The sequence below is a fragment of the Heptranchias perlo genome, chromosome 6, assembly GCF_035084215.1.
Source record: "Heptranchias perlo isolate sHepPer1 chromosome 6, sHepPer1.hap1, whole genome shotgun sequence".
Taxonomy (NCBI): Eukaryota; Metazoa; Chordata; class Chondrichthyes; order Hexanchiformes; family Hexanchidae; genus Heptranchias; species Heptranchias perlo.
In genome coordinates this window covers 5,520,427-5,784,208 of record NC_090330.1, presented here as the reverse complement: position 1 = coordinate 5,784,208, position 263,782 = coordinate 5,520,427, and the positions used below count along the sequence as shown (strand labels likewise).

The window sequence follows — 263,782 nt, the reverse complement described above, 5'->3', positions numbered from 1 at the left end:
TGGCTGTTAAAATCACCTCAGAAACTTGCCATCCCATTCCCGCCCAGCCACCACTTTAACTGGGTCCTTCTAATTTAGGCGGCCGAGGTGCCGCCTGACTCATTAATACGTGCAAATCGGGGTCCTGTGATGTCATTAGGACCCTTATGGAATTTCAACGGCCGACGGAGAGCTGGCTCTTTAAAGGAGTGCGTCTCCGGCTCTACAAGGACAGCCTAGGCCTCTGCTGCTCCGGGCTCTCTTCCCCCTTCCCTGCTGAACCCCCTCTCTAACCCCCCCGGCCCCCCCCCCCCCCACTCTGTGACAAGAGGCAATCTCTGGGCTTCCCGAACTGCGACGACCGGCTGCCTCTTTACGCCCGTTTTTTGAGCGGGCAGCTGGCAGGCGGGATGTAATTGAGGGCCCAGGAGTTAAAATAGCCCAGGCCTCAAAATCGAAACTGTCAGGAGCGGGTGGAGGGAGGGATTAACACTCACCCCATCCCGGAGGTGGGGGGGGGGGGGGGGGAGGGGAGGGGAGGGTTTAAGATTGCCCCCCCCCCCCTGCCCTGCTCCCACCCCAGTGAGATAGTCTCACTCTTCATATGATCAAAATCCACACACTTGGAGGTCCTTAAGACCTTGATCTTTGCAACTTTCACTTAAGTCTCTGGGCTCAGGTTAGAGAGGTCAGAACTTACAGTGTAGAATTCCATATTGGGCAAAATACAGGTTCTCAGAGCAACTGAGGGTTCTTCATCCACAGAAAACAGGCATCCTCAGAGAGGACCTTGTAGAGGAGTATAATGAAAAAACGTGTTTATACAGCGCCTTTCACGACCTCCGGATTGTCCCAAAGCGCTTTACAGCCAATGAAGCGCTTTTGAGGTGTGGTCACTGTTGTAATGTAAGAAACGCGGCAGCCAATTTGCGCACAGCAAGATCCCACAAACAGCAATGTGATAGTGGACCAGATGATCTGCTTTATTTCGGTGTTGGTCGAGGGATCAATATTGGCCAGGGCACCCGGGAGAATTCAACTGCTCTTCTTTGAAATAGCGGCCGTGGGACCTTTTACGTCCACCTGAGGGGGCGGACGGGGCCTCGGTTCAACGTCTCATCTGAAAGACGGCACCTCCGACAGTGCAGCGCTCCCTCAGTACTGCACTGGGAGGGTCAGCCTGGATTTTGTGCTCCCTGGAGTGGGACATAATAAGGTACCCAATGGTACAGGCCAAAACTGCAACAATACTTCAGATACGATGGGGCAGCAGGAAAAGGGGGGGGGGGGCAGAGGTTCAGAGTTGTGATGGCAACTTCAGAACAGATATAATCCAGAGCTGGGAAGAGCCATCAGGAAGGGTGGTTGAAGCCAGGCAATGAGCTCATTTAATAATAACAACAACAACAACAACAACAACAACAACTCGCATTTATATAGCGCCCTTAACACAGTGAAATGTCCCAAGGCGCTTCACAGGAGTGTTATCAGACAAAATCCCACAGCCCTGCCACATTTTTCTCCTTCAAGTATTTATCCAATTCCCTTTTGAAAGTTATTATTGAATCTGCTTCCACCGCCCTTTCAGGCCAGCGCATTCCAGATCAGAACAACTCACTGCGTAAAAAAATTATCCTCATCTCCCTCCCCGGTTCTTCTGTCAATTATTTTAAATCTGTGTCCTCTGGTTACCGAACCTCCTGCCAGTGGGAAAAGTTTCTCCTTAATAAAACCCCTTCATAATTTTGAACACCTCTATAAAACAAAGGCTATGGGCCCCGACAACATCCCGGCTGTAGTGCTGAAGACTTGTGCTCCAGAACTAGCCCTGCCTCTCGCCAAGCTGTTCCAGTACAGTTACATCACTGGCATCTACCCGACAATTTGGAAAATTGCCCAGGTATGTCCTGTTCACAAAAAGCAGGACAAATCCAATCTGGCCAATTACTGCCCCATCAGTCTACTCAATCATCAGCAAAGTGATGGAAGGTGTCGTTGACAGTTGCTATCAAGCAGCACTTACTCACCAATAACCTGTTCACTGATGCTCAGTTTGGGTTCCGCCAGGACCCACTCAGCTCCAGACCTCATTACAGCCTTGGTCCAAACATGACAAAAGAGCTGAATTCCAGAGGTGAGGTGAGAGTAACTACCCTTGACATCATGGCAGCATTTGACCGAGTGTGGCACCAAGCAGCCCGAGTAAAATTGAAGTCAATGGGAATCAGGGGGAAAACTCTCCAGTGGCTGGAGTCATACCTAGCACAAAGGAAGATGGTAGTGGTTGTTGGAGGCCAATCATCTCAGCCCCAGGACATTGCTGCAGGAGTTCCTCAGGGCAGTGTCCTGGGCCCAACCATCTTCAGCTGCTTCATCAATGACCTTCCCTCCATCATAAGGTCAGAAATGGGGATGTTCGCTGATGATTGCACAGTGTTCAGTTTCCAATCGCAACCCCACAGATAATGAAGCAGTCCGTGCCCGCATGCAGCAAGACCTGGACAACATCCAGGCTTGGGCTCATAAGTGGCAAGTAACATTCGTGCCAGACAAGTGCCAGGCAATGACCATCTCCAACAAGAGAGAATCTAACCACCTCCCCTTGACATTCAACGGCATTACCATCACCGAATCCCCCACCATCAACATCCTGGGGGTCACCATTGACCAGAAACTTAACTGTCAGCCATATAAATACTGTGGCTACAAGAACAGGTCAGAGGCTGGGTATTCTGTGGCGAGTGACTCACCTCCTGACTCCCCAAAGCCTTTCCACCATCTACAAGGCACAAGTCAGGAGTGTGATGGAATACTCTCCACTTGCCTGGATGAATGGAGCTCCAACAACACTAAAGCAGCTCGACACCATCCAGGACAAAGCAGCCCGCTTGATTGGCACCCCATCCACCACCTTAAACATTCACTCCCTTCACCACCGGCGCACTGTGGCTGCAGTGTGTACCATCCACAGGATGCAACTAGCCAAGGCTTCGACAGCACCTCCCAAACCCGTGACCTCTACCACCTAGAAGGACAAGGGCAGCAGGCACATGGGAACAACACCACCTGCACGTTCCCCTCCAAGTCACACACCATCCCGACTTGGAAATATATCGCCGTTCCTTCATCGTCGCTGGGTCAAAATCCTGGAACTCCCTTCCTAACAGCACTGTGGGAGAACCTTCACCACACGGACTGCAGCGGTTCAAGAATGCGGCTCACCACCACCTTCTCAAGGGCAATTAGGGATGGGCAATAAATGCTGGCCTCGCCAGCGACGCCCACATCCCATGAACCAATAAAAAAAATTAAATCTCCCCTTAACCTGCTCTGCGCTAAAGAAAACAATCCCAGCTTCTCCGATCTCTCCATATAACTGAAGTCCTGCATCCCTGGTACCATTCTAGTAAATCTCCTCTGCACCCTGTCTAAGATCTTGATTTCCTTCCCGAAATGTGGTGCCCAGAATTGGACACAATACTCCAGCTGAGGCCAAACCAGTGATTTATAAAGATTTACTATAATTTCCTACACGACCCTAATCGGTTTTGGTGTAACGCTGACCAATATAAAACTTATAAAATACTTTTTATTTTAGGTTGTAGGCGTCTGGTGATGACGAATATTGAATTTCCAGTCAGAGAGCATCCCACTGATCTTCACCACTGACCTTATTGGGCGAGATGCTGCAGTTCTCAGTGCTACCACAAGATGCTGCCCTTGTTCCAGGATTGATAACATGCTGCTTCCAGAGACAAGACTGCAGGATTTTTAAGGGACGTCATTCCTGATTTGTGGAGGGAATTCCCATCGCTGGGTTCTTGAATGCACCATCACATTGAATGGCAGGACACTTCAACGCCATTTGCTGGTCTTCATGTCCTGATTCCGCTGACATCATCAGGTTGTGATTTTCTAACCCAGCAACATTCCCCCAGTGCCTTAGTGGGTACAGTGTGTGTGTGTGTGTATGGTGCTGACTTATGTTAACTGCACCATGCACGCCATGCGCCAACTTCAGAGCAGGTGGAGCGTTACCACTCAAGGTTACCGCCACTGCAACTTTGAGCTGAACTGTGCTGCATACAGTTTTGGTCTCCTTATCTAAGGAAGGATGTACTTGCTTTAGAGGCAGTGCAACGAAGGTTCACTAGATTGATTCCTGGGATGAGAGGGTTGTCCTATGAGGAGAGATTGAGTAGAATGGGCCTTTACTCTCTGGAGTTTAGAAGAATGAGAGGTGATCTCATTGAAACACAAGATTCTAAGAGGACTTGACAGGATAGATGCTGAGAGGATGTTTCCCCTGGCTGGAGAGTCTAGAACTAGGGGTCATAGTCTCAGGATAAGGGGTCGGACATTTAGGACTGAGATGAGGAGGAATTTCTTCACTCAGAGGGTTGTGAATCTTTGGAATTCTCTACCCCAGAGGGCTGTGGATGCTCAGTCACTGAGTATATTCAAGACTGAGATGGATAGATTTTTGGACTCTAGGGGAATCAAGGGATATGGGGATTGGGCAGGAAAGTGGAGTTGAGGTCGAAGATCAGCCATGATCTGAATGAATGGTGGAGCAGGCTCGAGGGGCCGTATGGCCTACTCCTGCTCCTATTTCTTGTGTTCTTATGAGCCAGGTCTGAGGGTGAAGGAGAGAGTATGAGAGCTGTCCTGGAGCGACTCTCCCACAGATTTTCACTGCTGGTCACTGACCAAGCGGCTACCCTGTCCCGAGGGCTCTGGTCTGAGATGATGATTGGAGGCAGCAATGCATGGTCATTCCATCCACATACCCCTCAATCCACGACTCACAAATCCACACACCCTTCAATCCACGACTCACAAATCCACACACCTCAATCCTCAACTCACAAATCCACACACCTCAATCCTCAACTCACCAATCCACGCCCCCCCCAATCCTCAACTCACAAACACTCCAATCCTCGACTCACAAATCCACACACCTCAATCCTCAACTCACCAATCCACGCCCCCCCCAATCCTCAACTCACCAATCCACATATCCCCCAATCCTCAACTCACAAATCCACATATCCCCCAATCCTCAACTCACAAATCCACACACCTCAATCCTCAACTCACCAATCCACGCCCCCCCCAATCCTCAACTCACAAACACTCCAATCCTCAACTCACAAATCCACACACCCCAATCCTCGACTCACAAATCCACACACCCCAATCCTCAACTCACCAATCCACGCCCCCCCCAATCCTCAACTCACCAATCCACGCCCCCCCCAATCCTCAACTCACCAATCCACGCCCCCCCCAATCCTCAACTCACCAATCCACGCCCCCCCCAATCCTCAACTCACAAATCCACATATCCCCCAATCCTCAACTCACAAATCCAAACCCTCCAATCCTCAACTCACCAATCCACACCCCCCCAATCCTCAACTCACCAATCCACACCCCCCCAATCCTCAACTCACAAATCCACATATCCCCCAATCCTCAACTCACCAATCCAAACCCTCCAATCCTCAACTCACCAATCCACACCCCCCCCAATCCTCAACTCACCAATCCACACCCCCCCAATCCTCAACTCACCAATCCACATATCCCCCAATCCTCAACTCACCAATCCACGCCCCCCCAATCCTCAACTTACCAATCCACGCCCCCCCAATCCTCAACTCACCAATCCACGACCCCCCCAATCCTCAACTTACCAATCCACGACCCTAATTCTCGTCTCACAAATCCATGCCCCCCCCCCAATCCTCGACTCACAAATCCCACCCACAGGCAGGGAATCCATGGAAAATTCAGGCCATGGAGTTCTGTGTTTAATCCCTGTCACTACGCCACAAAGAACATTGGATAGGGGGAATGGGTGACAATGGAGGGCAGAGGGGAGGAGGAAATGGGGGCAATGAATGGGAGAGGGGAGAGGGGACTGGAATTTTGTCTGAGAACATCTCTGTGAAAGGCCTTGGGACATTTTTCTACATTAATGGTGCTATATAAATGGCAAGTTATTGCTGTTACTGGATGGGAATGGAAGGGAGGGGGAAGGGGGATAGGTGGGAATGAAGGGGAGAGGGAAGGGGAATTGGTGGGATTGAAGGGGAGAGGGAAGGGGAATGGATGGGATTGAAGGGGAGAGGGAAGGGGAATGGGTGGGAATGAAGGGGAGAGGGAAGGGGAATGGGTGGGAATGAAGGGGAAAGGGAAGGGGGAGGGTGGGAATGAAAGGGAGAGGGAAGGAGGATAGGTGGGAATGAAAGGGAGAGGGAAGGGGAATGGATGGGATTGAAGGGGAGAGGGAAGGGGAATGGGTGGGAATGAAAGGGAGAGGGAAGGGGAATGGGTGGGAATGAAGGGGAGAGGGAAGGGGAATGGGTGGGATTGAAGGGGAGAGGGAAGGGTGGGAATGAAGGGGAGAGGGAGAGGGAAGGGTGGGAATGAATGGGAGAGGGAAGGGGAATGGGTGGGAATGAAGAGGAGAGGGAGAGGGAAGGATGGGATTGAAGGGGGGAGGGAAGGGGAATGGGTGGGAATGAAGGGGAGAGGGAAGGGGGAGGGTGGGAATGAAGGGGGGAGGGTGGGAATGAAGGGGAGAGGGAGGGGGAATGGGTGGGATTGGAGGGGAGAGGGAGAGGGAAGGGTGGGAATGAAGGGGAGAGGGAGAGGGAAGGGTGGGAATGAAGGGGGGAGGGAAGGAGAATGGGTGGGAATGAAGGGGAGAGGGAAGGGGGGAGTGTGGGAATGAAGGGGAGAGGGAAGGGTCGGAATGAAGGGGGGAGGGTGGGAATGAAGGGGAGAGGGAGGGGGAATGGGTGGGAATGGAGGGGAGAGGGAAGGGTGGGAATGAAGGGGAGAGGGAGGGGGAAGGGTGGGAATGAAGGGGAGAGGGAAGGGGAATGGGTGGGAATGAAGGGGAGAGGGAAGGGGAATGGGTGGGAATGAAGGGGAGAGGGAGGGGGAAGGGTGGGAATGAAGGGGAGAGGGAAGGGGAATGAGTTGGAATGAAGGGGAGAGGGAAAGGGAATGAGTTGGAATGAAGGGGAGAGGAAAGGGGAATGGTTGGGAATGAAGGGGAAAGGTGAGAGCAGTGCTTTGGGAGAATAGGTGAAAGACTGGAGTGGCACTTTGGGGTTGGGAGATAGGAGAGTTCCAGCATCTGCTGAGGAAGAATAGTGGGGAGAGGACCCACTTAAACTGAGGGAATTGGAGGGGCCAAAGATTGGCAGCTTGAATTGTGGGTTGGAGGGGAATAGTGCTAGCTTTACACAGGCGGAAGGCGAGTCCCAGAATGAACTGGTGTTGGAGCGACTGAGTCTGGATGATGCTGGAGAAGGACTGAGGAGGAATGTTCTTAAAATTAACAATTCTCCGGCTTCAATGTTTGGATTTCCCCTTCGGGCGATGGCGTACTTCTGAGTTTTCCCTCTAGTGTACAAAATTATGAGGGGCACAGATAGGATGGATACTAAGGAGCTTTTTCCCTTCGTTGAGGGTTCTATAACAAGGGGACATAGATTCAAGGTAAAAGGCGGGAGGTTTAGAGGGGATTTGAGAAAGAACTTTTTCACCCAGAGGGTGGTTGGAGTCTGGAACTCACTGTCTGAAAGGGTTGTGGAGGCAGGAACCCTCACAACATTCAAGAAGCATTTGGATGAGCACTTGAAATGCCATAGCATACAAGGCTACGGACCAAATGCTGGAATATGGGATTAGAGTAGACAGGGCTGATGGCCGGCGCGGACACGATGGGCCGAAGGGCCTCTATCCGTGCTGTATAACTCTATGACTCTATGACTCTAATACAAGTGAAGGAATGTTTGGTTTACCTGCAGCTTAAGTTACAAGCCAGTAGAATGAATTATTTTCACAAACCATGGGCTTACATTCGGGGTCCTGCTTGAGTCATCATCCTTTCGTGGACAGTTTCACCCTTTTGGAAGCTGTCGTTAGCACCAACCTAGAAGCTCCTTCCAGGTTGGTGCTCACGGAGCATTTGGGAGCTCAATGTGGTTGTCATAAATTTAGGGTTTGTTTTAGGTAATGCAGCGATGCTGGTCCCTCCCGTAAATTGTCTGCATGCCTTAGGTGTGCTGTACTACCCAATATCTAATTGTACGATAACGTAACTCAGGGGTGTAACAATAGGAGGCCTGGATGTCAAACAGCTGGCACAGGCACGATGGGCAGAAGGGCCTCCTTCAGTGCTGCATCATTCTATGATGTCCTGCCTTTCCCACGTGCTCCCACACACGCCCTTCTCCAATCTATTCGAAGACGGGCTGAAACACACGGCGAAGAGAGGCCAGGGATGAATCGTTAAGCTGCCGTTATTCCGCAGACAGCAAGATAAAGAGCCACAGTCAAAGCAAATTCCACTTACTCCGTTCAATCTCACTTCTCTCCTCGGAAAATGGAATAACAAAATAAGGAGGTACATGCCCCCACTTGTTGCAGACATGCCCTTCCCTGAGGAAACTTCCAATCGCAAGACTTGACCCCTCTACGTTTTCAGCTTTCAGCTCCAGGCCAAAAGCCGTATCTCTCAGTCCTTTGTTCAAAAGGAGGTATGCTGACACTCCCGGTGCAGTACTGGGGGAGTGCTGCACTATCGGAGGTTCCATCTTTCGGGTGAGATGATAAACCCAGGCCCCCGTCTGCCCTCTCAGGTGGACATAAAAGATCCCACGGCCACTATTTCGAGGAACAACAGGGGAGATCTCCCCGGTGTCCTGGCCAATATTTATCCCATGACCAACATCACTAAAAACAGATTATCTGGTCATTATCACATTGCTGTTTGTGGGAGCTTGCTGTGCACAAATTGCTGCCGCGTTTTCTACATTACAACAGTGACCACGCTGTAAAGCGCTGCGGGGTGTCCTGAGGTCGTGAAAGGCGCTGTATAAATGCAAGTCTTTCTTTTTATGCTGTTCCCACATAAATAGAATTGTCCCCACCACAAGGGGTGCAAACATTATGTGGCCATCTGCGTCAAGATGGTAAATTGCTAAACGTCCCTGAACATCTTGCCGAATGGGCCTGGGATAAGACAATAGTTCCGTGTTGTATCAGCTGGGAAGAGACTATGAATTGTGGCATCGCCAAACTGGCTTGTCTGGATTTAATGCACGCTCTTACGCTTTGCATTTCTTTTTAAAACCTGCGCGAATTCACTTTGTCTTAAAACGCATCCCTTAAACATGACGCGATCTCAAAATCCTCTCCCTCAAAAAAAAATCCCGAAACATCACAGCGATGTTTGTATAAAATATTAAATAGATCGACAAAGTAAAGCCAGGATGTAACTTCAGAGTAACACAGGAAAGGAGCGAAAAGTAAATTTAAAACAGATTTTAGGAAGAACTTATTCAGTCAAAGAGTGAGAATGTCAGGGATGGTCTGCCAGACAGGTTAGTGAGGATTAATATATTAAAAAGAAACGAAAGAACTTACATTTATACAACTTCAGAAAGTCCCAAAGCACTTTACTGCCAATGAAATACTTTCTGAAGTGTCGTCACTGTTGCAACATAGGAAATTAGAGACATTTAAATGCAGCTGGATGCAGTAAAGGAAGAATACAGAGATCTCATATTCCCTGGAAAATAAGAGTCTAAATGGGGGTACAGATACACAAATCACTAATAGTAGTGACGCAGGTTAATAAGGCCATAAAACAGGTAAACCAAGCACTGGGGCTCATTTCTAGAGGGGTAGAATTGAAAAGCAAAGAAGTGACATTAAACCTGTATAGAATCTTGGTTAGACCACACTTGGAGTACTGCAAACAGTTCTGGTCTCCATATAATAAAAAGGATGTAGAGGCACTGGAGAAGGTGCAAAAAAGATTTACTAGGATGATACCAGAACTGAGAGGTTATACCTATCAGGAAAGACTGAACAGGCTGGAGCTCTTTTCTCTAGAAAAGAGAAGGCTGAGGGGTGACCTGATAGAGGTCTTTAAGGTTATGAAAGGGTTTGATAGGGTAGATGTAGAGACGATGTTTCCACTTGGGGGGGAGACCAGAACTAGGGGCCATAAATATAAGATAGTCACTGATAAATCCAATAGGGAATTCAGGAGAAACTTCTTTACCCAGAGAGTGGTGAGAATGTGGAACTTGCTACTACGGGGAGTAGTTGAGGTGAATAGCATAGATGCATTTAAGGGGAAGCTAGATAAACACAAGAGGGAGAAAGGAATAGAAGGATATGCTGATAGGGTGAGATGAAGTAGGGAGGAGGAGGCTCGTGTGGAGCATAAACACCGGCATGGACCTATTGGGCCGAATGGCCTGTTTCTGTCCATTCTATCTAATTCTATTTGCCTGGATGAGTGCAGCTGCAACAACACTCAAGAAGCTCAACACCATCCAGGACAAAGCAGCCTGCTTGATTGGCACCCCATCCACCACCCTAAACATTCATTCCCTCCACCACCGACGCACCATCCACAGGATGCATTGCAGCAACTCGCCAAGGCTTCTTCGACAGCACCTCCCAAACCCGCGACCTCTACCACCTAGAAGGACAAGGGCAGCAGGCACATGGAGAACAACATCACCTGCACTTTCCCCTCCAAGTCACACATCATCCCGACTTGGAAATATATCGCCATTCCTTCATCGTCGCTGGGTCAAAATCCTGGAACTCCCTACCTAACAGCACTGTGGGAGAACCGTCACCACACGGACTGCAGCGGTTCAAGAAGGCGGCTCACCACCACCTTCTCAAGGGCAATTAGGGATGGGCAATAAATGCCGGCCTCGCCAGCGACGCCCACATCCAATGAATGAACAAAAAAAAAAGTTTGGGTCTGAGAGAGAAAGCGTCAGTGGGTCAAATGAATCTTCTCTCATCTTTGATTGTTTTGATGCAACGATTGCCGCAGGAGAGCCCCTCTCTCGAAGGGCGAAGGGAGGAGGAAAATCAGCCAGGGTTCCTCACTCCTGACAGCCATCCAGTGATTCTTTGTTGGGAACTGTGTGTCTGTGAGTGGGCATCAGGAGAGGGCCAGCGTCTGGCTTGGCTGCAGCCCCCCACGGTCGAATAAATCATTACCATTAATAACAATAAAGGCCCCAATCTGGACCTCCAGGAAACACTCACAGTCCCTGAGACACAAGCCAGATTTCGCACAGACATGGCGAGTAGCTTTGCTTCCCCCCTCCCCGTGCCAAGTTCCAAACTGGACTCGGAGGGCGAGGCAGGGCTACATTCATAGCTTACTTTGGCACTGTTGAAAATTTATTGAAAATATAATTAACCAGAAAATGAAAAAAAATAGTTTAAAAGCAAATGGGCTTCTGGTATCCAGTTTCCATTTTAGAAATTTCTATAGAGAACTCACGAAGTCTGGAACCGTCAGGTCTAAAAACTAACAGCTGACAATTGCCTCATGTACTCGCAAGGCAGGCAGTCCGCGTCCACCCCTCAGATTCTGAAAGTCACACAGTCAGAAAGCAGAGGACGGACAGCGCCTGTCACTGAAACAGGTAAATGAACACAGAGACACAGACAGACACACAGATATACACACAGGCACATAGACATACACACACACAGACACACACACTGCAACGCACACACAGACACATAGACACACACGCACACAGACACACACAGAGAGACAGACATACACACACACATACACACACACTGCAAGACACACAGACACAGACATGCATGCACAGACAGACACACACACAGACACAGACAGACACACACACATACACAGAAACACAGACACACAGAAACACAGACACATAGACATACACATGATATGGGGAAAAAGTTTGCAGATGATACAAAGATGGGAGGGAAAGTAGAGAGTGAGGAGGACATAAAAAACCTACAAGGAGATATAGACAGGCTGGGTGAGTGGGTGGAGATTTGGCAGATGCAATACAATATTGGAAAATGTGAGGTTATGCACTTTGGCAGGAAAAATCAGAGAGCAAGTTATTATCTTAATGGCGAGAAACTGGAAAGTACTGCAGTACAAAGGGATCTGGGGGTCCTAGTGCAAGAAAATCAAAAAGTTAGTATGCAGGTGCAGCAGGTGATCAAGAAGGCCAACGGAATGTTGGCTTTTATTGCTACGGGGATAGAATATAAAAACAGGGAGGTATTGCTGCAGTTATATAAGGTATTGGTGAGACCGCACCTGGAATACTGCATACAGTTTTGGTGTCCATACTTAAGAAAAGACATACTTGCTCTCGAGGCAGTACAAAGAAGGTTTACTTGGTTAATCCCGGGGATGAGGGGGTGGACATATGAGGAGAGGTTGAGTAGATTGGGACTCTACTCATTGGAGTTCAGAAGAATGAGAGGCGATCTTATTGAAACATATAAGATTGTGAAGGGGCTTGATCGGGTGGATGCGGTAAGGATGTTCCCAAGGATGGGTGAAACTAGAACTAGGGGGCATAATCTTAGAATAAGGGGCTGCTCTTTCAAAACTGAGATGAGGAGAAACTTCTTCACTCAGAGGGTAGTAGGTCTGTGGAATTTGCTGCCCCAGGAAGCTGTGGAAGCTACATCATTAAATAAATTTAAAACAGAAATGGACAGTTTCCTAGAAGTAAAGGGAATTAGGGGTTACGGGGAGCGGGCAGGAAATTGGACATGAATTTAGATTTGAGGTTAGGATCAGATCAGCCATGATCTTATTGAATGGCGGAGCAGGCTCGAGGGGCCGATTGGCCTACTCCTGCTCCTATTTCTTATGTTCTTATGTTCTTAAAGCGGGAACAGGGTACTGAGTTAGACGATCAACCATGATCAGTTTGAATGGCGGAGCAGGCCTGAAGAGCCGAATGGCCTACTCTTGCTCCTATTTTCTATGTTTCACACATACACAGACACACACACACAGACAGAGACACACATAAACATACACAGGCACATACACACACACAGAGACACACACACATAAACACATACATACACAGAGACATACACACAGACATACACACACAGAAACATACACAAACAGACAGACACACACACAGACAGAGATACACAGATACATACACACACAGACAGAGACACACACAGACAGAGATACTCAGATACATACACACACACAGAGACACGCACAGACAGAGATACTCAGATACACACACACAGACAGAGACACGCACAGACAGAGATACTCAGATACACACACACAGACAGAGACACACACAGACAGAGATATACAGATACATACACACACAGACAGATACAAGCACAGACAGAGATACACAGATACATACACACACAGACAGAGACACACACAGAGATATACAGATACATACACACACAGACAGAGATACGCAGATACATACACACACAGACAGAGATACGCAGATACATACAAGCACAGACAGAGATATACAGATACATACACACACAGACAGATACAAGCACAGACAGAGATACGCAGATACATACACATACAGACAGAGACACACACAGACAGAGATACACAGACACGTACACACATACACAGAAATACGCACTCTTTTAAGCCTGGAAGGTGAATGTGTCACAGTATAGTGATGAGGAGTGGGATCTTTAGGAATATAGGAACAGGAGTAGGCAATTCAGCCCTTGAGCCTGCTCCGCCATTCCATGGCTGTTTTGTATCTCAACTCCATTTACTTGCCTTTGCTGAATATCCCTAGTAACAATTACCTAACAAAAAAATATTGATCTCAATCTTGAAAGTTTCAGTTGACCCCCAGTATCCACAGACTTTTGGGGGAGACAGAGTTCCACATTTCCACTACCCTTTGTGAGAAAAAGTGCTTCCTGATTTCACTCCTAGATGGCGTGGCTTTAATTTTAAGATTGTGCCCTCTTGTCTCACCAGAGGAAATGGTTTCTCTATATCTACCTTACTGAATTCTTTTATCATTTTAAATACCTCAATTAGATCATCTCTAAATCTTCTAAACTCAAGGGAATACAAGCCAAGTTTATGCGACCTGTCTTTATAATTTAACCCTTTAAGCCCTGGTATGATTCTGGCGAATCTGGACTGTACTCCCTCCAAGGCCAATATTGCCTTCCTGAGGTTCCGTGGTTGATTTTTTTCAACTGCTTTGCCCAAGGGCAATCATAGCATCCCTAACACTGACTGGGTTGAGATGAGCTAACTTAGCCCAAGCCAGTGATTGAAAGTGGAAGCTTCTAATCTGTCCTCAGTGTGAGACTCGGCTGTGAGAGAAGAACGAGAGGTGATCTCATTGAAACGTATAAAATTCTTAGAGGGCTTGATAGGGTAGATGATGAGAAGCTGTTTCCCCTGGCTGGAGAGTCTAGAACTAGAAGTTATATGCTCAAGATAAGGTGTCGGACATTTAGGACCGAGATGAGGAAAAATTTCTTCACTCAGAGGGTTGTGAATTTTTGGAATTCTCTACCCCAGAGGGCTGTGGATGCTCAGTCGTTGAGTATATTCAAGGCTGAGATCGATAGATTTTTGGACACTAAGGGAAGCAAAGGGATATGGGAATCGGGTGGGAAAGTGGAGTTGAGGTCGAAGATCAGCCATGATCTTATTGGAACAAAAGAACATAAGAAATAGGAGCAGCAGTAGGCCATACGGCCCCTCGAGCCTGCTCCACCATTCAATAAGATCATGGCTGATCTTCGACCTCAACTCCACTTTCCCGCCCGATCCCCATATCCCTTGATTCCCCTAGACTCCAAAAATCTGTCTATCTCAGCCTTGAATATACTCAAACACTCAGCATCCACAGCCCTCTGGGGTAGAGAATTCCAAAGATTCACAACCCTCTGAGTGAAGAAATTCCTCCTTACCTCAGCCAGGGGAAACAACCTCTCAGCATCTACCCTGTCAAGCCCCCTCAGAATCTTGTATGTTTCAATGAGATTACCTCTCATTCTTCTAAATTTTAGCTATGGTGACAGATTGGATAGGCTGGGATTGTTTTCCTTGGAACAGAGGTGATTTGATTGAGGTGTACAAAATTATGAGGGGCCTAGGTAGAGTAGATAGGAAGGACCTATTTCCCTTAGCGGAGGGGTCAATAACCAGGGGGCATAGAGATTAGAGCAGAAATTAGGAAAATATTTTTCACCCAGAGGGTGGTGGGGGTCTGAAACTCACTGCCTGAGAGGGTGGTAGAGGCAGAAACCCTCAACTCCTTTAAAAAATACCTGGATGTGCACCTGAAGAGCAGTGACCTGCAGGGCTACGGACCAAATGCGGGAAAGTGGGATTAGGCTGGGTGGCTCGTTTCTCAGCCGGGGTGGACACGATGGGCCGAATGGCCTCCTTCTGTGCTGTAAATTTTCTATGATTCTATGATTTCTATGATTCTAAACTCCATAGAGTATAGGCCCATTCTACTCAATCTCTCCTCCTAGGACAACCCTCTCATCTCAAGAATCAATCTGGATGAATGTTGGTTATTGAATGGCGGAGCAGGCTCCAGGGCCCAAAGGGCCAACTCCTGTTCCTATTCCTTATGTTCTTAGGTGATTCCCCTCTGTGGTCAAATAGCCCACCAACACTCTGAACCATCATGCAGGGGCAAGTAACCAGAGAGTGGGCAGGTACCCCAGCATGAGCCAGTGCCTTCAGCTGAAGAGGGGAAAGACCGCAAGCAAAAAAAATAACCACAAGAAATAAAACCTTGTGAAAACACTATCGTAACAATTTGTGGTACAGAGTGAACTTTGACCCAGAGTGAACGTTCCTGCCAGCCAATTAACCTGTGTTCTCAGAGCCAACTCTGAGCGTGCCCAGAAATTTCTACCCCACTCCCCCTTAAAGTGTAGGGTCTGAGCCAGAAGGTCGTGGGTTCAATTCCCTACTCCAGTGATTTGAGTACAAATCCAGGCTGACACTCCCAGTGCAGTACTGAGGGAGCGCTGCACTGTCGGAGGTGCCGTCTTTCAGATGAGACTTTAAACCGAGGCCCCGTCTGCCCTCTCTCAGGGGGATGTAAAAGATCCCAAGACACTATTTCGAAGAAGAGAAGGGGAGTTCTCCCAAGTCCTGGCCAATATTTATCCCTCAGCCAACATCATTAAAACAGATGATCTGGTCATTTATCACATTGCTGTTTGTGGGAGCTTGCTGTGCGCAAATTGGCTGCCGCATTTCCCTACGTTACAACAGCGACTGAACTGCAAAAGTACTTCATTGGCTGTAAAGCGCTTTGGGGCGTCCTGAGGTTGTGAAAGGCACTGTATAAATGCAAGTTCTTTCTTTTTTTTTATAAAAGTGATGTTGCCACTCTAAGAATTGCGACTTGGAAATTGAAAAGAGAGTGGAGCAAGGTCTGCTGACTCACTCTAACCAGATAGGAACAAGGGGCTTATGTCACACAGACGGACAAGCTTAGCCTTTGACGTTCTATGTTGCACTACAAGTACAAAGTGGCCCCCATCTTTTTTTTTTATTCGTTCATGGGATGTGGGCGTCGCTGGTGAGGCCGGCATTTATTGCCCATCCCTAATTGCCCTTGAGAAGGTGGTGGTGAGCCGCCTTCTTGAACCGCTGCAGTCCGTGTGGTGAAGGTTCTCCCACAGTGCTGTTAGGAAGGGAGTTCCAGGATTTTGACCCAGCGACAATGAAGGAACGGCGATATATTTCCAAGTCGGGATGGTGTGTGACTTGGAGGGGAACGTGCAGGTGGTGTTGTTCCCATGTGCCTGCTGCTCTTGTCCTTCTAGGTGGTAGAGGTCACGTGTTTGGGAGGTGCTGTCGAAGAAGCCTTGGCGAGTTGCTGCAGTGCATCCTGTGGATGGTACAACCTGCAGCCACAGTGCGCCGGTGGTGAAGGGAGTGAATGTTTAGGATGGTGGATGGGGTGCCAATCAAGCGGGCTGTTTTATCTTGGACGGTGTCGAGCTTCTTGAGTGTTGTTGGAGCTGCACTCATCCAAGCATTAAGATAGGACCAGAGACCTAAGCCCAGCACAGGGCTGATGTGTTCCGAGTTGATATATCCAGCCACGGGGGTACAAGTTACGGAACGATGCCAGGAGTCCATTCCCTCCCAATGGTTCATTGCGTTTTTTTTTTACATATTCACCGTATTGAGAAACTCGCCCTGAGGGCAGATCAGAAGTTCCTACTTTCAATCACTGGTCTGGGCCGAGTTAGCTGATTTCAACGCAGTCAGTGTTAGGGATGCTATCAATGGCATTAGTGCCCCACCTTGGGCAAAGCAGTTGATAAATCAGCCAAGGAATCTCAGGAAGGATATATTGGATTGGAGGGGCTGCACAGTGCAGATTCACCAGAATGATACCGGGGCTAAAAGGGTTAAATTACAATTATATCGAAGGGCCAAGGTCAGTAGTGACAGCTGGGAAGCGATTTGGTGATGGTCGGCAGAAGGGATATAAAGACTGCTTATAAGCGACTCCGAAACAGTGGCAAAATAGACGTCCATAAGTGGGGACGACTTGCTCAGGATAAGAAAGCATGGGGGGAGAAACCATCCGTGACAACACCTCCTACTATGAAGCCCACACCGCTTCGCTGATGCTGAGTGTAAACGGCAGCTGAGAAAGTCTTGCTTGAAAATTCAAGATCCCCCAACCTGGTGTATCCAGGATCACTGTTCAATCTGCTCATTCCCAGCAAAAATCTCGCCAGTCACCATTTATATCATATTCTGGTTGTCGTCTACCGTATCGAAGGTGGAATGATGACGACTTGAAGGTCGGAAGACGGTGGGGAGTGGGACTAATTGAATAGCTCTCTCAAAGAGCAGGCATAGGCATGAAGGACTGAATGGCCTCCTTCTGCACTGTAAGATTCTATGATTCTAACAAGAATGGAAACTTCAGAGGGGTAGGATATGCATTTTACTTGCATCTTTTGTAACTGAACACTGGAGGGTGCCCCTGATGGCTGCGAGCATACCGCAGCAATTTACATTCGGATCAAACCCACGACCTCCGCCACCTAGAAGGACAAGGGCAAGAAGTGGGAACATCATCACCTCCAAGTTCCCCTCCAAGTCACACACCGTCCCGACTTGGACATATTTCGCAGTTCCTTCATTGTTGCTGGGTCAAAATCCTCCAACTCCCCGGTGTCCTGGCCAATATTTATCCCTCAACCAACATCATTAAAAAACAGATTATCTGATCATTATCAGATTGCTGTTTGTGGGATCTTGCTGTGCGCAAATTGGCTGCCGTGTTTCCTTTGTTACAACAGTGACTACACTTCAAAAAGTACTCGGCTGTAAAGTGTTTTGGGACATCCTGAGGTCATGAAAGGTGCTACATAAATGCAAGTTCTTTCTAACAGCACTGTGGGAGCATCTACACCACACGGACTGCAGCGGTTCAAGAAGGCGGCTCACCACCACCTTCTCAAGGGCAACTACAGAAGGGTAATTGCAGCCTTGCCAGCGACACCCACATCCTGAGAATATTTAAAAAAAAACTTTCAAGGAATGATTAATGGGACGCACTAGAAGAATCTACAGGCTCCTGCGATGACAGACTCCCTCCTTACTGGAGCCTGAGGAAATGATTCACCACATCCGGTGCATTAGATTGTAGCCAAGTTGAGCTTTAGTCACTTACGTCTCATTAGTTTTTTCATTTCTACTTGCGAATGTTCAAAGAACCTGCTGTAAACCCCCTCAGGCACTGAAAATGTCAGCGAAGCTTTTCACTAAAGAGGCCAGGTCAGTGTCAAACTGCTGCCAACAAGATGGAACAAGTACTGGCATGCATCTTCATTACGAGCTGAAACTGGTTATTGTAACCCTATAAAACTCACTGGCGAGGGCACGTTTATTGGAAGCCTTGGCAACACCCCTCATTCTCATCCTTGTTTTCAAATCCCTCCATGGCCTCGTCCCTCCCTATCTCTGTAAGCTCCTCCAGCCCTACAATCCTCTGAGCTCCTCCAATTCTGGCCTCTTGCGCACCCCCGATTTCCATCGCCCCATCATTGGCGACCGTGCCTTCAGCTGCCAAGGCCCTAAGCTCTGGAATTCCCCTCCCTCCTCCTTTAAGATGCTCCTTAAAACCTACATCCACCTCTCCTAATATCTCCTTATGTGACTCGTTGTTAAATTTTGTCTGATAATGCTCCTGTGAAGCGCCTTGGGATGTTTTACTACGTTAAAGGCGCTATATAAGTGCAAGTTGCTGTTGCTCGAAGGCGGTAAGGGTGAGGGATGGCTCTAATTCTCCTGTAAGGTTGTCTTCCACTGGGAGTGTGAGGTGCAGAGTTAGCTCCATTATGTGCAGCTTTGGGCACCTTACCTTCAAAAGCATTGACGTGTTGGGTGGGTTTAAAAAAAAAGGAGCAAGGGTGATTAGGAACATAGGAGACCATTCAGCTCCTTGAACCTGTTCCGCCATTCAATTAGATCATGGCCGATCAGTGCCTTAACTCAATCTACCCGCCTTAGCTCCATAATCCCTTGATACCCATTCCCAACGACAAACTATCGATCTCAGTCTTGATAGCTCCAATTGTCCCAGCATCCACAGCCTTTTGAGTGAGAAATTCCAGCTTTCTACTACCCTTTGTGTGAAAAAATGCTTCCTGAATTCCCCCCTGAATGGCCTAGCTCTAATTTTAAGATTATGTTCCTTCAATTTTGATTCCCCCGCCAGAGAAAGTAGCCTCTCTGTATCTACCCTATCAAATCCTTTTAACATTTTAAACACCTTTAAGAACATTAAGACATGAAGAAAAAAATAGCTTGCATTTATATAGTGCCTTTCACAGCCCCAATGTGCTTTACAGCCAATGAAGTACTTTGTGATGTGTAGTCACTGTTGTAATACAGGAAACACGGCAGCTAATTTGTACACAGCAAGGTCCCAGAAATATCAATGAAATAATGACCAGGTAATCTGTTTTGGTGATGTTGGTTGAGGGATAAATATTGGCCAGGACACCGGGGAGAACTCCCCTGCTCTTCATTGAATAGAGCCATGGGATCTCCGACAGCCACCTGAGAGGGCAGACTGGGCCTCGGTTTTACATCTCATCTGAAAGACGGCACCTCCGACAGTGCAGCACACCATCAGCGCAGCACTCGAGTGTCAGCCTAGATTATGTGCTCAAGTCTCTTCACATTATGAAATTTCGTAATGGCTCAGTTAAAGGGTTTAGTGACCTAGTGGTTACAGTACTGGACTAGCAATGTCGCAATGAGTTCAAAGCAACCAATGTCAAGTTATGAAATTGAATTCATATGGTCTTTAGTACTTGTTTCCAAAGGGCAGGGGAGAGAAGGGGCTGGAAGTTTTCCAGAAAGGGAGAGAAAAAAAATGGGAATTCCCTCCGGATTATAGAAAAAAAATCTATTCAATTGCTCCAAAACGTACCAAACCGTCCTGCGCACATGCTCAATGATGTCAACAGGCAGACGCCATGATGCAATATCGACATCACCACCATTCGAACCCAGGAAGTAAGAACGGGCCGTGAAGATAGAGTCATAGAGTTATACAGCACGGATAGAGGCCCTTCGGCCCATCGTGTCCGCGCCGGCCATCAAGCCCTGTCTACTCTAATCCCATATTCCAGCATTTGGTCCGTAGCCTTGTATGCTATGGCATTTCAAGTGCTCATCCAAATGCTTCTTGAATGTTGTGAGGGTTCCTGCCTCCACAACCCTTTCAGGCAGTGAGTTCCAGACTCCAACCACCCTCTGGGTGAAAAAGTTCTTTCTCAAATCCCCTCTAAACCTCCCGCCTTTTACCTTGAATCTATGCCCCCTTGTTATAGAACCCTCAGCGAAGGGAAAAAGCTCCTTAGTATCCATCCTATCTGTGCCCCTCATAAGATTCCAGAGAACGTGAGTTCAAATCCCACCATGGCAGTTTGAGAATCTGAATTCAGTTTAAAAAAAAAATCTTTGGAAATAAAAAGCTGGTACCGGTAAAAGTGACTATGAAGCTGTCAGATTGTCAGACAGGTATGGTTAAAATCATCCTCAAGTTGTTACTTGCCTCCCAAGCGTTGCTAACAAATTGGGATCTTTGGCATCCTATAGTTAAATCACCTCCAGTATGCCTATGGATGCCCAACCCAGCATGGAACTGTCTGGGGAAACTACTCCCTTTCGAGCTTATGCCCAAAATATTAAAATTGCCTATGCCTAAATTTTCTTAAACTAGCCAATGAATTTTGTACTATTATAGATTGACTGGTCATTCATCTCATCCTTGTTTTCAAATGCCTCCCTATTTCTGTAACCTCCTCCAGTCCCACAACCCTCCGAGATCTCTGCGCTCCTCCAATTCTGGTACATCCTCGATTTTCATCGCTCCACTATTGGCGGCTGTGCCTTCGGCTGCCTAGGCCCTAAGTTCTGGAAGTCCCTCCCTAAACCTGTCCGCCTCTCTCTCCATAGAACCACAGAAAAGATACAGCACAGAAGGGGGGGCCATTCGGCCCATCATGTCCGCGCCGGCTCAAAGAACAACGAGGTGCCCATTCTAATCCCACCTTCCAACGCCCGGTCCGTAGCCCTGCAGCTTACAGCACTTTAGGTGCAGGTCCAGGTACTTCTTAAAAGAGTTCAGGGTCCCTGCTCTACCACCAATTCGGGCAGCGAATTCCATACATCCACCACCCTCTGGGTAAAAAAAAGTTTTTCCTCATGTCCCCTCTAAACCTTCCGCCAATCAGCTTAAATCTATGTCCTCTAGTTCTTGAATTCTCCTCGTATAAGATGCTCCTTCAAACCTACCACTTTAACTAAGTTTTTAGTCACCTGTCCTAATATCCCCTTATGTGGCTCAGTGTCAAATTTTTGTTTGATAGCACTCCTGTGAAGTGCCAAGGGATGTTTTACTGTGTTAAAGGCACTATATAAACACAAGTTGTCTGTTAGCTGTGTGAAAAATGGCTGTTGTGTTTGCCCACGCGCTTCAAAGTAATTCTTTGTATGTGAAGCACCTCGAGATCTTTCTGAGAGACGTGTTGAGGTGCTACATAAATGCAAGTCTTTCTTTTCAGGACACGAGTACAAAATGAAGGAGGGTGAGACGAGAGTTTGAAGGAAATGGCAGCATGCCTACGGGACAGAACCTCACTGAACATTTTAATCCTGTCAATTAACCCTTTTTAAAATAGGAGCTGCATCAACACCTAATAAGATTCAAATTGAAGGTCACAAAGACAGGTTGTACTGCTCTCTGAGACAGGTTTGTTGGCTCAATGATTGTTTCTTGTGGTGTGTCTCCTTCCATCTCACGGCCTCTGCTTGTCCAGGTAATGTTAATTGCATTTCAGAGATTTGGATCACATCTGGAATATGATCGCTGAAAAGCCGGCCAAAATATGAGCACTGAATAGGTGCCAGGGGAAATAACACCCACATCAGAAGGCGCTGTTTATGCCAGAGCTGAATCAACCAGGCGCCAGGTATAGACAATGAAATTCCATAGACTATGGAATATTGTGGTCCATCTCTCTGCTGTGAAAATGGGGCCTGTGTAGTTCAACAGATGAGCGTTGGATTGTGTTGATTGTAAAATTAGAATGATGCATAGGATAACTGCATAGACTAGGCTTGTATTCCCTCGAGTATAGAAGGTTAAGAGGTGATCTGATTGAGGTGTTTACGATGATTAAAGGATTTGATAGGGTCGATAGAGAGAAACTATTTCCTCTGGTGGGGGGAGTCCAGAACAAGGGGCATAACCTTAAAATTAGAGCTAGGCCGTTCAGGAGTGATGTCAGGAAGCACTTCTTCACACAAAGGGGAGTGGAAATCTGGAACTCTCTCCCCCAAAAAGGCTGCTGAGGCTGGGAGTCAATTGAAATTTTCAAAACTGAGATGATAGATTTTTGTTAGGCAAAGGGTATTCAGGGATACGGGACCAAGGCAAGTAAATGGAGTTGAGATACAGATCAGCCATGAACTAATTGAATGGCGGAACAGTTTCAAGGGGCTAAATGGCCTACTCTTGTTCCTATGAGTTTCAGATTAAGGCAGAATACTCAGAGCTACAAGAAGTATTTACCTGACGAAAGTGAGCAAATCAAGCAGAGCCAACATACTACAAATTGTACCTGGTCTCTGAGACAGAACAGGTTTGTTGGCTCAATGACGGTTTCTTGTGATGTTTCTCCTTCCATCTCATGGCCTCTGGTTGTCCAGGTCATGCTAATTGCACTGCATTTCAGAGATTTGGATCACATCTGGAATATGATCTCTGAAAAGCAGTGCAGCCGGCCAAAATATGAGCACTGAATAGGTGCCAGGATAAACAACACCCACTTCAGAAGGCGCTATTTTAAGCCAGGGCTGAATCAATTCAGTACAACCAGGCGCCAGACTTGAGCTAATCTTCCCTCCTACCCACATTGTCATGGTCCAATTCATGAAGCGGGCTGCTTTGTCCTGGATAGTGTCGAGCTTCTTGAGTGTTGTTGGAGCTGCACTCATCCAGGCAAGTGGAGAGTATTCCATCATACTGTTGACTTGTGCCTTGTAGATGGTGGAAAGGTTTGGGGAGTCAGGAGGTTAGTCACTCGCCGCAGAATACCCAGCCTCTGACCTGCTCTTGTAGCCACAGTATTTATATGGCTGGTCCAGTTCAGTTTCTGGTCAATGGTGACCCCCAGGATGTTGATGGTGGGGGATTCGGCGATGGTAATGCCGTTGAATGTCAAGGGGAGGTGGTTAGACTCCCTCTTGTTGGAGATGGTCATTGCCTGGCACTTATCTGGCGCGAATGTTACTTGCCACTTGTGAGCCCAAGCCTGGATGTTGTCCAGGTCTTGCTGCATGCGGGCTCAGACTGCTTCATTATCTGAGGGGTTGCGAATGGAACTGAACACTGTGCAGTCATCAGCGAACATCCCCATTTCTGACCTTATGATGGAGGGAAGGTCATTGATGAAGCAGCTGAAGATGGTTGGGCCTAGGACACTGCCCTGAGGAACTCCTGCAGCAATGCCCTGGGGCTGAGATGATTGGCCTCCAACAACCACTACCATCTTCCTTTGTGCTAGGTATGACTCCAGCCACTGGAGAGTTTTCCCCCTGATTCCCATTGACTTCAATTTTACTCGGGCTCCTTGGTGCCACACTTGGTAAAATGCTGCCTTGATGTCAAGGGCAGTCACTCTCACCTCACCTCTGGAATTCAGCTCTTTTGTCCATGTTTGGACCAAGGCTGTAATGAGGTCTGGAGCTGAGTGGTCCTGGCGGAACCCAAACTGAGCATCGGTGAGCAGGTTATTGGTGAGTAAGTGCCACTTGATAGCACTGTCGACGACACCTTCCATCACTTTGCTGATGATTGAGAGTAGACTGATGGGGCGGTAATTGGCCGGATTGGATTTGTCCTGCTTTTTGTGGACAGGACATACCTGGGCAATTTTCCACATTGTCGGGTGGATGCCAGTGTTGTAGCTGTACTGGAACAGCTTGGCTAGAGGCGCAGCTAGTTCTGGAGCACAAGTCTTCAGCACTACAGCTGGGATGTTGTCGGGGCCCATAGCCTTTGCTGTATCCAGTGCACTCAGCCGTTTCTTGATATCACGTGGAGTGAATCGAATTGGCCGAAGACTGGCTTCCGTGATGGTGGGGATATTGGGAGGAGGCTGAGATGGATCATCCACTCGGCACTTCTGGCTGAAGATGGTTGCAAACGCTTCAGCCTTGTCTTTTGCACTCACGTGCTGGACTCCGCCATCATTGAGAATGGGGATGTTTGCAGAGCCTCCTCCTCCCGTTAGTTGTTTAATTGTCCACCACCATTCACGACTGGATGTGGCAGGACTGCAGAGCTTTGATCTGATCCGTTGGTTGTGGAATCGCTTAGCTCTGTCTATAGCATGTTGCTTCCGCTGTTTAGCATGCATGTAGTCCTGAGTTGTAGCTTCACCAGGTTGGTACCTCATTTTTAGGTACGCCTGGTGCTGCTCCTGGCATGCTCTTCTACACTCCTCATTGAACCAGGGTTGATCCCCTGGCTTGTTGGTAATGGTAGAGTGAGGAATATGCCGGGCCACGAGGTTACAGATTGTGCTGGAATACAATTCTGCTGCTGCTGATGGCCCACAGCGCCTCATGGATGCCCAATTTTGAGCTGCTAGATCCGTTCTGAATCTATCCCATTTAGCACGGTGGTAGTGCCACACAACACGTTGGATGGTGTCCTCAGTGCGAAGACGGGACTTCATCTCCACGAGGACTGTGCGGTGGTCACTCCTACCAATACTGTCATGGACAGATGCATTTGCGACAGGTAGATTAGTGAGGACGAGGTCAAGTAAGTTTTTCCCTTGTGTTGGTTCGCTCACCACCTGCCGCAGGCCCAGTCTAGCAGCTATGTCCTTCAGGACTCGGCCAGCTCGGTCAGTAGTGGTGCTACCGAGCGCCACTCTTGGTGATGGACATTGAAGTCCCCCACCCAGAGTACATTTTGTGCCCTTGCTACCCTCAGTGCTTCCTCCAAGTAGTGCTCAACATGGAGGAGGACTGATTCATCAGCTGAGGGAGGACGGTAGGTGGTAATCAGCAGGAGGTTTCCTTGCCCATGTTTGACCTGATGCTATGAGATTTCATGGGGTCCTGAGTCAATGTTGAGGACTCCCAGGGCCACTCCCTCCTGACTGTATATCACTGTACCGCCACCTCTGGTGGGTCTGTCCTGCCGGTGGGACAGGACATACCCAGGGATGGTGATGGAAGAGTCTGGGACGTTGGCTGAAAGATATGATTCTGTAAGTATAGCTATGTCAGGCTGTTGCTTGACTAGTCTGTGGGACAGCTCTCCCAATTTTGGCACAAGTCCCCAGATGTTAGTAAGGAGGACCTTGCAGGGTCGACTGGGCTTGGTGTTTTGCCGTTGTCGTGTCCGGTGCCTAGTGGTCCGATGCCGGGTGGTCCGTCCGGTTTTATTCTTGTTATGACTTTTCGTAGCGAGATTTTACAACTGAGTGGCTTGCTAGGCCATTTCAGAGGGCAATTAAGAATCAACCACATTGCTGTGGGTCTGGAGTCACATATAGGCCAGACCGGGTAAGGACGGCAGGTTTCCTTCCCTGAAGGACATTAGTGAACCAGATGGGTTTTTAACGACGATCCAGTAGTTTCATGGCCATCATTACTGATACTAGTATTTTAATTCCAGATTTTTATTCAATTAATAATTGAATTTAAATTCGCCAGCTGCCGTGGCGGGATTTGAACTCTGACTCTGGATTTTAGTCCAGGCCTCTGGATTATTAGCCCAGTAACATAACCACTATGCTACCGCAAGTGGAGAGTATTCCATCATACTGTTGACTTGTGCCTTGTAGATGGTGGAAAGGTTTGGAGAGTCAGGAGGTTAGTCACTCGCCACAGAATACCCAGCCTCTGACCTGCTCTTGTAGCCACAGTATTTATATGGCTGGTCCAGTTCAGTTTCTGGTCAATGGTGACCCCCAGGATGTTGATGGTGGGGGATCTGGCGATGGTAATGCCTTTGAATATCAAGGGGAGGTGGTTAGATTCTCTCTTGTTGGAGATGGTCATTGCCTGGCACTTGTGTGGCACGAATGTTACTTGCCACTTATCAGCCCAAACCTGGATGTTGTCCAGGTCTTGCTGCATGCGGGCACGGACTGCTTCATTATCTGAGGGGTTGCGAATGGAACTGAACACTGTGCAATCATCAGTGATGGAGGGAAGGTCATTGACGAAGCAGCTGGAGATGGTTGGGCCTAGGACACTGCCCTGAGGAACTCCTGCAGCAATGCCCTAGGGCTGAGATGATTGGCCACCAACAACCACTACCATCTTCCTTTGTGCTAGGTATGACTCCAGCCACTGGAGAGTTTTCCCCTTGATTCTCATTGACTTCAACTTTACTCGGGCTCCTTGGTGCCACACTCGGTCAAATGCTGCCTTGATGTCAAGGGCTTCACTCTCCCCTCACCTCTGGAATTCAGTTCTTTTGTCCATGTTTGGACCAAGGCTGTAATGAGGTCTGAGCCGAGTGGTCCTGGCGGAACCCAAACTGAGTATCGGTGAGCAGGTTATTGGTGAGTAAGTGCCGCTTGATAGCACTGTCGACGACACCTTCCATCACTTTGCTGATGATTGAGAGTAAACTGATGGAGCGGTAATTGGCCGGATTGGATTTGTCCTGTTTTTTGTGGACAGGACATACCTGGGCAATTTTCCACATTGTTGGGTAGATGCCAGTGTTGTAGCTGTACTGGAACAGTTTGGCTAGAGGCGTGGCTAGTTCTGGAGCACAAGTCTTCAGCACTACAGCCGGGATGTTGTCGGGGCCCATAGCCTTTGCTGTATCGAGTGCATTCAGCCATTTCTTGATATCATGTGGATTGAATCGAATTGGCTGAAGACTGGCTTCTGTGATGGTGAGGATATCGGGAGGAGGCCGAGGTGGATCATCCACTCGGCACTTCTGGCTGAAGATGGTTGCAAACGCTTCAGCCTTGTCTTTTGCACTCACGTGCTGGACTCCGCCATCATTGAGGATGGGGATGTTTACAGAGCCTTCTCCTCCCATTAGTTGTTTGATTGTCCACCACCATTTACGACTGGTTGTGGCAGGACTGCAGAGCTTTGATCTGATCCGTTGGTTGTGGAATCACTTAGCTCTGTCTATAGCATGTTGCTTCTGCTGTTTAGCATGCATGTAGTCGTGTTGTAGCTTCACCAAGTTGGCACCTCATTTCTAGGTACGCCTGATGCTGCTCCTGGCATGCTCTTCTACACTCCTCATTGAACCAGGGTTGATCCCCTGGCTTGTTGGTAATGGTAGTGAGGAATATTCCGGGCCATGAGGTTACAGATTGTGCTGGAATACAATTCTGCTGCCGCTGATGGCCCACAGCACCTCATGGATGCCCAGTTTTGAGCTGCTCGATCTGTTCTGAATCTATCCCATTTAGTACAGTGGTAGTGCCACACAACACGTTGGTTGGTGTTCTCAGTGCGAAGACGAGATTTTACGAGGACTGTGCGGTGGTCACTCCTACCAATACCATCATGGACAGATGCATCTGCGACAGGTAGATTGGTGAGGACGAGGTCAAGTAGGTTCTGCCCTTGTGTTGGTTCGTTCACCACCTGCCGCAGGCCCAGTCTGGCAGCTATGTCCTTCAGGTCTCGGCCAGCTCGGTCAGTAGTGGTGCTACCGAGCCACTCTTGGTGATGGACATAGAATGAACTCTAGGTGGGGGACTTCAGTGTCCTTGCTACCCTCAGTGCTTCCTCCAAGTAGTGCTCAACATGGAGGAGGACTGATTCATCAGCTGAGGGAGGTTTCCTTGCCCATATTTGATCTGATGCCATGAGATTTCATGGGGTCCGGAGTCAATAGAATCATAGAATCATAGAAGTTACAACATGGAAACAGGCCCTTCGGCCCAACATGTCCATGTCGCCCAGTTTATACCACTACGCTAGTCCCAATTGCCTGCACTTGGCCCATATCCCTCGATACCCATCTTCCCCATGTAACTGTCCAAATGCTTTTTAAAAGACAAAATTGTACCCGCCTCTACTACTGCCTCTGGCAGCTCGTTCCAGACACTCACCACCCTTTGAGTGAAAAAATTGCCCCTCTGGATCCTTTTGTATCTCTCCCCTCTCACCTTAAATCTGTGCCCCCTCGTTATAGACTCCCCTACCTTTGGGAAAAGATTTTGACTATCGACCTTATCTATGCCCCTCATTATTTTATAGACTTCTATAAGATCACCCCTTAACCTCCTACTCTCCAGGGAATAAAGTCCCAGTCTGTCTAACCTCTCCCTGTAAGTCAAACCATCAAGTCCCGGTAGCATCCTAGTAAATCTTTTCTGCACTCTTTCTAGTTTAATAATATCCTTTCTATAATAGGGTGACCAGAACTGTACACAGTACTCCAAGTGTGGCCTCACCAATGCCCTGTACAACTTCAACAAGACATCCCAACTCCTGCATTCAATGTTCTGACCAATGAAACCAAGCATGCTGAATGCCTTCTTCACCACCCTATCCACCTGTGACTCCACTTTCAAGGAGCTATGAATCTGTACTCCTAGATCTCTTTGATCTATAACTCTCCCCAACGCCCTACCATTAACGGAGTAGGTCCTGGCCCGATTCGATCTACCAAAATGCATCACCTCACATTTATCTAAATTAAACTCCATCTGCCATTCATCGGCCCACTGGCCCAATTTATCAAGATCCCGTTGCAATCCTAGATAACCTTCTTCACTGTCCACAATGCCACCAATCTTGGTGTCATCTGCAAACTTACTAACCATGCCTCCTAAATTCTCATCCAAATCATTAATATAAATAACAAATAACAGCGGACCCAGCACCGATCCCTGAGGCACACCGCTGGACACAGGCATCCAGTTTGAAAAACAACCCTCGACAACCACCCTCTGTCTTCTGTCGTCAAGCCAATTTTGTATCCAATTGGCTACCTCACCTTGGATCCCATGAGATTTAACCTTATGTAACAACCTACCATGCGGTACCTTGTCAAATGCTTTGCTGAAGTCCATGTAGACCACGTCTACTGCACAGCCCTCATCTATCTTCTTGGTTACCCCTTCAAAAAACTCAATCAAATTCGTGAGACATGATTTTCCTCTCACAAAACCATGCTGACTGTTCCTAATTAGTCCCTGCCTCTCCAAATGCCTGTAGATTCTGTCCCTCAGAATACCCTCTAACAACTTACCCACTACAGATGTCAGGCTCACTGGTCTGTAGTTCCCAGGCTTTTCCCTGCCGCCCTTCTTAAACAAAGGCACAACATTTGCTACCCTCCAATCTTCAGGCACCTCACCTGTAGCGGTGGATGATTCAAATATCTCTGCTAGGGGACCCGCAATTTCCTCCCTAACCTCCCATAACGTCCTGGGATACATTTCATCAGGTCCCGGAGATTTATCTACCTTGATGCGCGTTAAGACTTCCAGCACCTCCCTCTCTGTAATATGTACACTCCTCAAGACATCACTATTTATTTCCCCAAGTTCCCTAACATCCATGCCTTTCTCAACCGTAAATACCGATGTGAAATATTCATTCAGGATCTCACCCATCTCTTGTGGTTCCGCACATAGATGACCTTGTTGATCCTTAAGAGGCCCTACTCTCTCCCTAGTTACCCTTTTGCCCTTTATGTATTTGTAGAAGCTCTTTGGATTCACCTTTGCCTGATCTGCCAAAGCAATCTCATATCCCCTTTTTGCCCTCCTGATTTCTCTCTTAACTCTACTCCGGCAATCTCTATACTCTTCAAGGGATCCACTTGATCCCAGCTGCCTATGCATGTCATATGCCTCCTTCTTATTTTTGACTAGTGCCTCAATCTCCCGAGTCATCCAAGGTTCCCTACTTCTACCAGCCTTGCCCTTCACTTTATAAGGAATGTGCTTACCCTGAACCCTGGTTAACACACTTTTGAAAGCCTCCCACTTACCAGACGTCCCTTTGCCTGCCAACAGACTCTCCCAATCAACTTCTGAAAGTTCCTGTCTAATACCATCAAAATTGGCCTTTCCCCAATTTAGAATTTTAACTTTTGGGCCAGACCTATCCTTCTCCATAGCTATCTTAAAACTAATGGAATTATGATCACTGGTCCCAAAGTGATCCCTCACTAACACTTCTGTCACCTGCCCTTCCTTATTTCCCAAGAGGAGGTCAAGTTTTGCCCCCTCTCTAGTCGGGCCATCCACATACTGAATGAGAAATTCCTCCTGAATACACTCAACAAATTTCTCTCCATCCAAGCCCCTAATGCTATGGCTGTCCCAGTCAATGTTGGGAAAGTTAAAGTCCCCTACTATTACCACCCTATTTTTCTTGCAGCTGTCTGTAATCTCCTTACATATTTGCTCCTCAATTTCCCGTTGACTATTTGGGGGTCTGTAGTACAATCCTATCAAAGTGATCTCTCCCTTCTTATTTTTCAGTTCTACCCATATGGACTCAGTGGGCGAACCCTCGGATATATCCCCTCTCACTACTGCCGTGATGTTCTCCCTAATCAAGAACGCAACTCCCTCTCCTCTCTTACCTCCTGCTCTATCTTTCCTATAGCATCTGTACCCTGGAACATTGAGCTGCCAGTCCTGCCCCTCCCTTGTTGAGGACTCCCAGGGTCACTCCCTCCTGACTGTATATCACTGTACTGGTGATGGAAGAGTCTGGGATGTTGGCCGAAAGGTATGTCGGGCTGTTGCTTGACTGGTCTGTGTGACAGCTTTCCCAATTTTGGCACAAGTCCCCAGATGTTAGTGAGAAGGACTTTGCAGGGTCGACTGGGCTTGGTTTGCCTTTGTCATGTCCGGTGCCTAGTGGTCCGACCGGTTTTATTCTTATGACTTTTTTTAAGCGACCTTGTACAACTCAGTTGCTTGCTAGGCCATTTCAGAGGGCGATTAAGAATCAACCACATTGCTTTGGGTCTGGAATCACATATAGGCCAGACCGGGAAAGGACGGCAGGTTTCCTTCTCTGAAGGATATTAGTGAACCAGATGGGTTTTTACGAGAATCCGGTAGTTTCATGACTACCATTACTGATACTAGTTTTTTTTATATAAATTCCAGATTTTATTTAATTAATTGAATTTAAATTCGCCAGCTGCCGTGGTGGGATTTGAACTCCAGGCCTCTGGATTACTAGTCCAATAATATAACCACTATCCTACGATCCTAAATGCCAGCCTAGATTATGTGCACGAGTTCTGGACTGGGGCTTGAACTACCTAGCTTCAGGGGTTTGAGTGTTATCACTGAGCCTAGCTGGCACCTCAAGCCAACAAGGACAGAGACAGGTTCAGAGCAAGAAGCGCAAAAGGGAACACCTATCAAATAACAAGCTGCTTCTTGTATCCTGTTGAGCACAAGCAGAGGCTCCCAGATACCGGAGCAATAGCCAAGTCTCGGACAGAGCTGGGGCTTGTTACTTTTGTTTCTTGGGATGCGGGCGACACTGGGCAAGATGGGATTTGCTGCCCATCTCTAGTTGCGCCGAGAAGCTGGTGAGCTGCCTTTTTGTTTTTACAACTTCAGAAAACATTGAAAGCCAACCGGAGCGTGGAACAGGCGTAACAGGAAGGCCAAATCAGGTAGGGGTGGTAGGTTCCCTTCTCGAAGAACATTAAATGAACCAGTTGGATTTCTAAGACAATTAGCGCCGTCACGGCCATTTTTTTTCTGGCGCTAGCCCAAAAATGAACAGATTTACATTTCATAATTTGCCACGATGAATTTGAAACTCACGACCTCTCGGTGGCTAGTCCAGTTCCATAACTATAGACTACTGTGGCCAGAATCGAGGGGTTGTTGAGGAGAAAACAAGTGGTTGGTGTCAAAGAGCCATGTAAGCTTTTACAGAGGCAGCTTTACCCACGGAAGAGATGCTGGAGTTCCAATTTAAATCAGGGGAAATGGTGGGCGACTTTTGCTGCACAAAACGCACACACACACAGAAGGAATTTTCTTTCATTAGCTTTTAATTTTTCACAAAAAAGTTAGTTACATTAATGTTGAAATATTTATTACAGCATAATTCAAAACAGTATATGATTCAATATTTGAAGTTGTCTTTTCTTTGCTAACACTGGTGCTGTAATTTTTTTGCGTAGTCAGTTCCTAGCACCTCTGTTCCGAGGACACAACCCTATAATGCCATAGTGCTGCTGCAATCATTGTAATGGGCGGAACAACATTCAACTGAGACACACTTTATAAATGATTACAGAAATTACATTATTGTAAAGAAAATTTGGTCAGTTTATGAGTTAATCGTGGAATATTTCTAATAAACCCCACTCACGCATACAATACAGATCAGTGTATTAGCGGCATACAAGGGGTGGACACCAGTGTAGGTCCACCAAGTAACCCCTGATGTGCATCTGTTGCTGATGCAATAGAGGCTAGATGCTAGAAATAGATTCACATAATGCCCTGTGCAGATTAAAAGCCCTTTGAATGTTCAGATCAGATAGGAAAGAATAGTCATAGTAACAACACAGGTGCACACTTGCAAAGACACTTAATGTTATAATTCTAGAGTCACTTGAGTTGGAGATTAGTGACCGACCTTGGGTTGGGAGGTCCCAATAAATGGAGTGAGGACTGGCCGCTTTGGAGTGTTATTTACCTGGTACCCATGCGCTGACACTGCATTCAGTGAGAACAGTCATGAAGTTCTCCTACCTCAATTAACAGTGCAATCGGAGCATGGCCTGTTCCACTACATTTGGAATTTTTTCCCCTCGTATCAGTTTTGAGAGAGGAAACTGCTCATTTTTCAAAAACATTTGGATTTCTCTCAACACCGAAACAAACCCCATTAAAATAACACGGAACCTGTTGTGCACTTGAGTTTTCAGCAGCCACGTTAAGTAGGTATTAATAAGTAGAGAAAATCCCAAACCAAACAAATCAATGAAGTGACAAGTAAGGGGCCACATGATTTCCAGTTTTTTTTTTAAAAAGAAGAAAATTGGACAAATTTTTCAAAAGCTAGAGAATATCATCCTTCTTGCATCGGTCCACTTGCAGCGTTGACAGTGGGACATCAGGGGGGTTTCTGAGTGTCAAAGGCAAAGAGAGTGCACTCTATTCACAACACCCTTGTTGCCACCTCACCTTTGACCCTTGCATGACATTCCAACCTTCCATCACAACATCACTGAAGCACCTCTGCCTGTCAGGTTGGCTCATTCTATTGGGGGGGGGGGGGGTCCTTAAATTATTTTCAATAAAGGAAAGATGCATATCAAGTCTCTGTATGGTGCCCATTCTTGGCAGCCCTAACTCAAGATTTGGCCCAGTCACCTTTCCTTTTGGAAAGGGCCAAAAAATAAGTCACATTCTCTACCCACATCACCAAACCCAACTACAACTTAAGCACAAACTTAAAAACAAAGATGATTTAATACTCAGCAATGCATTTAGTTCAGTAGTAATATAGTTTTCATACTAGACAATGATGAAAAACTGAAGAACAATGTGTTCTTTTTCCACAGTCCTGTCCCATCAGTGAAATTAGAACGAAGAGAGTTAAATGTACTTGGCTAGTAACATCTTTATTAATTAGTGGAATGAGTTTTTATTAAACTGAATGATCATTTTGTCTTATACTTGGCAGGTGTGTTTTAAAAAGCTGCTTTATTCCTGGCAGCCATCTGTAGTAATACAGCAGTAGGTGGGCAAACTCAACCATGATAACGTTAGTCACTAATTTAACCCCTCGTTGAGTATATAGATTGCACAAAATAAGAGAATGGTCACAATGGCTTGTGGCCGGGGAGGGGGCGGGGGTTGCCCATGTAGAAATAGCAGGGAAAGACACCCTTTTGGACTTATCACGTGGTCAGCATATGTCTACGGCAGTGATTTTCAAACCTCCTGTGACCTTCACCGTAGACCCCATTTCCACCCCCGTTCCAAAAATAAAGTCCAGAAGACTGTACTAGCAGCCCAAAGTTAAACACAGTGCTGCTGCGGCAAAAGTATTAGTACTGGCGACAGGAGCTTCATGTCAACGTTGCAATTGACAGGAGTGTTCGTAACGTGACCTTGTGGGTGCGCTGGAAGACCCCTGTGGAACCCACATCAGAAAAAAAACACTGGCCTATATTGAGAAATCCACCTTCCTTTCTACACTGACCTTAACTGGAGTGATGGCTGTGCTGAGTGTACACACAGCACTGAAAATAAAAAAAGTAAATCTCATGTAAATATAAATGTCTTAAAAACCAAAAAAGAAAAATATATTATTCGCTTCCATAATGTCAGAAGAGCTGTGAGGAGAGAAGAGCAAAAGGAGCAAAGGGAAGTGGGAAGAGGGGAGAGACTATTTGGCGCTCCTTTGGTTTGGATCGCGGGAGAGCTACGTTTACACTGGCGGCAGAACTGTCGACCCCAGGATGTGGTTGGGATAAAGGCACTGGGCTCGTTTACACTACGGGGCGCAGTTTACAGAGGGAGAGCGGGCTCTCTGTTTGCTGCACTGATCTCGTATAAAATCACCTCATCCTGTCCCCCTACGGGTCAATATTCCCTCAGAGAACCACAGAGCTGGAAATGACTGGAGCCTGCGATACCTGGCTCTCTTGGCCGAAGAAAAGTGGACAGAACAAGCAGTTTTAAAATCCACGAGAATGCACAAAATATTAGCCTGTCTCATCTCTTTGCAAATGTAGATGAACTGGCTGTGTATCTCCATCCTTCTCTTTCCCCGCTCTTAAAAAAGACCCATGCAATTTTTTTTTAGGAAGGTTAGGTTGCTGGGTGCTGTTTCGGAGCAGCTAACAGGTGGCACTATGGAGTGATGGGCCATGGGCAGGAACTCACAAACCCATCCCTTGCACTACGGAGTGCCTGACGTTAGGCATGTTGCCATGGGGATGTGCCAGGCACCCTTGCAATGGGTTTGGACACCCATGGGAAAAAAAAATCATTTTAGCGCGCCTCCTAGTGGGCAAGTTGGAATGTCATTTACCTGCATGATTGGAATTGATGTTTTGGGGGAGGGGGGGGGGCAGGAAGGGAGAAAGGGGGCCGAGGAGAAAGGAACAAGACCAGGAAATAAGGGGGGAAAAATACAGGATCTTAACCCTCAAATGTTTAACCAAAATACAGACAAAAAAGTTAGACCAGAACGATATGAATGCTGGATCAGATCAGAAAGTCTACGACATTCCCAAGTAACGTATGCGGAGGCCAAGTTTCAAGCCTCATAAATAAACCCGGAAGACCTACGCCCTGAAATTCTGCGGGGAACTCTCCCGGTCTCCTGCCATAACCCTGGCGGGAGGGCCTGCGAAATCCCCTGGGAAACAGTGTCATGGAAATGCAGGGAACCTAACGTAGGACATAAAGCTTAGCTATAGAACTCCAATAAAAGGTTACTGAAAGAAGGGTGAACATGATATGCACTTTAAATGTAATCCAAACACACACACATGCACGGTTTTCAGTTTTTCCGTGACCAGCACAAACTGATTAAACTCTTAGAAGACAAAAGCCCCATTGTTTCTCCCCACCCCGCCCCACCTTTGCTATTTAACTAGTTAGAGAGAGAGGCAGCGATGGCGTTCGTTTTTACTCAAATCGCACGGTCCTGGAGTCCCCCTGACCCCCACCCCACTAAATATCTCACACAATACTGAAACTCGGCAAGCTGCCATACGGGCTGCTGTGGTAGGCATCAAAATGATCAGAAGCAGAGGGGCAAACACTGTAGGAGGGCTGGAGGGGGGAGAAAGACGAGTGTGAAAAAAAGAGGGATACATCCATTCCCCCTATCACCAACCCCCCACCAATTTTTTTGGCATGAGCTGTGTCCCCCATTCCAAAACCTGGAATGGCCTCCTTCTGCCTGCCCCTCTCCCCCAATTCATTGTATGTGGTTACACCTCTGTGCTGAAGTACTCCCCACAAACGCCTGTGTGGTGTTAAGAGCCCATGGATAGAGTTAATAATAGATCTACATGAAGCAAATTCTTTAAACCATTAGACGGGCAGACTTGAGAGCAAGAGACAAACAATTTAAAAAAAAATAAGGAACAGTGAATCAGTTCATAATTTGTTCGATATTTTGGCCACGTATAATAATGTCCAGAAGAACATTAGCTGCTCTCAGATTAAGTAGGTTATCAGAGTGTTATCAGAGACCTACCAAACACCATAATTCAAGTTGCATAATGCCTTGCTCTCCTCTTTTACTTAATAACCTCCCAATTAATTCTACCACCACCTGGCAGTGTTTTTAAAAAAATAAATACAAAAAACTCGGCATGATTGGAAATATCTCATCAGTCTGTTTCTTCTCTTCATGATTCGGTTGCAACCTTTTACTCACAAACACTCGCTTTGCAGAATCAGATAAAACCACCCCCGGTGCTGAAGTGCAGCTTGCTCTTTGCGAGAGATTTTTACTTTCCCGCGTCTTTAGTGTTTCTTGGGAGGAGGTTCCACCCAAATAATAGGCCAAACTCCAAGCAGAAACTGCAAATTAGAAAAAAAAAGTCTTTAAATAGAAAGAACGAACTTGCATTTATTTAGCACCTTTCACGATCTCAGGACATCCCAAAGCCCTTTGCAGCCAATGAAGTACTTTTTGAAGTGTAGTCACTGTTGTGATGTAGGAAACGCGGCAGCCAATTTGCACACAGCAAGGTCCCACAAACAGCAATGAGACAATGCCAGATTATCTGTTTTCAGTGATGTTGGTTGAGGGATAAATATCGGCCAGGACACCGGGGAGAACTCCCTTGCTCTTTTTTGAAATAGTGCCGTGGGATCGTTTACATCCACCTTAAGGCAGATGGGGCCTCTGTTTACCATCTCATCTGAAAGACGGCATCTCCGACACTGCAACACTCCCTCAGTCAGTACTAGCGCTGGAGCGTCAGCCTAGATTTTGTGCTCAAGTCTCCGGAGTGGGACTTGAACCCACCACCTTCTGACCCTGAGGTGAGAGTGCTAGCACCGCACGGTGCCAGTCCTGGTTTCAGATATCCCTGGCTGTCGGCAATTGAAATGGAGATCAGCATCGCTTTGTGCTACAATCTGGTTAAGTCCCTCATAGAATAAGGGGGCTTTGCTCTGTGGCTGTTCGCACTATACCTGTCTGGGAATGATGGATGCTGATTCTGAGTGACAAAACTGGAAAAAGTCATTCCTGGGCTTTCTGATGTCCTCGTTGGGCAAAACATTTCATCAGACATGTTTTTTTTAAAAAATAGAAAAAAAAAGTACGACAGAAGAAAGGATACTTTTGAATAAGACAACAACAGAGCCTCTGGGGAATTCTCCTTTAATAGAAGCTCTGGGGGTATATCAATCCCTGTGTATAAATGACAGCCATTTTATGTCAATATTTGTTATGGAACGTTTTTGGAAGCGATAGTTTCAAAAAGTCCCACAAAATAAAACCATGCAACGACACGGATTGCAAACATTGAGCCAGGCTCGCAATTCTGCCCCAATTTTTTTTTTGACATTCCAGAAGAATTTTTGACGCTCGGGTCACACATTCAGACGTACAATGCTAGAAACGTTTTCAGTGTTTTTCACGGACCACAGGAGCCTTTTTGGTCTCTTCAACGGGGTGAGACCTACGTTTAAAGTTTCAGTTTAATCAGGAAGCTTTGGAAACGCACTGTCATTATCTGTCACGGTCAGTATCTGAAAAGAGTGGCAGGCTAAGGTTTCGGTTAGCACCTGAACCTTTAACCTGCCCGCCTCTGGCAGCTGCCGACTGAAACCACAACACAATTCCAACGTTTCATTTTTTTTTTATTTCAGTGGAACTCGCTACCACAAGGAGTGGTTGAGGCGAATAGCATAGATGCAATTAAGGAATAGAAAGTTATGCTGATAGGGTTGGATGACGTAGGGAGGGAGGAGGCTCGTGTGGAGCATAAACACCAGCGCAGACCAGTGGGGCCAAATGGCCTGATTCTGTGCTGTACACTCTGTGCAATACTATGTATTTTACATTATTCTTAGTCTTGCTTTGTATCCCTTCACTAAGTTTAAACAAACCATGTCCCAGATGGGATTGGTCTTGCTTTTCTATTCCTCTCTTCTGCTCACAGCTCGATCGTGGATTGATGCATTTCAATATGGATTTTAGAAATAATTGGTGAAACCAAGTGAGGAAAAACCTTATAGATTGAACTTTATATTGTGCGTTGTTTTTATATATAAAAGGACTCCTTCCCCCCACCCCCGCTGGGGTTATAGACCCTTAGGCACTAGTGGCCTCTGCTATAGCGTGGCAAGTAGGTATGGGGAATAAATGCAATTTTGCCCATGTCACCTACATCACAATGAAATACACTTTTTTCAACAAAAAAAAAAGGAAATCTCTAACCCAAACAATTCTGTGTAGCATGCTTTCTGCCAAGTGGATTTTGTATTGCCCAGAGCAATAGGACAGTTGTCCCAAAGCGTGGATGGAAGTTTCAGTAAAGTACACACAAGGTCAGACCCGCATTTGCAGCTGAGCTGCAGGAAGATGTGCATCAACCCGCCAACTTTCACCGGCCTGACTCCCAGAGAATCGTGAATGCGGATAGGAGGGTGGATAATTGGGCATCTGCTACATGTAGGAAAACCATTCTAACCTCTCTTTCAATAACAACTTGCATTTATATAGCGCCTTTTAACGTAGGAAAGTGTCCCAAAGTGCTTCACAGGAGCGATTATCAAACAAAATTTGACACCCAGCCACATAAGGAGGTATGTTTTAAGGAACGTCTTAAAGAAGGAAAGAGAGGGGTAGAGGGGCGGAGAGGTTTAGGGAGGGAATTCCAGAGCTTAGGGCCCAGCCAGCTGAAGGCACGGCCACCAATCGTGGAGCGATGAAAATCGGGGGATGCGCAAGAGGCCAGAATTGGAGGAGCGCAGACATCTCAGAGGGGGTTGTAGGGCTGGAGGAGGTTACAGGGAGAGGGAGGGGGCGAGGCCATGGAGGGATTTGAAAACAAGGATGAGAATTTTAAAATCGGACCGTGAGCCAATGCGAGTCAGCGAGCACAGGGATGATGGGTAAACTGGGCTTGGTGAGAAGACTTGGGAGAACTCGATCTAGTTTTACAAAAATAACTGAACCGTTTAACTTGTGATTACTAATTGCCACATCACCAGGCCTGGCTTACCTTCACTTTAGGTCTGTATTTCAAGTATAGAGTTCTTGTATACATACTGAAAAAGATAAACAAGAAACTTAGATCAGAGATAGCAGTATATAAATGCGTGTCAGAAGCTAAAATTTGAGAAGATTAAATCACGATAAGTACAATTGTGCTGCTTATCATCATTATTGTGCTTGGCTGATTTCAGCAAGGCCTTTTATGTTGCAACACTGTTTGACCCAGATCAGAATCAGAAATGTTCTGTGGTGTGCGCCAGTGCTATGGAGAAATACAACTTGGAACACAGTTTTTCTAATTCTGCACCACTCTCCCCAAACCCCCCACCATCCAATCGCGCCTCTTCTGAAGGCACTATGGATCTATGGATGCAGATAGTTCTCTAGATGGCACGTGACAGGATGGATCATGGCCAAACCCCATCCTGTTCCTATTCGACATCTTCACAGGAATGCTTTGTATCGAGGGCTAGGGATCAGGAATGGAAAAAAATCAGTGATTTTTTTCCCCCTCCTCCTAGCCCAGAGATGCTGGAAGTAGAGGCTAATTGCATCACCCTGGTTGAGATCAGCTAACTCAGCCAAATTAAGTGATATCTCTCCTTGCTACTACAGTCTTCAAACTTTTAAATCCCAAGGTTGCATCACCTAATCAGCACTTTGATTTACCTCTTATTTTTTTTATGAAAAAAAACTTTTATCATTTCTTGTTGCTGTTCAATACTGGTTAGATTTAACTCTGCACTGCACTGTACAAAACCAGGAACAAAAAACGTTTAAAATGTGCTCTGGTCCTCTGTGGTATTAGAGGTTTGTTATACTGCACGTGTCAGTCTAACACTAATCATGCAGGGTGAAACACAAGGTCAGCAGATCCCTTCGGACGAGATGTTAAACTTTAATTCCTTTCACCCGCTCCAGTGGTAAAGGTGAACTTTCATGGCGCTATTTGAAGAGGAGCATGGAGTTCCTCAAGTGTCCTGGACAAGTCCTCCCTTAACCAATAGCAGCACACAAAAAAAAACTAACTGGCCATTCATCTCATTGATGTTGGTGGGATACTGCTGGTGCAGAATGGCTGCCATGCCTGCCTAAATTATTAATAGTCGCTGCACCCCAAAAGTAGCTTGACACGGCTCTGTACAACTTTAACGATTATTTATACTGCCCGTGTTTCATTTTCTGCTGAGCAACAATGGAATTCTTTGCATGTGCGAAAAGGAAAAAAATGGGGAAGACTTGCATTTATATAGCGTCTTTCGTGACCTCAGGACGTCCCAAAGCGCTTTACAGCCAACGAAGTACTTTTGGAGTGTAATCACTGTTGTAATGTGTGCTTATGTGGATATGCAGAGCTCCATTTATCGGCATCCAATTGCCAATAAAGAGTTAGTCAGGAGACATGATTCTCTGCTAACATTTTAAAAAATTACACTCCCACCCCACTTTGGCTGGGTAGTGAGTTGGAAAGAGCTGCAAAGGATCAGACACAGCACAATAGCAAAAGAAACAAGATGATTGGAGGGCCAGCCACTGACATTACTTGCAATCTGGCAAGTTACTCTACTGTCATTTTACAGAGCTGGAAAATTATGCTCCACCCATCCCCTTCCCCAATAGTTGGCAGCAAAACATTTTCCAGCCTTGCACCACACATTTTAAATGGTTACGTCGCTTTTAAGGCTTATCCTTTTCTCTTCATACTGCGCTCTTGTTCCGAGAATATACCGCGAGCTCCGTGCGTCCTGCATCGTTAGCATCAAGCAAAATAAAAAAAGTCAGGCTGTCAAACCATGGTCTGGCTTTCTGACTCCAACCATCACTTTGCAATGTGCCCCATGACCAGCAACCCCCTCCCCCTTCCGCTGCATTTTTCCTAACCACTCTTAAAGTGTTTAACTTTGGTTCCTTCCATCCGCTCCAGTGTCTCCTTGTTCCAAAATCAGCAGCACACATGGAACTAATAAGTGTACTTCATCTGACATTAGGAAATGTGAGAGTCAAACACACAAGAACATAAATGGCAAGAGCAAGAAAAAGCCATTCATCCCATCCCGTCCCACCTCCTCCATCCAGAATTCATGTATGATTACTCTGTTATGATCTTCCCTCCCCCCACATCATCCACTCTGGAAAGAACAGCTTGAATTTACACAGCACCTTTCACAACCTCAGGATATCCCAATGAAGTACTTTTGGAGAGTAATCTACTGTGGCAGACAATTTGCGCACAGCAAGGTCCCTCAAACAGCAACGAGATAAGTGACCAGGTTATCTGTTTTAGTGATGTTGGTTGAGGGATAAATATTAGCCAGGATACCGGGGAGCACTCCCCTGCTCTTCTTCGAATAGTGCCATGGGATCTTTGACAGCCACCCGAGAGGGCAGACGGGGCCTCAGTTTAACGTCTCATCCGAAAGACGGCACCTCCCACAGTGCAGCACTCCCTCAGTACTGTACTGGAGTGCCAGCCTAAGTTATGTGCTCATCTCTGGAGTGAGGATTGAACTCACAACCTTCTGACACAGGCGAGAGTAATACCTCTGAGCCATGGCTGACACTTATATCTTGATCTGCTACTTTAAGGAATACTACATTCTTTCTCCTATGTTCCTGAATAAAAAAATCAAATCAATGGTATTAATATTTCTATAACCCTCAATTCCCCTCTTCAGCAGAGAGCAATTTAGTTTAGTTTTAAAGGTGCTAATTGATCCCAAATGAACTACCTTCTCCTGGCGTGTTGCAAGTCTCCATTATTCTTTGGATGGGGGGCAGGGTGGGGGCGGGAGTGAACATTTTTTCTAATCTCTAATCTGCTAGAGGGCTTGTGAATTTTGAACACATGTCCTGTTGTGTTTTACTCATTGTCCAAGTTAAATAGCCATTTTATGTCAACCTTATCTATACCTTTCATTATTTCGAAAACCACTTCATCCTTCAACCACGAATATTCGTAGTTGGTTTCGACTTTTAGTTGAAGGAGGAAAAACAAAACTGGGATTTAAAAATAAAATTCAGGCAAGCGTCAGAAGCCACGTCCTCAACCGCTTTCACCCTCACTAGGTGGGAAAGAGTTTTTTGTTTTATTAAGAACCAACATTAATGTTGAGGTTAATTCTGGCGTACAGTTTTGGTCATCTTATGTCAAAGAACAAAGAAAGGGTAAGGGTGCAGAGAAGAGTGAGCAGGTTAGTTACAAGTCTTTGGGGGGCTAAGTTCAAAAGAGAGGCTTAAGCAACTGAACTTAATTTCACTAGAGAATAGACACGATACAGGGTCTTCAAAATAATGAAAGATATCGAAACGTTTGAAGGAAACAAGCAATTTAACTTGGACAATGAGCACAGCAAGAGAGGACACAAATACAAAATTCATCAAGCTCTGAGCAAGGAGATTAGAAAAAACTTTTTTCTCTTTCCCCCCCACCCCAAAGGAAATAGTGGATATGTGGAATAAACTCAGAGAATGTTCAGGGTCAACTAGCAGCTTTAAAAAATATCTTTGAGTAGGGGGGGATTGAGAGTTAGTGATGTTAATAGTACAACTCGATTTGTTTCCCCTGGGGAGGTAAGGGAAGGAGCTTAGTGTTCCTTAAAGTAAATGTAAGGAATCTTACAACACCAGGTTATAGTCCAACAGTCCAAGCTTTCGGAGCTTTGTCAGACGAAGGAGCAAAGCTCCGAAAGCTTGTGATTTCAAATAAAGCTGTTGGACTATAGCCCGGTGTTGTGCGACTCCTTACGTTTGTCCACCTCAGTCCATCACCGGCATCGCCACATCATGGCTACAATAGAATAATCCTACATGGACTCTGGATGGAGCAGGTTTAACAGGTTGGCCTTTGCCTGCCATGGATTTTCTTTCCTTGTCTTCCAGCTCCACAAGGGTAAATGGCCATGTCACAACTCTTATTACAGCTGTTCCCTAAGATGATTATTTACACAACACAGCTGAAACTTAAAAATCCTCTTTCTTTTTACTCCCTACTTCTTTCTGGTCATTTCAGTTTAGTCTGAACCACTGTTGATGTTTAAGAACGTTTATCTCTGGAGCTTTGAGCAGACTTGTCCGAGGAGACTAAGAATACAGGTCTTCTTGACAGGACACAAAAAAAATACCACAATAAGATCGGAACTTTTAGGAACAGCAAAGGCCGTTAAGCATAAGACCATCCCTTTTTGATAGATCTCCACCCACCCATGTCTCTCAGTCCCTTTCCTCTGCAGAATTGTGTCCAATTGACCCTTCAGCCAGTTGTTGCTGCTCGCTTCATTGCCCTTTGGTTACTTTTTCTACAAAGTTATCTTCCTTTGAGTTAAAAAGTTCCACCTGCCTGCTTTTCTTGCTCCTAACTCTGCAATGTTTAACTTGTGCTCCTGGTGATTAAACCTTTCACCTTTAATGAAAGTCCTTTTTTTTTTGCTGATATAAATGAGCAATGCTTTCCAAATATGGAGAACAAAGAACGCACACAATGCCGTTACATACTTTTTTGTGGTGCTACTTGCACCAATACAGTGCGCAAGGAGGAAGATATAGGCTTCATGGCCACAACTCCCTATAATGGTAAAGTTTCCAGTCTTCGCTATTCCTGCAGTGAACAAGGCGGCAAGGGGAGGCCAAGCTCTTCTCCACAGTGTGGGAGAGGCTATAATGAGTGGGCTCCTCTCATGTGACCCCAACAAAGTGATTCAACAGCAGCAGAAGCTTAAAAGCAGGCCAGAACAAAAAATAGTACTTTGTAGGAAGTGTGGGATGATGCAGCAATATATTTATTGCAATTAGTCCTACATTACTCTACTCATACTTTACGACAGGCAGGTAATATCTGAATAAACGGCAATTTTGCAGAGACTGCAGTTAGTAAATGTATTTATTGCGCATCCCTGATTTCCTTTGCTCCAGCATTGGCGGCCGTGCCTTCAGCTGCCTAGGCCCTAAGCTCAGGAATTCCCTCCCTAAACCCCTCTCTCCTCCTTTAAGTCACTCCTTAAAACCTACCTCTCTGACCAAGCTTTTGGTCACCTGTCCTAATACCTCTATGTGGCTCAGTGTCAAATTTTGTTTCATAACGCTCCTGAGAAGCGCCTTAGGACGTTTTTACCACGTTGAAGGCGCTATATAAATGCAACTTATTTGGACGGCTACAAAGGGAATTCAGTATTGAATGTGTTAATTGAGCCGCAAGTTTAACATAAAACTCTCCAACACTGCCAGTGAAGATCAACTTGTCGAATAAAAGTATTGTTTGGCAAATTGCCAGCAGATACATAAACCATTGAAACCAGGTTCAAGCCGGGTTTTAATTAAATAATTTTGCTGAAGTTGAGAAGGACCGTAATCCACATCCCCCATTTCCCTTTTCTACAATTTGGTAAGTTAGCTCAAGATATTGAATGAACAAAAACCATAACTGGGCATAATGTCCTGGATGACAAGAGTGAGCAAGGTGGGCTTAATGACCTTTGCTGGGTTGCTTCTGGTTTTACAAATGGAGATTTCACAGCTCACAAGACAGAAATAGGTGAGGGAGCCTTTAAGGCCCATCTTAGCTCATTCAGCCAGAATAAAATTTCATCATCTCATCTAAGGCCTACCTAGAAGACCAATCCAAGGGTTAATTACCCTTTGCATGAAGAGGTTTCTCCTGTCACCTGTCCTAAACTTTACTTTGACTGGTTTTAACCTATGCCCCCTTGGTCTAGTCTACTAACATGGCTTGAAGTAGTGCTCTGGATTAACTTTATGCCATATAATATCTTGAAGCACTTTGAGATGTCCTGACAATATGATAAAGATACTATGCAAATGCAAGGGAATACCGCGGATCGATGGCCCAAAGGTCTTCTCTTGCCTAAAACTATGATTATCTTATTATGATTTGTTGATCGGAAGAAGCTAATAGACACAACAATTGATACTACTCCAGAGGCAGCATGCTTTGATTACAAATTCCAGCATTTGCTTCCTTGAAAGGGACAGTCTCCCCCTCCGAGCTCCTTGAAAGGGACAGTCTCCCCCCCCGAGCTCCTTGAAAGGGACAGTCTCCCCCCCCGAGCTCCTTGAAAGGGACAGTCTCCCCCCCCGAGCTCCTTGAAAGGGACAGTCTCCCCCCCCGAGCTCCTTGAAAGGGACAGTCTCCCCCCCCGAGCTCCTTGAAAGGGACAGTCTCCCCCCCCGAGCTCCTTGAAAGGGACAGTCTCCCCCCCCGAGCTCCTTGAAAGGGACAGTCTCCCCCCCCGAGCTCCTTGAAAGGGACAGTCTCCCCCCCCGAGCTCCTTGAAAGGGACAGTCTCCCCCCCCGAGCTCCTTGAAAGGGACAGTCTCCCCCCCCGAGCTCCTTGAAAGGGACAGTCTCCCCCCCCGAGCTCCTTGAAAGGGACAGTCTCCCCCCCCGAGCTCCTTGAAAGGGACAGTCTCCCCCCCCGAGCTCCTTGAAAGGGACAGTCTCCCCCCCCGAGCTCCTTGAAAGGGACAGTCTCCCCCCCCGAGCTCCTTGAAAGGGACAGTCTCCCCCCCCGAGCTCCTTGAAAGGGACAGTCTCCCCCCCCGAGCTCCTTGAAAGGGACAGTCTCCCCCCCCGAGCTCCTTGAAAGGGACAGTCTCCCCCCCCGAGCTCCTTGAAAGGGACAGTCTCCCCCCCCGAGCTCCTTGAAAGGGACAGTCTCCCCCCCCGAGCTCCTTGAAAGGGACAGTCTCCCCCCCCGAGCTCCTTGAAAGGGACAGTCTCCCCCTCCGAGCTCCTTGAAAGGGACAGTCTCCCCCTCCGAGCTCCTTGAAAGGGACAGTCTCCCCCTCCGAGCTCCTTGAAAGGGACAGTCTCCCCCTCCGAGCTCCTTGAAAGGGACAGTCTCCCCCTCCGAGCTCCTTGAAAGGGACAGTCTCCCCCTCCGAGCTCCTTGAAAGGGACAGTCTCCCCCTCCGAGCTCCTTGAAAGGGACAGTCTCCCCCTCCGAGCTCCTTGAAAGGGACAGTCTCCCCCTCCGAGCTCCTTGAAAGGGACAGTCTCCCCCTCCGAGCTCCTTGAAAGGGACAGTCTCCCCCTCCGAGCTCCTTGAAAGGGACAGTCTCCCCCTCCGAGCTCCTTGAAAGGGACAGTCTCCCCCTCCGAGCTCCTTGAAAGGGACAGTCTCCCCCTCCGAGCTCCTTGAAAGGGACAGTCTCCCCCTCCGAGCTCCTTGAAAGGGACAGTCTCCCCCTCCGAGCTCCTTGAAAGGGACAGTCTCCCCCTCCGAGCTCCTTGAAAGGGACAGTCTCCCCCTCCGAGCTCCTTGAAAGGGACAGTCTCCCCCTCCGAGCTCCTTGAAAGGGACAGTCTCCCCCTCCGAGCTCCTTGAAAGGGACAGTCTCCCCCTCCGAGCTCCTTGAAAGGGACAGTCTCCCCCTCCGAGCTCCTTGAAAGGGACAGTCTCCCCCTCCGAGCTCCTTGAAAGGGACAGTCTCCCCCTCCGAGCTCCTTGAAAGGGACAGTCTCCCCCTCCGAGCTCCTTGAAAGGGACAGTCTCCCCCTCCGAGCTCCTTGAAAGGGACAGTCTCCCCCTCCGAGCTCCTTGAAAGGGACAGTCTCCCCCTCCGAGCTCCTTGAAAGGGACAGTCTCCCCCTCCGAGCTCCTTGAAAGGGACAGTCTCCCCCTCCGAGCTCCTTGAAAGGGACAGTCTCCCCCTCCGAGCTCCTTGAAAGGGACAGTCTCCCCCTCCGAGCTCCTTGAAAGGGACAGTCTCCCCCTCCGAGCTCCTTGAAAGGGACAGTCTCCCCCTCCGAGCTCCTTGAAAGGGACAGTCTCCCCCTCCGAGCTCCTTGAAAGGGACAGTCTCCCCCTCCGAGCTCCTTGAAAGGGACAGTCTCCCCCTCCGAGCTCCTTGAAAGGGACAGTCTCCCCCTCCGAGCTCCTTGAAAGGGACAGTCTCCCCCTCCGAGCTCCTTGAAAGGGACAGTCTCCCCCTCCGAGCTCCTTGAAAGGGACAGTCTCCCCCTCCGAGCTCCTTGAAAGGGACAGTCTCCCCCTCCGAGCTCCTTGAAAGAGAGTCTTCCGTCCGAGTTTCTTAGTTGTACATCCTATCTTACGCATGTAATTGCTTCTTAAGCCCATACAGACTCTGTGCCTCCAAGGCCTTCCCTGATAGCTCCTTTGTTATTCTTTGGGTCACCAAGTTCCACATGACTTCCTTCTTACTCTTAACTTTGCTACAAATGACCTTTTTGCCTGGAATAATTTGGTTAACTCCCTTCCTAATCCTGAAAACCGAAGAACAGTCCAAGAATGAAAAACTTCAACGGTTCTCCCTCATGGACAGTATTCAACATTTGCCTGCATTACAGCACTGACTACACTTCAAAAGAACCTCAGCTGTGAAGCGCTTTGGGACATCCTGGGGTCGTGAAAGGCGTAATGTAAGTTTAAGTTACTTCTTTTCTTTCTGCTAAATGTTCTGCAGTAAGTGTTGCCATATGCAGAAATCCAGCCTGTAAAGTTAGCTCTCTCCACCACTCTCAAACACTACAATAGGGTACAGTCTTCCCTCAGAGTACAGTTTTTATGGATGAGATCACACTGGGCTAGTATTGCTCTGTCGATGCACAACAGAAACTTTCCACAGAACCTTGGCTTTTGAAAGCAATAATCATTTACTCACTTACAGAAGTTGTAAAATAACTTCAGTACTGATCAAATAGCATAAAAGTATGACATTTAATGGCCGAGTACTTGGTGAGTAATGAGGTGTTAAAAAAGAATGAACGTACATTTATAAAGTGCCTCTTCATATCTCTCAGAAGTGTCTTGAAATTTCTCCACAACCAATTAATCACTTTGAAGTGCAACTATTGTTGTGGGTCAGCCATTTTACCCACAGCATAATCCCAGAAAGAGCAATGAGATGAATGGTCAATTAATCTGTATCTGGTGATGCTGGTTGAGGGAGGAATGTTGGCCAGGGGACCAGGAGAACACAATGCTCTTCAACTGTAACTTTCAAAAGGGAATTGGAGAAGGTTTTAGTGGGCCTTCTTGATTCCATATGGTGAAATTGCTCCCACAATGCTGTTAAGTAGGGAGTCCCATGATTTTGACATAGTGACGTTGAAGGAACAGTGAAATATGTCCCAGTCAGGATAGTGCGAGACTTGGAGGGGAACTTGGAGTTGATAGTGTTCCCATGCACCTGCTGCCAGTGCCATTCCAGGTGGTGGAGGCTGTGTGTTTGGGAGGTGCTGCTGAAGAAGCCATGGCAATTTGCTGCAGTGCATCTTGTAGATAATACACACTGCAGCCACAGTACGCTGGTGGCGGTGGCGGTGGCGATGATGAATATTTAGGCTAGTGGAAGAGGTGCCAATCAAGCGGGCTGCTTTGTCCTGGATAGAGTCGGGCTTCTTGAGTGCTGTTGCAGCTAAACCCATCCAGGCAAGTGGAGAGTATTCCATTACACTTCTGACTAGCGCCTTGTAGGTGGTGGAGAAGTTTTGGGGAGTCAGGAGGTGAATCATTCGCCGCAGAATACCCAGCCTCTGACCTGCTCTAGTAGACACGGCATTTATGTTGCTGATCCAATTGAGTTTCTGGTCAATGATGACCCCCCCAGGATGTTGATGGTGGGGGATTCAGCAATGGTAATGCCATTGAATGTCATGAGGAGGTGATCCCACTCTGTCTTGTCACATTTCAGTAAAATAATGTTGGGAGTGAGAAATGTTCTTACTACTAATGAATTACCTGTGGCACTGCTCACGATAAGAGACAGGGTGTGCAGGTACAGTCTTCAAAGGGCAGGTACATTATACATGTAAAACAGAATGTAAAAGTGTGCCGCTTTAAGAATCTGTATTCTTGAAGTGAATGCTGGGGTCAGTTACAGGTCAGAACCCTGGGTTTGTTTGACTGAAAGGTGAATTAACAAACTGGAAACAGTGGAAGCAGTATTTTCTTGGGAGAGAGGGATCTGAAATGCAGTTTTACGATCGTTTTCCATCTGTAAGACAGCCAAGAATGTGGACGTGAAGCATACCTGAAGAGAATGTGCAGGTAGGAGCCTAGGCCTGTTAGAATGTGCCACCACGCGTGAAACTGCGTCAGGGCACCTAGGATATGGAATGGTACCTTTTGCCGGACGTCCCTAGGGAGAGGAAAGACACTGATCACATTTCAAAAATCATCCAAAGTCATATATTACATTGTCTAACAATTTCCTCGTCCACCTCTATAGGCGCTGACCTATGCTGCAGTACAGTTCCACTCACACCAATGGCTCTTTCACCAAGTAACAGTTGTTCGTGTGTGAGGTTTGTCCTGGAGCATCGATAGCCGATTCAATTCTGGGGGCATCTCGGTCAAGACCAATTGTGACCTCGCCCAACATCCACACATGTACTTTCCAGCAAGAGCCAATGGATAGCAATCAGCAACAGATAACCCTCACTCAAGGGTACTGAGGCCAATTGCAGCTGCAACGACTGCACCGACTAAGATCAGCACAGATCTTTCTGGAACATACGACCAATTACCGCAACATACAAAAATATATCAAGTCTTGGAGAAAACTTAAAGATACTTTGCTTTCGAGTTGAGAAATTATACTTTTAAAAAAAACACTTTAGCCCTCCCTTCCATATTGATTTTGTTAGCTTTATCTCTCCCAATGATCAAAAGGACTACCTTGGTTTTGTGGTTCCTATTCATGAGAACATAAGAAACAAGAGCAGGAGTAGGCCACACGGCCCCTCGAGCCTGCTCCGCCATTCAATCAGATCATGGCTGATCTTCGACCTCAACTCCACTTTCCCACCCGATCCCCATATCCTTTGATTTCCCCTAGAGTCCAAAAATCTATCCATCTCAGCCGTGAACATATTCAACGACTCAGCATCCACCGCCCTCTGAGGTAGAGGATTCCAAAGATTCACAACCCTCTGAGTGAAGAAATGCCTCCTCATCTCAGTCTTAAATGGCCGACCCCTTATCCTGAGTCTATACCCCCTAGTTCTAGACACTCCAGCCAAGGGAAACCACCTCTTAGCATCTACCCTGTCAAGCCTCCTCAGAATCTTGTATATTTCAACGAGATCACCTCTCATTCTTCTAAACTCCAGAGATTATTGGCCCATTCTACTCAATCTCTCCTCATAAGACAACCCTCTCATCGCAAGACTCAATCTGGTGTACCATCGTGGCACTGCTTCTAAGGCAAGTATATCCTTCCTTAGATAAGGAGACCAAAACTGTACACAGTACTCCTGATGAGGTCTCACCAAAGCCCTGTACAATTGTATGAAGACTTCCTTACGCTTGTACTCCAACACCCTTGCAAAAAGAGTCAACATGCCAATTGCCTTCCTAATTGCATGCTGTACCTGCAAACTTTTTTTGTGTTTCTTGCAAGAGGACATCCAGATCAAGGGCAATTAGGGATGGGCAATAAATGCCGGCCTCGCCAGCGACGCCCACATCCCACGAACGAATAAAAAAAAAATCTCTCTGAAGACCGACACTGAACAGTTTCTCACCATTTAAAAAAATATTCTGTTCCCACTATCCACTGACACGGTTTGGAAACAGCCCATGTGTGGATCACCATTCCCTGCACACCCAGGCTACTGACATGAAAAATGATTACTTGGGTGAGGTAGCAGAAAGAATGCTGATACCCACGAAACTGCACCTCAACCAGAATTGGCAGTGCAGGAGAGGACGTGAGGAGGAGAAAATTGCCAAAAAAGGAGGATTTTTTAAAAAAACTAGTCGGGAGGTGGTTATAATTTATGAGTATATGAAAATATATGGGAACAAGTTTAAAATTAAATTTAGTTGGTACACAGAAGTTTAGTTCCACAATGTCTCTGTCTGATTGCCTTGACAACGGGCAGTTGGAAAGATTATCTGTAATCACCAGGCACTGTTCTCTGACTATATATGCGGTAACCTTCAGGGAATCCCACACTCACCTGGCGAAGGAGAAAGCCTCCGAAAGCTTGTGATTTTCAAATAAAACTGTTGGACTATAACCTGGTGTTGTAAGATTCCTTACAATTCCACTGGAGGCAGCCTTACCCTGCATCCATGCTATACTTGACCTAGGAGTGCTTTATGCTGACACTGGGTGCAAAATTTGGGAAAGACGTGTTTGTTACTGCACTGGCATTGCTCAGTTTGATGACCACCAATAGGTTACCCCAATTTACACCCCAAAAAATGATTTAAAAAGAGACTAGGTTAAAATTGTTACCTCAAGGTATCGCAGAAGATGTTGTCTACATTCCAGAGAACAAAGCCCATCAAAAACACACCTAGCGACGTATAGGCAAGGGGCCTCAGCCAAGGATGGACCCTGGAAGAAAGATAAAATTCAGTAAGAACAGGAACCTGCACCTATAGACCTCAGGACGTCCCAAAGTGCTTTACAGCCAATGGATTACTTCTGAAACGTGGCAGCCAATTTTCTCGCAAGATCTCACAAACAGTGGAGAGGTAAATGACTGGATAATGTGTTTTGGTGGTGTTGATTGAAGTAATAAATTGAAGGTTAGACCTCTTATCACACTGCTATACTGTACTGGTGCAGATGCCCGTGTTATGAAGGATGACCTCCGTTTACACCTTCAAGCCCCCGATGTCGTGATCAGAGACTGAGCCTACAAACTGTAACGTCTGACATTCATATGTATTTGCCTCATGACGTTACACAGTTCTTTCAAAAATTCCAACAGTGCCACAAAACCTCTAATGGACTGCAGGATCACAGTGGGTCAGGAAATTGTCAGCGATGTCACAAGGACACCAAAAAAAAACCCACTTTCTTTGAACTGTTTTTGGCTCTAAGGGAACAGACCGTCCCAATGAAATGCAATAAGTTTTACTAATCTCCGACCCACTGCTATAACTACATCCAGAAGCGATCTGCAACAGAGAATCCTACTGAAGATGAAGAAATTTGGAATCACTTCAAGGCAGAGGATACACTGTGCAACAGAAATTGCTCTGGAAACTTTAGACCACAGCTCTAAATGCCAGAGCATATCCAGACATTCTTAATCCTGATTATATTTCAGAGATTTTTTTTTTCCCAGACTAAAGGCGGAACATTAATGAATCCCATCACAGATGCTACAAAGGGATATTTGTCTACCCCTTTCATTGACGTGTGCATCTTGAGCCCTAAGCTAATAAGAAAAGATTAAACACTATCCGCAAGTGGAGTGACCCTGTTCTTATCACTTCGGTAATGAATAAAAATATGGAACAAGGAGCTCTAAAGAGTTTAAATGGATGCGGGAGAGTACCAGCCAAAGTTCAAGTTGACTAAACTACATCAGAGTCGAATATCTTTAACTTGTGTTGAAAACAAACAAAATTTAAAAAAAAAATAAAACAAGTGCACAAAATCACAAGGAGAAATAATATTTTGGAGACTACGCTCAATTCAATGACCTCAGTATTATTTATTTCCTTATTTATCTTGCCGCCTTTATTATTCTTTTTAACCTTGATGGGATCCTGTACTCTTGGGCCTTTGCCTTTCACCTTGCTTTCTCAATAAACAAAATTGCGGCATCATGCACTAGATTTTATTTCCCTGTTGAATCACAAGTATTAATAGGTTTGGATTACAAGTCTGTTAATCTATCTGAGACCACCTGACGCACCTCCAGACATAGAAGGCAAACCTCCTGACTGCACTGTTTCATTGCCCGACCTGCAACCATTTAATTAGGACGTTCCTCTGCAGCATTGAGATTTGGTGCAGTTGATCTGGGATGATAGGTAGATGAGAAAGAGAAAGAGAAACAAATGAGGAAAAGAACACGAGCAAGAAAGAGAAAAAGAGAAAGGAGAGGGAGAGGGAGAAAAAAAGAGAAAGAGAAAGAAAGAGAGAGAGAGAGAAAGAAAGAGAAAGGAGAAAGAGCCAAAAGGAAAATAGAAAGAAAGAGAGAAAGGGAAAGGGAGAAAGAGAGAAGGAAAAAGAAGAGAGCAAAAGAGAGAGAGAGCAAAAGAGAGAAAGAGAACAAGAGAGAGAGAGAGAGAGAGAGGAGAGAAATAAAAGGAAAAGAAGGAAAAATAGAAAGAGAGAAAGAAAGGACACCAGGAGAACCATGATCTTCTTTGACTAGTACTGTGGAACCTTTTATGTCCACTTGAGAGGGCAGGCAAGGCCTTGGTTTAATGTTTCATCAGCACTGCATTGCTACCACTGAGCCAAGGCTACACAAAGGATGCTGAATCTATGCTTAGTTAGCTGATTTCAAGTAGGGAGGAACCATGATGCCACAATTGGCCCGAGAACTCTGGAAAGAAGATAATAGTGTCAGCCAGGAATTATTTATTTATTCTTGGGATGTGGGCGACATTGCCAAGGCAGTATTTAATGCCCAAGTAGTATTCATTGCCCAGGCAGTATTTATTGCCCATTCCTAGTTGCCTTAAAGGTATTATGAGTCAACCACAGTGTGGACTGGAGTCACATGTAGGCTGGATCAGGCAGGGATGGCAGGTTCCTGAAGGGGATTAGCGACCCAGTTGGGTTTTTACAACAATCTGGCAGCTTTCAGTCATTTTTCTGGATTCTCAAGATTTATCGAATTCAAATTCACAACTTTTCGTAGTGGCTTGCTGCTAGTCCAGCACCATGTCCACTAGGCTACTGTAGCCTACGTGGCGTAACGTCCAAGCTTAATTTTACTCTAGCAGTGCAGTCCTCTTTTATGAGGCATGTGGAAAAAGGCCCTGCCCAGCGTATGTGGAAGACACTGGTCGCCCCTTTACAGATCCTCTGATCAGAAAGTGCAACCTCTACTGTCGAGTTTCCGTTGGCAGTCTTCAGAGCCTGATACATAGGAACAGGAGAGTAGGCCATTCAGCCCAGAGAGCCTGTTCCGCCATTCAGTTAGATCATGGCTGATCTGTAGCTTAACTCCATCTACCCGCCTTGGTTCCCTAACCCTTAATAGCCTTGCCTAATAAAAATCTATCAATCTCAGTTTTGAAATTTTCAATTCACCCCCAGCAGCTTTTAGGGGGAAAAGAGAGTTCCAGATTTCCACTACCTTTTGTGTGAAGAGTTGCTTCCTGACGTCACTCTTGAACTGCTTAACTCTAATTTTAAGGGTGTGCCTGTGTTCTGGACTCCTCCACTGGAGCGAACAGTTTCTTGTGACGCCACTTCCATAGCTTTTCAAATGGAATTTAGCTGCTTCCGCCTGAAGCGAGTGGGAGCTTCCAATTGTGCCCATTCGGCTCCAGGAAAGGTGCATAAAAGGGGCATTATGAGTCTCTGCCTGATTTCCTGCCTCTAACACCACAGGAACTGGTGCACTTGGGGACAGGAAAATCAACCCCAACTTTTTTTTTAAAAAAAAAACAAATTGTTTTGTTTCCCGCCCTCTCTAATTTTCACCTCCGCTTCTCCTGGTGGGGTACAATTCCAAAAGGCATCGGCAGCTCTCCAGCACCTCACCCAAGTGGCACAAACCGTACAAGTTTGGCGTTCAAGAGCTGGGTCAGAGATTGATCGGAGTCGTTACACCAACGTACACACAGAAGATCCAGACAGATCAGTAGTCGACTATTCATATTTGTTCCAGGCTCCTTATCTCAGTAAGACTACAAGATGAAAAATAATCAAACATAGGAAAATAGGAAAAGGGGTAGGCCATTCAGCCCCTCGGGCCCGTTCTGCCATTCAATTACACCATGGCTGATCTGTAACTCAACTCCATTTACCCGCCTTTGTTCCATAATCCTTGATACTTATTCAAACCCAGGAAGCTCTGGAAATTGCTTTGGATGTATTTAATGACCTGAAGCAGCTCAGCAAGCTGACTTGAGTTGGTTAGAACCTTCAGAGAGAGAAAGATTAGAGTAGCTAGCCCCTGCAGTTAAAAGCTACAAAGGAAAAAAGAATGAGTATATAAAAATTATCTACAAAGCAATAGCTTATACTACCAAAGGTTTTATTTTTTTCATTTGAAGACGTTGATATAGCTACCCTAAATATATGTATTCTATATTGCTATTATATATTCATTTGTTAATTTTTATTGAATAAATTTGCTCATTAGTTAAGACAACATCTGATGCTTGTCACTTTTCAATTATGGAAGCCAATGTCCTGGAACACATTTGTGATTTGCTGTCAATCATATAAAAATCTCTAAGTCGGAGGCACAGATGCATTTTAGTCTGCTACCTTATTGATTCTCTTTAGCTGATGGCAAATTAATCTAATAAACCCCATGAACCCACGCCTCAATCTCCTCATACAGGTACAGGTCTCCAAAGAAAAAACCTTGTTAAACACCCAAAATGTTGATATACAGTTAGGTCTTATCATATTCTTGTCCATTGTGTATAACATTACTGGTGGATCGCTCAAGGCACTGCTCACTGTAATCAGAGGATGCTTGGTTTTAAAAGGACAGGCGTGCTATACAGTATAATGCACAGAGTATTATTCTTCTGCTAAAGTACAGTTGTGTGGAACATTTCGAGTTCTTTTAAAGTCACAAAGTGCATTTTCTGTGCCTTCCTGGGTCAGGTAGAGGCTAATTTCTCCTGGGCAAATTTTCAGGTCCATTAGAGATCAGACTGGCTTTCTTAAGTGTGACTCCTGAAGTCAATTAGAAGATACTTTCAGTTGCTGGGGAAGTTTCTCTGTATATTGGAAATGACTGGCCTCCAAACTCTTTTTAAATTACTTTTCTTTTATGTATGACACAGAAATTTACAAGTGTTACACCTGAAGTGTCAAAGATGTGTCTCAAAATTATGTACCGATAAATTGGTGGATCTCCTGTGGCATTGCTCACTGCGTCAGTAATAAAACTACATACGTTTTAGAAGGTTATACCATGTAATGAACACTATTATTGTGTTACGGTGGAGCTATATTATTTTAAGGGCACAATGTCTAATTGTTAGCAATTAGATTTGAGGTGCTAGATGTGGCTCAGTTGATAGCATTCTTGCCTCTGAGTCAGAAGGCTGTGGGTTGAAGTCCCACTCCAGAGACTTGAGCACAAAATCTAGGCTGACACTCCCAGTGCAGCGCTAAGAGAGTTTGGATGAGACGTTAAACCGAGGCCCCATCCGCCCTCTCAGGTGAACGTGAAAGATCCCATGGCACTATTTTGAAGAATGATGTGGAGATGCCGGTGATGGACTGGGGTGTACAAATGTAAGGAATCTTACAACACCAGGTTATAGTCCAACAGTTTTACTTGAAAATCACAAGCTTTCGGAGGCTTTCTCCTTCGTCAGGTGAGTGGCCTGACGAAGGTCACCTGATGAAGGAGAAAGCCTCCGAAAGCTTGAGATTTTCAAATAAAACTGTTGGACTATAACCTGGTGTTGTAAGATTCCTTACTATTTTGAAGAAGAGCAGGGGAGTTCTCCCTGGTGTCCTGGCCAATATTTATCCCTCAACCAACATTAATTAAAAAACAGATTATCTGGTCATTTCCTACATTACAACGGTGACTACACTTCAAAAATACTTTATTGGTTGTAAAGCACTTTGAGACATCCTGAGGTATTGAAAGGCGCTATATAAATGCAAAACTTTCTTTTTTCTTAAGTAGACACAGGCCCACACTGGAGTTTAATTGTTTGTTGAGAAATCTGTGCAGTTTGGAATATGCTTCGCAGTTTCAAACTGCAGCTCTGAAGCAACCAGGTTTTTAAGCTTGTGCTGCATCACTAACAAGGCGTGACACTAATTTAAGCGTGATACTTAAAAGGCAATGGATAGGACATGTGTGAGAGATCTACCAATTTTATTAGAATAGATTGTGCCCAGTACTACGTTTCTCACCTATGAGAGATAGCTCAAGATGGTGGTCAAAAGAATTTTCAAAAAAATATTTGGAGGGATTTACCCATATGACTCAATCCTTATTGTTTGTTTTTCATAAATCCTTAGTTTTTTTCCCCCATGGAAAGTTTTGTTCTACCCACTTTACATGCCTTTGATTGATATGCACCCTGTTAGCTGCTAAATCCTGCTGTACTATGAATATGAAATCTGAAATAATCAGGTGCAAGTGTGACACATAATTTGCATACAAGTGTGATAGGCGCAGGCTGTGCTGGGCGCAAGATGTAGAAATGTAAACACATGACAAATTAAATTGGCAACAGAAACATCATGCCAATAATAGAACTACAGCCAGATTGACAAAAATCCAGGATTCACTTTAAGACCTTGTGGACCTCCCCCCCAACAACCCCCCCCAGAAACTCTTGCAGACTCCCACAGGTCCACGAACCTCAGTTTGAAAACCACAGAGCTCTAATAAGGAACTGCTGTGTCTGAACTACTACTTACCACGTGACGATATATATTGATCGTAGAACTAGGCAACCAACTAGAAAGCCGTACATGACCTAGGAAAGAGAAAAGAATTGGGGTGTTGAGTGCAAATGGCCCAGGAGAAGTCTACAATACTGAATGGCTTTATAATCAACAGCACATTAGCACATAGGAGCAAATAAACATGCCTTTCCACTGATCAGTTTTAAAAAAAAACTTAAATCACAGTACTTGTACACTCTATACACAGTATTGGTCTGCTTGGTCTGCTTGAATAAGTGTTTGGAAGGGAGAGGCTTCAAACTTTACACTATTCACTACGATTACAAATTCCACAATGACACTTACTGTGGCAGAGAACACCCTCTCTGATTTACAACTGCCCAAGAAGTTTTAGCTCGTGGTTGTGATTCAAACAGAATCACTGAACAATGTAAATGCTTCACTATCATTTGAAAGAAAAACTTAGCCCAGCACCTGAAGGCCTACAGTGTAGTAACCCCATCTTGACTCACACTCTCTTTGAACACTGAGAATGCAGGATTAGTGAATTTACTCTCACGTGCCCTCTGGTTGAGTGTACAATGACTCTCCAGATCTTCTGTGATGGGGAATTTGGACCAGGTAGTCCCAATTGTTGGGTGAGAAATATCCAGTTTAATTTTCATTTTAAATTATGGAAATGACAAACATTTTCACATACTGCCCACAGACCAGCACCCATTTACCACTTTATATCAAGGAATACCTTACAGTTAAACATCTGTAGCTACCCAATAGTTCAGGCAATAGAATTGCAAATGCAGATGTTTTGGGTCATGAAGGCAGTCCTGATAATTCATAAGTATACACATTGGTTAGGTTATCAGTCCCAATGATTGGGATAGACCAGTTTCAGGTATCACTGGTACAAATTGGGAGACTCTTGCCAAAACATGATGCTACAAATGGAAGGTCAGGGTAGTCTTGATAGTCTAGTGGGTAAAAGCACTGTCCAGTGTAGTACCAAGTCATATAGACCAGTACAACGATAATAGATTCCCAATCTGAAGAGAGTGCTGAACTTAGCCAGGGCAGAAGCAGAGCACAATAATCAAACTGATCACAGTACCCTGGGCTAGGGCAGGGGGGAATAAAATCAGCCATGATTCCCAGTCCTGAAGGAATGGAGGAAGCTGTTACCTCTAGAACTTTACCCAACAAAAGTCACTGCCTTGGGGAGTTGGGGGGATGGGGGGGTATGGGAAGAAAAATGGGAATACACACAAAATCTGTAGGCAACCATAGAAGTCGCATGGGAACCCTTGCCCAGCACAGGGCGAAATGGAGGATCAATTGTTCGACAAAGGAGCCGTGTAAAATGTCTACAAAATAATAAAAGATGCAAAAGTACATCTGGGAGTAACCCACTGTCCCCAGGCTTATTGAAATATTCATTCATGCCACATCGCAAGTCATTATGTTCACTAAAGAAAAGACGACTAGCCAAATAAATTCTACACCCACACATCTGCGAGAGGCTCAATATTAGAAGACATTTTAGCTTCATGATATAGACACAAATCCTACTTTTCAGCAAGTAACATGGTAAAGCCAGACTTCCCCAACTGGGATGCAAGAACCCTCTGAAGTTAAGAAGAGTGAATGAGCAGGCAATAGTGGTTGGGCGATGTTAAGCATCAGTTTTAAATCTTGTAGAAGCAACTGTGGAAAGTAAATATTTTCACAATTTTGAGGGGCAAAGAAAAGATAAAGAGTAGGAAATGAATGCAATGAGTCTTTATTTCATTACAGTTAGGAAGAGTATGAAAAATTCAATATTTGGAGCTTAAGAAGAGCAGAGAGAGAGAGAAAGAAAGAGAGAGAAATTGAGATTGTTCGGAGGGTAGGCGTACGAATTGCATCACCTCTCAAATGAATACCATGAGAGGTCATTGTGTCTGCATTAGGAAACCATTAAGGGATTGAATAAAGGTTCAATTATTCAGCTTTTTGATGAAACATTCCAATATTTTCCTCATCTCTGCATATCTGTAGTGTAGAGCAGAGTTTATTTAGCATATGGTATCAATACAACGTATTGGAAATGGAAAATTCCATTTAAGCCAATATCTTTTATTGTTGTGCCAAAATATTTATTTAGCAATATTCTTAAAGCACCTCAAACTGCTTCAGACAGTAGCAGACCTGTAACCATAAATACTGCGCCGTAACATGATACAGCTCAAAATGCTCTCCAGACATAATCCACATTTGGCAGAACCCAATCTAGAATTGTACTACTGGATGTTTTTCCACAGTTCAAGTGGGCACTATATGAAAATTTCACATACTCACCCTTACATTTTACTGAAACACTACTAACAAGTGCTGGAATTGAGTAGGTAGGTCAGAGTTCTGATTTCAATAGATCACTAATTTTGTGGACCTTAGTCTGAAAGTTACTGATAAATTAGTTATATAAAACAGGCTGCTGTGACTATACCCAGTGTTGCCTCTCCCCCCTCCGCCCTTGGATCTGTACTGATTTGGAAAGCCTGCCAAACTCAGCAATTAAAATTTCAAATGCTGCGAATGCCTTATGGAAGGCTGAACACATTTTTAATCTGGTTACATCCACGCAAGATTTGCGTCCAAAGTTTTGAACACTGTGACCCACCACTGCTAAAGTGTCCAAGTTCTGTTTAATTATTTCCGTCCATTCTGGCATGTAATGAGGTGCTGGACTGGGAAGGAGGACAACAGTGTCTGACCACCAGGAACAGCTTGTTTAAAACAAAGGTGGCCCATAGTTACAGAATTATTTTATTCCAATGTACGGGTATATACAACTTGTTAATTTACCTTCAGGTAAAAACCATTATGAGGGAGTTTGCATTTTTATCCCCTCTTACCCAATTTTCACCCCTCTACTCTCGAAGCTGTTGACTTTTACTAGAGTGATCACTCAGTTGTTAACGGCCAAAACTAACTACAGAACCGGTTAAAAACCAGACAGCACAGATTTTCAACCTGCCGACATGCCATCGACGCTGGCAGTTCTCCAGTACCTTCCCTGAGTCACCATGTGTCCTCTCCTGCCCCACCCATGATGCAGCTGACGTTTGTTGGAATACAGAATCGGCTGCATATAGTGCCACCACTATTCCCTGCCAGAACAGAGATGATTGGGTAATTCCCCCAATCACGCCTGGAGATCGCACTGCTGTAAGTGACCGGGATTGATTTTACACACATAATTTGTATGTAACCATCCTCCACTCACTGCAATTGAGTGAAATCACAGTGCTTTTATCAGGAGAAGCTGCTGCAGATTCAGTCATGAGTTCTGTTTGCTGCTGCAGTTGGTAGAGACTCTTATTTAATAGGCTCTGCAGATAGACTATTTGTTTTGCTGTTTGCTTTGTTTGCTGGAAAATACACTTGTTTGCTGTAAGCCCCTCACCGCCTCCAACTCATTATTGACACCACTGTGTCAGCCAGACACTCCGTACAGAATTTGAGCCTAGCAGGCGAACGTCTGTTACTCAACCACACGAAGGCTAATGTCTGCTCGTTCACACTTCCCAGCAGGGGTCATTGGATCGTGATCAGGAACTAGAACCTTGGATGATTTCCCCACCCCACCCCAGAGTCACTGAGGGCGACTGCAGCATCACAACTGTTGCGCCGGTCCAAATCAACCAGCTCAGGATAGACCAAGGATTGAAGACTTTCACGGTTTTGCAGCAGAGACATATTACCACTCTGATCTTCATGTTCATTCTAAATAGAATGAGAACTTCAGGATGAAGAGGCCATTCATACCAATACAACACCATCTGAAGTTGATCTAGGAACATAGGAATAGGAGTAGGCCATTCAGCCCCTCGTGCCTGCTCCGCCATTTGATAAGATCATGGCTGATCTGTGATCTAACTCCATATATCTGCCTTTGGCCCATATCCCTTAATACCTTTGGTTGGCAAAAAGCTATCTATCTCACATTTAAATTTAGCAATTGAGCTAGTATCAATTGCCGTTTGCGGAAGAGAGTCCCAAACTTCTACCACCCTTTGTGTGTAGAAATGTTTTCTAATCTCACTCCTGGAAGGTCTGGCTCTAATTTTTAGACTGTGCCCCCTACTCCTAGAATCCCCAACCAGCAGAAATAGTTTCTCTCTCTCCACCCTATCCGTTCCCCTTAATATCTTATAAACTTCGATCAGATCACCCCTTAACCTTTGAAACTTCAGAGAATACAACCCCAATTTGTGTAATCTCTCCTCGTAACTTAATCCTTGAAGTCCGGGTATCATTCTAGTAAATCTACACTGCACTCCCTCCAAGGCCAATATGTCCTTCCGAAGGTGCGGTGCCCAGAACTGCTCACAGTACTCCAGGTGCGGTCTAACCAGGGTTTTGTATAGCTGCAGCATAACTTCTGCCCCCTTGCACTCTGGTCCTCTAGATATAAAGGCCAGCATTCCATTAGCCTTCTTGATTATTTTCTGCACCTGTTCATGACACTTCAATGGTCTATGTACCTGAACCCCTAAGTCCCTTTGGACATCCACTGTTTTTAACTTTTTACCATTTAGAAAGTACCCTGTTCTATCCTTTTTTGATCCAAAGTGGATGACCTCACATTTGTCTACATTGAATTCCATCTGCCACAGTTTTGCCCATTCACCTAATCTATCAATATCGCTTTGTAATTTTATGTTTTCATCTACACTGCTTACAATGCCACCAATCTTTGTGTCATCGGCAAACTTAGATATGAGACTTTCTATACCTTCATCTAAGTTGTTAATAAATATTGTGAATAATTGAGAAATCATGAATATCTTTATAACTGATGGTGTTGTAAAATACTTTACAACCGCTGAGCTTCCATAGGGCCGACCTATATAGATCGCAGGTTCTCAAGGGCAATTAGGGATGGGCAATAAATGCTGGCCTCGCCAGCGATGCCCACATCCTGTGAACGAATAAAAAAAAAGGTGAAGGGGCAGAACGGAATGTCAATTTTGTAACAAATGCGCAACAATGCAAATTTAAGATTATAGAAGCAAATTCCCCAATAACATACCGTACAGATTTAAAATAATTGGCTAAAAAAGCCAGCGGGGAGATGAGGAGAATTTCTTTTAACTCAGTGAGCTATGATGATCTGGAATGCACTGCCCGAAAGGGTGATGGAAGCAGATTCAATAGTAACTTTCAAAAGTGAATTGGATAAATACTTGAAGAGGAAAACTTTGCAGGGCTATAGGGAAAGAGTGTGGGAGTGGGACTAATTGGTAGCTCTTTCAAAGAACTGGCACAAGCACGATAGGCTGAATGGTCTCCTCCTATGCTGTATGATTCTATTCCATGATTTTATAAGTTATCAGCCTGTTTTTAAAAATTCATTTTTGGGATTTGGGCATCTCTGGCATGGCCAGCATTTATTGCCCATTCTTGTTGCCCTGAGGTGGCGACGGTGGGCCTTCTGTAGTGGTTGGATAAAACTGAGTGGCTTTCTAGGGTGAGTGGCTTCAGTTAAGCATCAACCACGTTGGTGCTGGACTGGAGTCACAGATAGGCCAGACCAGATAAGGACGGCAGGTTTCCTTCTCTAAAGAGCATTAGTGAACTAGTTGGGTTTTTACGACAATCCGACAGCTCATGGTCACTTTTACTGATACCAGCTTTTTTACTTCCAGATTGTTAAAACTGAATTCAAATTTTCAAACTGCTATGGTGGGATTTGAACTCACGTTCTCTGGATTACTAGTCCTGTAACATCTGCAACACTACCATACCCCTTCAATGTATGCATAGGAGTATGCGAGAGATGCTTCAGACATGGGAGTACTGTCACCTAACCACCAGTTCATGATTTATCTTGCACCTGGGTGTCTCAATAGAATAAAGCATGGCTTCTCCATCTCTCAGACGTCTCTTAGACTGTCTATTCTTTATGGCCTCTCCAAATGAGACAAACGAAAGGTGATTTTAGTGAATTTGAGGCCGGCTGCAACACGGTTGAGGTCAGGTCCACTGTTCACTCAGTTGAGAACGGTCCAAAACTATTTCCTACAGAACCTGTTAAAAGCCAGGCAGCGTAGATTTTCAACATGCCTACATGGCATGGATTGAAACTCGAGACCTACAGGCGAACGGAAAGCGTGCAGATTTCCAGTACCCTGTATTTTCGAATGATCGCTTCATTATTAAATGCACTCACTACAACCTTGTACACCTCACTGGTTTTACTCAAGTCCTATTAAATTAGGCTGCAGTGTGGTGAACTTTCTTATTAGAAGATTTTTTTTAAAAACCATGCGTCAACTGGATTAGCATGCAATGCTCTGACTACAGACATGCCAATGAACCATGATAAAGTTCAATGAATTTCCAGCGTCACTAACTGACTGACTGCAAAAACAGGCCAGTTGATTCATTTTTTAAAAATCTGTAGTTAACGAGCAACTCAAAAAAACACAATTACTATTAACAGAATTAAATCTCTCAACCGATGGCTGTAGACCGAAACCTTGGACTTATGATCCCAAGGCGGTCACTGACATTCGCAATGAAAATATTCCCTTCCTCTTCCCATCACTCCCCTCCCCCCAAAACATAGTTGGAGACCAAAGAATCTTAAAGAAGCACGGTGGCTCTGGTAAAAAGATATTAAATGACAATGTCACATCACTGATCGTGTTCACGCTAAATAATTAAACGGAGACGAGGAGATGTGTCGGGTAAGAAACTGGCTTGCTTGCCTTTAAATCTAGCTAAGAATGATGGGATGAAAGTCTTATTTGTTCTCTAGCTGTAAGACTTCAACACAAGATGAGTTTGGACATTTTGAATGCGGTTCCTTGGCCTACAGAACACTAGCATTAAACTGGTAATGTCAGAGGCAGCATAGCTGGTGTAGGAAATGGGAAAGTGACACACACGTGTCATGGAGGATGCTCTCTCTACTCAGGTAGGGGCTCAGGTGCACTCCTGGATTAGAGTAGAGGGAATGTTACTCTGACATCTAACCCATGCTGTACCCGAGTTGGGAACGTTTAATGATGACATTGGGAGATGAACCATTCCCTAGCACTAACATCCCTCATTTGATGAGCATACACACAAGAAAACAGACTGAATGACTCCCACAAAAACGGTATCATAGTTGATTGCAATGCAGTAGATATGGCAAAGCTGCAGTGCAGAGATATCTGGTAGCCAATATAGCAGTTTTGGATGCAATGGAGCTGGTTATTCTGGATTGTTCCACAAACTGAGAAGGGAATAAAAACTGCCTCAAAGTGGAACAAATACCTGTGTTGTAAATTTTGGATCTCGCTCTTATAGAATCATAGAAACTTACAGCACAGAAGGTGGTCATTCGGCCCATCGTGACCATGCCGTCTCTCTGAAAGTCCCACTCCACTGCTCTTTCCCCATAGCCCTGCAATTTTCTCCCCCTTCAAGTATTTATCCAATTCCTTTTTGAAAGTTACTATTGAATCTGCTTCCACCGCCCTTTCAGGCGGTGCATTCCAAATCATAACTCGGTGCATTAAAAAAATTCTCATCACACCTCTGGCTCTTTTGCCAATTATCTTAAATCTCTTTTCTCTGGTTACTGACCCTTCTGCTAGTGGAAACAGTTTCTCCTTATTTACTCTATCAAAGCCCTTCACAGGATCGTAGAATCATAGAAATTTACAGCACAGAAGGAGGCTATTCGGCATAGGAGGCGGCAGCCTTTTGGCCCATCGTGTCTGTGCTGGCCGCAAAAGAGTTATCCAGCCTAATCCCACTTTCCAGTTCTTGGTTCATAGCCTTGTAGGTTACGGCACTTCAAGTGCATATCCAAGTACTTATCAAATGCAATGAAGGTTTCTGCCTCCAACACCCTTTCAGGCAGTGAGTTCCAGACTCCCACCACCTTCTGGGTGAAAAAATTTCTCCTCAGCTCCCCTCTAATCCTTCTACCAATCACTTTAAATCCATGCCCCCTGGTTATTGACCTCTCTGCTAAGGGAAATAGGTCCTTCCTATCCACACTATCAAGGCCCAAATCATGATTTTGAACTTTATTACATTTCTCTCGGGTTCACTTTGGTCACTTCTGCAAGTGGTCCTCATGTCCCTACAACCCGGAGAGCTCCTTTAACGCCCAATATCTAATTACATAATAGCTTGATTTAGGGGCTGCAGCATTAAGAACGTTCAGGGTGCACTTTATTCTGATTCCACATGTACCATAATGTGCGATTCTCCTATCTTCTTGAAGGTGAACCGATAGCGAGATGAAGCCAACTGTAAACCAACAAATTGGTTTGTTTCACGTGCAGTAAAGAAATAAACAGAATACAATTTTCAGTGATGTTCAATCTATTTCACATCACTCCAGGGTCTTCCTACCCATTACTACGCGTGGGAGGAAATTGTGGGCTGGTGAGCCAATAAGCGGAAATCCCAGATCTGAGACTTTAAGAAGGAAGGGGAGATAAAAGGATTTTAAACAAGGTTCACACCTGGTTAAAGAGGCTCCATCTTCACAGTGTCAACCGTGGCTCAGTGGGAAGCACTCTCGCCTCTGACTCAGAAGACTGTGGGTTCAAGCCCAACTCCAGAGACTTGAGCACAAAATCCAGGCTGACATTCCAGTGCCGTACTCTTAACCAACATCGCTAAAAACAGATCAGGACACTATAACATTGCTGTTTGTGGGACCTTGCTGTGGGCAAAATGGCTGCCGCGTTTCCGAAAGAACAACAGTGACTACACTTATAAAGTACTTCATTGGCTGTAAAGCATTTTGGGACGTTCTGAGGTCATGAAAGGTGCTATATAAATGCAAGTCTTTTTTTCCATGAACAGGAGTTTGATTGATCCCTCTTTATTGACTAACTCGAAAAGCAATGTTATCAATTGTATGAAAACACATCACTTGAGTGTAGCAACACCATGACGAAAGTGATTCATTAATTTTCTGTTTCTTATTGCTCCACAAACAAAACATTTGCCCAACACTTTTTTTGTGAAGATAGTGCCCCTTTAAAAACGTCCAGACATACTCTGTGACCGTCTAGTGACCTCAGCTCCAGGCAGTGTCTGGCCAGTTGTAACCACGAAGCTCTTTAAGCCGGCAGATGCCAAATGAAATGTGATTATTCAACTATCTGGAAGTGTATTTAACTGGTAGCAAACTCCAACGCACTACAATTCCTCGCAAGTAAATCTGATGTGTTCTTTTGATGCTCTCAGCAATGGTAACGTTAATCTGCTCAGTCATTTATAAACAAAATAATGCACTATACTCAGATTGCAACCTAGGTCTACCACGTAGTGTGGATCATGTAGGAGCTGCATCGTGAGTACGGAAGGGCTACGTGAATGTTGTTATACCTGGAACAGCTCATGTTACCACAGCAGCATTTCAGTGTTGAGCTTTGGACAAGACAGGGATGAGCTACTGTCTCAATCTTGGGTGCTTTGGAGAGGAATTAGAAGAACGAACTATATAGCGCCTTTCTAGGGAAGCTAGATAAGTACACGGGAGAGAGAGAAAATAATAGAAGGATATGTCGATAAGATGAGATGAAGTAGGGAGGGAGGAGGCTTTTGTGGAGCATAAACAATGGCATAGACCTGTTGGGTCGAATGGCCTATTTCTGTGCTGTAAAATTCTGTGATTCTGTGTGTCCGTCTCATTCTGTGTTTGCAACAACTTGCATTTCTACAGCGCTCAAGTGCAGGAAGGTGTCTCAAAACCCTTTGCATTGACGACAAAATAGTGGACACCGAGCAGGAGGGAAAAGGGGAGAAACGGAGATGGTTAGGGTGAGGGCTGAAGCCATGGTCAAAGACAAAGGGTTTTAAGGAGGTTTTTGAAAGCAGGGAGGTTGCAAAGCGGAGGGAACTAGTTAGGGAGTTCCACTAGAGAGTGTAGTGGTTGAGTGAACAGTGAGCAACGATAATGTAGAGGCAAGGAGAAACCCAGTGTTAGAGCATCAGGTCATTCTAAAAAGGAAAATCTGGACGCCACCATGCATGAAAGATTAGGGGAGCAGGACTGAGGTGCAATGTGCAGTTAGACTGGGGAGGTATGAGGGGGTTTAGTGCACTAGGGCCAGGGAAGATCTGTCATACGGGAAAAATAGAAATGGGCAAGAAGGGGGAAAAAAAAATAATCTAGCATGCTCTTAAAAAACAGTTTTTAACAAGTTCAGAAGTCCTGCATTTAAATCCAGCCCAGATCGATGGGGTGAATGTCTCCTCTGCCTGCTCGACACCAGGGCACTATGTGAAATGAGTTTCAGTGGGATGGGCTTTAGCATAAAACTGCCACAATTTGGCACCAACTGGTAATGTCACTCAAAGATGGTCAATATGAGCAATGGAAAAGAATGAAGTGGGGGGGGAGTGGAGGGTGGTCTTCTGCGGTTGGAGATGAGGCACATTGTTGGGGCAGAATGGAGGAAACATACCACGCAGCTGTGCTAAACCTGACCTGGGAGTGCTTGATGCTGACATGGGAAAGCTTTCCAATTCACAGCACCGACACCCCTCAGAGTAATGAGCATAATGTTTTTATATTAAAACTTCACAATCACGGTAGCTAAAATTAAGCCTCTCTTTCCCTCTTTGCGCAACCATCATCAATGGAGCAGATGGTTTGGGAGAGGTTCAGCTCAACATCAGAGAAGCACAAAAAATTCAAAATAACTTTTAATAAGTGACAGAGGTAACCACATAAAGTGTACAAACATCATGAAGTACAGATGAGAACAGTCCTTTGGCCAACCCAATATACCCATCTGTAGAAACCTACAGCCCTTCTCCATCGCAGCATCCAATTGCCCGTCGAATGATGCGAGGTTTTGCTTCCACTACCCGAGAATCATTCAATAGGGACAATAAACTACAATTTTCAGCTAATGGCAAACAAAACAATTTTTTGTCTACCTAATTACATATGATTTACAGCACAGAAACAGGCTATTCGTCCCAACTGGTCTATGCCAGAGTTTATGCTCCGCACGAGCCTCCTCCCTCCCCACTTCATCTAACCCAGCAATATTTGTAATCCTCAATTACAAATATTGCTGGGAACCTTGATGTTTGCAGCGAAGGAATGCGCTATTATTTATCACTACAGTGCAGAATCGCAACAGTCTCCAGTTTACATCACAAGTCATTTTGCTAACTTGAAGTCACTAGGTGTAAACCTGGCTCTATTTTAAGAGGGATCCTGGCCCAACACAGACAGCGGCTAGCAGCCACTAGACTCTGCCTCAGGTCTGCCCATGTTTTCACTATCGCTGGACCTTCCCCCTATGCTCTAGATCACAAGGGGGGGGTGAAAATTGGTGCCTTCAGCTGCCTAGGCCCTAAGCTCTGCAATTCCCTCCTTAAACTTCTACGCTGCTCTCTCCTTCAAGACGCTCCTTACAACCAACCTCTTTGACCAAGCTTTTGGTCACCTGTCCCAATATCTCGTGGATTGGGGTCAAATTTGTCTGTTAAAACGCCTGTGAAACGTCTTGTGCTTTACTACGTTAAAGGCGCTATATAAATGCAAGTTGTTGTTGCCCATTGAAGACAATGGAAAGAAAAATCGGACGGAGTGTAAAACGGGTAAAAATGGTCAACTTGGGGAGATGCAGCAAGAATCAGCACCTTTGAGAGAGGTGAAGAGGGAATTTTTTTTTTTTACCGGCACCTCAACCACCTCTGAAATGTTCATGGTGTTGCAGTGCTATTGCTGCTATTCTGTCAAGCGCCTCTGTCAGCCAACGTCTGGGTGAACTGATTAACCTAAACATTTGAGCGCCTTCGAGACATCACAAGCAATGGCCTTTCACCATGCAAGACATGTTTATAATCATGTCCTGATGCTTTTGCTGCAAGAGGGCCAGGCTGCGAAGAGCAAGGCCAAACAAAACAAACCGAGTTTGTAGGAGTTTTGCCATTCACTTCTTCTCCTGAGGGACGCAGTCTCCTTTTCCAACAGGGGAGTGAATTCTACTTCTTAGACCATTACTTTTGCCCCAAGACGAATTGCAATTTAAAACCAAAACAGCTGAACATCGCCGCAACCTTACATGGGCCAGGGATGAAAGCACTTTAAAATACAAATATAAAAAGGGAATTCTTTACTATAAAGATCTTTTGCCAACAGAAATGTCCGACCCATTGTTCTAAACCATGTTTAGCTGTGCTGGGGAGAAAGCCAGTTTGTAATACTGCCATTTTGCACCATGTGGATTGATGACATTTTGCCATCGTGTTTGGGTTGCTAACTTCCTTGTGGACAGAATTCCCAAGCCCCTTTAAAATTGGAAAAAGAAAGTCCCAAGTGAGATATATTTCCAAGTATTGGGATTGCTAAAAACCACTGGCCATGCAACAGCCAATATATTCCAGCTTGCATCAGTTTATGTTGAAATGAAAAACCTCTCAACTATGGCAATCTGCCCAGGTTGGCGCTCTCTGCGTGCAACATGAACTGTCTCCAATGCTTGGTACCATGAGGTTCTTAACCTGACCGACCATCATCGGGGCAAGTGATTTGTTGCAACAAGTGACTGGCTGCCAACATTTTCACCACCTCTGTATATCATGCTTCATGTGGCAAGGTTAGGATTTCACAGAACTTGTCCTTGGGGGGGGGGGGGGGGGGTGGCATCATGTCAAGTCACTTGGTCCATTGCAACCCATTATTCACGTTCATTGTTGTCACTAGGTGTATTTAGCATATCGAAACCAGTATTCTTCACTTGTAAATCAAACTACTTGCACGCTGAGGGGGTGGCACTCTCGCCTCGGAGTCAGAAGGTTGTGGGTTCAAGTCCCACTCCAGAGACTTGAGCACAAAATCTAGGCTGATGCTCCCAGTGCAGTACTGAGGGAAGTGATGGACTGTCAGAGGTGCAGTCTTTCGGATGAGACATTAAACCGAAGCCCTGTCCGCCCTCTCAGGTGGATGTAAAAAGATCCTATGGCACTATTCGAAGAAGAGCAGGGGAGTTCGCCCCAGTGTCCTGAACAATATTTATCCCTCAACCATCACTAAAACAGATTACTGGTCATTATCTCTACTGTTTGTGGGACCTTGCTGTGCAAAAATTGGCTGTCACGTTTTCTACATCACAACAGTGACTACACTTCAAAAGTACTTAATAGGCTGTAAACGCTTAGGGATGTCCTAAGGTCATGAAAGCCACTATATAAATGCTAGTTCTTTCTTAGAATCCAACAACACTCCATATAGTCCCACAAACTGAGACTGGTTTTGCCCCACTTCCCTCCCAGGGCTACAGCTTGTCACACAATACCATATAAAAAGGTAAGCATTAAATAAAAAATGTTAAATAAAAGGTGTGATACTGCATCACTTTTCTCAATGCGCAGCTACTGCCAATTCCTGAACAATCTGGTTTTGAATCACGTACTGTCAAACTTAATGCAATTTTACAACTCAAGACTAGTAAAAATTCAGAAGGAACAATGCATTGTGATGGTGGTTTTGTTTTTTATTTTAGAAAAAAGAGCAAGACAACAGATCCAGTGTGTAATGAAAATGTCGGGCCCCAAGTTAAAGAGCTGGGAACTATTACTCACTCTGCGGCAGCAGGAGGGAAGGGAAGTGAGATTTCATAATGGAACAATGTTACTTCAATTCAACAAAGACAGAATTGTTCAGGTTACCAGAGAAAAAGAGAGAAAAAAAACTTTTTTGCTATCATGTTGAAAATGTTCAAGTCCTAACCTATTTAGAGTCATAGAGTCATAGAGTTATACAGCACGGATAGAGGCCCTTCGGCCCATCGTGTCCGCGTCGGCCATCAAGCCCAGTCTAATCTAATCCCATATTCCAGCATTTGGTCCGTAACCTTGTATGCTATGGCATTTCAGGTGCTCATCCAAATGCTTCTTGAATGTTGTGAGGGTTCCTGCCTCCACAACCCTCTCAGGCAGTGAGTTCCAGACTCCAATCACCCTCTAAACCTTCCGCCTTTTACCTTGAATCTATGCCCCCTAGTTATAGAACTCTCAACGAAGGGAAAAAGCTCCTTAGTATCCATCCTATCTGTGCCCCTCATAATTTTGTACACCTCAATCATGTCCCCCCTCAGCCTCCTCTGCTCCAAGGAAAACAAACCCAATCTTCCCAGTCTCTCTTCATAGCTGAAGCGCTCCAGCCCTGGTAACATCCTGGTGAATCTCCTCTGCACCCTCTCCAAAGCGATCACATCCTTCCTGTAGTGTGGCGACCAGAACTGCACACAGTACTCCAGCTGTGGCCTAACCAGTGTTTTATACAGCTCCATCATAACCTCCTTGCTCTTATATTCTATGCCTCGGCTAATAAAGGCAAGTATCCCATATGCCTTCTTTACCACCTTATCTACCTGTTCCGCCGCCTTCAGGGATCTGTGAACTTGCACACCAAGATCCCTCTGACCCTCTGTCTTGCCTAGGGTCCTCCCATTCATTGTGTATTCCCTTGCCTTGTTAGTCCCTCCAAAGTGCATCACCTCGCACTTTTCCGGGTTAAATTCCATTTGCCACTGTTCCGCCCATCTGACCAACCCATCTATATCGTCCTGCAGACTGAGGCTATCCTCCTCGCTATTTACCACCCTACCAATTTTTGTATCATCAGCGAACTTACTGATCATACCTTTTACATTCATATCCAAGTCATTAATGTAGACCACAAACAGCAAGGGACCCAGCACCGATCCCTGTGGTACCCCACTGGCCACAGGCTTCCAGTCACAAAAACAACCTTTGACCATCACCCTCTGCCTTCTGCCACTAAGCCAGTTTTGTATCCAAAGTGCCAAGGCACCCTGGATTCCATGGGCTCGTACCTTCTTGACCAGTCTCCTGTGGGGGACTTTATCGAAGGCCTTACTGAAATCCATGTATACCACATCCACTGCGTTACCCTCATCCACACGCCTAGTCACCCCCTCAAAAAATTCAATCAAATTAGTCAGACATGATCTTCCCTTGACAAAGCCATGTTGACTATCCCTGATTAATCCTTGCTTCTCCAAGTGGAGACTAATTTTGTCCTTCAGAATTTTTTCCAATAATTTTCCTACCACTGATGTTAGGCTCACTGGCCTGTAGTTCCCCGGTTTTTCCCTACTCCCCTTCTTGAATAATGGTACTACATTAGCGGTTCTCCTGTCCTCTGGCACATCCCCTGTGGCCAGAGAGGTTCTGAATATATGTGTCAGAGCCCCCGCAATCTCCTCCTTTGCCTCACACAGTAGCCTGGGATACATTTCGTCCGGGCCTGGGGATTTATCCATTTTTAGGCCTGCTAAAACCGCCAATACCTCCTCCCGCTCGATGTTAATATGTTCGAGTATATCACAGTCCCCCTGCCGTATTTCTATGTCTACATCGTCCTTCTCCATAGTGAAAACAGATGCAAAAAATTCATTTAGAACCCCTCCTACATCTGCCAGCTCCACACACAGATTGCCATTTTTGTCCCTAATGGGCCCTATTTTTTCCCTAGTCATCCTCTTACCCTTAATATACTTATAAAACATCTTAGGATTTTCCTTTATTTTGCTCGCCAGTGTTATTTCATGGCCCCTCCTTGATCTCCTAATTTCTTTTTTAAGTATCCCCCTGCACTTTTTGTACTCCTCTAGGGCTTCCTCCGTCTTTAGCCTTTTGTATCTGCCAAAAGCCCTCCTTTTTTTCCTAATCCATTCTCGTATATCCCCTGACATCCAAGGTTCCCTGGAGTTCTTGGAACCACCCTTGACCTTTACGGGAACATGTTGCCATTGTATGGTCTCAATCTCCCTTCTGAAAGACTCCCATTGCTCCGATGCGGATTTTCCTACAAGCAGCTGATCCCAGTCCATTTTGGCCAGATCCTGCCTTATCCTATTAAAATCGGCCTTCCCCCAATTTAGAACCTTTATTTCCGGCCCCTCCCTGTCCTTTTCCATGACCACCTTAAATCTCACCAAATTATGGTCACTGTCACCAAAGTGCTCACCTACTAGCACTTCTTCCACTTGGCCGGCCACATTCCCTAGAATTAGGTCCAGTACCGCCCTCTCTTGTAGGACTTTCTACATGCTGGCTCAAAAAGCTCTCCTGGATGCACGTTAAGAATTTTGTACCCTCTAAGCCTTTTACACTCTGAGTATCCCAGTTAATATTGGGGAAGTTGAAATCCCCCACTATTATTACCCTATTATTTGCACAATTTTCTGAGATTTGCCTACATATCTGTTCCTCTATCTCCCCCTGACTGTTTGGGGGCCTATAGTACACTCCCATCAAAGTGCTTGCCCCCTTTTTGTTTTTAAGCTCCACCCATATGGCCTCATTAGAGGAACCTGCTAATATATCATCCCTCCTTATGGCAGTAATTGATTCTTTAATTAATATTGCGACCCCCCCTCCTCTTATACCTCCCCCTCTGTCTCACCTGAAGATTCTGTACCCCGGAATATTGAGCTGCCAGTCTTGCCCCTCCCTCAACCATGTCTCTGTGACAGCAACAATATCATACTCCCATGTGTTTATCAACACCTTCAGTTCATCCACCTTATTCGCAAGACTTCTTGCATTAAAATAGATGCCATCCAGCCTTGCCCTCACATATTTGCCCTGTCTTCCAAGCTGACTTGTTTTTTTCTCTATATTTGGCTGCATATCACCCCCTATTGTAGCTCCACTCTGTATCCCATCCCCCTGCCAAGTTAGTTTAAACCCCCCCCCCCAACAGTGCTAGCAAACCTCCCCGCAAGGATATTTGTCCCGCTCTGGTTCAGATGCAACCCGTCCGACTTGTACAAGTCCCACCTTCCCCAGAAGCAGGCCCAGTGATCCAGGAAACTGAAACCCTCCCTCCTGCACCAACTCTTTAGCCACGCATTCATCTGTTCTATCCTCCTATTTCTATACTCACTAGCCCGTGGCACTGGGAGTAATCCAGAGATTACAACCTTTGAGGTCCTGCTCTTTAATCTGCTACCTAGATCCCTAAATTCTTGATGCAGGACCTCATCTCCCTTCCTACCTATGTCGTTGGTCCCAATGTGGACCACGACCTCTGCCTGCTCACCCTCCCCCTTGAGAATGCCCTGTAGCCGCTCAGTGACATCCATGACCCTGGCACCAGGGAGGCAACAAACCATCCTGGAGTCACGTTTACGGCCACAGAAACGCCTGTCTGTTCCCCTTACGATAGAATCCCCTACCACTATAGCTCTTCCACTCTTTTTCCTCCCAGCCTGTGCAGCAGAGCTACCCCTGGTGCCAGGAAGTTGGCTGCTGCTGCCTTCCCCTGATAAGTCATCCCCCTCAACAATATCCAAAGCGGTATATTTGTTTGAGAGGGGGACGGCCACAGGGGACCCCTGCACTGCCTGCCTGCTCTTCTTACTCTGCCTGGTGGTCACCCAATTACTTCCTGCCTGTACAACCTTTACCTGCGGTGTGACCATCTCACTAAACGTGCTATCCACGACGTTCTCAGCATCGCGAATGCTCCTTAATGAATCCATCCGCAGCTCCAATGCCGCAATGCGGTTTGTCAGTAGCTGCAGCTGGATGCATTTCCCGCACACATGGTCGTCAGGGACACCGGAAGGGTCCCTGATTTCCCACATAGAGCAGGAAGAGCATAACACGGGGCTGGGCTGTCCTGACATGACTTACCCTTTAACTAATTAATTCAAATTAAATGAATCCCACCAATTTCACTTCAATTAAAAAGGTATACTCAAGGGCCCTTGCTGAACAGCAGTCCCCCACTACACAACAGAGACCAGAGAATCCACAAACTCTAACCTTAGACAAATTCAGCAGGAAAATACTCACCAGCCAATCACTTACCTCTTCCTTGGTGACGTCCCACTTGGATTACTTTTTGCTTCTTATTTATCTTAGGTCCAGGAGTTAAGTCCCTGTGATGTCGCACAGTAGTTGTCTCTTGGTGCAGGTCTGCACCAAGAGACAACTACTGTGCGACATCACAGGGACTTTAACCGAGATGAATCAAGATTTAAAGAGAAATCACAAAAATGGGTTGTGAGCACAATTCATTCCAGTTAGAGAAGTACTCATGTGTCGAACCTAGATTACATATTCACTCGCATTATATTCCATACATAATATTGCACTGCTGCTCTATTCCATGTTCACTTGTATTATACTCCATACATTATATTGCACTGCTGGTTCATGGGAGTGGGCTTTAAAAAATGTTTTTCTTTAATGGGTAAAGTTACAAAAGGCAGGGTCGCTGCCACCCCCTGATCATGCTAAATCTTGATGGCGTGCCACCTGTACTCTGGTACCCCCTCTAAATGGCCATACTCCATGTGTAAGCCCAACAGCAAACCAGGTGTGTGGCTGTGTGTTTGGGGAGGGCGGGGGCAGGAGGTAAAACAGTTAAACCTAATTCTGTCCTCATCCAACATTCCGCCAGTGCACTTTTCAACAGGAGTGTCAGTCCTCGCTGATTCCCCCATCCCTCCCGTCCTAATCCCTACCAAACCCAAGGTCATGGTCGCCAACTGGAGCAACCGGCTGAGATCAACTAGTTCAGCATAGACTGGGGATCAACATCATCAACCTGCATTTACATAGTGCCTTTAGTGTAGTAAAAACATCCCAAGGCGCTTTACAGGAGCGTTATTAAACAAAAATTTGACACCGAGCCACGTAAGGAGATATTAGGACAGGTGACCAAAAGCTTGGTCAAAGAGGTAGGTTTTAAGGAGCATCTTACAGGAGGAGAGAGGAGGTAGTGAGGCGGAGGGATTTAGGGAGGGAATTCCAGAGCTTAGGGCATAGGCAGCTGAAGGCACGGCCGCCAATGGAGGGGAGAAGAAAATCGGCAGGATTGTAGTAAGCTAGAGAGATACAAGTAAATATATAAACCGAAGTAGAGTCTGTTCGCTTTTTAACCTTGTAAAGGCTGGAAGAGGATGGTTATATATTTATTAACTTCTTCATAGACAAACCCTGCCCAATCACATTTCCTTTTGTTAAAGTGACCTAGACTAAATGTAATCCCTCATGCAACAAGGATGGGAAGGACCACAAAGATTTTGTTACGTTTATATTGTTTTACGTACAAATCTCTTCACGAATCATCAACCTACATTTCTTAAAATGTACATCATAATAATTTCTCCCATAAGAAGTTCCCAAGTAGATGATCTGGACAACGTACAGCGATTTTGAAGTCTCCAGAAAATCAAGCCTACTACTCGAGTTAGTGTCAGGATTTTCTTCAGTCCTAAAGCGTACTGAAATGCTTGACCAATTAACAATGATGTCAGTCCATTTTTAAATTACTTCCATCAGTTATAATAAACGACTGCACAATACAGGTGCTTGGCACAGTGAGGTAGGTGTGCTGCATATCATTCAACCTGCCTATTTTAATTAGGTAATAAACTGCACTGCTGAAAAAAATGCACTGCAAGGTCTCAAAAAGACGCCGGTCTCACCGAAAGCTGTGCTTGTGTCCTAAGTGCCAAACCCTAATCTGTACCTGTTTAACACGATAGGTTGGGAGGGATGGCGTTTGAGAATAAAATATAAAATGGCATTCTCTGATTTGCCAATATCGTGACCCAGTTTCCGCCAAAATACTCGTTACCATGAGTGCCGGCGATTTCGGGCGTCAATCAGGAATGAGCACCCGCATAGCAACCTACTCCATCAATTCTCAGGGTAGGGTTCACCCTCTTATGTGAGGGTTGAACTAATGAGCATTGGCAGGCTACTTGACCAACGGGCAAAGGTCCATCACAGTCCAGCCTGACCCTGTCCTCACCAGATGCCCAAGCGTGCCCTTTCCAGCAGGAGGCAGTGGTCAAATGGAGCGCGCCAACTGACATCCTGTCTGAGATTAGCTAACTAGACACAGGTTGAGAATCAAACATAAAAGAAAAAAAAGACTTGCATTTATATAGAGCCTTTCACGACCTCAGGACGTCCCAAAGCACTTTTTAAAGTGTAATGTAGGAAATTTGGCAGCCAATTTGCGCACAGCAAGGTCCCACAGACAGCAATGTGATGACGACCAGATCATCTTTTTAGCGATGTTGGTTGAGGGATAAGTATTGGCCAGGACTCCGGGGAGAACTCCCCTGCTCTTCTTCGAAATAACGGCATGGGATCTTTTACATCCACCTGAAAGGGCAGATGGTGCCTCAGTTTAACGTTCATCTGAAAGACAGCATCTCCGGCACTGCTGCACTCCCTCAGTACTGCACTAAGAACATAAGAAGTAGGAGCAGGAGTAGGCCATCCGGCCCTCGAGCCTGATCCGCCATTCAACAAGATCACGGCTGATCTTGTACCTCAACGCCATTTTCCTGCACCATCCCCATATCCCTTGATGACTTTAACATCTAGGAATCTATCGATCTCTGTTTTGAATGTACTCAATGACTAAGCATCCACAGCCCTCTGGAGTAGAGAATTCCAAAGATTCAACACCCTGAGTGAAGAAATTTCTCCTCATCTCAGTCCTTAATGGCCTACCCCTTATTCTGAGACTGTGACCCCTGGTTCTAGACTCCTCAGCCCGGGGAAACGTCCTCCTTGCATCTACCCTGTCGAGCCCTATAAGAATTTTGTATGTTTCAATGAGATCACCTCTCATTCTTCTAAACTCTAGAGAATATGGGCCTAGTCTACTCAATCTCTCCTCATACAACAATCCAGACAGCCCAGGAATCAGTCTGGTGAACCTTCATTGCACTCCCTCTATGGCAAGTATGTCCTCTCTTAGGTAAGGAGATCAAAATTGTACACAATACTCCAGGTGCGGTCTCATCAAGGCCCTATATAACTACAATGTGGAGATGCCGGTGATGGACTGGGGTGGACAAATGTAAGCAATCTTACAACACCAGGTTATAGTCCAACAGTTTTACTTGAAAATCACAAGCTCCGAAAGCTTTATAACTACAGTAAGACTTCTTTACTCCTGTACTCAAATCCTCTTGTAATAAAGGCCAACATACCATTTTGCCTTCCTAATTGCTTGCTGCACCTGCATGTTTGCTTTCAGTGACTCATGTACAAGGACACCCAGGTCGCTTTGAACATCAACATTTCCCAATTTCTCACCATTTAAAAAAAATACTCTGCATTTCTGTTTTTCCTACAAAGTGGGTAACTTCACATTTTTCCACATTATATTCCATCTACCATGTTCTTGCCCACTCACTTAGCCTGTCTATATTCCCATGAAGCCTCTTTGCATCCTCTTCACAACTCACATTCCCACCTAGTTTTGGGTCATCAGCAAACTTGGAAACCCCTCATCCAAATCATTGATATAGATTGTGAATAGCTGGGGCCCAAACTCCAATCCCTGCGGTACCCGACTAGTCACAGTCTGAAAAACCTACTTTCTGTTTTCTGTCTGTTAACCTATTCTCAATCCAAGCCAGTATATTACCCTCAATTTCACGTGCTCTAACTTTGTTCACCAACCTCCTGTGTGGGACCTTATCGAAAGCCTTCTGAAAATCCAAATACACCACATCCACTGGTTCCCCCTTATCTATTCTACCAGTTACATCCTCAAAGAAATCAAATAGGTTTGTCAAACATGATTTCCTTTTCATAAATCCATGTTGACTCTGCCAAATCCTATTATTATTTTCTAAGTGTCCTGTTATCACATCCTTTATAATAGAGTCTAGCATTTTCCCTACTACTGATGTCAGGCTAACAGGTCTGTAATTCCCTGTTTTCTCTCTTCCTCCTTTCTTAAAAATAGTGGGGGTTACATTTGCTACCCTCCAATCTGCAGGAACCGTTCCAGAATCTATAGAACTTTGGAAGATGACAACCAATGCATCCGCTATCTCTATGGCCACCTCTTTCAAAACCCTGGGATGTAGATCATCAGGTCCTTGGGATTTATCATCTTTCAGTCCCATTAATTTCTCTAGTACTTTTTTATTGAGACTAATTTCTTTCAGTTCCTCCTTCTCGCCAGTCCCTTGGTTCTCTAGTATTTCTGGGAGGTTTTTTGCGTCTTCTTCTGTGAAGACAGGCACAAAGTATTTGTTTAATTTCTCTGCCATCTCCTTATTCCCCATTATAAATTCTCCCATCTCTGTCTGTAAGGAACCCAACATTTGCCTTCGCCAGTCTTTTCCTTTTTACATACCTATAGAAGCTTTTACAATCCGTTTTTATGTTTCTCGCTAGTTTACTCTCATATTCTATTTTCCCTTTCTTTATCAAATTCTTGGTCCTCCTTTGCTGAATTCTAAAATGGTCCCAATCCTCAGGCTTACTACTGATTTAGTCAGAGTGTCAGCCTGGATTTTGCGCTCAAGTCTCTGGAGTGGGACTTGAAAACCCACGATCTTCTGACCGAGAGGAGACAGTGCTATCACTGAGCCTGCTCAGTTGGACGTTGCTATTACTAAGCAAAGCATTGAGGAGAGGGGATTAAAAACTGGAGGTGACAACAGTTTAGGACTGCGGCCAGGATGTGGGCTTACAGCTGTGCAAGATGGAATTTCAAGTCTCCTCCAATTTCCCTTCCTCCTCTTGCTAGTCAGGAACAAGGCGTTTCAGCTTACAGCCCAGCTGGGAACCTTTTGAAACTAGTCACAACCAAAAGATGGGCAACTAAGTGTTAAAGGGATTACAAACCATCGCTGCCAAACACAGTGATCATCTTTCACCATCTCCTGTATTGTGGGTACACGTAATGATGGAGAAGGATACACATTATAAATAATTGATACCTGTAAATAAACTGAGGGCAATAATCCAATTTCTGGAGCTCAGATGATTACATGATATCTGACTCCATCCTCCACCCAAGTCCTCTACCATTCAATGGCTCTGTTGATTTTTTTTTAAACTATAAACTACATGATTAAAACATTCTCCTCTCCACAGAAGAAAAAAATATTTTTAAAACTTCAGCACAGCTGGCTGGGAGAGTTTATTCAATGAGCTGTACAGAGCAAGAAAGGCTGTGTTGAATTAGCTGATCTCAGATGGAGTAACACTGGGGGCGTTACGAACACCTGCAGCACCCTTAGCTTACAGAGGCTGGGGGAAGAGGAAAAATCACCAAATTCCCACATATGCTCACAAATCATTGCAGCAAGCGTACGTGTGGGGATGCCGGTAACAACAGGATTGTGTCAGTGTGTGATGTCCACTCAAGCCTGCTGATACTCATCGTCGAGGCTTCAATGTGAATAATGGCCGTTTGGCCGAGGCATCAGAGGGGATGAGCACTCCATGGAACCGGATCCCTGCAAAAGGTCAGCAATTTCAGCCCATAGAAAATTGGCAGAGGAAAAGAAAAAAGCCTTCAGCCATCTGGTGTGCTGAGAAATGTAGAAAGGGGAGGAGGTTCTTGAAATGGAGCCAAACGTCGAACTTGCAACTAAACACACACACATCTGTGAAGAGACGTGGGGACAGAGGTGGATTAAACTGGTCAAATGATTAAAATATTCCACTCGGATTACTCAAAAGATTGCCGCTTATTGTTTAACTTGTCCTGACAAGTTTGGGCAGGTTATTTGCACTGATGAGCGTCAGCAGCTCTGGGCTTCCAGCAGTCATAAGACACTTCAGCCACGGCTAAACAAATTTTGTCCCCCTCCCTGGGTGTTTTTTTTTAAAGTGCATGAGTGAGGGGGGTTGGCCCCATGTGATGCATTGGTACAGGCAGGAGCATGCATCACCCAGCTGCTGATACTCAGCCTGTAAATCCGTGGGGTCATAACTGAGCAGAATTGTGCAACAAATGTGCTGGAGGCAGCGGTGGCTTAACTTACTTCATTTTTTTTTAAACACAGTGCAATTCTGAGAACTGAATATTCTATTTCAACAGTAATGTGACCCAACACAAAAGCAACGTCTACATTTTGACAACTTGCACCTTTAATTTTTTTTTTTAAAACAATGGGTCGGAGGGTAAATTCAGTACCCATGACTGTGTTGTCCTGGACTATACAGACCAGAAGGCCCTAAGACTTGATTTTTGGTGTTGATTCAACTTGTCTCAGCTAGGGGTGGCGGCAGGAATCCTACAAGGTGGCCTTAGTTACTTTGAACCAAGGAAGAGAGGGGGAAAAAAAAGACATCGACTCGGGTCTCCCTATGATCACTACTGGGTGATTCCTGCTGGAAAGTCCCGTGTTTTCACGGATATCGGGCGAGGGCAGAATCGAGGTCATCTGGGGTGCTTTTTATAGTGGAATGGCCTGCCAACGCTCACATGAAATGGACACTGAGCTGAACTATTAGAGGGAGGCCAGCACCTCGAGACAGGGGGAGAAACTGGGAAAAGGGGGGGTAGGGGGAGAAAAAGAGAGGAAACGCACAAGATAAACTTCAATTCAAAATGTGCAAATAAAATGTTCATAATGTGAGTAAGCTGAATCAAAAGAGATGCCCCTGTGAAGGTCGAACACACTGGTTTAAAAAAAACCTCACTGGACCAGCCTCTAATGCACAGGCCCACAACTGAAGATACAAACACTAGAGAACCCAACAATGTCCACCGCACTTGCACCATCACATTTGCTCTTCTGTAAACTGGGTTGCTAGTACAATCTAGTATGAAACATGGAGAGGCGAGAAAAAGGGCAAGATAAAGAAAATACAAGGAAAATAACCTATAAAGCATCCCGACAACTGAGCCCAAAACACTAACTTTAAATTTAAAAAAAAACTAAGAAAATGTACAACGGATCAGATAAATGGGGTAGAAGTTACGTTAGTAGTCTAACGTTCTGGTCAGACGGCATCTGGAGTACTGCATTCAGTTCTGGGTACAGCATCTCAGGAAAGATATATTGGTCTTGGAGAGGTTGCAGCACAGATTCACTAGAATGATCCCAGGGCTAAAAGGGTTAAAGAATGAGGACAGGTTGCATTGAGAAGGCTTGTATTCACTTGAGTATAAAGGATTATGGGGTGATCTAATCGAGGTGTTTAAGATGATTAAAGGATTTGTTAGGGTAGCTAGAGAGAAACTATTTCATCTGGTGGGGGAGTCCAGAACAAGGGGGCATAACCTTAAAATTAGAGCTAGGCCGTTCAGGGGCGATGTCAGAAAGTACTTCTTCACACAAAGTGTAGTGTAAAACTCTTCCTCAAAAAGCTGCTGAAGGTGGGGGTCAATTGAAAATATCAAAACTGAGATTGGTCGAATTTTGTTAGGCAAGGGTATTAAGGGTTACAGAACCAAGGTGGGTAGATGGAGTTAGGATGCAGATCAGCAGAACAGGCTCAAGTGGCTCAATGGCCTACTCCTGTTGCTGTGTTCCTAAATGGGTCAAACTATCAGGTTATGGTAACCCATCAGCCTTTATGGTAATTCTGATGAACAAGCTCTCAAAATATTACTCTATCTTCTAAATGTTGATCGAGCTGCCGTACACATCAAGCATTTTCTTTTTTAATTTCAGATTTCAAGCTTTTCTTTTTGTCTGCGCTTGAATTCTGGTTTGCCCCAAGCATTAAAACACCTTCAGCAGCCAATTGCACTCATCCATTATAGCCTCTTACTCGAGTTTAGGAGCTATTTCAGTTGCTGGCCTACAACTGGTCAACAGAACCCCAGCCTTGTGCAAAGTAACCTTTCAACGCAAGCTGAACACTGACATTGCATCATACCATGTCAACAGCTTACTTGCGGGTTCAAGCCCCGCTCCAGAGACTTGAGCACATAGTCTCGGCAGACACAGAGGGAGTGCTGCATTCTTGAAGGTGCCACTTTTCAGATAAGATGTTAAAATGATGCCCAGTCTGCCCGCTCAGATGAACATAAAAGATCCCAGGGCACTATTTTAAAAAAGGGCAGGAAACGCTCTCGGTACAATGTCCAACCTTCATCACTCAACCACCATCACCAAAAATAGACAAACTAGTTATTCATTCCATTCGCTGTTTGTGGGACCTTGCTGTGTACAAATTGGCTGCTAATTTTGCCAACCTAAGAGCAACTACACTTCAAAAAGTACTTCACCGGCTGTGAAGAGTTTTGCATGCCCTGAGACAGTGAAAGGTGCAATATAAATGCAAGTTAGTTCTTACTGTAATGATCGGTCCTGTACAGAATGTGTAAACTTTATGACGATTCTCATTTAGTTCCGTATTTAGAGTCCTTCCCAGTGCACTTTCATTTACAGGCCATTCAACTAAAAACTAATAACCTTATCAGTTTCCAAAAAACATTTACATGATAATAGGAGATCTGAAAAGCATGAGACAACTATTTGTTTTCACTATCAAGTTGTCTTCTACACTGAAGAGATAACAGGAAGTTCTGTTCATTTTACTTCACAAGAACTTAAAAGTCAAGAGAAAGGAAAGACAATTCAACCTTCTCCATCCTGAGTCTATGTACAATTACCCTATCACAGACTTCCCTCCCACACCACCTGTTCGTCCCCTACTTTAAAGATCCCACAAACAGCAATGAGATAATGACCAGATAATAACATAGAATTTACAGCACAGATACAGGCCACTTGGCCCACCTGGTCTATGCCGGTGGTTATGCTCCACATGAGCCTCCTCCCACCTTACTTCATCTCACCCTACCAGCATTACCATCTGTTTTAGTGATGTAGTTGAGGAATAAATATTGGCCATGACACCAGGAGAACTTTCCTGCTCTTCTTCAAATAGTACCATGAGATCTTTTACGTCCACGAGAGGGCAGACAGGGCCTCAGTATGACGTCTCATCTGAAAGACAATACAGCTCTTCCTCAGTATAGCACTGAAGTATCAGCCTAGATATGTGCTCAAGTGTTTGGAGTGGGACTTGAACCCATAACCTTCTGACTCAGAGGCAAGAGTGCTACCACTGAGCTATGGCTGATACTTGATACGGCACCTTAAATGAACAAATCCCAAGAAAAACGTGAGGCATGGACATGGAGCCAGGAGAGAGAGGTTACAAGAGGTTGAACAGATGAGTGTTGAGGAGGCTTTCAATAGGAGGACAGAGAAATTGAGGTCAAGGGATTTAGGGAAAGAATTCCAGAGTAGGGTCAAAGTGACTGAAATCTCTGCCACCTACAGTGGGGCGAAAGAAGGGAGGCACAGGAAACTAGAGTCAGGGGACTGAAAGGTGCAGGAAGGGCATGTATGGCTGGAAAAGGTTGCAGAGGTAGTGAGGAGGGAGGCCATGGAGCAGTCTAAAGACGAGCACAACTATTTTAAATTAGATGTATTGGGGGGGAGAGAGAGCCAGTTTAGATCAGTGACTACTGATATCTCTTTATGTGGCTCTGTGTCAAAATGTTGTTTGATAATCGCTCCTGTGAAGCGCCTTGGGACGTTTTACTACGTTAAAGGCGCTGTATAAATGCAAGTTGCTTTTGTTGACTCATCCAAAACTTGGTGTCGGACAGGCAGTCCAACAGCACAAAAGTAGTTGCGGGGTCAAGAATAGGGGGAGGAGATAGAGCTGGCTGTTATCAGCATACATATGGTAGTTGACCCTGTGCCTGTGAAGTAGAGAGATGCCAAGTCAATGGTTAGCATCTGCGATGGGGTTACAGGCTTGACATGGATAATGAAATCCAGTGTGAGCGCGTTTCCCTCATGTGTTGCTCGCTAAAAGGAAATTTCAATAAGGTCGTCTGGTCTGTATGCAATACTACACTCGGCAGTGCCTGTATCTACTAAGCTATTAAGGAGCTGAGGCTGAACTTTTAATCAGAAGAAGTCCAGGGAATAAAAGGGTTAAGTGTCAACTCAAGACAGCCTACATCAGCTAACAAGGCCACATGTTTAATGTTTCACTGAAACAGCATGACTCAAAGGAAACAGACCTCGCACTGAACTGCGAGAGGATTTATGTTGATTGGAACCAGATGGAGAGCTCAGGCAGGAGGTAAGTACCCCCCCCATAGGGAACCCAAGACCAACTCCTTTTAAACATCCAATTCTACTGATAAAAGCTTAAACCAGTGTTCTCTTAAATTTAAAAAAAAGTGTAATCTCAAGACGCTCACATAAAGCTATAGAACGGCCCTTTTGTTTTCCATACCGTGGAGAAGCAGCTAGCTTTGCTTTGCTTGGTGCAACACTAGGGAGGCACAGCATAAGATTCTGGGTACGAACCCTCAGCCTGCGACCCGTAGCTACGATGCAGTCTACGGTTTAACAGCCCTCCGACACTCGCCATCTGTGCTCACACATGAAAATGGACAAGATACTGGAGGACAGCTGGGGCCGGGTGAACTACAGCTCAGCAGGAGCCGGTGCCTTTGGGAGAGGAGGGCAGAGAATTGGAATATTAGAAAGGGTACGGAAAAGCACGATTTGTGTCCTTGCATCTGGGTAAGGGAGGTGCCAGCTTGCATGCAGAGGGTTATATTTTGTGCTTTTTCTTCCTGAAAACCTCATTCCTATTAAGTATTTAAAACGAATGATATCTAAGGAATCACTGTAGTCAATCGAGAAACAGGCACACACATTTCACCAGCAAGGACAGAGACACGCTACTCGATGCGAGCCTTTACTCTCGGCATGCCAGACACGAGATCTTTTACGCAAGTTGATGGTTGTGGGTGACGCAGCGCATTGGTGCTCGAACCGCTAATGCACAGCAGGTTTTACCACCTACAATGTAGTTAATATTAGGCCTAATGTCTGGAAGTTTATTTTTCCATTTTTGAAAGAGGCTCACAGTAGCCGTTTGCGTACGCGCACAAATTAAAAGGGGCTCTCCGACGGTTGGGCGGATAAACGCGCTTGTCCACGGTGAGACTGAGCTATTCTGACCAAGGTCCTGCGTTCGATTGCTAGCCTGTGTTAAGTTAGTGTGGCATAACCTTGAAATTACAGCTAGGTCATTCAGGCTCAAAGGGTTAAATTATAAGGACAGGTTGCATAAAGTAGGCTTTTATTCCCTGGAGTATAGAAGATTAAGGGCTGATCTAATTGAGGTGTTTAAGATGAATAAAGGATTTGATAGGGTAGATTTTCTCTGGTGGGGGAGTCCAGAACAAGCGGGCATAACCTTAAAATTAGAGCGGGGCTGTTCAGAGGTGATGTCAGGAAGCACTTCTACAAACAAAGGATAGTGGAAATCTGGAACTCTTCCCCCAAAAAACTGGAGGTCAATTGAAAATTTCAAAACTGAGATTGATAAAGTTTTGTTCAGCAAGGGTTTTAAGGGTTACGGAACCACGGCAGGTAAATGGAGTTTAGATACATATCAGCTATGATGTAACTGAATGGCAGAACAGGCTCGAGGGGCTGAATGGCCTACTCTTGTTCCTAATGGACATTTCAAACAGTCTAGCAGTGAGCGCACTATAATTGGATTCAACATCCCTTGGCTACAGGGGTGGGAGGAGAAGGAAACAAAGCCAGCTCAGGTTCCTGTTTGATTGCTATGCAGCAACTCCTGCAGAACCTGAGGTGGGAGTCAGAAGAGAGTAAAGTTGAAAACAGCAAGAGAGGGGAGGACCCAGGGGAAATTTACAGTACAAATAATTGTTCAAGAACAAGTGAAAGGGAAAAGCGTAGAGCAGCAGAAAGAGAGTGTACTTTAGGCACGACAGATAAAGTGAAAACTAGATGGTGTAAAGCGATTAACCCAGCATCAAAGCTGAAGGATAGGCTAGGATGTGTGGCTCAACTAAGAGTTCTATACACAAATGCACGGAGTATAAGGAATAAATTAAAAGAACTACAGGCACAAATTTAAATTGGAGGGTATGACATGATAGCTATTACTGAGACATGGCTGCAGGATGGTCAGGATTGGGAACTAAATATACCGGGTTATAAGGTCTACAGGAGAGATAGGGAAAATGGAAGAGGGGGAGGAGTAGCCTTAGTGATTGCAGAAGAAATCACTTCAATGATAAAGGAGGATATAACGAGAGGCAAGCAGCCAACAGAGACCTTATGGGTTGAATTGAGAAATAGGAAAAGATCTAAGACTATAGTTGGAGTTGTGTGTAGGACCCCTGGCAGCAGTTCTGAAGTGCTAGATTGTATAAATGCAGAGATTAGACAAGCGTGTAACAAAGGCATAGTGGTCTTAATGGGGGGCTTTAACCTTCACATAGATTGGGAAAAGCAGACTAGCAACTGTCAGAAAGGTAGTGAATTTCTTGAGTGTGTCCAGGATAGTTTTCTACAGCAGTATGTCCTAGAGGCAACAAGGGGGCAAGCCATACTAGGTTTAGTAATGAGTAATGAACCAGGTTTAGTTAACAGCTTAACTGTGCGTGAACATCTATCCAATAGCGATCATAACATGATCGAGTTCAACGTAGTGTTTGAAAGGGAAAAAAGTGAATCAGCTGCTAAGATTCTAGACTTGGGTAAGGCCGACTTTTATGGGATGAGACAGAGACTGTCCACAGTAAAATGGGCAAATCTGTTAATGGGTAAAACGACTGATGATCAGTGGGAAATGTTTAAAGAAACATTTAACGTGATACAGAACCGGTTTATACACCTGAGGGGCAAGAACTCTACTTGCCAAAAAAAACAGCATTAAAGAGGTAAGGGACAGTATAAGATGTAAGGAAAGGGCATACAAAAAGGCAAAAAACGGCACAGATCCTGGCAAATGGGAAAGAGACAAAGATCAACAAAGGGTCACAAAACAGATAGTAAGAGCTACAAAAAGAGTATGAAAAGAAACTTGCAAGGGATATCAAAACCAATACGAAGAACTTTTATAGTTATATTAGGAAAAAGAGGATGGTCAGGAGCAGTGTTGGCCCCTTAAAAACTGAAAGTGGGGATATTGTCATTGACAATGGGGGAATGGCGGACATGTTGAATAATTACTTTGCGTCAGTATTTACAGTAGAAAAAAAAGGATAGCATGCCGGAAATCCCAATCAATAAAATTAACATAAGTAAAACAACAGTAATGAAGAAAATAATAGCTCCAAAGAGTGACAAATCCCCAGGACCAGATGGTTTCCATCCCAGGGTTTTAAAGGAAGTAGGTGAGCACATTGCAGATGCCCTAACTATAATCTTTCAAAGTTCTCTAGATTCAGGAACTGTCCCTCTAGATTGGAAAATTGCACGTCACTCCACTTTTTAAGAAAGGAGAGGGAAACCAGGGAATAATAGACCAGTTAGCCTAACATCTGTTGCGGGGAAAATGCTGGAGTCTATAATTAAGGATAGGGTGACTGAACACCTCGAAAATTTTCAGTTAATCAGAGAGAGCCAGCATGGATTTGTGAAAGGTAGCTCGTGCCTGACAAACCTGACTGAATTTTTTGAAGAGGTGACTAAAGTAGTGGTCAGGGGAATGTCAATGGATGTTATTTATATGGACTTCCAGAAGGCAGTTGATAAAGTCCCACATAAGAGACTGTTAGCTAAGATAGAAGCCCATGGAATTGAGGAAAAGTACAGGCTTGGTTAGGAAGTTGGCTGAGCGAAAGGTGACAGAGTAGAGATAATGGGTAGGTACTCACATTGGCAGGATATGACTAGTGGAGTCCAGCAGGGATCTTTCTTGGGGCCTCAATTATTCACAATATTTATTAACTACTTAGATGAAGGCATAGAAAGTCTAATATCTAAGTTTGCCGATGACACAAAGATTGGTGGCATTGTAAGCAGTGTAGATGAAAACATAAAATTACAAAGGGATATTGATAGTTTAGGTGAATGGGCAAAACTGTGGCAAATGGAATTCAATGTAAGCAAATGTGAGGTCATCTACTTTGGATCAAAAAAGGATAGAACAGGGTACTTTCTAAATGGTAAAAAGTTAAAAACAGTGGATGTCCAAAGGGACTTAGGGGTTCAGGTACATAGATCATTGAAGTGTCATGAACAGGTGCAGAAAATAATCAATAAGGCTAATGGAATGCTGGCCTTTATATCTAGAGGACTGGAGTACAAGGGGGCAGAAGTTATGCTGCAGCTATACAAAACCCTGGTTAGACCGCACCTGGAGTACTCTGAGCAGTTCTGGGCACCTCACCTTCGGAAGGACATACTGGCCTTGGAGGAGTGCAGCGTAGGATTACGAGAATGATACCCGGAATTCAAGGGTTAAGTTACGAGGAGAGATTACACAAATTGGGGTTATATTCTCTAGAGTTAAGAAGATTAAGGGGTGATGTGATCGAAGTTTATAAGATATTAAGGGGAACAGATAGGGTGGAGAGAGAGAAACTATTTCCGCTGGTTGGGGATTCTAGGACTAGGGGGCACAGTCTAAAAATTAGAGCCAGACCTTTCAGGAGTGAGATTAGAAAACACTTCTACACACAAAGAGTGGTAGAAGTTTGGAACTTTCTTCCGCAAAGGGCAATTGATGCTAGCTCAATTGCTAATTTTAAATCTGAGATTAAATAGCTTTTTGCCAACCAAAGGTATTAAGGGATATGGGCCAAAGGCAGGTATATGGAGTTAGATCACAGATCAGCCATGATCTTATCGAATGGCGGAGCGGGCTCGAGGGGCTGAATGGCCTACACCTGTTCCTATGTAAGTGCGTGCATGTTGGGTGAGATTTAGGCTCGCCTCTGAAGGCTCCTTCGTTCATAGTCGAGTAACCCACTACCTGGCGTCTCGCGACAAGAACGGCTCATTAAACAAAGTATGGGATAGCTATTGTTGGGTCTGAAGTCAGCCTTCAGGAAGAAGGGAGAATAGAATTTTAAAAAGAGCTAACAGTTGCTAGAGGTCACCAGCTGCTCACATCTGGACACACATCATAGCTTATCATAACCACCATTTCAGGGACACTTCCAGCTGTTGAACACCACAACTTTAACAATCATGGATATAGAGCCTTTAAAAAAAATGCACTTGCAGCAGGAAATATTACTGAGCGGCCTAGTTACTTCACACATGGCTTCATTTTCTGAAGGGGATAAAAAAAATAAGTGTGTGCATTCAAAGGAACTCTTCTGCAATGAAAGCTGCAATAATCTTGTAATAACTTTGTGGCCCCAGGCAATTGCATGAATATTGTATTAGTTTCATAACCAAACAATTACATTGTGTGTGTGTTCTGTATTCAGTGGAGCATAAGACAGACTTTTAGCTGCTCACATCTGGACACACATCGCAGCTCATCATAACCGACATTTCAGGGACACTTCCAGAACGGCCTCAATCTCCTGCAGCCATCATCAGTGAGATTCATGCAACAACATATTTACACCTCCTCTGGATCCATCTTTTGTTTCTTTACTTGTCCCATTACCATCCCCTTTGGCCTTGCAACATCACCCCCTTTGTCATTTAATCATCCCTGCCCTTCACCCTATCACAGAACTTCCCTTTTGTTCTTTCCTCCCCCCAACCCCCTTTACCCAGGCTTTGCACTTGCTTAAAAACCGTTTAATCTCCTTAACTTCTTCCAATTCTGATGAAAGGTCATCGACCTGAAATATTAACTCTGTTTCTCTCTCCACAGATGCTGCCTGACCTGCTGAGTGCTTCCAGCATTTTCTGTTTTTATTGAAAGGAATAATTTTTTTAAGAATACTTAAGTAGAACAACACCCTCTCTACTCCATTGTTTCAACATTTTGATATATAGGCAATGCTGAGCAGACTGCAATGCATGCAACAGGGACACATGATCAGCAAAATTGAAGTACAGATGTATTTCACTAACTTTTCACGGGGGTACGGTATCGTAATGTTTGTGGCACCAGCAAAGCAAGCAGAGCTCAAATCCCAACATGGCAAGCTGTGAAATTGAACTGAATAAATCTGGGAATTTGTAGGCAGGCACCAGAAACAATGGCCTTGAAAGCTGCCCCGTTGTTGGCTCACTATTGTCCTTCAAGGAAGGGAACCCACCTGATCTGGCCTATACCCTCTACACTCCTACATAATCTTAATGCCCTCTGGAGGTGGCCTAGCAAGCCGCTCAGTTGTAAAAACAATTGTTATTCTTGAGAAGACAGCCTACCAGCCTACCATCACCTTCTCATGGCAACTGAGGATGGGCAGTTATGGCTATTTCCGGCCAGATTTGGTAATGCCCCCGTCAATCACGCCTGGAGACTACACTGCTGTAGGTAACGTGGATTGATTTTATGCACATAATTTGTATTATGCAACTATCCTCTACTCACCGCACTTTGCTGGAGAAATAAACCTGCTGTACCTGGGAGAATCTGTCTGCTATAGTTTCAGTCAGGAGTTCGGAGACTCTCAAGTCCTGCCCCAGCCTCCAACTCATTGGCTGGCACAGTGGTGTCAATATTCACTCCAGTAAAGGCCGGCACAGCCCACATTCCATGAACAATTTTTTTTTAAAAACGTACCGTAAAGCAATTTTATTTTTCTGTTTTTTATATGCTGCTTCTCTTAGTAGCGAGAAACTCAACTTCAGCAACGTTCCAGAGCCGATGAGCTGTGAATTGAGGACCGGGACTACATGGAGCAGCAAGTGTGCTGAAAGCCATAGGTCTGGGCTCCAAGGGGTCCTCAACCTTACTGTGAGCGGGATGATACCAGGTGTGAGAAACTACACTTATAAAGAGAGAGACTTGAGATACTGGGACTATTTCCACTGGAGTAAAGGTTAAGAGGAGATTTAATGGAGGTTTTTTTAAATTACGACGGCTTTTGAAAGGGTAAATAGTGAAAGATTATTTCCTCCAATAGGAGTCAGCGATGAGGTGCAATAAATTTAAAGTTATAAATTTAAATACAGATTAAGCGTTAAGCGAGAGGTTAGGAGAAATTTCTTTAAACAGAGTTGTTACAGCAAGGAATGCTTTTGCACAGCGATTGTTGAGGCAGTAACACTGCAGCTTTTAAGGGAAGAATGGATAGACATTTGAAGCAAGAGAACATACAGAACTATGGGGAGGGATTATTTTTGGATTGTTCCAACAAGAAAACTAACACGGACACAATGGGCTGAATGGCCTTCTTCTGTGCTGTAAGCTTCTATGATTCTATGAGAAACAACAGATTGGAGGAACGCTGCAGTTTTAAATACGTTTGCTTTTTATTTGATAAGAGACCTCTAAAAGGACAAGGATTCAATCTAGCACTGCAGTTCGAAAGGCCACTACTTCACCATATACTGTGCATGTGTGACCGTCATTGTGTAAGTCAGTGCTACTCTAAGTTTCTAAATCAAAGGTCACAATTCTAATCAGTGCCTTGGTTGAGGGCTACTATCATGAACTCTCAAACATGTGAAGTAAAGGAATGCAGCGGTCTCTATGATTCTCTATGTGAACGTGACAGGCTCTTTATTTGGGCAGTTACTGAGTGAACCGTAGAATCATAGAAGGTTACGGCACAGAGCGCCATTCGGCCCATCATGTCCCTACCGGCCGAAAATGAGCTATCCAACTTAACCCCACTGTCCAGCACTTGGTCCGTAGCCTTTTAGGTTATGGCACTTCAAGTGCACATCTAAGTACTTTTTAAAATGAGTTGAGGGTTTCTGCCTCTACCAGCCTTTCAGGCAGTGAATTCCAGACCCCCACCACCCTCTGGGTGAAAACATTTCTCCTCAGCTCACCTCTAATCCTTCTATCAATTACTTTAAATCTATGCCCCCTGGTCACTGACCCCTCTGCTAAGGGAAATTGGTCCTCCCTATCCACTCTATCTAGTCCCGTCATAATTTTATATACCTCAATTAAATCTCCCCTCAACCTCCTTTGTTCCAAAATAAACAACCCCAGCTTATCCAATCTTTTCTCATAGCTAAAATTCTCCAGCCCTGGCAACATCCTCGTAAATCTCCCCTGTACTCTCTCCAGTGCAATCACATCTTTCCTGTAATGTGGTGACCAGAACTGTACGCAGTACTTAAAATGTGGCCTAACCAATGTTGTATTCAGTTCCAGCATAACCTCCCTGCTCTTATATTCTATGCCTCGGCTAATAAAGGAAAGTATCCCGTATGCCTTTTTAACCACCTTATTTACCTGTCCTGCTACCTTCAGGGATCTGTGGACATACACTCCAAGGTCTCTTTGTTCCTCTACTCCTCTCAGTATCCTCCCATTTATTGTGTACTCCCTTGCCTTGTTTGCCCTCCCCAAATCCATTACCTCACTCTTCTCTGGATTAAATTCCATTTGCCACTTTTTTTGCACACCTGACCAGTCCATTGATATCTTCCTGCAGTCTACAGTTTTCTTCCTCATTGTCAACCACACAACCAATTTTTGTATCATCTGCAAATTTCTTGATCAAGCCCCCCACATTCAAGTCCAAATCATTAATATATACCACTAAAAGCAAGGGACCCAGTACTGAGCCTCGCGGGACTCCACTGGAAACAGCCTTCCAGTCGCAAAAACACCAGTCAACCATTACCCTTTGCTTCCTGCCACTGAGCCAATTTTGGATCCAATTAGCCACTTTCCCTTGGATCCCATGGGCTTTTACTTTTTTGACCTGTCTGCCATGTGGAACCTTGTCAAAAGCCTTGCTAAAATCCATGTACACTACATCAAACGTGTTACCCTCATCAACCTTCCCTTAACAAATCCATGCTGACTGTTCTTGATTAACCTATGCCTTTCAATAATTTGCCCACCAGCAAGGTTAGACTGACTGGCCTATAATTACTCAGTCAATCTCTTTCTCCCTTTTTAAACAACGGTACAATGTTAGCAGTCCTCCAAACCTCCGGCACCAAGCCTGTAGCCAGGGAGGATTGGAAAATGACGGTCAGAGCCTCCGCTATTTCCTCCCTCTTAGCAGCCTGGGATGCACTTCATCCGGGCCTGACGATTTATCTACTTTCAATTATGCCAATTTTGGATTATCACAGGAGGTGACAGTGGAGGTCACATACTTCCCCACAGGATTTGTGGCGGAAACAAAGAAATATAGGACAGATTAGTTTCTTTCTTCATTAAAGCTATTGGTACTTATGACAATAATAGAAGCCTTTCACCTGGAATGGTACTGTTGTGCCAGCTTGGCTCAGTTGGGGGCGCTCTTGTATCTGAGACAGGGGCCTTGTTGGTTCAAGTCCATAACCTAGAGTGACACTTGCAGAACCGAAGAAGTGCTGCATTGTCGGAGGTGCAATGGCTACTAACTCTATACATTAATATAGGAGTAGAATGGGCACCTCTAATTGAAGAAAATACCCAACTTATTGCAAAAATGCATGTTAATAAAAAGGAATAATGTTCCCTGATTCTAGACATCGTAAAGCATAGAGCACATGCAAATAAAACCACAAAAATGGGCCCTTCGAAGTCCTAGTCAAGCCCTACTGAAAGTTCTTTTTAATAAATAAAATTACAAGTGGTCTAAACAAAAATCAATTAGAGGTTATTGTTTGTAAATTCTTGGTTCCTCCATTTGGAAAGGCTTAGTTCTGAGAGTCAGAACTCAGCATTAAAGGAACACACAGGATTTCTTGCTTTTAAAAAAAAATACTATTAAAACTTTGAAGCATGACGTGATAGATGGGCGCTAGATATGCGACTAGATATGTTTATTGGAAGATTTCCCATTGACGTGCTCATGGTGAACTGTTTTATAATAACTGCGGTGTTATATTATGTAACGCACAATGTATCGGAACCACTGATTTACAGTAACTGAACATAGTCAAATTCCGTTTTTATTATGTGTGAAAGTTGTAAATCAGTAGCCATGGTTATTTTATGTTCCTTTGCTTAAGAATATGTATTTAATTTTTACCTCATCATTCTTAAAACTCAGGATACACAGCAATGGTAGCACTGGGGGGAGGGGGGAAGATAGGCAGAGAATCAGCCGTAACCTGCCCTGGCACTTCCCAGGCCTTTGGGTGCCCCTTCTCAGATTCCAGCACTATTTGTTGACTCTATTCCCAGCCAGGAAGGGCAGGTTGGGAATGGGTCACAGCAAGTCGGGGTTGGGGACATGGCCACTTGGGACTGGGCGGCAGCAGCAGGGCACGAGTCCAGGCAGCCGAATCTGTTCCTTGTTCTAACAAGGAAAGCTAATCACCTATTACGCTGCACAGGGCTCAGAGGATGCATATCCGACAGGTGTTGGACAAATCTATGGGCAAATGGAAACAATTCTGCAATTTTCTTCTTACGTTTCTACAAGTTTGTGACATCATAAAATGCGGCTCTTTTTGTATTAATGTAGATTAAAACTCAACCCGCTCTAAGCAATTTGCCACAGCCCCAATCTGCAGACATCTTTCAATTTCCTTCACCAAACATCCTTTCTAAGTGAGGTTAGTTAAGCTGAATTTGGGATAGTTTTGTTTTCAGTTTAGCAGGCTGAAGGGAAGGAAGGGGAAAATGGCAGAGAGAACAATTTCAAAAATTATTCTGAACAATTTGATTGGTCTACCTTCCTTTTCTTCAATTCATTGCCCATCCCTAATTGCCCTTGAGAAGGTGGTGGTGAGCCGCCTTCTTGAAACGCTGCAGTCCATGTGGTGAAGGTTCTCCCACAAAGCTACCCGCTTTTCTCTTGTTTCACTGATACAATTGCCTATCTGTTGAATCTGATTTCTCACTCTTTTACGAAGAACAGAATCTGAGTCATTCCAGCTCAAGTGTGATACAGACTTTGCATATCAGAAGCGTGAAACCAGAGCTGTGACACAGAGGTGTGATGGACACTTCTGTTTGTGTGTATACGTAAATGAAAGAAAATTGTAAACAATTTTACAACACCAAGTTATAGTCCAACGATTTTTATTTGAAATCTACAAGCTTTCGGAGGCTTCTTCCTTCCTCAGGTAAATGTCAAGAGCTCCTTGAAGCCTACGCATTTATACATATAGAACAATACATGGTGTTTACAGACTGCCCCTGCAACTGCCCGTTGCCAAGGCAATCACCGTGTTCAGACAGAGAGGCGTCACCTACAGAACCCCCGAATACACATTCAACAAAAAAACAAACAGGAAAAAAAAGAGAGGCAGAAACATCCGGAAGGCAGAGAAAGCCAGCAAATGACCCATTATATTAAAAACAGATAGCTTTTGTTCGCTGGTGGGGTAACGTGTAGCGTGACATGAACCCAAGATCCCGGTTGAGGCCGTCCTCATGGGTGCGGAACTTGGCTATCAATTTCTGCTCGACGATTTTGCGTTGTCGTGTGTCTCGAAGGCCGCCTTGGAGAATGCTTACCCGAAGATCGGTGGCTGAATGTCCCTGACTGCTGAAGTGTTCCCCGACTGGGAGGGAACCCTCCTGTCTGGCGATTGTTGCGCGGTGTCCGTTCATCCGTTGTCGCAGTGTCTGCATGGTCTCGCCAATGTACCATGCGCCGGGGCATCCTTTTCTGCAGCGTATGAGGTAGACAACGTTGGCCGAGAACAGCGTCCACGACACCACACAATCCTGCCACGGTAACCGCTGCAAGACATGCCAGATCATCGACACAGATACCACCATCACACGAGAGGACACCACCCACCAGGTGCATGGTTCATACTCCTGTGACTCGGCCAACGTTGTCTACCTGATACGTTGCAGGAAAGGATGCCCCGGAGCATGGTGCATTGGCAAGAGCATGCAGACACTGCGACAACGGATGAACGAACACCGCGCAACAATCGCCAGACAGGAGGGTCCCCTCCCAGTCGGGGAACACTTCAGCAGTCAGGGACATTCAGCCACCGATCTTCGGGTAAGCGTTCTCCAAGGCGGCCTTCGAGACACACGACAACGCAAAATCGTCCAGCAGAAATTGATAGCCAAGTTCCGCACCCATGAGGACGGCCTCAACCGGGATCTTGGGTTCATGTCACGCTACACGTTACCCCACCAGCGAACAAAAGCTATCTGTTTTTAATATAATGGGTCATTTGCTGGCTTTCTCTGCCTTCCGGATGTTTCTGCCTCTCTTTTTTTCCTGTTTGTTTTTTTGTTGAATGTGTATTCGGGGGTTCTGCAGGTGACACCTCTCTGTCTGAACACGGTGATTGCCTTGGCAACGGGCAGTTGCAGGGGCAGTCTGTAAACACCATGTATTGTTCTATATGTATAAATGCGTAGGCTTCAAGGAGCTCTTGACATTTACCTGAGGAAGGAAGAAGCCTCCGAAAGCTTGTAGATTTCAAATAAAAGTCGTTGGACTATAACTTGGTGTTGTAAAATTGTTTACAATTGTCAACCCCAGTCCATCACCGGCATCTCCACATAATGAAAGAAAAGAAAGACTTGCATTTATACACAGTCTTTCATGACCTTAGGACGTCCCAAAGTGCTTTACAGCCAATTAAGTACTTCTGAAGTGTGGTTACTGTTGTAATGCAGGAAACGCAGCAGCCAATTTGCGCAGTAAGGTCCCACAAACAGCAATGTGATAATGATCAGATAATCTGTTTTAGTGATGTCGCTTGAGGGATGAATAGTATTGCACTGCAGAGTCAGCCTAGATTTTGCGCTAGATTTTGAACCCACAACCTTCTGATTCACTAGGTGAAAGTACTACCACTGACACCTACGTTAACAATCTCTATTTTCTAAGGTAGGCAGTTGAACAGATTAAGTTTGTGCGGTTTTATTTCTGATCCTTTGTACAAAATTTGGTTCCAAATCCTGTAAGTCTATTGCATAATAAAAGGTGGGGTTGGTGAAATTCCCTTTTATTTTCTTGCACAAGTCATCTGTGTAATTATCATATAATACTGTACCATTATTGTGGTTATGTTATGTGACAGAAAAGAGAATTTTATTGTTAATGTATCCATTTGATTTATATCAATTAGTGTTAATTGTATTCAGGTGGTGGGTGTCAATTGGGAACGCTCTCGTATCCATTTAAAAGAGAGCTGATCTAGGGTGTGATGTGGGATAATGTGGAGCTCTGTGAATAAAGGCTTGGAAGCAACTGAAGACCAGGCTCTAGTATTCCATCCTTCACCACCTGGCATTCCAATTTATAACATTTATTTCTCTCCTAATCCTTTCTCCCCTGAAGACAAAGGTGGACAGATGCTGGTGTTTAGTTCCATGGGCCCAGGCAGTCCTACACTGCCTCATCCAAATGAGCACTCATGTAAGAACCTAGACGGTTAGTGTAGGTAGGCAACTTGACTAGGATGTCTGGGGGAGGGGGAGCCGTCCTCATGCAACACCCATAACATGCCTGGTTTCCAGATATTGCCACTGATCAGGAGCAAGGCCCTGGATCATTTCTCCACCCCTCCCACTCTCCCCCTTAGCCCGAAAGAAGCCGACTACTTCAAGGTAAATCATCAGAAGCCAGGGATTTGACACTCTGAAGCATACCCTTTATATGTAAAATTAGTACACACTCTGTAATACAGCAGACTGTGGCATCGGACTGAGAAATGTTTTGGTGATTATATGGCGCTAAGAGTCAGGAGTGTTAAGCTCAGCAACAGGGAGCATGAACAGATATAGGCCTTGGGACCTCCGCCTTTCAGTTATTTTATAATCCTGAAACTACCAGTAGGTACAGGGAAATTTCAATTCTCCATTTTTTCAATTCACGCACTCACACTGAAACAAAACCTATTAAAGCAATTGCTATATTATGTGCAGATAAAACTGTTTTATTCTTAACAAGTCACAGCTGCTCATCCCGTCTTTTGTAAAAATCTTGCTCTAATCACTTTTGCCCATGAGAGTTCTCTTCTATTTCAGCATTATTTCTGATTGTATTTTGTGTATTTTTGTGCTTATAAAAAGTAAGAGATCTTAGCACCGGGGAATGAACAATTATAGCTAGGCCATTCAGGAGCAAAATCAGGAAGCACTTTTTCATACAACGGGTAACAGAAGTCTGGAATTATCCCCCAAAAGGCTTTGGATGCTGGGACAATTGGAGCTTTCAAGACAGAGATCAATAGATTTTTGTTAGGTAAGGGTATCAAGGGATATGGAGTTACGCCGGGTAAATGAAGCTGAGGTGCAGATCAGCTATGATCTAATTGAATGCCGGTAAAGGTTAGAGGGGCTGAATGGCCTACTCCTATGTTAGCCCCAATCTACACTTTTCAATTTCCTTTACCTATTATCCTCTCTTAATTAGGTTTAGTGCTAAAATAGGGGTAGTTCTGCGCTCACTAGAAACTGGACTAAGACTGCCTCAAACATCATTTTTTTTTCCAACAACGTTCACCTGAGGAAGGAGGAAGCCTCCGAAAGCTTGTGAATTTAAAATAAAATTGCTGGACTATAACTTGGTGTTGTAAAATTGTTTACAATTGTCAAACATATATCACATTGGACTCAGAGCTAGCCAACGTGACATTTTCATCCTACAGCCTGGGCTGGATACGAACCCTGTTCCCAAAGGTGAGGGGTCAGTATCTAACACTTTCCAGAACCCAGTATTATTTCTAACTATTCTACACTTCATTTTCGTTTATCTGTTCCCTAAGTCTTGCAGACTTTGGAGATGGGATCCATATACAAAAAAAAAGGCCACTGTTTGGGTTATTAACCGGCTTCAAAAGATTGATTTTTATAGCCAAGAGGGGTCTGGAAATCAGGCAACTGACATGGTTGTGCCATGGATGTGAGGTCAATCTTTTTGGTTGTGAATTTTGTGTTCATCTCAGAGAAGAATGTTGATGAGAGTTAATCTACAAGCAGCTGTCCGTGGAGCGGGATGAATGCAGCACCACAGTGTTCACGTGCTCATTTTCACAGGTGTAAGGGCTTTGATACATACGTGGGACGACATTAAGCACTGGAAGAGGCGTACAGAACTCCAAGCTGAGCAGTATCTGCAAATAAAATGTTACAAGCTCTCCGCTGGCCTCCCCGGTGGGCCCTGCTTTCAGACTTGACATCTCAAAAAAATCCAAAAGAACCTCTTGCTCAGAAAACTTCTATGCACTTTCCTTATAGCATTCCTTTATAGAAATACATCGAATTTACAGCACAGAAACAGGCTCTTCAGCCCAACAGGTCCATGCCGGTGTTTATGCTCTGAACGAGCCTCCTCCCTCCCTACTTCATCTCACCCTACCAGTATATTCTTCTATTCCTTTCTCCCTTAAGTGTTTATCTAGCTTCCCCTTAAATGTATCTGCGCTAGTCGCCTCAACTACTCCTTGTCATCAATCTTCTCTTTTCTACAGAAATGAGCCCCAGCCTTTTCAATCTTTCCTGATGGGTATAACTTCTCAGTTCTGGTATCATCTGAGTAAATCTTTTCTGCATCTTCTCTTGTGCCTCTATATCCTTTTTATAAAATGGAGGCCAGAACTGTGCACAGTGCTCCAAGTGTGGTCTAACCAAGGTTCTATACAAGTTTAACATAACTTTAAGAAGGAGGGAAGACTTTCCTTTAAAATGGCTCATCACATCCACCCCCCCAAACCTCCTGCATTGAAAAGAACAAAAGTAAATCTGAACTACATCTGTTTGGTATAAAGCACTTTTATATTACAGGGCTGCTGTTGATTCCCGACATGCCGATCTCTCAATTCTGCAAATCACCTCACCCACCAAGCTGTGGGGTCAGTGGAGATCCACTTTCTCGCCCGCCTACAAAAAAAAAGGCGCAGCGGGGCAGATTGCTTTGGCGTAGCCTTCTCAGAGCCCCAAGCCACAGTGCAAAAGCACCTTGTAAAGATGAGAGACCGGGTTGCTTGCCTACATACTTCCTCTTCGTGCTGAGTTACTAGTTGCACCTGTTTTCAGTTGGATCAAAGGAAGCCAGTAAGTTTCTGTGGGGTGGGGGGAGGATAGAAAAGAGAATGAAAAATCAGAGGAACTGTCAACTCTCGTATAACTTTTCAGGTATTGTGAAGCGGGGATTTCAGTCACCTTTGAGTGTCTCGTGTCAGATTACCTACCGTGACATTTAAGATCTGGGGGATACTGTAAAGTTTCGAAGTAGAAAAGAAAAAAAGAGAAAAAAAAAGTTGCTTCGGTCAAATGTTTATGTTTATTACCAGAACACTGCACACAGCTGTGGGCCTTGGCTCCTTATACAGAGAGGAACTAAGAGCTAGGCTAATCCTCTGAAACATTTAACATTTCGCCCCTTTTAAAATTGTACCATTTAGTTTATACATACCATATTGCCTATCATAAGCTATGTTTTCCTTTCATTCTTTGATTGCAATCCAATCTCCACATATAAAAAGGCCACTGAAGTAGATGGGACAAATAAAGAGACAATTAGGCCACCTGGCCTCAAATCCAAACATGTCAACACTAGAGCCATCTTTAGATGTCTGACACTTCCCACGGCTTGTTTGTTGTTTAGCAATCCCTGTTTTTGTAGTCTACCAGATGCAGTATGTTTTTTTTAAAAACAGAAGTTGCTGCACTAAAAAGGTAATTCACACGTGCAGCAGTGAAAAGTTTCAATGTGATAAGTGCAATGATTATCATTCTAGATACCCCATACATCCTGCCTGACCTGGTTGTCAATGAAGCAGTCTGGGCCAAATTCTTTCAAACAAGATCTATAGTGGCCCACATGGGGGAAGAGGCTTAACTATCAATCTCACCTACAAGATCACTAACAGCAGAACTCTCTGGGATCAGGATGCTCACACTAATGGCAATGAATATTATACGCCTTAAAAAGGAAAAGCTAGAAGAGTCGGAAAGATAGGTAACGTTGTAAAGCTGCTACCCACATCGACTGTAATCCTCTCCTCTCTCGTGTGTTGGGAGTGTCTCTAACTTGCGTTCCAGCTCAATGACTCATGCCATAGACATTTCCAAAAGACGTGGTCATCTGGGTGAGTCTCAATGCCGACAAATTCTCACATTCTGCACTCCCGACACACTGCCCCTGCTGCCATTATCTACTCAATATTAATTCTACAGCAGTTATTTAGGCCTGAGGGATTCCTTCACCGGAGCCAAAATTACAAGAAGGTATAAATCCTATTGTTTGTTATTTTCTTTCTCAAGTCCGCTACATTTCTGAATGTCTCGTGTTGACTTTTCTGACCCTTAATGCCTTTTCTGTCCCACCCTTTTGCAAGCCCTGGCTCATAAGATACTGATTAAGGGCAATGTGTAGAGATTCACTCAGCCTAATGGGCATCACTTACATATGAGAAGTGGCAAGCACTGCTGAACAGACTCATGTGCAAAAGAGGCATTTTCTTTTACCATCTGCTTTCAAACGGTTGGCCTGAGGCACATTGTTCCCGTTGCTGGGGATGGCCAAACCAGTTGCACTGTGAAATTTGCTGAGTGGGAGTTTTTCTACAATAGCAAGAGAGTTATGTGCCTCCATAGAGTATGGAACAAGCTGGAGGGTTGGATCACATTAGTGAGACTTGTATAGTATTAAAAGGAAAATAAGCTCTCCTTCTCCAAACCCCTAATATTTGGTTATAATGACTATTTATTCAGCCTTAAGTTGGTGCCTAAAAGATCCCATGGCATTGTTTCGAAGAGGAGCAGGGGAGTTCTCCCCGGTGTCCTGGCCAATATTTTATCCCTCAACCAACATCACTAAAATTGATTATCTGGTCACATTGCTATGCGCAAATTGGCTGCCACTTTTCCTACATTAAAACAGTGACTGCACTTCAAAAGTACTTAATTGGCCGTAAAGCGCTTTGGAACGCCCCTAGATGGTGAAAGGCGCTATAGAAATGCAAGTTTTTTTTGTAGTTGTTACATTTCTACACCATTTTTTGACCTCTGCCGTCTCAAGATCACAATCAAGGCACAAAGTTCCGATGGTCGTCACCGTGATCACATATACACATTGCTCTAACTGACCTCTGTGTCAAACCCTTAAAATATCAGAATGGATGACAAGATTCATCAATTTATTTTTTAAAATGTTGCCTGTATGTAGCGTTCCTCACACGAAAGGAATGCCTCAGAGGGCAAAAAGGTGGACACTAGGAAAGGAAAAGGAGGAGAGAGTATAGTCAAAGAGGAAAGTTTTTTTTTAAAGTTGCCTTTTAAAGTTAAAGTTGGAGGGAGGAAGTGAGGCAGAGTCAATTTGGGAGAGAATTTCCAGAGAACTGAGACACAGTGACTGAATGATTGGCCTCTGATGGTGGAGCAGAGGAACTGGCAGTAACCTTGAGTTGGGGGGGGGAAGAGGAGGGTGTGGGTTGGAATATAATGACCAAAGAAAAATGCTCAGACAGGGCGGAGTGAGGATGTGTAGATGACAGCAGGGATCTCTGAAGTCATTGGACAGAATTCTTTAGGATCCAAGTACGTGTTGGAAACATTTCTGACACCAGTACAGCTGTAAGCTACAATTATAGTTTTAGGCAAATGTTGTAAACTCAAAAAAAGCAGTAAGCTCCATGTAGAGCCTCCAGACTGGCTGGTGGGGAAAGGGAGATGCAAATATGCAGGATATTGTTCAACTTACCTTGCTAGCAGGTTATATCACTAGTGACCATGACTGTGAAGGTGACTATGGTCTAAGCCTTTTTCGGCCTCCTGACTGGAGGAAGTTACAATACTAGCTCATAAGCTTATCAGTCTAATGTCAGTTATTTTTAATTGAAAACGCTGCAAGTTCCAGGAAGGCAGACCTACAAATTTCTCTAAAGTGTCGTTCACAAGATATTTAAAAAGGTGCACTCGTTACCACATTATGGTACATTTCATGCTAGAGAACAAATCATCCCTTTAACTAGCCGTCTCTAACAAGCTATGAGGTACATAGTCCACTAAGTGACGGACGTTAACTGCAGAAACTTTACACGATATTGTAAACATTCAATTAAAGAATGTGAAGGAAGCCCTCAAGGGCAGCTGCTTCCAAGAAGAAAAAGCCGAGAACTACAAAACAACCAAATCATCTGTGCAGAGGATGTTAGGGGAAAAAAACTGCTCAATTAAAAAAAAATTTTGGATTCACATCATCCAGTCATGCTGCTGAAGCAATTTACATTTTTGGATTGTGGTCATGCAGCCAAACACACCGCAGATCGATTGCAACATCCAATAGTCAGACTGGAAACAAATTCGCCTCTTGGTCAGAAGGTCACAAGTTCGTAATCTAAGCTGGCACCCACTCCAGGGTGGCACGGAGAGGGAGTCCTACATTGTTAGAGGAGCTCCCATTCAGGCGAGACATTAAACCAGGGTCCCGCCTACCTGTGGACATGTAAAAACCCCATGGCACTATTCCAAGAGCAAGCAGTTTTCTTGGTGTCCTGGCCAACATTCCTCCCTCAACCACCACCATCAATAAATACCATTAACTGCTCATTTATCTCACTGCTGTTTTATGGGATCTTGCTGGTGCAAAATGGCTGCCACATTTGCATGCATAAAAGTAATTTGCGATGTAAAAATGTTTGACTGCACGTGAACTTTTTCATCTCAAACCCACAGAGCTTTTCAGCCGAGTGGTTAAAATGCTTAAAAGGAAATAAATTTAGCTTTCCAACAGCAGCCACCCCTCCCCCCCGCCAGCCCCACCAAAAAAAAATGCATTTATTCAATCCACTAACTTGACAAAAGCTCCGGTTGTCTGCAAGCGGAATCTGTGAGCCCAACAAAGCAGTCACTGTGCAGATTTCTGTTCCTGGATCTCCCTTGTGGTTACTGTGGGCGTGCAGACTGTGGTTGCTACATCCTCTAGTCATCCCTCGACTCAGACTCTTGTCACTGTAATCCTCAGAAAATAAATCATTTTCAGTGAAGGGAGAACAACCTTGTTCTTCAATATGGATGATCCCCAGGTCCCCACCATCAAACACGTTTCCAGCCACGTGATATTAAGAAGCAACTGAATGCATTGGGCACATCAAAGGCTATGGATCCTGACAACTTCCCAGCTCTCGTACTGAAGACCTGTGCACCACAGCTAGCTGCTTCCCTAGCCAAGCTGTTCCATTATAGCCGTGACACTGGCATCTACCCGACAATGTGGAAGATTGCCCAGGTTATTTCCTATCCACACTAAACAGGATATATCTAACCCGGCCAATTACCGCCCTATCATCCTCCTCCCAATCATCAGCAAAGCGATGAAAGGAGTCATCGATAGTGCCATTGAGCAATACCTGCTCACCGACGCTCAGTTCATGTTCCACCAGAAGCACCCAGCTCTCGACCTCTTTCCCATCCTTAATCCAGACACAGATGTAAGAGCTGAATGCTAGAGGAGAGGCGAACATAAAGCAGCATTCAACAGAGAATAGTACCAAGGAGCCCTAGCAAAATTGAGGTCAATGAGAGTCGAAGGAAAATCCTTCAGGTGACTAGAATCATACCTGACTTGGTTGTCAGAGGCCAGACATCACAGCCTCATACGAACACCATGAGCAGGGCAGAGGCTGGGTACGCTGCGACAAGTGGCTCACCTGCTGACCATCTACAACGCTCAACTCGAGAGTGTGATGGAATACTCACCACTTACCTGGATGGGTGCAGCTGCAACAACTTTCAAGAAGCTCGACACCATCCAGGACACAGCAGCTTGCTTGATCAGTGGCCTTGCAACTGAAGTCAATATCCACTCCCTCTGTCACCAGGGGACTATGGCTGCAATATGTACAATCTAGAAGAATGCAACGCAGCAACTCACCAAGACTACTTCAACAGTATTTCTATCTCTGCGAAGGCCAAGGACAGCAATGTCATGGGAGCACCATCACCTCCAAGTCACACGCCATGCTGACTTGGACATATATCGTAGTTCCTTTATCGCTAGGTGAATATGCTGGAATTCCCTCCCTAACACTATTGTGGGAGCACCATCACAAGGACTGCAGCGGTTCAAGGAGACGTCCCATCGACACCACCTTCTCAGGGCAACTATGGATGGGCACTAAATGCCGGCCTTGCCAGCACTGCCCACATCCTAAGAAAAAAATACAAAACAAATGAAACACTTTATAATATAAATTCTACTTCCTGATAACCTGTTGAAAGATTTTTTTCCATTCTGCAGGTTAGCCAGAGGGCAGCACTCAAGCAGAGATCTGCGATTGTCGAAGAGCCTGTAGAGCCAGAGTTACACGCAGCTCAGGACTCGCAATAATATACAGGACCTTGGCATCACGAAGCCAGAATTCTATGTCAGCCATTCTGGAGAGGGATCTAGCACAATACAGGACTTCCACCCATCCTTGCCTGTGCCTCTGAACCTGTCCATTTCTCAGGGTGAGGGGCAATTATGTACTTTGAACAGGCACCAACACCATTTAACAACGATGGGGGAGGAGGGGTGGGTCTCTGGAGGACAGAGGAAATTTGCTGCAGCACCTTATCACAGCACGGTTCCAGCTGATCAGTTATAAAAACAGGCCAACATTTATCCCACAATCAACACCAATAAAACAGATTACCAGATCATTTATCTTATTGCTGTGTGAAAATTGGGTACCGCGTTCCCATACGTTACAACAGTGTCTACATTTCAAAAGTACTTCATTGGCAGGTTGGGACACCCTGAGGTTGTGAAAGGTGCTATATAAATGCAAGTTCTTTCCCTCTATTCTTTTCAAAACTGGCCTGGTTTCAATTATACCAGTTTCCATACCCGTGATTAGCTACATTGCAGAGAATGGCATTTAAACCCACCCCACAAGGCTTTCAGCAATACTGGATGCCAGGGACAAAAGGTACAAATTAAATACACCTTATGAAGTGCTTCCCTCATTTACAGGGTGCAGTAATACATTCCCCATATGTCAGCAGGCATCTTATGTGCCCATACCCACTTCAACCAGAAAGTTTGACTGGTGCAAAAGTGTTAGGATTCAGTATAATGGGCTCCTCCTCTAATTTTACACCCTTTTCCCCATCTCAGGTTGCATTGGTTTCCTGGTATACGTCCACCTTTATACCGTCAGGTAATGGCAAAGGTATTGAACATCCGTCACCAATAAATCAGCAGGTTAAAACGTCCAGTAACTGAAGATCCATACTGCGGGACAAGATATGCTTTTGCATTATAGCAGTGCCATCCAACTCCCAACTCGTGGGTCATGCTCAGTCAACAGCGCTCCCTAACTGGTCCGGGCAAATCTTGACAGCAAATCTGTTTTTACCGGGTCTCTTGATTTGTCGCTGGTTCTCAAAGCTGCCTGATTGGCCTATTAGGCGTGCTGAGTTCCATCAGCATGCTTACAACAACTTGCATTTATATAGCGCCCTTAATATTGTAAAAAGGTCCCAAGGCACTTCACTGGAGTGTTATCAAACAAAATTTAACACCGAGCCACATAAGGGGATATTAGGACAGGAGACTAAAAGCTTGGTCAAAGAGGTACGTTTTAAGGAGCGTCTTAAAAGGCGGAACGAGAGAGGCTTAGGGAGGGAATTCCAGAGCTTAGGGCCTAGGCAATTGAAGGCACGGCCGCCAATGATGGAGCGATTAAAATCGGGGATGCACAAAAGGTCAAAATTAGAGGAGCGCAGAGACCTCACAGGATTGTAGGGCTGGGGGAGGTTGCAGAGATAGGGAGGGGCGAGGCCATGGAGGGATCTGTAAACAAGAATGAGAATTACATCACGCTACAGAGATGCTGATGCATGGTATCAGCTCAGCATATGTCAACTTGTTGACCAATTGTGCGTGCACAGTGCTTAAGATCTTGCAGACCAGTGGTGGACGTGTGCAACAGCGAGTTTCTGTCTGGGAGGAGGTCGACATAGAAGCCAGCTCCACTCGAATAGGTAAACTCAGCAGAGGGACACACCTAGGCCACTCTCCCAAAATCTGGAACCAAACCGAAGGTTAAAAAAAAAGCCTTAAAATGGGAGGAAATCTCACCAGTACTTTTAATACAATCAGCTTGCTTAAATAGTGAGTACTGATGTCAATCTGGAAGCAGATTTCAAGTTACTGTGTTACTAAGCTGGAAAGCGGAAGAGAGCTGGATTAATATGCATACAGATTCACATGAAAGCATTCTTTCGTCACTGAATGTTATCAGTGTTTATTTGGCTCCATCACAACCTGCATCAGACTCAGTAACCCCACCAAGCCGGTGCCTCTAATGAAGTCATTGGTACTCATTGTTCAAACCAAATCAAATCAACAGTCAGAATGTTTTTTAATAAAGAAACTGATTTGATGTTAAACATTGATTTCTGCATTTAAAAAAGGTCATGTGCAAAATCCTCCCATTAATAGTAAACATAGTTTACTGGAGGGTAATTCTTAATCAGAACAGCAACTTAAGAAGGTAACGTTACTTTTTTAGGTTCTTTTATTCTAGATACTTTTCCTCAGTGGGTAACACAAAAGGGAACCCTAAAGTCTTTTATAAACATATAAATAGTAAAAGAGTAGTCAAAGGCAGGGTGGGACCGATTAGGGGCCAAAAAGGAGATCTTCTTGTGGAGTCAGTGGCCATGGCTGAGGTACTAAAATGAATACTTTGCATCTGTCTTCATTAAAGAGGAGGATGTTGCCAACGTCATAGTAAAGGAGGAGGGGATAGAAAAATTAAATAGGATAAAAATAGATAAAGAGGAGCTACTTAAAAGATTGGCAGCCCTCAAAGTAGAAAAGTCACCCTAGGATGCATCCTAGGTTGCTGAGGGAAGTACAGGTGGAAATTACGGGGGCTCTGGCCACAATCTTCCAATCCTCCTTAGATATGGGAGCGGTGCTGGGGGATTGCAAATGTTACACCCCTGTTCAAAAGAGGAGAGGGATAAACCTGGCAACTACAGGCCAGTCAGCCCAACGTCGGTGGTGGGGAAACTTTCAGAGACAATAATCTGGGACAAAATTAATTGGGCACTTGCAAAAATATGGGTTAATAAATGAAAACCAGCACAGATTTGTTAAAGGCAAATCATGTTTGACAAACTTGATTGAGTTCTTTGATGAAGTAACGGAGAGGCTCGATGAGGGTAATGCGGTTGATGTTGTGTATATGGACTTTCAAAAGGCATTTGATAAAGTACCACATTATAGACTTGTTAGCAAAACTGAAGCCCATGGGATTAAGGGGGCAGTGACTGTATGGATACAAAACTGGCTAAGGGACAGCAAGCAGAGAGTAGTGGTGAACGGTTGTTTTTCAGACTGGAGGAAAGTATACAGTGGTGTTCCCCAGGGGTCGGTGTTAAGACCACTGCTCTTAATATATATTAATGACCTGGACTTGGGTATACAGGGCATAATTTCAAAGTTTGCAGATGACACAAAACCAGGAAATGTAGTAAACGGTGAGGAAGATAGTAACAGACTTCAGGAAGACAGACAGACAGACTGGTGAAATGGGCAGACACACGGCAAATGAAATTTAACGCAGAGAAATGTGAAATAATTCATTTTGGTAGGAAGAATGAGGAGAGGCAATATATACTCAATGGTACAATTTTAAAGAGGGTGGAGGAACAGAAAGACCAGGGTTGCACGTAATGTCTTTGAAGGTGGCAGGACAAGTTGTTAAAAGGCTGTATCGGATCCTTGGCTTTATAAATAGAGGCACTGAGTACAAAAGGAAGTAAGTTGTGCTAAACTTTTATAAATCACTGATTAGGCACCAGCTGGAGTATGTGGCCAATTCTGGGCACCACATTTTAGGAAGCACGTCAAGGCCTTACAGAGTGTGCAGAGGAGATTTAATAGAATGGTGCCAGGGATGAAAGACTTCAGTTACGCGGAGAGACCAGAAAAACTGGAGTTGTTCTCCTTCGAGCAGAGAATGTTAAGGGGAGATTTGACAGAGGTGTTCAAAATCATGAAGGGCTTTGATAGAGTAAATAAGGAGAAACTGTTTCCACTTTGAGAAGAGTCAGCAATCAGAGGATACAAATTTAAGGTAAGTGGCAAAAGAACCAGAGGTGTTAGGAGGAAAAAAAAAATTCACGCAGAAAGTTACAATCTGGAATGCACTGCCTGAAAGGGTGGTGGAAGCAGATTCAATAATAACTTTCAAAAGGGAATTGGATAAATACTTGAAGGGGAAAAATGCAGGGCTATGGGGAAAGTACAGGGGAGTGGGACTAATTGGATAGCTCTTTCAAAAGGTACAGCACAGGCATGATGGGCCAAATGGCCTCCTTCAGTGCTGTATCATTCTACGATTTTATGTTTCAGACAGTTCCCATAGGTGAGTCCTTGGTCCCGACATCCTCAAGAATGTTTTCACTTGCCCCAACATTTAGGAAAGTTTTATAGCATGCAAGTGATTGATAAACCACAAAACATTATTTCAGGCACTGATTCAATCTTGTGCTTCAACAGCACCCTCCTCATCTTTGAAAGGTGGCAATATAATGCTGCACTAAATCTTAACTGCCAAAGAAATTTATTAAACAAATAGCCATACAAGTGAACAGTAGCAGTAACATAACTTTCATAGTAGTAACCCGCAGTTAATTCCTTGTAACAGAAAATAAATCAATGGTTCACAGCTTTAATGCTAAGCCAAATTTTAATACGTCATTATTATCTCATCAACTTTGGGACTATTTGAATAGTCAACATTCTTTGGAAGTTTCAGATGGAGTCACTTGAAAGATTACAGCTACTTCTTTGAAAATTCCAGATGGACGTCTTTTTGAAAAGGGCAAGCTGATAAATCCCTTTGAAACGGTTTCCGGAGTCAAGCAGAGTTTAAATAACCGTCTTCCTGAATTAAAAAAAGCTGCCGAAAGCGTATCTGAACAAATCAAATAACAGATTTGTTTTTAAAATTCAGGGGCCAGGCTTCTCCTTCAAGTAGCTATCTGGCGAACCAATCAAGCAATTGCCGCAACAATGCATCGAGTTAAACAGGGACACGACTTGTCTTGAGTGAAGCTGGTTTTTAAACTTTTGTCTTCCTCGACAGAAGCAAAAAGCAAGACAAAGTTTGCGACAAAAATGCATCCTTTTTGTCGTAATATGCAAATTGATGGCGAGACGGGTTTGTGTGGTCTCTGAAGTTTTATAGTACATGGCAATACAGGCCACGGAAGACAAAAAGCTTGGACACCCCTCCATCACCATATGTCCCTGTCCCACCAGCAGGACAGACCCACCAGAGATGGGGATACAGTGGTACACAATTGGGAGCGAGAGGCTCGGGGAGTCCTCAACATTGAATCCTCTTCCTGTTACTTGCCTGGTTGTCCACCACTGGTACCGGAATTGATGGAATACTCAGCACTGAGCGAGATGGGTGCAACTGCAACATAACTCAAGCAGCTCGATACCATTCAGGACATAGGAGATCAACACTCCTGCCACTGGATTTAATATCCATCACCGGTATACTGTTGCAGCAGTATGCAGACCTTTTTTTTTTTATTCGTTCACGGGATGTGGGCGTCGCTGGCAAGGCCGGCATTTATTGCCCATCCCAACCTACAGGATGCACTGCAACAACTCACTAAGTATACTTCGCCAGCATCTGCAACCTCTACCATTGTGAAGCACTGGAGCAGCAATGTCGTGGGAACACCATCACCTCCAAGTTCCCCTCCTAGATACACACCATCCTGACTTGTACATACACCGCCTGTTCCTTCATTGTCACTAAGTGAATATCCCGCTGGAATTCCCCACCTAACACCATTACCACAAAGTTGCAGCGGTTCAAGCAGAGGTCCCACCACCACTTTCTCAGCACGACTAGGGATGGACAGTTAATATTCCTTGCCGGTCGTCGACCACATCCCAAGTACAAATTTTTAAAACTCTGCATTACAGCCGCTTTTACAGTGACAGTGTCGACTGCAGACATGTAGTACTCCCGCCACTAAAAGCACTCCAGTATAAAGGACCCAACCTCCCAATGGCGTCAGAAGCCCATGTTTATTCTAGGTTTCTCATGCTGCTGTTGGATTCAATGCCGTCTGTACTTACCTCCTGAACACGGGCAGGTATTTCTGTACTTGGTTCTGTACTACATCATGCCACAAGCACAGAAATGCATAGGTCCTTCTCTGCGCCTATTCCTAACCCTGTACTATGAGGATGGCCCAGATCCCACCCTTAAAACAACAGATTGTACGAAGGATGATTACTGATGGGAAGTGGAATTAGGCTGGGTGGCACATTTTCGGGCGGAGCAGACACCACAGGCCGAATGGCCTTCTTCTGTGCCGTAAATTTTCTATGATCACAATCAAGGAAATAACAAAATGATTGAGATCATTGGGGATGGTCATGATGGGTGCAATGTCGTGACACTCTGTACTCAAGAACCAGTCTGAAAAATCTTGACCTGGGCAACATGTGGTTCCTGATCTTAGGAACCAGCCTCCTGCAGAAACAGCTACAGATCGCACAGTAAATCAGACGCAGTGGTGTACAGGGCCCTGGGTCTCCACTGGAGGAGGCGGCTGGTGTCACAGTTAAAGAGGAGGAATTTCAGGAGGTTTTTGAAATCAGGGAGATGTGGCAGAGTGGGGAGGAGTTCCAGACAGTGGAGGGGCAGTGGCTGAAAAAAACAGCAGAATGGCCACTGATAGTACAGTAGGAGTGGGGAATAAGGATTAAAACCGTGGAAAGGGCTGGACTGTTTTGGCCACAACTATCCGTTTGGCACTCACTCTTACATGACCGTAACTCGCATGGGACTAGGATACAATTTTCTAAAAGAAGAGGGAAAAAAAGGAAAGAGCTTGCATTTATGTAGTGCCTCAGGATGTCCCAAAGCACTTCACAGCTAATGAAGTACTTTTGAAGCGTAATCACTTGTAATGTGGGGATATGTGGCAGTCAATTTGTGCTCAGCCAAAAAAATAAATGACCAGTTAATACTTTAGTGGTGTCAGTGGAGGGATAAGTGTTGATCAAGACATCAGAAGAACTCCCTGCTCTTCCTCAAATTGTGCTATAGGATCTTTTACATCCACCTAACAGGGCAGGTGGAGTCTTGGTTTAACGTCTCAATTAAAAAACTGCACCTCTGACAGTACTGTACTGAAGTGTTAGCTGAGATTGTATGCTCACCTCTGGAGTGGGGCTTGTACCCAAAACCTATTGATTAATTTCAGAGGTGAGAGTGCTACCACTGAGCCAAGGCTAAGTGAGGAACATCCGTTGACTAACACAGCATCGGTTCGAAATCGAACGTTTATTTAGCACATTAAACAAACTGTTTCTGCCGATCGCTTGGGCAGGCAGTGTGGACCAGCAACATCATGTTCAGACATCCTCAAAAATCTAGGATGTTTACACTCACTGCGAGTTACTGCTGGTTTATTCAGTGGAAAATAAAATCTCCTGTTGCTTTTGGCCACTTTAATTGGAAAAGCTTAAGAGGGGACTTTGGCACAATAGCAATGATTACAATTAAGCCCAAAATGGTCAACTGATGACACACTACAGCATTTCAAGATTTCACTTCCTCTGCCCTCCTATCTGCTCAATTATTCTGGTACTGGTCACATTATTGTAAAAGCCACTAACCAGTATCTGCTTAATAGCTTCTTTTATCACAGGCTTAAATTTTTGCTGGGATCCAGCAGCGCCGTGATTTTAAAATTCTCATCCTTGTTTTCAAATACCTTCATGGCCTCGCCCCTCCCTATCTTCTGTAACCTCCTCCAGCCCGACAACCCTTCGCGATCTCTGCGCTCCTCCAATTCTGGCCTCTTGTGCATCCCCGATTTTCTTCGCTCTACCGTTGGTGGCCGTGCCGTCAGCTCCCTAAACCCCTTCGTCTCTTTCTCCTCCTTTAAGACCCTCTTTAAAACCTACCTCTTCAACCAATCTTTTGGTCACCTATCCTAATATCTCCTTAGGTAGCTGGGTGTCAAATTTTGTTTGATAATCGCTCCTGTGAAGCACCTTGGGATGTTTTGCTATGTTAAAGACACTATATAAATGCAAGTTGTTATCGCTTGCGTGTTAGCCAGTTACAGATTCCTCTGGGCTTGTTTTGCTATTTGTTTAGGGGGATTGGCCAACAAGAAAGCACAAAACAGGGTCAGTCAGTTCCTCTTGCCTCCTACCCAAAACAACACAACAAAAGTCACCTGTTCTGGAAAAGAATGAAACTGGTTCAGCTATAAAGTGAAGAGCTTGGGGTATTGGCCAAAGTACATCACGCCTGAATCAGGAGCATCTTAAAATATCTACCCAAGTAAGGGAACTGTAGATGCAACTTGGTTGTAAAAAAAAATGGCGACAACATGCTGTATCATCTCTGATTTATCTCCCTCGTGCGCACACACACAAAAGTCACAGCAAACAGAAACATATGTCTAGAGCTGGGAATTTCAGCATTAAAGCATTTCTAAAATGTAGTTGTAGGAAACGGTTAATGAGTCACCAACATCTTTCAACAAGTAAAACACCCCACCCCCACACCCATGACTTCATCAAGAGCGTGAAAAGGAAATTGCAACGGTCACAGGGTCAGCAGCCTTCCACAGTCTCTGTTCTCACTTTCTACAGAATTCAATGAATTATTGCATTATTTTCCATATTTACTTCTGTCAAGGTCGCTCTCACTTTTGCTCAAGTACTTTTCACTCTTTGCTCATCTCCCTGCGCCATTCACCTTCCAGTGCCAGGTGGAAAATCGATCCCAAGGCCTCTGCTGACTGTTATCTAGCAATTGATTTTTTTTTTCCAGAATTGATTGAGTGGTTCCCACCGATACCTCACCCTCTAACAGTACCCTCTCCTTCTCTGTGAGCAAGTTTCTTCCTCCACACCTCCCCATAGCTGAGAAAGGCAAAACTGGTCCCCAAAAAAGGCGTTTGATAAAATGCCGCATAATAGGCTTGTCATCAAGATTGAAGCCCATGGAATAAAGGGGGCAGTAGCAGCGTGGATACAAAACTGGCTAAGTAACAGGAAGCAGAGAGTCGTGCTGAATGGTTGTTTTTCGGACAGGAGGGAGGTGTACAGTGGTGTTCCCCAGGGGTCGGTACTAGGGCCACTGCTTTTCTTGATTTATATTACTGACTTGGCCTTGGGTGTACAGGGCACAATTTCCAAATTTGCAGATGACACAGAACTTGGAAGGGTAGTGAACAGTGAGGAGAATAGTGTAAACTTCAAGAGGATATAGACAGGCTGGTGCAATGGGCCGACATGTGGCAGATGAAATTTAACACAGAAAAATGCGAAGTAATACATTTCGGTAGGAAGAACAAGGAGAGGCAATATAAACTAGAGGGCACAATTCTAAAAGGGGTAGAGAGACAGAGATCTGGGGGTACTTTTGCACAAATCGCTGAAGGTGGCAGGGCAGTTGAGAAAGCGGTTTAAAAAAAGCATACGGGATCCTGGCCTTTATAAATAGAGACATAGAGTACAAAAGTATGGAAGTCATGATGAACCTTTATAAAACACTGGTTCGACCACAACTGGATTATTGTGTCCAGTTCTGGGCACTGCACTTTAGGAAAGATGTGAAGGCCTTAGAGAGGGTGCAGAAAAGATTTACTAGAATGATCCCAGGGATGAGGGACTTTAGTTACATGGATAGACTGGAGAAGCTGGGGTTGTTCTCCTTGGAACAGAGAAGATTGAGAGGAGATTTGATAGAGGTATTTAAAATCATGAAGGGTCTAGACAGAATAAATAAAGAGAGAGAAACTGTTCCCATTGGCAGAAGGATCAAGAACCAGAGGACACAGATTTAAGGCGATTGGCAAAAGAACCAAAGGTGACATGAGGGAAAACTTTTTTACGCAGTGAGTGGTTAGGATCTGGAATGCACTGCTAGAGGGGGTGGAGGAGGCAGATTCAATCATGGCCTTCAAAAGGGAACTGGATAAGTACTTGAAAGGAAAAACCTTTGTAGGGCTACGGGGATAGGGCGGGGCAGTGGAACTCGCTGGATTGCTCTTGCATAGAGCCGGCACGGATTCGATGGGCCAAATGGCCTCCTTCCGTGCTGTAAGTTTTCTACAATTCTATGATTGTCAAACCATGCCAAGGCACAGAGTGATGATTGTCCAACATACTGTTACTGTTCTATGATTAGTGTCCTATGAATGGAACTCAGGACAGATAATCTGAAGCACCAACCCACTTACACAAACAAGACATTCACAGTTCTTGAGAAACATAAAACCAATTTAAAACTGAAGAACACTTTTTTTTTCTCTCCCTACCTTACACTCCCATTATTCTTCCCTTTTCTCTGCTCCTTTATCAGAAGGCCTCTGAGCTGGGCTAAGGTTCCATAGCAGACAAGTTGCTATTCTTCATGCAGGAGCCTGGACTGTAAGTGTCGGCAGGTTATTCAACAATGGGAAGGCATCTTGGCTGATCCTAATTGTTACGATTGGATAGCCAGGTGGTGAAGGATAGAATACTAGAGCCTGGTCTTTAGTTGCTTCCAAGCCTTTATTCACATAGATTCCCCTTTACACACATATCACACCCAAGCTAAGCTCTCCTATAAAAAGGAAACAAGAAACAAATTTATACCCACCACCTGAATACAATTAACACTAATCGATATAAATCATACAATTAACATTAATTGCATCCACAGGTGCACATCCTAGTCCAGTAGGAACTGAAACCAATTTTAGTACCCACACCACAGCCCTAGCTGGGATCAGCCCCAAGACCTGTGGTCTGTGTGACTCAGTACCACACCAGGCAGTTCATTTATCTACTAAGCCATCTAGGGAAGCTCTTGAACATTGGGCTTAAATAGCATGAAATCATAACTATCTGCAAGGCATTAAAACAGTAACTGTTTCTTCTTGCAAATTATTCATTACAAGTCCAACTCTGTTCCCTCTGCTCTAACCCAGCCTCAGAAGCTGGATTATGGTTTCTCTCTGACCACTGGCATTGCTGTACTGTTATCTGGCAGCAGGAAGCATGATTAAGCTAACATGAGGTCAATTTTTTCCTCTTCCTGAGATCTCAAATGCCTAGCTGTCATACACCACACCAAACACGGCAGCCAAAGCCTGATTAAATGTTCCAAGCCCAGACAGTATTTATGCTTTGTGTGTTTTTTTTTAAAAAAACAGAAATTGAGAAATCAATATTATTTAAACCCAACGCAGAGTTGATGGGATATGACTGGATATTTCGAGAACCGCTTCATGTTTGAAAATTTGCAGTTGGTCGTCGGCCATACAAGGCATTGAACAACATTAGGATCTTCTCCCAATACTTCAATGAGAACTCTTTTTAAACTGAGAAGCCACAATAAAGGGATCAAGTTCCAACGCTCATTGTACAGGACATTGTTGAGTTTGAAAGGAGTAAGGGAAGACAAGGTAAATCAGATAATATGGATAGGTGATGCTGTGTTGGGTTAAAAGCACGAAAACTGTTAAAGGGAAGACAAGACTATGGGAGGTCGGGAGCTTGTGAGAAAGAATATGTAGGATCGGAGTCTTTGTGATGAGCCTCAATCACTGGACGTGGGAATTTAGGGAGGAGGAAGAGCTTGTAAAACGGTGCATTTGGAGCATAGAAGGAACAAGAAAGAAAAATTGAGAGAATCCGTAACCATACTATTGTTAATAGAGAAGACCGAAAAAAAAGGACGGTCTAGATGGGGGAAGAGAAATTGAAGAGTAAAGGCAAGGATAATGATTGGTCAGAGTGGGATCCCTTCATAAAGCCTGTGATGTTTGCAACTTAGTGACAAATGTAATTTTATCTCCAAATAACTTGTCTTGTATAAATTCGATTTCAACTTTTTGCACTCCAGCTGACGACAGTATAGAACTGCCAGTGCACTGATACGCTAGCTGATATAGTATGGAACTGTGAGCGCACTGGCATGCTAGCTGATATAGTACAGCACTGCGAATACACTGGTATGGTAATTGATATAGTACAGCACTCCCAGTGCACTGGTGCGATAACTAATATAGTAGAGCTTAGCTAGTGCACTGGAACTCTAGCTGATACACTATATCACATCAGTGCCTAAATCCAAAAGTATTTCATTGGCTGTAAAGCTGTGGAACGTCCTGAGGTCATGAAAAGCGCTGTATAAATGTAAGTTCTTTCTTCTTCACCGTAATATCAAAGTGCTCCAGTTGGTACAGTCCTGTGATGTTTTTCGGCTTCGCATTTTTTAAATGGGAGGGGGGGGGGGGGGTGGAGAGATTTTAAATATCTCTAAGACAGGTGCTGCATAGGTGTGACATTAGGATGTAGAGTGTGCAAACTGCCAGTGTGCAGGTGGGCTGGAAAGTGCACCCAAGGCAAAAAATGGAGTACCAGGAACATGATTCCATTTTAATAAATAATCGTTAGTGCTGGGGATCGGAAATCTTCCTATTCCAGTCATCCAGAATCATCATCAAGCACTCCCAGGTCAGATACGGCACTGTGTGAGGTTTCCTCTATCTTGCGCCAACCTCAAAACACCCTCTACTGCACAATTGTGATTTTTGTTTCTTTATTTCCCACATCAGTCCTCCTGTAGCCTCGCTGAGTGAGACTGCAAATTAGTGCCAATTTAAAGACAGTTTTGTGTTGGAGGACTGTGCCCACTAAGAACTCGTGCTGGCCATTTCACATCAGACTTTCGGTCAGTCGGCAGACGGGGGAGACTTTTGGTCAATTGGCAGACGGAGTCTTGGTTTGATGCTATTTTAGATTCTTATTCAGAGTAGATTGGATGTTGACTGAGTTATCTTTTCCAAGTATAAACTGCATAAAAACTACTCCGCCTAGACTCATGTTCCCTTTTAACCAGTTGAAGGAAGGTGGTGATACATATCATTTAGGATAATTACCCAATTCCCAAGCACATGTATTTGCCTGCAGAAACAGCAAAGTTAATTTTGTCCCACCCAATCCAAGTCTGTGGTTTTGTGACAGGGAAAGTAGGGAGTGTCATACCATGAAAAGTGAAACTAATTACCTAATGATGAAATGCTGTGGTTTTCAGAATCATTAAATTGTGCAAGTGTTTAAAACTACCATCTACTCATCCCAACTCAATATAACCAGGTATCAACCACACAGAGGTGAACAGGACAGAGAACTCTGAATGGGTTGACTTAAGTAATCTGCAAAAATCTTCCTGAACAGCCCAACTCTAACTCCTGTTTTGTGCACTGCTGCATTTTGAAACACACCTGTCATAGCAAGTCGCTCCTTTCAGTGATTTAATAATATAGGCTTCCCTCACCCTCTGTAGCTTTCTCTTCTGAAAGTGCTGACTTTTGCTGGGTACAGTTCCAAGATGGCCACAGTGCACTGAAGCAGGCCCCAGACAGAATGGATGAAAGTCACCATGGGATAATTCGCCATCTGGCCATATATAATGAGAGTCAGCTCATCCCAGGAAACGAGGGGTGTGTGTGAAGAGGGTGTTCACAACACATAAATTAAACAAAATCCACTGAGATTGAGGATAATCTTTGGGCAGAAGAGAGTTGCAGAACTGCATAACCAAACAATCACAAGAGGAAAGCTCACTCTGAACTCCCATGAAAGTACCGATGCCTTGGACTCAGGAGCTCATTTCCATGGACATACAAACTTACACATACACACACACACACAATGTAAATTTTTTTTTAAATCTGGAAAGCAGCATTTAGCAATTGACCGGTATTCAGGACTCTCTCAGCACCTTTCTACAATGATGTCAAGTTAGTGGGAGCTCCTGATATAGTGAGATAAACAAGTATATCACATTGATTATATGACTGTAGTGCTGGGTTTTTCATTATAGCACCTTACTTTAAATACAAGGTGGGTTACAGGAATATATTTTGATAAAATATGTGCACCGTGTGTATTATTGCTCACTCTGGTATATTGTTCAAATCCCTAGATGTCACGCTGAAGCTTTACAGTTCTCTGCTCAGGACACAGCTGCAGTACTGAGTACAATTCTACAACATAAGGGGACTATCCAGTTCCTGGAGACAGCATTGAGCACAGCACAGAGGCTGATCCCAGGGGCCAAATCAATCAACTGAGAAGAATTACTTCATAAGCTGGGGCTCTTCAGATTCAAAAATGACCTCCCAGAGGTCCTTTTGGACGTGTAGAAGATACTTACTGGGATAGAAAAAAACCCCAGATCAATACTTCCGGTTATGCTAAGGCAGCAGGTCTAGGTGGCACGGGTTCAGGGCAAGTTTAGGACAGATGCCAGGAAGCATTTCTTTACGGAGAGACTGATCACAGCTGGAACGGATAACCAGGAATGGTGATTGGGGATAGGACACTGGAATGATTTAACAAATAGCTAGATATACACTGGGGGAATAGTCAGGTTGGTATTCTGGATCAATATTTTATAAGTGGAATTGAAGTGATTATTCCTGAGCACTATTTCAAGTTAGGGAGTCTAAAACTAGCAGCCATAAATATAAGATCGTCACTAATAAATTCAATAAGGAATTCAGGAGAAATTTCTTTGCTCAGAGAGTAGTGAGAATGTGGAACTTGCTACCACATGGAGGGGCTGAGGTGAATAGCATAGATGTATTTAAGGGGAAGCTAAATAAGTATATATGAAGGTTAAAGGAACAGAAGGATATATTGAGAGGGTGCAATGAAGCAGGGTGGAGCATAAACACCTGTATAGACTTGTTGGGCTGAATGATCTGTTTCTATGCTGTAAAATTCTATGTAATTCTATGTAAATTAAATCACGACTGCAGGACAAAGGGATATAGGAACAAACTTGTGAAGGGCAAGTTCAGGACTGGTGTTGGGAAGCACTTCTACATAGAAAGTGGCTGATGCTTGGAATGTTCTTGCAGGTAGAATAGGGGAGGCAAAGACGCCAATGTTATTCGAGGGGTTGTTGGATGCCGTGAGTGGGGCGGGGGGGTGGGGCCAGAGGGAACCTTGGGTTTCTTGAGATGTATAAGCTAGGTGGGCCAAACAGCCTCCATCATCTGTATGTGATCCTTGGACATTAACAGAAAAATGGCACAAAAAACACCTCGTTATTCACTCATTCAATTTTTAGTGCAAGTTTTTTTTTAAAAAAATACAAATTACTGTAGCTTTCTTCCCATTCAGTATCTGGCAAAAATGTGTTTGGGAAGGCTGCTTCCAAAGTAACAATCTTTAACATTACTAACCTGGTGAAACACTGGCTCCTTCCACTGCAAATATACCTGTTCAAAACAAGAACAATGTAACTGGAACACAGAACAAACCAGAAAGCCTTTAATAATAACCGATGGATCACTAAATTTTCCCCAACTGCTCTTCGATCAAGCAACAGCCAAGATCAACACCAAGGGCCATTGGAACAGTTATTAGGGCAGATTAAGCTGAAAGATACGAGACTTTCGTCCAGCCCCATACAGCATTCCAGTAGTTCCAATGTGTATGAGCTTGAATGTTTCTTTGCCTTGTTTAATGCGGTGCATTGGAACAGCAGCTAGGGTTTATTTATACTTTTAATTACACATGTACTGTACTAGATAAAAATATGAATCGAAGTGCAGAGCACGGCAGTGTGACTGCACATTAAAGCCCCTCTACAATGGGGAATGCAGGTGCCATATCACCAGGCTCCCAATCACCGCTGTGGGCAAGAGGTGGTATCAGGGGGAGATTTCTCAGGTAGCTATCAACTTCCTCCTAGCAAATGGCTCAAGAGCAGTACTGGTGGGTTTCTCTGCTGTATTTAGAGGGCATGCTGTCAACGAGAAGCTGTATTCCAAGATAAATTATTAGCGGTCAGCCGTGACTCAGTGGGTAGCACTCTCGCCTCTGAGTCAGAAGGTTGTAGGTTCAAGCCCCACCCGAGTCTTGAGCACATAATCTAGGCTGACACTCCCAGAGCGGTACTTGGGGGATGCTGCGCGGTCAGAGGTGCCGTCTTTTGGAAGAGACATTACACCGAGTTCTTCCCAATATCCTGGCCAATATTTATCCCTCAACTAACATCACTAACACAGGTTATCTGGTCATTTATCTCAATGCTGTGGGACCTTGCTGTACTTGTTGCCACGTTTCCCTACTTTACAACAGTGACTACACTTCAAAAGTACTTAATTGGTTGTAAAGCACTTTGGGACGTCCCGAGGTTGAGAACCTTCACCACACGGACTGTGGCGGCGGCTCACCACCACCTTCTCGAGGGCAATTAGGGATGGGCAACAAATGCTGGCCTTGCCAACGATGCCCACATCCCATGAACGAATAAAAAAAACCTTTCAATGACCTGACGCTCCAGTATTCACAAAGGAGAAACGCTCCTTCTGTCAACTTTAAAGAAAAGGAGGACGGTGCAGTGGCAGACTTCCCCATCAGTGCCACCACATTTGTTGGGTGCTAATGCTTGCATTTGACTCTATCTAGCCCCTGCTGCAAGCATCATTCAAGTCTTTCACTTAATGTGCTGGGGTTAGAGACAGAGCATAGAAATGTTTAGCAAACTCAGCTATGACTCAAAGGCAATGGCCACAAACTATAACTTACAGATCATTTTTAAAAACAAATATCAGCATGCAATATAAAAATGAATATCCTGCACAGAAAGCAATTTAACAAAAAATAAGAATATAAACTTACTATGGTCACTAGCCCACTGAACAGTACCAGTATAAAAGATAGAAGGTAGTTATGCATGTTCTTGTGTTTGAAGCATTCGTACCTGAACAAAATAACAGAATATTAGACTTAGAGACCTAAAAGATCGCAAATCCAATCTTGATAAACTCTGTACACACACTTGGGATAACAAAGACCTCAAATTTGAAAGTATGCTATTCAGGATCATTCAATTTTTTTTATTTTTTTTTTTGCAGTGTTTCACAATCTTCTGTACACACACACAACATCCAGCCCCGGAGATCGCTCTGCACATCCTGACATTTGGTGCTTTTCACTATTTCTCTCATTAAGGCAGTGGCCAGAGCGATGCCACTGTCCAGTTCCATAAGTGGCAGGCAGCAGCCCTCTGGTACCACACCCAAATAGCCACTCTCAATGTGCGTGCCTAAAAAAAAGGCACTGTGAAGGTACTGTCTGCCAAGCTGGATCCTGCCCTTAACCAGGGTCTACTGGATTTAGTGATCAGGAATGGGAACTCAGCCTGATTTTCCCACTCCTTAACCCAAGGATCGTGGTGCCAGGAATACTGCCCCAGCACTGTTCCAAACGAGGTCCGTGAGCTAAGCAAAGGGCAGTGATTGAGCGCTCGGCGTTCCTTGTCTGTATTGCTCAATATCACTGCATGTCAAAAAATGATTCATTGCGTAAAGTGTTTTGAGACGTTTCAACGTGGTAAGGTACAACAATGTCCTATTGTAGGGCACAGCCTGCACCACCCCATTGGTACACAAAAATAAAACTTTTGCAGTTTCAATCCTCTCCAGTGACATATTAAACAGTTTATTTTTGATTACGTTCCATGACGTTCTGGTGGTGGCTGAGTGGCTAAATGCACTGCAAAGTGCATGCAAACCAAGCCACACATTTCACCCGTGACCCATGGTGAGACAGACAATTTCAGGTCAGTCATGTTGGAGCGCTACAACTAACCCCAATATATTGGAGAAATTAAAATTAAGAAGCCCAGTGTTCCTGTTCCCTTTTACAATCCCGTGAACCCCTGCTGGAAAAGCACATACATGGACATCAGGTGGAGAGCTCCCACCCCCAAAACTGTCAGTTATGGGGAGAAAATTGGCAGGAAAAAAAACATTACACAAACAGTGTATTTTGTCCCTTGTCCATCGTTCTCATGTCCAGAAAGCACCGATTCTTGCAGGGGTACAGTTCGAACGGCATCAGCATCCCTCCAGTACTTTGCCCAAGTGGTCTTTATAAGAACATAAATAGGAAAAGGAGTAGGCCATACGGCCCCTCGAGCCTGCTCCACCATTCAAAAAGATCATGGCTGATCTTTGGCCTCAACTCCACTCTCCCGCCCAATCCACATATCCCTTGATTCCCTTGTGGTCCAAAAATCTATCCATCTCAGTCTTGAATATACTCAACGACTGAGCATCCACAGCCCACTGGGGTAGAGAATTCCAAAGATTCACAGCCCTCTGAGTCAAGAAATTTTTCCTCATCTCAATTAAGAGCCCAGATAGCAGGCTACTTGACTAGGGAGGGCACTATCCCTACCTCACCCAGTCCATCTACCATAGGCCATTGGACAGAGATCAGGAACAGGGACAGGAATACTGGCTAATCTTTCCCTCCCTAACTCAGCCAGTCAACTGTAGTGCCCATACTGCTGTTATGGCAATGGGAGGGTTGGCAGGCTATTCAATTGCAGGGCACATCAAAATGAACCCAACCCTGTCCTTATTAATATCCATACAGAGACACTTCCTGTAGACAGTTCCAAGATTAAACCGTTCTCTCCATGACCCGAAGAACAAAGGCAAACTGCAGCAACATATCGCTGGCCTACCCAAAATCAACTAACTCACAGCCCAGACCCAAGGATCAAACATTGGACCTTCCTCATCTCTAAGGCCCAGCTGCCCCACTGGATAAACATGCTGAGCCATTCTTGGAGATCTAGTCTGAACATCTGCAGTTAGTATCGATTCACTCAAATGCATTTCTTTTAGAAAATAACATTTTGGGATAAGGTGTATGAGTAATTTGAGACATGACATAGCAGGCTTGGGAGGAAAAAGGTGACTTTGGATCTATGGTTCCCAAAGCTCTCCATCACTGGGGGTTTACCTAATTTCTAGGTCTGTTGTAGACTAATTGATAAAGATTGATTGCTATTATTAGTCAACAGCTCAATTATCATGCGACCATCAGGATGGTAGAGGCGAACTAGATGGAGTTTGGTCTTTTCTCGTCTAGCAATTCCTATCATCCTAAGTCTGTAAAACCAGCAAGGATAAGACTGGACAGATGTTCTGGAATTGTGCTAGATTTGACAGGGAGGGGCAAGGAGAAACTTGGCAATATCTTTCCTCAGATTAAATGGATTCAGTAGAATCCATAACAGAGCAGATGGTAAGTGATGTGTAGAAGGAATGGTCTTTCCTGGATCCATGCTTTCTTATATTATAGAATTCCATAGAATTTTACAACAAGGAAACAAGCCATTCGGCCCAACAGGTCCATGCCGGTGTTTATGCTCGACATGAGCCTCCTGGCACCCCTCTTCATCTAATCTTATCAATATATGCTTCTATTCCTTTCTCCCTCATGTACTTATCTAGCTTCCCCTTAAATGTATCTATGCTATTCATCTCTTATGAGATGGAGTTAAGTATAAAATAGAGGAAGGGGCAGTAAAGGGGGGGGGGGGGGGGGGGGGGGGAAGAAAAAGAGTGAAGACACACATAATGAGGTGAGCAGCGGAAAGAGAGTGGGACTGGAGGAGATATCATTAGAGTAGTTGAGGTGCATGGAATGCAGAAGGTCCCACCTGTATCCACAAAGTAGGAAACAAGTGAACCATTCAGTCTAAGAGGTTATATCACAATAGAAAGGAAGAGGGCGTGAGCTCATCAAAGGAATATGGTACCATTGTAGAAGTGCATAATAAAGTCGCACTGTCAGTTTGTCAACTACCCTGATGTTACATAAAGAGTCCAACTGATTCGGTTTGCGGTAAGTATAGCTTGGCTGCAATTTAGCAATTTTAAATGAAAACACTCCAAACATTTTATCATTTTCAGATGTTACATTAGTGTAAATAAACTTTTGTTTAAGTCTAAAGAAGCCACTTAAAGAGGAAGAGGACAGAAACAACATTCCAAAATGAAAGGGTAGGCACTTATACCTTGAAGGGAGGGTAGAGCATCAATGTTTGTAAAATTCTGTTAATTACTGCAAAAAGAAATCAAAGAGCAACTAGGAACCTCTTGATGATCTTTAATTATCTTCAAATTGCACATTCATACCGCTGTAATGCAGGTACATTTCTGCTCAATATTGAATCTGGAAGCCTGAAATGCAAGTCTAGAAGTCCAATTTCATTATGTGGGCACAACTGGCTGATTGGATTAGATAGTGCCATTAAAGAGTCTACAGGGGCCTTTACCTTTGCATTTGTTCTCTAATTTTTATACTGAACATCAGGTGCAGTGAGCTCTTCCGTGCACTGTGGAGACCCAAAGTGCAAACATTTGATACCTGTTCCCTGTTGAAACTGGCAGCTGTAACCTGTCGGGACATTCATTAAACCCACATTTATGTGAAGGTTGGGCTGCAAATCTGCCTCCAACTGTGTTCCAAAGATACTTCTGCACTACATAGGTCTACAACAACAACTTGCATTTATAAAGTGCCTTTAACATAGTAAAACGTCTCAAGGCACCCCACGGCAGCGATTATCAAACAAAATTTGAAACCAAGCCACATAAGGAGATATTACGACAGCTTGGTCTAAGAGGTGGGTTTTAAGAAGTGTCTTAAAGGGGGAAGAGAGGGGTAGAGAGGAAGAGAGGTTTAAGGAGGAAATACCAGAGCTTACGGCCTAGGCAGCTGAAGGCACGGCCGCCAATGGAGGGGCGATGAGAATCGGGGAGGGGCAAAAGGCCAGAACTGGAGGAGTGTAGAGATCTCAGAGGGTTGTAGGGTTGAAGGAGGCAGGGAGGGGTGGGCAATCATTTAAATAGGATGAATTTGGAATTAAATGTGCAGTTCAATGGCTTCTCTACAAAAATAAAATGAACAGACCAAGCAAATAACAGGAATGTGTTTTCAAATCACATGATTCCACCCAATGGTAAGCCATTTTTCGTTTTTAGGCTGCAAGACCAAGAAAAGCAGCATCAAAAAATTACTTGTACATTAAGAACGGCTCTGCAACGGGAACGGAGCTGTACAGATTAGAAGGTTCCAGTTTTGATGCTCAGTCAGTTGAAGTACGAGCTACGAGTCAAAAGTCAGAAAGTGAAAGCTACAACAGTAAAATCATTGTAAAAACAGGTAGAGACAGCGAAATAAAAAGAGGGTAAGAAATAGCGAATTAAAAGACTGAGATAAAAGAGACCAAAAGTAAAAGATTTTTACTTTTTTTTCTAAAATGTCCAACTATTAAAATCGCAATGAATGAGACTCCACATTTTTTAAATTTAATTTTCAATGCTGGAGAGATTGTTTGGCAGTCATTAAGACTTACCATGATGTTAAACTTAATTTAGATGATATATTTGAGTGTACCTTTCTTAGTCTATTTTAGTGGGTACTTACCACGTTCCAGCAGCAAGTTCACGCTCCTCCACTGATTTCAACGGACGACGAGCTGTCAATCCGTGGAGCTCTCAAATCGCCGGCCAACAAGGAAGAGCAAGTTCTGGATTTCCGCGTTTGACTGCGCCTGTGCGGTCGCCGGAACTTGCTCTTCGATTTCGCCTTTAATAACAGTGAGCGCTGTTAGGCTTACCGCTATTTTAAAAGCAATTTCCAGCCCAATGACCCCTCTCACTAACGGAGACACCCTGTCAACACACGGTCTGCATGACTACCAAACACACTGTCGGAGGCTGCGCACTGCAACGTTGGATACATCTTCCAAATACAAAAAAAATTAACCTTTATTGTCAGATCTTCAATTAACATTCCAGATATTGCCACAAGTTACCCTTTTTAAAGATACATTTTCTTTCTTTTCCACTGGGTGGGGAGAGTGTTTTCTTAAATTTAAAACCTGTTCCTTGTAAAATCAGTTTTCTCTCCTCCCCGATTTGATATCAGATTAAAACTTTGATGCCATCAGCAGGTTATAAAAGAGAAAGACGAAAACAACAACTTGCTCCGACACGGTGCCGTTAACGCAGGAAAACATAATCAAGCAAAAATCAACTCCGAGCCAAAGGAGATATTAGGAAGGGTGACTAAAAGCTTGGTCAAAGAGGTGGCCTTAAAGGAGGACAGAGAGGTGGAGAGGCAGGGAGCAATTCCAGTCCTGGCCCTGGTGCCCATAGGGTGCTGAAAACTCTGCTACCAGTGCTGTGCTGAGGGAGTGCTGCACTGACAGAGGTGCTGCCTTTTGGATGAGACATTAAAACGAGGCCACACCTACAGCCTCAGATGAGCATGAAAGATCCCATGGCACTTTGTGAAGAAAAGCAGGAGAGTTCTCCTGATGTCCTGGCCAACATTTAACCCTCAACCAACACCATTAAAACAGATTATCTGGTCATCTATCTCACTTCTGTTTGAGAGAACTTTCTCTGGGCCGATTGGCTGCTGCGTTTCCCTATATTACAATAGTGACTACATTTCACTGGCTATGTAGTGCTTTGGGACAACCAGAGGACATAAAAGGCTCTAAATCGATGCAAGTTCCTTCTTTTTTCTTTGGGTAACCAAATTCAAAATCAATAAGCAATTTATTAGCCTGTCTCAGTGATCAATAAACACGTCACATCCATTGTGTAGGGAAGTCTTTGATCCCAGGCACTCGGTGGAGGTTTGTCTGACATTTGGATAAGGGGACCAAATGTGATATTTCCAAGTTTGCTGAGGACACAAAACTAGGTGGGAATGTGAGTTGAGAGGAGGATGCAAAGAGGCTTGAAGGGGATACAGACAGGCTAAGTGAGTGGGCAAAAACATGGCAGATGGAATATAATGTGGAAAAATGTGAAGTTATCCACTTCGGTAGGAAAAACAGAAATGCAGAGTATTTTTTAAATGGTGAGAGATTGGGAAATGTTGATATTCAAAGGGACCTGGGTGTCCTTGTCACTGAATGCTAACATGCAGGTGCAGCAAGCAATTAGGAAGGCAAATGGTATGTTGGCCTTTATTACAAGAGGATTGGAGTACAGGAGTAAAGATGACTTACTGCAATTATATAGGGCCTTGGTGAGACCGCACCTGGAGTATTGTGTACAATTTTGGTCTCCTTACCTAAGAAAAGGATATACTTGCCATAGAGGGAGTGCAAAGAAGGTTCACCAGACTGATTCCTGGGATGGCAGGATTGTCATATGAGGAGAGAGTGAGCATACTAGGCCTGTATTCTCGAGAGTTTAGAAGAATGAGAGGTGATCTCATTGAAACATACAAAATTCTTATAGGGCTCGACAAGGTAGATGCAAGCAGGATGTTTCCCCTGGCTGGGGAGTCTAGAACCAGGGGTCACAATCTCAGAATAAGGGGTAGGCCATTAAGGACTGAGATGAGGAGAAATTTCTTCACTCGGAGGGTGGTGAATCTTTAGAATTCTCTGCCCCAGAGGGCTGTGGAGGCTCAGTCATTGAATACATCCAAAACAGAGATCAATAGATTTCTAGATATTAAAGGCATCAAGGGGTATAGGGATGGTGCAGGAAAATGGCATTGAGGCAGAAGATCAGCCATGATCTTGTTGAATGGCGGAGCAGGCTCGAGGGGCCGGATGGCCTACTCCTGCTCCTATTTCTTATGTTCTTATGACATAAGATTCTCCCTCTGCTTGTGAAAACAGAACAAAGTAGGGACAGAAACAAACGCTGACAGTCAGGTTTTTAAATAGAATGCTGCTAGGAAGGATTTTCACCCAGACTCAGAAGGTTAGAATGCTGGAGGGTAGTTAGAAAATATTTGGCTTAAGTCAAGCAAGATGACTTGACTGATGTGTGGAAGCATAGCATGTTCATTATTTTGTATTGTTACCTAAAGACAAGTTGTACTGATTCAATAATATGAGTCCAATCGTAACTGTTATTCTGTAGGTTTACTTGTTGCCTGAGAAGTAAAACACCTTAATTTTTTATTCTCGCCTCTTCTCACTAAAGTGTGAACAGTACACCTGTTGAAAGATTGAATCAGCGTGTCAGCGCGTGTGCAAAAAACACGATATCCAGTGTGTATGTCAAGGGGATGTGTCGTTACATGCCCACGGTTACACTATTGCATAAAAAAAAATAGATATTGAGAAATGTGAGTCTACGCCAGAACGCAAGAGCTGTGGGATCTGCTTACAGTAGCGACTGATGACACTCAACCAGAGAAGGTATCTACGGCAGGCCAGAATTTGTAGCAACTTAACTTTATTTTGCTGCCTCTCTGCCGCTACGACCCACTTTGGAAGTGGGACAAAGCTCAGAGTGCCCAATTTCCCAGTTAAATTCCCAGATTCTGAATATTGACAGTTGCATCGCAGATATGAACAGGTCAATCTTTCATGTGTAAAAACACATTCAAACCCAGAGAGCTATCCAATTAGTCCCACTCCCCTGCTCTTTCCCCATAGCCCAGCAATTTTTTCCTTTTCAAGTATTTATCCAATTCCCCTTTGAAAGTTACATAACATAAGAAATAGGAGCAGGAGTAGGCCAATCGGCCCCTCGAGCCTGCTCCGCCATTCAATAAGATCATGGCTGATCTGATCCTAACCTCAAATCTAAATTCATGTCCAATTTCCTGCCCGCTCCCCGTAACCCCTAATTCCCTTTACTTCTAGGAAACTGTCTATTTCTGTTTTAAATTTATTTAATGATGTAGCTTCCACAGCTTCCTGGGGCAGCAAATTCCACAGACCTACTACCCTCTGAGTGAAGAAGTTTCTCCTCATCTCAGTTTTGAAAGAGCAGCCCCATATTCTAAGATTATGCCCCCTAGTTCTAGTTTCACCCATGCTTGGGAACATCCTTACCGCATCCACCCGATCTGCTTCCACCATCCTTTCAGGCAGTGCATTCCAGATCATAACTCGCTGCATAAAAAAAATTGTTTTTTTCACTACCTCCCCCCCACTCTTTTAAGTCAGAGAGATTAATACTTTATTGTATTTTAATGCTGCATATTTTAAGGATTAAAATATGTACAAATAAGTGGCTGATCTATCTGATTGAAAAACGAGAAAGAGAACAAATTAAACACATACCAGACAGAAACTTACGGAAATGCTGGAAAACACTGAGCAGAACTGATGAAAGGTCTTCGACCTGAAATGTTAACTCTGTTTCTCTATCCACAGATGCTGCCTGACCTGCTGAGTGTTTTCCAGCATTTTCTTTTTTTTTAAATTTCAGACTGAAACTTCCTTCTTTTATATTTGTGAAACTCATTAGAAACATGTAAATGAAAACATTACATTATTTGAATATTCATAGCGCTGTACATGATTGTGTCCCAGACTTTGGTCACTTGTCTTTGATTCGCAGGTGTAGCAATACGTGCGCCACCATGAAAAGCTGACACCTGGAGGGACGCATTCGGAGTTTATGGTTCCGCGTACAGCGAGGTACCTGGGGGAGGTGCACATTGTAACACTGGCAAATCACTGCATTGCCGAGGAAGAGAAAAGAAGGTTTTAACAAAGATCAGAGACATTAGCAAGCGATGCGGAACGGGTAACCTGCTGGCCCTCAGCGAGGAAAAATGACAAAGATAGGTCGGTTTGGACATTTGAGGCTTTAGCATGCCCGGTCAAACATACAGTCAACACTGTTACAAGTACAGTTGATTGCAACTAAGTGAATAAAAACTAATCCCCCTCTCCCCCAAAAATTCTATCTAATCCATTTATTTACTGCCGCCAATGAGAACCTTGATTCCTGCTAATGGGGAAAAAGATCCATGGAAAAGGTTTTTGAAACTTAAGTACTGACCCAATACAAATATCTATGATATACTCACATATGCATGCACTTTCTGCTTAGTGTTTTCATCATACTTTTGTGTCAATTTTTCCCCACTATGCCCACATTTATAATGGCAACTGCCCATGTAAACTTGTCACGCTGTAATTACATTCTCCTGCCAGTAGTGGCACTGTAGCACCTCAGTTTTGCCTCTCCCAGCTTCTCAGCCTGTACTGCAGAGAAACTGCTTACCAAACTAACCTAAGTTTTGCTCTAAATAATATCAAAGTATTATATAACAATAAAAACAGACTTTAAAACGGGGACTGAGTTACATCTGTGTGCCCTGCTCCAGATGTCCCCGTCCTCTAACCACACTTCAGCGAAGACTACACTTGATCTTTACTCAATGTGCACACCACCAAGGGAAGTTGACTCCTATTAGATTAAAAAATGTTGCATATGGAACACATTTCCTGTCCCTCAAAACTTACTTCCTGTGTCACAATTTTGGGTCACACTTAACATTGAAAATTACTATATAACAGTTATAAAGAATGTGAACAAAATGACGGCCTGTCACAATTTGTGGTGCTGTAGTGCTCCACTCCTGAACCTCCCAGCTGCTTAGTTTGCATTCAAAACAAAGTGCCACAGAAAATTTTATTAAAAAAAAAATCTGCTTTCCTGACTCTAGATTTGGCTCTTAGGCTGGTTTGGAGTTGTGGCTCCCTTTGCTTTCACTGGAGCTGCTATTAGTCAATGAGGTCGCCAGGGCAGTGTAGCAGTGAGAGAGATATCAGAAGCGGTAGATCTCCAAGAAAGGTGAAAATCTTACATTTTAAGGAGAAGTAAATATTTCTGTTGCAGTCTTTCAGATGAGACGTTAAACCGAGGCCCCATCTGCCCCCTCAGGTGGATGTAAAAGAGCTCAAGGCTCTATTTCGAAGAGGAGCAGGAGAGCTCTCCCCAGTGTCCTGCACAATATTTATCCCTCATTTAAAAAAAGATTGTCTGGTCATTATCACATTGCTGTTTGTGGGATCTTGTTGTGTGCAAAATTGGCTGCCAATTCTGTAAGAATTCTGATTGACTGTAAAGCGCTTTGGGATGCCCTGAGGTTGCAAAAGGAGCTATATAAATGCAAGTCTTTCTTTCTTTATAATATCTGAATATGCAATGAGGTAGTACTTTGAAAAGAAAGTGCCTAAATACTCCTTCCTCTTTCAATGAATACGTTGCAGGCAAAACATAGTTGTTGCCTGTTTATGTACATATAGGTAGATATCGAGAGAGATATCAATAGCAATATCTAGATATACATAATGTGGAGATGCCGGTGATGGACTGGGGTTGACAATTGTAAACAATTTTACAACACCAAGTTATAGTCCAGCAATTTTATTTTAAATTCACAAGCTTTCGGAGATTTTCTCCTTCCTCAGGCAAATGTTTCAAGATCTCCTTCATATATACATATGCACACACTTTAACATACACACTTATTGCATGACTTGTATTTTAACAATTTTATCAAAGAACAGTGGATTGAAAGATAAAGCAGTCTGTAACACTTCACAGCACCATCATCCTCCCAGTACAAATGAGAAAACATAGCTAAGAAATTGTGCAACATAAGATTACGCCCAATACCTTTGTGGCTTGGATACACCTGAAACATAAGGTTATGGGAACAGAAGCAGTTAATGCAACAGGAAAGGGGAGTGGAGAACATTAGGCGATTGCATTTTAACTAGATTTCCTTTTCACGGTTCTGCCGTTCTGGATGTTCCTTTAAGAACGCGAGTGATGCATAACAAGGCATGCATTAGAAAATCTAAATGCCACCAATAGTTCTCAACGCTGATGAAAATCCAATACTAGACATGTACTCACAGGCAGTAGACAAAGATACAGCAGCTGTAGATCATGGGAAGTTCATCCAATAACTAGGACAAAGAGATTAAAAAGAAAGAAAAAATAGAATGAGTTTTACTAGTGACACAGAGCGTATCCGATGTAATCTCCACATGAAATATAATCCCCATAAAAAATATGCTAGAACAGCCTGAAGGCATTTACAACACTAATTAGCCGTTCTATTATATTTCTAATATTAGTGAAACAGTTCCCACAGAAGTCGCCAATGGGAACAAAAGACTTTTTTCTTAATTGGCTTGCATTTGTAACTTTTTTTTAAAAATGCCACACAATTAGCTTACATACTTTTCCTGGAATTTCTCATGGTGATGTAGGATTTGAGCAGCAAATACAACTGCTGGTTATCCTGTGCTCAGGGTGTGCACTTTGGGGCAGAAGCAGAGATTTAAAGGGTCGAGGTAAACAGTGACCTGCAATACAGAATCGCTATTTTTATTCCTTCATTGAGACTTCTTTTCGAACATCTTGCAGGTATTTTTGAAGAATAGTACAATATTCCAGCCGATACAGTCAAATTTTCACGGTCTGGGGAATAACTTTGGAAATTGTTGATATTGTATTTCTATCTAAAATACCTGGTTTTGATCTGTGGGTTTATACTCACGAGTCAACCTTTCCAAACAACTCTTTAAATCTTAAAGAGGAGGAGAAGGAGGAGGGGTAATGAAGACCACAGTCAGCACCGAAAAGGTATTAAAGTGATCATATTGAAAGACAATGTTTTTTCTTTAAAAAAACGTGTTCAAAACAAATCTGTTTCACTTTAAAAATATATAAAAATTGATTTTAAGGCCTTCTCTTTAAGGAGCCTTTCCCCCACATTTTCCTCTCTTCTTTATGGATGCAATCCTCAATGAGTTACAAGTATCACTTCTAGCTGCTTGACAAGCTCCACCACCAAACCAGAGACTCAGCATTCATAGTCACAATTTCCTTTCATTCAATCTTGGGATTTGGGCATCACTGGCAATGCCGGCATTTATTGCCCATCCCATAGTTGCTCTTGAGATGTTGGTGGTGGGCCGTCTTCTTAAACCTCTGCAGACTTTGTGGTGAAGGTGCTCCCGCAGTGTTGTTAGGTAGGGAGTGCCAGGATTTTGACCCAGTGACGATGAAGAAATGGCCGATATGTGTCCAAATCAGGATGGTGAGGGATTTGGGGGGTGGGGGGGGGGGGAAGCTTGGAGGTGATGGTGTTATCATGCGCCTGCTCCCCATCTCCTTTGCCACATTAAAGGAATGGGATGTGGAAAGTGGGGTAAATTGGATGATTGTGTGGGAAGGGTTAAAATCAGAGAGCGATGGTGAAAGGGTACATTGGAAAGGGATGCAGGACGTGTCTGAAACTTGGTTTACTCCTTGATTTTTGATGTATAACAATTTATTTGTTAAGAAAGTAGGCCCATTTAACGAAGGATGTCCAAGTCAATGAGAGGCCCTCATTTCATGAAATTTCAAAAAAAAAAATCCAATGAATAGATGGCTCTGTCTCCGTATAGAAATCTATCAAGTAGACTCAATTCCTGCAAGAGCCAAGAGCAACTTGCTCAAAAAATATTCTGTTGCACACTCATTATCCTAGCTCAGTGGGTAAATGCACCAACTAGTAATTACCAGGCCAAATGGTGCCAGGCCTGATTACGATAGTTAATGTCAGCTGGATTGGTCTATTTGCTCCTGAGCTAAACGGGGAATGGAAAGTCAGCCAGGGTTTCTATTCCTGATTACTGTCCTGTTACTCTTGCTACAGACTCATGTCAGGGTCAGGATTGAACTGGTGGTGCTCTCAGAATTCAAATAGCCTGCCAACGCTCACAGTCCAGCCTCACACACTTGCATGAACTACCAGAGGGCTGCTGCTGCTGCCGCCGCCTGTGGAAAGGCATCTCAGCAAGGGGAGGAGAGAAGGAAAAGGAAGAACGTACATTTTAAAAAGTCTAATTCAGTACATAAATAATGACTATCTGTACAAAATCTGACAGCAATTCAAATTTCTGGATTACATTTATCAAGTGCAAAAGCTTCATTCTTATAAAATCATGAGAACTTCTTAATTGAAAGATTCCTTTAAAATAATTCACTGTCATTCATCCATTAACTTACAGTCAATTACAGCGGAATTTACACAGGTATGCTAACAATGAACAAGCCAATTATGGTCACTGGACTGAAATTAATGGTAATGTGCATCATTCAAAAATAAATCTGCAGGAAGTGCAGGAAAAAAAATGACTATCTGTATTCTCTTTTGATACTCGCACAAGCAAAGCAAGGAAGGTTGAAGTTCAGAAAGAGATGTGGTTAAGCCGCCTACAGCAAAAAACTTCACCAATAAAATAATGATTCTCGTGCATTCATTTTCTTTTTAAAAAAAATCAAAACAGATTGATGATTTTTAAAACATTTTAACTATGTAAATATAGTCACCGTTCCATGACAAAGATAACTGCTTTTCAGACATACAATTACTTCTTAGCATAGCACTCTATACAAAATCCAAACTTGAATATTGCTCCAGTATCTGGGAAGGTTCCCTGCAGCACACTCTTAAAAGTTCAAGAAAAATCTTGCCAAGTGACGAGTGACCCTTCCAACCCCTGTATCCGTCACAGCCTTTCTCGTCATTCCCTATTTTACTGAGGGAGCGCGGTACTGTCAGGGCTAGCATCCTTCAGAAGAAATGTGAAATCGAGGCCCCACATGCCTGCTCAGATGGATGTTAAAGATCCCATGGCACTATTTGAAGAAGAGCAAGGAGTTATCCCGGAGTCATGACCAATATTTATCTTTCAACCCACATCAATGAAACAAATTAACTGGCAATTTATCTCATTTGCTGTGTGCAAATTGGCTGCTGCGTTTCCCTACATTACAACAGACACTGCACTTAGCAAGTAATTAATTGGCTATGAAGCACTTTGAGACGCATTTAGGATGTGTAAGGCGCTATATAAATTCAGGTTTGTCTCCTGCTTTGGTCAGCCACATGGCAGGGACTTGGAATAAGTCACCTACCTACCCTCTTAGACAGGAAATGGTGGCTAGTACATGAAAGGATAGAACCTACCTCCAAAAATTTACAATGGCAGAGGGAATAAAGTAAAATCAATGCAAGTGCGATACTGATTTGTCAAGAATGCTTTTTCCCTCTAACACAAACTGACATAACACTGACCATCATGAGTACAAAAGCAATTTAGTTCAAATTCATGTGACTCAAAGGAGCATTTCACCTAGCATCCAGGAGAGAAACAAATGAAAAAGTTATCTCAAAGAAGATACACTCAATAACTAAAGTGGATGGCAATTAGCTATTAATATCTTCCGCTCCTGACACACCTAGTAACCGTATTACACACTGCGCTCCCTTTCATCTACATCAATTCTGCAAGTACAGAAACGGCATGTCACTTCTCGTCGAGATGATTAATGAAATGAAACTGCTGTGCAATTCAATTGCATTCTTCAGCCCAAATACAGCCTACAAGTTCATGCTTGCAGTTTCAGCTGGCAACCATCCCGTTCCTTTTTCAATGCCAGAACAATGCATGCATTTGAACCAGATGCACTACTATATTTTAATCTTTAAAAAAAAAATATTTTCTAACTTTCCAGAAAGTGCCACGGCATGAGTGCCAGTACATTCTTCATGTGCAAGCTGGACAGCGAGTGCCAGCATGCTCTTCAACCAGATGGGGGATGTGGGTACATCACAGCAGAGCCTCCATAACTCTGCTGCCCGTATCCTACCTCACATCAAGTCCCGTTCACCCATCACCCATGTGCTCATTGACCTACATTGGCTCCGGGTCCAGCAATGCCTCAATTCTAAAATTCTCATCCTTGTTTTCAAATCCTTCCATGGCCTCGCCCCCCTCCCTATCTCTATAACCTCCTCCAGTCTTCCGATATCTTAGAATTGAGTTCCTCCAATGACCGGAAAGCAATCAGGAGCAGGAACCCTGGCCGAATTTTCATTCCCCCCCATAACACAGGGACACCGAAGCTAGCTGCAGCGTCCCAGCTGCTGTCCTGACTCTGTTAAGCTAAATCGACAGAGACTGATGATGAAACCAGGGACCGCTATAAAGAATGGCCACTTCAGCAAGGTACTAGACAGTGAGTGGGCCTGTGGAACCTTATCAGAGCTATGAGAGGAGGAAAACAAAGAGGAGAAAGCTATCAAAACAAAATAAAATGGCAAATGGCATATGGAAGGGAATCTACAGCTTCAATTAAACTGAGGCAATTCTAATGGCGGAACAGAATTGCACAACTTTCTCTATCATTGTTTACAGTGTCACAGTAATACCCTTGTCAAAACTGTAAAATTGGACATTACAGCATACAAACTTTCACGTGGATTTTATTTTCCCAGAAAACTATCGGACATGAAAACTGCAAAAGTTGAGTAAGCCAACTGGTATACACATTGTAAATGCTACAATTACAATGCATGAAACTGCCCCTTAGCTCTCTTCCAGGAAAGTGTTGTCCCATGCATAATATCCATTTCACAATATTGCATCCTTATACTTATCCATGAATCTGTATCCTTAAAGGCATTTGTTCCATTTATTCAGCAATAGCCATCTTTTTTTCTCAATTATATGCAGATCGAGATCACAACATTACTCAAATTTACTTTTCTTTTTAAAAAAAATTCTTTCAATTCACTGTTTCACAGAAACCCCCTCACAACAATAACTGCTGATATGCATAAAAGAAAATCTCACAATAATCAAGGGATCTGAATGGAAAGTTGCACTGTTTATTGGAGGGAGGCGTAAACCACCTGCACGTACAACAGGGCTAGATTCTAAACCACTCTTGCAATGTTTCGGTCTTTGGCTGGCTTAAGTCAGTGTATTGTATACACCCTTTCACATCACAATCATTTACACTGGAAGCAGTTTAGTATTGTTACTGCTCTGCTGAACCTACCCTATTTATATTGTAAAGGGCTTCAGCAACAACAAGCATTCGTGCATGTAAGATTCATGCATGCATTGTTGCCCCCGAGTCACAAACTTGATTTCAATGCTACTGTTTATGTGCAAACCGTGCATGTTTGTGGTGCTTTCAAACAACAACAACTTGCATTTACATCGCGCCTTTGGCGTAGTAAAATGCCCCAAGACGCTACACAGGAGCGTTATCAGACAAAAATTGACACCAAGTCAAGGAGGAGATATTTGGACAGGTGACCAAAAGCTTGGTCGAAGAGATAGGTTTTAAGGAGAGGTGGAGAGAAGAGGTTTGGGGAGGGATTTCCAGAGCTTCGGGCATAGACGGTTGAAGGAACATCATAGATGCACAGTTAACACAAAGTTGCATTTCTGACCATATCAATCTGGCTGTGGATCTCCCGATGTTTGGGGAGGTCCAGCAACGAACTCTTAATCCAACCATGGTCCCATAGGCAGACCCGATAACAAATGCGCCAATGCAACCTTGCCACCTGAGGAAACCCTGTCTATAAAGGGCACATAGGATGGCTATGATTTTTAAATAAAAGGACAATGGACACTCGAGTCCTAAATTACATGATGATCCAATTAACGGGTTCAGATGTCAAAGAGCTAGGTCCTTGCAATTGGATCTGGAGATTAGATTTTGATGTTAAAATTCAAGGGGAAGAATGTTACGGTGTCTTATGTATGTAGAACAAGAATATCACTGAAATGTAAACCAGCCCTGAAAGGCTGTCAAGAAACCAAAACTTAAATGAATGGATTAAACAAAGAGTTAGTGGGCCAGATTTTGCTGAAGAAATAACGGCGTCTGAATGAAGCAAGTCGTTATTAATGCGTAAATCGGGCAGCAACTTGTGGCGAGGAAGAGATACCCCATGAATTGCGAAGCGCCACAAGTTGCTGGCTGATTTCCGCCGCTGAGCCGTTAGTTTCATGAAAACAGCATCTCGCCCTTAACCTCCCTGTGATTTTCATGAAGTTGCTTCATTTGCACGTTAATTGCCCATTCAACTCACCACAGAAAGTTAAGTCTAGTAATTTTCAGCATAAGTATCCTTTAAACATAATTGTTAATGACTGCCAATCAACCTCTTTCCCAGAAAGTAAACAATTATAAATGTGGAGTCTCATTCCTTCAGGTTGTGAATTGTTTTAAGAGATTTTAAAAATGTCAAATTTTAAATTTAATTTTTTTTTCTTGCTTTTCTTGTCTCTTTTTTCTCTCTCTTCCCCTTTCTGTACCTGATTTGACATTGAATTCACCCACTCTAATTTACCCTCCCTTCTCAGTCCTCCCATTGTATATTTCTCAACCCTTTAATCTCATTGATTAATGAGATACAGTTGCTTGCCAATGTGCACCAAGGTCCCAGATGCCCGGTTGTCCTCGCTGCACCATTATCAGCTCGCACATCCAGCAACTCTGTGGGCAAAAATGATTTAAAACCTATGCGTGCAATTGTAAGTCTAAAACTAACAGGCACGCCGTGCCTCCAACAAAATCTGGCCCATACAATCTGTGTGGTTACAAGGTTGCTCACCTGCATTTCATACTTCAGTGTCATGTGGAAGCACCAGGACCCTATTCCCACAGCTGAAACAAAAAAACAAAGATTAAAAGATGGGGAGAACCTTGGTTTAAATAGACAAAGCTCAGTATTCATTTATAACAAAGGCTGCATAAAAGATAGTAAATTGCCCCGCAGCTTGTATAAAATAAATAACTTCACATTTTACGCATCAATGTTGGAAAATTCTGTAATTCTGCACCTTTGACATTATACTTAAGCTTTAGTTTTAGCCCTTTTTAACTTTGCTAAATTCAAAGAGACTTTTCCGTGTTTCAGTTTAAGAAAAAAAAAAATCGGTGTTTTAAAATAATGCTGTTATCTGCCACAGTACCATGCAACCACTGAAGTTTACAGCACAGAAGGCGGCCATTCAGCCCACCATGTCTGTGTCAGCTCTCTGCTACTAATCTGACTAGCCCACTCCCTCCTTGTAGCACAAATGCATCGGTTGCCTCAACCACTCCCTGGGGCAAAGCATTCCAAGCTCCAACACTGCAGAAGGAAGTTTCTCCTAACCACTCTCCTCAATCTCTTAGCAATGGCAGATACCTGTACTGGTGCAAAAAGAGGAACTAATCTGAAAAGGAAGGGAAGAGCAGCTTTAAGCAAATAGTGCACACCCGCCACCAGGCAAACATGGGCTGAGAAAATGGTGCACATTTCTTGGGCTGGCTAGAGTTTGAGCACTTTAACTTGAGGAAACTTCGAGGTTATTAAATTTGTGCACGCGGATTGATGAAAAATGCAAACGTGGGCAAAAGCACGTGGGAACAAATTAAAAACTCTCCCTTGACATACATTATTTCTGTTATTGCATGTTGATAACAAAAATGTTTCCTCCACTAAAAGCAGTTTTCCTTTGGGTAGCTGACACTGTCTTTCAGAAGTTGGGACAGGGGGTGCCTAAAAATGTATCACTAGTTGCAGGGGGTCCCTGGGAGCATGGCATTATAAACAGGGGGTCCCTGGGAGCAAGTCAGGATTTGTAGGTGCCCCCATCGACCCCCCCCCCCCACACACAATCATTTAATTAATGGTTTCAAATTATTAAGAATCAGAGATTTTGGCACAAAAGGAGGCTTTTCAGCCCACTGTGCCTATGCAAGCTCCTACACTGGAGCCATCTATTCTGAGCTCTTTCCCTGCTCTTTTCCCGTTCACTTTTTAAAAAATGTAAAAATGTTTTGTACCTTTTAATTTTTCTTAAATCGTTTATTTAATTCCCTCTTAAATGTCCTGGTTTCAAAAGCAATGGTTGGCAAAGTATCCCAAGAGCCTTTTCCATGAAAAAACTTTTTCCTAAGCTCAAGCTCCCCCCCAGTACTAAACCCTGAATTTGTGCCAGTAGCTATTTGGCAGGGGATACTGGGGCTCATCATCAGGGTGAGCAGCTTGCCAAGTCTCATTCTTCTCTGTACATGACCCCCGCCCCCAACATTTATACACGCACACTCACACGCTTAGAGTTTGCTCAGGCAGCGTACAGCAAAACGCTGAGCTGGCACTTTCGACAACTATATTTCAGTAAAACCACATGCTATCCTCTGCACCTCCCCCCACACATTAAAAATACCAATTACCCAACCATCTATTAACCTACTTCCTGACTAAAATCATAATATAGGCTATTCTATTGCAACTTCTAAATTGTTTGAATTAACTCTCTGTTTCATTCTAATTACCCATTTATGTTACATAGCCACTTTCGAATGAGGCTCTGTGCTTTGGGAGTTTTTGGCAGATGTGCAAAAGCCAGGCCAACTATCCTAATGAGCCAGAACACTTCTCCTCTCACCCTCTTCCCTATACCAGCAGCGAGAACTTTTCACTCATACTTGGTGAGACCACATCTAGAATAGTGTGTGCAGTTTTGGTCTCCTTATTTAAGAAAGGACATAATTGCTTTGGAGGCGGTTCAGAGAAGGTTCACTCAGCTGATCCTGGGATGAGGGGGTTATCTTATGAGGAAAGGTTGGACAAGTTGGGCCTGTGTACACTGGAGTTTAGAAGAATGAGAGGTGATCTTATTGAAACATATAAGATCCTGAGGGGACTAGAAGGGGTAGATGCTGAGAGGATGTTTCTCCATGTGGGAGAGATTAGAACTAGGGGACACAGATTAAAAATAAGGGGCCTCTCATTTAAGACGGAGATGAGGAGAAATTTTTTCTCTGAGGGTCGTGAGTCTGTAGCACTCCCTTCGCCAGAGAGCAGTGAAGGCAGGGTCATCGAATATTTTTAAGGCTGAGTTAGATAGATTCCTGATTAACAAGGGAGTCAAAGGTTATAGTAGGTAGACGGGAAAGTCCACCAGAAAGTTCAGGTTGTAAAAAAAATACTGACCTGATTGTGGAGCCGGGAGGAGTCGTCCTCCTCCCATCCCCACATTAAAACCACAGACCGCTGCCGGCCACCAATCTCGCCCCCTGCTAATCAGCGCCTCCACCCACGTCCCAATACCCCGCCACGTCCCGGTGGACCATCACAGAGCAGGCTCGAGGGGCTGAACGGCCCACTCCTTGTCCCATTTAAGTTTCCCGATTGAATACAAGAAGCCAAAACAGTGAACTTCTTCCAGATAATACCCGTTAGCAGAATAACATGCCACTTACTGCTCCATAAACGAGGTAATCATAGGGGCCTTACAAGCCTCAATGCCAGATCATTTTAGAATGGTACATGGTACATGGTAAAAGACTGTTCCCATTGGTTGATAAATCGGTAGAACAAGGAGAGGCAATGTAAATTAAATGGTACAATTCTAAAAGGAGGTGAGGAACAGAGACACCCGGGGGTATATGTGCACAAATCTTTCCAGGTAGGAGGGCAAGTTGAGAAAGCGGTTAAAAGAGCATATGGGATCCTGGGCTTTATTAATAGAGACAGAATACAAAAGCAAGGAAGTCATGTTGAACCTTTATAAATCACTGGTTCGGCCACAATACTCGAGTATTGTGTCTAACAAGGGGGCACGGGTTCAATTATCACTAGAAGAATGCGGGGAAATCATAATTATTTTTCCACACACAGAGTTTACCACAAGTAGCTGTTGAGGTAGAAACTATAACATTTAATAGGGAATTGAATACACATTTGAAAAAGAATATAGAAGTATATAAGGAAAGGGTAGGAAAATGGCATTAAAATTGATAGCACCAGTTGAAGAGCTCGCACCACCACAGGCTGAATGACCTCCTTGGGTACTGTAATTTCTAGGAAGAGTACCCTCCATTACCCTAGGATTTCATAAATTCAATATTTTGCTGCATACACGATGAGTCCCTAATCCCACAGTTGTGGGAAGGTACTAATTGGGGTTTAGTCAATCCCCAGCGGGGGAGTACATCATCCAAACGCTTCCGTGAGGCATGTCCTAGCAGCCACGCCAATCCAGTAAAGGCTTTCGAACAGGCTTAAGAGAAATGTGTGTAACTGCAAAATGCTGGATTGAGAGAAACAGAGGCAAAATTAACACACGCTATTTGTGCTATCACGTTTTTAATCTGCAACCAAAGAACGAATGGACTTGCAAATTATATAGCGCCTTTCACGTCCTCAGGACGTCCCAAGGCACATTACAGCCAATGAAGTACTTTTGAGGTGTAGTCACTGTTATAATGTGGGAAATGCGGCATCCAATTTGCACACAGCAAAGTCTCACAAACAGCAATGAGACAAATGACCAGATAATCGGTTTTAGTGACATTGATTGAGGGATAAATGTCGGCCAGGACACTGGGGAGAACTCCCCTGCTCCTCTTTGAATAGCACCAGGGGATCTTTTATGTCCCATTGGTGCCAGGACAAGTCGAGAAGGCTGTTAAAAAAGCATATGGGATCCTGGGCTTTATTAACAGAAACAGAGTACAAAAACACTGGTTAGGCCTCAGCTGGAGTATTATGTTCAATTTTGGGCACTGCACTTTAGGAAGAATGTCAAGTCCTTAGAGAGGGTGCAAAGAGATTTACTAGAATGTTACCAGGGATGAGGGACTTATGTTATGTGGAGAGTTTGAAGAAGCTGGGGTTGTTCTCCTTAGAACAGAGAATGTTAAGGGGAGATTTGATAGAGGTGTTCAAAATCATGAACGGTTTTGATAGAGTAATTAAGGAGAAACTGTTGCCAGTAACAGAAGGGTCAGTAACCAGGGGTCACAGATTTAAGGTGATCGGCATAAGAGACAGAGCTGACATGAGGATACATTTTTTTTTTACATAGCGAGTTGTAATCATCTGGAATGCACTGCCTGAAAGGATGGTGGAGGCAGATTCAATAGTAACTTTCAAAAGGGAGTTAGATAAATACTTGAAGAAAAAATTTACAGGGCTATGGGGAAAGAGCAGTGGAATGGGACTAATTGGATAGCTCTTTCAAAGAGCCGGCACAGGCACAACGGACCGAATGGCCTCCACCTGTGCTGTACATACTATAACTATAACAAAAGCCATTTTTATTTTGGAATGCCATCCATTTAACATATGTTCTATATTCACCTAAACTCAGCTAGTTAAGAGGGTGATAAGGCACTGTATTAATGAGCTCCCACTTGATATCTAAAACCATCAGCAAGGCATAGCACCAAGAGCCAGTGTAATATGGTCAGCAGTGAGGTCATTAGGCTTATTTAGTACGTCGGCACTATCAGAAACATTGCACATTGATATAGTGCCAATGCGCTCCATGCCTAATACTTTATTGTGTGTCACATTGGCTCAGTCGGCAGTGCACTCACCCGTGTGTCAGAAGGTTGTTCATTCAAGTCCTACTTCAGGATTTGAGCACATAATCTAGGCTGATACTTTAGTGGAGTACTGAGGGAGTGGTGAATTGTGAGAAATACCGTTCTTTGGATGAGACATTAAATTGAGGCCATGTCTGCTTGTTTCAGTGGTTCAGGTGAATGTTAAAGATCCAATGGAACTATTCCAAGGAATGCAGAGGATTGCCCCAGGCCGATATTCTTCCCTTAACCAAATCACAAAGAGAAACAAAGGTCATTTATCTCAATGCAGTATTTGGGCTCTTGCTGTGCATAAAATGACTGGCACATTTGCCTATATAACAATAGTCAGTATACAAGTTATACATTGTACTCGAAGGCTTTGAGATGTTTGAGAGATAAAAAATAAATGAAAACCTTTGCACGGACTTAATTCATCATCTCAAATTGCTCCCTCCACTTCTATCACCACCAATACCTGTGCCTATAACCACCAGTACTTCACTGTGGAGTTATATAGCTCAAACTGCTCTCTGCATTCACAACACAAATTCGAAGATACAAAGTCAATAATCCATCTGCTGAATGATTTTCACAGTTCAAGTGGATAGACCAAGAAAGTTCCCCACACCTGTCATTGTGCTTTAATGAAATCCTGGAGACAACAGAGTAAAATACCAACAACTGTGCTGGGGCCAATGAAACAGAGTCCTAAAGCTGCATCAAGTAGATGCCAAGCAACAATATACTGTAAAGCTACAATTGGAAAGTTGGTGAAAAGCTTTAATCTGTAAGATGAAACTCTACTACACCATCACACTACTTAATAAGCAGCATTACAATGAGGCTTTCAGAGCTCAATCTTTCTCAGCATTGCAAAAGCATTTTTTTTAAAAAAGCATTTGCATTCTTTTAAGGCTGGAAGATGAAGCTTTCCATCTGGTTTATTCAGCAGGTTATTCAGGGACAGTATGCTCCAGGAATAGAGAAAAAAATTATCTGAAGCCAGAGTTATCAAGTCCCTGAAATCAGATTTCACAGACACACATACTGTGCTATCCAACATGGAAGCAGGATTACAATATTTCTAAAACTGCAGCCAATTTCATTGTGACTAGAATTTCAGTAAATTGCAATGTTGGGTGTGTGAAATTTGCGAGCTCGGTCTATTTGAACTGTGTAAATACCCAGCAGTACAATTATGAATTTTACTCTTCCAAGCGTGGGTTGCGATTAAAAAGAAAACAACTTGCATCTATATAACGCCTTCAACGTATTTAAATGTCTCATGGTGCTTCGTAGGGCAGCAGTAGTTCAACATTCCATCCTCAGTTATCACCACCAAACCCAGATTAAAAAGGTCATTCGTGCATTTGCTGTGCGCAAATTGGTTGCTGGGTGTGCCTATGTAAAAACAGTGACTGTGCTTCAAAAATGAATCCATTGGTAATAAAGCGCTTCAGGACATTGGGGATTTAGGAGTTGACTGAATATATGGCTAATACGATAAGTTGTATAGAGGTTTTCAAAGGCTGAAAAATAAGCCACAAGGCAATAAGGTTAGGGAAGTTGTTCCAGAGGCTAGGTTCGAGAGGCTGAAAGCTCAGTCACCAATTGAGAAGCACTGGGAAGTGAGAAGGGGGATTGCTTAGGAGGACCGTAAGGTGGGAGTTGGGACATAGGCTTGGCAAGGTCATAGAGGAATTTGTAACCAAGAGCAAGGATTTTAAATTTAGTGAATTGAAGGGATAGGGAGCCAGTGGAGGCCAGTATGAGCTGGGATGATAAGTGGGTGGAATTGATTCACTGGCTCTCGGTGTCGCAGCAAATTGATTTCAAGATCCTCGTCTTCAAATCCCTCCAAAACCTCACTCCATCGCATCTGGGAAATCTTATCCAGTCGTATATCCCACTCCACACCCGCGTGGGATGCCGGAGTATTTGTTTGCAGCTCCCTAGGTTCCACTGTCAGAGGCCAATCCTTCAGCCACAATGATCTGCCATTTAAAATAAAAAAGATGAAAAATTTCCTTGTGCAACTGGGGCAGCATTAGGAAAACTACAACTAGAAGGAGGGGTGGGAAAGAGAAAAATCAGTCAGGGTTCCTACTACTGATCACGATCCAGTAATTCCTGCTGGACAATGCAGGTGTGTAGGTGTCTGGTGGGGACAGATTCTACTGCGATGTACAGAGGGCTACCTGCACCTAAGGAGTCATAGTCTTCAGGAAAGGAAAAGAAAATTAGGGGAAAAATTCACCAAGTATACATGTTTCCTTTTCCCCAGTAGCCAATTACTCAGGTTGGTTTCTCTCCCACTGACCCTTTCATTCTCTTGACTAGAATAGAATCATAGAATGGTTACAGCACATGAGGCCGCCATTTGGCCCGTCGAGCCCATGCCAGCTCTCTGCAAGAGCAATCCAGCTAATCCCACTCACCTGCCCTTTCCCTGTAGCCCTGCAAATTTATAGTGTGTCTATTTTCGGTCAACTTCTAAATCCCCAATGTCCTGAAGCGCTTTATTACCAATGGATTCATTTTTGAAGCACAGTCACTGTTGTTACATAGGCACACCCTGCAACCAATTTGCACACAGTAAGATCTCACAAACAGCAAATGCACGAATGACATTTTAAGCTGGGTTTAGTGATAACTGGGTGGACTGTTGAACTACTGCTGCCCTACGAAGCACCAGGAGACATTTAATTACATTAAAGGCGTTATATAGATGCAAGTTGTTTTCTTTTTAATCGCAACCCACGCTTGGAAGAGTAAAATTCATAATTGTACTGCTGGGTATTTACACAGTTCAAATAGACCGAGCGCGAAAATTTCACACACCCAACATTGCAATTTACTGAAATTCTAGTCACAACAATGAAATTGGCCGCAGTTTCAGAAATATTGCAATCCTACTTAAGTTGGATAGCACAGTATATTTGGCTGTGAAATCTGATTTCAGGGACTTGATAAGTCAAGCTTCAGATAATATTTTTTTCCTCTATTCCTGGAGCATACTGTCCCTGAATAACCTGCTGAATAAACCAGATGGAAAGCTTCATCTTACAGCTTTAAGAGGTGGCAAATGTGTTTTTTTTAAAAATGCTTTTGCAATGCTGAAAAAGATTGAGCTCTGAAAGCCTCATTGTAATGCTGCTTATTAAGTAGCGTGATGGTGTAGTAGAGTTTCATCTTACAGATTAAAGCTTTTCACCAACTTTCCAATTGTAGCTTTACAGTATATTGTTGCTTGGCATCTACTTGATGCAGCTTTAGGACCTTGTACCATTGGCCCCTGCACAGTGTTGGTATTTTACTCTGTTGTCTCCAGGATTTCATTAAAGCACAATGACAGGTGTGGGGAACTTTCTTGGTCTATCCACTTGAACTGTGAAAATCATTCAGCAGATGGATTATTGACTTTGTATCTTCGAATGTGTGTTGTGAATGCAGAGAGCAGTTTGAGCTATATAACTCCACAGTGAAGTACTGGTGGTTATAGATGGTGAAAGAAGTGGAGGGAGCAAAGGTTTTCATTTATTTTTATCTCTCAAACATCTCAAAGCCTTCGAGTACAATGTATAACTTGTATACTGACTATTGTTATATAGGCAAATGTGCCAGTCATTTTATGCACAGCAAGAGCCCAAATACTGCATTGAGATAAATGACCTTTGTTTCTCTTTGTGATTTGGTTAAGGGAAGAATATCGGCCTGGGGCAATCCTCTGCATTCCTTGGAATAGTTCCATTGGATCTTTAACATTCACCTGAACCACTGAAACAAGCAGACATGGCCTCAATTTAATGTCTCATCCAAAGAACGGTATTTCTCACAATTCACCACTCCCTCAGTACTCCACTAAAGTATCAGCCTAGATTATGTGCTCAAATCCTGAAGTAGGACTTGAATAAACAACCTTCTGACACACGGGTGAGTGCACTGCCGACTGAGCCAATGTGACACACAAAGTATTAGGCATGGAGCGCATTGGCACTATATCAATGTGCAATGTTTCTGATAGTGCCGATGTACTAAATAAGCCTAATGACCTCACTGCTGACCATATTACACTGGCTCCTGGTGCTATGCCTTGCCGATGGTTTTAGATATCAAGTGGGAGCTCATTAATACAGTGCCTTATCACCCTCTTAACTAGCTGAGTTTAGGTGAAAATAGAACATATGTTAAAGGGATGGCATTCCAAAATAAAAATGGCTTTCGTTATAGTTATAGTATGTACAGCACAGGTGGAGGCCATTCGGTCCGTTGTGCCTGTGCCGGCTCTTTGAAAGAGCTATCCAATTAGTCCCATTCCCCTGCTCTTTCCCCATAGCCCTGTAAATTTGTTCCCTTCAAGTATTTATCTAACTCCCTTTTGAAAGTTACTATTGAATCTGCCTCCACCATCCTTTCAGGCAGTGCATTCCAGATCATAACCACTCGCTGCGTAAAAAAGCTTTTCCTCATGTCGACTTTGGTTCTTTTGCCAATCACCTTAATTCTGTGTCCTCTGGTTCTCGACCCTTCCACCAATGGGAAGAGTTATAGTTTCTCTCTATCTACACTGTCTAGGCCCTTCATGATTTTGAACACTTCTATCAAATATCCTCTCAAACTTCTCTGCTCTAAGGAGAACAACCCCAGCTTTTCCAGTCTATCCATGTAACCGAAGTCGCTCATCCCTGGAACTATTCCAGTAAATCTTTTCTGCACCCACTCCAAGGCCTTCACATCCTTCCTAAAGAGCGGTGCCCAGAATTGAACACAATAGTCCAGTTGTGGCCGAACCAGTGTTTTATAAAGATTCATCATAACCTCCTTGCTATTCTAGTCTATGTCTCTATTTATAAAGCCCAGGATCCCGTATGGACTTCAGTTATGTGGAGAGATTGGAGAAGCTGGAGTTGTTCTCCTTAGAACAGAAAAGGTTAAGGGGAGATTTGATAGGTGTTCAAAATCATGAAGGGTTTTGATACATTAAATAAGGAGAAACTGTTCAGAGTGGCAGAAGGGTCAGTAACCAGAGGACACAGATTTAAGGTGATTGGTAAAAGAGCCAGGATGACAAGGAAACATTTTTTTTTAAACACAGCGAGTTGTAATGATCTGGAATGCTCTGCCTGAAACGGTGGTGGAAGCAGATTCAATAGTAACTTTGAAAATGGAATTGAATAAATACCTGAAGGGGAAAAAATTACAGGGCTACGGGGAAAGAGCAGGGGAGTGGGACTAAATGAATAGCTCTTTCAAAGAGCCGGCACAGGAATGATGGGCCGAATGGCTTCCTCCTGTGCTGTACCTGCTATGAAGCTATGAAACATCACGGTATACCTTCCTTCAGTCCGAAAAACAGGCATCCACCACTACTCTCTGCTTCCTGTTACTTAAGTCAATTTCGTGTCCACGCTGCCACTGCCCCTTTTATTCCATGGGCTTCAACTTTGATAACAAGCTTATTATGCGGCACTTTATCAAACGCCTTTTGGAAGTCCATATACACCACATCAACCACATTGCCCTCATCGACCCTCTCTGTTACCTCATCAAAAAACTCAATCAAGTTAGTTAAACACGATTTGCCTTTAACAAATCTGTGCTGGCTTTCCTTAATTAATCCACACTTGTCCAAGTAACTGTTGATAATCCAGGACAAAATTGTTTCTAAAAGCTTCCCCACCACCAAGGTTAAACTTACTGGTCTGTAGTTATAGGGATATGGGGATAGTGCAGGAAAATGGCGTTGAAGTAGAAGACCAGCCATGATCTTGTTGAATGGAGGAGCAGGCTCGAGGGGCCGGATAGCCTACTCCTGCTCCTATTTCTTATGTTCTTATGCTGGGTTTATCCTTCCACCCTTTTTTGAACAAGGGTATAACATTTGCAATCCTCCAGTCCTCGAGCACCACACCCATATCTAAGGATGATTGGAAGATTATGGCCACTACCTCCGCAATGTCCACCCTTAATGTACTAAATGTACAGCAATGGTTTAATTCTTACTCAAAATGGACAGGTTCATACGTTCTCAGTTGATTTGAAACTTCAGTTATGTGGAGAGATTGGAGAAGCTGCGGTTGTTCTCCTTAGAACAGAGAAGGTTAAGGGGAGATTTGCTCTCCCATTTCTTCAAATATCCGCACCCATCCCCAAAGCACAACACGTTACACAACAGGCGCCAATTGTCTCAGCAATGGATCGCCCCATCTCTCACACTCAAGCAAACTAACCAGTGATCCACGAGAACAAAACTGCAAAAAAAGAATCATTTCCAAGACAGATTTACCATATTACAGCAACATTTCCTCACTGAGTAAGTTAAAGTGTATTCCAATACCTATAAAATATTGGTACCATCTTGCTGTCTCTAGGCATTCTACTGCAAACAAAACAAAACTTAGCCCACTCCTCTGGCTCAACGCCTGTATCTACTCCACTCTTGATCGGTCGTTGAAGGTAACTTTAGTCGTCAACGGAGCATCGTGCAAGAGGTCCCCCTTTTAGTAGGGTGACCTTCACGGGTGCTCTCCTGCTTTTACATCTGCCATCATGCGCCAGACTCCGTAGGTGTGCTGGGTTTCACTGCGTAATAGCAACTCAAGAGTACAAACAGCGAGCCAGCTCTCCATATTTACACAATTAAACAACAGGGTTAACCTGGAGCGCACATTTGCAGAGCCACACTTTCTTGGATTATACACAGCCATGTAAAAGCATCTCAGGGTGTGCGGGGAAAGCAGACCGGGGCAAGTAAGCCTCAAACTTTAGTTCTCCGAATTTGGGGTAATTACCCAACTTTCAAATCAGATTCCCTCACTGTCCCCAATTTAATCTGATGTACCTCACGCCATAGATGGGGGCTATCTAAAAAACAGCATCATTCCATAGTCTACATCTCACTTGGACGCTCCAACAGCCAGCGCCTGCTAGTGCACATGATCCAGGGGGACCATGATCTAAACGCACCAAGAAAACTGCCAAAAAGCTGAAAAACAAACATGGCTTTCAGGGCAGCTCTCTTCCAGCTGCCGTCTCAAGGGGACCCCTTACTGATGCAGAATAATGAACAAAGCTCAGCCTCTAGGCAGATCTGAAATGCGAAATACCCCCATTTAATTGGCAGTCGCCGCAGGATCCTGGCGATGTGGAAACAAACCATCCTTTTTATATTGTCATGGAGGTTTTGTAGTAGACTGAACAAGAAACTGTGCATATGCAATTGTTTCTTAAGTCGTAATGTGGGACCTTATTTGGGGCCAATGTAGTTTCCTCAGTGGCCAGGGAAAGTGTGTATACGGCCAGTAAATGCAAAAAATAAAAATTTGATGACCTCTATTAGTGTGCTGAGCTTGCCAGGAGCCAGAAAGACATACTGCTTCTGGAAGTACTGTAGAAACTACCTCTTTCAACGTGTCTCCGATCCACAGGCGACAGCACCACCTTGTTCATTTTACCCCACTGGCACTGAAGTCAGGGTGCCAGCAACAGCAGTTCAATAAAAGCAGCTTAACTGGAGATCCATCAGGGGATGGATAAAACTACAAGTGCCTCAGAAGGAAAGAATGCTGCTCTAGAAACCACAACTGTTTCAGTTTTCCACACTCCCCAGCTCCACTGTGGTAATCACCGGCCACAATAACCATGATGATCAAGGCAGATCATCAGAAAACTTAGCAGCAGCTTTTCATCAGTTTAGAAAGGAAACCAGCAGTGTGGTTAACTATATCACTGATACCACAAGAGGAACACCAACGGTCAGCATTCGTCACCCACAGATAATCACCCACACTCCCTCCTGCGCCATAACTTACAGATACTGTCCTATACCGTTCTCTCTGCCCCATCACCGACAGGCACTGCCTTATACCGTTCCCTCTATCCCATCGTCGACAGACACTGCCCCATCACCGACAGGCACTGCCTTATACCGTTCCCTCTATCCCATCGCCGACAGACACTGCCCCATCACCGACAGGCACTGCCTTATACCGTTCCCTCTATCCCATCGCCGACAGACACTGCCCTATACCGTTGTCTCTGACCCATCACCGTTCCTCCTGCACCAGGATGCAGTTCCATGCATTCTGAAGTTACTCCACTGGAAGCAACAGGGGCTGCAACTTGTGGCTAGTGACCCCAAGGAACAATGTTTTAGCTGAGTTTGCAGAGTACTGAACCAGTTGCTCAGGCGATTCAGATTGGCTCCAAGCGTCCCGAAGTCAAGCCCTCTATTGTTTTCAATAAAGACATTCCAAAATGGTATTCAGTCAATAATATCACAGAACAGCCTTACATCAAAAAAATATTTCCCTTTAAGTCACAACAGGATGCTGCTATTTTTGTAAATGGATATTTATGGGGACGCTGCAGAGTCTATGGGCAATCCTTCAAATTAATTACATTGGAACATTTTAAAAATACATGTCATCTACCTAAAAACTCTACATAGGAATACATCAGTAAAATGTAATGGTGGGTGGGCGGGTGAAATTTTCAGACTACGCCTACTTAAACTGTTTAAAAAGTTCCAGCAAGTACAATTATAGATTGCGTCATTCCAAATTTACGGTGTTGCTGAAGAGAACATTTCGTAACTACACTCCACTAGGCTGCAGCAATGTGGTTAAAGGTCTGTCACAGCGATCACCGTCATTTGAGCCAATGAATTAATGTCGAATTTGTCGTGCAGTGCTGCCAACGAAGAAAGTTGTGACTCAGTAGCAGCAGTGCCTCCGGGGATGGTGGGGAGGGGCTGAAGATCCATCTAAAGAAGTTGTTTCCCATGGTGCTTCCAGAAGCAACAAAGTGAGAATAGCCATTTTCTGGTCATGGGCAGGCTGAGCACACAGGACAGATGTGAGATTTACCCATTTCTGACCCATAAGAAACTTTTCTCAGCCAACAAGGAAGGACCTGAAGCCAGAAAATGAAAATCATTCAGCAATGACCCATTTGCAGGTAATTGTCTGTTGCCATCTCCCTGCAATATAAATGGGGTGAAATGCACATCACTGCTCTACTTAAACCACTTCTGTAAAATAAATGAGAAATAAAAAAAGCAACATTTAAGCATATACACACACACACCTTTAAAGTTCCTTAGTTCTGCACATGGTGCAGGCCAGAAGAGAATAAACCACGCACACAACAGCTTGCATTTATATAGCACCTTTAACATAGTAAAAGTCCCAAGGCGTTTCACAGGAGCGTTATCAGATAAAATTTAACACCCAGCTACATAAGGAGATATTAGGGCCGAAGCAGCTGAAGGCATGGCCGCCAATAGTGGGGCAAAGGAAATCACGGATGCAAAAGAGGCCAGAATTGGAGGAACACAGAGTTCTCTGAGGTTTGTAGGGCTGGAGGAGGAAAGAGAGATAGGGAGGGGCAAGGCTATGGAAAAATTTGAACACAAGGATTAGAATTTTAAATGTGTATTGCTGGACTGTGAGCCAATGTAGGTCAGAGAGCACAGAGGTGATAGGTGAACAGGACTTGGTGCAAGTTAGGATACAGGCAGCAGAGGTTTAGATGAGCTGCAGTTTACAGAGGGTACAAGGTGGGAGGCCGGCCGGGACAGAAATGGAATAGTTGAGTCTAGAGGCAAAAGAAACATGGATGAGGGTTGCAGCAGCAGATGGGTTGAGGCAGGAGAAGAAATGGGTGATGCTACAGAGGTGGAAGTAGGCGGTCTTTGTCACAGAGAGGATATTGGGTCGGAAACTCAGCTCAGGGTTGATTTATTAACTACTGGTCATATCAGCACAGACAGAAACAACACTGAATTTGTGAGATCAGATTAAGCTTCCAAAATGCATACAACAGATCAAACAATCAAACGTATTGCAAAATGCATTCATATCGATCAAAGAGGATAAAGAAAAAAAGTATTACACAAGGCCACAAACCACAAGTCAACAGCTATATACTAGGTGCCAAAAGTGGTCTAGTTTCAAACCCTCTCTTAAAATACTTCTTCTGATAAGGTCTGGCTTTCCATTCTGGGAACACGTGTTTAGAAAGATAGCTTTCTGTATTTTGTGAGGGGACAGGGCCGGTCAGTCAGTCGGGGAGGGGTGGGGCCGAGCGTGACCCACCTGGACTAGAACAGGAAACTGCCCATTCCATCAGATCAGCTGTATTCTAGTTTATAAAATAGTTGCCTTATAATTTCAGAAATCTAAGATCCAATGCAAGTAAGCAACTAACCACTCAAACCATACTACCCAGTCATGAATTTCATCTGCCATGGAGCTCAGCTCAAAGATGTAGTAGAAAGTCATCTCGAGAATGAAAATATAATAAAGAGTAGTCAGCACGGATTTCAGAAGGGAAAGTCATGCTTGATCAACCTTACTAAATTCTTTGAAGTAGTAACAGAAAGACTAGACAAGGATAATGCAGTAGATGTAATATATTTGGATTTTCAAAAGGCCTTCGATAAGGTACCGCATTGTAGACTCATGGCTAAGGTCAGAGCACGTGGAGTCAGGGGACAAGTAGCAGATGGATAGCAAGCCGACTACAAAACAGAAATCAGAGAGTAGGGGTTAAAGGTAGCTACTCAGACTAGCAAAAAGGTGGGAAGTGGTGTTCCATAGGGATCGGTGCTGGGACCACTGTTGTTCACAATTTACATTAACAATTTAAATTTGCAAATCAAAGAACAATTTCAAAATTTGCAGACGACACCAAATTGGGGGATGCAGTTAATACAAAGGAAGAATGTGTCAAAATGCAAGAGAACAATCACAAACTTGCAGAATGGGCGCGTAATTGGCAAATAAATTTCAATATAGATAAGTGTGAAGTGGTGCATTTTGGTAGGAAGAATAAGGAGGCCACATACTGCTTGGATAATAAGAGTCTAAACGGGATAAAGGAGCAAAGGGATCTAGGGGTACAAAAACACAAATCAGTAAAAGTAGCAATGCAGATTAATAAAACCATAAAAAAGGCAAATCAAGCACTAGGGTTCATTTCTAGAGGGATAGAATTGAAAAGCAAAGTAGTTATGTTAAACATGTATAGAACCTTGGTTAGATCACACTTGGAGAACTAGTGTGAACAGTTCTGGTCTCCATATTACAGAAAGGATATGGAGGCATTGGAGAGGGTGTAAAAAAGATTCACAAGGATGATACCAGAACTGAGAGGATATCCTTATCAGGAAAGGCTGAAGAGGCTAGGGCTTTTTTTCTCTAGAGGAGAAGGCTGAGGGGTGACTTAAAGATAATGATAGGATTTGATAAGGTAGCCGTAGAGAAAATGTTTCCACTTGTGGGGGAGTCCAAAACTAGAGGTCATAAACATAAAATAGTCCTTAATAAATCCAATAGGGAAATTCAGGAGAAACTTCTTTACCCAAAGAGTGGTAAAAATGTGGAATGCACTACTACAAGTCGTAGTTGAGGCAAATAGCATAGATGTATTTAAGGGGAAGCTAGATAAGCACGAGGGAGAAAGGAATAAAAGGATATGCTGATAGCGTTAGATGAAGAAGGGAGGGAGGAAGCTAGTGTGCAGCATAAACACTGGCACGGACCAGTTGGACGAAATGGCCTGTTTCTGTGCTGTAGTTTAGATGTAACTCGATGTAAAGAAATATAGTGATCGAAACATCCAAACATTGTGGTGTCAAAGAAAGACTTGAAAAATTGTCATCGATGACGACGAACACCTCGCGAAGGCCATCCCCACACCTCCACTACTCGCCTTCAAACAGCCACCCAACCTCAAACAGACCATCGTTCGCAGCAAATTACCCAGCTTTCAGGAGAACAGCGTCCACGACACCACACAACCCTGCCACGGCAACCTCTGCAAGACATGCCAGATCGACACAGATACCACCATCACACGAGAGGACACTACCCACCAGGTACATGGTTCACACTCCTGTGACTCGGCCAACGTTGTCTACCTCATACGTTGCAGGAAAGGATGCCCCGGAGCATGGTACATTGGCGAGACCATGCAGACGCTGCGACAACAGATGAACGGACACCGCGCAACAATTGCCAGACAGGAGGGTCCCCTCCCAGTCGGGGAACACTTCAGCAGTCAAGGACATTCAGCCACCGATCTTCGGGTAAGCGTTCTCCAAGGTGGCCTTCGAGACACACGACAACTCAAAATCGTCGAGCAGAAATTGATAGCCAAGTTCCGCACCCATGAGGACGGCCTCAACCGGGATCTTGGGTTCATGTCACGCTACACGTAACCCCACCAGCAAATAGAAGTTATCTGCTTTTAATACAACGGGTCATTTTCTGTCTTTCTCTTCCTTTCGGATGTTTCTCCCTCTCTCTCTCTGTTTTGTGTTCTGGCCGTTTGTATATTCGGTGGTCCTGTAGGTAACACCTCTCTGTCTGAACACTTTGATTGCCTTGACAACGGGCAGTTGGAAAGATTATCTGTAATCACCAGGTATTGTTCTCTGAATATAAATGCGAAACGTTCAAGGATTCCCACATTCACCTGACGAAGGAGAAAGCCTCCGAAAGCTTGTGATTTTCAAATAAAATTGTTGGACTATAACCTGGTGTTGTAAGATTCTTTACATTTGTCAACCCCAGTCCATCACCGGCATCTCCACATCATCGATGTAAAGAAATATAGTGATCAAAACATCCAAACATTGTGGTGTCAAAGAAAGACTTGAAAAATTTTTTTGTTAGAACATTGCAGATTACAGGGCAATATGATAGAAGTGTTTAAAATTATGAAAGGACGAGGCAAGGTAGAAAGAAGCAGGTCGTTTCCAATACTTGAGGGATCAAGAACGAAGGGCAATAGACACAAGATTAAATGCCAAGAGATTTAGAACAGAGGATAAAAGGAACTTCTTTACACAGAGTATTGGGTGTTGAGGCAGAAACCATTTCAACATTCAAGGTGACATTCAACATAACTGGGTGGATGAAGTAAAAAAAAATCAAGGGATATCAGAAAAGGCTGGGTAAATGTGATTAGAACTATATGCTCGCATGGAAGGTAAACACTGGCGCAGACTAGTTGGCTATCAGAATGTGTGAATAGGCTGTCAGGATGTGCAGATGGGCATCAAATGCAGTTCAATGTAGAGAAATGTGAAGTAATATTTCCTGGAACTAAATAGGAAAATGTAATAATACACCTTAGGTTTTAAATGGAATAGGCGAAGAAGCAGAAATCATTAAAAGTGGCAGCGCAAGTAGATAAGGCCATAAAAAGGTTCTTTATTCATGCATAGAATCCAAAAGCAAGGAGATAATGTTGAATTTGTGCAAGACCTTAGGAAGGCAGCAGTTGGAGTATTCTGCACGGTTTTGAGCATCCCATTATAAGAATATAAAAGCAATGAATAAGGTGCAGTGTACATTCACGAGAATGTTAGTGGAGATAAGGGATTACAATTAAGAAACCCGAGAAGCTAGAGGTTTTCCACTAGAGCCGAGAAGGTTGAAGGGTGTCCTGATAAAGGTTTGAGAGATTACAAAGGGTTATGATAAGATTGTTTCCACTGCCTGACATGGTATAATAAGAAAAATAATTGAAGAGGAAGTCAGAAAAATATTCTGACAAGGGGTTGGTTAGAATGTGGAATTCTCAGCTATACTCCATTGTTTAAGCAGAGTTCATATATAATTTTAAATGGCAATTTGGAAGCTGCTAGAAAAAAAGGAATCTATGAGGAAAGAGCAAGAGACAATGTTTATTAGACTAGGTGGCGTACGTGTGGAGAAAAAGAAACACTTGCATAGACTTGGTTAGGCTGACTGGACTGTTTCAGTGCTCCAACATTCTATGATCCCTCTTTCCCTGCCTCATCAGAGACTGATGACCCAAAAGCAGCTTTATTCAACGAATAATAATGGACTTAGGTGTCAGTGTTGGTTCATTGGTAGCTCTCTCGCCGGAGTCTGACGGTTGCGGGTTTAAGCCTCACTCCTTGAAAACATAATCCAGGCTGACACTCCCGTGCATTACTGAAGGAGTGCTGCACTATCAGAGGCGCCGTCTTTCAGATGAAACGTAAGCGGGGGACCCGTCTGCCCACTCGGGTAGATGTAAAAGATCCCACGGCATTATTCGAAGAGCAGGGGAGCTCACCTTATGTACTGGTCAATACTTATCCCTCAACCAAAAGTCACCAAAACAGATTATCGGGCCATTTATCTCATTGCCGCTTGTGGGACCTTGCTGTGTGCAAATTGGCTGCTGTTCTGCCTTACATTGCAACAGTTCAAAAGTACTTCATTGGCTGTGAAGCACTTTGGGACATCCTGAGGTTGTGAAAGGCACTATAAAAGTGCAAGTTCGTTCTTTCTTTTTAACACTACCTTCCTCTGCAGGTCTCTGTTTAGGGACCCCAGACTCGAGTTCTCTCTAAAACAATCAAGTTTCTTCTGCTGGTGATTACTGCTGATTAATTCCACCTTGACTTGACAAAGGGCAGTTCATACTCCAGCAGCATCACCCAGTTATTCTATCATGTCTGTTGTACTATTAGTAATCGCATACTATTGGTGGAAGTAAATTTTTGAATTATTAATGGCTGGGGTACACTTTCATGGGCGCTGGCCAGCCTTAACCACATTGCCATTCTTCAGGTGTAAGGCTAGAAGATGAGCATTGACAGACCATTTGAGCATCAGATAGTAGTCCATTGCAGTCAATCTGATCCTGTTCTTACCCAATGTGCAAACAAGATCACAAGGTAGAAATGATAAGGAAGGCCATTTGACTCATCTTAGCCCCTCCATCCCGAAAGGCCCTACATTTCCTCCCCACATCCAACTGTTTCTTAAAAGATTCCGGGGTTTTCACCTCTACTACCCTACCTGGAAGCACATTCAGCGTGTTGATCACTCTGTGAAGAACTTCCTTACGCCTATTTATAAACTTGCAAGGGATATGGGGATTGGGCGGAAAAGTGGTGAGGTCAAAGATCAGCCATGATCTGGCGGAGCAAGCTCGAGGGGCCGTATGGTCAACTCCTGCTCCTATTTCTTATGTTTCCCCTTTATTAGTTTGAACCCGTTGCGACAAAAGTGAAGCATTTTTCTATAATATATATCTTGGAATGTACTTCTTTAGTACTATCTAAGGGGTAAAAAATAGCTTCACTCACAGGAAGAGAGAGTCCCACCTTAACAATACAACTGTTAAAATAGTGTCTTGCCTAAGCCAGATGTCCAAGGGAGGAGATAAGCCATTAAATGCAAATACAAACTTCTTGTGGGAATTTATTTTAAATATATGTTTGACTGGCAGCTTTCGTGGAATTTGACAGTTATTTAACTGGTCCCAGTGTTTTCTGCAAAGTATTTCTTCGGCTGACTGGTGCAAATCAGGGAATCTGTCTGAAGCCTTTGAAGAATGAAATGGTGTGAAAAAGAAAAGCAACACCAGATAACAAGACTTGGTTTAGTACAACAGCTGTAAAACTATTTATTTTCTACTTACACGAGGAGGTAGCTAAACTTAATAATCACTGTAAAATCCATGTTGTGTCATTGCTATATTTACTTATTCTTTTACTGTTGAATAAACTTGTTGTGCAGTTAAAGCCGAAGTCACAGTCTAATGTAGTGTTATTCTGCCATTTTCTGAAATCAAGGAAGATCATGTGACAAAGCAGCTAAGCTGAAACAAAAAATGCAGAGATTTGATGCCTGGCCAAGCTACAAATTTACCTAAACATCTGAGCAAGTGAAAAGACCCTGGAACAGAGAGAGCAAGGGCTCACCTGTAGGAATTGAACCCAAAAAAAAAAACAAAGGGTTAAAAAAAAAGCAAAAAAATTGATACCACGTGCATCCTCTCGTCCAACTGTCATAGTTTAGTTTGAAGTACTGTTTCATATCACTCACACTCCTGCAGGGGCCAGTGCATGATGATTTCAAACAATGGGTGAATTTTTCCCCTCTCGTCCATTTGGCCAGAGTAGTACTTCTCTCACCAACCCAGCTGGCAATTAAAAACAAATCCACAGAAATGGAAAAAAAAGATTTATATACACTGATTAAATGTACTAAGACCATTTAGTAGGAGTTTCTCGAATAAAATGTATAATCTTATATATTTTTAATTCATGAATACCATCTGATAAATGTTAATGACCAGGGTTTTGCAGGTCAAGGAACAGCTTTTAATATAATGTGAAAAGTGGCTTTGCCTCTATCTTTTGCAACCCCAGGCACAACACGCAGGAGCAAACAAAACTGACACACAGTATTTACAACAAAGGGTTACAGTTGCAACAAAGGGAAAGACAAAACAACTTGTGACTTGATGCAGCTGTCAATGTCTCTGTGATTAGATTCTCCTGCTCGTAACTATTCAGAGTATGTTTCAGGATCAACGACCATTAGCCCAGAATAGAGAACTCAGCCTAAACACACCCACACAAAAAAAAAATCTTCCCATCCACACCCTATTATGAAAGATGAAAAAAAATCAAGGGGTTTTCAACTGTCATTCACATCGACCACTGCATAAAACAGATGACCAAACTAGTGAATCAGTTCACATTGAATTCAAAAGACCATTAAGTCATCACTTAATCTGTAGCCCAAGCAATGAAGCACTGCAATGGTAGTCAGTAACAGTCACGGTCAATAGACAGGGGAAAGGAGCTATCCTATAAACTTGTAGATTATTTTCTTTTAATATGACAGAGACCTGTGCCGCGATCTTCCCTGTGATCCAAGGTCTGCAGCTAGAAGCATAATGATGCCTTCAAGAGGGAGCTGGACCGATTCTTGACTGCGGCAGAGATCTCATCATGTGGAAGGTAAGTGGCTTTACAGATAACACTTGGTCCATGTGGTCTCCTGGACTGGTTTTGATTGCCTGTGGGGGGGGTCAGAGGAATTTTCCAGAGTATATTTTCCTCTTATCGGCCCTGTTTTTTTTTCTACTTTTTTTTGCCTCTTCCAGGAGATTTTACGGCTGTGTGGGGGGAGGGGGGAGGAAGTCTTACCGCTGGAGTTTCCCCCAAGGATCTATCCTTGGCCCACTCCTAATTCTCATCTACATTCTACCCCTCGACGACATCATCTGAGAACACAACGTCAGGTTCCACATGTACGGTGACAATACCTCAATCACCATCTCTCTCAACCCCTCCACTCTCTCTGATTTGTCATGCTGCTTGTTCGACTTCCAGTATTGGATGAGCAGAAATTTCCTTCAATTAAATATTGGGATGACCAAAGCCATTGTCCTCAGTCCCTGCCAAAAACTCCATTCTTTCACCACCGACTCCGTCCCTCTCCCTGGCCACTGTGAGGCCTGAACCAGACTGCTCGCAACCTTGGCATCCTATTCGACCCTTAAATGAGCTTCCGACCCATCACCGAGATCGCCTATTTCCACCTCCTTAACATCGTCCATCTCCACCCTGCCTCAGCTCATCTGATGCTGAAACCCACATCCGTGCCTTTTTGTTACTTCTAGACTCGACTATTCCATTGCTCTCCTGGCTGGACTCCCATCTTGCACCCTCCCTAAACTTGAGCTCATCCAAACCTCTGCAGCCCGTATCCTAACCAAGTCCTGTTCACCCATCACCTCTGTACTCACTGACCTACATTGGCTCCCGGTCCAGCAAGGCCTCGATTTAAAATGCTCATCCTTGTTTTCAAATGCCTCCATGACCTCACCCCTCCCTATCTATGTAACCTCCTCCAGCCCTACAACCCTCCGAGATCTCTGCGCTCCTCCAATTCTGGCCTCCGCATCCCAGATTTTCATCACTCCACCATTGGTGGCCATGCCGCCAGTTGTCTAAGCCCTAAGCACTGCAATTCCCTCCCTAAACCTCTCCACCTCACTCGCCTCCTTTAAGGCACTCCTTCAAACCTACCTCTTTTGTCCTAATATTTCCCTATGTGGTTCGATGTCAAATTTTGTTTAATAATGCCCCTGTGAAGCACTTAGAACGGTTTCCATATTAAAAGCGCTACATAATTGCAAGCTGTTGTTTAACCATGATGCTCCGGCCGTCGAGGTGGGGGGCAAACTTGACGGACCAGTCAATTTCGTATGTTCGTAAGTCACAAATGGGACTTTTGAGCAACTGTGGACATGCAATTACTACTGTTGCTGTAAACTAGTCTCACAATGTAAGTGGGGTAAAACTCTAAGCAAACAGCAGCCTCTGCAATTTGTAGGTGTTAACTTTATTTTTTATTTGAAAAGCTGATTAGGTTCAAGTCACCAACCAATTCATGCTGCCATGTGTCCAAACAGGTTTCAGCAGCAAACTGGAGGCAACAGCAGCAAACCTCAAGTGTACTTGCAGCATACCAGGGCATATGAGGGGGGCGCGGGTGGAGGATATAGGAGGGAGAAGTTACATTAAGAATTTAAAGCCAATTTCAGGGGTGTGTGGCAGCAATAACCAAACTCTCAATATAAATGGGCGATATAAAAAAAAAGGACAATGAATCCAGAGCATCTGGACCTAGCCTGCTTCACTAAATCTGAGGAGCTTAAAGCCAGAAATGGAATCAGCTCAGATGGAGATATACACAATGCACTGTTTAGTGCCAAGTCTGGAATGCACCAAGTTGTAAAATCATTCTGAAGTGAACTAGGCAACATTTCAAGCACATCATTCAATTCGTCTGCTGCCCAGTCCACTTAATCTATCTATTTCCATTGCTTTACTTGACCCAAATTGACAGTGAACACGAGATTCAATCTGAATCACACAACTAATGCAAACCTCGCAGAAGCAACTTTCCAAATTGGTTTTCATAAAAGGGTATGAAACTGGCTGCAAACTGATCTTCTGGAGGCTTTTTAATATTAGCGAGAAGCTTCCAACATCATTTCCACACATAATGCGAGGAAAACGTGCTTGTATTCTTTAGACTTTAATATTAATGGGTTTTCTGATTCTAGTCTTGGCAGAGTGACCCCCATGTACCACCGCATCGGCAGCAATCTTCACTTTGTGCCTGGTGCTCAGGGAGGGCTACGAGTCACAGAAATCACAGGCACTTAATCACACAGATGAATTCCAAGTGGATTTAATGTTTCATTCCTAAATTTTCTGTTCTTAAACAAGCAGTTGAATCCTAGGAAAGGAACACTGCAACTCAACAAAGATCCACTTTAACGTGATAATTGAAAGGTTGACTGCATTCTGAGTTTGTAATGTGTGTTCACCTTGGGCAAAAACATTGGTATTAAGGAATGTTGGCTGCTCACCTGGATTTTAGAGAGAGCAGCCTTTAGCCCTCAGCCTTTTTCATGGATGTGTACTATCACTGGTTCTCTGCCGGTCCGGCTGTTTATATTGCGGAGTGCGGCTGTTGGAACGGGACCTGCATATCTGCACTCCTTTATAGTTAAAAACAACTTGAAAGGCATTGAAGAAACTTAGCACAGAACATGCCTAGAGAAGCCAAGCATTTCAACAGCTAAATCCTTAGATTTTTCATTTTTTGTGGAAAAGTAGAGAAAATTCCTGCTGATGTGTCAGTTTGGCTCGATAGTAGCGCTCTCTCCTCTCAGCACATATGGTGAGCTGACTCTCTGGCACAATACCATGCAAGTGCGGCTGCACTATCTGAGGTGCTGTTCCCCAGATAATACTGAGGTCCTGCCTGCCTGTTCAGCCTGATGTTAAAGCTATACTGAGTAGGCTGTAGGATTAGTATTCTGGAAGGATGAGATAAAATGGGTCGTAGGGCCTTCATTGTCTGAACTGATCTCATTTAAATTTAACTTAATGTACACCTGAATGCTTTGCAACGTCCAATTCGGTTAGTGGACTGACAGTCCCGTAATGGTTCAATCGTTCATGTAATCTTTTGCACATTTTGTGCTAAACCACAATACTTTAATGGGGGTGGGGGGGGGCAGAGCTTATCTAAAATACAAACACAAAAAAGATTGGAGCTAAATTATAGAAACCACTCCCTCCCTATCCAAAATGGTTCAATCAATAAACACACTTTGTGCTGCAGTCTCATACTGAGAAAACACAGGCCACAAAGCTCCCAGGTATGATCTTTGATCTGTGCAATTAACTAACCTCCACCAAGGCAGTCGTGAGGCAGCAAAAACTGCTTTCAGCATTCCAGGCATGCGGGGGATGGGAACTTCAACATTTCTGCAGCCGACTGTTTTCCGTGATTCCTCCTAAAATGTGCAAAACTGTGGGTATGCACTTTAGGTCGAAAACCAGGAGGTTATGTCAAAAAAGGACCTGACATAGATCAATGAAGTGTCATGAACTGGTGCAGAAAATAATCAATAAGGCTAATGGAATGCTGGCCTTTATATCTAGAGGACTAGAGTACATGGGGGCAGAAGTTATGCTGTAGCTATACAAAACCCTGGTTAGACCGCACCTGGAGTACTGTGAGCAGTTCTGGGCACTGCACCTTCGGAAGGACATATTGGCCTTGGAGGGAGTGCAGCGTAGGTTTATTAGAATGATACCCGGACTTCAAGGGTTAAGTTATGAGGAGAGATTACACAAATTGGGGTTGTATTCTCTAGAGTTTAGAAGGTTAAGGGGTGATCTGATCAAAGTTTAAAAGATATTAAGGGGAACAGAAAGGGTGAATAAAGAGAGAAACTATTTCTGCTGGTTGGGGATTTTAGGAGGTAGGGGGCACAGTCTAAAAATTAGAGCCAGACCTTTCAGGAGTGAGATTAGAAAACATTTCTACACACAAAGGGTGGTAGAAGCTTGGAACTCTCTTCCACAAACGGCAATTGATACTAGCTCAATTGCTAAATTTAAATCGGAGATAGATAGCCTTTTGGCAACCAAAGGTATTAAGGGATATGGGCCAAAGGCAGGTATATGGAGTTAGATCACAGATCAGCCATGATCTTATCAAATGGCGGAGCAGGTATGAGGGGCTGAATGGCCTACTCCTGTTCCTATATTCCTATGTTCCTATGACTTAACTGCCATGGACTCCGCTGCTGAATAACCTACCAATGCTCACTGCTGAGGGGTAATGTCCTGGCCAATATTTATCCCTCAACCAACATAAAAGAAACAGATTATCTGGTCTTATCAAATTACACTGCTGTCTGTGAGACCTTGCTGTGCACAAATTGTCTGCTGCCTTTCCTACATTTCAACAGTGACTACACTTCAAAAGTACTTCATTGGCTGTAAAGCACTTTGGGACATCCTGAAGTCATGTAAGACACTGTAGAAATGCAAGTTTTTCTTTGTTTCTTTTCAACTCACACAGGAAGAATGGCCATTTTTGGCAAGATACCAGATACCCCTGACTTAGCAAGATTCCTCCTCTCCTGAAGGTGGCAGTTACCAAATGTTCTGTGTCTGTATGAATGAATGATTTTCTTCTGGTTGCCTGACTGCTCCCTGCTGAGCACATGACTAAATAGCACATGGTTTGTGTGGACCCAGGAGGTCCCAGAATCAACCCAACTCTCCTGCCAGCCCCTCACCCCCGGTGAGCAATGCCACGGGGCACGCAATAGAAAAAATAATATTTTTGGTCGTCTCAGGATGACTTTCTTGGACAGTCGGAGAAGGGGTCTAGCAGGAAGAAGCTACTGAGCATGGGCATGGGCTCTGTAACTTCTCCAAAGCAGCTCTTCTAATGCCATCACTATAAAAATGTAAAGAAAATAAAAGAGTATTAAAAAAAATGAAAAATAAAAGATTGACCAGTGGATTAAAAATGCACCTGTGTGTTTTTCAAAAGGTACATCAGTGCAGGACTGGTGCAGTGATTTTTCACCTAAGGGTCAGCCCAGAATGATGGGATGAAAGGCTCCTCTCTGACAACTGTCAGGGTGCAGTCCGTTTGGGGAGTATCAGTCCCCATTGGGCGTCGGCACAAAACTGTTCATATTACAGTAAAAATTAGAACCAGAGTGGCCCAAATGGTGGGAAACAGAAATATTCCTATTGGTTCAGTAACGGGTTGTGGTTAGAGCAGAGTACAACGAACTTCATTCTGTATCGGGCTGTGCTGTACCCGAGACACGTGCATACTGACCACAAAACTTCCAGGTTTCATCCTCAGTCTATGCTGTGAGCAAACTCAGCAAGGACAGCACCCGGGGAGCATGATAAGATTGAGCATTTTTGGGGGAGGAAGGGAAGAGGGAGGAAAGAAAAAAAAAAGACAATTCACAGATTGCCCAATACTGATATTGGGTACAAGTAGTAGAAAAAGTGTTCCATTCCCCAGCACTGATAACCCTCAGTGCAAAGCACTAACTGGAAAAACAAATTTTAAATATATAAAAGGTGACACTTCCAATTTTAACAACAATCATCACAAATGAGAAAAAGAACTATATTAAAAAAAGAACATACCTGCGAGGCCCAAAAATGCAGCTAAGTAACGAGTTTCAAGGCCATCTCTTACAGTCTGAATCGCACCATAGATAGGAGGTAGGATCATAATCAGGTTACTTACAGTATTCCCTGCAGAATAAAAAGAACGAGAGTGAAGGTTAATGCCAAGCAGCCAACAACTGCTGTAGTGTTTGGTCTGCACATAAAGTACAGCTGAATTCTGAGTACAACCACATTAGGATTTAACTACATTTCTTGGCCAACAATTTCTACGGATGATTTAGAAGAATAGGGGAAAAGCTCCTCTGGCAACTCAACGACTTTAGCCAGTCAGTAGCTGAGCCACACAGACCAGGAGGGTTACAGTCCGTGCTGAGGGAGCTGATTTCAAACAGAGCGGTAGAGTTACATCGAAACCACAGGACAGAAACAGGCCATTCGGCCCAACTGGTCTATGTTGGCGTTTATGCTCCAGATGAACATCCTCCCTCCCTACTTCATCTAACCCTATCGGGATACCTTTCTATTCCTTTCTCCCTCATGTGCTTATCTAGCTTCCCCCTAAATGCATCTATGTTATTTGTCTCAACTACTCCTTGTGGTAGCGAGTTCCACATTCTAACCACCCTTTGCGTAAAGAAGTTTCTCCTGAATTCCCCATTGCATTTATTAGCTACTATCTTATATTGATGATCTCTAATTTTGGAAAGTGGAAACATTTTCTCTACATCTAACCGATCAAACCCTATTATCTTAAAAACCTCTATCAGATCACTCCTTAGCTTTCTCTTTTCCAAAGAGCTCCAAGCCTGTTCAGCCTTTCCTGATAAAGGATATCTTCTCAGTTCTAGTATCATCCTTGTGAATCTTTTTTGCACTACAACTGACCTCAGCACTCTAGCGTTAGTTGGGGGAGCATGTTGGGCCAGGAGAACTCGCCCTGCTCTACTCAGAATAATGTCACAATATCTTTAATATTCACCTGAACCAGTGGAACAGGCCTCGGGTTTTTTTTAAATTAATTATCAGGACGTGGGCTTCACTCGTCAGGTCAGCATTTACTGCCCATCGAAGGTGGCGGTAGGTCCTTTTTTGAACCACTGCAGTCCTTGTGGATTCTAGTTTGATACAACTAGTGGCTTGCTAGGCTACTTCAGAGGGCAGTTAAGGGTCAACCACAGTTGAGGGTTAAGGGTCTGGAGTCACATATAAGCCAGACGGGTTTCCTTCCTTAAAAGATTAGTGAAACAGTTGGGTTTTCACAAAACCTGACCGCTTCACTATCACTTTTACTGATACCAGCTGCTTATTTCCAGACTTGTGTTTTTTTTTTAAAAACTGAATTAAAATTCTCAAAATGCCATGGTGGGATTTGAACTCATGTTTTCTGGATTATTGGTCCAGGCCTCTGGATTACCAGTCCAGTAACATAACTACTGCACTACTACACCAGTTTAACACTTCACGGGTGGACGGTACCTCTGGTAGTGCAGCACTCCCCCAATACTGTACTAGACTGTCAACCTAGATTATGAGCTCAAACCCTCGGAGTGCAGCTTGAACCTATGACCTTCTGACTCAGACAAGAAAGCTACCAAGCTGGCCAATAAGCACAGAAAGTCACAGAGTTTGCCATAGGATGTCGCGACACGACAAATCACTTGCCTTATCTACAGCATATTGGTAAACTAACTCTATCATTATTGTTAGGCATGCTATTATTGTAATGCAATCAGTTTCAGTCATTGGGCACAGATATAAATTGCCTGGAGGCTGCCATTCTGTTTACTTTTCCTACTGTTGTATAGCATTCTGTAGATAAATGAGAAATAAAAACAGCAGCACTACACAAGAACTAAGTTATGGGTACGGTAGCATAATGGTTATGTTACTGGATTAGTAATCCAGAGAATAATCTGGAGTCATGAGTTCAAATCTCGCCACGTTGGGGAATTTAAGTTCAATTAATTAAATAAAATCTGGAATAATAAAAACACTAGTATCAGTAATGGTGGCCATGAAACTACCAGATTGTTGTAAAAACCCATCTGGTTCACTAATGTCCTTCAGGGAAGGAAACCTGCCATCCTTACCCAGACTGGCCTATATGTGATTCCAGACCCACAGCAATGTGGTTGTTTCTTAATCGTCCTATGAAATGGCCTAGCTAGCCACTCAGTTGTACAATCTCACTACAAAAAAGGTATAATAAGCATAAAACCGGACGGAGCACCCGGCATTGGACCACTAGGCAGCGGGCATGGGAAACCAAGCCCAGTCAACCCTGCAAAGTCCTCCTCAGCAACATCTAGGGACTTGTGCCAAAATTGGGAGAGCTGTCCCACAGACTAGTCAAGCAACAGCCTGACATAGCCATACTCACCGAATCATACCTTTTAGCTAATGTCCCAGACTCTCCCATCAGCATTCCTGGGTATATCCTGTCCCACCGGCACAGTTCAAGTCCATCACCAAGAATGGCTCGGCAGCAACATTACTGACTGAGCTGGCCGAGTCCTGAAGGACATAGCTGCCAGACTGGGCCTGCGCCTGAGCGAACCAACACGAGAGAAAAACCTACTTGACGTCGTCCTCACCAATCTACCTGTCGCAGATGCATCTGTCCATGACAGTATTGGTAGGAGTGACCACCGCACAGTCCTTGTGGGGATGAAGTCCCATCTTCACACTGAGGACACCATCCAACGTGTTGAGTGGCACTACCACTGTTCTGAATCTATCCCATTTAGAACAGATCTAGCAGCTCAAAACTGGGCATCCATGAGGCGCTGTGGGCCATCAGCAGCAGCAGAATTGTATTCCAGCACAATCTGTAGCCTTATGGCCCGGCCTATTCCTCACTCTACCATTACCAACAAGCCAGAGGATCAACCCTGGTTCAATGAGGAGTGTAGAAGAGCATGCCAGGAGCAGCACCAGGCATACCTAAAAATGAGGTGCCAACCTGGTGAAGCTACAACACAGGACTACATGCATGCTAAACAGCAGAAGCAACATGTTATACACAGAGCTAAGAGATTCCACAAATCCCCACCATCTCAGAAGCCAGTCCTTTAGCCAATTCGATTCAATCCACGTGATATCAAGAAACGGCTGAATGCACGGGATATAATAAAGGCAATGGGCCCCGACAACATACCGGCTGTAGTGCTGAAGACTTGTGCTCCAGAACTAGCCATGCCTCTAGCCAAACTGTTCCAGTGCAGCTACAACACTGGCATCTACCTGACAATGTGGAAAATTGCCCAGATATGTCCTGTCCACAAAAAGCAGGACAAATCCAATCCGGCCAATTACCGCCTCATCGGTCTACTCTCAATCATCAGCAAAGTGATGGAAGGTGTCGTCAACAGTGCTATCAAGTGGCACTTACTCACCAATAACCTGTTCACCGATGCTCAGTTTGGGTTCCGCCAGGACCGCTCGGCTCCAGACCAACCACAAAAATACTGCGGCTACAAGAGCAGGTCAGAGGCTGGGTATTCTGCAGCGAGTGACTCACCTCCTGATGCCCCAAAGCCTTTCCACCATCTACAAGGCACAAGTCAGGAGTGTGATGGCATACTCTCCACTTACCTGGATGAGTGCAGCTCCAACAACACTCAAGAAGCTCGACACCATCCAGGACAAAGCAGCCCCTTGATTGGCACCCTATCCACCACCCTAAACATTCACTCCCTCCACCACCAGCGCACCATGGCTGCAGTGTATACCATCTACAGGATGCATTGCAGCAACTCCCAAACCCGCGACCTCTACCACCTAGGGCAGCAGGCACACGGGAGCAACACCACCTGCACGATCCCCTCCAAGTCACACACCATCCCGACTTGGAAATATATCATCGTTCCTTCATCGTCGCTGGGTCAAAATCCTGGAACTGCCTACCCAACAGCACTGTGGGAGAACCTTCACCACACGGACTGCAGCAGTTCAAGGCGGCGGCTCACCACCACCTTCTCAAGGGCAATTAGGGATGGGCAATAAATGCTGGCTTTGCCAGCATTGCCCACATCCCATGAACGAATAAAAAAAAACTGTGCCACAACAGCTTCTCATGCACAATAAGTTCTAACTCTCTCTTGTTTGGAGCATGGAGTACTTTTAATTTTGTTTCCAACTTTGGAAAATGTACCAAAATAATACAACTCATCTCCTGACCCCTTAATGCCTCTCCACCATTTACAAGGCTCAAGTCAAGTGTGTAATGGAACACTCACCACTTGCCTGGATGGCTGCAGCTGCACCAACACTCAATAAGCTCAACCCTTGAAGCTCAACAATAAGTAATTCACTGGCTGTAAAGCACTTTAGGACGTCCTGAAAGGCGCTATGTAAATGCAAGTCTTCCTTTAACACCATCCAGAGATTCGGAATAAACGGGTCATTTTCGGGTTGGCAGGTTGTAACTAGTGGGGTGCCGCAGGGATCGGTGCTTGGGCCTCAGCTATTTACAATCTATATTAATGACTTCAATGAAGGAACTGAGTGTTACGTATCCAAGTTTGCTGATGATACAAAGCTAGGTGGGAAAGTAAACTGTGAGGAGGATGCAAAGAGTCTCAAAGGGATATAGACAGGTTAAGTGAGTGGGCAAGATAGTGGCAGATGGAGTATAATGTGGGGAAATGTGAGGTTATCTACTTTGGTAGGAAGAATAGAAAAACAGAATATTTTTTAAATGGAAAGCAGCTATTAAATGTTGGTGCTTGGAGGGATTTGGGTGTCCTTGTACACAAAACACAGGAAGTTAACATGAAGGTACAGCAAGCAATTAGGGAGGCAAAAGGTATTTTGGCCTTTATTGCAAGGGATTTGGAGTACAAGAGCAAGGAGATCTTGCTTCAGTTGTACAGGGCTTTGGTGAGACCATACCTGGAGTACTGTGTACAGTTTTGGTCTCCTTACTTAAGGAAGGATATACTTGCCTTAGAGGCAGCGCAACGAGGGTTCACTAGATTGATCCCTGGGATAAGAGGGTTGTCCTACGAGAAAAGATTGAGTAGAATGGGCCTATACTCTCTGGAGTTTAGAAGAATGAGCAGTGATCTCATTGAAACATATAAGATTCTAAGAGGGCTTGATAGGGTAGATGCTGACAGGATGTTTCCCCTGGCTGGAGAGTCTAGAACTACAGGACATAGTCTCAGGATAAGGAGTCCGGCTGTGGTGGGATTTGAACTCACGTTCTATGGATTATTTAGTCCAGGCCTATGGATTACTAGCCCAGTAACGTAACCACTACACTACAACACCCGCAATGTCTGTTATGCAAATACTATGAAGTCTGCGCACAACCACAATTTCCTCAGCCTATCTTCAACCGGGATCTTGGGTTCATGTCACGCTACACGTTACCCCACCAGCGAACAAATGTTATCTGTTTTTAATATAATGGGTCAATTGCTGGCTCTCTCTGCCTTCCGGATGTTTCTGCCTCTCTCTGTGTTTTTTTTTCTCTGTTTTTTTTCCCTGTTTGTTTTTTTGTTGAATGTGTATTCGGAGGTTCTGCAGGTAACACCTCTCTGTCTGAACACGGTGATTGCCTTGGCAACGGGCAGTTGCAGGGGCAGTCTGTAAACACCATGTATTATTGTTCAATATGTATAAATGCGTAGGCTTCAAGGAGATCTTGAAACATTTGCCTGAGGAAGGAGAAAATCTCCGAAAGCTTGTGAATTTAAAATAAAATTGCTGGACTATAACTTGGTGTTGTAAAATTGTTTACAATTGTCAACCCCAGTCCATCACCGGCATCTCCACATCATATCTTCATCAGGAAGACAGCTGTAGTGCCACTCCACATCGCTGGGCTCGCTCGGTGTTCTAGCAGATTAAACCACACTGCTCCTGGAAACTATTCAACGCATTCTGGTCCACTGTGCATTTCTCCTCCTCCTACACTCTGGAACTCTCTACCTAAATATATTTGCCTCCCTTCCTTCAAAAGCCTCCTCAAAATCTACATCTTCAACCCAGCATTCGCTTACCTCTGCACCGTCTATCTTTTTTTTTTCATTCGTTCACGGGATGTGGGTGTCGCTGGCGAGGCCAGCATTTATTGCCCATCCCTAATTGCCCTTGAGAAGGTGGTGGTGAGCCGCCTTCTTGAACCGCTACAGTCCGTGTGGTGATGGTTCTCCCACAGTGCTGTTAGGAAGGGAGTTCCAGGATTTTGACCCAGCGACAATGAAGGAACGGCGATATATCTCCAAGTCGGGATGGTGTGTGACTTGGAGGGGAACGTGCAGGTGGTGTTGTTCCCATGTGCCTGCTGCTCTTGTCCTTCTAGGTGGTAGAGGTCGCGGGTTTGGGAGGTGCTGTCGAAGAAGCCTTGGCGAGTTGCTGCAGTGCATCCTGTGGATGGTACATATGATCTGACATATGATCGGTGTCCACCCCTTCTTCAACAACTACTTGCATTTATATAGCATCTTTAACTTGGTAAAACATCCCAACACGCTTCACAGGAGCGTTATCAGACAAAATCTGACACCAAGTCACAAAAGGAGATATTAGGACAGGTGACCAAAAGCTCAAAGAGGTAGGTTTTAAGGAGCGTCTTAAAGGAGGAGAGAGAGGCAGAGAGGTTTAGGGAGGGAATTCCAGAGCTTAGTGCCTAGGCAGCTGAAGGCACGGCCGCAAATGGTGAAGCAATGAAAATCGGGGATGCACAAGAGGCCAGAATTGGGGGAGCGCAGAGGTCTCGGAGGGTTGTTGGGCTGGAGGAGGTTAGAGACAGGGAGGAGCGAGGCCATGGAAGGATTTGAAAACAATTATGAGAATTTTTAAAAATTGAGGGTTTGCCGGACCGGGAGCCAATCCTGTAAAATGCGTGCAGCATTTAGTTTACATGAAAGTCTCTCAACAGTGAAACAAATTTCTTTATAAAAGCAAAATGGAATTTCTCTTACTCTTAACCCAGCCACTTCTATCTCCAGGGCTGAGGTGAAACATGTGGTAGTATACACAGTTCAGTCACCCTCAGGCAAAAGGCTAAGAAATAACGAAACAAGGATTATTTTTAACTTAACATTTTTTTTTACAAAAATGATTGGTGCTAGAATCACTATGTAGCAATTCTACAACCGACAGAAGCAATATAAGGCGCCGATAGAGTTCCCTTAACGTTCTACGCACTGTTCTGAGCTGAAAAGGGATAAGCACAGAATATTCACTGTGTTTTGGGACTGGAATGAAAATTTACTAAGAGATCTAGTCCCTGTAATGGTGCTCTGCTTCTGATAATGAAGAGGAAGTACAGGCAAAATAAGGGTATAAATATATTCAATTGCCAGCCAAGGATCAGTCCAGGGAGGTACAAAATATAACTGTATTGAAGCCACAGGCAGTCTGAAACCTTTCTATCCTAGTTACACGGCACAAATGTATCAACTCTTTTTTAAAAAAAAAACCCTGATATGTTGGACGTAGCTCAACTATAGCACAGCACTGTACACACAGCCTCCTTTATCATACGCCAGTTTGCAGGAACTGTGTGATGCAATGGGCAAGCACACTGCTCCTTTCTCTTCATAGATCTGCCGAATCCAGCCCGCACTGATGGGGCTGCGGTTTCCTTCCTTTGCCAGCTGTAAGGGTGCTACTAGTACATAGTGGGCTTGCACAAAACTGGACCGATATGAGAATAATGGGAAAATAGAAACATCACATCGCATGTGCAGGGTGCTTTTCACAGGTTGGGGGCCCAGGCACAATGTAGAGGCAGAGTAAAGGGACTATTGTACAGGTGGCTGGTCCAGTCAGGCTGCACCTTGACTACGGCGTTCAATTTTGGTCAGCGAGACAGAAGGGAAACGTCGAAGCCCTACAAGCAATGACAGAAGGGGTACAAGTCCCAGCACAAGTTTTAGTGGCCCTAGTTAGGAAGATTATAAAAACTTGTACTCTTCCGCCTTGAAAGAAGGCAAATAAGAAGGGACTTCATACAAGATAGTGGACTGGAAAAGATTAATGGTGAGCACTATTTCAAGTTAAACCATGACTTCAGGACAAGACGACATTAGGTACAAACTGGTAAACAAACAGCAAGCTTCAAGACTAATGTCCGGAAGCACTAATTCATGGACAACAGCAAGTAGTGTCTAATAGCTTTCCTTTCCTAAACCTTTCTTTTTTAAAGTTATAAAAGCCCAACAAATTGCAACTAAATAATGTTTAAAAAATAAGTATACAAAAAGAGGCAGTTATTTCAATTGGAGTTTATAACCTGCAATTGACCTCAGTGTGAAATGGCTGGGTTTCTTTCTCTCTTTTGGATTTAACAGTAGCAAGATTTATTTAGTTTCCTTGATTTTCTGTGCTAAAGTTCCAATAGTTCTTATTGTTAAGTGCCTGCTAGTTTGGAATATGCATTAAAATCCAACAGAGAATTCAGGCGAAACTTCTTTACCCAGAAATTGGTTAGAATGTGGAACTTGCTACCACCAGGTAAACAATTTTACAACACCAAGTTATAGTCCAGCAATTTTATTTTAAATTCACAAGCTTTCGGAGACTTCCTCCTTCCTCAGGTAAATGTTCAGGATCTCCTTGAAGCCTACGCATTTATACATATAGAACAATACATGGTGTTTACAGACTGCCCCTGCAACTGCCCGTTGCCAAGGCAATCACCGTGTTCAGACAGAGAGGTGTCACCTGCAGAACCCCCGAATACACATTCAACAAAAAAACAAACAGGGAAAAAAAACAGATAAGAAAAACAGAGAGAGGCAGAAACATCCAGAAGGCAGAGAGAGCCAGCAAATGACCCATTATATTAAAAACAGATAACATTTGTTCGCTGGTGGGGTAACGTGTAGCGTGACATGAACCCAAGATCCCGGTTGAGGCCGTCCTCATGGGTGCGGAACTTGGCTATCAATTTCTGCTCGACGATTTTGCGTTGTCGTGTGTCTCGAAGGCCGCCTTGGAGTACACTTACCCGAAGGCGGCCTTCGAGACACACGACAACGCAAAATCATCGAGCAGAAATTGATAGCCAAGTTCCGCACCCATGAGGACGGCCTCAACCGGGATCTTGGGTTCATGTCACGCTACACGTTACCCCACCAGCGAACAAATGTTATCTGTTTTTAATATAATGGGTCATTTGCTGGCTCTCTCTGCCTTCCGGATGTTTCTGCCTCTCTCTGTTTTTCTTCTCTGTTTTTTTTCCCTGTTTGTTTTTTTGTTGAATGTGTATTCGGGGGTTCTGCAGGTGACACCTCTCTGTCTGAACACGGTGATTGCCTTGGCAACGGGCAGTTGCAGGGGCAGTCTGTAAACACCATGTATTGTTCTATATGTATAAATGCGTAGGCTTCAAGGAGATCCTGAACATTTACCTGAGGAAGGAGGAAGTCTCCGAAAGCTTGTGAATTTAAAATAAAATTGCTGGACTATAACTTGGTGTTGTAAAATTGTTTACAATTGTCAACCCCAGTCCATCACCGGCATCTCCACATCATGACCACCAGGTGTAGTTGAGGTGAATAGCATAGATGCGTTTAAGGGGAAACTAGATAAATGCACAAGGGAGACAGGAATAGGTTATGCTGATAGGGTTAGATGAAGAAGGGTGGGAGGAGGCTCATGTGGAGCATAAACACCGGCATGGACCAGTTGGGCCGAATGGCCTGTTTCTGTGCTGTACATTCTATGTATGCAAAGGTGTGTAATTGATTGATTGAAATCTAATTTTTTGGTGAGTTCAGGTATAAGATCTGGCAAAACTGTCTATTTTATTCTGACATCTATAGTCCTTCTATTATTGAGCCAAGCGTAATAATGCCCAATAGATTGTATGGCAAAGCAATTCTAATCTGGTACAGGTTTGCTCACACTTACCTAACAAAACAGTGCATCAGAATGTTGCAGTAAGGGGTCTTGTAACATAAAAACATGGAAAATAGGAGCAGGAGTAGGCCATTCGGCCCTTTGAGCCTGCTCCGCCATTCAATATAATCATGGCTGATCCTCTATCTCAATACCATATTCCCGCTTTCTCCCCATACCTCTTGATGCCTTGTGTCTAGAAATCTATCTAGCTCCTTCTTAAATTATATTCAGTGACTTGGCCTCCACAGCTATCTGTGGTAGAGAATTCCACAGGTTCACCACCCACTGAGTGAAGAAATTTCTCCTCATCTCAGTCCTAAATGTCCTACCCCTTATCCTGAGACTGATCCCTCGTTCTGGATCCCCCAGACAGGGGAAACATCCTCCCTGCATCCAGTCTGTCTAGCCCGGTCAGAATTTTGTATGTTTCAATGAGATCCCCTCTCATTCTTCTAAACTTGAGTGAATACAGGCAGAGTCGACCCAATCTCTCCTCATACGACAGTCCTGCCATCCCAGGAATCAGTCTGGTGAACCTTCGCTGCACTCCCTCTATGGCAAGTATATCCTTTCTTAGGTAAGGAGGCCAAAACTGCACACAATACTCCAGGTGTGGTCGCACCAAGGCCCTGTATAACTGCAGTAAGATGCACCAGCATGCAGATCATAGTTCGATGAAAGATTACACACAAAACAATAATTCATCTTCCTCTTTCAGATAACAATCAATCTGCTGTGCATTTCCAGCACATTTGCGTTTTCACTACAAATACTGACCGGGTCCTTACACAATGCACTGTAACGCTCTTGGGCTCATTGATTTGACATAAGACATGGTACAGCTTCTGTTCGTCCCTCTTTCACATATTGTAAGTATTACATTTTCTTCAGTAGATTATTTTAATCCTCTATCTTCCTATTGGAGGCTGTAATTTTCAGTTGCCAGAGTGGACTTTGCTCAGCTATAAACCATTATTGTAGTCCGAGAAGCATGCTTTTTCCAAGTAGATTACTCTTGTATACTTTTTCCTATTACACCTGTAAGCTCTTCCACTGTTTCTTGGTTCTGTTTCCGCACTAATCAAACAGCTGATTGAAGTGCCTGAAGATCATTAAAAAATAGGGAATAAAGAAAAACAGAGTCTCACAGCAGATAGTTCACGCACCTTCCCGATTCAGCAATCTCCCCATCACACCAGCATTTCACTGGGCTGTGACACTCAGCTGCTTTACAGGCACAAAGAACAGAAGTAAGTTTTGGTTAAAATGTCCCGATTTTTCCGTCTGGGTGGCAGTAGAATAGCTGACCAAAGTGCCGGCTGAATCGGCATGTAAGCTGGGCCGATCATCGAGTCAGGGAGGCATACAGTCAGCTGTGCTTCTAGGCCTGATGTTCTTTCAAGATATTTAAAAAGATATTTAATGACTTGCAACAAAAATATATCCCTGTGAGAAGGAAAGACTCCACAAAAGGCTAACTAAGGAAGTAAAGGATGGTATCAGGTTAAAAGAAAAAGCATACAATGTGGCAAAGATTACTGGTAAGCCTGAAGCTTCTACAAGTATATAAAAAGGAACAGGATAGCTAAAATAAACATTGGTCCCTTAGAGGATGAGACTGGGGAAATAATAATGGAAAACAAGGAAATGGCAGAGGAATTGAACAGATATTTTGTATCTGTCTTCACAGTAGGAGACACTAATAACATACCAATAATAGTAGAAAATCAAGGGGCAATGGGGAGGAAGGAACTAAAAACAATCACTATCACTAGAGAAAAAGTACTAAGTAAACTAATGGGTCTAAAGGCTGACGTGTCCCTGGACCTGATGGCTTGCATCCGAGGGTCTTAAAGGAAGTGGCTACAGAGACAGTGGATGCATTGGTAGTAATCTTCCAGAATTCACTAGATTCTGGAAAGGTCCCAGCGGATTGGAAAACCGCAAACGTAACACCCCTATTCAAGAAGGGAGTGAGACAGAAAGCAGGTGACTATAGACCAGATAGCCTAACATCTGTCATTGGGAAAATGCTAAAATCCATTATTAAGGAAGTAGTAGCAGGACATTTGGAGACTCATAATAAAACCAAGTTGACTCTCCTTGATTGTATGAAGGGGAAATCGTGTCTGACACAATTATTAGAGTTCTTTGAGGAAGTAATAGGCGGGGTGGACAAAGGTGAACCAATGGATGCAGTATATTTGGATTTCCAAAAGGCATTCGATAAGGTACCACATAAAAAGGTTACTGCACTTCCTTTAAGACCCTCGGATGCAAGCCATCAGGTCAAGGGGACTTGTCAGCCATTAGACCCATTAGTTTACCCAGTACTTTTTCTATAGTGATAGTGATTGTTTTAGTTCCTCCCTCCCCTTTGCCTCTTGATTTTCTACTATTATTGGTATGTTATTAGTGTCTTCTACTGTGAAGACAGATACAAAATATCTGTTCAATTCCTCTGCCATTTCCTTGTTTTCCATTATTATTTCCTCAGTCTCATCATCTAAGGGACCGACGTTGACTTTACGAATTACGAACATACGAATTAAGAGCAGGAGTTGGCCATTCGGCCCCTCGATCCTGCTCTGCCATTTGATAAGATCATGGCTGATCTGATTGTGACCTCAACCCTACTTTCCCGTCTACCTACTATAACCTTTGACTCCCTTGTTAATCAGGAATCTATCTAACTCAGCCTTAAAAATATTCATGATGTGGAGATGCCGGTGATGGACTGGGGTGGACAAATGTAAGGAGTCATACAACACCAGGTTATAGTCCAACAGCTTTATTTGAAATCACAAGCTTTCGGAGCTTTGCTCCTTCGTCAGGTGAGTCAAGCTTTCCAGACTTAGATCAACAGATTTTTGTTAGGTAAGGACATCAAGTGATATGAAGCAAGGGCGGGCAAACATAATTGAGGGGTACAGATCAGCCATGATCTAACTGAATGGTGGAACAGGCGCAAGGAGTTGAAAGGCCTCCTCCTGTTCCAATGGAGCAAGTGGCAGAATGTGAAAGGGAGAATTTGCCTCATCGGAAAAGAAAGAATGCTCAGAAACCACTGAATGCTTCACTGTCCAATCTCAAGCAAGGAAATTACAAGGCTCCAAGATGAGAATGGCAAGCTGAAAGCCAGACTCAAAACTATAGAAACACATTCTGCTACTGCTATGGATGAAGCATTCAGACTAGAAAAAGCTGTTACGGATTCAAAAGTTCAAGAAACTTAAACCTGAAATAAACAATTTGCGACTTTAAGATAAAAAAAATTGTCTAAAGAGAAAAAGAATTGGTGCTGAGCCTTTGCAGGAGAATTAGGAGGTGATTGCAAACTTGGTCAAAGATATATTTTGAGAAGGCTTTTAGAGATGGGGAAGGAGGTAGAGAGGCAGAGGCAATTGGGGAGAGAGCTCCAAAGAGTAGGGTCAACATAGTTGACAGCTCTACTATTAAAGGTGGAGCGAAAGGAGGGATCATGCAGGCCAGCGTCATGCCATGACCTACTCAAAGTATAAGAGTAACTAACAACGGCTGGAAACGTAGTTGGTCGAGCAGTACCAGGAAACCATTGCTATCAAATTATAGATAAAATAGACAAAAAGTAACCAAGTGAAGGGAATACACAAAATGCATCAAATGAGGGGTCAAAAATTAAAATTGTGTGTAGATGTAGATTCCCCAGATTCTCTTCCTCCTCCCTAGACCTGGAAAAATAAATCTCAGTACTTACATCTCCATTCAGAAATTTCTAACTTTGCCACTGCCTGTCGCCATTTCCCATTCCTTTTCATCTTTCTGCCCACAGGCTGGTCTTAGTGCCCATCTCTTGGCAGCTTTCAGTTAACAGGTTAGGAGGTGGTCGAGTTGCACTGCTTCCCCAGACTTGTTACAGGGGTAAGGACAAAGATTGTGAAGCAAGATTTCAGATTATCATAGAAGTTTACAAGATGGAAACAGGCCCTTCGGCCCAACATGTCCATGTCGCCCAGTTTATACCACTATGCTAGTCCCAATTGCCTGCACTTGGCCCATATCCCTCTATACCCATCTTACCCATGTAACTGTCCAAATGCGTTTAAAAAGACAAAATTGTACCCGCCTCTACTACTGCCTCTGGCAGCTCGTTCCAGACACTCACCACCCTTTGAGTGAAAAAATTGCCCTTCTGGACCCTTTTGTATCTCTCCCCTCTCACCTTAAATCTATGCCCCCTCGTTATAGACTCCCCTACCTTTGGGAAAAGATTTTGACTATCTACCTTATCTATGCCCCTCATTATTTTATAGACTTCTATAAGATCACCCCTTAACCTCCTACTCTCCAGGGAAAAAAGTCTCAGTCTATCCAACCTCTCCCTATAAGTCAAACCATCAAGTCCCGGTAGCATCCTAGTAAATCTTTTCTGCACTCTTTCTAGTTTAATAATATCCTTTCTATAATAGGGTGACCAGAACTGTACACAGTATTCCAAGTGTGGCCTTACTAATGTCTTGTACAACTTCAACAAGACATCCCAACTCCTGTATTCAACGTTCTGACCAATTAAACCAAGCATGCTGAATGCCTTCTTCACCACCCTATCCACCTGTGACTCCACTTTCAAGGAGCTATGAACCTGTACTCCTAGGTCTCTTTGTTCTATAACTCTCCCCAACGCCCTACCATTAACGGAGTAGGTCCTGGCCCGATTCGATCTACCAAAATGCATCACCTCACATTTATCTAAATTAAACTCCATCTGCCATTCATCGGCCCACTGGCCCAATTTATCAGGATCCCGTTGCAATCCTAGATAACCTTCTTCACTGTCCACAATGCCACCAATCTTGGTGTCATCTGCAAACTTGCTAACCATGCCTCCTAAATTCTCATCCAAATCATTAATATAAATAACAAATAACAGCGGACCCAGCACCGATCGCTGAGGCACACCGCTGGTCACAGGCCTCCAGTTTGAAAAACAACCCTCTACAACCACCCTCTGTCTTCTGTCGTCAAGCCAATTTTGTATCCAATTGGCTACCTCACCTTGGATCCCGTGAGATTTAACCTTATGTAACAACCTGCCATGCGGTACCTTGTCAAAGGCTTTGCTAAAGTCCATGTAGACCACATCTACTGCACAGCCCTCATCTATCTTCTTGGTTACCCCTTCAAAAAACTCAATCAAATTTGTGAGACATGATTTTCCTCTCACAAAACCATGCTGACTGTTCCCGATCAGTCCCTGCCTCTCCAAATGCCCGTAGATCCTGTCTCTCAGAATACCCTCTAACAACTTACCCACTACAGATGTCAGGCTCACCGGTCTGTAGTTCCCAGGCTTTTCCCTGCCGCCCTTCTTAAACAAAGGCACATTTGCTACCCTCCAATCTTCAGGCACCTCACCTGTAGCTGTCGATGATTCAAATATCTCTGCTAGGGGACCCGCAATTTCCTCCCTGACCTCCCATAACGTCCTGGGATACATTTCATCAGGTCCCGGAGATTTATCTACCTTGATGCGCATTAAGACTTCCAGCACCTCCCTCTCTGTAATATGTACACTCAAGACATCACTATTTATTTCCCCAAGTTCCCCAACATCCATGCCTTTCTCAACCGTAAATACTGATGCGAAATATTCATTTAGGATCTCACCCATCTCTTGTGGTTCTGCACATAGATGACCTTGTTGATCCTTAAGAGGCCCTACTCTCTCCCTAGTTACTCTTTTGCCCTTTATGTATTTGTAGAAGCTCTTTGGATTCACCTTTGCCTTATCTGCCAAAGCAATCTCATGTCCCCTTTTTGCCCTCCTGATTTCTCTCTTAACTCTACTCCGGCAATCTCTATACTCTTCAAGGGATCCACTTGATCCCAGCTGCCTATGCATGTCATATGCCTCCTTCTTCTTTCTGACTAGAGCCTCAATCTCCAGAGTCATCCAAGGTTCCCTACTTTTACCAGCCTTGCCCTTCACTTTATAAGGAATGTGCTTACCCTGAACCCTGGTTAACACACTTTTGAAGGCCTCCCACTTACCAGACGTCCCTTTGCCTGCCAACAGACTCTCCCAATCAACTTCTGAAAGTTCCTGTCTAATACCATCAAAATTGGCCTTTCCCCAATTTAGAATTTTAACTTTTGGGCCAGACCTATCATTCTCCATAGCTATCTTAAAACTAATGGAATTATGATCACTGGTCCCAAAGTGATCCCTCACTAACACTTCTGTCACCTGCCCTTCCTTATTTCCCAAGAGGAGGTCCAGTTTTGCCCCCTCTCTAGTCGGGCCATCCACATACTGAATGAGAAATTCCTCCTGAATACACTCAACAAATTTCTCTCCATCCAAGCCCCTAATGCTATGGCTGTCCCAGTCAATGTTGGGAAAGTTACCACCCTATTTTTCTTGCAGCTGTCTGTAATCTCCTTACATATTTGCTCCTCAATTTCCCGTTGACTATTTGGGGGTCTGTAGTACAATCCTATCAAAGTGATCTCTCCCTTCTTATTTTTCAGTTCTACCAATATAGACTCCGTGGGCGAACCCTCGGATATATCCCCTCTCACTACTGCCGTGATGTTCTCCCTAATCAAGAACGCAACTCCCCTCCTCTCTTACCTCCTGCTCTATCTTTCCTATAGCATCTGTACCCTGGAACATTGAGCTGCCAGTCCTGCCCCTCCCTTAGCCATGTTTCAGTAATAGCTATAACATCCCAGTCCCATGTACCCATCCATGCCCTGAGTTCATCTGCCTTGCCCATCAGACTTCTTGCATTGAAATAAATGCAGTTTAATCTAGACTTCCCTTGGTCTTTGCCCTGCTTTCTCAGACCATCTGTCCGGTCATGTTTTGTACACTCTCCCTTACTGCCTTTTGTTTGTCACCACTTTACTTCCCACTGACTTCCTGCATCGGTTCCCATCCCCCTGCCACTTTAGTTTAAACCCTCCCCAACAGTACTAGCAAACACTCCCCCTAGGACATTGGTTCCAGTCCTGCCCAGATGCAGACCGTCCAATTTGTACTGGTCCCACCTCCCCCAGAACCGGTTCCAATGTCCCAGGAATTTGAATCCCTCCTCTTGCACCATCTCTCAAGCCACGTATTCATCCTAGCTATCCTGTCATTCCTACTCTGACTTGCCCGTGGCACTGGTAGCAATCCTGAGATTACTACCTTTGAGGTCCTACTTTTTAGTTTAACTCCTAACTCCCTAAATTCAGCTTGTAGGACCTCATCCTGTTTTTTACCTATATCGTTGGTACCTATATGCACCACGACAACTGGCTGTTCACCCTCCCCCTCCAGAATGCCCTGCAGCCGCTCCGAGACATCCCTGACCCTTGCACCAGGGAGGCAACATACCATCCTGGAGTCTCGGTTGCGTCCGCAGAAACGCCTGTCTATTCCCCTTACAATCGAGTCCCCTATCACTATAGCTCTGCCACTCTTTTTCCTGCCCTCCTGTGCAGCAGAGCCAGCCACGATGCCATGAACCTGGCCGCTGCCACCTTCCCCTGGTGAGCCATCTCCCACAACAGTATCCAAAACGGTATACCTGTTTGAGAGGGGGATGGCCACAGGGGACCCCTGCACTACCTGCCTGCACCTCTTACTCTGCCTGGTGGTCACCCATTCACTTCCTGTTTACACAGGACCTAAAAGGAAATGTGGAGGTCCCGAGAGGTTACCCCTTAACAAATTCCACTTTAAACCACTACTGATTCTACTTTTGTATTCTTTGTCCATTTGAAATTGTTAACATAATGACTGGATACCTTTCGTCGTGACTAAAACCTGTCATGTGGCTGTGATCAGTTGTTGTTCACCCTACAGGTAAGTGCAGTCAGTTGGATATTTTGTTGACCAGGTTCTGTTACTCCAGCATTAGAACTTGGTTCAAATTAGAATAAAATCAAAATTCAAATTTATTTTGTAACTTTCTCTGGTGTCATGTTAAGAGGTTAATCAGACACTTACAGGGATGCCATGCATACAATATATGGCTGATATTTATGCAAGTGTAAAGGGATTTGCATTTATATAGCACCTTATCGCGAGTCTCAGAAATGCCCCAAAGGACTTCATGTACCATGAATTAAGTGGAAGATTTGGAGGAAAAATGTAAATGTTCAAATTACAGTATCTTACCATATTACAGCAGGAGTTATCTGTGTCCTTGCTTTATATAAATATTTGCAAAGCTTTCTTAATGTGATTTTTGTGTTGTATTTATTTCTGTGCAGCAATTTTCAGGCGCTGATATACCTTTAGTTACATAGTAATGATGCCGCAGAAAGCTCAACAGCAGTTACTATTATTATGGTTACAGCTAAGGCTCAATGGTGCTGAGAGCGAGTGTACAGCTATGTTCTGTCACCCGCTCATTCCCCTCCACCCGTATTCTCTGCCCCCGAAGTCACCAAGTCTTACTGGAGTATAGTTCTACCCATCATCCATGCACATGCAGTTTGCAGCAGGAAATAGCAATCAGGAGCAAGAACCTTGGCTCATTTTTCTCCCTCCTTGCCCCCCACCACTTCAAACAACTGCAGCATCCTAATTGGTGCTCTAGCTGAGATCAGCTAATTCAGCTTACGCCAGAGATCATACAGAAATGCTTCAATACAACTCTGTCAGCAGAGGTGGTCACGAGGATTTCGAGCTATGCTATTTCCAATTGTATTACTCTGCAAAATTGTTAAATGGCACTATTGTTCCACAGGGAATTGGTGGTTTGAAAATCTGATACCCACACAACAAAGCACAAAACGATCAATAGCTTTAGCTGCAGCATGTAAAATTCAGTATCTTCTGCAACCACTGTTTCAAGTTTTGAGAAAAAAATTCACTGTAAACCATATGCAAATGGTTTTTGAACTGGACTACAATGCTTCCTGTTTCAGGATGAAACCATCTCAGCTTTTGCATAAGCTTGGGTTCACGTTCTGGGTGTAGGCATTTTTCATGACGACTGGGAGTTCTGACGAAGGATCTATACCCATCTTGTTTCTTTATGATGGGCCAGTTATCTATTTCCAGCAATCGTTTTTCGAATTTTAATTTCGAGCTTGCAGGTTATTCATTTTCTGAATAGGACTCTGGGGATTTCATGGCTCCTCATGTTTGTGAAGTCAATCCAGAAATTAAAAAAAATACCGAGTTAGCTAACCTCAACAACAACTTGCATCTTTATAGAGCACCTTTAATGTCGTAAAATCTTCCACAGCACTTCACAGGAGCATAATCAGACAAAAATTGAAACCGAGCCAAAGGAGACATTAGGGCAGGTGACCACATGCTTGGTCAAAGAGGTAGGTTTTAAGCAGCATCTTAAAGGAGGAGAGCAAGGTGGAGACAATGAAGCAGTTGGGCCTCTCAATCCCAGGGCTAGAACATCCAGGATTGGGCTTGGCTACGATACGTTCCATGATCAAACAGCCTACCAACACTTACCATCCAGGCACCCAACACACAAACAATGGCTACTTGGGCAGGGTACTAGAATGGGCTGCTGGTATCCGTGGAACTACAGCAAGAGATAGCAACATCAAGAGTGAAGGGGAGAAGAGAGAAAGAAACTGACTGACTAAAAATGAAAAACCACGAAAGGTAAAAATCTAAAAATAAAAACAGAAAAACACCCGGAATAAAATACAGGTCAGTCAGCATCGGACAACGATTAGGTAGGTAATCGCAACCCTGAATGCTGGCAAGAACTCCCACCAAAAACATTGGGCTAAGTCCTTTTGCTAATTATCCTCTAGTTACCGAGCCTTCTGCCACTGAAAACAGTTTCTCCTTATTTACTCTATCAAAACCCTTCATGATTTTGAACACCTCTATTAAATTTCTCTTTATCCTTCTATGCTCCAAGGAGAACAGCCCCAGCTTCTCTAGTCTCTTCACATAACTGAAGTCCCCCATCCCAGTAAATCTCCTCCTCACCCCCTTGACGTCCTTCTTAAAGTGTAGTGCCCAGAATTGGACACAATACTCCAACTGGGGCCTAACCAGTGATTTATATCTTCCTGGAAAAATAACGGCGAGTTCACGATGCACGTTGTTATTAACACGCAAATTGACCAGCAAGTTCAAGGGAAGAGGAGATACGCCGTGAGTTGTGAATCTCCGTATTTTGCTGGTCGATTTACGCCGCTCCACCGCCTGCCTCGCACGAACGGCATCTCGACCTCAACCTCCCTGGTATTTTTAAGAACCTGCTGGATTTTCACATTAAACTTGCCGCAGAAAGTTGGGGCTCATATTTAACAGCATAAGTATCCTTTTAACGACATGACAATTGTGATTGCAATGCCAATCTGGCCCAGGAAGGGAACAATTTAAACTGTTGAGTATCATTCCTGCATGTGGTAAATTCTTAAGAGTTCTTTTCAATTTCAAATTTCTAATTTTAAACAATTTTTTCTTACTTGTGTCTTTTTTTTCTCTCTCTCAATCAGATCTCTCTTTCCCTCTCTTTCTCTACTTGATTTAGCTCTAATTCACCCAATTTCCTTCACCGTTGTTCTTGTTTCTTTCTCAATCCTTAAATCTTAATGGTTAGGGAGATAGACTGTTGGCCCTGTTGTTCACTAACGTCTCAGGTGCCCCGTTGTCCTTGCCGCACCGTTATCAGCTCACACTTCACTTCCAGCAAATTATATTCGAGCTGAAGGGTGCAGGAGAAAGTCTAACTAATGTCGCACGCCGCAAGCTACAAAATTTTCAGGCGTGAAAATTTCAATTGACCCCACATCCACAGCCTTTTATTTAATTTAAAACCGAGTCAGTATAAAAGCAGCTCAAAACCAGATACAAATTGTTACTTGTTCAGATTATGCTTCAAAAGTGCAGAAATTTTCTACAGATCCCTCCGCAGTGTGACATCAAATTCCACTCGAGTGGCAACAAGCATAAAAATAGGTGATACGTGCAGATACCTCTTTTATAACACTGGGAAGTATGTACTAATTTAGATTAATTATTGTTCCATTTCAAACAAGACCTCCAAGCAGTAGCATTTTAACTTCTATTGCTTATCAAGAAGCTCCATTTCCTGTTTCGTGCCAAAAACTTCTCCCCCCACCCCCCATCAACATTTAATTCTTTACAAGGCGTTAAATCCAACCAAGACTTGAACACTATTCCCATGTCTGGGATGGAGGTTACAAAAAGCTGATTTGGTGGAAGTATCAGTGGTGAAACAATTTCTGATCTCCAATAACTGCACTCTGAGCACTTTTGTTTTTTGGCACTTCTGCAGATAGTAGAACAAGATATCAACATCCATACACCAACTCACCGTATTTGATATTATAAAACCAGTTCCCTTATTCAAATGGCGGAATTGTGGACCCACAAACAGAATTCGTCTCTTGCAAATTTTCCTATCTCTTTCTCAATTTTACCTCCATTATTATGCTCATTTCACCTCTCTTATTGTCAGCCATGGGTCATTTGGTGGCACTCTCATCTCTGAGTCAGATGGTTGTGGGTTCAAGTCCCACTCCAGAAACTTAAGCACAAAATCTAGGCCGTTACTCCAGTGCAATACTGAGGGATCACTGCACTGTCGAAGGTGGTGTCTTTCGGAAGAGACATTAAATCAAGGCCCTGTCTGCCCTCTCAGGTGGACATAAAAGATCCCACGGCACTATTTCAAAAGAAGAACAACACAGCAGGATGAGCTACTGCATTTCCTACACTACAAACAGTGACTACACTTGAAAAGTACTTAATTGGCTATAAAGCGCTTTGGGATGTCCTGAGGTCGTGAAAGGCGCTATAGAAATGCAAGCTCTTTCTTTTCTCTTGTTCCTCCTAACCTCCAAAAACAATTGACCTGCACTTCCTCCTCACACTGCTGAAACAGATTCATTGCATAGTCCTCACACTCCCATCTTTCTGGACAGTTCAAAACATTGCAACTCCTTACCTCCTTCAGTCTTCCTATCCTACAATCAAACTACTATTTCCTCAGCCCTCCATCTCACTCTAAAGAGTTCGCAATTTCAGCCACAATGTCACGGGGTTGTGGGAAGGTCGAGTGGAAGGAAGAAAAAAAAAATTGGGAGTTAGTACTGCTGGGCAACTACAATGCTGAATTGTGACACTGGCAAAGGATTGGGAACAAACTGGCCACAGGAAGTGCATAGCTCAGGTTTCTATTCCCATAGGTTTCTATTCCCCCTTTCTCACCAATTGCTCACTTTCTGTTTCAGCACAACTATATATTTTGTCCATCTAAACTTGGGTTGCGCATTTTAACCTGCGGAACAATGAGGTGAGGTACTGGCATTTACACATCCGACACCGGCACTAAGGCTAATTTGGACCATAAGGTTTATTGGAACCGGTGCCAACAAGACTGCCTGCTGCATTGGTAACTGAACCAAGAGTCAACACACTCCATCAACTCTCCTCTCAGGAAAAGGGAGTTGCCACTTTTTAAAAAAAAATTCATTCGAGATGTGGGCATCACTGGCTAGGCTGGCACTTATTGCCAATCCCTATTGACACAACTGAGCGGCTTACTAGGCCACTTCAGTGGGCAAAGAGGCACCAACTGCATCAACCTCTTCAATGCCCAAGTAGTTACAACTACCCCTGTTTGCATATTACGAATGGCTGCCTTAAAAGAGATCAGGTTAGCAGCTAAAAATTACACACGTGAGTAATGCCACGGGAGATCTGCTAGTGAAACCACTGGAGATGATTGGGTAATTCCCTCATCACGCCTGGAGACTGCTCTGCTGTAAGTGACTGGGATTGATTTTACGCACATAATTTGTATTACGTAACTATCCTCCTCTCGTTGCATTTTGCTGGAGAAATAATCCTGCTTTTATTTGGAGACTGTGGCAGTTTCGGTCACGGGTTCTGTTTGCTGCAGTATGTAGAGACTCTGTTTAGATAGACTGTTTACTGAGTAAAGAGAATGATTGCAGTGAAATAGACTCTGTTCGTTGTAATTCCCACCCCGCCTGCAATTCATTGGCTGACACAGTCAATATTCACTCCGCACATTAAAATTCACCAATACACTATTATTTTATACCATACGTGTGGACTGATCATCCTTGGCTTACTCAAGACGTGCACCTACACTATTCTCACTCGTCACTCTTTCTTTTCAGCTTTCTCCTCCCTTCCCAGAGCGTAGCAAGTCATGCTGGGATACAGTTCCTCTGGTACCTCACTCATACATGAGCCTAGGCAATGAGCGGCAGCAAATGATGAGGCTCATCATAGCCGAGCCTTAGCCTGTCCTCGCCCAATATCTATACAAGTACATTTTCCATCAGGAGTCACTGGATAACAATCAGGAGCAGAAAACCCCCTGGAGGATTTTACACTCCATACCCAACGGATGCTGAAGCCAATTGTAGCACCCCTACTGCTGTCTCAGCTGAAATTAGAAACCTCATACAGACCGAGGATCAAACCTGGGACCTTCCTCATCTGTGTACCCACCAGGTTAAGCATTTGCTTACTTACCCACAAGTGAGAGGGATGGGGAAGTACCAAAATTTTACATTATTTACAATTATTTAATCATTGTAACTACATCAATTTTTTTTCAGAATGCTGCAGATATTTAAGTGGACATCTGCTGGATATCGATTCCCCATAAGTTTGCTGGTTTAGCAAGACAAATCTTAAATACCTAGGCAGGTGAGAGAACTGATGCTGAGTTTGCCTGAAATGCTGGTAGGCTGAGGAGATCGCTGAGTCAGGTAGACATGCAATCAGCTGCGAGTCCCAGCTCTGTTTGTGTGCTGACAAACACCAGTAAGCTGTTTTAACAGGGCACAAGCAGACTTGAACCTCACAGCTAATTACCCCACTTAGCATCTCCCTGACTTAGCAATTTCCCCAGCATTACCAGCAACACTTCAGCCCGCCGTAAGACCAGAGCGTAAACAAAGGGCTGAAAAAGGACGATCACAAAATGTTACCAAACTCTGTGCATTGGTGGAACAGCCAGTCTCACAGCTGATTCAAATGCTGGTGGGGTTTGGGGAGAAAAGTCACACAAAAGCACGTACAGAAACAGTCAGCTATGACTTCTATTAGGTGGGATATTATTATTAATATGCTTTATTGAGGCAAATCAATTTCCACCAAGGCGTCCCAATTATTTTTTTTAACCGAGGTGTCCCAATTAAGCGGTTTTCATATTAAGTAGGAAATGTTTTAACTAGTTTTCTACTATCCTACAACATACACACTGGACCGCCCACCCCCGTACTGGTCACCAGCTGCCACACGTCCACACTTCAGTATAGTACAGCACAGCACACAGTCTGTATCACGGACCATGCAGCAATCTTCTCCCGTGGCAAGTCCCTATAGAATGACCATACGAAAAATGAAGGGACAGGAAAGGACCTACTGGTCCATCCAGTCTGTCCGTATAACTGTGATGACCAATGCATCACAATAATACACTCCCCACCCCACCCAGAAGCCACGTCATCTCCTGGGAGAGGCAGAGAGAGATAAAATGCAAGGTTAATTAGAGGGAAAATTCCTCTCTGACCCCTCCCCCCCCCCCCAACCTCAGGTGATCAAAACTAATCCAGGTGACTGGAGAGATGGCCCCGATTAATGCTACACGGTCCCTACCTCCAGTACAAGGGGATCTCCACCCCAGCCAGAAGGCATTGTGTTGTCCCAATCTTTATATTATTGAAAAAAAACTAAACTTGTAATATAAGCTAACATGATATAAACAGGGTACACAACATGATGCGATTTATAGCAAAGCTGCATAACTCATGAACTCAGAGTACTGAGCCAGAGGTCTGATAAACCCCTTAAGTTATGGTTTCCAAAATGTTTGCAACTTTGCTTTAAATAAGAATCTGTTAATAACTCTGCATCACAATGTAGTCAAATCCTCTTAATTCAAAGACATTTCATTCAATTTATCTGATAATTCATTTTTTAAAGCACTAAATTCCCATTTTGCTATGTTATTTACATTGCTTAATTCAAACTATTGGACAATTCAAATTTTCATTTTGTGCAAAAAATGACCAATTTGCCAAAAGTAGTCTGCATCACAGATTTAATTGGTGCTAAAACACTATTTAAACAGATATGAAAAAGAAACATACAAATGCTGGTAAATAAAATAATAAAAATATGAACTGCTGCAAACACACAGCGGGACACTCTGCACATGATGGAATATAAAAGCAGCTCTATTCTATGAGACCTGCTGCTGGCAACTTCAAAGTAAATTTCCCTGGCTCGCTAAGACTTGCTGTCAAGAAGACCCAGTGTAAAAAAAAATGGACCTTCCTAGCCGGCGTCCTTAGCAATCCAACAAGTTTACTTTTGAGATTTACTGCTGGATGCACGAGACACATAGGTTGGGAGCTGCCAGCACAGGCACAGTCTCTCACAATAGTTTCAACACAGCTGAAGATAAAAAGATTTGCATTTATATAGTGCCTTTCATGACCTCAGGACATCCCAAAGCACTTTACTGCCAATGAAGTAGTTTTGAAATGTAGTCACTGTTTTAATGTAGGAAACATGACAGCCAGTTTACACACAGCAAGCTCCGACAAACGACAATGAGCTAATGACCAGATAAGTTGTTTTTAGTGATGTTGTTTGAGGGACAAATATTGAACTATACACTGGGGAGAAGTCCCATGCTCTTCTTCAAAATGGCGACATGGAAACTTTTTACGTCCAACTAAGAGTGCAGACATCTCATCCCATCCGAAAGACGGCACCTCCAACACAGCAGCATTCCCTCAGTACTGCACTGGAGTGTCAGCCTCAATTTTATGCTCAAGTTTCTGGAGTGGGACTTAAAGCCACAACCTTCTGACTCAGAGGCAAAAGCGCTATCCGCTGAGCCATAGCTGTGTTAACATTCAGGGTGGAAACCTTCCCCAGAGCTACGGCGGTCAGGACTGCACTGGCCAAAATTAGGGAGCAAGGGGAGGGAAAAACAAATAGGGTCAAGTTTATAGATACACTAACCGCTTTCACATGCAGGCAGCTAAGTGGTTTATTAATAAATTGTAAATTGCAGGAAACAGGGGGAATGGGCTATATACTGAACAAAAGGTACCTCTATTTAAATATATACTGGCTAGAATTTTACTGTGACAGAAAATAAAAGCTGCAAGTGCTGGATATCTGAAATAAAAATAGAAAATACTGAAAATACACAACAGGTTCTGGCTACCATCAGATGCTGACGAGCCTGCCGTGGACTCTCAGCATTTTCAAAACGTGTTTTTTTAAAATAAATACTTATTTTGAGGGCACTCACAGTAGCACCATTTCTTGACCCATTTGGGTTCAATTCACGTAACAGTACTTTAAATAATTTGAGGTGACCTTGGATTGCTAGCTTTATAGATTGTACAGCCATACTGTTCCAGTACAGCAACAACTGGCATCTACTAGACAATGTGGAAAATTGGCCAGGTATGTCCTGTCCACAAAAGGCAGGACAAACCCAACCCGGTCAATTACTGTCCTATCAGCCTACTCTCAATCAGCAGCAAAGTGATGGAAGGAGTCGTCAACAGTGCTATCAAGTAGCACTTACTCACCAATAACCTGTTTGGGTTCGTCCAGGACCATTCAGCTCCAGGTGTCATTACAGCCTTGGTCCAAACATGGACAAAAGAGAATTCCAGAGGTGAGGTGAGAGTGACTGCCCTTGACATCAAGGCAGCATTCGACCAAGTGTGGTACCAAGGAGCCCTAGTAAAACTGAATTCAATGGAGATCAGGGGCAAACTCTCCAGTGGCTAGAGTAATACCTGACTCAAAGGAAGATGGGTGTGGTTGTTGGAGGCCAATCATCTCAGCCCAGGACATCGCCACAAGCATTCCTCAGGGCAGAATCCTAGGCCCAATTTCCTTCAGCTGCTTCATCAATGATCTTCCCTCCATCATAAGGCCAGAAGTGGTACTGTTCGCCGATGATTGCATAGTGTTCAGCTCCATTCACAATTCCTCAGATAACGAAGCAGTCCATGCCCGAATGCAGCAAGACCTGGACAACATCCAGGATCGGTGGCAAGTAACATTCGCGCAACACAAGTGACAGGCAATGATAAAGAGAGAGTCCAACCATTTCCCCTTGACATTCAATGGCATCAACACCCCAAATCCTCCATCAGTGTTGAGAAAAGGTCATCTATTACCTGTCCCAGCAAGGCATCCAATTGTATTTTGAACAACCCAATGTTTTAGCCTCTATCACTTTACTAGGTGCATTATCCTCCTTGACCTTTCTGCAGTCAACACAGTCAATCACATCATCCTCCTCCATTGTCCACCACAGTGGGACAGCACTTGTGTGCTTCCACTCCTACCCGACCCAACATAACCAGTCCGCCTCCAGCCTTGCGATCACCTCTGAGGTCCCTCAAGCATCCTCCTTGGCCCCCTCCCCATCTCTCTCTCCATCAAATGCTGCCACTCGCGAACATTATCTGTGGACACAGTTGGACTAACAACCAGCTCTATCAGTCCAATATTTTGTTTGACTTCGTGACCACCAATGCTGTCAGACATTTAAGTCGTGAATGAGTCGGATCCTTCCTAAGACCGCACCCTTGCTACTCCCTGAAGTTGAACCAAATTGCATGCAAACTCGGTATTCTGTTTAACCCCATAGCTCATACTCTATCCATTACCAGGACTGCTAACTTCCATTTCTGCCCATCTCCACCTCCACTTTATTCCCACTGCCATCGAAACCTTTGCTCATGCCTTTTTAACCTCTTGGATAAACTTTTCAATCTTAACAGCGGTATATTAATGTGTGATCATGTTGTCCTATATTCTTGACATACTCTGAAGTAATCTGGGTTTAATTTATCAATACCATTTCATAAGGTTTGCACTATTAAATTCCGTCTCCCAAACACCCTACTGCAAAAACTCTAGAACTGTCAGGAAAATTCACATTGAAGCAACTGCAATAAATGTTTTCATAGAATCATAGAAAGTTACTGCACAGAAGGAGGCCACTCAGCCCTTCATGTCCGTGCCGCCCGAAAAAATGCTATCCCGCTTAATCCCACTTTCCAGTACTTGGTCCATAGCCCTGTAGGTTACAGTACTTCAAGTGCACATCCAAGTACTTTTTAAAATGAGTTGAGGGTTTCTGCCTCTACCACCCTTTCAGGCAGTGAGTTCCAGACCCCCACCACCTTCTGGGTGAAAATTTTTCTCCTCAGCTCCCCTCTAATCCTTCTACCAATTACTTTAAATCTATGCCCCCTAGTCACTGACCCCTCTGCTAAGGGAAATAGGTCCTCCCTATCCACTCTATCTAGTCCCATCATAATTTTATATACCTCAATTAAATCTCCCCTTAGCCTCCTTTGTTCCAAAATAAACAACCCCAGCCTATCCAATCTTTTCTCTTAGCTAAAATTCTCCAGCCCTGGCAACATCCTCGTAAATCTCCTCTGTACCCTCTCCAGTGCAATCACATCTTTCCTGTAATGTGGTGACCAGAACTGTACACAGTACTCAAACTATGGCCTAACCAATGTTTTATACAGTTCGAGCATAACCTCCCTGTTCTTATATTCTATGATGTGGAGGTGCCGGTGATGGACTGGGGTTGACAAATGTAAAGAATCTTACAACACCAGGTTATGATTTATAAAACTTGTGATTTTCAAATAAAACTGTTGGACTATAACCTGGTGTTGTAAGATTCTTTACACTTATATTCTGTGCCTCGGCTAATAAGACAAATTATCCCGTATGCCCTTTGAACCACCTTATCTACCTGACCTGCTACTTCAGGGATCTGTGGACATGCACTCCAAGGTCCCTTTGTTCCTCTACACCTCTCAGTATCCTCCCATTTATTGTGTACTCCCTTGCCTTGTTTGCCCTCCCCAAATGCATTACCTCACACTTCTCTGGATTGAATTCCAATTACCACTTTTCTGCCCACCTGACCAGTCCATTGATATCTTCCTGCAGTCTACAGCTTTCCTCCTCACTATCAACCACACGGCCAATTTGTGTATCATCTGCCAACTTCTTGATCAAGCCCCCCATATTCAAGTCCAAATCATTAACATATACCACAAAAAGCAAGGGACCCAGTACTGAGCCTTACATGACGCCGCTGGAAACAGCCTTCCAGTCACAAAAACACCCATCAACCATTACCCTTTGCTTCCTGCCACTGAGCCAATTTTGGATCCAACTAGCTACTTTCCCTTAGATCCCATGGGCTTTTACTTTTTTGACCAGTCTGCCATGTGGGACCTCGTCAAAAGCCTTGCTAAAATCTATGTACACTACATCAAACGCGTCACCCTCATCGACCCTCCTTGTTAACTGCTCAAAAAATTCAATCAAGTTAGTCAAACACGACCTTCCCTGTTTCGGCACAAATTACTCCACTGCAGTGCATTTTTTTCAAATAGGATGTTGTTAAATTTTATGTTTAGAAAAAAACATACTAAATTATCAGCAATTACGCTATTGTGCATACCTGGCAAAATGATACTGCACAGTGGTAATTTTACTAGCCCCAGGGCCTATATCACCAAGAGGGCCAAGACCAGCAAAATCATGGAAACACCCGAGATGCACTGCATTTTGACTTACACATACTATCATCATTGGGTTAAAATTTTGGAATTCCCCACCCACTGCCATCACCACACAGACTGCAGCGATTCAAGAAGAGGGCCCATCACCACCTTCTCAGGACAACTAGGCATGGGCAATAAAAGTAGCCTGGTCAGTGTCATCAGTGTCCCAAGAGCAAATACAAAAAACTAGGAGGATGCAAGTTTAAAATAGGTCACAACAAGAGTTATGTTTTGAAGAAATGAAAAGGGCAGTTTCATGCAATAATGCATATTCACATATCACTGTTTACAAATATAATGAAATGTAAAGAATCTTACAACACCAGGTTATAGACCAACAGCTCACCTGACGAAGGAGATAATCTCCAAACGCTTGTGATTTTCAAATACAACAGTTGGACTATAACCTGGTGTTGTAAGATTCTTTACATTTGTCAACCCCAGTCCATCACCGGCATCTCCACATCATAATAAAATGTGACATATACATCTATCGATATATACATGACATCCATCAACATAGAAATATCTCCACATATGAATGTGACATATTTATATACAAATGACACATATAATGTTATGTCACTGAAGTCATACAAAGGACACATTCAATGCAACCAGTGTCCAAGGGCAAACCTGCACCTTCACATGATGCACCAAAATTTCTATGTCGGATATTAGATCCTCGCACACTTTTATTTTTGTTTTAAAGAAAACAATGAAAAACAAAGCTCTGCGTTTTTAATTCAACAATTTCCTTTTTTAAAAAACTTATATAAAGCAGAAGCACGACTGGCACATGCGCAGTAACATCCGGCCTGGACATTTTTTTTGGGGGGGGGGGGTGCGGGGGAAAGAAATAAATTCTCATTTAAACATTTTTTTTTGTGGAAAATATTTATGAAAGGTTTGAATGATGAGGAGAGCAAAGTTTGAAAAGAGAAAGGGATGAGGCGGGTGAACTCGAGGTCACTTGGAGTGCGCGTCGGGAGTTAGGCCTCAGGCACGGCCGGCTCGTCAGGTAAACCGGCGGGAAGGGGATTTTTTTTTTATATAGAAAAAAAACTTATATAATTTTATTATAAAATTTAGAAACTTACAGAACTCGGCGACGTAATAGGACACGGCGTAATTCTCCTCGCACCAGTCCAGAGTGGACGTGGGCGCTCCCCAGAAGCCCGGCCTGTCATAGACCGGCGCCATGTTTGAAGTCAAAGTGGCGGCGAGAGGGGGCGGGGAAGATAGGCAGAGGCGGCCCTGTTACCATGGCAACCCTCAATGCAGCTCAGTCATCCAGTGTGAGCCATTCCTGCCATTCATCCATTCACAGTCATACTTTTCCATTTATTAATTATTTTAAAAAAAATTTTCTCCACTTCCTTCTATGGGATACTTAGCAGTGCAGCGTTAAAGGTGCCAGAGCAGGAAACCCAAAGTGTTGGTTAAGTTTAAAACCCACCCATGGTAAATTGACATCAGTGGGTCTAAGAAAGATTTGCATTGATACAGCGCCTTTCATGACCTCGGGACGTCCCAAAGCGCTTTACAGCCAATGAGGTACTTTTTGAAGTTTGATCACTGTTGTTATGTAGGAAACGCAGCAGCCGATTTGCACACAGCAAGATCCCACAAACAGCAATGAGGTAAATGAGCAGATAATCTGTTTTAGCTGTTGGTTGAGGGATAAATGTTGGCCACAACCCCAGTGCTCTTCTTTGAAATCTTTTACGTCCGCCTGAGAGGGCAGACGGGGTCTCAATTTAACGTCTCATCCAAAATATGGCACCTCCAACAGTGCAGCACTCTCTCAATACTGCACTAGGAGTATCAGCCTAGGTTAGGTGCTCAAATCTCTAGAGTGAGACTTGAACCCACAACCTTCTGACTCAGAGGCAAGAGTGCTACCCACTGAACCGTGGCTGATTGTGTTTTTCCTCCCAAGCCCAGTGGTGCGGAGGACGACTGGCTCGAGTTGAGATCAGTGAACTCATTACAGGACAGGGATCGAATCTGTGACCTGTCTGATCTGTATAGTTCAATATCACACTTGGTGGCACATTTAACCACTGAGCCATCTGATTGGCGGGGAAAAAAATTTAAAGAAAAGCTGGGGAAACCAAGCACAACCACTTTTACCATCTAACAAGCATTATTTTCCAGTTGAAACAGGCTATGCCTTTTATTCCACCAAAAAAAGGATTCGCCCTCCAAAAATAAAGAGAGGTTTCAGAAAAATCACCATAGCAATCAGGCACCCAATAATTACACATAGCTAATGCATGGTATTCGTCAGCAGAGGCAGGAGGTTCAATTGGTAGTTGCTTTGGCAAGCAAGAACATCATGTGCACACAGAGAGAAATGAGATTTGGCAGAAATAAAATACAAGAATGAAATAAAACTCCAGGAGAGGGCAAAGAGAACAGTCAGCACAGCAACCAGGGTTCTTAAAGCGTTCAATAAAGAAAGGTGTGTGCATGAAATTCTTTTATGTAGCATTAGGTTGCACTCACCATGAGGTGCTTTCTGTATATGTATATGTATATGTGTGTAATAAATATATTGACCCATTCGTATCAAATTCCTCTGCCTGCTATATTTACCAATTTACCATACCTATGTTTACCAATTACTGAATTTTTGGTAGTAGTTATTACTATAATTTGTAATGTGACACATGACAGGTCGTCATCCAAATATATCTTTTTAAAATCCTGTCCCCTTCACATAGCAGCCACACTTATGATGGGCAACCATCTATACCAGGCAATTTCCCGTAACCATTTTCCATCACCAAAGAATTCAATCACAAAGGTGACGCTTGCAATGGATTCAGTGCGTCGGCTAATTCGGGCAATTCGATAATCTTTAATGAAAGTGCAATTACCTTAATTACTTAATCCTCTCTTCTTACCGTTTTAAAAGCTTCGCTGATTTCAGGCAATTTAAAGTGTTAATTGAATGTCTTTCATGATTTTAATTTAAATGAGGTGTCAGCCATGGTTCAGTGGCAGCACTCTTGCCTCAGAAGATTGTGCGGCTCAAGTCTCACTTGAGCACAAAATCTTGACTGACACTCCAGTGCAATACTGAGGGAGCGCTGTCGGAGGTGCCGTCTTTTGGATGGGACATTAAACCGAGGCCCCATCTGCCCTCTCAGGTGGACGTAAAAGATCCCATGGCACTATTGTGAAGAAGAGCAGGGGAGTTCTCCCTGGTGTCCTGGACAACATTCATCCCTCAATCAACATCAATAAAAAAAACAGATGATCTCATCATTATCACATTGCTGTTTGTGGGAGCTTGCTGTGTGCAAATTGGCTGCCGCGTTTCCTACTTACAACAGTAACTACACTTCAAAAGGAGTGTTACATTGGCTGTAAAGCACTTTGGGACGTCCTGAGGTTGTGAAAGGCCCTGTATAAATTCAAGTCTTTCTTCTTTCAGCTTGCTAATTGTCACCTGGTATATAGGAGCTGAGTGCCTCAGCACCGCAGTGTAGTCAGGTATTGGCACTGTTTGTATCGGGAGCGTGGTGAAACAGTGACCGAGTGACGGGACCTACTCATTGTAGGGGCTCAACTTTTAATGTCCTGACTCTCCTTAGGATGTTCATGACTGTTGACGTTGCTGGAAAATTGTGCCATGATGCATTTTTGGGCCAAGTACGAGAGCGCGACTGACACTGACTTTATTCTGTACTTCTCGGTTTTACCATCCACCACCTAATCGTGTTAGCACCAATGCGCCCACTATAAGTGGTGGGGACTGTAAATGGATTAATATCCTTGTTAAAATAGTGGTCAAAAGAAATTTTATATCAATGCATTTGTCGTTAATATCGCATAGTGCAATTTCAATCTGATTGTCAGCAGACTAGTCACCTTTGGAGGGCATCACTGCCAAGCATGGTTTCACCTTATGTCCACCCATGCACCCTCTCAGCAGGAGTCATGATGTGGAGATGCCGGTGATGGACTGGGGTTGACAATTGTAAACAATTTTACAACACCAAGTTATAGTCCAACAATTTTATTTTAAATTCACAAGCTTTCGGAGGCTTCCTCCTTCCTCAGGTAAATGTTCAGGCTCCTGAACATTTACCTGAGGAAGGAGGAAGCCTCCGAAAGCTTGTGAATTTAAAATAAAATTGTTGGACTATAACTTGGTGTTGTAAAATTGTTTACAGGAGTCATGGACAGTGATTGGTATAGGTAGTGATTTGTCACAGCATAATCTCCCACGATTGTTTTTTAACCTAATGTGACGCGTGTGATTGTGCCCCAGAGAAACTTGTTTTTTTGTTAATGTCGACATTTAAATGGGACTTTTCAAAAAAAAATTCCGTTGGAACCAATAAATTTGGTTAATAAATTCTGTCTTTTTTTATATAGTGGAAAGTTCAACTTGAACACTAGGATAAGCTGAAATACTTCCATAGCCTCACGCCGTCATATCTCAGACTTCAGCTCAACCCAAAATACTGCATGCTGTGCCCTCATCTGCATTAAATTCTGAGCTCCAATCGTCCCCAACCTCCATTGGCACCTTTTGCTTCCCCCTCCCTCCCTGTTTTCAAAAGTGTCCTCAAAACCTGTGGACATAAAAGAAACCCTGGCATTATTTCAAAGAGGAGCAGGGGAGTTCTCCCCGGTGTCCTGGCCAATATTTATTCCCTCAACCAACACTTAATACAGATGATCTGATAATTTAATTCATTGCTGCTTGTGGGAACTTGCTGTGCACAAATTAGCTGCTGCATTTCCTACATTACCACAGTGACTACAACTCAAAAGTACTTCATTGGCTGTAAAGCACTTTGTGAAGTCCTGAGGTTGTGAAAGGCACTATATTAATGCAAGTCTTTCTTTCTATGACTTTGCTCCCTCATCCCAACCCTCTCCATTTATCCCTCCTACTCAGCACCCATTGTATTTCGCTCTTTAAAGTAAAGCACATGTGAGTAGCGCTATAGTTATTGTAAGTACATATCAGCTGGAGGTGTGGAGTGGCATGCAGCATAGCATCATCGCTGGGTCAAAATCCTGGAACTCCCCATCTAACAGCACTGTGGGAGCACCTTCACCACACGGACTGCAGCGGTTCAAGAAGAAGGCCCAGCACCACTTTCTCAAGGGCAACTAGGGATGGGCAATAAATGCCGGCCTTGAGAATAAATAAAAAACATTATAACTCCAGTTGGTGCAGTACAGTACTCCTGCTGCACTCAGCTGAACCCAGCATGTGGGTGACCATATGACCGTAGGAACATAAGAGATAGGAGCAGGAGTAGGCCATTTGGCCCTTCAAGCCTGCTCCGCTATTTAATGAGATCATGGCTGATCTGATTTTTACCTCAACTCCACTTTCCTGCCTTTTCCCCATATCCTTTGACTGCCTTGCTGATCAAAAATTTTTCTAACTCAGCCTTGAATGTATTCAATGACTCAGCCTCCACAGCTTTTTGGGATAAAAAATTCCAAAGATTCATGACCCTCTGGGAGAAGAAATTCCTCCTCATTTCCGTCTTAAACTGGCGACCCCTTATTCTGAGACTATGCCCCCTAGTTTTAGATTCCCCCATGAGGGGTAACATCGTCTCAGCATCTACCCTATCGAGTCCCCTCAGAATCTTATATGTTTCAATAAGATCTCCTCTCATTCTTCTAAACTCCAATGAGTATAGACCCAACCTGTTCAATCTTTCCTCATAGGACAACCCTTCCATACCCGGAATCAATCTAGTGAACCTTCACTGAACTGCCTCCAATGCAAGTATATCTTTCCTTAAATAAGGGCACCAGAACTGTACGCAGTACTCCAAGTGTGGTCTCACCAGCACCCTGTATGTTGACTTTTTGCGTTTCATGTACAAGGACACCCAGATCCCTCTACCACAGCATTTTGTAGTATTTCTCAGTTCAAATAATATTTTGCTTTTTTGTAATATTTTGCTTTTTTATTGTACTGCCTGTGATTTTTCCATCCACTGCCATTCATGGGCAATGCACCTGCGATTTTCCAATAAGCCACCCATTGCATTCGAGGGTCGGCCAGTGACACAGGACCTTTCGAAAATCCCCCCCTAAGTTTCTACTGCTGTAAGAGGCACAGTTTTACAAACAAATTCGTTGATAGCAGCAGATTTTTAAATAAATTCCCACCAGAGTAAGTGCGAATTTTACAATTGCTTTTGTGGTGGCCAGAAGATTTCACACACCAAATGTCCGCCCACAGCATGCTTCCTGGTAACTTCTGGTTGGGCAGGACTTGCAAGCAGGCAACTTTTGCTGAAATTAGATGACAACTTCATGATATTATAATGAATGAAAAAGCATTACAAATGGAAAGAAAGAAAGAAAGAAAGAACTTGCATTTATATAGTGTCTTTCACAACCTCAGGATATCCCAAGGAGTTTTAGAGCCAACGAAGTACATTTGAAATGTTGGGAAATGGGGAAACCAATTTGCGCACAGCAAGGTTCCACAAACAGCAATGTGATAATTACCAGATAATCTGTTTTAATGATGTTGCTTGAGGGTTAATATTGGCAAAGACACTGGGGGAGAACTCTTCAAAGCAGTGGCCGTGGGATCTTTTACATCCACCTGAATACATCTTTACACAGAGGATGGTTAGAATGTGGAATTCTCTGCCACAACTCGTTTTGAAAGCAGAGTCCATAGATCTTTTTTAAAGGGAACTGGACAGTTGCTTGAAAAAGAAGAATATTAAAGGGTATGGGGAACAAGCAGGACAGTGGGATTGGCCTTGGTGACTCATGAAGAAAAACGCTGGTGCAGACTTGATGGGCCAAATAGCCTATGATTATATATATATATGTGCTAAGGTTTGCTAGGTTCTGGTTATAAACTTCTGGCATATGAAAACAAGTAATTGCATGGGTTTTGTACCTTAAACAGTGGGTACATTGCACTCTTTCACTTGCATTGGAGGAAAAAATGTAAGTATATCAAAGCCTGAAATGTGAAATCCAAATGTTGAAGGCACAAAGTTAGTGGTGCATTTCTAGGGGGTTCTGGGGCATGCATTAAATGCAAAGCATTCTGGTTCATTCTAAAAACTCTTATACATAACCAACATCACTAAAACAAATGGTCTGGTCATCATCTCATTGCTGTTTGTGGGACATTGCTGTGCGCAAATTGGCTGCCGCATTTCCTACATTACACCAGTGACTACACTTTAAAAGTACTTGATTATCTGTAAAGTGCTTAGGGACATCCTGATGTCATGAAACATGCTATATAAATGTAAGATCTTTCTTTCTTTCACAATTCATAGATATTCAATCTGAAAAAGCAAAAAACAAAGGGATATTTGGATTTTCAACAGATCAACCAGATCATAATTTCCCCAATAGTTACTTCCAAGGTCTCTCTCCCACATCCAACACGTCCGGTCCCATTCATAGAAACAATTTACCCCCTGTACCCCATCCAACTCCCCACTCTTGAACAGAGACACTCTCTCACCACCCCCCCTCCAAAACTCTCCCAGTTCATTCTACCATTCCTCTTCACCCCCCCCCCCCGCCCCCCCCCCATTCAAGCTTGCATGATTTGTTGACCCCTTTTAACATGATTCTCATTCCCTTCCCAGTTCAACGTGGCATTCTTATTCCCCCTCTAATCTCTCAGTTCATGCTGACACGGTTCCTCCCTTCTGTCTCAGTTAATCTTGACACTCTTTTTCCTCCCCTATCCCAAGGCCCACATGTAAGCTTCTAGACTTCAGAAGATGATAGAATAAACATTCCTTCAAACCATAGCTCAGGCTGTAGCAGGTTTTTTTTTTTTTTTGAATGCAGTACTTCTGGAAATAAGCAGCTATTGTATGAATCTTTTCACTTGGCTTCCTTTCATTTGTATTTATTTTTCTGTGGCGAATGGAACACCAGGTCAGGAATAGTATGGACACCCACAGAACTAAGCTCCTTGTACAGTGCCCCAACCTCAGAGGAGCACCTTCCTCTACATCAGTGTGACTTATTTCCATTTCCCACGCAGGAGCCATCTTGTGGCCTCTCTGAGTGAGATGGCCAATTTAGCGCCAAATTAGGAGTAGTTTTGTGTTTGAGGGAACATGCTTACTAAAAGCTGGAACAGCCCAACCTCATTTTGTGTAGGACCCTTAAAGTCAGCAGACAAGTGTATCTTCGTTCCCATCTGTCTTCGCTGATTTTGAACCAAGATCTGAGAGTCTAAGATCTAACCAAAACCGTTGCCCAGACAACCTTTTGTTCATTTCATTATTACATTTGAACATCTAGAACAGTGTTTTCTGGAATACGTGCAAGAGAGATCGGCTTCACACCAGGTAGTGAGCTTAGATTTCAAAGCTCAAAAAACATTTAGAGCAGAAGGCAAAAATATCAAATCTTACAGTTATGAGAAAGAATCATCCAACACAGAAGAAGGACTTTCAACCAATTGTGCCTGTGCTGGATCTTTGAAAGATCTATCCAATTAGTTCCACTCTCCCGCTCTTACCCCATAGCCCTACAAATTTTTCTTCTTCAAGTATTTATCCAATTTCCTTTTGAAAGTTATTATTGAATCTGCTTCCACCGCCCTTTCAGGCAGCGCATTCCAGATCATAACAACTCACGTGTAAAAAAAATTCTCCTTAATCCTCTCTGGTTCTTTTGCCAATTATCTTAAATCTGAGTCCTCTGGCTACTGACCCTCTTGCCACTGGAAACAGTTTCTCCTTATTTACTCCATCAAAACCCTTCATAATTTTGAGCACCACTATTAAATCTTAGACATGTAAAAGTTCTTTTTAAAAAGTGTAAGTAGCCCCACAGGAGTTAGTGATTTTTTTTTCAGTTGAATATTGATTGTACTTGTGTGGGAGAAGTAGCTGTGGTCCTGGGAAGGATAGCTGGAGGATCGTTGGGAACAATAGCAGCAGTGTGGGGAGGTAGAAGCGGCCAAATGGGAAAGGTCGTGGTGACCTCAGGCAGTGAAGGTGGCAGCCTAGATTTGGTATTGGTCTTTTGGAAACAGCGGCAGCAGTGTGGGTGTTCTTGGGGAAGGAAGTGGGGGCAGCTTGACTGGCTGCAGTGTGGGAATTGGACTGGACCCGCATTACATAGAATTGCATAGAATTTACACCACAAAAACAGGCCATTTGGCCCAACTGGCCTGTGCCGATGTTTATGCTCCAAAGGAGCCTCCTCCCACCCTATTTCATCTATCCACATATCCTTCTATTCCTTTCTCCCTCATGTGTTTATCTAGCTTCCCCTTAAATGCATCTATGCTATTCACCTCAACTACTCCTCGTGGTAGCAAGTTCCACATTCTAACCACTCTCTGGGTAAAGAAGTTTGTCCTGAATTCCTTATTGGATTTATTAGTCACTATCTTATATTTATGTCCTCTGTTAGAGTAATAACAACACAATAACAACTTGCATTTACAAAGCGCCTTTAATGCTAATAGTAAAATGTCCCACGATGCTTCACAGGAGCGATTATCGGACAAAATTTGACACCGAGCCACATAAGGAGATATTAGGACAGGTGACCAAAAGCTTGATCAAAGAGGTAGGTTTTAAGGAGCAGCTTAAAGGAGGAGACTGAGATGGAGAGGCGGAGAGGTTATGGAAGTCCTCCAGAGTGGATGGATAGAAAGAGAGAGAGAAAGAGAGAGAATCCTTTTTTTAAAAAAAAGAATAATTGCATCTTTGTGGATTGTTCAAGGGTCGAAGTTCAGGGGTGAAAGAGTTGTACTTGTCTATTACCATCTTGGCTCTTGGCTCATGGCTGTGCCTGAACCATTAATCACTATTCTGCAACGATTGCGTTTCAAAGCTAGTGGTGTGCTTGTGGGTATGTAAAGTGGCACATATATCTGAATTTATCATACCTACACAGCAGAAAATTGTCTAAAGCTCGTCTTCTCTGTTTAGACAAAGATTCTCCAGTCCGAGTACATGAGTACACAGAAATATGACATTACTAACTTGAAATGGTCAACTGTTGATTTCTGAATTGCATCTAGCATCAGTCATTTCCAATCTATTAAATTCAGTAATTAGAAATGTAAATCAAGGGAGAAAGAAAGATTTACATCTATACAGCATTTTTCACGACCTCAGGATGTCCCAAAGTGCTCTACAACCAATTAAGTACTTTTTTGAAATGTAGTCACTGTTGTAACAAAGGAAATGTGGGGACCAATTTGCGCACAGCAAGGTCCCACAGGCAGCAATGGGATAATGACCGGAAAATCTGTTTTTTTTAATGCTGGTTGAGGGTTAAATATTGGCCAGGATACCGGGGAGAACTCCCCTGCTCCTCTTCGAAATAATGCCATGGAATCTTTTACATCCACCTGAGAGGGCAGATGGGGCTTTGGTTTAACATCTTATTCAAAAGACGGCATCTCCAACAGCGCAACAATCCCCTAGTACTGGCACTGGAGTGTCAGCCTAGATTTTTGTGCTTAAGGTTGTGAGTTCAAGTTGACCTCCTGACTCAGAGGTGAAAGTGCTACCCACTGAGCCATGGCTAACACCTAACCTACCTGCCTAAGGGAGCTTCTCTGACCTACAACACACAGACATGTCTGCGACACAGCAGGGACACACACGGTTGTATCGATGTTTTTATATTGGCACCATGTTAATTGGGATTCTGGGAGACCAGCGTCCACCAGCCAGCTGCTGGTGTTTACGCAAGAAGTGCATGTTCACATCTGGCAGAATTTGCTCATGGTTAAAAAAATAAGGGGCAGAGCAGAGACCTGACGGGACTTGGCCCTGCCCTAAATTCTGGCTGCCGATACATTCTCCTCAATGCCCCAGAACCTTAGTGTGGTCTGAGCAGAGCGTCGTACTGTTTGATTACGACATCCTCTGACTTGTATTCTATAGTTTTACCTCTCAATTTCCTCCTGAACTATTTCAATACCGTTCATGTGCGGCCTGTTTTGCTTCCTACCTGCAGTTCTTTCCGCTCGTCCCCATTAAATTTCATCTCTTGGCGGCCGTGCCTTCAGCCACCTAGGCCCTAAGCTCTGGAATTCCCACCCCAAACCTCTCTGCCTCGCGACCTCTCTCCCCCCCCTAACTTAAGAGGCTCCTTAAAACCTACCTCTTTGAAAAAGTTTTTGGTCACCTGTCCTAATATCTCCTTCTGTGGCTCGGTGTCAATTTTTGTCTGATAACGCTCCTGTGAGAGCGTTGGGAAGTTTTACTACGTTAAAGGTGCTGTATAAATGCAAGTTGTTATTGTTACCAATGTTCTGTCCAATTGCATATTTTGGCCAACTCATTCTGAGCTCTCTCCGCTGATTCAACTGCCCCCCACCCCGGCAGGTTGGTAGTATTTGCAAATCTGACCAATTTGCATTGAGTTCTTGAATCCAAGTCATTGATATAAATTAGAAGCAGAAGTGGTGTCAATACGGAGCCCAGGGATGCCCCACTGTACTTTACTCCACCCTGACATATCTCCTCTAACAAGTACCCATTGCTTTCTATGCTTCAGACAATTTCTCATCCAGTCCCAAGATATACCCTGGATTCCTACAGCTTTTCCTAATAGGAATTCGTCCAGTCTTTTTTTTAAGCCCTGCCATGGTTTTCCGTTCCACCAACTCCCATTACTAATCTGCTCTGTGATTCTATCACCCTCTCACTAAAACAAAACTACCTAAATTTCCTATTTTACCAACATACAAAAGTGACGGGCAGGAAAAGACCAGCTGATCCATCAACCTGCCCCCCCTCCCCCACCACAATCATCATGACTAAACACTTCCTACTGCCTCCCCCCTACCCCACCCCCTCAGGGAGAGCCAAAAAAACAAAAGAACCCACGGCCAATAAGGGGAAAAAATAATCTAGATAATCCCTCTCCGACCCCCTCAGGCGATCGAAACCAGTCCAGGAGATCACATTGACCATACACACGTTATCTGTTAATCCACTTACCTTCTATATATTTTCCTTTGACACTCTCAACTTTAAACTGTGTCCCCTGGTCCTCGAATCCTCTGCTTAATAGAAGAATGCTCCTGGATTCAAATTCTCCACACTCGTGAAAATCTTAAAAGATCTCTATCAAGTTCTCCCCCTTCCTTCCTATCTCTAGAGAGTATAGTCCCAGGGTCGACAGGTTTTCCTCATTTCTCAGCCTCTAAGTTCAGGAATTGGCCCGCCAACCTCCACCCTGGACTCCATCCAATAATCCTACATCTTTGCTGCACTACGGAGACCAAAACTGAACACAGTGCTCCAGATGCAGATTCACTAAGGTATGATCCAACTTCAGCATCCCCTGCTTGGGCTTAGAAATCACACGCATCGCTATACAAACCAACATTTTATTTTATGGAGCTGCCTTGTGCTTACCACTGTCCACCCCAGTCCATCACCAGCATCTCCACATCATGCTTACCAGTTAAACCTCACTGCCCCATTCTCCCGCTATTTCCGGGTGTGATAGCGGAGGAAAATTCCACCCATTTCTCACTTTCAGACGAAGGTATTAACATAAGGCTTATTTGCAGGAAGGTTAGGTTCGGGAGAAAGCAATGACTCGAGTCCTGAGTTTGCCTTGGGCGATGATGACGAAAATGAATTAAGAATCTAACTAGCCTCAATAATGAACACCTCCGCACAATATAGACGCAAAGATATGTGGGATAAATTGAGCTTTACTTGAAAAACAAATTGCTGGTTTCCTCATTAGACATTTCCAGACAGCACGCCCAAGCAAAACCAGACTGTCTAATTCGAAACTGGATCTTTAGCAATCAGAAGCCCGATGGTATATCTCACTGAGATGGCAACAGCTGACTCTGGCACTCCCAATCACTGTGGGCCAAGTCTCCATGGAAAATAATCCATTGTCAAAACTTTGTTTAAAAGAAAGACTTGCATTTATTTGGTGCTTTCCACAACCTCAGGATGACCCAAAGCACTTTACAGTCAATGAAGTTTTTATTTTTTTGAAGTGTAGTCACTGTTGTAATGAAGGAAATGCAGCAGCCAATTTGCACAAGGTCCCGCAAACAGCAATGTGATAATGACAAGATAATCTGTTTTTAGTGATGCTGGTTGAGGGATAAATATCGGCCAGGACACCGGGGAGAACTCCCCAGCTCTTTATCAGTTAGTGCCGTGGGATCTTTTACATCCAACTGAGATGGTTTAACATTTTGGTGGGAGCACTCTCGCCTCTGAGTCAGAAGGTCATGGGTTAAAGTTCCACTCCAGAGACGTGAGCTCCATAATCCAGGCTGATGCTTCGCTGTAGTACTGAGGGAACGGTGCACTGTCGGTGGTGGTGTCTTTCAGATGAAACATTAAGCCGATGCCTCGTCTGCCATCTCAGGTGGATGTAAAAGATTCCACGGCATTATTTCGAAGAAGAGCAGGGGAGTTCTCCCCACCCAGAGTCCTGGCCAATATTTATCCCTCAAGCAACATCACTATAACAGATTATCTGGTCATTATCTCATTGCTGTTTGTGGGAGCTTGCTGTGCGCAAATTGGCTGCCGCGTTCCCTACATTACAACAGTGGCCGCATTTCAAAAGTACTTCATTGGATGTAAAACCCTTTGGAACGTCCTGAGGTCATGAAAAGCGATGTATAAATGTAAGTCATTCTTTCATATTCCCTCAGGACTCAGAAGAGGGTTTAGACTCTAGCGTGGGTTTATCTTGACCTTTGGGTGACTGACCAGGAGAACGCACTGGTCGGCCGTCCATCCTGGCGATGGAGAAGCTCCAGCCTCATTGAAATCTGGCAGGCGAGCAGATGCAGCTGGCTGGATTGAGGCCTCAAGATTGGACCAGGGCAGCCTCCAGCAAGATAAGTTGCGGTGGGGGGGGAGCGGGGGAGTCGCGATCGTGGAGGGTGAGGTCCCATGGCAACAGCGGCCCAGATTAGTCTTGTGGGCTTTGAGGAAACAATCCTGCTCCTCTGAGGCCCACAAAAATAATTCGACACTTTGGCGGGCCTCTCCGGTTCCATTGCCCGTGGAACTGGTTAGAGCTGGCATGGTGCAAGCTCTGACCAGTTCCCACCTAAAATGGCAGCTGAGGACCTATTTACAGCATAGGACCCCGATTAACATCTTAAAAGGGACCTATCGCCTGGAACAGGCGTATGCTTTGGACATCCGGCAGGAGGGCCCCTTTCAAAATGGCGCTGGCCGCATCGCTAATGTTAACGAGGCGTTAAAACTACTGAGCCCGTTTAGAGGTTGTCACCGCCCTAACGCCAGGTGAAGGCAGTGAGAATCGACCCCAAGGTCTCTTATCCAGTGACCTCTGCTAGGAAGTGGGTGTGTGTCAGGGGATCACATGACAAGAGGCTCAGGTTCCCCTGCGATGCCTACCCACGGTCACATAGCTTCCTGATTCCCACAGTGGGGGTGGCGGGAGAGGGGGTATGGCCATTCGTGTGAAGTAGTGGTTGGCAGCCGGCCTCCTGTGGATATGTACTCCAGCAGGCTTTAGTGTCTCCAGCAGAGGACGGGATATAATGTTGGTGGGATGGGCAAATGGTGAAATAGCATTTTAGGCCATTCTTAGGGCACACGAACTGTTGTCAATGATGAATTATTGCTCAGATAGAAAGAATTTGCATTTATATAGCGCTTTTCACGACCTCAGGCTATCCCAAAGCGCTTTACAGTCAATGAAATACTTTTTGAAGCGTAGTCACTGTTGTAATGTAAGAAACGCGAAAGCCAATTTGCGCACAGCAAGCTCCCACAAACAGCAATGTGATAATGACCAGATAATATTTTTTTTAAGTGATGTTGGTTGAGGGATAAATAATTGGCCAGGACACTGGTGTTATAAATTGGAATGCCAGGTGGTGAAGGATGGAATACTAGAGCCTGGTCTTCAGTTGCTTCCAAGCCTTTATTCACAGAGCTCCACATTATCCCACATCACACCCTAGATCAGCTCTCTTATAAATGGATACAAGAGCGTTCCCAATTGAAAAGCACCACCTGAATACAATTAACACTAATTGATATAAATCACATGGCTACAATTAACAACCCGGGAGAAACTCCCCTGCTTTTCTTCGAAATAGTGCCATGGGATCTTTATCATCCACAGAGAGGGCAGACAGGGCCTAGGTTTAACGTCTCATCTGAAAGATCTGATTAGAACCAGCTTCTTAACAAGTTGCACAACTTTATTATGCAAAGTTGTGGGGAGCAAATAACACTGCTGAGTGGTTAGCGTATAAGCCAGTGGGTATGTTGCATCATGCCAAATTGCTTGCCCTAACCGAAAAAAAGGATCAAATAAGGCAATTTGGTTTCAGTAAGTTGGAAGAGTCAAGTCCTATTCAGCTAAGTGAACGTGTGCTGAGTATATAAAAGCTTCTTGTATAATAACCTGGTCAGGCTGTAGCATTCGTTTTTTAAAAAAGTGTCGTTCACTTCATAGAGCTCCACTGTCTAATCCCATGTGTGACGCAGGCCCTCAGCCCACAGAGCCCTGCCTGTGAAAATGCTCCAGTCCTTCTGTAGACCCCTCCTCTCTCTTGCGGACACAGTGCTGAATGCATACAGTGGCCCCTGTGCAAAGCAGGAGAGTCGCGGCCTATTTCAGGAGTGAGTGGACGCAACTTTTGTTTTCTTTTCTTAAAATAAAAGAGCTCAAATTAGAACTGCTCAGTTTGTTCCCAATCGCAAAGAAACTTTCATCAATACTTGTGTTTGTGTGTGTGAGGTGGGGGGATAGGTGGAGAAGATCACTATTTAGGGAATGGGCAAAGCAAGAGAAAAAAAGACTGAACACTGTTAATGTCATGGATATAGATGTGTTAGCAGATACAACATGCTTTCTGCAAGGACAGAAACGGGACTTAATGTTAGGGCATTGAAAAAAGATGTAAAATAAAAGGCTGAATTTTAGTGAAAGACTTACATTTCTAAAGTGCCTTTCATGAACTTAGAACGTCCTAAAGCGTTTTACAGTTTCTCTTGAAGTGCAGTCACTGTTGTAATGTATAAAATGCGGCAGCCAATTTACGCACAGCAAGGTCCCACAAACAGCAATGTGATTATGGCCAGTTAATCTGTTTTAGTGATGTTGCTTGATGGATAAATATTGGCCAGGACACTGGGGAAAACTCCCCTGCTCTTCTTCAAATAGTACCATGGGATCCATAGTTTAACATCTCATCAGAAAGATGGCACCTTCGACAGTGCAACACCGCCTCAGTACTGCACTGGGAGAGTCAGCCTAGATTTTGTGCTCAAGTCTTTGGTGTTGGGACTTCAACCCATGACTTTCTGACTCAAAGGCAAGAATACTACCCACTGAGCTACAGTCGACCACTTTATGTGAACAGTACATTATAGAAGTGATTGCAATGCAGCATAGGGTAATCTCTATGGGCCAAACAAGAAGTCATGGCTGCGTTGCAGAACGAATATAGTTTTAAGAATGAACGGAATCGCCAGAGTTGGAAGATCAAGGTGCAGCGCCTTTTAGTTTTTAGGCTTTGACTGATGCTACCTCTGGATACACCTGTGTTTTTAAATGGGCCGCCCTCAGCGATATAAAAACCCCATCTCCCCATAGTAACCCAAATGGTTTAATGGGTGAAGGCACCACTTTGTAGCAATACAAGGCCAGAAGGCCCCAATATCAAGTCTGGGTCAGCGTTGAGTTAGTCAATGTGAGTCAAGCAACAGTTTGCCGCTGTACAGTTTGCCTCAGTGACCACGCACTAAGGAGGTGGAGGAAATAATCATAGAGCACAGAAGGAGGCCATTCGGCCCATCGTGTCGGCTCTTTGCAAGAGCTATCCAATTAGTCTCACTCCCCTGCTCTTTCTCCATAGTCCTGGGGGTGGTGTGGGGGAGCAAAACAAAAAAAAATTAAGCCAGGGTTCCCGTTACTGACCATGATCCAGTCACCCCTACTGGAAATGCTGTGTGCATATTAAGCAAGCTGTGATGCCCTCTACAGTGGAATAGCCTGGTGATAACACACACGATGGTCACTTTGGTGAGGAACCCAACGGGGAGTGGTTGGGATCCGTGAGATCGAATACCAGCAGAAGCCATAACTTTCAGGGGGGGAAGATAAAGTTTCCTTACTGCACCATGAGGTGAAAGTTTCAGGAGGGAGGGAGGCCATCAATTACTCAAAACGCCCTTCGTGAGCAATAAAATGTAACACAAGCTATTCCAGCCCTCTCATCGCACGGGTTGTGGGAGCCCATAAAACCCTCCCGCCCTATAGGACTAAGCACCCCATCAGCTGACACAAAGATGGTTACGGCCACGGAAGGAGTGTTGACATCGCGGCCTGTCAGACTGTTAATCAGCCTGCGAATCCTTCCACTACTTCACACTATTCTCTCCTCAAGGGAACAGTGTGAAGATACAACAACACCAATTATTACACCTGTCAATCAGGTGGGGGAGGAGAAAAAAAAGAAGGAAAATGATCAAAGTTTGGAGAATCCATCTACCATATTTTATATCTATCTATATATATATATATATATATATATATATCTCTATATATGTATATTACGTAACTGCACGGGGAGGGGATAGAAGTTACATTTTTATAGTACCTATCCTACTAGGAAGCAACCCTTTTCTGCCACCCTGCCCCAGTATAAAATCTGAGTGGTATCGCTGCTTGAGTAGTAATTATATTTTATCATGTCCCAATTTAGGAACAAGCAGCATACTGGGTTTCTGAGAACAACTCTGACAGATTTACAATTGGTTTGTTTCATCAATATTTAATGGCAGAATGCAAATTACAAAAAAAAAACCTTAAAAAGTGACCACGAGACAATATGGTAAAATTGATGCCGAGACACACTGCTCCCGGCGACTCTTGGTGGGCAGTCCTGCGTCGTGTGGCAATTTGCAAGTGCCTGAAGCCGATATTGCAGTCCCAGCATTGATTGTCACATTGCTCATCTACGTACCACAGGGGTGCAAAGACATCATTAGTGTTCCCACACCGTTATTACATACATCCATGAAACCGTTCGTAGTTACAATGACAAGAAAAGTTAGAAAACCTTTTTATTTAAAAAAAAATTAAGCAGCACTGCCACGCTCTCAAAAGGCAAGGGTGGTTTTCTCCCCCCTTTCCTTTCAATTTCACTCCTCTCCCCCCTGAAAGCATTGATTCCTTGTGCTCAGGTTATGTCGCACGGGCAGACACGTGGTTACTGTTCACCTGCCACCCTCGACAGCATGCCTTCATGGGAGCACTTCTTTAGGGCACGGTTCAAATGGAACGCAATCTTTTAAAACTTCCTAGGGATCAGTGGAAAGCAAAGCAGAGACACTTGTGTTCAGCAGACACACGGTTCCTATAATTTACGAGCAAGAACCAACCTTCTCATTGTCAAGTATACAGGGTGTAATCAGCATCTCTTTATCCAATTGTTCAGGTAACAGATTGCAGGACACGAGAGCCTCCCTTATTGAATTATTAAATTGTGTTCTCATTAGGTCTATAAAGCACTTTGGTACCAATACATTATGGGGAAAAGAGTTGTACTTAAGCTATTATGAGGCTCTATTTTCCCCTTTCTTTACAAGCACAAAACACTCAAGTCCGACACAACAGAGTCAGATGCAGAGTGAAGTTGCTTCTACTCTTGACTCAGTGCACCTCAGTCCCAACCCCATGACACCTTCGTCCCATCAGTCTGAGCTGGATATGAACCTGGGTCGTAGGGGTGAAACATCTAGTATCTAACCCACTGGACCAACACAGCCCCTAAACTTATTCTAAAACTAAAACCGAGAGATTTAGTCAAAGTCCAGAGTATTTAAGTGAAATATGCATCACAGTTAGAATCCTCGTGACTATAAATCGATTTAAACTAAATGCAATGCTACTGCAATTTAGGATATTGGATTCTTCACCACCTCCACACCCCGGATAGCCCTCCAGTATCATGTGGTCCTCCTTGTGCTAGTTTAAGCAAAGAGTGGCAAACAGAATATATGATGCGTGGAAGGGGCGGGCGGGGGGAGCCAGCCATGTCTGATCCTGTCCTCACATGAGAGGCAAGAGGTAGATTGAGAACTAAAAACTGGGTGTTTTGTATAACGGGCGGCCAATCTGCAATGGCGGTTTTACCCGCGTACTTCCCAGCAGGGACCTCTGGATACGGATCAGGAGCGGGGAACCCTGGCTGATTTTTCCTCTCCTTAAGCCACAATTGTTGAAGCCAATTGTTGTACAACTGCGAATCCAACTGAGATGAGCTAACTCAGCAGAAATCAGAGACGGCATCTGGGACCTTCCTGATCTGCAAGGCCCAGTACCACACCAGGTCATGCATTAACCCACTGAGCCAGAGGGGGAACCTAGATAATCACAATAAGATGGCAGGAACCCCAAACCTCAATTCTTCATCAGCTTCCCTTATTATCAAAGTGTCAGCCGTGGCTCAGCGGGTAGCACTCTCGCCTGTGAGTCAGAGTTTGTGGACTCAAGTCCCACTTGAGCTCATAATCTAGGCTGACACACCCACAGAATGGAGGGAGTGCTGCACCGTTGGAGGTACCGTCTGTCGGGTGAGACGTTAACCGGAGGCCCTGTCTGCCCTCTCGGGTGGACGCAAAAGATCCCATGGCACTATCTCCAAGAAGAGCATGGGCGTTCTCCCCCAGCGTCCTGGCCAATATTTCTCCCTCACCTGAAAGACAGCACCTTTTGACAGTGCAGTGCTCCCTCAGTATTGCTCTGGAATGTCAACCTCGATTTTGTGCTCAAGTCTCTGGAGTGGGGCTTGAACCCACAACCTTCTGTCTCAGAGGTGAGAGTGCCACCCACTGAACCACCGAGAAAGGAGCTGGCGTTGGGTTTGCATTTTTACCGTTAACAGTTGCATCATCGGGGTAGATTACAAAATACAACTCACTTCTCATTATTACAAAGTACTTCCTAATCTGATTACCCATCTGCTTTCATCACTGAGGAGGGGAGGGGGATATAAATTTTGTCTGCCCTCCCCAGCGTTGTCACTAGCACTTATTTAGTGTATCGGTACCAAAACGCATGGAAGAATAGACCGTCATTATGCTTCCTAGGTGATATATTAATTCATCGCCTCAAATTACTCCAAAAGTGAAGTAATAACAGGAGTGGTTCACCCTAGTGTTACATAATTCAACCTACTCTCTACAGGAACAAACCCAAATCAGGAGAATTAAATCTATAATTGTATCACTGGGCATCAGCAATTCAAGTGGACACAGTGAGAAAATTATGCATTGCCAAAATTCTGAAGGCAAGAGGGCGGAGGTCAGGTTTTAAAAACTGTTTCACATATCAAGGGACAGGGATTAAGCTGGAATCAGGCAGCTCCCGCGAGGATGGGTACGATGGGACGTCCCTGCTCAGAGTAACTCACCGCTGCTAATCTCGTACTCGTGAAGCAAGACTCTTGTGGCTTGGCCCATGTGATTCAGAAAGACCCTTCTCAGCCTCATCATTTGCAACAGGCCGGCTGGCCTTGGTTAAGAGTAATCTTGTAATGGAGCCAAGAGCTATAGCTGTGGATCGCTAATGGAACGAGGGCGCAGTGTTGATGGTAAATCTTGGGTGGTCGGTTATAAGCAGGTGGGGTTTTTTTTTTAACTGGGGGGGGGTGGTGGGGGAGGAAAAAAAAAGGTTATGAAATCCCATGTTGGCTCAGCTACACAAACCAAAATTTTTGCTGAGTTGGGATGCTACAATTGGCCCAATGCCAAGCAAGTTGGACGGAGAAGGAAGCAGCCAGGATTCCTGCTCCTCGTCACTATCCACTGGAATATTGGTTGAGGACTGGATCAGGCCTGCCTGCCACAGTTGAGTAGCCGGTCACTATCCACTGGAAAGTGCACATTCGTATGTTGGCTGAGGACTGGATTGGGCTCAGCTGCGATGCCTGCCCACAGCCGAATAGCCCGCCGACGCTCACAATCTAGGCTCTCCTCATGACAAATGGCAACTTGAGGCGAGGCACCAGAGGGTGACCGTAAACCAGCAACACCTTAAGAAGTGGCAAGAAAATCTGGTTTACAACAAAGAGAAACAAAAAAAATGTTTTACTAATGAGTTGACTGTACTAAAGTGGGCAAAATTGGAAGACAATGAAATAACAGCAAGATTATATGGTAAAATATAAAATGATCCAATGCTCCAGTTCCATTACTGAACCAAATACTGAAATTAATTGCTCCCAAGTGGAGGTAGGTAGTTATGCACATAAATTCTGAATTTATTATTAAAAAAAAGGGGGGTGGGCGGGAAGAAACTCAGTTATGAGCAGCTCCTTCTGACCAGGTCGTGGCCAAGTAGGAGAATTTATCCGTTTATATCACCATCGATGGGTTGAAAATAAAAAAACAAACTTTAAAAAAAAAATCTATTCTGGAAAGTGGGGCTGATTCTGCCGAAGGGTGAAGACATGAAACGCACGAGCAGAACTGAATGGTGAGAGTGATAGAACCCGGGATCTTTACATCATGCCTACAGAGATAACATATTTATCAAAAAGACCTTGCAAATGTTAGGTGTCCACCTACACTAGACATTTGGAGAGAAGATGGTTTAGAAAGCCAGGTCAGGTTAGGCACATTCATAAATATAAGATGGTCACTAATAAATTCAATAGGGAACTCAGGAGAAACTTCTTTACCCAGAGAGTAGTTAGAGAGTGTGGAACTCGCTACCTACCACGAGGAATGGTTGAGGCGAATAACATAGATGCATTTAAGGGGAAGCTAGATAAACACATGAAGGAGAAAGAGGATATGCTGATAGGGTTAGATGAAGTAGGGTGGGAGGAGGCTCGTGTGGAGCATAAATGCCGGCATGGGAAATCTCCACTTTAGCAGCTGCCGAACAAGGCCACGTGGGTTGGAAGTGACTGGGAAGATTGCTGCAATTTTCTCCGAGCACCCCAATTTATCTAAAATTTAAAAAAAAGGCACAGAGCTGCCAACTTTCGACGTGCGGGAGGAAATTCCACACGTACGGGCTTGTACGAAAAAGAGAAACTTTTAAAGAGGGGAGCTCTTAATAAAAGATGTTAAGTATTTGGAAAATATAGGAAGTTTAATGAAGGCACTTTTTGTTTCATTCAAAGAGACAGGCACAGTTATCAAAAAAAAAGGGGCCCGTCCTTCACTGCAGTTCAGATTTGGCTCATTTCAATTTCAAGAGGTACTGAATTTCTGAGGACCCATTAACGTCGAAGCAATGCAGCGCCTGTTCCTTCTGAACAAAGCCAAACTGCCGGTGAAACGAACCCTCTTTCGCTGTCTTCCCACATCTCAGCAAGCTGGCCCCGACGGAGATTTTTTTAATGGAGGGCAGGTAGTTCAGAATGGCGCTCGAAAGAGTGACAACGCCAGACTTTTCCAGGTTGAGTTCCTGGAGGGAGCCCAAGCCGTCGAACACCGCCACATTTAAGGATTTTAAGTTCACGCTGTGCGACAAGTCTAAGATCTGTAGGTTCTGTAGCCCTTTAAAGCTGTTGGGACATAGCTCGGTCAGTTCTGGAAGATTCCGGAGAGATAAGTGGGTCAGTTCCGGCAATCCTGCGAAAGCGTTCTCGTGAATGCTGGAGATTATGTTGCGGTCCAGATAGAGATACCGTAGCGGAACATTAGAAATGTAGCGTGTTGGCACAGACTCCAATCTATTGCCCGACAAATCCAGACTATAAATATTGGGAACACTTTTATCGAGACTTCGGACAATAGCGGTTATCAGATTGCCTGAAAGGTCCACACTTAGAGGCTTCCTATGACCCTTGGACGTGAAAGCGTCCAGATTGATTTCGCGGAGTTTGTTGTCGCTAAGGTCAACTTCTCCGAGAGGCAGGTTTGAAAAGATTCCCTCTTCGAGCGCTTCCAGGGAATTATGACTCAGGTTTAGCGCCTCGAGGTATCTCAGCTTGGAGAAAGTGCTGGAAGACATGCCAGTGATCTCGTTGTAGCTCAGATCGAGACTCACCAATGTTGTGTAGCCGGGTCCTGTAAACATCAAGGGGGAGATGGCCTTCAAATGGTTAGAAGACAAGTCCAGATAAGAGGTATCCAATGGTATGGGGACCACGGTGAGATGAGGTCCAACTCCACTACAGTCAACTTTGGTCAGACTGAAGCTACTAAACATTCCGAAACTTTCCACTTCACAGTGACACCCTGGGAAACAGGTCATCAGGCCACCATCACAGGAGACAAGGAGCACAACCAGACCCAACCAGACGGAGCAAGTCATTGTTTACCTGCATTGTAAGAGGAGAGAAGGGGTTACAAAAGGCTGGCTAGAACCTGCTTCAAAATGAAGCAAAAATAAAAGTTTTCTGAAATGAACAGAACAAGCCCTCCCTTTCACTTGCCAAGTTTTGTCACTGGATTGGATAGAATTACTGAAATCAACATTAATAAAAAAAGTATTACGGGGGCAAATGTAAGGAACATGCTTAGCCAGTGAAATTAGAGGTTCGTACCCCAAGATTTCCACCTCATAAGACTCCCTTAAGTAGTGCATACAGAGACTCTTTCTTGTAAGGCGATACTGCAGACTTTATCAAGCCGCAAGAATAAAGGCTACTGAGCAGACAAGATGTTAATCTGACACCAAATAGAAGAAATAAGGATTTAATGAAATACCTGAAGGACCACAGAATATAAGCAAGCTAGAGGTGTATGCATTTTACATATATACACACAATGTATACATACACATTTATACACTCAACACACACAGTGTAAAACAGGTGATAGTGAATTGGCAGCCTGTTTTACATCTCCTAATTTTTATTTCCTTTGAAGTCGCTCTCACCCGTTTTACACTATCGCACAAAGTCAAATTCTAACCCATTGGGTCCTTTTTGTATTCCAGCCAAACTTGGACCTTCTTCACTCCAAACCTCAGACCAGCACTTCCATCAACAGTTATCATTTCCATTTCCTGTATCAGCCACCTTTGTCACTCCAAGTGGAGTGGAGGTACAGGTCAGCCATGATCTGACTGAATGGCAGAACAGGTTCGAAAGGGCTGAGTTGCCTACTCCTGTTCCTATGTTGCTATAAGCAAGAGATTGCTGAATTGTGCACAGTTTTGTGGGAAGAGCTAATGATGATTGAGCTTCAGGGTGAAATGTGCCCAAATTCACACAGCACCACTACGACCATCTGACCGAAGGAAAATAAAAGTACGTCCCAGCACTGTTGGAACTGTTTAAGAGGAACGACCTCGTTTAGTGACTCCGATCTTCCACCCTCCATAAACTTTAGCTCATCCAAAACCCTGCTGCCCGTATCCTAACTCTCACCAAGTCCCATACACCCATCACCTCTGTGCTCGCTGACCTACAATGGCTCCTGGTCCGACAACATCTCCTCATTCTTGTTTTCAAATCCCTCCATGGCCTCGCCCCCTCCCTATCTCTGTAACCTCCTCCAGCCCTACAACCCTCCGAGATCTCTGTGCTCCTCCAATTCTGGCCTCTTGCACATCACTTATTTTAATCGCCCCACCATTGGCTGCCGTGCCTTTAGCTGCCTAGGCCCTAAGCTCTGGAATTCAGTCCCTAAACCTCTCCGCCTTTCTACCTCTCTCTCTCCTCCTTTAAGATGCTCCTTAAAATCCACCTCTTTGACCAAGCTTTTGGTCACCTGTCCTAATATCTCCTTGTGTGGCTCGGTGTCAAATTTTGTTTAATAACGCTCCTGTAAAGTGCCTTGGGACGTTTCACTATGTTAAAAGGCGCTAAATAAATGCAAATTATTGTTCTTATGACTGGCAGACTATTTGTGCAGTGATGAGATACTGAATCATCAGTGTCAAAATTAGGAGTGCAGGATGGGAGGGGTAGGACGAGGAATGGGAGTGGGGGAAAAAAAAAGGATGAATTCAATCCCACCCATCCAGGCTCAATTCAAAGTCAGGTCCCAGAGGTTAGAGGATACTGCCTGACACTGCTATGGTAACCAGAGTTCAACCAGAACCTATTTATTAATTTGATATAATAAAAAGAAAAATGACTATCCATTGCAAACAATTTTGTGGTAGATGACTGGCATGGAGATTCAAAGTGAGTGATTCGTAGGGTGGTGTGGTGATGGCGAGCTTTAGAACAGTAACATTCGGAGCCTCAACTTGTGCTTCGTTCCTATTCTGAGCCTTGTCCAGTGAAGAGGAGATCCACACTTGGGCATTCTCCAATGCCTCCTGGCAGCTGGCTACACAGGACATCAGCAAAGGCCTAGTCGAGGGAGAGAACTGTTTGCAAATAGGGAAGCATTTGCAAGAAAGAAAAGATACATCAAAAAAGTTACAATATGTTACCAACATATTATAGGAATGCTTGTCAACTGTGCCAGTCATCTCACTTACCCCTTTGTACAGATTGTGACATGATTAGACTATCCCTCCATTACTTTTCTAGGCTAGACAGCACACCCTGATGGTTCAGTCGCTAAATGCAATATATGGTTGGCATTGTGCCATTCAGACCAGAAAGGTCCCATCTCCAATCCTTGACCTTTGCCCATCTCAGCCAGGGCAGCTAAGTTGCTCACGATAATTATCCTCAGCCTCTGGGTTTGGGGAAGAGGCGGACGCAAGGACACTGATCAATACCCAGGGGGTTCTACTGGAAGTGCACACGGGGTCTCTGGGGGAGGGCGGGTTTGAGCTGGACTCTAAGGGTCTGCACAGTTCGACTAACCTATTGACACTCACTACTCATGCTCGGATTCAGAACTGTCACTCGGATGAGGTACTGGAAGCCCACCCTCATCCGTCAGACTGAGACTAGAGAAGCTGGGATTGTTCTCCTTGGAGCAGAGAAGGTTAAGGGGAGATTTAATAGAGGTGTTCAAAATTATGAAAGGTTTTGATAGAGTAAATAAGGAGAAACTGTTTCCAGTGGCAGGAGGGTCAGTAATCAGAGGACACAAATTTAAGATAATGGGCAAAAGACCCAGAGGGGAGATGAGGAGGATTTTTTTTTTTTTACACAGCAAGTTATGATCTGGAATGTGCTGCCTGAAAGGACAGTGGAGGCAGATTCAATAATAACTTTCAAAAGGGAATTGGATAAATACTTGAAAAGGGAAAATCTGCAGGGCTATCGGGAGTGGGACTAATTGGATAGCTCTCTCAAAGAGCCGGCACGGGCACAATGGGTCGAATGGCCTCCTTTTGTGCTCTATGATCTCGGCATGGGCCACCACCTCTGGGAAGGTAGAAAATCGACAAACAACATTTTGGACGTCCAAGCTGAAACTTGACCAGATCGGTGAATATGATTATGGTAATGAGTCATAAATTAAAATGAAAGCCATTTGATTTTTACTTCTAACAGTTAAATTTCTCCACTGCCACCACTCCCAATTAAACATAATTCTTCAACAGTTCAGTAGCTAGCTGTTACTGATTAGGACATAGTCCCTTCAACAGTGCCAACAATGTTGGGACTTGCTTAAATCACCAGGACAAAGTCCTGATTATTGGACTGTAATATAGTTTGACTTTTTTTAAAAAACAAAATACAAGAAAGCACTTTATATTCAACATCCATTAGCCCTCTTTTTGAACATTCGCCATTATATTTTGACCTTTTTAATATTTATTCATTCTGTGCTAGGCTATGTGAAATTCACCACTTAGTCACCACAGCAGAAATTCCCGGCCCGAACACTGAGAGGGCGGAGAGTATGTCAGTATCAGATTTCCATCCCAGTCCTTCCAATCAAGTTTTGTCTCCCTCTTTCTGTCCCCAGCGACAAACCAGTAAATAATTCACTGCACTAAAGGCAGCAGCGGCTAGCAGTTTACCGAGAATTGGAGAAAGGCCCCCCTGGAGGCACTTAGTGAACCTTTACCGTCCGCTGGCTGGTGGCGCATTTAACATCTGCAACGCTTCAAAACTTCCCCACAGATCCATGAATACAAGGCGTTGCTGGAACCCTGCACGGAGCATTCAGGCAATGGCTATTTCCAGTGAGAGGGCACCGCTTTAGACTGAATCTACATTTAATCACACTCACTTTTTCAATTCAAACACTGCCACGTTGGGGTTTTTAACAGTTTGTACAATTTTGCACCAGCAAGTTTAATTTTTTGTTGAACATTTCTTGCCCCTAGAATCATCTTTCATCCTATTTCTGACTCACTCCCAAATATATAATGTACAAGAGGGAAAGTATGGATCCAGTGTGCATGAGCAGAAAGTCTCACAGTATCCCTTGTAGAGAGAAGTTTAACTTTACAGGGCAATTATTTATTTTACACAAAGTTAATTGAGCGCCTACAAAATCTATTTTGTTTGAGCCCCGATAGCCTCTATGATAAATCATTAAATGAATCCAGTAACTTATACTGGAGGAGTTTTGTCTTTTTTTCTTTAAAAAGCGGAGGGAATCTAACACACCTAAAAAAAACTCAAATGGACAAAGACTGAACGAGTGCAATGGTCCTTAAAAAAATAAATATATATATATATATATATATATGCACACACAAATAGCCTTTTAACCGCCAGTAGAGGTTGAGCAGAGTGAACTTCAACTCGATAGATCACGGTGATAGAACCCGGGGGGGGGAAATGACGAGCCGGTGAAGGATTCGAGATCCCCCCCGGGGGAATCTGCACACAAAAGCAGCGAGCCAGACACGGTTTACTCGGGAGGACCAACTCGCCTCTACTGTTGGGAAAATCACTTGCGCCTTTCCAAACAAAAAAAAAAGTATGAGTCAAACTCACCTAAAAAGATTCCTTAATCCAGCCTTTTAATTCCAGATATCCCAGGCAGCACAAGAGGGGAGAGAGAGAAAAAAAAAGGTTAAACTTTTTAAATAGTGTTTCTGCACTAGACAGACGAGCTTTGCACTGCGGTCAAAATAAAAGTATTTAGTACTGGTCTTTACCGATTTGCATCTCTCTTCCCCTCTCTCTCTCACCCGTGGATTCAGTTTTTTTTTTAAAAATGAGATTAACACTGTGCGACTACAATGCGGCGTTTTACTCCTGCAAAGCAACGATGATGAAATAATGACACGGTGGGTTTAAAAAAAGCGACTGGGGGGGGGGGGAAAAGAGGGGGGAAAAAATGAGTTCAGGGCTTGAAATTTGACGCGTGCTGCACCTCAACCCGGTCTGGAAACTCGCCTCGGTGTACTTTTGATCGTCAAATCCTTTCAATTTTTCAATTGCAACCAATTCATTAAAAATTCCACTTTTGGAAAAAAAAAACACACTTGGATATTTTTTTTTAAAAGCTGCATTCTGTGCATTTCCTAAAAGTAAAGTAGTTTTAGTTTTAGCATGTCGCTGTGTATAAAGATCTACGCGCTCTACCCATAATAAAGGGAGGGAGAAATATACCGGGAATGTTTAAAGTCGGTCACTGGGTACAGCTTCTGTCTCCAGGAGCAATAGTAAAATTATTCATTTTTTTTCTAAAAACTTCTGATCTTTTTACCGCGATCATGATCCAAGCTCCGAGCGTCTGTCTTGGTAACTGAGGCTCGGCTTCTTCCAAGTTAATAAACTTACCGGCTTTGCAACGGTTGCTGTGCCGTTTCAAGAAAGTAAGAGAAAAGCAGCCCGCAGTCCTCGGGGGTCTGCTTCCAGGCTTAATGTAACGCTCGCATGATCTAAATCCAACTCTGGGGCTTTGCATCAATCAGCCCACTTTTGTACAGCCTTCGCTTTTCAGGTCCAAAGATTGTGGGGGGGGGGGTGGGTGAGGGGAGAGGGAGACAGAGAGAGAAAAAAAAAAGCACACCTTCAGACCGGCCCATCACCCGCCTCACACGCGAATTAACTAGCAGGAGAGCACAATGACCCGCAATTCAATCCTCAGTCAGTTCCAACACTGCACCGGGAGGGGGAGACAGTGAGACACACACAGAGCGCGCGGGGAGACGGACCAATCACCACTGGCGCAGCATCTGGGTGACGTTCGAAAATGGAACGCCTTGCTTTTTTTTGTCAATGGAGACGTGAATACTATCAAATTTACTAATTACATTCATACATAACATACCATACGGATATATATTTATATAGGCCTGGAATTTACTGCAAAGGTGGGGGGGGGGGTGGTGCAACCCTGAAGTTGCACCCGAAATTTCGCACATTCTGGTCAATTACGTTCAAGATTCCTCCAAATCTCATTAGCATACGCCGAATGTTAAAATAGGCATAAATCAATGCAAGTGATTCAATACTGGTTTGTGGTTGCCTCCGGCCGGTGCTCTCGCCCGTCGGGGGTAGCGGCCGTCCTGCAGGAGCCGCTGCTCGGGAATCCGTTCCTCCGCGATGTCGGCTTCGGCCGCTCGCGGCTGACGGAGCAGATGGCCGTGGCCGGTCGGGTAACCAGAGTCAGGGACGTCCTGGATGGCGGAGGGTCGGGTTGGTTGGAGCCGTGGGCGCTCGCCGCGCGGATGTCCTCGTGGCGTGCCGGGGACGCGGCCGCCGCCATCCGGGCGTTGAAATCGGCGCTCGGCCCCGACTCCACTCGGGGTGTGGAGGAGGCTCAAGCGTGCGGAGCCATCCCGTCCGATCTGACCCCCGTTCGGACGGACTTCCTCCTCGGCGCCAGGTCCCGAAACCTCCCTCGGAGGGCCGCGCCTCACAACTTGAGCCGTGTCTCGGAAATTCCCTCCGTGCCGTTTCCCACCGCGCGGAGGGATTTCCTGTACGGGCTGCTCCTGCACACCATCCACTTCCTCGCCCTCGTCTCTCGCCCGGACACGCCCTGGCGTACCATCCTGCCGTCCGGCGGAGACGGGGGTCCCCAGTGGGAGGCTCTCTATACAGGGGTCCTCCCGTGTTACTTTGGGGACCTGGGGTGGAGGGTGTTGCACGGAGCAGTCGCGTGCAATAGGCGTTTACGCCATTTTACGGACTCCCAGGCCGCCTGCAATTTCTGCGGCCTGGATGAGTCCGTGTTTCATTTGTTCACGGGGTGTGGGAGACTGCAGCCCCTGTTTGATTATTTGGAGGGGCTGCTCCTCAGGTTCTGGCTGCACTTCAGTCCCACGCTCCTGATCTTTGGCCGCCCGGTGAGGAGTGGGGGGCGGGCAGGTCGGTGGACGTCCTCGTGGGCCTGCTCCTGGGCCTGTCCAAGGTGGCCATCCACAGGTCCAGGTTGCTCGCGGCCCGTGGGGGCGGTCGCTCGGCCTGTCTGCCTCTCTTCCGTGGAATGCTCCGCGCCCGGGTGGCCCTGGAGATGGAGCACGCGGTGTCTGCCGGTACGCTCGAGGCTTTCCGCGACCGGTGGGCACCGCAGGGGCTGGACTGCATCCTGAACGAGGAAAATAAAATTTTAATTTGATACCTGGTTTCAGTTTATTTGGTTTTTAGTATTTAAGCACACCCCACACACCCCCTTCTTATAAAAGGGGGGCCTAAAAACACAAAAAAGAATGTTCAGTGTGGAAGTTCCTGTTGAGACTTCTCTTAAAAAAAAATACTGGTTTGAATTTAACCAATGGAGCCCCGTGGTATTAGGCTGGAGCAGTAAAAGGGGGGAGGAAATTTTCTTTCAGAGTGAAGTTGGGGAGTGTAAGGCGAGTAGCTGATGGTTTTCATAAAAGATGTTTTAATTAATTCGTTTAAATTGCTCTCTAGAGTCTCCATTGTCTCAAATTCAGTGTCAGCAGTGCTTCAGTGGGTGGCACTCTCGCCTCTCAGTCAAAAGGTTGTGGGTTCAAGTCCCACTCCAGAGACTTGAGCACAAAATTTAGGTTGGCAGTCCCAGTGCAGTATTGAGGGAGTGCTGCACTGTCAGAGCTGCTGTCTTTTTGATGCATTGTTAAATTGAGGCTCAGTCTGCCCTCTCAGGTGGATGTAAAAGATCCCATGGCACTATTTGAAAAAGAGCAGGGGAGTTTTCTTCGGTGTGCTGGGCAATATTTATCCCTCAAATAACATCAATAAAACAGATTACCTTGTCATTATCATGTTGCAGCTTATGAGACCTTACATTGCATTTAAATAGTGCCTTTAACATAGTAAAATGTCCCAAGGTGCATCACAGGAGCGTTATCAAACAAAGCAGTGACTACACTTCAAAAGTACTTCATTGACTGTAAAGTGCTTTGGGACGTCCTGAGGTTGTGAAAGGTGCTACATAAGTTTTTTTTATCTTTTAAATCTTTCCCTTCTCACAGATGACCGATTTACAGGAGAAGACTGCCAGGAAAAGGGCCTTCAACTTCGTGGGAGACGACCTGCAGGCCCTCCTGGACGAGACAGATTGAAGGCGGGACTGACCTCTCAGCTCCCGCATGTGGTCAGTAGGCGGGCGTGGGGAGAGGTGGCAAAGGCACTGAGTGTCACGTCCATAGTACCCGGGACGGCGACGCAGTGGCGCAAGAAATTCAATGACCTGAAAAGAGCAGGGATGGTAAGGCACCCGCCACGCTCTCCCTTTCTGCCTCACCCGCTATGGGCACTACACATAAGTCTCTGAGGCAGAACTAGTTGATCAACAACTTGGATTTATATAGCACCTTTAACGTCCCAAGGCGCTTCACAGGAGCGTATCAAACGACAGAGGGGTCAGAGGTGGGTTTTTTTGAGGAGGGGGGTGATGACGGCAGATTTGAAGTGGAGGGGGATGGTACCTGAGGAGAAGGAACGGTTAATAATATCTGCTAGCATGGGGGCCAGGAAGGAAAATTGGGTGGGAATAGGGTCGAGAGAGGAGGAGGTGGGTCTCATGGACAAGATGAGCTCGGAGAGGTCATGAGGGGAGATAGGAGAGAAACTAGCGAAAGATGCGAGTTCAGGACTAAGGCAGGGGGAACCTTGGGGGCAGTTTGGCTTGGTGGGCTCGGGGAAAGGAGAGTAGTGACGAGGCAGCTGAACGGATGGTCTCCTTCCTAGAGACAAAGAAGTCCATGAGCTCCTTGCATTTGTTGTTGAAGGTAAGGGTGGAGGGGGTAGGGGAGAGGGGGTAGGGGAGAGGGGGTTTAAGAAGATAGTTTGTAGTGGGGACGCGAAGCCGAGGGATTTTGTGGAATGGTGAGCGGTGTGGGCAGAGGAGCACAGGATGCGGTCTTACACACACACGGACCAATAAAAGTGGAACATTTCAAAATATTTAACCCATCGAATGAGCAGGAGACACAGCAGCCTTGTGCCCCTCCCACACAAAACAGAGCAAATGTTACACTGAATACACTGAATAAAGTCGTTAGCACCTGAGTGAGGACACCCTGGAGAAAAGATAACAGAGAGGCCAGAACATCAGGCTTTCTGCCCAATCTGTCTCTGACCCTGAAAGTAATGGTGCAGACTTGCAGCCAGCTTGTCAGGATGAAGGTGATTTGGCCGATATAATTACATTACAGTTGTTAGCTACTTTTGAAAGTTAAACCCTCGTGATAGCACCTTCATAAATGGCATCCAGTTAGCCGCCAGAAATTTGCAGAGTTCGTACCTGCATTGAAGGAGGGGGGGGAACGGTGGGGGGGGAGGTTGTTGGGGATTTGGAGTTCTTCCACCGTTAGCTCAACACAAACAAGATCCCTTCTCCCCAACTCAATCGTACAACTGCCCTTAAGGAAACTGTGAACTATAAACAATCAAGATCCCTTTATAGTTTGTGTATGTGTAGGCTGAATGTCATGCACAACAGGACCTGATATGCATCCTCTACTTATTCCCTGCTTTGATTTTCCTCCGATTGTTTCTCCTCTCATCTCCTGAAATGGCAGAGCTCCTCCAATTCTGGCCTCGTGCGTATCCCCGATTTCCATCGCCCCACCTTTGGCGGCCATGCCTTCAGCTCCCTAGGTCCTGAGCTCTGGAATCCTCTCCCTAAACCCCTCCGCCTCTCTATCTCTCTCTCTCTCTCTCTCTCTCCCCTTTAAGATGCTTCTTAAAACCTACCTCTTTGACCAAGCTTTTGGTCACCTGTCCTAATATATCCTGATGTGGCTCGGTGTCAAATTTTGTTTAATAACGTTCCTATGAAGCGCCTTGGGATGTTTTACTATGTTAAAGGTGCTGCTGTTGTTGTTGTTGTTGTTGTTGTTGTTGAGCTAGATATTCTTCATGTGTGAACCTAGATAGTGAAGTCAGCAGGTTATTTAACCATATAAGGCATCACGACTTGAGTCTGTCATCACCTGATATTAACACACGTAGATTTTCCAGTAGGGGGTGGTCACTGGGTCACAAAGACACGTAAAAATCAGGGAGGCCATTTGGCCCATCTAGTGCATCCTTCCATAAAAACCTACAATCCCCCCCAATCACAACATTTCACTGCTTCCACTACTCCATCTGGAAAATTGGTCTAAGTATTAATTAATTAATATATCCTGAGCTATGTATCCCGTATCTCAGTCACCTTATCGTTTACCAGTTTGTATCTAAGTTCCGTTGGCCTCCAGTTGTGGTTTAAATTGAAATAGTGCTTAAGAAGCAACGGGACCTGATGTGTATCCCATTCTATTCCATATGTCAACATCAACAACTTTGCTTTTCTATAGCGCCTTTAACGTAGTAAAACATCCCAGGGCGCTTCACAAGGGCGCAATCAGACAAAAACTGAGCCAAAGAAGGAGACATTAGGACGGGTGACCAAAAGCTTGGCCAAAGAGGTTTTAAGCAGCATCTTAAAGGAGGAGGGAGAGGCGGAGAGGTTTAGGGAGGGAATTGCAGAGCTTAGGACCCAGGCAGCTGAAAGCATGACTGCCAATGGTGGGACGATGGAAATCGGGGATGCGCAAAAGGCCAGAATCGGGGGAACGCAGAAATCTCAGAGGGATGTGGGGCTGAAGGAGGTTACAGAGATAGGGAGTGGGCGAGGCCATAGAGGGATTTGAACACAAGGATGAGAATTTTAAATTCGAGGCATTGGTGGACCAGGAGACAATGTAGGTCAGCGAGCACAGGGGTGATGGGTGAATGGGACTTGGTGCGAGTTAGGATACGGGCATGTCATCTTATATATCCATAAATTCCTGTCTCATTCGCCTCCTTTCAAGGCCGGAGAGTATGAGGCTTTTTAACCTGTCTCAGCCCTTTGAGACAAGGGATCAGCCTCATGAACCTTCTCTGCACTGCTTCTGGGGTTTGTATATTTCCCTGTGCCTTAGTATTCAAGGTGTTTCTTGATCAGAGCACTACACACCTTCAGCGTGATGTCTGCAGACCGATATTCTACCGAGATTGATCAATACCTAGAACCCTGGCAGGATCTTCTCCCTCATGGGCCCAGGGACACTCAATCAATTTGTTCCCAGGATGTGGGCGACACTGGCAAGGCTGGCATTTATCACCCATCCCTAGTTGCCCTGAGAAGGTGGTAGTGGGCCTTCTTAAACTGTTAGCGGTTTGATACAACTTACTGGCTTGCTAGGCCACTCCAGAGGGTAGTTAAGAGTTAACCACATTGACCGATGTGGGACTAGAGTCACACGTAGGCCAGTCCGGGTAAGGACGGCAGATTTCCTTCCCTAAAGGATATTAGTGAATCAGTTGGGTTTTTACGACAGTCCAACAGCTCCATGGTCAAGAAAGGTGATGGAAAGGTAGAGCTGGCTGTCGTCAGTGACCCATTGTCTTTAGGTGATATTGCCGAGGGGCAGCATGTAGATAAGATAATAGGACAGTAGTTTTCAAGGACAGCGGGCTCGAGGGTTGTTTTATTGAGGAGTGGAGGACGACAGTACCTTAGGAAAGGGAACAATTTTCGATGTCTGCCAGCATGGGGGCCAGGAAGGGAAGATGGGTGGTCACCAGTTTAGTGGGAATGGGGGGTCAAAGGAGCAGGAGGTGGGTCTCGAGGATAAGATGAACTCGGAGACAACATGAGGAGAGATAGGAGAGAAACTAGAGAAGGATGCGGGATTAGGGCTAAGTCAGGGAGGTTTGGTTTGGTGGGCGAGGGGAAAGGGAGGAAGCAGCAGAAACAGCTGAACAGACGGTTTCAATCTTAGTGACAAAGCTGTCCACGAGCTCCTCGCACTTATTGTTGGAGATGAGGGTGGAGAGGGCAGGGGAGAGGGGTTTGTAGTGGAGAAAAGAAGCTGGGGGTTATCTTTACATTCCAGGGTGAGCCTGGAGTAGTCGATAGGACATAGGATCATTTCAAAAACTGTGCTGGAAATAATTGCAACGGTTGCTTTCTGTTATAAATCTAAATCAAATTAATTAAATCAAAAGTGTAACTTTTATTTTGCATAGGAAATTATACCAGACTGATAGTCAGTGTTGATAAAAATAAACCCATTAGCACATAAGTACGGTGCTGTAGAGGTGTGTCCCAACCATGTCTGCTGTTAATGGCACTGCATTAATATAAAATTGGCTTTATACAGATTAAGATACAGAAAACACCCAAAACAGGAGGGGCCAGGTTTTCTGTCTGCGTTGGCTGCTTGGTGCGTATGATGGAGTCTAGGGGGCCACGGAAGGGTAGAAAATCCTAACGTGGTTTTCCCAGTCTCCCAGTGTAATTTCAGCAGAAACGGTGTTACTGCTGTAACTTTGACGGAAACCTCGCTTACACAAGGAAACGTGCTTTCTGTTGCACTTCCAACGAAGTTACCGTAGCAGAGCGGGAACAGCTCCGAGGAAATTCTGGGACACAGACGCACGGACACAGACACACAGACAGACACACAGGGAAGCACACAGAGACACACAATCGGACACACACAGCGACATAATACGTACGTGCACACACACAGACACACAGAGAGACAGACACAAACACACGCATGAACGCACAGAGCTGCACACAAAAAATAGAGATCGAATTCACGTCATTTGACGCTGACATTTCTCTTTTTTGACTAAATTCCGGCCAATAAAAATGGAACATTTGAAAATATTTAATCCATCAAATGAGCAGGAGACACAGCAGCATTGTGCTCCTCCCACTCAAAACAGAGCAAATGTGCAGACTGCACGAATACACTGAACAAAGTCATTAGCACCTGACTGGGGACACCCTGGAGAAAAGATAATAGAGAGGTGAGAACATCAGGCTTTCTGCCCAATTTGTCACTGACCCTGAAAGTGATGGTTTTAAATAGAATTAATGGCGACAGACTTGTAGCCAGCTTGTCAGGATGAAGGTGATTTGGCCGATATAATTACATTGCAATTGTTAGTTACTTTCTCAAGTTAAACCCTTGCGGTAACACCTTCATAATTAGCAGCCAGTTGGTTCAGCGCAGTAGAACAGCCAGAAGCTGGCACTGTTCAACCTGTACAGAAGGAGGGGGCTCGTTGGGGACTTGCAGTTCTTGCACCACCAGAACCATAACACAAACAAGGTCCCCTCTCCCCAAACTTGAAACCGTACAACTGCCCTTAAAGGTACTGCGAACTGTAGGAGGAAACCAGGGGGAATCATACGTTAGATCTAAAAAAAAAGAAAGAACTTGCATTTATATAGTGACTTTCATGACCTCAGGACGTCCCAAAGCGCTTTACAGCCAATGGAGTACTTTTGAAGTGCAGTCACTGTTGTAACGTAGGAAATGAGGTAGTTAATTTGTGCACAGCAAGATCCCACAAACCAAAATGTGATAATGACCAGATAATCTGTTTTAGTGATATTGGTTGAGGGATAAATATTGGCCAGGCCACCGGGGAGAACTCCCCTGCTCTTCTTCGAAATAATGTCATGGGATCTTTTACCGCCACCTGAAAGGGCAGACGGGGCCTCGGTTTAATGTCTCATCCAAAAGACGGCACCTCCGACAGTGCAGCACCCCCTCAGTACTGCACTTAAGTGTCAGCCTAGATTTTTTGCTCAAGTCTCTGGAGTGGGACATAAACCCACAGCCTTCTGACTCAGAAACGAGTGTGTGTTACCTACTGAGCCACAGCTGACACCCAGTAATCATAATGAATTTTCAAATCCCTCCATGTTCCCATCCCCCCTGCCCCACATCACCGTAACCTCCTCCAGCCCTACAACCCTCCGAGATCTCTGCACTCCTCCAATTCTGGCCTCTTGTGCATCCCTGATTTTAATCACTCCACCATTGGTGGCCGTGCCTTCAGCTGCCTAGGCCCTAAGCTCTGAAATTCCCTCCCTAAACCTCTCCGCCTCTCTCTCCTCCTTTAAGACACACCTTAAACCCTACCTCTGACCAAACTTTTGGGCACCTGTCCTAATATCTCCTTATCATAGTATCATAGTAGGTGCAGCACAGGAGAAGGCCGTTCGGCCCATTGTGCCTGTGCTGGCTCATTGAAAGATGTATCCAATTAGCCCCATTGCCCTGCAAATTCTTTTCCTTCAACTATTTATCCAATTCCCTCTTGAAAGTTACTATTGAATCTGCTTCCACCGCCCTTTCAGGCAGCGCATTCCAGATCATAACAACTCGCTGCGTATAAAAATGTTTCCTCATGTCGCCTCTGGCTCTTTTGCCGATTATCTTAAATCTGTGTTCTCTGGTTACCGACCCTTCTGCAGGATATCAAATTTTGTTTGATAATCGCTCCTGTGAAGCGCCTTGGGACGTTTTACTACGTTAAAGGCGCTATGTAAATGCAAGTTGTTGTTGATGTTGAAGTTGGTAGGATTGATATGAATGGAAGGAAGGAAGAGTTCAAATGGGCCTTAGGGCGTTTTTCCTCTGACCCCATCTTGTGATTGGTGTAGTGGTGACACTGCATTTTGCCCCAGTTGCAAGTGACTGAATTCCAGCAGTATTGTGGGCCGGGTTGGAGGGGGGGGAAGATGGATGGATGGATGTTGGGATGAGGTGGGGGGGAACGGATCGTTGGGGGGGGGTGGGAACAGATGGTGGGAGGAAGGGGGGGGGGGAAACAGATGGTGGGAGTGGGGGAGGGATGGTAGGCCAGTTGCATTTCCTTGGAGCAGTGGGAAGATAACTGGGATAGAGCATCAATCTAGGTTCCTGCCATGCTGGGGGGTAGTAAAATAGAAAGAAAAAGATAGAACTTGCATTTATATAGTGCCCTTCACAACCTCAGAACATCCCAAAGCACTTTACAGCCAATGAAGTACTTCTGAAGCGCAGTCACTGTTGTAATGTAGGAAACGTGGCAGCCAATTCACGCACAGCAAGCTCCCACAAACAGCAATGGGATAATGACCAGATAATCTGTTTTATTTTTAAAGTGATGTTTGAGAGATAAATATTGGCCAGGACACCGGGGAGAACTCCCTTGCTGTTCGAAATAGTGCCGTGGGTTCTTTTATTTCCTCCCGAGAGGGCAGACGGGACCTCAGTTTAACATCTCATCCGAAAGACTTCATCTCTGACAGTGCAGCACTCCCTCAGTACTGCACTGGGATTTTGTGATCTGGAGTGGGACTTGAACCCACAACTTTCTGACTCAGAGGCAAGAGTGCGGTCAAATGAACCAGGGCTCAAAAGTGCAGCAAAATGTGACTAATATTTTAAGTTAGTTTCTCAAGCTTTCCAGGAGGGTGAACAGGCGATTTATGTCGTTGAGTTAAACCAAGATCTTTACTTCAAAGTAACCCAAGTAAGTCGGTGCAAGGACTTACTGGAGTTATTTCAGGACGGTGTATATAGGCAACAGTGTCACCTATCCGTTACCTTTGGTACTGCGGATTCATTTCCCTATAAAGTTCACAATACAGCCGTTGGGGTCATCGTTATTTCTTGTGCTGTTGTTGAGGGCAACAAGTTTGAGAATACAATCGAACCCTGGTGTCCAGAATTCTCACCTTCTCATGGGGTGGGAAGAGGACAGCGCAAGTAAAACAGCCAGAATCAGGATAGGACGTGCGGGTCAACCAACATGCTGAGTTCGCTGATCTCCAGCGTAGGGGTGCCAACCCTCCAGGATTGCCCTGGAGTCTCCAGGAATGAAAGATTAATTTCCAGGACGCTCGGGAGAGAGAAATCATAGGGGCATTAAAACATTATCTGTTTTTGTCTCCCCCTCATTTTCATTTGAACACTTAAGAACATAAGAGATAGGAGCAGGAGTAGGCCATTTGGCCCTTCGAGCCTGCTCCGCCATTCAAGGAGATCATGGCTGATCTGATTCTGGCCTCAACTCCACTTTCCCGCCCTTTCCCCATATCCTTTGACTTCCTTGCTGATCAAAAATTTGTCTAACTCAGCCTTACATTCAACGACTCAGCCTCCACCGCTCTTTAGGACAAAGAATTCCAAAGGTTCACAACCCTCAGAAGAAATTTCTCCTCATCTCCTTTCATTGATTAGTTATAAAAATATTGGAGATGGGGGAGGGGGGGGTGGGGAAGGAAGGCAGGCTGTTTGGCTGAAGGTCAAGAATCATCCAATCAGGTAACAAAGAGTCTATTCACTTTCCAATCAGCACAGGAAGGCAGGGCACCAGGAGGATGGACATGTCAGACAGCCAATGACAGAGGCATGGGGCTGGGGTGGTTGGAGAGAGGAGTCATGTGACAAAACCTCCAGGGTACCATCCAACCAGGGTTGGCAACCCCACTCTAGTGGGCTGGCAATGTTACAGTTAACCTCAATGGCACTCAATTAGGGAAGGGAGGAATCAGCCAACATTCCCAAGCCAGACTCCTGTTGGAAGTGCATTGGTTGAGGGGTTTCGGGCAGGGTCAGGACCAGGCTAAGCTTTGATGACCACCATGGCCTGAGAGCCTCAGAGGGTCTATTGATGTCCTTGCACTTGTTCAGATATTTGAGCTAGATAGTGATGGAGAGACAAAAGTGTTAGATCAGTTCAAAATTATGGATACAATGGCATCCATAATTTTAATAATCAACTAGTTACACACAGTAACAAGGCCATAAGTACAAACAATGACTTATTACCCCAGTCCTTTGGCCAACACACAAGTTTATAGCTTACATATCTCTCCCTTACTCCTGGTCAGACCACCACACACACACCCCCCCAGGCAATTCTTTATATACCCCCAACGCCATGTGATATCCACATCATCATAACATCATCCACCCTCAGCCAATCAGTGACACTGTAGCCCCTTTAACCCTTATATGGACATGCTTCCATTTTGTTTCTCCCTGACTCTTTTCAGCAGACACAAATTAAAAGAAATTGCAGTAAGACAGTTTAGGATTACAAAATAGGGCATGAGTACAAAATACATATGAACGTATGAAAAATGACAGAGAGGAAAAGGCCCTCCGGACCATCCAACCTGTCCCACTCAACTCTGTTACCTTGCGTACTCCCCATCCCACCCAGAACCACGCGATCTCCTGGGAGAGGCGAGAAACCAGATATTAAGGTGGGGGGGGGGGGAATCATCTGGGAAATTCCTCTCCAACCCCCTTAGGTGATTGAAACTAGTCCAGGAGATCCCTCCGGCCCTGATCAATGGTACACGGTGCCTACCTTTTGTACGCGGTAATCTGTGCCCCAGCCAGGCTCGCGCTTGAAGGAATTCCGCGAATCGGTGTCCACCGCACGAGCCGGCAGTCTGTTCCAGAGGCCCACTATTCTCTGGGAAAAGAACCACCTCCTGAACATCTAACCTCGATCTGGCATTATTCATGACTTGAGATCGTCTCCCCTGGTCCTCCCTAACATATTCAGTAGACAATATATCCAAGTTTGCTGACGACACCAAATTAGGTGGCACGGTAAATAATGTAGATGGGAGCAGAAAGTTGCAAAGGGACATTGTCATATTGAGTGAGTGGGCAAAACTGGGGCAGATGGAGTTCAATGTGGGGAAGTGTGAGGTCATCCACTTTGGACCTAAGAAAGATAGATCAGAATATTTTCTAAATGGCGAGAAGCCGGGAACTGTGGAGGAGCAGAGAGATTTGGGGGTCCAAATACAGAAATCACTAAAAGCTAGTGGGCAAGTACACAAAATAGTTTAAAAAGCTAATGGAATTTTGGTTTTTACCTTAAGGGGACAAGAATACAAAGGGATGGATGTTATAGTTATACAAAGCTCTAGTTAGACCCTATTTGGAATACTCTTTATGGGGGCGCCACACCTGCCCTTGTTCAAAGAGTGGCTGTGGGATCTTTAACATCCATCTGGGAGGACAGATGGGGCCTTGGTTTAACATCTCACCTGAAAGACAGCACCATCTAACAGTGCAGCACCCCCTTAGTACTGCACTGAAGTATCAACCTAGAGTCATAGAGTCATAGAGTTATACAGCACGGATAGAGGCCCTTCGGCCCATCGTGTCCGCGCCGGCCATCAAGCCCTGTCTACTCTAATCCCATATTCCAGCATTTGGTCCGTAGCCTTGTATGCTATGGCATTTCAAGTGCTCATCCAAATGCTTCTTGAATGTTGTGAGGGTTCCTGCCTCCACAACCCTTTCAGGCAGTGAGTTCCAGACTCCAACCACCCTCTGGGTGAAAAAGTTCTTTCTCAAATTCCCTCTAAACCTCCCGCCTTTTACCTTGAATCTATGTCCCCTTGTTATAGAACCCTCAACGAAGGGAAAAAGCTCCTTAGTATCCATCCTATCTGTGCCCCTCATAATTTTGTACACCTCAATCATGTCCCCCCTCAGCCTCCTCTGCTCCAAGGAAAACAAACCCAACCTAGTTTATGTACTCAATTCTCTGGACTGGGATTTTAACCCATGAACTATTGCTGCTTCCTGAGGCAATGAGGGCTACCCACTGAGCCACCTAACAAAGGAGGTGCCCCGTTCATTTTGCTGCTGTTATTTGTCCCTCCTTTTGGCTTCTTAAGATCGGACGTCCCTATGAATCGCTGGCAGACTGGGTAGAACAAGGGGTAAATGGATTTAACCCGTGAGAAGGGAACCCACAATCTTCTGACTCTGCCCAAGATGCCCTCCACTCCCAGGAATCTCTCTCATTCCCTCTTCAACGAGACGTCTGAGTGGTGACCTTACACAAGATTCTAAATGGTGTGTAATGTTACTTTAAATTAAAGTTTGCGAGCAGGATAAAGGGACTGAGACTCAGCGTAGTAACAGATAACTTTATTTAGGTTATCAGGAGGCTCTTGTCTGCCGTGGCTTGGTGAGTAGCTCTCTTGATATTGATATTAGAAGGCCATGGGTTCAGGACTCACGCCAGAGACTTGAGCCAATAAACTAGGCTGACGCTTGAGTGCAGTAGTGAGGGAGTGCTGAGATGTTGTCTTTCAGATGAGATGTTAAACTGAGACCCCATCTGCCTTCTCAGGTGGACGTAAAAGATCTAGTGGCACTATTTGCAGAAGAGCTGGGGAGTTCTCCCTGGTGTCCTGGCCAATATTTATCCCTCAACCAGTGTCACTAAAAAACAGACTGTCTGGTCATTATCACATTGCTGTTTGTGAGATATTGCTGTGTGCAAATTGTCTGCTGCGTTTCCTACATTACAACAGCGACTACACTTCAAAGTTACTTCATTAGCTGTAAAACATTGTGAAAGATGCTAAATAAATTTAAGTCTTCCTTTTTTCTTTCTTTTATTTTTATTTCAAGTGATACTCAGATGTTTCCTGCTCTTCCCTTTCTTGTCTTCCCGTGCATCTCTGTTCCGCCTTCAGCCACCTTGACACTTTGTTCTGGAACTCTCTCCGTAAACCTCTCCGCCAAGCCCCCTGTCCTCCCACTGTCAAAAGTCTCCTCAAAGTCCGAAACTTTGGCCATGATTTCAGTCCCCTCCCCTGACTCTTCTGCGACTGCCTTTTTCTCCTAATTTCCCCTGACTTCTCTCCTCACTCTCTGAGTGACAATGTAAAATTGATGTCCCCCCACCTCGACGCTCACTCCCCAAACCAGAGGAAATAGTCTTTCCCTACTCGCTCCACCAAAACCTGCCCTTATTGTAAAAACCTCCATTAAATCCCCACCCAACCTTCGCTCTTCATTTGTTCTTGAGATGTTGGCACCACTGGCAAGTTGCCCTGAGGGCATTAAGAGTCATCTACATAGTGTGAGACTGGAGTCATGTGTAGGCCAGACTGGGTAAGGATGGCAGGTTCTCTTCCCTGAAGGGACATTAGTGAACTAGTTGGGTTTTTATGACAATCCGACAGCTCTCATGGTAATTTTTCTGGTGCCAGCCCACAAATCACCAGAATTAATTAATTAAATTACATAACTTGCCACGGTTGGATTTGAAATCACCATAAACACTAGGCTATCATACCCTGCCAGCTAAGATAGTCTCAGTATCCTGATACTAAAAATCTATATAGTTTTATATTTATATATATATACACACACATGAAGGGGTTTTGAGAGAGTAAATAAGGAGAAACAGTTTCCATTGGGCAGAAGGACACAGATTTAAGATAATTGGCAAAAAAACAAGAGGGGAGATGAGGAGAATTTTTTTTACGCAGCGAGTTGTTATGATCTCACCACCACCTTCTCAAGGGCAATTAGGGATGGGCAATAAATGCCGGCCTCGCCAGCGACGCCCACATCCCATGAACGAATAAAAAAAAAATCTGGAATTCGCTGCCTGAAAGGGCGGTGGAAGCAGATTCAATAGCAACTTTCAAAAGGCAATTGGATAAATACTTGAAGGGGAAAACTTTGCAGGGCTGTGGAGAAAGAGCAGGGGAGTGGGACTCATTGGATCGCTCTTTCAAAGAGCCGGCAGAGGCCCGATGGGCTGAATGGCCTCCTTGTGTGCTGTAAGATTCTATGAATCCTACGTATGGTGAGCAGGTTGAAAGTCACCGCAGACAATGGACTAGAAATTTAGACCAGTTGTGGTATTACATCGAGAACTAAATAGGATTACTTAGAATTTTACAGCATGGAAACAGGCCATTCGGCCCAACAGGTCTATGCCAGCGTTCATGCTCCACACAAGCCTTCTCCCACCTTACTTCATCTCACCCTATCAACATATCCGTCTATTGCTTTCTCCCTCATGTATTTAACTAGCTTCCCCTTAAATCAAAAGCATAATTTTAACGCTGCAACATTTATGTAAAGCTCTATTTCTCACTCCTCCTCTGAGCTTAAGGACACTTGGTAGACCTGCTCTGCAGTGAGGGAAGATATAGAGATCTCATTATTGGAGCACCTCGCCTCTAACTTTAATTTACAGGCACAAGCATGTTCAATCCTTTAGAGGGCAGCAGCGTCCAGCTATCTGGAATACTGCCGCTGGCGAGAGATGAGATTCCCACCTCTCATTGGGAACGCTGAAGCCTTTTTATCTTTGTGAGCCAATTGGTTGTTTACCATCGAGCTTTGTGGCCGCATGAGTTTAGGAGATTGAGGGGTGATCCAATCAAGGCGTTTAAAATGTTAAAAGGATTCGATAGGGTAGATACAGAGTAATTATTTCCTCTGGTGGGGGGAAATTGAGAACAAGGGGACAGAATCTTAAAATTAGAGCCAGGCCATCTAGGAGGGAAATCAGGAAGCTCTTTTTCACACAAAGGGGAGTGGAAATCTGGAATTCCCTCTTCCAAAAGGCTGTGGATGCTGGGGGACAATTGGAGCTTTCAAGACTGAGATCGATAGATTTTTGTTGGGTAAGGGATATGGAGCTAAGGGGGGGTGAATGGAGTTGAGGTACAGATCAGCCATGATCTGATTGACTAGCAGAACAGGGCTCGAGGGGCTGAATGGCCCACTCCTGTTCCTATATTTCACCTAAATCCATGTTTCCTACATTACAACAGTGACTACAATTCAAGAAGTACTTAATTGGCTGTAAAGCACTTTGGGACATCCTGAGGTCGTGAAAGGCGATGTCTGTCTGTCTGTCTGTCTTTCTTTCTTGATTTCTTTCTTTATCCCCGGGCCCACAATATTAGGACAAACCAGAGAATGAGAAATACAAATGCAATTGCCTGGGCTCATGAGGCCCAGGTTGGGCTCAGGGCCCATGGTTACGAACACCCCTGAGACTGGTGGTTCGCTGAACTGCTGCAACTGTAGCAGTGACCAGCGTGGGCCATTTTAAGGCCCATTTCAGTCAGAACAAAAAGAAAAATCGCAAGAGAATTTCGAACACACCCTTCCACTTGACTCAGGGAGCAGCTCTAAGCACTGTATATATAGGAGGTTGTATTCATTGGTTCTTTACCCATTCTGGCCTCTTGCAGTCTTTGGGTTTTCCACCCTGGCAAGTGATAAAGAAGAAACAATTTGCATTTATATAGCACTTTTCACAACCTCAGGACATCCCAAAAGCACTTTACAGCCAATGAAGTGTAGTCACTGCTGTAATGTAGGAAATGCAGCAGCCAATTTGCCCGCAGCAAGCTCCCACAAACAGCAACGTGATAACAAGCAGATAATCTGTTGGTTGAGGGATGAATGTTGGCCGGGACACCTGGGGAGAACTCCCCTGCTCTTCTTCGAATAGTGCCATGGGATCTTCTACGTCCACCCCGAGAGGGCAGACGGGGCCTTGGTTTAACACTCATCCGAGGGACGTCATCTCCGACAATGCAGCGCTCCCTCAGTACCAAACTGGGAGTGTCAGCATAGATTTTGTTCTTCAAGTCTCTGATAGTGGGATTGTGAACCCACAATCTTCTGACTCCGAGGCTAGAGTGCTACACTGAGCCACGGCTGCCACCTAATAAGGGAGATGCTCTGTTCATCTCGCTACTGTTATTTGTCCCTCCTTCTGTCTTCTTAAGATCGGACGGCCCTATAAATAGCAGGCAGGCTGGGCAGAGCAAGGAGTTAATGGGATTCAGCGCGTGGGAAGGGTGCAGATGCAGGAGGTGCGATTACAAAGGCACCCCATCCACCACCCTAAACATTCACTCCCTTCACCACCGGCGCACTGTGGCTGCAGTGTGCACCATCCACAGGATGCACTGCAGCAACTCGCCAAGGCTTCTTCAACAGCACCTCCCAAACCCGCGACCTCTACCACCTAGAAGGACAAGGGCAGCAGGCACATGGGAACAACACCACCTGCACGTTCCCCTCCAAGTCACACACCATCCCGACTTGGAAATATATCGCCGTTCCTTCATCGTCGCTGGGGCAAAATCCTGGAACTCCCTTCCTAACAGCACTGTGGGAGAACCTTCACCACACGGACTGCAGCGGTTCAAGAAGGCAGCTCACCACCACCTTCTAGGGCAATTAGGGATGGGCAATAAATGCTGGCCTTGCCTGCGATGGCCACATCCCATGAACGAATAAAAAAAGATGGGAAATCGGGATAATTTTGAACTGCACTCTGAGCTGTTCGATAATGAATGCTGACCTTTTGTCTCCTCGAGTCAGAGCTGATTTACTCATCTCTTCGCTGTTAGCCTGGTAAGTGGAAAGATATTTGCTGGCAACACTTCTTTCATATACCACTGATATTCAGAAAATGATAGGTAGAAGTTAAACTGCCAGCTTTGACACAGTTGGAAGCACTTTTGCCTCTCGGTCAGAAAGTTGTGGATTCAAGTCTCACTCCAGAGACTTGAGCGCATAATTCAGGCCAACAATTCACTGCAGTATTGAGGGAGTGCCGCACTGTCAGAGGTGCCATCTTTTGGATGAGACGTTAAACCAAGGCTCCGTCTGCCCTCTCGGGTGGATGTAAAAATTCCCACGGCACTATTCATAGAAGAGCAGGGGAATATTCCTGGTGTCCTGGCCAATATTTATCCCTCAGCCAACATCCCTAAAATACAGATTAACTGGTCGTCTATCTAAATTGCTGTTTGTGGGATCTTGCTGTGCACAAATTAGCTGCCGTGTTTCATACATTACAAGGGTGACTACACTTTATAAGCGCTTTATTGGTTGTAAATTGTTTTGGGATGTCTTAAGGATATGAGAGGCACTATATAAATACAAGTTCTTGTTCCTGATGTGTAAGGGGGAGAGAGAGAGATTGATTGATTCCTTTTGAGGGTTTTATGGAGAGGTCTTGACTTTCAACGTCGACAATCACAGACGCAGCAACAGTCCTTCAAAACAAAAACGCACTCCCACCCTGATCCTCCACCTCAATTCCACCCTTTCAATGCATTTCAGGGTGAGCGATGGACCAAAAGCTCAAAGTGTACCTGACACTGATCAGGTGGGTCTTGTCTCTGGGTTCTCTCTCTCTCCAGGTATGGAAGTAATTGGTCTTCTGCTCGATGCACTCCCAAGTGGCCGTGTTGCGTTGGGTAATTCAGCGAGTGCGGGACAAATGACTCTGTGTCACTTGCCACTTCAATTCCCCGACACACTCTGACCTCTCTGTCATTGGCCGTCTGCACCGTTCCCACGAAGCTCAATGCAAGCTCAAGGAACAGCACTGCATCTTTCTCCTGGGCACCCTGCAACCCTCTGGCCTTACTATTGACTGTAATAACCTCAGTCTTTAACCACAGTTCCCACTTTCTCTCTGGCAGGAAATGCTGGTGATATGGGATGGGTGTGCCAGTGTTTCGGTGGTGGGGGTGGGCGGTGGTGGGGTTTGGTGTTTGAGTTGAAGACCCTCGATCATAACATCTTGATAGGCAGTCTGCACCCTCCCTTCTTCCGCCAGGCTGTTGGAGCCTGATCCACTTTGCCAGTTTTTTCTGCTTCCATTTCTAACTCCTGACCCCCATCTCCATCATGTTCTCTGTGTTTCAATTTCTTTAATTTGTCTCACCGTGACTTCCAGGTTAATATCAATTCAGCCATTTAACCATCTCCTGCTTTCAATTTATAGGTCATTCTTGTGTCTGTGTGTGTGTCTATGTGCGCATGTGTGTGTGTGCGCGTGTGTGTGTGCATGTGTGTGTACGTGTGTGCATGTACGTGTGCATGTATGTGTATGTGTGTGTGTCTGTAATTATGTGTATGTATATGCGTGTGTATGCCTATGTGTATGCATAATGTATTCCAGATGCGTACCTCTGTGGGTACATCTGTGTGTGTCTGTGGGTATATGTTTATGTGTTTGTGTGTGTCTGTGTGCGCATGTGTGTATGTGTGCATATATGTTTTTTAAAATTTGTTCATGGGATGTGGACGTCGCTGGCGAGGCCAGCATTTATTGCCCATCCCTGTGTGTGCATGTGTGTGTATATGTGCATGTATGTGTATGTGTGTGTGTCTGTATTTATGTGTATGTGTATGTATATGTGTGTGTGTGCCTGTGTGTAGGCATAATGTGTTCCAGATGTATACATGAGTGTGTATGTGCGTTTGCGTATGTGTATATGTGTGTGCATGTATGTGTGTGCATGTATGTGTGTATATATGTGTGTGTGTGTGTGTGTGTATGAACCATAGAACTATAGAACCATAGAAAAGATACAGCACAGAAGGGGGCCATTCGGCCCATTGTGTCCGCGCCGGCTCAAAGAACAACCAGGTGCCCATTCTAATCCCACCTTCCAGCACCCGGTCCGTAGCCCTGCAGCTTACAGCACTTTAGGTACAGGCCCAGGTACTTTTTAAAAGAGTTAAGGGTCCCTGCCTCTACCACCAATTCGGGCAGCGAATTCCATACACCCACCACCCTCTGGGTAAAAAAGTTTTTCCTCATGTCCCCTCTAATCCTTCCGCCAATCAACTTAAATCTATGTCCTCCAGTTCTTGAACTCTCCGCTAGGGGAAACAGGTACTTCCTGTCTACTCTGTCTAGGCCCCTCATAATTTTGTACACCTCAATCAAGTCTCCCCTCAGCCTCCTCTGCTCCAAGGAAAACAACCCCAGCCTATCCAATCTCTCCTCGTAGCTGCAATTTTCAAGCCCTGGCAACATTCTTGTAAAACTTCTCTGCACTCTCTCCAGAGCAATTACATCCTTCCTGTAACGTGGTGACCAGAACTGCGCACAATACTCCAGCTGTGGCCTTACCAGTGTTTTATACAGTTCCATCATTATATCCCTGCTTTTGTATTCTATACCTCGGCTAATAACGGAGAGCATTCCGTATGCCTTCTTCACAACCTTATCTACCTGTACTGCCACCTTCAGGGACCTGTGCACATGCACTCCAAGGTCTCTCACTTCCTCTACCCCTCTCAATATATTCCCATTTACTGTGTATTTCCTTTTGCTGTTTGCCCTCCCTAAGTGCATTACCTCACACTTCTCCGGGTTGAACTCCATTTGCCACTTTTCCTCCCACTCCACCAACCCATTGATATCTTCTTGGCGTCTACAGCTATCCTCTTCACTATCAACTACACGGCCAATTCTTGTGTCGTTGGCAAATCTGCCAATCATGCCCCCTACATTCAAGTCCAAATCATTAATATATACCACAAACAGCAAGGGACCCAACACTGAGCCCTGTGGCACACCACTGGAAACGGATTTCCATTCGCAAAGACATCCATCGACTTTTACCCTTTGCTTCCTGTTACTGAGCCAATTTTGGATCCAATTCGCCACATTTCCCTGTATCCCATGGGCTTTTGCCTTTCTGACCAGTCTGCCATGTGGGACCTTGTCAAATGTCTTACTTAAATCCATGTAGACAACATCCACTGCACTACCCTCATCAATCCTCCTTGTCACTTCCTCAAAGAATTCAATCAGATTTGTAAGGCATGACCTTCCCTGAACAAACCCATGCTGACTATCCCTGATTAAACCATGCCTTTCCAGGAGACAGTTTATCCTATCTCTCAGTATTGATTCTAATAGTTTACCCACCACCAAGGTAAGACTGACTGGCCTATAATTGTTCGGCCTTTTTAAACAATGGTGCTACATTTGCAATCTTCCAGTCCTCCGGTACCTCCCCTGTATCTAGTGAGGATTGGAAAATGATCCTCAGAGCATCCGCTATTTCCTCCCTGGCTTTCTTCAATAGCCTTGGAAACAATCCATCTGGCCCTGGTGACTTATCAACTTTCAAGGATTCCAGTCCCTCTAGTACTTCCTCTCTCGTTATGTTTACCTTATCCAATATTTCACACCTCTCCTCTTTAACTACTACGTCCGGATCATCCCTTTCCTTTGTGAATACGGAGATAAAATATTCATTTAAAACCCTGCCCACATCCTCTGCTTCTACACACAAGTTACCCTTATCATCCATGATAGGTCCCACCTTTTCCTTAGCTATCCTCTTGTTCTTAATGTACTGATAAAACATCTTTGGGTTTTCTTTAATCTTACCAGCTAATATTTTTTCATGCCCTCTCTTTGCTTTCCTTATTTCCTTTTTTACATCATCCCTGTACTTTCTATATTCCTCTAGGCTTTCTGCAGTATTTAGTTTTCTGTGACAGTCATAAGCTTTCTTTTTCTGCTTTATCTTGCCCCGTATACTTCTAGACAACCAGGGGGCTCTAAATTTGGCAGTGCCACCCTTTTTCTTTGAGGGGACGTGTCTGCATTGTACCCGTAGAATTTCATTTTTTAGTGCCTCCCACTGGCTTGCCACTGATTTCTCCTCAAGTAGTTGCGTCCAGTTCACTTCTGCCAAATCACCTCTTAGTTCTGTAAAATTTGCCTTCCCCCAATTTAAAACGTTTACTCCTGATTTAACTCTGTCCTTTTACATAATAATGCTAAAACTAACTGAATTGTGGTCACTATCCCCAATATGGTCACCCACTGTCACTTTACCCACTTGCCCATCTTCATTTCCCAGGGCTAAATCTAGAATTGCATCCCCTCTTGTTGGGCTTGTCACATACTGGCTAAAAAAGTTCTCCTGGACACCGATCAAGAATTTTGCACCCTCTGTGCCCCTCACACTGTTTGAATCCCAGTTGATGTTAGGGTAGTTGAAGTCCCCTACTATTATTGCCCTCTTATTTTTGCACTCAGAAATTTGCCTACATATTTGTTCTTCTATCTCCCTTTCACTATTCGCGGGTCTATAGTACACTCCTAGTAGTGTGACTGCCCCTTTTTTATTTCTTAGCTCAACCCATATGGCCTCGATTGATGATCCATTTAGCATATCATCCCTTCTCACAACTGTAATTCATTCTTTAACCAATAATGCTACCCCCCCTCCTTTTTTATCACCCACTCTTTCCTGCCTGAAAACTCTATATCCAGGGATGTGTATGTGTGTGTGTATGTGTATGTATGTGAGTGTATGTGTGTGTCTGTATGTGTGTGTTTGTATGTACGTGTATGTGTGTGTGTCTGTACTTATGTGTATGTGTGTCTTTGTGTATGTGTGTGTATATGTGTATGTATGTGTGTGCGTACTTATGTGTATGTGTATGTGTGTGTATGTGCGTGTGTGTATGTGTATGTGCGTGTGTGTATGTGTATGTGCGTGTGTGTATGTGTATGTATGTGTGTTCTGTGGAGATGCCGGTGATGGACTGGGTATGTGTATGTGTGTGTATGTGCGTTTGTGTATGTGTATGTGTATGTGCGTGTGTGTATGTGTATGTGCGTGTGTGTATGTGTATGTGTATGTGTGTATGTGTATGTGCGTGTGTGTATGTGTATGTGCGTGTGTGTATGTGTATGTGCGTTTGTGTATGTGTATGTGTATGTGCGTGTGTGTATGTGTATGTGCGTGTGTGTATGTGTATGTGTATGTGCGTGTGTGTATGTGTATGTATGTGTGTTCTGTGGAGATGCCGGTGATGGACTGGGTATGTGTATGTGTGTGTATGTGCGTGTGTGTATGTGTATGTGTATGTGCGTGTGTGTATGTGTATGTGCGTGTGTGTATGTGTATGTGTGTGTGTGTATGTGTATGTGTGTATGTGTATGTGTATGTGTGTGTGTGTATGTGTATGTGTGTGTGTGTATGTGTATGTGTGTATGTGTATGTGTGTGTGTGTGTATGTGTGTGTGTGTATGTGTATGTGCGTGTGTGTATGTGTATGTGTGTGTGTGTATGTGTATGTGTGTATGTGTATGTGTGTGTGTGTATGTGTATGTGTGTGTGTGTATGTGTATGTGTATGTGTGTGTGTGTATGTGTATGTGTATGTGTGTATGTGTATGTGTGTGTGTGTATGTGTGTGTGTGTATGTGTATGTGTGTGTGTGTATGTGTATGTGTGTATGTGTATGTGTGTATGTGTATGTGTGTGTGTGTATGTGTATGTGCGTGTGTGTATGTGTGTGCGTGTGTGTGTATGTGTATGTGTATGTGTATGTGTGTATGTGTATGTGTGTATGTGTATGTGTATGTGTGTATGTGTATGTGTGTGTGTATGTGTATGTGCGTGTGTGTATGTGTATGTGTGTGTGTGTATGTGTATGTGTATGTGTGTATGTGTATGTGTGTATGTGTATGTGCGTGTGTGTATGTGTATGTGCGTGTGTGTGTGAGCCCTTGGCCAACCTGCTGAGAAAGTCTTCTGGTGCTATTTGTACTCATTCAGTGTGTGTCCCTACTGCTCGGTTTGGATGGGATTTCATGCTGTGTTCCAGTTGCAGTATGACACAGCTCCCTTTCCTTTATAGAGCTTCCTGGAAGGTTTAGCGATACAAAGCAGGGATTAGTGCTGATCGGCTTCTGACAATGGATTTAGATGTTTTCTGTCAGCTGTACCTGGCTGATGGAAGAGAGGTGTGTCGAGCAGGGAAAAAGGGGCTGGAGATTGGGCTGGTGATATGGCTGGTGATGGGGCCAGGAATGGGGCCAGGGATGGGGAGGGGGATGGGGAGGGGGATGGGGCTGTGGATTGAGACAAAGGTGGGGTTGGGGTTGGAGAAGTGTACATCACACCCAGGGCAGTGGCTGCTGCAGTTGATCCCATCGTCCCTGCACTATGGAAAGGATAAACCAACCAGGGCTCCAGCTCCTGATCCTGGTGGAATAGCACATGTGGTGAAGATGTGGGAGGGCAGGAACAAGTTGAACTGTGATGCCTCCCATTGCTGAATAGGCTGCCCACACTCACTCTCTAGTTACATCACTTGATTTCCTGACCTTCCTTGTGATTTGCTTGTTCATTTTCTCCCATTTTTATTTCAGCATTTCCAGGTCTCTGCACCACACACCAACTGAACAATCTGCTCTTTGGCCTGTGTAATGGCTGTAAAGAGGTGCGAGGGTCAGGGTGGGGGGGAAACCACCCTGATATCTACCTGGAGAGGGAGGGGGGGAGGGATGCGGGTCCTCAAGATGACTTGTCAGCGATTGAGGGCTCACTGCATGGGGCAGTCATGGGCCTGAACCTGCATCTTATGACCCTTCGTCGCTCACCTTGGCTGCATCACTGCTGTGGCTGAAACTTTGTTCACTCCCTGGCGATTGGCCTGCAATACGTCTTATGTGATACGGGTTAATATCGCACTCCTTCCCACTGGACAACACACTGCCCCTCAATGGACGTTTGTTGGCACTAAACCGACAATCTCACTCAGAGAGGCCACAGGACGGCTGGTGTGGGAAATGGGAAAGACCCACATCGGTGCAATAGGGGGGGGTGCTCCTCTGAGGTTGGCCCTGAGGCACGTTGATGGGACACAGTAAGAGGGAACTTCGCTCTTCATCTCCCTGCACTGTTTGGGATCAGGGAGTGCTCGATGCTGGCATTGGGTGCCATTGGCACTAACAGTGGGCAGTGGGTAGCTGTGACTCAGTGGGTAGCCCTCTCACTTCTGAATCAGAAGGTTGTAGGTTCAAATTCCACCCCAGAGATTTAAGTACAAATCTAGGCTGACACTCCAGTGCCGGTGTAGAGGGAGCGTTACACTGTTGGAGGTGCCATCTTTCGAATGGCCCTATCTGCCTTCTCAGGTGGACATAAAAGATCCCATGGTGCTATTTTAAAGAAGAGCAGGGGAGATCTCCCCGGTGTCCTGGCCAATATTTATCCCTGAGCCAACATCACTAAAAACAGATTATCTGGTCATTGTCATATTGTTGTTTGTGGGATCTTGCTGTGCGCAAATTGGCTGCCGTATTTCCTACATTACAACAGTGACTGCACTTCTAAAGTACTTCATTGCCTGTAAAGCGCTTTGGGACGTCCTGAGGTTGTGAAAGGCGCTATATAAATGCAAGTGTTTTCTTTCTGAAATAGGAAGATTGTCCATTCCCCAGCACTGACGTCCCTCACCCACAAAAAGAGAAGCACTGTAATAAATAAATTCCTTCAATAAGGTGTGAGTAACGTGACTGGGGAGAGGCTGATTACAGAAGATCAGTCAGGAACGCTGTGCCTTTATTATATCGCTCTTGTCACTGTCGGGTAGGAAGAGGTCTTGTGTGCGAAGCTAACATGGTACGATGTGGAGATTAGATCAATCTGCTGCCACCTGACAGCAGCAAAGCAGTGATATTATTTGCTGATGACGAAAGGCGTCTTAATGTACATATTTAAGGACACAGGACACAAGTGAGTCGGGTGTCATTGCCTTGAGCTCCAAATCAGATTAGGGTCATGTAGGTCATTAGTGAATCATGGAGTTGGTAAGAAGACAGCGCCGCTTTCACGGACTGCGGGCAACATCTGCATCACTTCTCAATGGAACATCTGCCTTCATCAAGGCTGGGGATTTACAATCTCTTCAGCTGCCCGCTGAGATCTGGGCTCAGCTGTGCTCAGGTAACTGACACTCGCTGACTCATCTTTGAAAGAAAGAAAGAACTTGCATTTATATTGAACCTTTCACGACTTCAGACATCCCAAAACGCTTTACAGCCAGTGAAGTGTAGTCGCTGTTGAACTGTAGGAAACGCGGCAGCCATTTTGCGCACAGCAAGCTCCCGCAAACAGCAATTAGATAAATGACCAGATCATCTGTTTCAGTGATGTTGGTTGAGAGATAAATATTGGCCCAGGACACTGGGGAGAACTCCCCTGCACTTCTTGGAAATAGCACCATGGGCTCTTTAACATCCACCTGAGAGGGCAGACAGGGCCTCAGTTTATCCAAAAGTCAGCACTGCTAACAGTACAGGATTCCAAATATCAGCCTAGATTATATGCACAAGTCTCTGAAGCAGGATTTAAACCTACAGCCATACTGATTCAGAGAGGGAGGTGTGCTACCCACTGAGCCACAGCTACCAACATCAGTGATGGCTATTTATATGGTGCCTTTAACATAGTAAAAGGTCTCAAGGCGCTTGAGTGTCAGCAGGTTGTCTGAATCTCATCCCATCCTGATCGTGAAACCTAAGGTGCACACTTTCCAGCAGGAGTTGCTGGGCAGCAGTTGGGATTGAAATCCCCGGCTGATTTGATTTTAAATCCTCCTTATCCCAGGAACGCTGAGGCCAATTGTTGGGACCCCTTGCAGTAGCTGTGGCTGCAATCGGTTCACTACAGGGCATCGAGCCCGGCGGGGGGGTCCTCCTGGTCTGAATGGGGTGAATTTTCACTTTCACCACCGGGCGTAAAACGGGCGGTCACCGATCGGCCATCGAAACGAAACTCGGACATCGCAATGGCTCTGTACCTCATCCACCTCATTTACCCACAGGATCATTGGGGGGGGAAGGGAGGGGGTTTTAACCCCACATTGGCCATTGTTGGTAAAGTGGAGATACCCCAGGGAGATGGGGGAAGCAGAAAGTGTTCATTCAAATTAAATAAGGAAGAAGAAACTTGCATTTATATAGTGCCTTTCATGACATCCCAAAGCATTTTACAGCCAATGAAGTAAAGTTACTGCTATGATGTAGGAAACACAGCATCCAAGGTGATTTATGTGCTCAAGTCTCTGGTGTGGGACTATGAATCCTCAACCTTTATAACTCAGTGGTGAGAATGCTACCACTGAGCCACAGCTGAGATTGAGTTTGTTCAGAAAATAACATTTTGGGATCCAGTGTATGAGCCATGGCATGTGGTGATGTAACAGGCTTTGGAGGAACAGGTGACTTTGGACCTATGGTTCCCAAAGCTCTCCACCACTGGGGGTTTTCCTCGCTTCATGTCTGCGTCTGTTGTAGACTAATCGATAGAGATTGATTGCTCTGATTAGTCAACAACTCAATTATTATTGTATCAGGTGACTACCAGGATGGTAGAAGGCGAACTAGATGGACCTTGGTCATTTTTCATCTAGCAGTTCCTATGTTCCTAATTTATCGTATTCCCTAAATCAGGGTTGCTCGCTTTTTGTTCAGGGCCAAAACCCTGAGCAGTGTCTTGTTTCCACCGGTTCCCTATTTTAACGCTGCTGGTTCCGGCTGTAGGTAAAGCTCCCGCCCGTCTCCATGGTCTGGAAGCCAGCGACGCCCTCCAAGGTGGGCCAGGAGAAGCCAAGAGTGCCCTGCGAGGAACGCTCGGGCTTCTGCTGCCATAGATTCTACCCACCTCCCTCCTCCAACATCCGCAAGACCCTCACAACATTGCCCCATCCCAGACTTAGCTTGCCGCTGGCAGCCTTCTCGTTGCTGGTGGGCCGCCTCTGGGCCTCCCGATCTTTGTCCCCCTCCCCACCCATCCCCCACCACTCCACCCGAATTTGGAAGGCGCCTTGGGCATCACCATTCAGGCGCAGGGCATGTACTCTGCAACTCCCCCCGTGCCCAAAGACGGGCCTGCCCAAATTTCTACCCCGTGTATGACTGATTAAATCCTAAGGTTTGATGAAGTCTTTATACTTTGGTATTCCCTAAATGTTGTGCGCCTTATTTGCTGATGTGGCTTTTTAAAAACAAAAACAAAACAATTCGTTTTCTCTCTAGAGTTCCTGCAGCAACACATTTCACACTAAATGAGTTCAGGGAATCCGAGAACATCCTAATTGTCACTGATTCACCAGCAATAGTGCGGAGCAGGTAAATGTTTACTAGCACCCCCCCATCCCCGGGGACTGAGGCTGGTGTCAACAGCTGTACAGCTGTGTAAGTGGCTGGGATCTGTCTAGTTAAATTGGGACGTTCCCATGGAATATGCCAAGGTTGGGAATATCTGCTCCACATCTGTAACCGTTGGAAAAATCCAGAGTTGAAGAAGTCCACAATGGGTGAAAGGAAAAATTAAAATGAGGTTTGGTCAGTAATTAGCATCGGGACTTCATCTGAACAAGACTCATTTAAGAAACAGCGAGATGCTCTAATTGGGTGACAGTGCAGTAGTGTAGTGGTTATATTGCTAGACTAGTAATCTAGGGGCCTGGACTAATAATCCAGAATGAACGCAAGTTCATAATCCCACTATGAGAATTGAATTCAGTTTTTAAAAAATTCTGGAAATAAAAAGCTGGTATCAACAAAAGTGACCCTGAAGATGTCGGATTGTCGTGAAAACCCAACTGTCTCACTGATGTCCTTTAGGGGAAGGAAACCTGCCGCCCTTACGCAGGTTTCCTTCCCCTAAAGGACGGCAGGTTTCCTTCCCCTAAAGGACATCAGTGAGACAGTTGGGTTTTCACGACAATCCGACATCTTCAGGGTCACTTTTGTTGATATTCTGGGCCTATATGTGACTCCAGTCCCACACCAACGTGGTTGCCTCATAACTGATCTCAGCGGTCTAGCAAGCAACTCAGTTGTATCAAACTGCTGGTTCAAGAAGAAGGCCCATCACCACCTTCTCAGGGCAAGTAGGGACGGACAATAAATGCCGGCCTTGCCAGCGACGCCCACATCACGAGAATGAATATAAAAACGGAGTTAGTATTGACACCACCGTGTCAGCCATATGAGTTGGAGGTGGGGTGGGACTTGGAGTCTGTAGAGTCTACAGCAAACAGAGTCTCTACGCACTACAGCAAGAGTCTCCCCGATAAAAGCAGGATTAATTCTCCAGCAAAACGCAGCGAGTGGAGGATAGTTACATAATATGTCCATAAAATCAATCCCAGTCACTTACAGCTGTGCGAGCTCCAGGTGTGATTGACGGGGGAATTACCCAATCATTTCCATTCTGGTCGGGACTTGTGGTGTCACCATACGCAGACTTATAGAAATGTAGATTTTCTATTCTGCAAGAACCAGTGGGCTGAAGGACCTACTTTATTCAAACTTATCTCATGTTCTTGTTAAAATGTCATTGCAGCTTCGTGAAAAAGTGTGTGGCAAGCTTTTTTGTTTTGTAAAGGGAAAGATAAGAACAACATTAGGAGTCAGCTTGGCTCATTTAGTAGCACTCTTGCCTCTGAGTCAGAAGGTTATGGGTTCATGCCCATTTCCAGGATTTGAGCACATTATTGAGGCAGACATCCCAGTGATGCACTGTCGGAGGTCATAGACTCATAGAATGATACAGCACAGAAGGAGGCCATTTGGCCCATCGTGCCTCTGCCAGCTCTTTGAAAGAGCTATCCAATTAGTCCCACTCCCCTGCTCTTTCCCCATAGCCCTGCAAATTTCTCCCCTTCAAGTATTTTTCCAATTCCCTTTTGAAAGTTATTATTGAATCTGCTTCCACCGCCCTTTCAGGCAGCGCATTCCAGATCGTAACAACTCACCGCGTAAATGTTTTTTTCCTCAAGTCGCTTCTGGTTCTTTTGTCAATTACTTTAAATCTGTGTCCTCTGGTTACCGACCCTCCTGCCATCTTTCAGATGAGACATTAATCCGAGATTGTTTTTGCCTGTTCATTATTACTGGGTCAGAACTCTGGAATTCCCCCAACACCACTGTGGGAGCTCCATCGCCACACGGACTGCAGCGGTTCAAGAAGAAGGCACCTTCTCAAGGGCAAGTAGGGATCAACCTTTCTCCAGTTTTCCCTTCCCTAACCCAAGGGATAGTGAGTTCAATTGTGACCTCCTTAAAACTGCGGACTCCTTACCAATGCCCCAGGCTGTGATCAGCTATAACCAGTAAAGACTGTCGATCAAACCTGGGGTCTCTCTGCTCTGTATAGCTTAGTTGCTCATTTGATAAACTTGCTGGACCTATTTTTTTCTCTTGCATTGTTATGAAACATTCATGCTGCCATCACTAACCTCTTGAGAGATGTCGGCACACGATGCCTCAGCTTTCAGAGGCTGTTAATGTGCACAGTGCACAATCATAATTAACAATTAGAAAATGCCGGGCGTGCACACATTCCTGGCAATTACTTTGATGGGAGAAGTGGGCCTAGAAGGTCAGCTGTCAGGAGACACCAACCTTCCATTTACCACAGCTCCCTTACGCACCAGAGAATTAAAACATCAAACTGCCTACACTTACACAAATCGGAACTAAAAGTCAAATGTTCCTCTCTTCTACCTGAAGTGTTTTGTGCAACGGATGTTTCGGTCAGTTGTGCAACATAGCTATGGATGCAGGGGTATCCCAAAATTCATTGCCACAGTGAAAGCCTCCTATCTTTTCAATAGAGGACTTTCACTATGTGGCCGATTATGTGCGGTCATAAACTTGAGCTCATCCAAAACTCTGCTGCCCGTATCCTAACTCGCACCAAGTCCCGTTCACCTATCACCCGCTGTGCTCACTGACCTACATTGGCTCTCGGTCCGGGAACACCTTGATTTTGTAATTCTCATCCTTGTTTTCAAATCCCTCCATGGCCTCGCCCCCTCCCTATCTCTGTAACCTCCTCCAGCCCGACAACCCTCCGAGATCTCTGCGCTCCTCCAATTCTGGCCTCTTGTGCATCCCCCTGATTTTAATCGGTCCACCATTGGCGGCCGTGCCTTCAGCTGCCTGGGCCCTAAGCTCTGGAATTCCCTCCCCAAACCTCTCTACCTCTCCCTCCTCCTTTAAGACGCCCCTTAAAACCTATCTCTTTGACTAAACTTTTGGTCACCTGTCCTAATATCTCCTTATGTGGCTCGGTGTCAAATTTTGTTTGATAATCGCTCCTGTGAAGCGCCTTGGGACGTTTTACTACTTTAAAGACGCTATATCGTTCACCTGACGAAGGGGGAAGCCTCCGAAAGCTTGTGAATTTAAAATAAAATTGCTGGACTATAACTTGGTGTTGTAAAATTGTTTACAATTGTCAACCCCAGTCCATCACCGGCATCTCCACATCATATAAATGCGAGTTGTTGTTGTTGTTGTTGTTGTTGTTGCTGCTGCTGCTGCTGCTGCTGCTGCTGCTGCTGCTGCTGCGGTGGTGGTGGTGGTCGTCATCTTGTTGCAATGGTACCGAGACTAAGTGTTTCACTTACGAGATATGCTGAGACAATTTAAAAGGGGCAAAAAGTCTTTCGGCCACAAGTAGAGGCACAAATGGGATCTGGAGGGCGAGTGGTACGGTATGTGTTTGATGGTGGTTGAGGAGCGATTTCCTGGCTTCACACTGTAGGGCACCATCCCACAAGATAGTAAAGTACCCTGTCTGCAGGAGGTGCCAACCAGGTTCAACACTATGTACAGAACCTGCAGGATGTGGGAACAGAGACAAGAGAAGACAGCATACTATAGGGAACCTGGTGAGGAAACAACCCAACAGTACCATGTACTAAGCAGATGGCCTAAGACTGCATACCTCAAAATGATGACTATCAACCTCTTGCACATTTACAGCTTACCAATCGGGAGTGTGATGGAATGGTCTCCACTTGCCTGGATGAGTGCAGCTCCAACAACACTCAAGATGCTCGATACCATCCAGGACAAAGCAGCCCACTTGCTTGGCACCCCATCCACCACCCTAAACATTCACTCCCTCCACCACCGGCGCACAGTGGCTGCAGTGTGTACCATCCACAGGATACACTGCAGCTACTCGCCAAGGATTCTTCGACAGCACCTCCCAAACCCGCGACCTCCACCACCTAGGAGGACAAGGGCAGCAGGCACATGGGAACAACACCACCTGCACGTTCCCCTCCGAGTCACACACCATCCCGACTTGGAAATATATCGCCGTTCCTTCATCGTCGCTGGGTTAAAATCCTGGAACTCCCTCCCTAACAGCACTGTGGGAGAACCTTCACCAAACTGACTGCAGCGATTCAAGAAGGCGGCTCACCACCACCTTCTCAAGGGCAATTAAGAGATGGGCAATAAATTCTGGCCTTGCCAGTGACGCCCACATCCCAGAAATGAATTTTAAAAAAGCTTGCCCTGCCAATCCCTTTAAATTAATGAATGCAATTTTGGGCAGACTGCGTTGTTGGTGGGCGATCCCCCAAGCTGATTCTCCTATAGGCGTTCCACACTTACAATGCTTTACAACCAAATTCACTGATAAAATGATGAGTTAACTCTGTCCCCATGGTGATTTTGAGGTTACTCTGCCTCTCCAACAGGAAGAGTGAAGGGAGTTACCTGCATGGTGCACCATCTATGGGAGACCATGATCCTCAAACAGATTCACCAGAACGATACTGGGGCTTAAAGGGTTAAATTATAAGGTCAGGTTGCCTAGACTAGGCCTTTATTCCCTTGAGTATAGAAGATTAAGGGGTGATCTAATTGAGGTGTTTAAGATGATTAAAAGATTTGATAGGTTAGATAGAGAGAAACTATTTCCCCTGGTGGGGGGAGTCCAGAACAAGGGGGGCATAACCTTAAAATTAGAGCGAGGCCGTTCAGGGGTGATGTCAGGAAGCACTTCTTCACACAAAGGGCACTGGAAATCTGGAACTCTCCCCCGCAAAACACTGTTGAGGCTGGGGGTTAATTTAAAAACTGAGATTGATAGATTTTTGTTGGGTAAGGGTATTAATGGATATGAAACCAAAGAGGGTAAATGGAGTTAAGATACAGATCAGCCATGATCTAATTGAATGACGGAACAGGCTCGAGGGGCTGAATGGCCTCCTCCTGTTCCTATGTTGGTGGGGGTGGGGAGGTGAACAGATGATCCCCTGTGTGAGACTCAGGTCAGATGCAGGAGATTTGGCAGGCCTAGTGGTAGAGGGCATGCTCTTTTTTGCACAAAGGGCTTGGGAAAATTTGTAGGAAAAGTCACCCAAAACTCTGCTGCCCGTATCCCAACTCGCACCAAGTCCCATTCACCCGTCACCCCCGTGCTCGCTGACCCTACATTGGCTCCTGGTCCAGCAGTGCCTCAAATTTAAAATTCTCACCCTCGTGTTCGAATCCCTCTCCTCAACCCTTCCTGTAATTTGTGGTCTTGAGGACTTTAATCATTGGCTGAAGCATCCTTCCCGTCTCCTGTACAGAACTGAAAAGGTGAAAGACTCAACAAACCTGCAAAGCTCTCACTTAGTAACCTTTGCAATGACAGCACCAGATAGAACTGAGAAGTCTGGTGTGATTTACAAATCGTTGATCTTCACAGTTATGCTTTTCTGAACTGTTCCTCTCCTGTTCTCCAACCCTCCAAATGTCCAGTTGTCCAGTCCTGCACCCTTCAAGGTTACAAGGTAATTTCTGAAATTGTGAAAATAACTGTGCCCTCACCTGTGCCTCTTCCTTACAGCAAGATTTGCTTCACTGAATCTTAAAGAAGCGCCTTTCACGACCTCAGGACATCCGAACGCGTTTTACAGCTAATAAAGAACTTTTACAGTCTTTTGGATGAGACTTTAAACCGAGGCCCTGTCTGTCCTCTCAGGTAAATGTAAAAGATCTCAAGCCACTATTTTGAAGAAAGGCAACAGAGTTCTCCCTGGTGTCCTGGCTAATATTTATCTCTCAACCAACATCACTAAAACAGATTATCTGGTCATTATCACATTGCTGTTTGTGGGATCTTGCTGTGTGCAAATTGGCTGCCGCATTTCCTACACTACAACAGTGACTACACTTCAAAAGTACTTAATTGGCTGTAAAGCGTTGAGGTTGTGAAAGGCGCTATATAAATGCATGTTCTTTCTTCCTTTACACAGGGTTGTAGTGGGGGAGGGGTATTCCAGCTGTTTCCTGGCTTCCAACCAACATCTGCCTGTAATTGGCTAGAGTGGGGGTGGGGGGGTGGGCGAAGGGAAGGAAGAATTCAGTTTGTGAGTGTGTGTAAAGGTGCAATTAGGATCAAAATTGGAATATAAGACCAGGTAAGAGGGCCATTTAATTAACAAGAACTTATAGCTGAAATCACCCATGTGTGTATAAATAGAAAATAGTTTCATTCTCTCTGTAAGTTAATGTTTGTATCATGGAATCCAACATACATTAATAATAGCCTCAGTTCGAGAAAAGCCTGGTTATCTTTTTCCAGCATTGTGCTGCTGAAATTGCAATGGGGACACGCTGGGCAACCTGCAGGAGAGGGCGCAGTGCCTGGTGAGACCGAGCAGGTTAGTGTCGCCTGCATGATACCTCCTGTTGGCACTTTTACACATAATTAATTAGCACGCTTGCTCTCCGAGGCCCAGTGGCACAGTGTGCATGCTGCTATCCATGTGGAGCTCATTAGTTGATGTGTATGAGACACACACCTTGTGTTTATGGTGGATGGGTAGATTGACAGGGCAGCTGGGATACTTGAGGTGCTTGCGATAAGATTAAATTAATTGCTGCTTTTTGTTGAAATGATTATTCTCTCTTTAATTTCTTTCCCACCTCCTCCCCTGACCTCTTTGGAGATGAGATTTACTAGAATGGTACCAGGGTCTTCAGTTATGTGGAGAGACTGGAGAAGCTGAGGATGTTCTCCTTAGAGCAGGCAAGGTTAAGGGGAGATTTAAAGAGTTGTTCAAAATAATGAAGGGGTTTGATAAGGAGACACTGTTTCCAGTGGCAGGAGGGTTGGTAACCAGAGGACACAGATTTAAGGTAATTGGCAAAAGAACCAGGGGTGAGATGAAGAGAAATGTTTTTACGCAGCGAGTTGTTATGATCTGGAATGCGCTGCCCGAAAGGGCATTGGAAGCAGATTCAATAGTAACTTTTGAAAGGGAATTGGATAAATACTTGAACAGGAAAAGTGTACAGGGCTATGGGGAAAGAGCAGGGGGAGTGGGACTAATTGGATAGCTCTTTCAAAGAGCCGGCACAGACATAATAGGACGAATGGCCTCCTTCTGTACTGTATGATTCTATGACTCCTGGTGAGTTATCTTTCCACAGATGCTGTTCACCTTCCACTGCCTCACCCAAGTGACAGTGAGCATCGACTGGCTACTTGGGATGAACATCATAGCTTTAAAGAAGAAAAGAAGGAATATATTTCTATAGCGCCTTTCACAACCTCTGGACACCACAAAGCACTTTACAGCCAATGAAGTAATCTTGATGTGTAGTCACTGTTGTAATGTTGGAAATGCAGCAGCCGATGTGTGCACAGCAAGATCCCACAATGGCAATGTGAAAATCACCAGATAATCTGTTTTAATGATGTTGGTTGAGGGATAAATATTGGCCAGGACTCTGGGGAGAACTCCCCTGGCTTTTCTTCCAATAGAATCATAGAGTGTTACAGCAAGAAAGGAGACCATTTGGCCTATCGTACCTGTGCTGGCTCTTTGAAAGAGCTATCCAATTAGTCCCACTCCCCTGCTCTTTCCCCATAGCCCTGCAAATTGTTCCTTTTCAAGTATTTATCCAATTCCCTTTTGAAAGTTACTATTAAATCTGATTCCACCGCCCTTTCAGGCAGTGCATTCCGGTTCATAATAACTCGCCGCGTAAAAAAAATTCTCCTCATCCCCCCTTGTGTGCTATGGGATCTTTTTACGTCCACCTGAGAGGGCAGACTAGGTTTGACATCTCAGCCATCTGACACTCCTGGGAATAATATGCTTATATACTTAGATATGCTTGAATGCAGCAAACAATGCAGGATATAGTCTCCATCACATATAGCTGGCGCATTGGTGCGAACACGATTTGCCTGCTTTAGGCGATAGCTGGTATAATGAATTGTCGACTTTCTACGCATTAATACTTTTGCCAAAACTTCCTCTTTGCATTCAGTGAACTCATGTTTTCTGAATACTTTTGGTTTTCTTCAATAAAAGTTACTGTTAGCAGTGTGGTCATTATTTCATTTCTGTTTATATGGGTCGAGTGTGTAATTTCTGCTTCATTAACTAATTATTTGCATCACCATATTATTGAATGTTTTAATATTCACCAGCAGAATTTTTGATGCAGCTCCATCAATAAAATTGACAGGAAATGCTCGATGGAGTTTTATTTCTCTCTAAAATTCACCTGAAGCATTTTTCTACCTTACACTTGGAAATAAACTCTGACCTCCACCATTTTTAGTTTGGCAAACCAAGTACTTTAAACACATAATGCCCAAATCCTATCCTTATGGCTACTTGTCTAAACTAAACTATTTTTTCTCCCTATCTTCTTTTCTTCCCTTCCTTCCCTCCGCTCTTCCAAAATAAACGATTTTTTTCCTCTTCCTTCTCTTCCTTCCATCCTTTCCCTTCCCTCCCCCCACGTGCAAACTAGTGAATAGCCACAGATGTCTCTGCTTTAAATAAACAGAGCCCTTAACAGGCTGTAAGAGGCGACTTTGAAATTGACATTAATAAGAACATAAGAAATAGGAGCAGGAGTAGGCCATACGGCCCCTCAAGCCTGCTCCACCATTCAATCAGATCATGGGTGATCTTCGACCTCAACTCCACTTTCCTGCCCAATCCCCATATCCCTTGATTCCCCTAGAGTCCAAAAATCTATCGATCTCAGCCTTGAATACATTCAATAACTGAGCATCCACAGCCCTCTGGGGTAGAGGATTCCAAAGATTCACAACCCTTTGCATGAAGAAATTCCTCCTCATCTCAGTCTTGAATGTCTGACCCCTTATCCTGAGACTATGCCCCCTAGTCTAGACACTCCAGCCAGGGAAAACAGTCTCTCAGCTTCTACCCTGTCAAGCCCCCTCAGAATCTTATATGTTTCAATGAGATCACCTCTCATTCTTCTAAACTCCAGAGAGTATAGGCCCATTCTACTCAACCTCTTCTCATAGGACAACTCTCTCATCCCAGGAATTAATCTAGTGAACCTTGGTTGCATGGCCTCCAAGGCAAGTATATCCTTCCTTAGATAAGGAGACCAAAACTGTAAGCACTACTCCAAGTGTGGTTTCACTAAAGCCCTGAACAACTGTAGTGAGACTGCCATACTCTTGTACTCCAACCCCCTTGCAATAAAGGCCAACATGCCTTAATGCAAATGGTTAATGGTTATTGCATTTTGGCCGATATAAGTGACTGCCCATTTTAAACATGGACGTTTTAAGTGGTGGGGACTAAATAACGAATTAACTAACAAGTGTTCAGGAAGAAAAGTGGGGAGAGAAACTTCTCACTATTCATCCCATCCGGCTGGAGTAACACCTTGGACACTTGCTGCCAGCATGGTCCTCCTGATTTAATTATCCATTTCTAAGAAATCTATTTACTAGAATGATTCCAGGGATGAGGGACTTTAGTAACGTGGATAGACTGGAGAAGCTGGGGTTGTTCTCCTTGGAACAGAGACGGTTGGGAGGAGATTTGATTGAGGTATTCAAAATCATGAAGGGTCTAGACAGAGTAGATAGAGAGAAACTGTTCCCATTGGCGAAAGGGTCAAGAACCAGAGGACATAGATTTAAGGTGATTGGCAAAAGAACCAAAGGTGACATGAGGAAAAACTTTTTTACACAGTGAGTGGTTAGGATCTGGAATGCACTGCCCGAGGGGGTGGTGGAGGCAGATTCAATCATGGCCTTCAAAAGGGAACTGGATAAGTACTTGAAAGGAAAAAAAAACTGCAGGGCTACGGGGATAGGGCGGGGGAGTGGGACTAGCTGGATTGCTCTTGCATAGAGCCGGCATGGACTCGATGGGCAGAATGGCCTCCTTCCATGCTGTAACCTTTCTATGATTCTATGATTCTAAACAGATACATTGTCCAGTAATCATCCCTTCAAACAGTGCGAGTAACAGCATCTCGGTTTACAAATGTAGCAGTTGTTGGATCTTTGGAAGATAGTTTGCGTCTCGGTGCGTTGAGTCTAACAGAAATGTAAGCAGTATTAACAAAATAATATTTTTTTTAAAAACCCTGCAGGATGCAATCAGAAACCTGCTTCAGTGCAGTTTGTTGGCTGTTAGAATCTGAATCCCAGGCGGCAATTGAAAGTAAAAGCTGTT

General features: G+C 44.4%; 2 protein-coding genes across 5 annotated transcripts; both read right to left on the bottom strand.

The window, feature by feature from the left end:
• Positions 1–32,429: 32,429 nt before the first annotated feature.
• Positions 32,430–198,298, bottom strand: acer3 (alkaline ceramidase 3). Its single transcript, XM_067985669.1, has 11 exons — positions 198,188–198,298; positions 167,628–167,738; positions 140,556–140,608; positions 133,994–134,046; positions 123,162–123,243; positions 121,718–121,753; positions 57,926–57,984; positions 51,833–51,934; positions 49,619–49,726; positions 39,618–39,663; positions 32,430–36,957 (listed from the first exon to the last, which is right to left on the bottom strand). Exons 1-11 carry the CDS (start codon positions 198,288–198,290, stop codon positions 36,901–36,903), a joined length of 810 nt encoding a protein of 269 aa, XP_067841770.1. The 5' UTR covers positions 198,291–198,298; the 3' UTR covers positions 32,430–36,900.
• A 16,549-nt stretch (positions 198,299–214,847) lies between these two features.
• On the bottom strand, positions 214,848–225,948 carry tsku (tsukushi small leucine rich proteoglycan homolog (Xenopus laevis)). Of its 4 annotated transcripts, none has more exons than XM_067985666.1 (3): positions 225,887–225,948; positions 224,863–224,885; positions 214,848–220,371 (listed from the first exon to the last, which is right to left on the bottom strand). In XM_067985666.1, exon 3 carries the CDS (start codon positions 220,362–220,364, stop codon positions 219,285–219,287), a length of 1,080 nt encoding a protein of 359 aa, XP_067841767.1. In that variant the 5' UTR covers positions 220,365–220,371; positions 224,863–224,885; positions 225,887–225,948; the 3' UTR covers positions 214,848–219,284. The 4 variants fall into 4 exon arrangements, with proteins under 4 accessions (XP_067841767.1, XP_067841765.1, XP_067841766.1 ...); XM_067985664.1 differs by lacking the exon at positions 225,887–225,948 and adding an exon at positions 225,655–225,849; XM_067985665.1 differs by lacking the exon at positions 225,887–225,948 and adding an exon at positions 225,027–225,117.
• Positions 225,949–263,782: the final 37,834 nt, after the last annotated feature.

What these genes read in the sequence shown, in the direction of transcription:
- acer3 (XM_067985669.1), bottom strand. Translation starts at nt 198,290, where the DNA reads ATGGCGCCGGTCTATGACAGGCCGGGCTTCTGGGGAGCGCCCACGTCC. An exon ending in CACTGAAGTATGAAATGCAG is followed by an intron (nt 134,047 to 140,555) that starts GTGAGCAACCTT and finishes TCTTTGTCCTAG; the next exon opens with TTATTGGATGAACTTCCCAT. An exon ending in TCAATATATATCGTCACGTG is followed by an intron (nt 51,935 to 57,925) that starts GTAAGTAGTAGT and finishes TCTTTCTTCCAG; the next exon opens with GGTCCATCCTTGGCTGAGGC.
- tsku (XM_067985666.1), bottom strand. Translation starts at nt 220,364, where the DNA reads ATGACTTGCTCCGTCTGGTTGGGTCTGGTTGTGCTCCTTGTCTCCTGT.